This window comes from Pelecanus crispus, chromosome 4 (genome assembly GCF_030463565.1).
Source record: "Pelecanus crispus isolate bPelCri1 chromosome 4, bPelCri1.pri, whole genome shotgun sequence".
Lineage (NCBI taxonomy): Eukaryota > Metazoa > Chordata > Aves > Pelecaniformes > Pelecanidae > Pelecanus > Pelecanus crispus.
In genome coordinates this window covers 27,626,964-27,870,756 of record NC_134646.1, presented here as the reverse complement: position 1 = coordinate 27,870,756, position 243,793 = coordinate 27,626,964, and the positions used below count along the sequence as shown (strand labels likewise).

At 40.7% G+C, this 243,793-nt stretch overlaps 8 protein-coding genes across 12 annotated transcripts; 5 read left to right on the top strand and 3 right to left on the bottom strand.

Moving 5' to 3' along the window:
• The first annotated feature begins 1,718 nt into the window (after window positions 1-1,718).
• Window positions 1,719-54,591, top strand: MCUB (mitochondrial calcium uniporter dominant negative subunit beta). The gene is made up of 8 exons (XM_075709501.1): window positions 1,719-1,847; window positions 45,219-45,294; window positions 45,578-45,748; window positions 50,387-50,491; window positions 50,722-50,882; window positions 51,736-51,939; window positions 53,350-53,466; window positions 54,441-54,591. The coding sequence occupies exons 1-8, from the start codon at window positions 1,719-1,721 to the stop codon at window positions 54,516-54,518; spliced, it is 1,041 nt and encodes a 346-aa protein (XP_075565616.1). The 3' UTR covers window positions 54,519-54,591.
• Window positions 54,592-56,274: 1,683 nt separating this feature from the next.
• CASP6 (caspase 6) lies at window positions 56,275-65,954 on the bottom strand. 3 transcript variants are annotated; one of them, XM_075709247.1, is made up of 9 exons: window positions 65,924-65,954; window positions 64,136-64,177; window positions 63,335-63,377; window positions 62,833-62,835; window positions 60,676-60,822; window positions 60,160-60,236; window positions 59,531-59,706; window positions 57,149-57,305; window positions 56,275-56,524 (listed from the first exon to the last, which is right to left on the bottom strand). In XM_075709247.1, the coding sequence occupies exons 1-9, from the start codon at window positions 65,952-65,954 to the stop codon at window positions 56,286-56,288; spliced, it is 915 nt and encodes a 304-aa protein (XP_075565362.1). In that variant the 3' UTR covers window positions 56,275-56,285. The 3 variants fall into 3 exon arrangements, with proteins under 3 accessions (XP_075565362.1, XP_075565361.1, XP_075565363.1); XM_075709246.1 differs by lacking the exon at window positions 62,833-62,835; XM_075709248.1 differs by lacking the exons at window positions 60,676-60,822; window positions 62,833-62,835.
• Window positions 65,955-70,113: 4,159 nt separating this feature from the next.
• On the bottom strand, window positions 70,114-73,632 carry PLA2G12A (phospholipase A2 group XIIA). Its single transcript, XM_075709079.1, has 4 exons — window positions 73,413-73,632; window positions 72,741-72,817; window positions 71,388-71,553; window positions 70,114-70,366 (listed from the first exon to the last, which is right to left on the bottom strand). Exons 1-4 carry the CDS (start codon window positions 73,630-73,632, stop codon window positions 70,248-70,250), a joined length of 582 nt encoding a protein of 193 aa, XP_075565194.1. The 3' UTR covers window positions 70,114-70,247.
• Window positions 73,633-76,821: 3,189 nt separating this feature from the next.
• Window positions 76,822-91,555, bottom strand: CFI (complement factor I). 2 transcript variants are annotated; one of them, XM_009485984.2, is made up of 12 exons: window positions 91,489-91,555; window positions 89,563-89,881; window positions 88,111-88,255; window positions 86,593-86,771; window positions 85,502-85,612; window positions 83,827-83,943; window positions 82,612-82,650; window positions 82,014-82,117; window positions 81,274-81,389; window positions 80,255-80,529; window positions 79,019-79,120; window positions 76,822-77,039 (listed from the first exon to the last, which is right to left on the bottom strand). In XM_009485984.2, exons 1-12 carry the CDS (start codon window positions 91,546-91,548, stop codon window positions 76,822-76,824), a joined length of 1,785 nt encoding a protein of 594 aa, XP_009484259.1. In that variant the 5' UTR covers window positions 91,549-91,555. The 2 variants fall into 2 exon arrangements, with proteins under 2 accessions (XP_009484259.1, XP_075565192.1); XM_075709077.1 differs by having other exon boundaries at window positions 89,563-89,842.
• A 1,164-nt stretch (window positions 91,556-92,719) lies between these two features.
• On the top strand, window positions 92,720-99,610 carry GAR1 (GAR1 ribonucleoprotein). Its single transcript, XM_075708728.1, has 7 exons — window positions 92,720-92,757; window positions 93,338-93,522; window positions 93,603-93,757; window positions 95,239-95,298; window positions 95,699-95,834; window positions 96,752-96,838; window positions 97,193-99,610. Exons 2-7 carry the CDS (start codon window positions 93,351-93,353, stop codon window positions 97,204-97,206), a joined length of 624 nt encoding a protein of 207 aa, XP_075564843.1. The 5' UTR covers window positions 92,720-92,757; window positions 93,338-93,350; the 3' UTR covers window positions 97,207-99,610.
• Window positions 99,611-103,391: 3,781 nt separating this feature from the next.
• Window positions 103,392-116,724, top strand: RRH (retinal pigment epithelium-derived rhodopsin homolog). Its single transcript, XM_009486231.2, has 7 exons — window positions 103,392-104,261; window positions 110,092-110,282; window positions 111,927-112,026; window positions 112,732-112,885; window positions 113,251-113,419; window positions 115,488-115,666; window positions 116,585-116,724. The coding sequence occupies exons 1-7, from the start codon at window positions 104,156-104,158 to the stop codon at window positions 116,688-116,690; spliced, it is 1,005 nt and encodes a 334-aa protein (XP_009484506.1). The 5' UTR covers window positions 103,392-104,155; the 3' UTR covers window positions 116,691-116,724.
• A 1,449-nt stretch (window positions 116,725-118,173) lies between these two features.
• On the top strand, window positions 118,174-130,664 carry LRIT3 (leucine rich repeat, Ig-like and transmembrane domains 3). 2 transcript variants are annotated; one of them, XM_075709594.1, is made up of 5 exons: window positions 118,174-118,289; window positions 119,499-119,977; window positions 128,130-128,435; window positions 129,514-129,911; window positions 129,990-130,664. In XM_075709594.1, exons 1-5 carry the CDS (start codon window positions 118,174-118,176, stop codon window positions 130,653-130,655), a joined length of 1,965 nt encoding a protein of 654 aa, XP_075565709.1. In that variant the 3' UTR covers window positions 130,656-130,664. The 2 variants fall into 2 exon arrangements, with proteins under 2 accessions (XP_075565709.1, XP_075565708.1); XM_075709593.1 differs by having other exon boundaries at window positions 129,514-129,933; window positions 129,973-130,664.
• An 18,389-nt stretch (window positions 130,665-149,053) lies between these two features.
• Window positions 149,054-209,031, top strand: EGF (epidermal growth factor). Its single transcript, XM_009486232.1, has 25 exons — window positions 149,054-149,180; window positions 158,199-158,330; window positions 161,747-161,946; window positions 162,924-163,105; window positions 166,177-166,407; window positions 168,024-168,226; window positions 172,885-173,010; window positions 174,022-174,144; window positions 177,206-177,328; window positions 178,555-178,680; window positions 179,671-179,807; window positions 181,734-181,882; window positions 183,488-183,592; window positions 185,304-185,527; window positions 189,041-189,208; window positions 189,960-190,109; window positions 190,558-190,707; window positions 191,641-191,757; window positions 192,776-192,901; window positions 195,290-195,409; window positions 197,282-197,432; window positions 200,101-200,265; window positions 203,660-203,762; window positions 207,176-207,278; window positions 208,808-209,031. Exons 1-25 carry the CDS (start codon window positions 149,054-149,056, stop codon window positions 209,029-209,031), a joined length of 3,765 nt encoding a protein of 1,254 aa, XP_009484507.1.
• Window positions 209,032-243,793: the final 34,762 nt, after the last annotated feature.

Below are 243,793 nucleotides of genomic sequence, written 5' to 3'. Positions count from 1 at the left end.
AACGTGTTGCTTAGGCAACAAAGCAGGAGTTGCCTCATGAGGCAATCGGAAAGGTGTGAAAGGTAAACGTAGGGCAGGTTTTTCAAAGAGTCAAAAGTCATCATTTCAAACTTGGCAGTGACGCAAGGCCCAACTAGAGAAACATTCTCTGGTTTCTCTTGGCCTGTAGATAAAAACATGAGTCTTGTTTCCCAGTCCCCTGTAGAAGCTAACACCCACAAGCTCCTGTGAGCAGCAGTGCTTCTTTGCTCCTTTATTGACCTTTTAAAACAAAGTCCAGAAAATAAGTGTAGCACTGAACAATGACCAAAACTAAATGATCTCTTTTCTGGTCCTGACACTGATTTTTCCTCCCCAAAGAAGATAATTTTGATAAAACCATCACTATGTGGTAGGAGTATAAAAAAAAAAGCCAGTTACTATGACCTAGTTACCGCTGCTTGATGAACCCATAAATATTCCATTTTGAATTAATGTACTTAACTCTTTAATCCTTTATTTCACCTTTGGCAACTTTGTGGATATTAATATAATTTACTTAAAATGGTACATAAGTCCAGAAATTAACTCTTACTTTGGCTAAAGGAAAATGACTCCAATAAAATTTGGGGAATTTTTGCTATGATGAATATTAATTGTGATTGTATGACAAGTATGTATGCATTTGGGAGTCACTGCCTGTTAACAGTCCAACTCCTCCTCTTCTGCTCTTCCCTGGGACCATGCTCACTTTAAGGGATTGCAGTGACCCTGAAATGGGAATGAATGGCCCCATGATTTTAGCTGCATAAGGTTTCCATTCCAGAGCTTGGAAGATGGACACAAGTATTCAGTCCCCCAGAGCCACCAAGCGTGCAGTGAGTTGTGGAGTTTTTCCCTGATAGCGTCGCTCCTTCAGATCCGCAGCAGCCCAGTTTCTAAGATCCTTTTGTCATCATCGGGTAAAGTTGGTTTTAGCTTTGTGCAGCATTGCTCTGGAGGAACATCGTAAAGGGCAGAGACAGCAGAGGAATACAGCGCTTTCCTGTCCGTTTGCTTGATGTAATGCCGGGGGTCTGATGCACTTCAGTGGTTTGTACTGAACACAAAAACCTGCGTTTGTGGGCATGGAGATTCTGTGGGATAAGGTGGTATCAAATGACTGACTAGAAAAGGGTTAAGCCTTCTTAATTGCTCTACTGGGGTAAACAGAACTTTCTTGTAAAATAACCAACTCCAAGAACGTTTTACTTTTGTGCTTTGCTGTTCATTTCTGTGGTACCAGAATGCGTCTATTCCCCTGAAACGGGGGGTAGCAATAGTCCTGTTCCTCAAAAAAGGCACTACTCAGCTACAGAAAAGGCAGGTGTTCAGGTAAGACAGAGACCTACGATTCTCTTAATCTCATTTATAAATACAGTTATTGAAATCCGTTTTCAATTGCAAGAAGAAAGATGCAGAGGAGGGGGGACAGCACCTGTGTACAAGGGCGGGATCGCCCCGTCAAGCGGGACGGGGGGAGCTGCGCAGCCCGGCCCTGTCCCTCCCCGGCGGCTGGCGGGAAGGGGAAGAGGAGCACCATCCAAAAACCACCCCGACCGCCGGAGGAGACGCCCTCCGCTCGGGCTCGCCCACGCCCGGCGTGGCAGCCAGCGCCGCCCGCCCCGAGGCGAGCCGCGGCGGAGGGCGCCCGGAGGCGGCCCGCTCCCCGCCGGAGGAGGAGGTCCGGGTCCAGGACGATGCTGGCGGGGCTGGGGCGGGCGGTGCGGAGCGGCTGGCCGCCGGGCAAGCGGCGGCCCCCGCTGCTGCTGAGCGGCCGCGCAGCGCGGGGCGGGCGGGATGGCTGCCCGCCGCCCCCAGCGCCTCAGGTGAGCGGGGGAGCGGGCCAGGCTCACCGCGGGGCGGCGGCGGGAGGAGGCGGAACTCCCCCGCGCCGCTGCTGGCACCTCGCCCGCCTTCCCCCCGGCGGCGAGGCGCCCCGGCCGCCCGCGGGGCCGCCCTGAGGCGTGGCGGGGCTCGGCGCGGCGGCGGGGGCGCGGAGGGATAAAACTTGGGGGAGTTGTAGCGCCGGAGCGGCGTTGCCCCGGCCGGGCTGGAGCGGGAGCGGCTGCGGGGATGCGCCGCGGGGCCGTCCCGCTGCTGCCTCGCTTCCCCGGGGCCGGGGGGGGGCCCGGGGCGTCGCTGCCTGGCGAGAGGCGCGGTGACTCAGGCGCGGGGCGGCGGTTGGCGGGGGCGGGGAGGAGCGGCTGTAACGGCCGCGGGTGGCGGTTTGGGGACCGCCGTGAGGGGCCGCGCGGCGGCGGCCGGGGCCTCGCTGCCGGGGGCCGCTGTGCCCCTCCGGCCTCACGGCTGCCCCAGTTACTTTTCAGGCGTTTGCGTCGCTTTTCCGACTCGGGGCTGGTCGGAGGGTAATGGGGTGAGTCGCAGGGTGCTGTTGTGAAGTGCGAGAAGTAAAATGGGAGCGCAAAAAAAAGTTTGCTCTCGTGCAACTGCCTTGTACGCATGAAAATAATGAAATCCATCTGCCTCTGAGCTGCTTTTGGCTTTAAGAAGTCTCGGAGATCCTATGGGTAGGAAGGATGAAGGAAAACATGAAGGCACGGTGACGTTAAAGATCTGCTGGGACGTAGGACAACGCGGTTGTAAAGTCCAGAGCGACTGCCGGCTGGGAGAGGAGACAGGTTAACCCTTGACTCTTGTTTTTAATAACAGAGATGATATATATGTGCTTGGAAACGTTGCTGTGACAAAACACGACAAAACCCCGTCCCTGCATGCAGAGCCTGTCCATAGCAAGTCACTGTGGGGTGTGGTGACATCCACAGAAGGAAGCTTGGGGGGCTCTGGGGCTCGTTAGTGAGCAGCTTCCACAGCCGGGGTCTCCAAACCTGTGGTGGCAGTTGGAGTTGAGGAGTTGTGCAGAATGAACTCTGTACTTCTTGCTTAGAACTTTTGCACAAGCTATTCACAAACCCTTATACAAAATTCTGTGGTATTAATTTGTCCCACCTCTGTTAATGTGAATAGCCCTTCTTTGCTTTGTCATGTGTGTATTTGAGGACATTTAAGAAGGGAATTCAAGATAAATATTGACTTAGTCTCCTTAATCTTCTAAGGTTCAAATGCAGTGTGCTAAAAACATCTTGCACTTCCCTGAGAGCATTTAAACTGTCATTCAGCACACACTGATACTACATACTCAGTTTGTCACCTGTAACTGCTCCAGGGTGCTGCTTTGCAGACAAGCTTCGTGCTTTTGTAAGGCTCTAAAATGAGACTGAAAGCTGATAAAGCTTCAAGAAGAGACACCAAAAAGGAGAGGAGGAGGAGGAAAAGCTCTTGCTTTGGCAGTGCTGCCATTATAAGAAAGAGCAGAAAAATGATCGGCCCTGTTACTTTTTTGGATAGAACACGACAGTGACATGACTCAGGAATTAAATTCTTGCACTGAATAGGTTAAGGGGAGGGATGTTGTGATGTTGAGGAAAATTCTAATTGGGAAGAGTGTTTAATGCAAGATTTTGTTTATTTCTTAAGTGGAAATTTTTTGAATGAATTAATATAAAATGCTTTTTATATATGGAATCCATAGTCCTAGTTTTTCTACAGGGTTGCTAGCATGATAGATAATGAAGCATGTTTACTGACTTCCCCCTTTCTGTTTTCATCTTTGGGTACCTTTCAGTTTTTTGACTATATGTCTGCAGAACAGTTCAGGCAGTTAAAATATTTGTTGTAAACCTTAAATGAATGGCCTGTAGCTGTAATTTCAAGGTAGTGAAAATAAAAAATGTCCCAATTGTTATTGTAGTTGTTTAGCTTGTTAGATTTCAATGTACTGCAGAACATCAGATTATGTGCATCTTGTCCAGCGCAAATGCTATTGTGATTATTGTTTTTTTTTTCACCAGTATCTTCTGTTGGGGTGGGTTTTTTTTTTTCCCCCCGTTATTCATTGCTGTTGTGTGTTGCTAGCTCTCCTGCTTGCCGATGCTATTTGGGTGAACAAATATTTTGCCTCTAGTTCTGGAAGGAAAGGTTGGAGTGCTTGTGTGGGGCTGAGGAAAGCAAGGCTCGGTTGCTTGTTGCCTTTGTATGTGGTGTGGTCTGGTGCCATCGCAGGCCGCGTTCTCCAGCTTGTTTCGTGCTGTGTTTGGTGATGGAAATAAGTTTGCTGAAATACCTTTTGGGGCGTTGACTGTAGGTTTCCATTTGTAAAGCTAGAGGTGATACTTCAGTGGCCACACAGGGTCATGGTACATGTTCTTAGTCATCACATACTGCCAAATACTCAAGTATTACTGTGTTGATGGGCAGGTGTGCAAGTATCCAGTGTATTTGTGTGCTCTGTGTTCGACTGATAAATACACTGCTGTGGGGACAAATGGACCATTATTGCAATGGCTAATTTGCTGTAATTTTTCTGTAAAAGCAGGGATTGCTGTCCTAAAGAGCTGTGTCCTTAATTGTTAGCTTCTCAGCTCTGCTTTCAGACAAAATCCACAACTCTTCTGCTGTGATTAGCTGCTTTGTCTTCCGAGCGATGCTTATACAAATTCCTCTTTATTTTGTAAAGTTGAGTTTTTTGTTATGTGTGGGTTTTTTGTATTTTTTTTAAGTGGCTAGTGCTTAGACAGAACACTTAGTTTTTCAAATTAAGTGAAGCATGTTATATTGTGTTCTGTGGACAGGCTTTCTTATTACACATAATTGTGTTCCCGAAAGGGTGCAGTTCATTTTGCTAGAGTCCCAGATTTGTAACGCTGCAGTTATTTTGTGTGTGGCGAAACCTAAAGGTTGCCAGCTCTTTCGCTTCCTCTTCATTTGCATGTTTTAACTCCCGCAGCTCTTGCTGAGAGAAATGCCCTGCTGGTGCTGCTCTCCAGGAGGAAAAGCACCCCTCAGCATATTGCAGTGGAGAACAGATGTGTTAACACAGAGTCAAAGCTTAAAATTGCTGGGGTTTTTTTTATATATTCATAAACCTTCTAAGCCAGGAAACGTTGAAAGGACTGCATTTAATTTTTTTTTTTTTTTTTTTTTTTTTTTTAGATTATCCTAGTTAGTTTCTCTGTACTGCTGAATCCAACTGATCTAAAATTGTGTTGCTTTTTATGGCCATTCGTATACGTGAGATTCCCAGTTTAGTCCATACTATGGAGATCTGTACTAGCATGCCTACATCAGTTGGGATGGGTGGCATCTGTGGAAAATGAAGCCTGGGTTATGGAGTTTCTCTTAGCTTAAAACCAGGTTTCTTTGTGGATGCACAGCCCCATTCTAGCTAAAACTCTTTCTATCCTGTATGAAGATGCTGGAGTGGTGATATTTCTCCTGCAAAAGGCAGGGCTTGCTTTGAACAAGTACGAGCGAGGGAACTAAAATGGGAAAACTTTATTTTTTTTAAAATGTGAGTTTATTTAACAGCATTAATTCGGAATGCATTCCATTTTTGTGTGCAAAGTTCTCTTAAAATTGTGCCTCTGGAATACATTGGTGGGGGGAAAGATTGTGTGTAAGCTGGTAAGATCAAATTGCTTCTGTGAAAAACATTGCAGATTTGTTTTCTTCCTTGATTAGGATATCACGTAGGCTTGTTGTTGAGGGGAATTTTCTTCCTAGTTGCAAACTGCAGCCAGTAGGAGAGTCATTGGTTTTGTTTATCTGCGGAAAGCAGAGTAGAGAGGGTTTTATTTTTGGTGTTTTTTGGTCAGTTCCCAGTGTCATCCATATCTGTCAAAAATGTTTCTTTTAATGCTTTCAGCTGGTAAGTTGTTGACTACCCAGTTCCTCAGACTGGCTTGAACTTTTTTCCTGTCCTTCCTGTTAGTTTTTATCTTCTTACTCCCAAGTTACCATAATGCTCCCACCATTATACCTATCCAGTTTGTCCTCCCAATTTTATACAGCCTTATAAGCAGGGATCTAAATGTGTCCTAATAGCCACAGGATAATTGGAAGTGTATTTTTTAATTTGGATTTTTTATTTTGCTCCTTTCTCTTTTGCACATACTCTGCTGCTGGGATTTCTAAGATACTCTGTCAGAGCAGCAACCCCAGGACATCCCAGGCAGCTGCGGAGAAGTGAATTATCATTGAGTGTCTTGTGCAGCTGAATATTTCACATAAATGTGGTTTAAGTCCCTGCTTTGTATTTTCAGCCTACTCAGGTCCTTTGGAAATTGAGATCTAATTGCAGCCAAGAACTGGAAGTAATTTGTGGCCACTGCGCCTGTTTTCCCTCATCTTTCCTTCCCTTTGAAAGCCTTGCACAACAAAAGTTAGCTTGTTGATCCAAGTCTTGGTTTCTAAACAGAAACCTTGTGCTTCTGCTGGCTGTGTATGTCAACCAAAACATTCAACCCACTTAACTGTTTGTTTATGGAAGTACTGTTCACTCTTACAAATACTAATTCCTAAATGCCTTTAAAAAGCCATTTAGAAGGTCTCTGGCGCTTGCTGTAGGAAATGTGCCTGTCTCGGCAAGTTTGTTTATTTGCCATTGGTACTGTGTCTATGCCAGAATAACAGGATGATATTGGGAATGGCTGCTAGCTATTTGCTTGCTATTTGCTACCTACTTGCTATATCTTCTCATCTGGCAGCTGGGAGATGGGTACATTTTCTCTGATAAATACACTCCTGTGGAGAGATGTGATACATAGCACAGAAATTCATTATCCTTCGTACTTCCACACATACTCTCATATACTGCTCTTCTGTGTCTTCTCCCTCCAATACAGATTCTGTAGTAACTCAGTGGGTTGTAAGATACTCTTGTATGTGCATGCATAATTACCTGCAAAACACTCATTTCCTTAGAGGTTTAGAAAATTTCTAATAACCAGCCTCACTCAGTGTTTGAAACTGGCATCAACAGTGTGACTTCCCAAAATTGTCAGTGTTTTTTTTCCAACAGGGCATGACAGGAAAGCAGTGAATTGGAATGTGTGGCTCAAATCAGCTCTCTGCATACAATATTAGGATGCTTTTTTGCCTACTCTGAGTCAGTGTCAGTAGATGTGTGTCTTTGGTGTTTGTGTGAGTAAGGCAATCCTGAAGAAAGGAAGTGAAAACCAGCTCCTGCAAGGCTGGAAAGAGCGCACTCGTGCTCTTCAGGATCACGGGCTTTTGTGTGCTAAGTAGAGTCTGTACGGTACTGCAAAAAATGTAAGGAAACCATAAAACGGAAATGCTGGTCCGACATTACTATCTGTAGCAGAATCTCTATGATGTTTCAGCAAACTTCCCGAAGAGCTTTCTCATACATGATATAGATGTAACAGGCTGTGCTTCCCAGAGGTTGTGAAGTACATTACTCCAAATATATGCAGCAGGCTTATCATAAAGGAAAATAAAAATGTATGTAGCTTCCTGTCAATAACCATAGTGACATTGTTTATTTATTTTATGTATTTTTTTTAAATTTAGAATGGGGGTAGTCATACCATGCAGTGATACCTGTACTGGGTGCTCTGTGGTTAACGAAGTAGATGACAGAAAATGATGCTGTGATTTCATTTGAAATGGATGTGGTCATACAAACAGTGCTGTAAGTGTGACTAATTTTTTTGTTGCTCATGAGACGACGAACATCTAAGTCTGGCACTGTTCCTTCTAGCTCTCTGGGCAAGGCCTTTGCTCTCAGGTTTTGTGTACCTGTAAAAAGACTAATACTAAACCTCTAGAGCGTGTCCGAGAAACTTTCTTTGCAAGTGTCTTGGCCACTCTGAAGATTTACCACAAATCACTAAAGTGCTGAGTACTTAATGCTGTTTACAAACCTAGTGCATGTTTTAAGGATATGAGTCTCTTCTGATTTTTTTTTTTTCCTTTTTACATTTTTAGGTTTTAAATCTTACAGGGCAAAAACGTAGACCTTGTTCTAGAGCTTATAATACCGTAATTTCTGAAGGGGTGGGAGAGGCAGGAATGGGAAATAGAGATTTTTTTTTTTTTTTTTTTTTGGTTGGTTGGTTTTTGTTTTCTTGTGGTGAGGACTTCACCTTATGAAGTCCTTCTTACACAGTGAGATTTTTGGCATCGGAGAGGAAGCAAACAGCATACCTGTTGTCAACATCTAGTTAAACATTAAAATCCTCATTTCCCCCCTTCCCCTTGAGGGGAAGTGAGCTGAAGGAAAATGAATGGAATAGCTGGGCTTGAGCTAGGCTTGCTTTCTTTAGGATCATCTTCACCCTGACGGCATACTTGCAAGTCAGCAGCAAAGGTGAATTTCTCATTGGGTTGCTCATTGGCGGGGGGGTTCCCAGCCAGGCAAGAAGGCAATAAGCTCTTTGGAGCCCAGAGGTGTTTCACAGTCACTTCTGGGCCTTGTTGTAATATGATGTTAATAAAGTGTCTGTCAAGGGCCTGTAACACCAGCTCTTTCTTGCTCTGTGTTGGTTTCTGTTCTCTTCTGCTCTTTTCCAGAAAGGTGAAGAGGAGAGACTGGTTCTCTCTGTTGCTGCCTTGCCCTCTGTCTTGCTGTCAAGATACTGAGTAATAACTTGGTGATTAGGTTTGTGTGAGGAACAAGGTGTATTTTTATAAGGTCACTTCTGCCACTGTTATGACTGGTCACTGTGTTGTTTCTGGTATCCCAAGCTAATCTGAGGAGCTTAATGAAAAATTGAATTAAGCTATTTGTTCTGTGAACTTGCATAGGGATGTTAGGAGGAGGACGGTTTTCAGGCTTACATGTTACTTCCTGTGACTTTTTCCATCCTCAGCTGACGCTTGAGTCCTGAATCATCTTGAAATTGCATCCAATGCAGGTATTCTTACATGCTGTCCCCAGTATACTTTGTGTTTGCCAGGCAGGCTGCACTTTAATTCCTGTGATCTGTGGAGAGTGGCTTGGTCTATAAAAGTACTGCTGTACACCCGTTTGTAACTGATACAGCGTATGAGGAATCTGTGGTGTGATCATGGTGAGGATAGATGGCTTATGGGGAATGCTTGACCCAAAGTCTGTGATCCCCAAGTGTTGGGAAAGTGTGGATCTAGACTCTGAAGGTCAGGTCCATCACCAGTAAAATAAATCCCGTGTGTTACAATGACTCTATTTACTGTAACACAACAGCTGAAGAAGGGAATAGAAGTTAAAAATGGACGTTGGTTGGCTGCCTGCCTACTGAAGATGGTAGCTTTTGTAGTCCATAAACTAATTTTCCTTCATCCAAGGGGGACTGGCTGGGGTAAGTCACCTACTCCCCTGTTTGTGTGGAAGTGTCAGGTGTCAGCAGTCGGTCCGTGGATAAACAAATAGCTTTGCACTTGTGTGATGATGACTGACGAGTACAACCTCCCCTTACTGGTGAGGAAACATTCAGTATTCCCTCAGACTGAAATGCAAAAAAGATGTTTACTGTAAAAATGGGAAATTTATACCTTTTAAGAGCTGCATTTATCACGATGAGCACAGGCAGTGCATCTTCAAAAGGACAGAAAAATTGAGTACATTATACACAGGCAAGTATAATTTACATGTACTTCAGATAAACAATTTTGAAGCAAATATCTTTACATTTACTATCTAGTCATTTTAGATCAAAATTACTTCAGTCCTCGCATTCTAGTCAGATGGAGAGACAAATTGTCTTCTTTTAAGCAATGTATTTATCTGCAAAGTAGGCAGCGATTTCATCTTCCCAGTGTCTCCCCATGGTACTTAAAAGTATAATAAGAGACCATGAAGTTGATGTAGAGATCACAAAAGCATCTTTAAATGTCTTGTAGGTTTGCCAGAGTGGAGGAAAAATTACATTGCTTTTCTTTTTGGCAAGACAAACTTAATATATCATGGGGACATCACTTTGATGAGAGTGCCATGATGAGGAAAAGATGAGTGTTCTCCATGTACAGTGCAGTCGCCTCCTCTACCTGAAGCGCTTATGCCATACTGTTCGCAGAACAATGTTCCTACCGTTTTGTTTGCGGTTCTTTTTTCTAGGGCCTGACCTGACCTTCTCTGTACCTTTTTGTGCAAACTATTCATTATCTGATGTTCTGTACTTGCTTTTTTGAACCAGTCTCTCTCTGCCTGTGGCAGCACAGTTGTGAACATGTTCCATGGTGCTATCTGTGGAAGAAAGACTTTTTTTTATAAAACACATCTCTCACCTTTACGTGTTTGTTCCAAATAAAAGTACAAAGGTGCCAGGCCCCTGAGACACAGCAGCATCTACACTCCTAGGGACCTCTGTGGTCCCAGCTGCTCCTCATCTGGCCCCTCTAGGCTGGAGTCACTCATGTGAAACACAGTCATGACAGGGTTCCTGATCCAAGGAGCAAACCTGGCGCAAACACAGGTTTGCAGTTGGGGTGCCTCTGAGGGTTGCAGTGACGGGCGGAGGGAGGGTCGGTGTAGCGGTGGGCTAATCGCCAGGCTGAGCTAGATAGAGGCTGGGTGCTCAAATGGTGATTGAGCCGGGAGTGGAGCAGAGATTTTGGCTAGCCTGGGGTATGCAGTTGAATAAATGTGTTAGCAAATAATCGAGTTTTAAATTAATTGTAATAAATTAAGATGGATTAAACTGTCTAAAAGTATTTGAGCAGATGGCAAACCCACTGCATAACCACAAGGTAGTTCAGCTTCCTTTGCTGCAGATACTGTCTGTGTCTGCCTTGCCCTAGACAAGGAAAGAAACTGAAAGAAGTGTTTGCAAACAGTAAAATGAAAACAACTGCAAAAATATAAGCCCAGTGGAAGAATACATCTGTAATAAAATAAATACTAAGTGAGAAGTTGAAGTTGTGATCTTGCTGTCCTGAATGCTGTACCAAGGCTAGTAATTCTGAATCAACTGAGTGTTTGAAGTCAAGGATCTTGATCAGTGGCTCGGGTAAATACATCATGCTGTTAACATAGATAACATAATTGCAACTTAAAGGCAGTCATCTCTCACAACTATATCATAAGAACTGTGTATCTGATTTGTATAACTTACGTGTTTTAAATAGAATGGTTACCTGTGAAATGGCAAGATTAAGAGTTTATCTTAGCTTCTCAGTGGATCAGCTTCAGTTTACTGCCTGCCCCGGCCCCCTGCAGCTTTTCAGGATTTTAAAATTCCAGATAAAACTACCAGGAAGTTGTTAACAACTCACCAGGTTCTTGAAAGACAGCAACAGTTTTTAAAGTTTACACTGAGCTCATGAATTGGCAGAACTGAGGCAGATGAATTCACCAGGTCTGTAAATAATACTGATTTTTTTCAGAGCACTACTTTTGCTGATATTTTTAACTAAAGGCAGGAAGTCTGTTAAATCTGGGGAGGGAGGGAAGGAGGGAGGGAGGGAATGGAGACACAGCAATTGGTGATCTTGAGCAATCTGTTTTCTTGTGCTGCCAGAGGTGAGAGGGTGAGCCTGTCTCTTCTGCCTTCCTCTGTTTCGATTTGACTGCTGGATGGCCCTGAATTATGTTTAAACAGGAAAACTGAATCAAGTCCTTGGAGCTCTTTTGTGAGGAGCTTTTGTGCTTAGTAACCAAATGCCACGATTCAACCTTACACTGAATCTGTTAGATGGGACTTTGTTTTTAGTTTATGTGTTCCCTTTTAATCTTACATGCTGCAGGTGATACCCTGGATTCTTGTTAGCGCCTTCCCAAAGGGTGCTTTTAAATAAGTCCTGAACTATTCAGGCATCGTGTTACTTGTGTTTGTGGCACACCTATTGGCGGTTTGCTTGTTGGTTTGAAAAAGTTTTTGAAGCCATAGTATGTTCCCGCAATGTCCCAAAGCATATGCCTTGCTTGTACAAGGAGACTGTGAAGGTTCAGAATGGGGGGTTCTTAGGCATTTTGCCCTCGGTTGACTTGGGAGATGACCTGCCTCAGGATGAGTTGCAACTCATTTAAGCCAAGAAAAGTCTAATAAAAATCTTGAGACAAGATTCCTGCCAGAATGTATTCCCAGGCACTGGAACCACAGCAGTGTCTTTTATCTCGCAGTCAGTTCTGACTGGTACAGTTTCTCAGCTAGTTGCAATGGCTTTCAGTCAGAAGCAGTTTCTTGTAAGGCAGGTAACACTATTTTTTTGCAGAGCTGGAGCTGGTTCCAATTGAATGTGCAGGCACTGAAATTTCTGCACTGAGTTTTCTACCACTTTTTTCTCATTTTAATCTGTTGGTTGTGAGAGCATTCTCCAGTATTCTTTATTGTAGTAATTTTAAATAACATTATTTATCTGAAGCCATAAAGTTTGATATGCTGTAGGATATGAAACTATAGTTCCTGTTTAGTTCTGCGGGCTTTAGTCAGAAGCCAAAGGTGTGTACTCAGTGTTTGTAGCCTTTCTGGTGTAATAAAATGAGGCGTGCTTAGAAGATCGTGGTTTGAAGGTTGAAGTTTCAGGCTTGGTCTTGCAGTGCCCTGTGACTGTAAGCACACTGGAAATGGTGACTGAGCTGGAGTAATTCAAAGAGACATCAAATAGCCCAGGCCCTAAAACTGAATTACAGCTGTTAAACCATGCATGCTTCTTGGAGTACTGACCCCAAACTGTTCTTCATGGCAGTGGAAGTGTAAATTGAGTATATTTTGCTATAGATCAGACCCGATACGACTTTAATCTGGGCAAACCATCATAGTGGTGAAATGCTGTGCATACTGTAGCTTGTTTCCTTGTGAGTTGGTTACCTTCCTTCTGCACTGGCCGTGTTACTTTCTCATGAACAGGGATGTAACTATCTTTGGGGATTCCCCTGAGCCAGCCGATGAAAGCTGTAATCTGATTGGCATTCAAATATAAGTACAGTTTTGGGTTGTTGAGAAGTGAGATCGTATAACTGTGTACTCTACCACTAACAATTATAGCACGTCTTGTCTTACTTGGCATTAACTACCAGTAGTTAATAGTTTTCTTGATATATTAGAAAGGCTTTTGTGCAAGTTGTGAATATTCATAACTAATGCAAGAAGTAACTGCATAAAGTTAAGTACTAAGGTGGATGCTATCAAAAGTTATTAACAGGCTTAAACAAAAACGCTGATGTTGATTATTCATATGCTGCTAATAATTTTGAATGTCACATAACATTTAGAATTCAAGCCCTTAGATACTGCTTTGGCCTTTGTGGTGTTCCTAATAGTTTCTGGATTTTGGATGAGGCTCTGCAATGGTGGGTCAGCCCGTTGTGTAATCCATGACTCAAGGACTTGAGCTTTAAGAAAAATATGCAGCACCTCGTGACAGCAGTCAGACGCGCGAGATCCACTAGAAGAAGCCAGCAGCGATGTGCTGGTTCACAGGTCAGTGCATGCTCCTGTGGCACAGGCTAATCTTATCTGCAAGCATGCAAAAGAAAAATAATATATTTCCATGACACAAATCTGAAATACTCCATATGCACAAGCAATACAAAGTTCTGGGAGTGGCCGTCATAAAAATAGTCAACCAGCAGCTATTTGTAGGCCTGGAGTTGACGGGAACCATCTTCTCTGCTGCTTTTTTATTTCATTTGTAGTCAAACTCAAAACTGGGATGACAGGTGAGACATTATATTTAAATCAGGTAGTTGCCGGTGTCACGAGGGGCTCCCTTGCTGCTGTTAGAAATTCACCAGTGTGTGTCACTGAAAATGAAAAAAAAACAGTTTATCTCTCTTAGTGTTGCTGACACCACACATAGCCCAGCCCAATGCAGCTGGCCCTCGGTCTGTCTCTAACTTCTGCTCCAAGCGCCTCCCTGCTCTTTCATTCGAGAGGTCACCGTATGGTGCAGCCTGAAGGCCTGCAGAGCGGTGAGGGTCGTGCTGCTGTAGTGCTGCTTTCCCAGCCAGTATTGGGTCGTGATGTGGTTTTCAGTGTTCTCCGGGGATCCACTTCAGGGGGAAGCTGTAGCTGGAGGAACTTGTTTTGGTTTGTTCTCTGCTTTCATGCTCTGTCCCTGCCCCCCCATTGATGAAAGCAGAAAAATCCAATGTCTGAGTTCAGGAAAATACGGTTGAACCCCAACAGCACATATTCAGAGGGAAGGAAATGTTGAACAACATTTATTCAAAGGCAGTGGTGAAAGCACAGAATTGATGAACTCTTGTGTTTAGCCCAAACTATCAATATTTAGCGGGCAGTTTGCCTACATTGTTACTGGTTTGTTGTAGCATGCTCTTCGTGGTGTAACATGCATTCTGCAGTATTTATATCCCCTCATCAGTGCAGAACCATTCAGGCTATGCCTTTCTGTTTAAGTTATTGTTTGATAGTGTTAATTAATGATTCTGTTTAGATTTGAGTAGTTTGCATGTTGCTTCAGAGACTTCAGCTGCAACAGGTAAATATGGCAGATGGTAGGTTTTTGACTGAACTTCATCTTACTCTGAGAGTGAAAGAAAATAAAGATATGGGGGAAACAACCTACAGAGACTGATTGGTCTCTTTATGCTCTGTGTAGCCACAAAACAAGTGAGGAAAGAGGTTTTTCAGTACGTTTATTAATCCATATCAAATCCTCACTCTTGGAACCGGCACACTGAAAAAGCACATTCCAGCAAAATATGGTGGCGTCAAAGAGATTGTGACTATATTTTCCCTTGTACTTTCTTCCAGGATGGCACATTGCAAACATGGTTATGAGTCTCTATTGCTCACTTGTTGTTAATCAGGGGTTTTTTTCTAATTTGCTAGACTTTTAATAAGACATCACTGAAAAAATTTGGACACTATTTTGCACTCCAGGAAGACTTTTACTGAACCCAAAGGTGTTTGTTATAAGCTACTGCAGCTTCTCCAAACTGCAGTTTTGATGCAGGTTTTATAATGTGAGAAAGATTTACAAGAATGCTTTTACTGTGTATTTGTGGGGAACTCGGCTCAACTCCCACTGTCTTTCTTCCTCATAACAAAGCAATAGGCAGTCTGAGAGCATTTTGGTAATGAGGATAGTGAGTTGACAGTCCTGGGTATCTGCATTTCATGTTGCAGATGGTCTTGGATGCAGATTGGGCTCTGTGGGCATGATTATGTTTTTCACTGTGGCTTGTTCTGAGTGGGCTGCTATATCCAGAAAACACTGTCCATATGGAGAGACTAGCTGGGATCCTGGAAGCAGCGTGTAGCTGCTCAGTGTGTTGGTGCACCTGGACCAGACCGCCCTTCTGTATTGTGCAGTGTGCATCTAGTGTGTACCTTCTCACCAGGTCAGTAAGAGAGCAGTGGTGCCAGAACTTGTTTCAGGCTCTTGCTTCAGCATGCAGCTTTTTGTCTAAGTGTCAAATTCGCAAGGTAACACAAAACAAAAAATTTCCTTAACCAAAGTAGGTTATAAGGTACAGAAGACATTTTCCCTCCGTATTTCTAGAAATGTCCTCTGTGTCCACATTCAGTCACTTGACAGCAAGCAGTCCTTGAATATTTTGTGTGAGTGTGTATTATTCTTAATGTCATAACTTCTCAGAAACATTAGGCACTTACTTTCTAAACAAGTAGTATGGTTCTGTGTACTTGCCTTCCATTGGGATTTGAGCCTTTAAGATGGATTTGAACACTTGGGGTTTTTTCAAGCTCTTTCATAGGCAAGAGGATAATACATTCTTTTATGAAAACTGAGATTCTTATCCTGTAGACAAGCAATTACAGAAGATCTGAAAAAAATAGCACAAGGATTTGGAGCATGTGATGTCTGTGAGTAGCTGATGGATATGTTTTGCTGTTTGGGATTAGACTTTTTTAATTTGGTCAGCAGTATTGACCTAAGTTAATCTTTAACTTGACTGAATGAGAAGGGTGTTGTTTCAGAATGGAATGATCATCAAACATCTTCCAAACGAAGGAAGTCTGATTATTGCCTTGATAATGTTTCAGGTTTCTCTTATCAAAGTATTTTTTGATCTCATTCAACAGCTAGAAATACTTCTAGCTTTAGTGTTCAGACTCTCCTACATAAGGAAGGAGTCAGTTAATCTGTACTAGCATGATTTAACACAAAGTCTGCTTGAGCAGACATTGTTTTGCTAGTGGAATTTATAAACTCTGCTCAAATTAGGAAAGATGTGCCAGTAAAAGGACTACTTTTGCTGGTATAGCTCCATCTGCAGTAGGAATTCTGCCTTTTGAAACCTGTAACCAGCAGGGATTTTCTAGCCAAAGTCCTAGAGTTGGCGAAATCCAAGGAACTGGTGTTAATCCTATTATAAAATCTTTGAAGGAAAAAGAACCAGTGTAGTCATTTACCTGTTTTGCATACTTGAGATACTCCTATAGTGAGAGGTTTATTAGTATAACTATACTACAAATCTCTTTCTCCAAAGAAGTGGCATAATCTTTTTCGTGGACACTTTGAAATTCCCATGAACAGGAGACAATATTGCAACAACAGTTTTTGAGTTTAATTTACAGCATTTACTAGTCAGCTGTTTTCTGTTTACTTTGAAAGTTCTAAACTCAAAATACTTTGAATAGCATGCTATCATAATATACTTACACATTTAATTTGGGGTAGGGTATTTAAAAATTACAAGGAATATGAAAAACTATGAGGAGTGATGTTCTGCTAAACATACAGCAAAGTCTCAACTTAATATCTAGCTCTCTAATTGCCATCAGGTTTTGCTCTTGATTGATCATTTTCTATATTGCGGCTGATAGCTTTGATAATTAATGGGGAAGAAAATTTGAGTGGATTTTTTTATTTTATTAGACACTTCAGAGCTAGTAGTAGTAGCTAAAGGACTCCCATATATATATATATATATATATATCCTGTGTCTTTGTCGAGATGTTTCCTGATGATAGCTATATCAATAAACTCCTTCTAATGTTGACAAAGCCTTATCAGAGCTAATGTGAAAAATTTTAAAAATATTTAACTCTATCTTTAAGGTCTTAATTATAGTGAGGCAAGAGCTAAATCAAGTGTTGAGCCAGCTGGACACTAATCACATCTATCCAGTGATGCTGTGAATCAAGGTGAGCAGCTTGTCAAGAATAACATGTCAAATTGTCTTTTTCTTTGCTAAAGCAGAGGTTAAGCATGCTGATAGGTACTCAGTGGAAGCCAGAGGTGCTGTCTCTCAAAGAAACAAGATGCTGCCAGCCAGTTAATTGGTGACAGTTGAGCTGAAGTTACAGAAATAAGTGGTGTTCTAAATTGTCATTAAAAAAACATTTCTTCTGCTGAAAACGGCCTAAATAGAGTGTTTGCTGCAAATCAGAGATATGAATGAAAGCTGCTTTGTCCTATCTTTGCAGTGGCATCTAAAAGACATGAAAAGAAATTGCAAGAAGTTGCTTAGACCTACAGATGTGTCCAGAGCTGCACTTCAGATTGGCCCTTTGGATTTGATACTTTTGTAGCATTTTAACCAATATGAATGGACATGATTTTCTTAGTAAATAGATTTACAGATTGGGACCCTGTAACTCCAGCCCTTGGGCTTCTTAGGTAGAGCCTGTTCTTTTCTGTGAGCTGCTCTGGTGATCCCCTTTCAGTTTTGAATGCTGACAGGAGGAGCAGAGCTTTTAGAGGATTCAGTTGACTCTTTTTCCTAGGGAGATCTGAACATACTGACTGCTCTAAGTATAATTTTAACAGGCTCAAGACAGACGGAAGGAGGCAAAGAAGAGGGAAAAGTGATAGTTGTAATTCCAGCCACTCCCTCCTTCAAGCTCCCCAGGGAAGGAGATGCCCAGGGTGCTGTAATCTGCTGTGTGGAGCTGTGGGCACTCACTCTCTGGAACAGACAGTGGCCAGGACTTGTTTGGCATCCTATGAAAGGTGCCGTAAATTGGGGCTGCTCTACGCTTGCTACTGACCTTTTCCTGTAGCTGCTGGGGCCTGGAACCGGCCAACAACTTTTTCCATGTCTCTGCCTCCCTGCTCCGGTCTATACCCAGCTGGAGAACACTTGATCCATAGCTGTGAAATGCCACCCCTCTGTCTCCTCCAAATAATTTTAGAGAATAAGAATCATTCTTCCCCTCTGCTAATAGTTGAGAAAAGAGCAAATTTTTGTAATTGGTGAAGCTGAAGCTCATAAAGCAACAAGTGCAGAACAAACAGATGATTCCTTATCTCAACAGATAAGAGGAGTGACTGAAGAGCGCTTCAGATTAAATGCTGTTGTAATGTATTAGTAGGATCCGTTCACATCCCAGAGGGGGAGTAGGCTTACGTTGCTAAATATGATACACTATCAGCTTCAGACTATAGGGGAAGATGAAAGCGTGATGCTGAAGTATAGTTAAGGAGAATCAAGCTGAGAAGTATATTGCCATGATTCTAGTAGTTAAATATTTACCAGAAGCAGACTGCTCTTAGAGTCTCATTTTTCTTCACCCATCAGTATAATAAGGTAATAAACCATGCAGAGATCATTGTTCTCCAGGGAAATGGTTGCAAAGGGTCCTGCTTCTTGAGCAAGGACAAATAATGTCTGGTTCCTTTAGAAAAAGAAACTAGAATTTATTGAGTATTTGTTGAGAGTCACTGGAAAACAAAGTTTCTGCTTGAGCTGTAGTGTTGGTGTAGCACAGCATAAGGGAGTTTGCTTCTGCGAGTATCAGGACAGGTGCTGGCTGTAATAGAATGGCTGTTAAAAGGGACATGATTTAGTGGTTTGGTGGGGTAGGATTTTGCTGTTTGTCAGCTGCCAGTTCAGTAGCCAGTCTTCTCTCTCTTTAGCCTGCTGTTTGTAAAGGAAGGAGTTTTCAAGCCTGCCATCCCAATGGTAGTTTATATTAGTATTGTATCAATGGGTGCAGTGATTATGCAAGGGCTCTCTCTATATCATAAATCGCTTCTGCAGGAATGGTCATGAGTTTGCTGGCTTGATTTGGTGTTTTCCTTCTTCAAAGCCCCTTTCATGCTCATCCTGGTTTCTCCCTCTGGACTGAAACCCTTAATGCTCCTGCAGAGGTCCAGAATCCATGTTCCAGGGAAGGGGAAGAGCAGCGGCAGCATAGCAGTGCCTGCTGTGTCTTAACACAGCTGATAACATCCCCCTGCAGCTGCTGCTACTGAATAGAGAGACTGTGCTTACATGTACCTTATGTTTCGCACATGCAGAATACAAGATGAAGTTCTGAAGTGGCCAGTGTATTTTTTCCCAGGCCTTGCTGTCTCACTGGTGCTGAAGCCAGTGAGATAAAACTCTGAGCCATTTGATAAAAGAGATGAATAACTATAAATTCCTCTTGTGTCTCAGTGAAATCCCATGGCATGGGTGTTGAGAGAGAATCTGAAAGACATCTGAAGAGCAACATAAAAGTGATAGGCTTTAGGGTGGTCGACATAGTACTTATTTTGTAATTTTTGTTGTAATGAAGTAAACTTGAAGTCGCTTGATATTCCATTTTACTAGGCACTATCTCAGTGCTAGACAAAAATTGCTAGACAAAAGGAAGAGAGCAAATGTAATACCTTTGTCCTGCTCTTCCCCATCTCCCTGGGAGGAAACCCACTGAATTTTGGCACTCCTGAAGAAAGGTCTTAGTGATGTGGAAACCATGGGAATATGCTAGGGTGATGGGAAAGACCAGTGTAATTTTGTGTTGCATGTGTGGGAGGAATTGTTTCAGGGGACAAGAAAGTAAGAGTGCTGGTATGACAGTACCTGCAGTACCTGAAATACTGTATGAGGCTTCAGTGTTCTATTACCATAAAGATATTGATCATTGAAGGGAACTCAAAAGCAGTGTAAATGGGTAGAAGCTGTAGAGATTCATTTATGAGGAAAAATTTAAGAATTAAATATGCATAACTTGCCTAAGCAGTGACTACAGGGGTTCATAAATCTAACAAGCATGAGAGGTGCAAGCACAGAAAAAAGAACAGAACTATGCGTATAGTCAGGGATAATGCTGAAATGGAAACTTTGAGTTTCCTGCACGTGACTTCCTGAGAGTGAAACGGTCTGAGCTATTAAATACGCTCCTTTGGGAGAGGACGGGAATTCATTATTTGATGTACACAGAACTATGGTAGACAGAAATCTAATAAATATGTAGTAAGAAAAATCCTGTCCTTTTAGGGTGATTAGATGTATGTGTTGAGTCTGGCTTCATCCTGTGACATTAGTCACATTAGCTGTCAGTGTTACTTGAATCTAGTGTGAAGGACATGCAACGCAACAAGAGTTAACCATGCTTGCTTGGGTCCTATAGGCAAATGTGGATTTATAAACCTGAAAAACTCCTCTCTCTCTTCTCATCCTTGAACACCAGGTTGAGGGGAGGGGAGTGTCACAGTCCTTTTGGATCTCTCAAATTTATAGGACAATATACTCTGCAAATTAAACTTTATTTAATGAGCTCATTAGGAAAGAAAACAAATGTGTCAAACAAGCTCAATCCCCTTTGTACAGGCTAGTCTAACATGTGAATTCGCTAATTCATTACTTAATTCGTGAGGGTTCTGACTCCCAAGTTCTCTGATTCGTAACTTGTGCACCTGTGAGTAAAGCAGTTACCTCGCTGAGGGTGAGAGTGCTCATCCTTCCTCCTCCCGCACGGTGTGGGCATCCCTGTGTCACACTGGGAAGCATGAAAGCCTCAGCAGTGCGGCTGCTCCTGGATCTGCTTCAGAAGATTTTTGGGTAAGCTGAGGAAGTTGGGTCTATACTGTTTCCATAGGTTAGTGGATTCTGAAAAAAATGCCAGGCGACTGAAATGCGAGGATGATGGCTGCAGGAGACAGTGAGGTGCAGGTGATAACAGCTGCGTGATGACCTTTAAATGCACTTGTATTTTGCTCTTTCAGAGAGGAGACATGTAAAACGTGCTGTGGAAGGGAATGAAAACACTCTTGCCCTACCTCATTCCTCCCTGGGCATCCCTAAGGAATCTGCCCCCCCACCCCCATTGGGTGGGGGGATGTTGAGCTAGCTGGACTCTTGTCTGGATCATGATGGCCATTCCTAGGGTCTGAGGTCAGTTCTTGGCTTCAGTGCGGTTCTTTCTTCTTGACACCTGATCTGCTATGCCCCCAAAATACAGGCAGCAGATGGGACAGCGCCCCAAAAAAGCTAAGGTCCTTTGATCAAAAAGTAGTTAAATCAACAAAAATACGCACTTATAAAAAAAGTAGGATTTAGACATTATAGATTTAAAATTAAAAAGTTGTAGGTGGATAGTTTAAAATGTAATGTTTATCTTGGTAGGGTTTTTTCTGCTAAGTCCTAGAACAGGGAAGCACACAGTACTCTTTCATATGTGATGCAGAGATGATACTTGGATACACAGGTTTTGTTCTTTGCTCCACCATAAGCTTTGTGCGTTACCTTTGGCTAGTCACTTAAACTGTGTTGTTTTTTTCAATCTGGATAAAGAAGTGATTGTACTTCCCTGCCTGCGGCAGTTGTTTGAGGATCAGAAACAGAAATGCCCAATTATAGTGTGAGGAAGAGACTTATAATCAAATTAGCTGTAAGTTCTCTAAAAGATAAGAACATGTTTCCTGCCTCCAACCCTTCCCTCTTTTCCAAAGCAATTCTTTTCAAAAAAATCTTTCGGCAGGCTCACTGCTTTGTTGTTGAGCAGCGAATACCGACAGCTGCTATGCTCTGGGTTGAGGTGCTGTTTATGATCTGTGCCTGAACACCCAGCAGTTGAAAATAAAACACTGGAAAGGATGAAGATGCCAAGTGTTCATTTCATATTTAGGATGCCAACTGTGATTACCACGTAGGGTCAGGCTCTTGAAGCGGAGCACCCTTCAGAGAACATGAAGCGAGGAGCTGCAAAGGGCTGTCTCGGGGCACCCCTTCTTTCTTGGTGGGTGTCAGTCAGCTCCTGACTGTCACAGGCTGAAAGCGCAGGACCTATCAGAGCAGCTTCTGCTTGGGCATCGGCTCTAGTGAGACAGGAGCATGACTTTCTTTCCACGTTAGGGGCTAAACAGCAATGTGGACTAAAGCTAATGGTTTGGTGTACAGAAGCAGCACCCCACGGAGACCTAGAAATCCTGCAGCCCTATAAAATTTTTTGCTGTTGTTGCCAGTTTAATTTTCAGAAAGCCCTTGTTCTTTCCTAGATTTAAGCTGTTTTGTTATTGTTTAAATGCAGCTGTACCTTGAAGGGTTGAACTCATGAAGCACATTGTTAATTTAGTCAGATAGTTAACAATTACTTTATAAAATCCCAATGAATTACACAGTGCAAAGTAAATATGGGTTTTCAGCACTTTGACTCATATGCAGGTATGTTATTGGCTACTGGAGCATGGCTAAATCTTCACACTCCGGGACAATGGATATTGTCAGTAGTTGTCCAGTTCAGTCATCAGTGAAATATTCACAGATTTACAGTCAGCTTAGAAGTGAAGCTGTCAAAACAACCTGCCTGATAATGATAAAGAAATAGCTATCAAAGAAGTGGCAGGCAGCTTTCAGGCTGAAGTGTTTCACTTCAGAAATTTCACCACCATTTGCATTTTGTATCATTTCTGAGAAATGCATAAATAAAAATTCTTTCTCATTTGTGTGGTTTTTTTGGATTTTGAAATGTCCAAACGTCATCTGGGTATTGTTTTTAGTGGGTTTTGACTATTTTTCCTTGCAAAGGAAGAAAGATGAAATAGATGAACAACTTAACTACGTGTGTTGTAAAAAAATACACAGTGATGGATTAATTTATACAGCTTAACTGCCTGACCACATTGTCTGCAGGCACGTGGTTGAATCTTATTGTTTTAAAGTTTTCAAAAGAGACTGTCATATTAATAGTAGTGTTGGTAAGTACTCACAAGTACAAATGCAGCAGTTGAGGTCAGCTGTTTCCCATCTGATTTCTTAAACACAGGTCTACTCCTCAGATGAAGGAAATGAAAGGAAATGGTGCTATTGTACTGATCTGCTTGGCTCCATGTGGAAGGTCTTCCTTTCATGCCCTAAAAAATAATAGGAATGGGATGTGGAAATGGTCCCATCTGGGATCCAGGTGCCTGGTATATTATGAAAGCAAGCGCAGACTGAAAAAGAGGGCAACTTACAGAAATATGCCAAAGCTGCAAACAGAACATCACCCTTCTGTGCAGGAGGGATGAGGACATTGTGTCTTTGTCTGCCACTATGCATTGTCCACCTCAAAAATAGCTGCTGACTGCTTTTCTTGTTCAATTGCAGTAGTTTTAATTTCCTTTGCTTGCTCTTTCCATGCTGTTCTTTTTTTCCATAACTTCAAATGAAAACTGTAAAGATGAGAGAAGCAAGGGGCAGAGATGCTAGGGAGAAAGCCTAGCTCCTGAGGAAGCAGATGCGTCAGGTGAGAAAGCAACAAATAGTCAGCATTCCCTGCGGCATGCAGATTGTGCTTGGCTCCACTGCTCTGGGATATTGCTCAAATTTATTTGTGCATGTCCCAGCCCTCTAAATCCATGTCTGCAAACCTTCATTTGGGCTGGTCTGATTTTTGGCCTGAGTGTTTGGGGAACTGGTAGCTGTTCAGCTGATGACCTACCCAAGGTCACCAAGCAGGGTTATTATCATGGGGGATTTCTTTTACAGAGTATGTGCAATTCCAGTGGCAGAGGAAGATTTCAGGCAGAGAAGGGTGAAGCAGAGCTTGGAGTACAGGTTCTGCACCTTGCCATTCCCTGGCCTTTTTGCGCTGTCTGCATGAGCTGTGTGGGCATCTCAGTCCCTCGTTAGGGGAGCTCCTGTTCCACAGTTTTGCTTTACACTGCTAGTGACCACTGAATTGCTCTGTGCATCAGTGCTTCAGATAAAAGGCAATGCTTTCAACAGAATATGTTTAGAATACAGCATAGTTACCACTGCAGCAAAGTTCAGCTGTTCTTGTGGCTCTCCTTTTAGGACACAGATTGTTTTTTCCATTCACAGGACAACTGACTTCCTACTTGGTGGTTTTTTTGGTTGGTTTGTTTTGGTTTTTTTCTGATCCTGTTCAAGATATTTACGTTCCCCTAGGTGACTTCTTCAAGATTAACTTAGGCTAAGATGCTCCTTCCCTGGTTATTTTTTTCTGCCTGTGCTTTTGTGCTCAGATTACAGAGTGAATCCACTTGAAACCTCTCCTGCCTCTCTTCTCCCTACTCTATCCTTTCACTGTTTTGTCTCTCCCCTCCCTCTCCTCTCGCTCTCTTCTCTGGGCAGGTTTTCAGTTGGCTAGGTTTCCTGTTCCGGTTGATCAGCAGTTTGTAGTGATGAAGCTGGGACAAGCCATTTTGCTGTGACCTGCACTCTGTATCTTCTTAAGATGATAATGAAATTATCCTGATGTTCCTGAATGCTCAGCCAATATGCAAATATGTTTGTGAGCACCTCCAGACTAGCTGAGGGAGTTGCAGGAGTATTGGAGATTGAGAGCAGTGCTCCTAACAAATTCCTTTAAGCCTTTCTTTTCCGCCCCTGGGGGTCTGTCCTTCCTGTCCAGCAGAGCTCTAGCAGAAAGGTTGTTTATCCTTGTTATGGAGGGTCTGCCCACCCTGGGTTGCTCTTAATAGTCAAACATTAAGTCAGAAACAAAGAAACAACCCCCTTAATTTGCAGTTTATTTTTGTTGACATCTCAGGCACTCTTAGAGAAAATGCAGGCTGTACTTAATACCTGTAAAATTGAGGTGGTAATAGCAAAATATAGGTGAGATCTTAGGGATGGTTGCAATGCAGATTGAGATTCAGAGGGAGGTGTCACCATAGGAATGGTGGCACTGGCACAGGATGCAAGATTAAGGTACGTAAGGAGTTGTGGAGAGAAAAGCAGCAAGTCTGCAGTGCTATAGCTTGGTGGTGTGATGCTGATCACGTCTGCCCTGCTGAGCTCCCCTCTGATAGAATTAAACAGTACAGAAAATACAAACATCACTGCGGAAAACAGCTTTACAGCTAATGTACTTCGATTTTGTACCTTTAGTCCTGCAACATGCTGTGAAAGCTTGAGCCATGTTATAGCTACAACATCCTCCTTCCCTCCTCTGTCTACTAGGTTTTGCAGAATGTTTTGTTAAACCTGCAAGTGTTTTGGATTCACTCTCTGGAATATGAGGAAATGGGATTTTCCTTATTGAAATTAATACAGGAGAGGTGGTTGGTTATCATGCTTTCTGTGAAATATCTGCTTTGTTTTGGGCTGAATTGCTCTGGAATGCTAGGAAGTGTGAGTGCTGCCTTGTGGAAACACAATTCTGTGTAAATTGAGGTATGTGCAAAAAACTGATGCAGAGTTAACAGATCCCATAACAACCTTCCTTGATGTTTGTGTTCAGGTAGCCTGTAGCAGTGTGATTATAGGTTGCATAGGACAAGCTGTCATAATTAGATGGCTCATAGACCTAATGAGCCTGTTTTTCTGCAGATTGTGACAAATATTCCCCCAGTCATCCTTTGTTCTCGCCCACAGGACTTGCATTGTCGGGCAGGGAGTGCAAAGTGTCAGCTGGTCCCCGGCTGGTAATGCAGGGGCTGTCTGCGTGCCTGCCTCTGGGAGTGGGTGAGCCATTGCCTTTTCCTCCCCGGGAGGGGGTTAATTTGCATCTCTTCCATTCAGCTTCCAACTTTTCCATGCAACATGCGAGAACATAATAACCTTGAGACCTCTACCATCTCTCAAGATTGACCTGAAATTCGCTACAGGTTCAGAAGCTCTTAGGATAAGGAGAACAGGCAACTCCCTTACAGAAGTGTTGCTTCCTTACAAACCTGTGCTATGATCACGGTGCATAGGTACAGCACAATGAGCGGAAAAAGTGAATAATTTATCTTAAGAAATACTACTGGAGGGAGCTTGACACTCTGTGGTCTCAGATTGGGGGGTGGCTGGGGAGGGAGGAAGAGCGATGTCTCAGCGTGTGCACATACTTCAAATGCTCATTTCTGGCCAGGCACAGGCAATTCTGTGCCCTTGAAACCATGGGTTCAAGCCTGTCTTCCAGTATCTCTTTACACGGAGGTAAAATTGTTGTTGATTTTAGAAGAAAACTTCATTAGCCAGAGGTTTTTTTGTTTGTTGTTAACCTCATAGGCAGTGAGGAGGACAGTCTGTTTTGGTCAGTGCAGCAGCATGCTGGAGAAACAGAACAGATGGCAAATGGAAGTCTGTGTAATTCTGTTTAGATTATTTTCTTCCTTTTGTCAACTTATTTGTTACTATTTGGACCACTTTGGTCAGGTGGATTTGGGTGTGTGCTGGGATATGTGGCGGATCTCTTCCCATATGCAGCTGTTCAGCATGCTGATAAGAGTGTCGGAGACTTCCTTTTAAAAAAAAAAAAAAAATCTCTTTAGGCTACTGAAGCCCTTTGTGATCTCAATGAAAGTGGTCTCAATGCCTGTGTTTGTATTCCTGGTTGGTATGAATAAGTACTGTGCTAGTTTTTGAGAACTGGGTGCCACATGTTACAGAAAATTTAACAAAATTTAACAAAAAAAAATTAACAAAAATACAGTGTAATGTACAATTTATCAACGCCGAAGAAAAAGCTATATGGTTCAGTACATTGTAGAGATAACACAAATGATAGGAAAGTGAGGATCTTCTGCAGATGTGATGGGTACTGGAAGACCACCTTGGAAACCTGGGAGGCTGAGTTGGGGGAGAGCTGCTTACCATCACTACCAAAATAGGTGTTTAGCTGGTTAAAAACAAATCCCCAGACTCCTAAGTTCTTAGCTTGCTTACAAGTCCTCTCTGATACTGCTCAATTTTATTCTCATCTAACAAAGTCCCATGCAAAGCTAGTGGAAATTCAGGAAGTCTTGTTTGGGAGTGAGCTGCTTTTTCTGGTTTGCGAGGATCAGCAGCCCCGTGCAGCCGCATGGGTGGCTCTGCCCTGGTTGCCTCGCTCTTAGTGGACCTGAAACAACACACAGGATTTTCTCCTTGCTGTGGGCTTCAGGATGTGATTGCAGATAGTGAGGATGGAATGCAGATTTTAAGGTTCTGCAGATGATGAGCGGTGTTTGGCAGCAAAACAGAAATATATCAAGTTGAATCAACCCAAAATAATATTGCTGTTCCTTACCAGAAGAAAATTTTGAAATGAACTGGGGAGTTCACTGACCACATCCACCTGGGTTTCAGGCTTTTCTAATTTAGGCCAAGGACAGGAAGGAGATAGATATATGAAATAGCTAGTTGAAGGTCGTGATGGTGCCCTGATGTAATTTTCCCACAGCTCAGGGCTTGGGCTGCTTATGTTGGCTCTAGGCAGAATAGGAATATGAGTCTCTACAGGGTGACCCGTCATTTACCTTTGCCAATTAACAGGAAACTCTGGCTAATAAGTATTCCTTGATTTGTTGCTTTAATCTTCTAGAGGTAACACTTAGCTTTTGACATTGCCTCCTTTTCCTTGGAAAAAAAAATCGAGTCCCCAAGTCCCTTAAAGAGAGTAAATGGTTTTCTCAGAAACTTCAGACTCCATTTCACCTATGTGTGAATGCTCTGCTCTTACTTGTAGGATGTTAATTATGAAACAAAAGTGAGCAATTTTTTAAAATGATGATGCTGGAGACTTTTTACTGATTGACTGGAAATTGCTGGTGGCTGACAGCTTGGGATTTCAAAACAGAAAGGAAGGGAATTCAGCTACTTGCCATTTGACAAAGGCTGGGCTCTGGCTGATATGCAATTTTGTAAAGAAATAGGTAATCACATGTAATGGAGGTACGAGATGGCTGGCTAGCTTGACCAGAAGGAGCAAAAAATAGGCAGTTTCTTCTGATAGCAGGGAATTCTTAAGTACTGATTATGCTTGTGCTGTATGAAAGCTTTTGCTCTTGTCTTTATTGCATTTCATCTTTAATTTATGTTCTTGAAGCCAATTCTCCTTGTAAAATTCACTTGAAAACTTATCTTTCTCCTTTTTGTACAAGGAATCTTCTGGCACTGTGAAAGGTACCGTAATCCATCTTAAATCATAAAGTTTGAAATACCAGAGGTAGGAACCAGTGAGACCTAACTGAGCTACCAACATACCGATTGGTAATACCTACTAAAATGTACTTGTCTTTTAATTTGTAAATAAGATGTCAGTAAAGTGAGAGCACAAAATTAACTGTGAATGCAGTGATGCCAGGTGTTTGGGGTGGCTGTGTAAGAGCTGTTACCTGCTGCTATTTGAGTATCTTAAGCATCTAGAGCAAAGTACAGCTACTGGTAAAATATACAGATTACCCAGACCATATGGTTTACCAGTTGCTTGGCTGATTAATAGAGAGGTCAGTGGTGGGTAACTTCAGGTGCCTGCTGAGGCTGATTCCTTTTAATCCCTTGTAACATGTAAAGGCTGGTAGAAATTTGGTTAAGTGTCATTATTTCTATTTTAAGATATCCCTATTTCAAGATAAGGGGAACTGAGATGCAGTAACATGTCCAAGGTTGTCCAATAAGCTGGAAGTCATTGGGAACTTTATCTGCAGTATCTCGCTTTCACCCAGTGGTGTCATTTGAATATGTTTAAAAAAAAAAATTATAGGACATCAAAAAGAAGATCCTCCATCTGGAAACAAAGAACATAAATGGCAGACTATGTCCCATAAAGCAGCCGTTCTGAAAGGGGCACGGAGGTTGTGATGGCTGGATTTGAATCCTATTGTGAGGCTGTAGTCAAAAGATTTTGGGGCAGATGAGTATGGGGAGGGAACTGTTGAGGTACGAGCATTATTCTCCTATACGTTAGTGAGTCTGGAATTCTGAATGCTGGAAAAATGGAAAGTTTGAGTTACCTTTAAAGAAGTTACAAGAATTGTTTCCAGAGCAGAAAAATATTCTACGAAAAACCTATGGACTTGCAATCTAAGTAGCTTCTTGTAGTCTACAGGTACCTACAAAGGACAGACTTTCTGAGGCTTGACAGCTGGTAATATAAGCAGGTAAACTCTGTGGAGATGAACTCACTCAACCCATTAAATAGAAACATAGTGCTTGGGGATTTTTCACTATGCTAGTTGATAATTGTCATCTCTGATTTACAGAGAATCTACAGTATCCATCTATTAAAATCTTTTAAATCAAGGCAAAGATGTTTTCTGAAAAAATGTTTCAGTTTAGGCTGAGCTTTGTGAAGAAATTGCCATGCTGTATTATGCAGGACATCAGACAGGATAGATCTCACTGGTCCATTCCCTCCTTTCCATTACTTCCTTAATAACTCTTGGTGCATCTTCTGACCTATGCTGTTGCAGTTTTGATTCCCTAGCTATTTTTAATAACTGAACTGGATAGCAAACCTGCCCCCCCCCCCCCCCCCCCCCCAAACCTCAACAACAAAGCAGACAAAACAAAAAGCCCCTAAGGCTCTTATTCTTCTCCTTTCCGTATGATGCCGTTACCAATATAAAGGTCCAATAAACAGTGATGTATGGAGATGCTCTGTGTCAAAATATATACAGGGCTAAACAGAGCAAGAATTTCGGGAGTTCGTCTTGTCTGACAGCCAGTACTAAGAAGACTTCTCCCTGGAATCTAGGCTTGTGTTTAGATGGTAGAGGTGTATTTTCTGGTGAGAACAGCAGTTTGTTTACTTGTGCAGAAGACCTGGACCCTGCAACATAACATCCCCAGGTGTGCTGCAGAGACCTGGGAAATGAGCACTAGTTCTGCTGGGTGGGCAATGCTTGGCTCCTTTCTGATGTGCATTTCTCTGTTCTGCCTCCCCCAAACAAACACGTTTTTGTGGAAATAAGTGTCCCTGCCCTTCTGTGCTCTGTTTGATTGCTTGTGAGATCCCTGAGCTGAAATAGCACTGAGGCAGTTTAAATAAGGTTACGCTCTTGGCTGCATGTATATGGGAAATATATAAATAGTGCTAATATATTGAGACACTTATTATGCAATTCTCTTTCTAATAAAAATGTGTGAAGATAAAAGCTAACAACAACCAGAGTTATTTGCTGTCCTTGTGGTGTGTAGCTGATCAAATCAGATATTTAATTATATTCCGTTTTTATTACAGCAAAGACATGGATTGATTTTTGTGTGGTTGTTTACATGAGCTTTAATTTACTTATATATATAAGATACCATATTTGGGCACTGTATGAACAAATTAATTTGTGTACCTGTTGGCTGCTGAACTTTCAACCTTAACTAAAAAAGTAAGTTTTATTCATGGCATTTTAAATGTGGGGAGAAAAAAAAGAAAGAATTAATTCAGATATTGTTAGTGGTGTTCTGGCACTCTCCGCCACACTGAGGGGTACCGATGGATCTGTATGCCATTTCTCCTCTGCTCTTTGGTTTCTTTTCTAAATTTGCCAACATTTGCTCATGATAGGCATTTATGACTAGACCTTTCATTGTTTCGCATCCTGTACTTTCCCTCAGCTAGCCATTAGTGTATTGAGTACATAATCTGCTTTTTGAAAACAAAAATCTTGAATGTCAGTATTTGTAGTTTGAAGAATATTATTACCAAAAACCTGAAGATGGCTGATTACTTCTCATAAAAACCCAGTGTTGTCTTGCCTGTTTTCTATATGCTTTCTCACATACACACAAAACAGTTATACTTTCCTGCAAAGCTGAATATACAGAATATTATCAGTGAGGGTATCCATTAATGGAGATGTAAATCTGGACAACTGTAATGACCTGTAGCATACAATCAGATTGGGTTTGTTTTCTGGAGAAAGTTCTTAAAATGTTTTAGAGTAACACGCATATACACACGCAGTTTGAGATTAAAGGAAAGGTTTTAGAAGAAGACATCACTACAACTTTAAGGGGGATATTAACACTGCTATGTCTCGCTGATTTTAAAACATGATGCTTAGATGTATGCTTTCAACTGAATCTCTTCATCCCCTGAGCTCTGCATGCTCTAATGAAACATAAACATTGCAAGTGATGAATGTATTACAAACCCCTGTAAGTGTCCGTATGGAAATCTGCAGTTCTGATTACTACAGCTCACTGTGCTAGATCGAAATCCATGAGACAGGTCTCATTAAATGTCATCGTCATGTGGAAGTGGATGTGCATTAACCTCTGGTGTTACAGATTACAGCGAGTTATGGTTGTTGGCTCCATGATCCGCTGAAAGTCTTACAGGTGTATTTCTGCTGTAAAGCTGAAGTTTAGAGATTGAATAGCCTGACATTTTATGGCATGACCATGGATTTGGGGTGCTCAGTTGGAAGGCAGGTGTGACTGAGGTTGAAGTCTGTGGTAACTTTTGGGTGCTTGATGCCAGGCTTAAACACCTGAAGCATGAAACACCTTGAGGTTAGTGCCCTATCTGAAAACTTGGATGTGAGTGACTCTGCCAGGTCTGCACGGTGAGTCAGAACCAGAATTACTGCCTGCTCTGACTTCCAGGTCACCTGCTTACGTTGCCAGGAGGACGAAAATTGCTGCACTGTGAAATGGCAGAGAATACATCAGTGTGGTTCTTTTGCTTTTATGGATGTTAAAATTGGTACATTTACTGAGATAAGAAAGATACGCTCCTGTAATAGACTCCGGGAACAGTCTGTCCTGTCCCTGGCCGATGGCAGGTTGGACTGGGAAGAGCTTGCAACAGGACTGCAGGAAAAACAACTGAAACGTGCATCAAAGTTGAAGAGGAAATACCTGTGTATGCACTGAGCAGTTTATAAAGCCATTTTCCTACAAAACAGTGATTTCTCAGAGTGGATTGCAAATCTTTTCCATGTTTCTGAAAAATATCTTTGTTATACCTGGATGGTTCCAAGAAAGTCACTAAACAAATTGTCTTTAAATACAGTGCCCACTGTTAAGTGCTCTTAGCGTGCCACCGTTCAGGCTTCGTGAGTGACCACAGGCTCTGAACAGCAATATTTGATTGTATGTCTTGTTCCTATAGGAAAGCACACCACCAAATCAAAAGAAAAATCCAGATTATCCATAACTCTGCACAATAGTCCTAACCTGAAGTGGAATGTTAATAATGGGGGATTTCCCCTCTTCTTCTGTTGGCAGAGTTAGTAAGGCTTTGAATTGCCCCTGGTGGACTGAGAAACTTCACCTGGAAAATATTAGGTCACCTGGAAATTTGAAAGTGCTAATTAATGAGATATATAATATGGAGCTGCCTTGTTAATCAGTTTACAAAGACAAAAGTGCTGTGAAGACACGTCAGATTCCTTCAGAGCAAGGAGTTTTTGCAGCTGCTGATATAACCTGTACTCTACATCTTCCTTCATATCAAAGTTGATAAAAGGGAGAAACAGGATCCATAATTTTTAAGGGCTAAGTGTGATTTTGAATTCAATTTTATATACTTTTTTCACTTTACAATTAATAGCTTTCCAGTAAATTGTTTAGTTGGTGTATCAAAAATGTAGATTGTCCCCTATGTTAGTGTTTTAAGGAAGAATTTCTTTGCTGTTGTCAAGAGAAATTGGATGCAACATGTTAGAATACCTGTTGGCTTCCCCCTACCCTGTTGTTTTTCCTGCACAAACTGCATATACATAATGCTTTACAAAATACGACAAACTTGATATTCTTTGATTCTTAATATCAAAACACAGTGACAGAATATTTTCCTGGTAGGAAATCTCTTTGCATATGCACATTTACATAACAGAGGGAAGGAGTAACTTTAATTTTCCAGTGATCCTGTGTTAAAATTCCAAGGTTAAGAACTAAACAGTTTTCAGGTCCTTTGAATGTGAGAAGTTTATATGTTCTGCTCCTTGCTCTAAGTAGTAAAGCATTAATGATGAGTATGTCATAGGACAAGAGGAAATGGCTTCAAGCTGTGTCAGGGGAGGTTTAGATTGGGTATTAGGAAAAATTTCTTTACTGAAGGTGTGGTCAAGCATTGGAAGAGGCTGCCAAGAGAGGTGGTGGAGTCACCATCCCTGGAGGTGTTCAAAAAAACGTGTAGACGTGGCACTCTGGGACATGGTTTAGTGGGCATGGTAGTGTTGGGTTGACGGTTGGACTGATGATCTTAGAGGTCCTTTCCAACCTTAATGATTCCTAGTTTTACGTTCATTAAAAAATAATCCAGCCACCAAGCCAGGAAACATGAAATTAATTATTAATCTACTCTTAACTGGTTTAGTGGTGGACTTGGTTAGTGCTAGGTTAATGGTTGGACTTGATGATCGTAAAGGTCTTTTCCAACCTAAATGATTCTATGATTCTATGTCAAACCTATAATAATTATTAAGTTATTTGAAATTTGACTTCACATAGAATTCCTGTACAAATTCGGGTGCATGTTGGGGGTGGAGCAAATAGAACAACCACAGACCATTCATTTTCTAGGTCAGTGTTGTGTCGTGTTCTGGACTACAGGCTATAAACATGGCAACCTGACATAGAGCACTCTGCAGGATTTATTTACCTTATTTTAGAGTTTTCTTTTAGTAATGCTTTCCCCAAATTATATGCTTCTATTCAATTAGGAGCAAGTCTGGGGACAAAACTGGGCTTTAACTGCAAAATTAACTTGACTAATTAACAAGGTGAGAGGATTTATTAGAGATAGCTTAGAGAAAACTTGCCAGCCTAAAACAGACTTTCATTGGTGTTGCAAGCTAGAGATTCTGCTGTCTGCAGGAGTCCGATTCATCAATGGCAGCTTCATTTAAATGTATCCCAAAGTACGGAGCTGGGTGAGAGGTTCTGCGTTATAATCATTGCATTATAGCAGTCTGGTAGTGTTGGAAGACCAGATGACTACATCCAGTATTGATGTTACTATGGGCCTGAGGAGAAGAGCAGCAGCAGCTTTTGCCTATTGGTTGCTTCTTCTGCGTGGCATTAAATTCTTGTTCGCTTTAGCGTTAGAAGGGGTTCCTAAAAACACTCGGTAAATCCTGCAGCGAGGATTAAGCAAGAGAGCAGCTAACATGCAGATTTGCTAGTCCCCCTGGGAGGCATGGTGGGCACATCAGAACACAGGTGCTGAACCATCCGGGGCATACAGAGCCTTTCATCTTGTACTGACTTCAGTTGTTTTTCTCACGATAATAAGCTTTAGAAAAAGCCATTAGAAACCTCTACAGGAAATCTTTAGTCTTTCTGTTTGCTTTGCCTGCTCTATAGAAAGGTATAAATGTACAAGCTTGTTGTACAGAGTAAAGAATGAAGGGCAGAGTGATAGTTCAGTGTATCACAGCCAGTATTGGTTGCTGATTTCCAAATATCATTGCTGTCTGTATGCTTCGTACTTCTACTCCTATTGGAGGAAGGTGAAAATCAGACTATGCTGGGTTTGATAAGGAATGTTGCACATGCGTTCACTGAGTCACTATTTCAGCTAAGGTATGTTTTTAAAACACTGATGTCAACAGCTGAAACATGGAAGTGGGCAGCATCAGCAAAGCCACAGCAGTTTGATGTTTTTACATTAAAATAGCTTCTTGAATAGCAATGGGAGAAGATAGACTTCCAAAATAAAAATAGAAAATAAAGCAAAAATGTTTTTTTTTTCTTGACATGTGGCAACACTTTGGTGTGTCTGTTTGGGCAATAGCAATGTTTGAGACTTCTGTCCACAAGTATATTTGAGAGTGATAGGCCCTTAGGCAAAAGTCTTAAAGTGCCAGGATGTGGTTATCAGGACCTTTGCTGAACTCTTGCGTTAAGGAGGCCTCTGCTCGCTCAACAGCACAGCTGTGTTTTGTTTCATGCCAGAACAGAGGCTGGATTTTCTAGGCATCTCTGCTATGGCTACCCATTTAGCAGGAGTGTTGTTGAAGCTACTTCTCTCCAAAGCTCTTTTCCAAGAAAACAAATAGATGGTTTTAAGCTTGCCTACTTAGATGGTTTTCATGGTTTTAAAGATATTTATGTAGACCTCTGTAATGGACCTTGAACAAAGTTGTCTTCTTAAGTGAAGTGTTGCTGTTGCTACAACAGTGTTGCTAAACCCAGTTTACTGCAACTGTTCTGTGAAGTGTGCGTAAAGACGGGAAGCTCTTAAACGCATTGGTGCTGATACGTTTGTAGTGGCCCCTTTGATCTTGTTGCTTAGAAATGTTTACTTTCTTTGCTTCTGTCTGGTTCTTTTTTTAAAATTTAGTTTATGTTTTTCTGCTGCCAGTATCTATTAAATGGCAGCTCTACAGTTTCTGACAAAACCTGTTGAAGTTTCTATTAAATTGTGATCTTAAGTTCGCTGTTGGTTACTGGCTATGGATGTTTTTATAATATCTGCCCTAGAAATTTTTTTTTAATGTTATTCATCAGAAGCTATGGAAAGGAAAAGGATTAGCCTTCTCTGTTTACTTGGCTGTTTATGCCTTTGTTTTCTTTGGTTACTTTCTAACAAGGCTAAAAAATATATTTGGCACTCCCTGCAAATAATTTCAGCATCCACAGGAGTGTAAGAGCATATAAAGCTGGACTATAAACTAACTACTAAGTTCCTTTTGGGAATTACTTTATAACTATCTGTTATAAGGGATATAAATCATTGTATCTACATACTAATACCAACCACCAACAGAGAAGGGCTTGTGATTTGATCGAATCTGTCAGTTCTTCTGTTCCTACCTTTTTTTTTTTTTTTAAGCAATCAAAAGAAATTTGTGTTTTCCCTTTGAAAAAGTACCTGTTTAAAGCTGCCTGTGCGAAACACTAGTTCCTAAGTGTTTGGGCTGGTCTAACTGCAGACCTTTTTAAAATATATATATATTTAAAAAAATGGAAGGAACAGAGATATGGGGAGGCGTGTAAAAACAGCTTTTTATGGTCTGCTATGTTAAAATAATTATATAGAAAAATCATTCCTGGAAATGTTGTGGCAGGAGAAAAAGGAGAAACCTCTCTAGTAGTGCAACATTCAGATATTTGCACCTAGATTTGCTCTAGATTTTACAGGGACTAAGTCAGACACGGACATAAGACTTAAGTACCTACTCTCTTTTACTGTCCTCTGTTGCCTTAGATCTTATGCCTAACATTTTTCTGCCCCTCCAAATAATAATTAATTACTTAATTTAAATGCCTGTTTGCTTGGTATGGGTGGGCAAATGGAATGAATCCTCCCTGTCTGTCTGAAGTGGAGGTTTTTTTGGTCTGTGTTTTCTTGCTGGGACATCGCCCTCTGTGCCAGGGTGACCGGGGGAGTGTTTGAGAGCAAATGACAGGGGAAAGGGGCTCTGCCCGCAGCTCTGCCAGTATCAAAGCTGGACCCACAGAGCTGGCCGCAGGCTGGCGCAGGTGGCTCTGGATCTGCAGCTAACAGTCTGCATTGCCAAGAAACATTCTGCTTTTGGGATGACTGTGTTTGGGTAGCAGAAATTGCTAGCTGTGGGGAGATGCTCTTCAAGAGAGAACAAAGTTTCACTACTACTACATAAGAATAGTGCAGTTAAGTTTTTAGGGAGGGAAGAAAAAAATGTGGGGCAGTGCAACAGGGGAGATGGTTGCTTTGATTTTGCAGGGTACTGGGGTTCCTCATGGCTTGTGGTCAGACCCTAGGGAGGTCTGAGAGGGGACAAGGTGGGAAACACACCTAGTGGGACAGAGATGGAAATGATTTGCTGGAGAGGTGGCTAAGTGGAGAATGGAGGGGGTGTAGAGAAGAGACAGCTTTCCCTGCCTGGCGCATTTCAGCAGCTGCACAGCTGGTTCCCTTTCCAAGGTCTGTTTGATGGAGCAGACCTGCAGCATATTACCTGCTAAAAAACTTGCTGAAAAGCCGGATGAGAGCCATCACAGGGAATTTCTCCACTGCTGATAATTCCAACTGACCTTTTTGCATGCATCTGTCAGATACTAATTCTAAGCCCTTAGTCAATCAAATTTCCCAAGCACTCCCTTCTTTATTAGCCAAGCTGTAAATGCCTTAAGGCATTTGCAATCTGTACAGTTGAGTAAAGAAAAGCCTGGGAAAACAATACTCAAAAATTAACAGAAGTGCATCCTTGTAGGTGTATAAATACCTGCTTTTATTGTGTTGGGGGTGCAGGGTTATTTATAATATAATAGAAGTATCCATTCTAAATGAAAATGTTGAAAAGCAGTTCTGTTTTCTGAGTTACATCATCTTTTTTTTGCAAACTACAACCTGCCCAGTGCTTTCAATCTCAAAAGTTCTGTAAGAGAAAAGTGAGAGTTGGCTGTAACTTTGGTAAACCTGTAAGTGCATTCATCTGACTTTGCACCTTTATCTCTTTTCTGTTATCTCATTTCAGCTGAAATTTAAACAAGCTTTTTCTTGGCTGGCAATTTGAAGAATTAGTATTATTCCTAGAGATGAGTTTAAGCAGGTTTTTTTGAGAGAGATACGAAAGCAGCTGTGTGCATTAAGATACGCTCTTTCTAAGACCTTTGTAGGAAAAGATGCAGCAAACCCATTTTCTTATCTAATGAAATATACTATAAGCATATTTTTGAAAGCAAAATTGCTCTTGTTACCCTTAAAGTAAAATTTTGCAACATTTCCCAGGTCAGGATGCCTGTCCCAGAAGGCATGGCACAAGAGCAAAGATCTGTTCTGTGGGACAAATTAAAAATCCTGTCTGTGCTGACAAATTAATCTTTTGACCAAGACTGTTGTTGGGGAACAGATGGCACAGCTCTCAAATGTAGGCTTGCTTTTGCTTTTAATAAAGCACAAATACATTTTCACGCTATAATGCCTCCCTCTCAAAGTCTTATCCCTCTTTGATTTGCAAACTTCCCTCTAGGTGTTGCATTCCGTCTTCCATTCTGAAAATAAAGTAGGTTGGGAAGAACAGCAACTTTCAGACAACTAGATGTTATTGAAACCAGATGAAGATGCAAGATTTCTAGTACTGTAAAACCTTAGACTCAGAGAAGATTTTAGATCTGCTTCTCTTTGTAGGAAGGGAAGGAGAAGGTTTGATAAAATAATAAAACACAATTCTTGGTGTTCCTCCTAACAATGCACTTGGGCCTACATGATTGTCTTGTTTTTAGGCCTGTCCTTACGCTTGCTTGGAAGTCTGCTGGCTTTGAAAAGCAAGGATTATCTGTACCTTCAGAGTAGTCCCCAGAAGACACTGCAGGCAGATGATGTCAGCTGGTGTTCATCCTTCTCCTATCCTCAGCACTTCCTGGTGTTGCTTCTTTGCAGTGAGCGGTCACTGTTACTAAATCATGCTTTTGGATAGAGGAGGGTGAGGCTTAATTTCAGCCTGCTTTAAATGTCGGTGTTTTCAGCATCTGTTTTTATGGCTCATAAAACCGGTATGGATGCTAATCCACGTGCTTCCCTAGATACACGGAGGTCTGCGTCCTCAGCTGCCTGGTGGAGAGTCTGATGACCTCGGTGACATACAATGTGAGAAGAGGATCTGTACTCCCTGTGATCATCCGTGAGAACAGCTTGTCTCCCCTACCTGCAGGTGCTGAGTGGGAGGGGTTGTAGGGAGGAAGAGTTTGGGCAGGGAATGGGTGAGAGAGCACGAAGGAATAGTGAGTGCAAGTCAAGCGGAGGATGTTCACTTGCTCAGTGGAGGGTGGATGGAAGATCTCCCTGGTGAAGCCCTGCTGCCGTGGAGGATTTGACCAGCTGGGCCTTCATAAAGAGGTTCTTGGTGGGCAGTCGCCTCAGTGTGCGTCCCATCACATCTGTCGTTTTGGTCACTGGTAGTGTTTGTCTGGCAGCTTAAATCTAGTGCCAGCTGTTCTTGGAACCTGAGCAGATGCAGGAAATGAAAGATCATCAGAGATGATAAAGGCACAAAGAACAACAGGCACATGAAACCAAACTTTTGATCGTTTGGGCTTTTTTTTTTTAATTTTTTTTTTATTTTTGTGCTGTAAGGCAAGTAAGTTTTGAAGGAAAGCCACATGAATGCTGTATTGCTCTTGCTTCTTCAGGATCACTGGAACATGCATACTCATGTTGAAACTACTGTGTTGCTGAAGAGACCTCTTGGTTACCTTTTTAAACTTTGATTTGTACTGAGGAAGGGGTTAAAAATACTGTGGATTTTGAATAAGCTGCAGGGTTGAAATGTAAATATGAAAATGTTGCAGTGCAGTTCTTGTAGTGCCCTATGGAGCAGCTGCAAGAAGGTATTCACCGCATGGTCCATACTGAGACAGGAAAGCTGTGTCTCAGGAAAATAAGAAAATCTGTCTTTTTTTTTTTTTTTTTTTTTTTTTTTCTCTAGGAAAGAGAAATATATCCTGAATGCCCCCAAGCGTCAGAAGTATCTTCCTGGGCTAAAACTGTTACTAAGTATAGGCATATTATGGCAGAATGAGTGATGTGTCTGTTGCAGGGGTTTTGTGTGTTTAAGCTGGGCTTCCAGAAGATGTTGCTAAATCTGAGTGATGTGCCTCGAAGCTGCTGTTTGTATTGAGGCTGTTGTTGCATGATTATCTAAATAGGCTCTAGGACCAGTGGAGAAACAATTAAAATCCTTTCAGTGTAAGCAAAGATAAATTACTGAAAAGTTAATGAGAGAAAGTGTTTCTGTAGCTCAGATGGGCACTTGTAAGATGATTGTAGGCGGTTGTTGATGTCTTATTTTCCTACTCATGTGGGATTGCTTATAAAAACAGCACAGAAATTTAACAGCAGGTATCTCCAAAATGGCCTTGGTGACTCATTTTAAAAAGGGAAATACCTTATGTGTAGTTATCGTAAAATTGGTCTAAATACTGATTCATTTTTGGTATTCTTGGTTGTGCAAGATCTGCAACTCAGTAGACTGTGACAGCACCTGCTTTTTTTCCTCCTTTCTCTTGGTTTTAAACCTTTCTGAAATGTCTGTAGATAGTTTATTCTGAAATTGCAGATTGTTACTCCATAATTAATTAACTGCTCGGTTCGTTTTCCTTGGAGAATCAGATGGGAGCTGACATCACTCATGCAGAGAACTTCTAGGTGTGATTATTAGAGATAGAAAAACATATAAGTCAATATGGAAAATATAAATAGCTATTTACAGTATGTGCCCTCACTGAACAGTGGCTAACACCTACCTGCCCTCATTTTCCTCCTGCTCCAGACAAGCAAGCAGCATCTAGAGAGGTGACCTATCTTGCCCCCTCCTTCACAGGCTGGGCAAGATCAGCATGTGGGGAGAACAATGCATACCAGGGAAGTTGGCTCATCTAGTGACACTTAGAAATAGAGGCCCCAAAGTTCATTTTTAGGCATTGCAAGTACTAGTTTCCCCCATGATTTTTCTCCCTTCTGTTCTCTGCCCCAAGTCCTTCTCCAGCAGCCATGTGAAGGGAGCTGTACCAGGTGTTGGAGGATGACTCCAGGAGATGAGCTCTTCTCTCCTGCGAGGGAAAAACTGTAACATTATATTACTGTTGAAAAGCACACTGCAAGATACATTTAATTAGAGTGTGTTTTGCTGCAGTATAATTAAAATAAGGGTAAAAAGCTTATGCTTAGTGGAGTAGTGTGTTTTATTATTGTGTGTTTCTATTTCAGATTCCTATCATTGCCTTAGAGAGAAGGAAATGAGAATATGTAAAACCATAGCATTCATAGTAACAGTCTGCAGTAATAATTTTTTGTGAAGGCTGCTTATGAGTTTGACCTCAGGCATTATCGACAGCGTCTCACGTTAGAGGAATATAATACTTCAGTTGTAGTATTTGCATGGCACTTCAAGAAGAGCACAGACAGAGTTGAGCTGACTGTCTTTTTGTTGGAATGAAGCGCTTTCCACTAAAAAATGCAAAGTAACGGGGACTTGAATGTTGGAGGAGCATTACATTATTTTTGCTGTTGAAATAACAAACCAAAACTACTGAATCTTCTGAGATTTATATAAGCAAAGTCAGAACAGTTTTAAATATGCGATTGTTGGCTAACTGCATTTTGATTCAGATTTTTTTACAGTATTTTGGTATGGCAAGTCAAAATTAAATAAATCAACTAAGTGTCAAAGACAGTAATTCCATGCTCTCAGAATGTCTCCTAATGATGTATTTTTGTAGAATTCCTTTTTAAAGGTCACTTTTTCGTAACAAAAATATTTTTACTTCTTGCTCTCTCCCTTCCCACCCACATTACAATTTTCCATGGAACAGAAGTTATGGTTCCTGATGAGGATTCTGTTTGCATAGAGAGTGCTGAAGAAGACCAGAGGCTTTCATGCAGCCTCATATACTAACGGTGATACCAATTTCTTACACATAACTGGTCAGACATAAATGTGACCTTAAGTTTGCAACAACAATCACTCAGCGTCATAAGAGATTGCTTATTTGGAACAGCTAACTCCAGAAAGTGCAATGTAGGTAGGTTCAGCGGTTTGCCACTCTCAAAACTGAAAAATGCAGTGTTGCTCCTCCTGTGTCTCCCACCCCCCATGTCTGGCTGCCTAGTTTTCCAGCTCAGTTATGCTGCTAAATTAGTCCCTAAAGCTGTGCTGTAAACCAGATCATTGAAATTTCCACTCTGACTTTAACAGTGGCAACTTCTCTGTTATTAGAGACAGGAGGTACCCTTAAGTGGGGAAGTGCTTCTTTAAACTGGATACATATTTTCTGTTTTACACCAACTGGTATTTTTTTAATGAAATATATTGGATTATTTTTATCACAGTTGTCACTCTGTGCCTTAAATTCTCACGAGTTTTCATGCCCAGAGTCCATGCCTTGAACTGAGTCAAGAGATCTAGGTCACTGTGGCTGACTGCTGCTCCCAGGTGTTTTGTGTTAGGAAGCAAACACAGCTGAGGGAGAAAGGGTGTTTCACAGCTAAATGCTGTTCACAAGCCTTTGGCCCAATTCCAGAATATAGTTGTGATTACATTAGAGGTGTTTTAGCCAGATGTCCTGCCACGTGTGTGTTGGAGTTGCAGAAAGATGTAGAATAGCTTTCTTTAGCCTTTGTGTGGTTAGATGAATTAGCCAAAAGATGCGTGTACTGGCATATTAAAGAGTCAGTAGTATGTTGTTGTCCTTACAGTATCTCTGTTACCTGGAAATAAAGCTCCCGAAACCAAAAATGGTTTTGAAAGGAGATATTGCTTTATTCTGCGCAGGGTGCAAGGTGGAAGAATTCCACAAATCAAGCACACCAAGTTCGGATTCTATTCCCTTATTTATACATTGAATATACAATCTCCACACCTTTCTAATACATAGTCATTAACCTGTCTTCGTGCGCTCATCTTCATTGGTTAACAGTTTACTCGCATAGTCTTCAAAGCTATAGTGTCTTTTTAATTCACTGCGCTTGTGCAGGAGGAGTGTGGGGAGGTACTTGCTTCAGTCCTTAATCAGGTTGGTGGTCACGATCTCCCCCTGCCCGAATTACCTCTTACCCAATTTCTCCTATTCTGTTCATGCCCATTTGTTTTACCGTCCCCTTATCTTTGAAGGTCAGCAACCAGCCGCTTAGCCATCCCACCTTTCTCCTTCAGTATAGCAAAATAAGCATTACTTCACTACTACTCAAGGACTATATTTCATTAGTATAACAAGATCTACTGCTTAAAGGCAACATCTGAAAGTTGAAGTTGTGATGCAGTTAATTCAGGATACGTTCCTTCTATTCCAGCTCTCACTGATGTTACCGTGAGGGCAGTCTCATTGGTTTGGTCCTGTAGTTTAAGTCTTCCTTTTAGCTGTGGTGGTTGCTGACTTTGGTTTTTTTTCCAGTGGCAGGGTAGGGATCATTCCAAGCACCTCGAAAGGGGCACAGTGATTTGGCTGCAGGGTGCAAGCTAATGGTTTAATAACTTCACTGAAACTAGAGGTTTAAATCTGGAAACATAGGGAGAAAGTTAACTCAGCCCTTCATGCTTCTCAGCTAATCAACCTAGGAGCTTGTACAGAAAGAGTTCATTATTTGGAACTCAGTTAAACTCCATGGCTCAGTGGCTTTTGCTTTTCTTATACTTCACATATTCTTTGCAGGTGATTTTAATGGCTAGGCTGCATTAACAGACAATCTAAAAAAGAAAGAAAAAGCTTCAGTATATAGACATTTTTCAATGGCTCATGAATGGTAAATGTTGAAGTCTAAAGAATAATAGAATCAAATACCTTAAGATCTTATTTCAATAAATGGAATTTAATATAATAAATATTAACTTAATATATTTAATATATTGAAATAGTTTAACATATTAATATATATTAATTGTTGAATGCATTGTTCCCTCCATAAGCAAAGTAGATACCCAAATTCACCAAAACAGGGCTCTGAGCAACCTGATCTAGTGGATGGTATCCCTGCCCATGGCAAGGGGGTTGGAACTAGATGATCTTTAATGTCTCTTCCAACCCAAACCATTTTATGATTCTATGATTAACAAAAAAAAAAAAAAAAAAAAAAAAAGGAACCTTCCAGTACAAGCATGGAGCAGTTCTGTGCCTGGGGTGCGTTGAAGGATAGGTATCGAAATATTAATTGCAAAGTTACCTATCAGGTGTCTGTAAAAGAAAAAATTTAGTTCCTTAAATATATCCCTCAGAAGAAATAACACGGTTGTTGTTAGATTCAAGTCTACTGGGTGTTACCGTGGACTGTTCTAATCGGTTTCAGGGTCTTTCATGGAAAAAGACATCACATGTTGAATGTTGTGTCCCTATACTGCTAGGCTGTGTATTTCTAAATGTTTTGTCATGTAGTTGCGCCTTGTAGGTGGGGTGAGAACCGGTGAGAGCTGGGCTGTGTGTCATGCTCAGCTCCAGGGAAAGTCTCTTGCTCTGCTGGAGAAACAAACAAGTTACTGCATGTGTCCTAGCTCTGGGTGGCCATTTGGCATTCCTGCACTCCCAGTGTCTCCCCCCAACCCCGCTTTTTTTTTTTTTTTTTTTTGACAACGCTCTTGTGTTTAAGGTGTTTTGCTACTTAGTCTAGGTTTCTGAGTGCCTTTCATGCCTGAAGATTACAATACACAAATTTCATGGTGTTGGAAACTCCCAGTGTGATTCATTTTATTTTTCTTTAAATCCTGAAAAGTACATGTTCCAGGTAGAAAGCTAGGACAAGGTCAGCATCTTTGAAACAAACATTTATTTTTTACAGGTGAATTCTTTATTTAACCTAATAGGATATTCCTATCCAGACAGTCAAGCTTGTGATTCTTTACAGACAAATAAATCACGTGCATGTGGTGAGCAGTGCTTGGCATACTGAATGGGCAGAGGCCTCTTGCATTTGTAGCTTTCCTTTCCTGCCTTGTTGAAGGTTAGCTTGCAGACTATGAAATGTTTTGGCCTTCGGAAAGATGAGCTATAAAGCTCACCAGAGGGAGAGTCGGTCATTGTCATCTCTCCCCACATTGTTCTGCACTTCCCCCAGCTATCATATTTCAAACCCTATGCCTTGGTCCAGCCCATGCACAATTTTTGTAACCAGCTTAGTTAGGGATGTGATTTCCCTTCCTACTTCTGCCTGTTACACTTAGTTTATAGCAGTAATGCCTGCTTTGTGGGAGTCACTGCAATAAAATGGTTCCTCTCCTTGTGCAGGGGGACTAGCTGTAGAAGCAGAGTACTTCTGTGTCGGAGTAGTTGCATCTTCCATGGGGTAGCTGGACTGCTTTAAGTACATGGGTCTAATCAGAGCAGTTTGTCTTCTGTTTTGACATGGCCATGTCAAAGCATCATGATGGTTCTCACCAGTGTCCCTGGAAGGGATGGGCTTGGGTGTGTGACCATGCAGGTTCAAAAACCTGCTGTCAGCACTGTCCCAAGGCATAGGGCATTCTTATTGCATCTGCGCCTGCCTCCTTCGATGTGGTGCCAGAGGCTGGTGGCGTGGTTAGTTGCAGCAGCATCTCAGCTGCAGTTGAAGCAGCCTTTGAGATTTAAAAAATAAAAATAAAATACCTTCCATACTTTGGCAAGCTGCGTTGTTGTTAGTCTTTTAACCCCCCAAATGTCAATAGTTAACTTTTGGTATATGGTACATAATTACGAAGCAAAGGGGAGTGACCTCAGACTGCATTTTATTTGAGATTATGAAGAGTGCCATTCTGTTTATAATTCAGCAGTAAAAGACTTCACTGAAGCCATGCATGCAAGTTTTAAGTTACACTGCAGAACTGCTGCAGAACACTTCTGCCTGCAGGTGCCAGGACATAGAGGTCTTTCAAGCAGCTGTTTTTGGGGTAGAGGAGGGGGCTTATTTTAAGAGTTGCATGAAGCACTTCAGAAACACTACAATTTTTTTCCTTCCTTTCCTTCCCCTTTTTCCTTATTTCCACCACGATAGACAAAAAGTTAAACTATGGGCAATACCTTAATACCCTTGGCAACGTTTATGCTTTCTATAAGGATGGTTCTGTCTTCTAAATAGAAATCGGTAAGCGAGGGTTTTTTCTTCAGAAGGACACCTGTGCTCTCAGATCACACAAAAGCAGATCACTGGGACAGGCTGGGTACTGCGTTTGACCAGCTAAATCTTGCATCCTAACCTTTCTAGAGCAACCTCCCTGTGTCTGTGCTGCAGGTGCGGCTGTGGAGGCACGCCGGAGCATGGAGGAGCGGGGAAGGAGCACCTTACAGCACGCTGGTGCCATCTGACGGTAAGCTCGCCCAGCGGGTTTTCCCCCTTCCCATCCATGTCAACAAGCTTTTCATTTATTTTGTGGGAGTAGGGTGAGATGACATTAGTTGCATGTCATATCTATCTATCTATCTATCTATCTATCTATCTCTCCCAGAAATAGAAGTACTATGCTCAGTAAAGAAATCTGGAATGGTTTGTGTGGTTTTCTTTATTCATCTTGTGTTTTACAAATAGCTTTTAAATTAAACTACAACTTACGATATGACTTTTTCACTTGTTTTCTTTTCTGATCTCCCCAGAAGTAACTGTTATTCACAGACACGGTCTTCCTGTAGTAACTCTTACGCTGCCCACAAGAAGTGAACGCTGTCAGTTTGCTGTTAAGCCAATGGTGACCACCGTAGGGGCATTCCTGCAGGATGTGCGGAGAGAAGATAAAGGAATTGAGAAGGCAGAAGTCTTTGCAACAGGTATCTTGCATTTCTGTCGTTCCTCAGAAAGAATACGTTCCTTTTCAAATGGACTGTACTTCTCTCCTGAAGCACGAGTTCAGTCCTCCATCAGGTTTCGCATTGTTGCTGTTGGGGTAATTCTTGAATGCTTCTGGGGTTTATTGGTGTTTCAATTTAATATCTGAGTCCTCTTGGAAAGGCTGATTAAAAATGCAAAATTGGACATATTACTGTAACCTTAGTTAGTGTCCTCTATTATATTTTTCAGGTAGCTTCTCTTTGTAATGCTGTCTTTAAATAAGTGCCTCTCTTCTGGTTTCCTTGATACCTTTTTCCTTCCTTGTCCTCCATGATCATTTTTAAAGACAACCAGTCGGGCTCTTTCATGTGATGTCTGCCAGTTGTTCAGTGTTACCCCAAGCTGGAAGAATCAGTTTGCCTTACTACAAACTTGAACTCATATGGAAAACTTACTAAGAGCTAAGCAATGAGATACTGTGTGCAATGATAAAGGGTAGTTTTTTTGAGACTTCGGGGAGGTTTCATTTATGAGCTGGAGTATAGTACTTCGGGGCCCTTGGGTTGAAAAGAAGAAGCTATACTGAAATGTTAGCATTACCGTGGTCTTTCCTCCTTGTAGCATACTGTTTATCCCATTGTCCCAAGTCTTCAGGTATTTTTCTCAAGCTCTGCTCACTGTTTTCATGTATTTTGTCTCTTTGGTCTGCCTGTTGATAAAAGCTAACATCCAGTTAGTTAAACTGGTTTTTCATTTTATTTCCAAGACAACTTGGTTTGTATTTTGGCAGTGCTTTGTAGTTTTTTCACAGCAATTCTGAAAAGTCTTGTGACCCCTGTCCTGGTTCTAGAGAAGGACTCAATCTCAAAAAGCAGTGCTTTGTAGTTTTTCCACAGCAATTCTGAAAAGTCTTGTGACCCCTGTCCTGGTTCTAGAGAAGGACTCAATCTCAAAAGTGGAACCGAGATGTAGCTTTCTTGTCTGAATCTGGTAGAATAGGTACTTGAATTTGGCTAACTGAAAGCATCTATTTCTTCCCTTCCCCTCTCCCCCCCTAGAAAGAAAGGAAGGAAGGAAGGATAGCTACATCCCTGTAGAAAGATTTATTTTCCATCAGGTAACACATAAACAGAAGAAAGGATGGGGTCAAGGAAAGTTGGTCTAAAGGTTCATAACTGGGTACATTCGTAATGTTCCCTTTCTTCCTGGTTGATATTGCAGAGGGCTGCAGGGACTTTTAAAGGAACTGAAAATAGACTGATGCTCCTAGAAGATCAGGAAGCCACAGATCTAGGAGAAGCTGCTTTAGTTGCCTTTGAGAGCACATTTATTAAAACAGAAAAATACCCCATAAAGCAATATATTTGTATCCTCTAGAGCAATGGAGATGTGATCTGTGTGGATCCCAGTGTGTGCATGAGCTTCATGTACACAGGAACTTTCAGGTTGTTTTTTTTAATGCTATGTCTTCTAGGCAGCAAAGGTAAAAATTCTCTTGAAAAAGATAATTTTCTAAGAGACTCATGTCTTCAGAAGCCACTGTAACAAATGGTCATTGCCAGCAGCTTGCCTTCCTCTTAACATGGAATTTTTCACTAAAAAGGATTTCTTACTGGGGTGAGGCAGGGCTAGCCAAGAACATGTGCCAGCAAACAGTTAACCTCTGAGTACTTACTGCTATCTGTGCAGAGACACCCATGACAGAGGTATTTGTGATTCACTGCTGAATCCCGTTCTTCTGTGGTATGTCAGCAGAAGCTAACTACTCATTCTGCTTAAGTGCGAATACTGGTCACTTGTGAAGCATAAGATAATTTCTGTAAGAAACCTTCAAGTCTGTCATTTTTGGCATGGACGGGCAGCAGGTTCCACAGTGATAAGGAATTTGGGCTGTTTTCACCTAGTCTCATCTGTTTAACCACCATCCTGTCCCATCCCTCCCCTCCACTGTGAAATAGAAACATTGTCTGCCTTCATTAAAACAGTGACTGTTAAACAGTTCTCTGCTCTGTATTTTTCAAGTGCTGGGCAGCTGTAATGTTAGACAGCTTAGATGTTTAATTTATTAGGGAACTGATACTGTAAAGAGAAACTATAGGTCAAGTACTGACATTTGAATTTGAACATTTATTATTAAAGAAAAATTATGAAGCCTTGATTTAGTGCAGACACTTCTGTGTCATTTAGCCATTAAATGAAACCCAACCTTAACTGAAAGCATTAATGCTGTGTGTAATGACTCACTTCAATTTTCTGTGGATTTTGGTTCTGCAAAACTTCTGTAGACAAAAAATGGCCCTTGGTCCACACTTGGAACACTTGTGCTTAGGTATAGGAGGGAAAGCAGCCTTTTGCTGAAAACCTGTGGGGAATTTTCTAAAATAAAAACACCTCCCTTCCCCCAAAACTTTCCTACTTTTCAGTTAATGAAAGGTTGGACAGGTTAATAAGTTGGTGTTGTATAGCATCCAGAACAAAGACCCTGTCTGGCACTTCTGTTGAAAAGCATTTTTTGCTTAAATATCACTTTATAAATGTCACCTTAATAATTTACATGCAAATGAGCTTTGATGTTCTATTACACTGTTTAAAAAACAAAAAAAAAAAGATAAATGAGTGGATAGGCACAGTAAAATCAGATTTTGGATTGAAAGTGACAGCCTTCCAGGTTTGCTTTTGCTACCCACACAGAGTGGGTCAGGGAGCCAGCTGGTGTGTTAGCTCATGGAGTTCAGTAGTCTCAGCCTCAGCAGATGGGGCCTGAGAACAGAGTTCCAGTGAACAAATAATTGTAGGTGTGGGGTTATCTATGGTGCCTTTCTGTAGTGGGCATGTGGGGACAGATGGAGGAGCTGGGGCAGTAGCACTGTGACAAATATTTACATACAAAAATCTATATATTTTGTAATCTGATCATTATTCATCTCAGGAGTAAAGCTGCTGTTTTTCACCACTGCCCACCCCTTGGCAGGGGCAGGGGAAGACACCCTTTTTATGTATAGGAAATGAAGACCAGGTCAAACAGCTATGGTGAAGCAGCTGCTCTGTGGCTTTTGAACCCCCCCCATGCCACAGCAATGTGTCCAACAGCAATGGTGTGCAGCTCCAGGGGTTCTTGAGCCACCTGAACCCCCTGTGGGGGCTGGTTTTACTGGGTGGCTCTGGCATCTGCTGGGCTTGGGCCAGTGAGAGCTCCAGGGATCCACCATTACATGTTGCTGCTAATGGCTCCGGGAGCTCTTCTTCAGTGTCTTCAGCTCCCTGTGGGATGTCATGTGTTCCTTTGCATCTTAGCTGCGGTGAGGTGCGGTGGATGGTGAAATGAAGAGGAGATATGAAAGTAGGCAGGCAGGAAGAGTAATAATATACTAAAGAAAAGAGGTTATTTACAAATGTCAGGCCCCTTTAAACAGAGACAAAAAGCAGAGATGAGAGAAAATAGATCTTTTACGTTTCAGCAGAGGTTTTAGATTACATCTGCCTTTGTGTGTTGAATGTAAAATAGGAAGGGATCCATTTCTCATTTGGATGCAGCTATTTTTCCTGTTGTTGAAGAAATCAGAAATGTTGCCAGAGTACTAACCTTGCAAGATCTGCTGTGTTGAGAGTGTCCTGGGAAGAGCTGCAGTATGTCCATGCTGTTGGGTGAGAGCCTTTTTATATATTGAAGTTGTGGTCCATCTACCAGTGTCAAATCTTTTCTAAGCCCTAGGCAGACACAGATAACTGCCTTTTGGGTGAAAGGACCTTTGGCAAAGAAAAATGGTAAGAGAGGGAATGAAACCAAGGAAAAAATATAAAAGCAGCATAAAATCTTCAATAACCAGCTTTCCTGATTGAATGTCACAGTTGCCTCCTTGTCTCTGATTTTAAGTCATTGAGAATAGATAAGGTTTTTTTTTTTTTTCTCAGCCTGTTCTCTGTGTTGCTGATGAGGTAGCATTAATGTAAATTTTTGCATAAAAAAGAAAAGTAGATCAGGGTTTTCCAGACCTTTTTAGACTAATGCCTCTGTGGCTCCTGGTCTGCCTTGTACTGGACAGTGTACTTCTTGTCTACTTCTTAACTCCCAGGCACAACTGATACTGAAACAGAGTGATTGCAAGTACCATTAATAAAAATCTGAACACCATTCCTGACAAGAATTGCTCCTTTTGACTTAGAAGAGCTTGTTTAAAGAAAGATGTAAATCTATAACTGAAGATGAGGTCTTTGAAGGTCTTCTACTTTGCCAAAACCCTTTGTCCTAGTGAAGATGCAAACCTGTGTGTGGACGGAGAAACAAAAATGCAGACCTTTATGTTGCAATTTGTTGCTGTTTTATGCAAGACTTCTTTTTCCTCTGCCCTCCCCTTCCCAGTGGGTCAATACTAGTCATAATTTTGACACAAGAAAATGCAAGTCTGCTCGTAGTAGTGGCAAGTTGGAACGACACTGCTAGAGAAAGCATTCAGGCACACACTCTGCATTCGTGTGTTCCTCCTTACTTTTTAGTATCAGTTACCAGATTTACTAGAAGTACAGTGCCTTTCCAAACATTATTAATGAAGAACTCTACCACTTTTCCAAAGGGACATCAGCTAATGTTTAAGATTCTTTATGATAAATGATTTGGAACTTAAATCTTTCTTCTGCAGATGGTAGCAAGGTCTGTGATGCAACGTTGATGGAGGTCCTATTGATGAATGACTTTAAACTTGTCATCAACAACACAGCATACAGTGTGTCACCTCCTGTAAAAGGTAAGAGCAATGCTTAATAACTCTGATTATCTCACTTCATCAAGTGAAAGGCATGGGAAGTCTCAGAAAACTGGAACCTGTCTGGAGAAAGGAATTAATCGTTTTTGGTTTTGTTTTTTTTTTTTTTTTTTACCATTGAATAGTCCTGCTTTTTGGGGTTGGAGGTGGGGAGAGAATGAAGGAGGGTAGGTTCTTGAAATGTTTTGTATGACAAACATTTTTCTTTTTAGAGAAGCTGAGTAGTGAGCATGCTACTGAAATGGAAGATATCAAATCATTGGTTCACAGACTGTTTGTGGCTCTACACTTAGAAGATCACCAGATCAGGAAAGAGAGGGAATTGCTACAGAAACTAGACCATCTGAAAGAAGAGCTGCTGCCTCTTGAACAGGTTGGAAAGTGGGATTGCTTTTTGTTTTTTTTTTTAAAAAAAAAAAACCTCAAAAGTATTTCCTTTCATCAGGAGTAAGTCCTGTGATAGAAGAAAATCAGCATGAATGGCTAGGGAGTGTCTGGGTTTATTGTTACGCAAATGAGGGTCAATTCAAATATAATTCAAATTATTTTCAATTCAGTTCTTTTCCCTCCTATTATGCACAATGCCCTGGGTAGAAACCACACCACCTGGAGAAAGCTGTCATGAACAAGCCTCAGTATGACTAGTATTGGTATTGAAAGTCCTCTTAGTCACCTGTTGCTCTATGAGTTCTCAATACCCATTACAGAAAAAACAGTAAGAGAGGTAGAAATCATCTGTGGATTAGGCTAAGGTTTTCTATATCACCAAGGCAGCAAGGCAAATTGTTTGGACTAATCGTTGCCATAATCCAAGAAGGGAAGGTACAAAAGTTGGCAGAGTAAGCCAACCCAGCATGAGGGGAGGAAGCCAGAAAAAGCCTGGCAAGGTGGACAAACTTTTCCTTGGCTTCAGACCTGCTTTGTGAGGACCAGCCTCAGCGTTAACCAGAGCTGCCTTGAATGGTAAATGCAAATCCAGTAGACATAAATCCCTAGTAGTGGGAAGGGGAGATGAAAAGCAGCATTTCTTGGTGCACAACAGTCAGGAGATCTGGTTGCCCTTGGATTTCAGTCCTTTTCTTTCTTGGCAGGATTAAGTCCCTAAGAGGAGTCAGTAAAAGATCCTGAAAAAGGCTCTAGCCCAGCAGGAGAAAACATAGTTGAGGAGCCATTCAGTACTTGCACTGTTGTTTGCTTGAACAGTTTTCTATATTTTTTTTCCTTAGATGAAAGCCAGAATCACGGACAGTGCAAATGCAAAGACCTCCAGGCTTCTATGGGTTGGCTTAGCTCTGATGTCAACACAGGGGGGAGCATTGGCGTGGCTCACGTGGTGGGTCTATTCATGGGACATCATGGAGCCAGTCACATACTTCATCACTTATGGGAGTGCCATGGCTTTCTATGCCTACTTTGTTCTTACTAAACAGGTAAGTCCTCATTTTGTAAATGTCTGGAGTATGGTGAGGGAGGAAAACTGACTCTGAATATCACAATGTTTGGGCTCTGATGAAAATATAATTCAATTGCCATCAGATAGGGACTTGTTTGATCCCCAGTGGGGCAGGCTACAAACATTACATTATGCGAAGTCGAGCCAGGTACTGTTACATGTGAACTGCAGGCCAGCTGCTGAGCAGAACTACTGTCTGTAAGATTTCATAACCTAGGGAATGAAAAGGGATGAAAGAAGTCTCTCCTTTTATTTTAAATTTTTGTAGATCACTTTGAATAGTAAATCGCACCTTGCTCATTGCTGTAAAGGGAGAGCAACTAGTAGTGCTGTGCCAGTTTGTGAACACTGCCTTACAGCAGGCCAGGAAGCAAATCACTGAACAGTAGCTTTTATTTGCCTGAGTTTACATATTAACAGTGTAGGGTGCCAAACAGTTTGGAAATCTGGCAGTTCCATTATTGAAATATACCTAATTTAGTGCCTGAAAAAAAGTTATTACTTTGTTCTGCATAATCTGACTGCTTTTCCTTGACTTTGAATGAATGGAGATAAATCTAGGACAGCTGAAATGGGGCAGAAACAGGCTTTGTCTAGAAGAAAAGATTTTGCTGAGTAACAAAAAACCAGATCTTAACTGAGCTGCGCAATACAGACTTGTCCTGAAGTCCTGTAAGACCTCAAGGAATGTTTCTTTTTCCTGTTTTCACTCTCTACTTTACTCCCAAAGTGGAAGTCTTGATGTCAAACTTTTTGTGATGCAAAACTCTTTTTGTTACGGAGGTATGTGGAAGAGTAGCCAACACTTCCTTCCATAATACCAGTGGATCTATAGACCTCGTGAGATGTCAGGTTCCTTTAGTGAATAGGGGAGATGTGTCTGTTTTTATGAATAGCTGGCTCTGAATGCAAGTTTTACTCCTTCTTACTGACTTCTTAGAAGGGCTAAGGCGTTTCTCCTTTTTGTATGTAAGTAGATAAAGAGATTACTGCTTGGCCTTCTTGAACAGCGGCTGCCACTGTTGCTTGAGACTTTCAAATAAGTCTTTGAGAAATAGTAGTTGAACTTTCTCTGACTCCTTGGAAGTAGTGTCCGTTGACTCAGGCAGCTCCGGTCATGAAGATCATGCTATGTCTTTATTATGATTGAAAATTCCTTTAGACACAATAGAAATTACTCCTACCATACGTCTAAAAGGCCCTTATGACCTATAAGGGCAAAACCTCATATGTAGCCTCTTAACAGAACATGTGTTGTGTGTTGAACTAGATAAATCTTCCTGAAACAGGCTGCATTTCTATTGAAAACTCATTTGTGCAGATAATCTTCTGACTTCTACACGGTTTTCTTGCTAACCCCAAATATGTGCCCTGCTTTCTTCACCAGGACTACATTTACCCTGATGCTAAAGACAGGCAGTTCCTCCACTACTTCTATCGGAAATCCAAAAACCAGCATTTTAATGTGGAACGATATAACAAGCTCAAAGAAGACCTAGCAGAGGTATTTAAATACAGTCCTTAAATAATGAGGTAGCCTCTGGGTTAAGATTTTTTTCAGTAAACTCTCAGCTAACAGAAAACTGACCTCAAGGTTTGTTACTTACATTCAAAACAGTGTATTGCTTATCAGCCAGTTTGAGCTGTTTAAATAGCCATACAGTGTTTGCCATTGATGTATAAACTACTTCAGTAAGTCATGAGAAAGGGAGACCTTCATGAATTTAATTTAAAACAAGTAAGTCAGTTTATCAGCCCTGCACATCGATTTTGTGCATACTCGAATATGTTGCATTTTTGGCCACTTTAATAGAATAGCTGTATTGCTTTTGGAGACAGTGTGTTTGCTGCACTGCTGTGGTAACACACTCTTCTCCCTTCCTTGGAAGGAACTGTCTTGCAGAGTTCAGCATTTGACAACTTAATCCTATTCCTCAGGTAAAAGGCTTAGATTTCCATCTAGTCACCCATATTCTGTAAAAGGTGGTGGTGTGTGTGCCCGGGAGAACCTTTGTAATCTTCATGAATAAATGTAGCAGAGCCTACTCCTCAATTCTTACTACCCCATTCCACCTCCCCAGCCCTGTGTTCAGTTGTCTCATAAAAGAAAATTGAAAATACCCCTAATTTTAGTTTAAGACCTGTGGTTCAGGGTATCATTTCATGAGCCACATTTGGCATAAGCTAGATGCTTTTTCAGTAGCCTTTGAGTATGAATTTTGTAATTGTAATTTCAAGAAAATACTACTTCAGGGTGTGGGTGAGTGGGTGGATGGGCAGGGCACATGCTTCTCTCTGGAGACTGGCTGAATGGCCGGAGCAGGTCTGTAAATGTTCAGTGTCCTCCATTTGATTAGTTTGGTTTCTTGCGTAAGACCAATGCCTTCTGAGAAAGGACAGATACTGGATGTGTGAAAGAGGAGAAGAAAACGGAGGGCTGCTGAAGGATGAACTCTTCATTTTTTCTTGCACTGGCAGGCAGAAGAATCCCTGAGGCGTCTGCGCCAACCTCTGCATCTGAGGCTTCCAATCCAGGAAATCAGTGACAAGGACTGAATTTGGTTTTGTATATATTAGAATTGCCTTTTCAAAGCCGATAGGAACATTTAGTTACTCTATAGAAACTGGATATTTTTGACCACTATAGTTTTGAAAGTTGCAATAAATACCTATAAAAATGATTTGGTCACGTGATGGTTTGTTTTGTTTTGGGGTTTTGTTTGTTTGTTTGTTTGTTTGTTTAAATACTATGAAGAAGCTGCTGAAGCAAAGTTTTTCAAGGTATTTGTCAAATCTGTATTAGTAAAATGGAGGCATTCTGCCTGTGGTAAAATGACGGGGATGTTTTATAGCACAAGGGCTGTCGTCTTAGGACTATTTACTATAGCAGAGCAGTAGCTCATAGAGTAATTTTCTGCAGTGAGTATTAAGGATTTTTTTTCCCTGAAATTATTGTTTTCCTTTCCCTAGCTCTGTGCTTTGACTCTGATATAACACCATTGGTGGAGGTTAGAATTGCATTACAAGTAAGCTTTTTTAGTAAATATTGCTGGGAAAGCAAGGTATATCAAACTAATTTACTATAAAATTATTTATGTTTCACTGTTGCATTTTATTGAAAGAATTTATCCAAACATTCAAATTTATACATTCATGATTCATACAAAGCTTAAAAGTAACCACAGTAAGATTTAACATCTGTGGCTCAGAACATAGTATATGAAAAGATTTGATTAAAGCAGAGCCAGTAAATCAATTCTTTTATACCCAGGAAAGTGGGTTAAGACACTTTTCTCAGCTTGAGTTCTCCATTGTCCCCCAGAGTTAAGCATACCCATAATGTAAAAAATAATAAAAGAAATACTCATTTCTAGTAAGTACCAATGAAATTACTGATGCTGCAGTAGTAACAATCCGTTGATGACAAACACACTATCACTTTTATATACGCCATGACAGTGCATGGCTGATCTCTGGGGCCAAGGGCAGGATGAGGCTGATCCAACACCAAGGCCTGAAGTATGAAGGTTTGCACGTGCTGCATTTTGCAGAGCTGCCTAGAGATGTCCAGCAGTTGTAAGTGAGCCTGGAACCTTGAAATGATTTGCTTTAGCTTTAGAGATGTGTACAAGGTGAGCTTACCCAAAGTCAAGCTAAGCAAGCTGTTACACGGTCTCACTGCACTACTGCTTGCTTTTCCCCTGAGGATGCAAAGCACCAGCAAGCTTTAATTGTGCCCCAAACGTAAATGATGTGCAAGCAAAAAGAAGCCCGTTATCTATATTAATGGTTCAGTTGTACTTAATGAATTAAGTTCCCTTTTAGTGTCGAGAGAAAAGAAAAAATGTCTAAAAAGCTATAAATCCACAAAAACTGGAAGGTGAGTACTGCTGTCCGCAGATTTAAAAAGATGCCCGACAAACATATTCCCTGTAAACTGTGCTCTTGGAGCAAGAAAGCTAATCTAATGCAACATTTGAAATGTTTTGGAAATAGTAAAATGTGCCATAGTTAGATGGCAATCAGTCAAAAAAACTTCTAAGAAAAAAGGAATCTAGAGTATTGATTTCAATAAAACATGAGCACTTCTTAATAGTTTTGCACCAGTCAACTTTTCCCAAATTCCCTGAGATGAGCAGAGCTGTAATACTAGTTTTAAAATTGCTATAAGATTTTAGAAACTATTACACATACAAACTATAGCATTTGATACCAGTGTTTTTGCAAACAATCTTGTAGAATATCAGTCTCCTGAACTAAGACGGTGTATTTTTCACTTCTGCAGTGAGTATTAGTTAATGGTTGTCATTGTTATTTAGCAATCTACTTACATTTTGGATGAAAATACAATTTTTTAGTTAACATTGAGGCGAAACAGGGAATCTGCTTTTTTCCTATAGCGTTAATGTCTCTGCACATATCCACTTTGCGATGAGATACTTTCCTGTTAACAATAGTAAGAAGTTCTGTGAACTCCAAGGAAGAGCCGTGCTTCCTGAGCACCTCGCACAAGTCTTGAATGTACCAGGAGCCATTTACAGTTTCACGATGAGAAAAGTAACCTGTTGAAGAACAGGAACATAAAATTATTTCCAACTGTAAGTAGTGATGCCACTTGAAAAATAATAATGAGAGTTACTGCTCGCTAGCTGCATCTGTAAGGGATTACTAATGGGTGTAAATCTTGCTTCGCCAATTATGTAATTTCAGTGGAAACTGTAGATAGGAAATGGCTTTGAGATCACTTACAGTGCGCAGCCAATAGGAGCGTGGTTCAGGGACTGGTAGCTTACAGGATTGTATCTGCATGTTACAAGAGAGCAGAGGGGACTGACAAGATACATGGAGGAGTGGAGAGGACAGCCACGTAGTACAAGGAAATTTGTAAGCCACCACAATCCTGGAAAAGAAGGGAATGCTTGCTGTCAGCAGACAGCTCAGCAGCAAGGTTACGATGAGAATGTTTCTGCTTGGCAAATTAACTGCAACCTTGATGGTTTATTGTTACTTTTTCCTTAACATGTGAGACTCTTTCCCAGACGAGATGTCACTTATCAGACATGCAAAACAGATGACCTGGAACTGTATTCATTATTTTGACTGCAAAATGAAGAAGTGGTGAAGCTTGTTACAGTGAAATATCAGACATCAGATGTTTTATTAGAAAATTACATATTAGAACTTACCTTGCGCCACAGAGTAGCACATGATAAAGTCTGCACCAGCAGGCAGGGTATAGACACCAGCTGCATCCACTTCAGTCTCACTGACAACAGATTCATTGCTGCTGTCTGTTGAATCCAGAGCAATAACTGGATCGTCGTGTTTATCTCCTCGACATGCCTGTTGGTAAGAAATGTTGTTACGCTTTCACCTCTGCCAAGCTCACCTATGTTAATGTGATACTTCTGACACTAACCAGGGGGAACTTCTGTTCGGTTAGGTGTTCCACATTACCATGAGTCTGGATTCATAAAGACCCATTTACTTCTCTATCAATTAAAATATTGGCAATGAAGTCCAGTGAAGGCTCTGAGATGATCACAGAATGGCTGAGATTGGAAGGGACCTCTTGAGTCCAACCTAGTCCAACCCCCCTGGCTCAAGCAGGGTTAACTAGAGCAGGTTATCCAGGACTATGTCCAGTCAGCTTTCAAGTATCTTCATAGATGGAGACTCCACAACCTCTCTGGGTGACCTCTTCCAGTGTTTGACCACCCTCACAGTAAAAAAGTGTTTTCCTGTGTTGAGATGGAATTTCATGTGTTTTAATTTGTGCCAGTTGCCTCTTGTCCTGTCACTGGGCACTGCCAAAAGAGCCTGGATCCCTCTTCTTTATTCCCTCCCACCAGGTGTTTATAACATTGATAAGATTCCCCCGAGCCATCTCCTCCAAGCTGAACAGTCCTAGCTCTCTCAGCCTCTCCTCATATAAGAGATGCTCCAGTCCCTTCATCATCTTTGTGGCCCTTTGCAGGACTCACTCCAGTAAGTCCGTATCTTTCCTGTACTGGGGAACCCAGAACTGGACACAGTACTTCAGATGCAGCCTCACCAGTGTTGAGTAGAGAGGAAGAATCACCTCCCTCGGACCTGTTGGTAAGGCAGTGTTGAATAAATGCTCTGAAGCACAGCCATTGTTATATGCTGTTACACTGCTGCTCTTAGTTCAGTCTCAGATGTGTTAGCTGAGGGAGGGGTTTTTTGTGAGAAGCTGGCGAGCGAGCCCAGTATTGTCAGTATTGCAGAAAGGCTATACATGGAGGGTAAGAAGGTAAGAACACACTCAAAAGATATAGAGTAGGTAAGGAGCATTACTTAAGAACTACCACTAAAGAGAGAAACATGAAAATGTTCTTTCATTTACAGTGATAAAGTTCCATCCTTGCTGTTTCCTCTGATTTCCAAAGGTAAATGCTATGCCGATTGTGCTGTGAAAGAACTCAGCCGATGAACTGAACCCAGTCAATTTGCTTTTTGATGAGTATATATTATAAATGTTTCCAAGCATTAGTTATAACTTAAAATTGAAATATGGAAATATTTCTCCATCTCTGGCACCTGGTTAAAAAAAAAAAAAATCAAAGCTGAAGGAGTCCTAATGAAAGATGAATTAACAATGTGCTGATTCTTGCAGCGGCCTTGTGCCTAAGGAAGCTTTCATTTGGAAAAAAAGGTAATTCTTACAATCACTCTATAAACTAGTACAGTTACAATCTGCTGAAGGCCAGGCTCTCATTCGAGTTTGCTAACTGTAATCTAGATAAAGATGGGATAAAGCCCTGTGTAACCTGGTTTGACCCCATAACTGACTCTGCTTTGAACAGGAGGCTGGATCAGAGACCTCCTGAGGTCCCTTCCAACTTTCATTATCCTGTGAACCAAGGAGTGAAACAGGCAATTACATATGGGCTTTATTTGACCACTTAGCAAAAGCAGTATTTTTGAGGTAATAAAACCTTAAATCGATTCTTTAAATTCTACAGAGATGCCATGTATTGGACATGGACAGAAAAGACACAAAACAAAAAAATGAAGAAAACCAGAAAAACATCACTACCACCACCAAAACCAACCAACCAAAAAACCCACAAAAAAACCCCACAAAAAATAGCTTCTGTAAGGATCAAGTAAAGGGACTTGCCTGGAAGGAAACAGTGAAGGTAAGGAGGTTTGATAGCTGCCTACAGCCTAGCCTAGGGCTGTGAGGTGTGAACAGCAGGAACCGAGCTGCTGAAGCTGTACACAACTTTCTCAAAAAATGACACTGTCTTCTATGCCATTAAATATACACTGACAGTCAATCTGACATGGACTTAATTTGGGTTGCTCTTCATAAAATTACTTCTTATTAAATACAGCTAGAATCATACTACTACCGCTTGTGTACATAAAGGTTTTTTAAAAAAAGAGAAGAATCCTTGTCTAAAATGCCTTTAAGGAACAGTTTTCCTAAAGATGCAAAAACTCTCCCTTGTGGAAAGACTGTATCAGGAAAACTGACTTCTGTATTACAAGAAGATATAGGTCAGTGTTAACTCCACTGAATTCGGAAACAGACACCTTACCTGAATGATAAATATCTTCGGTTTTCCTACCAGACTCTGGCAGTTGTCTCCTCTGAACATGTCTGTGATTGTTTCAATTTTGATTTGGGCATCATATGCATAAACATGATCATTCTCACCATGACTCAGGAACACACAAACAAAGCAGTCAGCATTGCTGTGGTCATCCTTAGAAGCTGAAATAGTTAAGTGGTGTTTAGATGACTAAACAGTGATCTTCAGATTTAAAAAACATTGTACATTTCTATCATATAATTTAATCTCCGATCGGTCCTTTTTCAAATGAACCCTTTTTCAGATAGTGTAACACTGCAGAGATTGGAAGGTGCAATGATTCAACATGGCTGAACATAAGGGCCACTGCAGTTAAAAAGAAGAATGTTAATAACTTCTCCCAGCTGCAGATACTTTCTTTCAGCTCTTGGTGACTTCATTAGTTCTCTCCACAGAAGCTTCACCTACATTGCAATAAAATAATCTGAAGTTTAACCCTTAAGTCCTTCTAATGTTAAATAACTCCCCTGCGCACAAAAAATAATTTTAAGTTAGATGAACAGACAGCATGGAAGAAAAGATATCGGGAAATTCTGCTACAAAAGTTAGCCATAACCAACACATAAGTCTCCTACCTTCATAAATTTTCTGCAGCACATCTTCTGCTTTCAGATCATCAAAATGTCTGACTTCAAATCCAAGGTCTGTCAAACTGTTGTTAAAACACATCAGTATCAGTAAAAATCTTGCTTAAATTATATGTCAGTTGCTAACAACACAGTAGCTTTCCCTGTGAGAGAATGAATATTCATGTTTATGCGTTATTTATGAAAAAAACTACTAAACTTGATTTTGAACTCAAACTGGTATCAAGTGCAGGTGTAATACCTAAAGTTACTTCAAAAAGTTTGTCCTAAGAGAGGTCTGGACAGACTGAAATCATAGGACTTGTGCCAGCAGTTTTCTGTGACTCAAAGGACTGTGCCTTGAAGCTTTGTAATTATGGCTTTCTTTGACAAGGTTGCATAGGTGCTGATGTCTGCAAAATCTCTTGCTCTGTACTTAAATGTAAGATTTAGGTAACTGCTTATTTGACCATGATTTCTGAAGTTTAGCTTTTTACGCTTGAGTAGAGAAACCAAGTTTCTTACCTGCGTTTCAGATTGTTTCTGTCTGCAAGAGTCCCACGTCTGTCTGGCAGCCTCAAATGCCAAAAAAAGTGCTCATGATTGAAGATTAACGCAACTCCTCTTCTTTGATGGTTCATTTTGTATTGCACTGCAGGATCAAGTGTTTGTCTGTTGCCAGAGACAGAAAACATTCCTGATAAATGAGTTAATGGCTAATTGAATTCCTTTCCTGTATCCCTGCTAGATGAGATTTTTTAATTGACTAGAGTATTTGAGGATCCAATTTCAGAAGACAAGACTTCAAAATGTGCAATATTTTAGGAAGAACCTAAATCGCTACGTCTTTTTGAAAGCTTAGGCATGTTAAGCAATTCAATAAAAACAAGTGTTGGGTGTGTATGAGGCTGTGTCAGGTAGGTTGAACAGTTTCTTTACAATGTATTTGTATTTGCTGTTGTCAGGAGGCTGTCTCATTATTAATGCAGTGAGGCAAGTAACTGCACTCTAGACTTGGCTCCAATTCTCTATGTTGTGCGTTTAGCTAAATATTATTTTAACATAATTGGACAGTGCATGTATACTTATTTGGAATTGTAGCTGTCTGAGATTTACTTCAAGTTCTTCTAACTAAACCAAGTGCTGCATCATAACCAATAGACTATAAACTGGTGATGAGGTGGTATGCATAGTTGTCCTGAAAATGGAGAACAAATTTGTATTATGTACCCTAACAAAATGAAAGCTATGACAATACAACTGTTCATCTAAGATTTTAGCAACCAGCTGACAAAATCCTAGATCTGAGGAACTGTTGTTCTGAAGGACAGAACAAATGACCGACCCAGCTTCTAAGTAGAGGACTTTAAACTATGATGGCAACAAACGTACGGAGCACCTGTGTGTTTGGGAGTAGTATTCAGCAATTTTATTGTTTTATGAGCAAAACAAAACATAAGAGTCTGCGATAACACGCTATGCAGGGAACAGAAACTAAAATGCTTCTGGCAATAGACAAGGCCAGTGCTATAGATGGACCGAATGACAGTCCAGGTCATGCTGCCTTGGACTGGCTCTAGTCAGAGCTGTCGTTTTTGGCACATTTTTCTTTTCCCTGCTATGGAATGTTCAGTTTTGGTGGAACTGGTGGAAGAAGTTGCTTACAATATTTGCCTGCAGATGCTACTTAAAGATCAGAGTTTCATCAGCAAAATGCTTTTGTTTCACTACAAAATGACCAAAGTTATCCATAAACTATTTCTGCTTCTCCACTTTATTATGAGCAGCCCCTTGATAAAACATCTTTTTGCAATGTCTGCATAAGAATTCAAACAGGGAACAGGAGTACTGCATGACTTCTCAAAGTCTGGGGGTTTCTGCAGTGTTGGCTGGATAACCAATAAGAAAAGTTAAGCAGGGTGCTTTATCATACTCTCCCCAATTTGAGTACTTAACATGATAAAATGCAAAGATGATAAACTTCAGCCCTGTATTTATGAATGATATTTCACCTGTACCAGTCCCAGAGTTTATTCGGATTTTGGCAATCTTCCTTAGGATTTGGCTAGATGTAGGGCTAGTAGGGATTTTGGACAGTTAGGTCCCTGGATCCTGTGAATGACCATTAAAGGATGGTTCCCTAAGTAGTTCTTCCTCTGCTCAGCTGTATTTGCTGAGTGGATGAGGCAAAGGAAGTTATCATGCAGGTAGTCTACCTCTTCCAGGGCTAGATGATGTTCTAAGGTGGAGTAGGAAAAATTCATGGAATCACTATCCCATGGTCCCTTTATGCTCCTTCTAGAGGAATATATTCCTGTGCAGCACTGTCCTGGTTTCAGCTGGGATAGAGTTAATTTTCTACCTAGTAGCAGGCACAGTGCTGTGTTTTGGATTTAATATAAGAATAATGTTGATAACACACTGATGTTTCAGTTGTTGCTAAGTACTGCTTATGCTAGTCAAGGACTTTTCAGCTTCCCATGCTCTGCCAGGTGCACAAGAAACTGGGAGGGGGCACAGCCAGGATAGTTGATCCAAACTGACCGAAGGGGGGCTATTCCATACCATATGACGTCATGTTCAGTATATAAACAGGGGGGGTTGGCCGGGGAGCAGCAATCGCTGCTCGGGAACTGTCTTGGTATTGGTCGGCAGGTGGTGAGCAATTGCATTGTGCATCACTTGCTTTGTATATTATTATTACTATTATATTGTTATTATTACTACTACTACTATTTTACTTTATTTCAATTATTAAACTGTTCTTATCTCAACCCAGGAGTTTTTCCTCACTCTTACTCTTCTGATTCTCTCCCCCATCCCATCGGGGCAAGGGGAGTGAGCGAGCGGCTGCGTGGTGCTTAGTTGCTGGCTGGGGTTAAACCATGACAAGCACTCTATCACTTAGTCTGCCCAATTGTTCCTTAGATTGTGATGGTGTTTTTGCCACAGTCTCTGCACATTGCCTAACATAAAAGGAGTTGACTCCTAAGAGTCACTTTTGCATCCATGGTAAGAAGGGTGGTTCTACGTCTGGTGTAGCTAAAATGAGAAACGTGTTCTCTAAGTGGGTGGAGTTGAGTTGAATAATCTAATCCAGTCACATTCTTAAGAAAAATCAGAAAACCCTGCACTGACCTCAATACTATGGGCCACGCCTCTGTCACTGCCATCAGAACTTTACCTTATATCAAGTGCATCTACTTCTGTGATGTTTTGATTTCCATCTGTTGAGAGATCAAAAAGTGCTTTAGCCACTAAACAATTCATTAAAAAGAAACAATTTGAACTTGTGCATCCAGCCTTAAAGTTTAGCTGTCAGTGTGAAACAAAAGCTCATTCACACATCAGGTAAGTAGGCACGCAGTTAAACAGCTTCATTAGCATTTTTCTGCACCCACAGCTTTTGGAGGCTGTTCTTAAAAGTTCTGACTCCAACAGTCTGAATTTTAGGTGCTGAAGACATGCATGTTTTGTGTCTGTGTATCTGTATCTATAGAGACATATTCAGAGATCAGGATTTTATTTAACTAGCTGGCTGTATTTATTTAAACAGTCTCTAACTCAGTAGTTATGATTTTACATAATCTAAAAATATACTGGTGTTTCTTTTATTTCAGTAATGTTGCTAATGCAAAGCTGAGCATTCTCTTTGAGGTTGGATGCAGCATATGAGTCATAGCGGGTAGTGTAACAGTATGTATAGCTAATGGCAACTGAGAAGATCCAAGATTTATACCTTTTCTTCTGCTAAACTATATAGACATAAGTGTCTCCCGTAACAGAATGCACATAAAGCTAACATTGTGGGAACAGGGAACACGCACATCTTGGGAGTGTGCGGAACTAAAGACTTACAGATGGTTAGGCCCGAAGCATTTATTCCTTTTGCTTAAACATCTCAGTGGGCTATAAAATCACAGCTCCTCCTACTACCGGTGGAGACTAACTACTACATTATTAAAATCTATGTCCTGTACTGTACCTGTGGTGGTTAATGTCGGTCTGCTATCCAACTGGACGTGACCTGCAATTAGAAGATGGGTCATGTATACATATATTTTACAAGCTATTTTGTATACACGGTACTACCTTTTCACATCTGATTACAGCCTTTTGCAAAACAAACTAACAGCTATGTATTGATAGAGGAGAAAAGTTCATAAAGACATTAGAATAAACTTGCAGAAATCTAGAATTGGCTTTAGAACCTTTTATGTTGAACACCATAGCACAGGAGGGGGTGGCTCAAAGGAAGTCACATGCTTCTAAGTGTTGTTCTAAGTGTTACTATTTACATGTAAACTTCCCACTGCCAAATACTGATCTTGCTTTCAGGTGTTGCGTCTTACAATTGTTATGAGTAACTTGAGCACACAAAAAGCTATTTCAGTTTGCTTGAAACATAACATATATGTCAGACTTACGACAGAAGTGCTGAAAAATGAGTGTAGATAGAACATAGCAGCAGTATCTGTGCCTGTGGCTCTGTTGATAATATGAAGCCAGAGTTCTTTAAGAGTGCATCTGTATGTTTACATTTACACTGTATTTTTGCCTGTGTACCTGAGATCTGGCTGATGCTTTTGCCTCAACTTCAGGGGGAAGGGAGTAATCCACCCCGAAAAAAACCAAGAGACCATAAAAATGTTATAGTCATCAAACTTTTAGACAGAAAATGGTGTCATGTAGACACAGGAAGAACAGAATTCCTGGGCCAAAGGAAACTGGGGAAAGATGGTTTTCCTGGGTTTTTTTTTAATCCTGTTCAGTCAGTTACTAGTCTTTAGCTTTTCGTTGCCACTGCCATATTGGAGCTTCATTCAAGTAAACACTACTTAAATCATTATGAGTTATGAAAAGCTTCTGCTTGATTTACACAGGCTTGTTCGAAAAACATTGCTCTCAATGGGACTACTCGTCTTGAATCTCGCAGAGGTGGATAATTGCAAAAGAGGCAAAGATCAGGTATGCTCTGGATCACGCTGGGATCTGATAGCATGTTTCCCTGGATATGTTTTAATCTCAGTAGGTCTATCATTCGGGCCAGAGGACATGGCATTTAGAAAATACTAGTACCAAATAGCACCAAAACCAAAAGCGTACGTAAGCCTAGCAGCATCTTCGGGAACCAAACCCACAGCTTTCGCTGCGCCTCTCTTCTCTTGTCCTCCTGCCACCCATCGCCGTTCTTCCCGGGCACCCGAACCCGGCTCTCCGGGGGTTTCCCCTCGTTTTATCACGGCAGCTCTTTTTCTTTTGTGTTAACAAAGCAACCTCCCCCCGCTCCCCCGCGGCGCCCTGCCGGGCTGTCCCGGGGCGGCGGGGCCGGGCGCTCGGGCTCCCCGTCCTCAACCCCGCTTCTCACTTCCCGCGGCCGGGGCCGGGGGGAACGGGACCTTTCCCCTCCGCGAGGTGCGCTGGGTTTTACCCGCAAATCTACTTCCGCGTTGCCGCTGCTGCCGCCGCCGCCTGCACCTTTCCCCGCTCCCCTTCCTTCTCCGAAGGGAAGCGAAGGCCACGCTCCCCACCAGCGTCGGCAGCGGCCTCCGGGCACCGCTCCGTCGCTGCGGGTCAGCCGAGGCGGGAGGCCCCTCTCCCGCATCACCCGCGCGAAGACACCCCCCCCCCCCACCACCACCACCCCCCGCTCTTGCCCGGCGGGGCCATGGGCGCCGGGGGCGGCTTGGGCACGGCCCAGACCCCGCACGGCTCCGCCGCCATTACCCGCACCCCGCTCGGTCCCCCGCCGCCCGCCCGCCCGCCCTCCTACCCGCCGGCCGCCGCCGCTCCGAGCCCGACATGACCGCGGGCTGAGGCACCGCCGCGCCGCGCCGCGCTCGCTTCGCCGGGCCGGCCCGCCCCCTCGGCCCGGCTCAGGCACCCCTCGGGGGCAGGGCGTTCCTCGCCCGCTCCTCGGCCGCCGCCTCCCTAAGAAGCGGGGCGGGAGAGGCGGGAAGAGCGGCGGGGCCGGCAGGGCCGCGGGGGCCCCGCTGGCCGGGGCGGGAGGCGGCAGCAGCACCCAGCGGCTCCGTGGGTGGAAACTCCGCCGGGAGAATCGAAGGGTGATGTGTTAAAGCGTCTCCTATTACTTTTTAAGTTGGTTATGCATTACCTGTATTCCTGTGATGGGTGCTTTAGCGCCCATGTTTCATGAACTGCAGCGTCGTATACAAAGGCATCATCCTGAAATACGGTGAGAAGCCACTGTGTTTACTAAATCGAGATTTTTCAAAACTGTATTAGAAGTCCCCTTAAAAGGCACATACTGTTTGCTGTGTTACTCTAAATACATTTTCATTCGTGCACCCACATGTAAACCCTTGAGAGGTTTGGATGTAGGTACTTTTGCGGCTTTGCTCTGTTCTTGCATCAGCTCTCTGATGATCTTAAGAGCTGTGAGGAGAGCGCCAAGGTATCTAAACGAACGCTGATATTCCCAACCTTTTAATTATATGGCACTTACCGTTCACTGATTGATTGCATAAGAAACAACAGTTCCTAAAATAAAGCCAGTGACAAAACACATCCTTCTGTGTAAGAGCTTTGCAGATTTTTACTACGGATGGATCTGAATTTCCTATCCGGCCTATTTCTAGGTAGGCTGTAGGTTAAACTCACTGTGAATACGCTCTTGGAGATCTACTAGCTACAAGCACAAAAGGAGGTGGATTTAGAGTGGAATTTTAGGTATTTTTACGCAGTCTGTTTGGCCTGTTTTTACACACACAGGCTTCTTGCATGACTAAGTATTTTAGACAAGATGACTCCGTTTTGGTTAAAGGAGCTATGGGTATCGCTAATTGCCTTTGCTTGTTTTCCTCTTGTTTGGACTTGTTATCCTCAGACTGCCAGTAGGCAGCTAGATGAAGATAAAACTTGTTTGTCTTTGTGTGTACTTTAGTTCGAACATGACACTATGGTAAGAGTTTAGCGTCTTCCACTACGAAACATTTAGACTCTTACCAGCAGACTCATTTTTTGCATACTGCAAATCCCAGATCTCTCAGCTCACGCTAGAGCTGCCCCTAAACCCAAATGGCTACAACAATCCTGCGTGAAGTAGCAGCTGTAGAACCTAAATCGAGGACTAACAGCTTTCTGTTCAACAGTTTGAACTTGTATTCGCTGTGTTCCTCAGTCCAATGGTTAGCTGAGATCCTAATAAGACATTAAAACATCTTTTCCACTTTGTTCTGCTGGAGGCTGAGAGCATACTCAGCCAGCCACTGTGTTCAGAGAAGTCACCAGTAGCTGGATCACACATGAAGCCTAAGGTAGCATTTGACTGGTGTGCATTTCCAGCTTATTTTAATAATGAAAGGGTTTTTTTGTATGTGCATGTATGTACATGTTTCGAAACACTTTCAGATTGTTGCAGTAGCTCCACCACAAGTGGGTAATTTTTGGAAAAAGCATTACGGACGTATCAGAACTGCCGTTCGAAGAAGGGAGTTTGATTGTGGACACACTGCTGTTCGTTATTCAGATCATCCAGAAGAGCAAAATAGCCTGAGGGAGTATTAAGACTCTAACCTGTCAAAACCAAAATTCACTGCAATATTTAAAGAGCATGACTGACTACATAAAAGCATGCAGTAATGAGTCAAATGCCAAGAGCTGCTATATATAGTATTATATTTTTTACATATATATAAAAATATCTAAGTTGTTAAATGGGATGATTAAATCTGGGGGTGATAGCTAGCCTTTGTTTTGGGGCTGTGGCTTGTAAACTGTATTTTGTATGGTTTCCAGGTAACTGTCATCTGGATTTCTACTACAGGAAAAGCTTATGCAAAGTAAAGACTCCCTGGAAGAAGCCAAATGCTTCCTCTGTTTTGCAAGCAGAACTATCAACGTGTCAGTTGTTGTGCTGTCTAGCAGCGTTAAAGCTCTTTGTAGTGTTATAAATGGTTTGAAGGAAACTCTGAAAGGCTTTCAGGGTATAATTTCGGGTCAATACAGAAGGGAACAAAAACCAGCTCTTTCCAACAGTGAAAATTTTTTGTGTGCATTTAAGCATCTAATTTAAGCTTGTTTCTATGCAACTCAACAGCCATCTAGTTGAATTATAGTGTTTTGGACTCACTGTTTTTATTTTTAAACAAGCAATGCCATTACCTTTCCCTGCTTTGGTGCTAAAAGACTTTTAGGGTTCAAACCATAGAATCTCAGGTAATTCAGAGCTGTTTCAATTCTATGACAGAGAATAAATTTCACCAAATTCAGAGGACCCACAAGTTCTTTAAACATGGTTTTGTAAAACTCTGCATCTTGCAGTGCTATTTCATATCCACAAATATGAAAAGAAACTATGAAGGATGGCCAAAGAACTTCAGTGGGAACTTTATTCTGTGAGGCATTTACATTCAGTGTCATGTACAGTAAGCTCTAGTGAAAAAACAAAAATACCACAAACAACTGGTAAAGAAAAAAACATAAAAACTGGAGATAACAGTGAAAGATCAGTACAGAGAACAAACCCCAAATAATTCATACATCGGGTGATTTCAGCTTGTGGTTTAAGCCGGCAGGCAGCTAAACACCAGAGAATTGGAAAAAATACAAAACTTGTAGGTAGAGATAAAGACAATTTAATAGGACAGAAAAGGAAGGGCACATCGTAATAATGATAAAAGAATATGCAAAACAAGTGATGCACAATGCAATTGCTCACCACCTGCTGACTGATGCCCAGCCAGTTCCTGAACAGCGGCTGCGCCCCCCTGGCCAACTCCCCCCAGGTTTTTTTGTTCAGCATGATGTCATATGGTGTGGGATATCCCTGTGGTCAGTTGGGGTCAGCTGTCCCAGCTGCGTCCCCTCCCAGCTTCTTGTGCACCCCCAGCCTGCTCGCTGGCGGGGTGGGGTGGGGTGAGGAGCAGAAAAGGCCTTGACGCTGTGCAAGCACTGCTCAGCAGCGACTAAAACATCCCTGTGCTATCAATGCTGTTTCCAGCACAAATCCAAAACACAGCCCCACGCTAGCTACTATGGAGAAAATAACCCTATCCAGCCAAAACCAGGACACAGCTAGAGAAGTCAGAGGGGGAACAGATGACAGAATTACAGGCTCAGATGCTTCTCAGCCTCACAGAGGTCATGGGAACGGGTGACAGAAATACAGGCTCAAATACCTGTCAGCCTCACGGAGGGCATTTTAAATAAAAAGGTTTGTTGGGCATACTGACCCTATCTGTGGAACTTACTTTTACTTTTCATCAGAAAGGACTAAATGAAAGCAAAGACGACTACAGTAACCAAGTTGTGCCACAAGACAAATATAAATCAACTTCTTTGAACAATATATCCTTTCTATGCATATAATACATGAAATGTTTTATTTGAAAAATAAACATTTGATTCATTTTAAAAATAACATAGCAACTACATTCCACCATTTTGTCAAATCAGAAGTATATCCTTAGGTTGCTAACTGTTCGTTTTAGTGGTCAAGCCTTAAAAGGATCAACGTATTTGATCTGAAGAGCGCTACAGAAGGTTGATACAGAATCAGGTAGAAATGTGTAGTGCAGATGTATACCCTTGCTAAGGGTTTGGGGTTTGTTTGTTTTCTTAAAAACAAACCCACGGGACAGCATACATCAGAGAGGACTGAAGGCAGCTGTACCAAAAGCATGAAAGTACAGGCTATTTAAGATGCAATATTAACGCACAGAAAACGCACTTTCTTGCTGGATCTATCAGATGCATCGACTGCTAGTAAACACCAAATTTGACCTATATTAAAAATCATCTGAGAATTCAGTACAACTCTTCTGCGCCTTTGACTTCCCCATTATGGAGTTTTCTTTAAAATGGCACTAGTGTTTTATGATAGCATACCCTGAGTGGACGTACACCAAAGGAAACTAATTTCAGCTTCCGAGCTCCTTGTGTAAAGGGGAAGAGAAGGAAGACTTCTTTCTTTTTTACATTAGGAAGAATATCATAGTGACTTTCAAACCAGTACATTCATGTCAGTGTTTAATATACTACTGTCTGAAAAGCATAAAGCTTTGTAATTAAACGATTGCTTCATTCCACCTGAGTCTTTGACTTTATTCTACACCATGAGATCTCAGAATCTTCTTTCAGAGATCTGTCTTATCCTCGTAATGACACATACATGCAGCTCTCTGGCTATCCAGGTATGGTTTACATCCTAAATGTATAACTGCATCAAACAACAGCTGAACAGTTGATTCACAAGCTGCAAGCAAAGAGGAGTTCAGTTAAAAGTACTCTCGGAATGGAATATGAAACTAACAGGAATTACTCTGGCAAACTGAGAATGATTTTAAGAAAGAAGCAATCTTCTCTGGGCATAGCAAATAGATTGGCAAATGAAAGACCAAACAAATACAGAAGCATTTAAGTTATGAGTAAAGGCTTTTCATATGCCAACCAAAAGGAACAAGAAAATTCATTGCATGTGCAATGTTACCACTGTTAGAAACATCACTGAGCTGTTTTACCCCCTCACTTCTTGCATCCCAGCTTATGCAGAGGTTGCTATCTTTAACAGCAGCTCAACAGAACTGAGCAAATATGCACCAGTTCTAACACTAAACACTAACATGATGACTTCTTTGCAGTTAAATGAATTTGAGAAGTTCAAACTCAGGCTTGTTCTAAAAACTGTCCGCTCTCAGTGGGACTAGGTACTGTAAAAGTGACATCATTGTTCAAGTTAAAAAGTGTGGTTATGTCACGTATTGATCAGATGCAAGCCAACAACCAGAAGGAGTATCTATGGCCTGTTACTGAAAACCCTAAAACTTATGCACCAAGGGATAGCATTAACTACTTCCACTATAACTATGTATTATTCTAATATCTTACTTCATGAAAGGAAACAATTCCGTATTTTCTCACAGTTTACTAGCAATCACACGTAGTAGATACTTAGAACTCGCTCAGCGACCAGTGACTATTCAGCTAGACTGCAGTCAATGCCAGAAGTATACATGCATTTTGATCAAGCTGTATTCCCATATTCATGCTCCTAAATGGGAAACATTAATTTTTCCCCTCAAGTTTAGTTTTAACCCTGATCATTTTCCTATGCTGTGTCATTGCTCTGCTCAGCTGCATGACAGAAGGACAGAACAAGGCATCTTTCAGCAACAGCATCAGTTTATGAAAAGGTGGCATTACTGCGCTGCACAAAGATTCTTTGCCAAGTAAGCTCGGTTAAACTTGGGAAAAAATAAAGGTTTTTTCACACTTACCTTGGACACTCTCTGAGATTCCAAGTGTTTTCTGCACATCTCTGCAAATTTTGGAGAGGCAGGACTGAAACTGCTCATCACAATCATTTTTTTTATTGCCACAAGTATCATAGCATCTGTCATGGTGATTGCAGCACCTTGTCATCGAAGGGATACCGATGTCAAACTGTGAAGAAACCCCCCCCCCGCCTCCATTGGTATTCCAGTTAAGAAAGATACAGCCTATGAATAGACTATAACAGTTAGAAATTAAAAACTAATGCAATCAATCCAGCTGTCATTCACTTATCTCTGTATTTTGCTGTTCACCTCTAGTAAGCTGTGGTGGGTTGACCCCAGCCAGCAGCCAAGCACCCAGAGTTGCTTGCTCACCCCCTGCCCCCCTCCATGGAATGGAGGAGAGAATAGGAAGAGCAACAGCAAGAAAACTTGTGGGTTGAGATAAAGAGTTTAATAGGTGAATGAAAAAGGGAAGAAATGCCCCAAAATAAGCAGCGCAAAAGCAATCACTCACCACGTCCCACAAGCAGATGCCCAGCCAGCCTCTGAGCAACAGCCACCTCAGAAGGCAAACGCACACCCCACCAGCACGCCCTCTCCCTTCTTCCACTACTCCATTTTTTATTGCTGAGCACGCCTCTGTGTAATACAGAACATCCCTCTGGCCAACTCAGGTCAGCTGTCCCAGCTGTGTCCCCTCCCAACCTCTTGCCCAGCCCCAGGCTACGCTCTGGGGTGGCAGATGGGCAGAGGGGGGGGAAAAAGAGAAAGTCCCAAAGCTGTGCAATCACTGTTCAGCAATAGCCAAAACCATCCACAGTTTTAGCCAAAAATCCCAAACACAGCGCCATGCAGCCTGCTATGAAGACAGTTAACTCCATCTCAGCCAGAGCCAGTACATAAGCTAACGCTTACTTTCTTTCTAGCATTAAGGAAAATGGGTTAGCGTCAGTAAGGACAGTAAGAGTCAGAGCCAAACCCTCCACTCTCACAGGGCTACAGTTGGGGTTATTCAACATTTTCAAGATCGTGAGAACAAAACACAATCTTGAAATTGTTGAATTAAAAAAAAAAAACAAACCAAGATTAAAAAATTAGAAATGAAGCATCATCATTCTGTTTTATCCCTATAATATTTTATGTCGATGATAAAAATGTTTATGCTATGTTTGCTTACAATACTAACATTTTGCATGTGTTTTTACCAAAGCATGTGCTGGAGCTGATAAAAGCAGGGACATTGTACACAGATGCTGTCTCATCCTTAGAATGGCGCAGAGGGAAAACCACCCACAGTGGGAAAAGCTGATGTATGAAAGACACACAAAGAAGCCCCAAAGTGGAAATACTTACTTGAACTCCAAATAAAGGTGATCCACAACCATTTGGTGGTGAAGGTTTATATCCGTAGCGAGGAAAGGGCTTTGATCCTGAAAAAGGTAATTTATCATGCCTCAAACAGATTTTGTGCACAGAATTTTAGTACTGTCAAAACTCACCACAGGCATTTGTTGGGCTTAAGACGGTATCGCTTATATTTTTAGCTTAAACATATATCCAGGCACCTGAACATCAGCAATTATTACCAAATTGCGACATAGGGGTACTAAGCATTTTTTTAAAAAGGGGGACGAGACACCTGAGCCAAGTGTTAACGTTAGCTTCCCAAGTTAAAGGAAAAAAAGAGCCTGAGTTACTAAAATTGATGTGTCAGTTAAGTGTGCGATACGCAGGATTACGGTAAAGAACAGAGTACTTGAGAGTAAGTTCATTAATACTTGTACGCTTCATATGCGAGCGTGAAGAGCCGGGCAAGAACCGCCATTTCCAGAGCATCGCCCGGCGGGCCCACCTCTGCGCCTGAGACCCGTCTCCCTGGGGCCTCCATGACGACGGCCGCCCTCCCGACGGCCGACTCGCTCCGGGCGGCCCTGAGGGCCGCCCGGAGCGAGTCGGCCCGTCGGGAGGGCAAGGATCGCCGCGGACCGGAGGAGTCTGGGCCGCGCCGGCAGCCGCCCGCCTCACCGTCGCTGCACTTGTACTGGCAGAGGCCGTCCTCGCCGCCCAGCAGGTCGAGGGCGGCGTTGAGGAAGACGTCGATCTTGTGCACGCCGTTGCGGATGGTTTTCAGCGTCATCCGCCAGTCCGGGGTCTGCGGGCCCTCCTGGCACCGCGCCGGCCGCGGGCCCAGCCAGCCGCAAGCCGCCGCCGCCGCCGCTACCAGCAGCAGCCCGGTACGGGCCATGCCGGCGGGGCGCCCCGCTAAACCCCCCCCGCCGCCGCCGCCGCCGCCGCCATGGGCTCCGCGGGCGCCGCCTCCGCCCGCCCGGCGGGGAGGGGCCTCCTGCCGCCGCGCCTGAGGGAGCGCGGGGAGGACGGGGAGCGCTGCCCGGAGGAGGGCGAGGGCCTAAGGCAGGGCCAAGGCGCCTTGTGCTGGGCTGCTGCCCGCACCCACCTGCCAGAGAGCGGGGCACTGGGGCGGGTGGGAGCGGGGAAACCCGCTGGTGGCTCCGAGGGGGGAAATCCGGGCAGAGCCTCCCCCCCGCCCTGACAGATCGCAGCGGGAGGCATTGCAAAACGCGGCCCAGCGCCGGCCCCGTTTCAACAGGAGAACGGCCGCCAGCTCCCGCAGGTCACGGTGCCCCTCGGTCGGCGGGGGGGGAGCTTTTCCAAACCGGGGGTGCGGCCCGGCAGAAGGAAGGAAGGGAGGAAGGGCAGGGTGAGCGCCCGCCGCATCAGGGCTGGCTTGCTGCCGTGCCTCAGGCTCCCTCAGGGCAGGCTGGGGGGACAGCTGCGGCTTATACACCTAGAGAAACGTGACTTTTTGGCAGGCACGCTCGTTTGAGAAGCCAAAAAAACCCCCAAAAATGCAGTAGGGAGTAGGTACTGGAAGTGTTAAAATTTTAACCTGATTTTACGACGACGTTCAGTGTGAAGGAAGCTGATCCAGTGACCTTTACACGTGCGAGTGAACGAGTTTCAGGTAACATCATCAAATGTGCTAGGCGGGGTTATAAAAGAGGGCAAAATGAAAAGTATATCTATTAAACATTAAAAGACCAGTCTTGATTTGCTGAAAAGAAAAATCAGACCAAAATGAACTCGCTTGCTGAACATCCTGCTTGGTATTGTGGTTTTTTTTTTAATTATAAAATTCTTACTGTTTTTATATTTAAATTCTAGGTGCTTCACAGATGAGCTGAAGTGGAACCATGTGGAAATTGTTTTAATTTTTGTAATGAAAGCTCTGTTTTAAGATGTGTGGAATCCCTTAGAACATAGTAATATTGGGCTTCAGGACAAAGTGAACTGTAAAGAACAGGAAATGGAAAGAAAACTGAGAGACTTCCAGATCAACAGGCAGGGCAGAAAGATACAAGGTAGATAATTCTGTTGGGTTTTTTTTTTTTCTTTTCAGCCACAGCATTTAATATTATTTGTAGTTAACTGAAGAAATAGGTGGAAAAAGTTCTTTACAGAAGTTAATTAAGTCAAACAAAAGAGGGAGCTCTTCCCACACTTGTCCAGCTTCTCCCTATGATTACTTTACAAAGACTCTGATTCAGCAAAATAATTCCTATGTAGGAATATACTGAAATGCTCTCCTAAATAGTGAGCCTTGCTGGGGGGGGGTGGGCGTTAAGAGAAGCAATTGATACCCTTACTTTAGTTATTGGTGATTGACAGTGTCTTTACATGACAAATTTACGCTGATGTGGGCTTTTTACAAGACTGGGAGATGGAGAAAAGGCAATGAAAATGTAAAAATGTTGTCTGAAGCAGACTATGGTGAATTACAGGAAAAACACCACCACAACAACTGTGATGTGTGAACATATGCCATTTATTCAACAGGATAATTAATTGAGAGGAATAAAGTAAAATAGATATTAAAAACATTTGTAAATTAGAATACAGTGAAGTATGTTCTAAAACTATCGAGCAGTTTGATAGAACTGACTAAGGCGGTCCTGAAGCTATTTGACAGGTTTGTGTCGAGGGTACCAATGCACAAACCACATTCTAATACTTATAAAAAATTTTGTGCACACTTTCTGTGCATAACTCGCCAAATGTGAGACTATTATGTACAGACTGACACTTTCTCATAACAGGCACCATTACTGCTGTCTAAAAATGTGTAGCTTATGCAGTGGTCCCTTGGGCTGTGCTTCCTCATTAGCACATGGGCAGAACTTCCTCACAAGGACTGGTGAAAGCAGAAGGATTTTCTGCTTAACCGGTCCAGTTTGATTGATGGCCCCTTGTCTTTGTCCGGTTCTGGGACAGTTAAGGCAGTAGCAAAACTCCCCCTGACTGCAAGTTACAGGATCAGGCCCTGGATGTTCTTTCTTGGCATTACTGTTTCACACTTCTGGATATTGGTGTAGGAAGCTTGTGCTAATTTGAGAATCTGGTGTGGGGAGGTTATGATAGAGAGTATTAATTTTTAACTTTAGATCTGTGACTTGGTTTTGTAGAATTAAGTCTATATGTGTAATATATAGACTTTTTATATATTTATATTGTTATATAAATTGTGTGTGTATATATCTATACGTAAAAAATATATATATACACACGGGAAAACCTTACTTGACGTTAAGAGTTTGTTGGATACCAGAAATATATATATATACATACACAAAGAACTTAAGACAGTAAAGATGCTTTTTATTTAAGTTGAAGATTCAAATTTTAAAATTCCTTTGTTGTTTGTGACCAGCTGCGGTTAAATTAATAGAACTTAGAGCTACAAAAATTACCCCAAGCTAGATGATCAGATGAGGTATATTAACTAGATAAAAATTGTCTGCGTTTGTAGCTGAAAAAACTACCACTAAACAGTAGATTTGGGTAATTTTTTGTTGCATTACAATAAATGTCATGATCATAGTCAATCTGTCAGTTAATAGGTGGTCTGAAGTCTGCTTTCGCAGTAAGTCTGAAGAACCAACCACCAAGCAAGGCAGCATCCTGAGGGTTTCTAGTGACCTGGACCGTGAGATGATGGAAGTTCTTTAAACTACTGGTTGCTGTCCTTTCTGTGAAGTTCACATATTGCCAGTGCAGTCGTTTTCCAACCACTGCTTTCAGTATGGTTGTCCATTTTAAATAAATAAACAACCGCAATTGAAATGCAATGTGAAATGTGAAAATGTGGGAAAAAAAAAAAAGTAACAACAAGAAAAAGATACTTTAATTTCCCTGCTTTTATTAGAGACTTTTGCTGCGGACTCATGTGACTGTAAAATTCTCTTCCTTCAGGCTTCTGCAAAATTGTGGCATTCATAGAGCGTTAGGAATTTTCAAAATACATTCTTCAAAGATTTGTACTAATTGTTGCTAAGTTACATGGCTGCTGATTGTAAAAAAGGACTAGTGTTTCTTTTTTGCATGGGTGATAAGAAGAAGCTATTTAGTTTTCCGAGCTTCAGATATTATACCGTGAAATGAGACTCCTTGTCACGTGATGGCTAATCCAATCGTAATAGCTGGCGACTTTTGTATACACACCAGGGTGACCAGCCTCCCCGCAGTTCTCACCCCAACTCACGAGACCCCAGACATACGCCACATTTTCTGCATCAAAACAGACCAAGGGTCCTCCTGAATCACCTTTGCAACTGTCGATGGAGCCATCGTAAGTACCTGAGGCAAAAGAGGAAATAAAAAGCAAAAATAAGTTCATATACAACCTAGCACACAAAACAGAGCTCAGGAGGTTTTTTGGGTCCATGTCACTTCCTGACAGATGTTTGCCTCATCGTCACCAGTAAGGGAGGTTCCTAACCTCTCTGGTCTATTGCTTCTCATTTCTTTTTAAGTGCGGGGCCTCTCTTTACATTTGTGGCTGGCCCAAATTCTCCTCATTTGCTTTGATGTCAGTGATGTGAGTCTTGTTTTACCCTGTGCAACAGAGAAGAACTCAGCCATATTGCCTATTATATCATTAGAAGCAGCTCATAAAAAGTGAACAAAAGCGGGAGGAAAAAGGTAAAAAGGTTTGTAGGCTGATTCCTATGGAAACAAAGCTGTCATAATAATGTGTATGCCTACGTGTCTACCTTTGGTGTCCTCTCTACCCAATAATTCGTTGGCCAGTTTCAGCTGTACAGAGCTGTACACAGAGGCAGAGGCCTCAAAATTATTTTCTCTACCAGCTTTATGAAAATAGGGGGGCAGTTACAAGAAGGAGAGCATGTGAACGCTGGGATGGGAGGGAGAGCGACTGTCTGTGAGCACCCTCGCTGCAATGTCTCGGTCGCGGTGTGGACCTTTTGCAGCACCAGATAGCGGCCCTGAGGCACAAGTGTGTAGGATCCAGTGCTCTTGATAAGTTTCAACTACTTGCTTGCAATTCAGCAAATACAGTGCTCATGAAAAAATGAATTAAGAGTGAAGGATGCGATAGAAACACTGCTACAGAGCTAGAATATGATTGTGCTTTGTCCTGTATACTCAGTAAAAGTTTATTAATTTCTAAAAAAACACCCTTACTACACTTTTCTGCTTGGTTGATTGACCTATTATGAAGGAACCCATACTAAGCATGACTCTCCAAGTTTTTAAAAATGTAGCCTCTTTCTTGAATCTGTACATTACTGAGAAAGAGTTTTGTGAACTTTTCAGAGTTGAAATTACTAATCTTGTAAACCAAGATTTTATTGCCTTTACTCAGCTTAATTAATATTTGCTTGTATAACTAACTCCCGTGCATACTAGCCCTTAATTCCAAAGGTTGTATTTGCATCAGGGAGGGGAAGCTAACCCCAGATACCCCTTTTCTCATGTTGTCCCATGTGATACTGTCTTTGTTCCCTTCTGGTAAAGTATGATCACTTGAAATACATTGAAGATCAAGGAGATAAGTTATGGAACTTGCACAGTAGACAAACCCAGTATCTTATAGATGTCATGTTGAATTTATCACAAATGATTTGGCTTTTATATCTGGTTTTTATTTTTCTCGTTAACTAGTTTGTTTAAATATTGCCTTTACTTTTTGATTTAAAGAACAGTTGAAAATACCTGCTCTCTGAGTTGAATACTCATTGCTTTTTTAGTCAGGTATTTAGCAATACTTTTTGTTACTTGAGAAGCAAAAAATGTGTACTCAAAATCCTTTTTTTAGTACTAGGAGTGACAACCGGTTTCCTGGCCAGACTAATCTTAGTTTGAAAAGTTAATTTTATTTGTCCTGGGGTGGTGCCGTGTCGTAATAGCAAATGTCTAAGCAGATGAAGAGTCACATTCTAGTCAATGGGACTACTAATGTGCTCTAAGACAGGCATTTGCTTAAATATGTTGCTGAATCAGAATCAAATATAGTAAAGGTAGGAAGTTCAGTGGGCTGTAAAGTGTTTGTGTATTTAGAAAACATAACTCAAATTGCGTGCTGAAATTTGTCCACATAATCATAGAAACTTGGCATACTGTCATCTTAACTCTTTATAAAGATATACTGTGGTGGATGCATCTAGGCTCCAATAACTAGCATTTTGCTAATGGTGATACTGTGGTAATTGGTTTGTCTTTCACAAGTCTAAATGATTCCCAGCCAGTATGTCTGACCCTATAAACAGTGGGTTTAATGGTAGAAAAATTACAGTAAGAAAATTGATGCTTGCCTGCACATGCCATTTTTTTAAAAAATCGTCCTGGATACAATTCAGAACAATTATGAAATAAATTAACGTTGCCCCACTTGAGGATGTATTGTTTGGTATAACCTAGAAAAGAAAAGAATAAACTTTTCTAAATTAAAAATGGTAACTACCTGTTAGACACTTTAATATCATAAATTGAAAGTTACATACTGCTTATCTACAGAATATAATCTTCAATATTATAAACCAGATACCTTAAACTGCCACTAACACTTACCCCATATGAATTGCAGTACATTGGCCATATATTTCAAAATGAAAGCAGAGTGGTTTAATTGCAGTGTTAAATACGGTACTTCCATTTTGTGACATTTTCACCCTTTCCCTTTCCCTGTCTTCCTCATTTTTTTCCTGTGTTTTCCATATCAAGGTTTTCAGACACTGGGAAACTGGTATATTGTTTTCTGTGAAATGGAGATGTGGCTCTGATCATCCTTCTTACCTTTTTTCCAATTCTACTCTTGTCTTTTTGGGACGAGTGGACAAGATATTGAAGATACAGATGAACTACGTATTCACAAGGTTAAGGAGATTCTCTGCTTGTTCTTTGTCCATTTGCTAGTAATTCCCAACTTTGCATTTGCTTTATGGAATGCTACTGAGTATGGACAGGAGCAGCCTCACAACCAACATGCAGTAGCTCCAACGCTAGGCTGTAATCAGTGTGATGTAAAACAAGTGCTTCCTAAATCTTTGAAAGTGTGATTACATTTGCTTATCTGTCTCTGCAACGTTCTCTGGGCCAAACTCAAACACAGCTGAGACAAGATGTGCCGAGTTTCATAACTGTTGGCTGCAGCTCAGATCCCCTTGGGCAGGGGACAGAGGACGGGCTCTGCCCACGGGCCACTGTGAGCTGCTAAGCTCCACTTGTTAAATATTGTTACCAGGTCTCCACAGCTAATATAAATTTTAGATTGGCAAAAAGAACATTTCTTATCGTCAGGGTAGTTTTCAACCAGGGGTGTCCTCCAGATCACTTTACCCAGTGGCTGACACAGCAGAGGAAGCAGTACGGAAAAGAGAGCCAACAGTGATAGCCAACTGCCGAACCACAGCCTACGTTTTCTGTACTCGGCCTTTTCTGAGTGCTTTGTACACAACTACTGCTCAGCCTTTTCAAAATGAAAGCTCACCACAATTAGAAAACGAGTGATACAAATAATACGTTCTTGTAGTAAGCACTAAAGTAAATACCTTTCTCTAGTCCCCATCCAGAAACCTTGCATCTGTCACCAGCCTTGAACATATACTCTGACCAGGGGATACAGGCAGGTGTGGTGTGTTCCAGGAAGCATTCTCCTTTCTCATAACCTTTCAGCTCCAGCAGAGCAATATCATTTTCGTAAGTTGAGGCATTATAATTTTCATGGATTATCAGTTGTTTTAGTCTGAAAGTATCTGTGTCTCTGTCGTACAGTATTGTATGCAACAGTCCAACCCAGACACGGTACAGATGAACTCGATTTGTCCTGGAAAAAAACAGTGAAATAAAATATGTTTTGGTACTTAACACAAGCACCATACATTTCAACTAGCTGTAAGCTTTTGTGTTTTATCAAAGTTTCTCTAGAATAAAAATTCATATTGTATGCATGTAGTTTCTTTCTGGACTTGATGTCCAGGTTTTTCTGAAGTGTAGCAAATGCAAGGCAGATGACACTTACTGCTGAGTACTGCAACTAATACAGAAAAAAATATTAAAGGCTAGCGTCTGTGTTCAGTGCTGTGACGAAGAGAAAGCAGTCATCTATGCTTCTCGGATTTCAAGTGAAAAAAGAGTGTGCCTATGTGGATGGGATGCTGGGACTGGCAAATCTTCCCTGTCTGCTTTTGCTTGTTCTGGGGAATATACGACCCCAGGGACATTCTCAGGGAACAGATCCTGGACTTCCCCAAGGTAGAGATGGGGAAGAGAGGAGGTCCCTTGTATCTCCTTTTCAGGCAAAGTTGTTACGATGAACCTTTCCTGCCTGCCTACTATCTGACTGAAGAATGCCGTGTCTCTTAGCATTACTTTTTCATCTTTCTATTCCCACCAAAGTACTCTCTTTTCTCTGAATCTTTCCTGTCGTTAATGTGGGCGAGTCAGTGTTTTAAATTGTTTTATTCAATAGGCAAATAGAAATTAGCAAACAGGTAGCTAAGGAGGGCAATAATATCCAAATCATTCTGCCTTGCAAGAAGCAAATAATGTCCCAGTTTGTTGTTTTTACCTGACACAGTGTGCAGCAGTCAGAACCCAACAGCCACCAATGTAAACCCCTCCACAGTACACTGTTGCACTTTCACTGCCATAGTCTCTAATTGCCACTTGCCAAGGGAATTCACCCTATTCAAACAACAAACACCCAAATAATGTGAAATCATAATAATTGTACTATTTTTAGTGCATAAAGGGAAACACACTTCTTGGTATCACCTTATCTCCTTGACTATATCTGATTGTAAATAAAAAATCTGCTGTCCAGAAACTGTGAATTGGGCTCCATCAGATATAAAGGATATATATTCTAAAATGCAGTAATTTTGTTCAATCTTCTGACTTTGTGTGGTGCCTCCTTCCCTCCAGCTGTCACGAAACCCCTTGTAGCCAGACAGACAGATGTAGAATCTGACCTGGTATGATCAACTATAGCATTTTTGACTGTATTCTGTTTCAAAGGCACAAATTTAAATTCCATTTTGTCAGAATTGTTATTTCTAGCTATAGTATTAAGTATTTTGCTGAATCATTTTCAATGTGTACTTGTACTGTAATGCTCAATTTTGCAACTTCTACATATTTACAAATTGTGCTTCTCTACTTTTGTTCAGTGCAATGCCACTACTGCTGCAAAACATGAAATTAGCGTTGTAGCTGATTTTGTTATTTCTGTACATTTTAACAGAAGGACAATAACGCCCATTTAAATTGATGCTGAATGAACTCATATCTGCTAAGGTTTTTTTTTACCTTCCTTGCAATCGCTCCACCTATGATTCTTTTCCGTCGAGTTAATGTGTGATTTGTAAGACCGCAGTGTAGCTGGGGAAGAAGTGTCTTTATTGTTTTTCTTTCTTTAACAAAAAGGAAAAATGTCTCAGAATTCAGGTATCCATTCTCTCTATTTGGAGACAGGTTTATCTTTATCTTGAAAATTTGAGTGCTGTGAATATACCAGTAGCTGAAGTAGCAGGAAAGCAAAGACCAAAAATTTTGGCATCTGGTTTTGCTTTGAAATTTGTTTGTGTCTTAGCATCACATTACTTCTCTCTGTTTTCCACTGCTGCTTGCATTCAGGCAAATACTTTTAAAGCAGTTCCCCTAGATTTGCTGAGAGTTTACCTCCACCAGTTGCCAAAACACGCAGATGTGGATCCACAGCCAGGATGAATTATTATGGCATCTTGAAATTAGGGGGAAACGAGAGAAATAGTAAGCCCCAGAATGTATATTACTAAATCACAAAGTCGAGATATCAGAGTGTTCTGGATATGGCCAGCTGGCTGGTAGCTAGAAAGCCACTAATAAGAGGGTACACTGCTGGTTTTGGAGGGTTAGTTACACTTACCTTCATCCATACTGTCATTTGCAGCACCATTGTCTTTGCCTGTAGTAGAATAACAGAATACTAAAAATATTGCAAATATTTAAATTTGTTCTATTACTTGAACATATGTTTGTGTGCCAAAAGTGTGGTACACATTTTAAATGCATAAGGGCACACCATTTCACATGGACAGCAATACTCTCTCAGCCTGGCGCCTTCCTTTCCTGCTAGACACTCTTTGGCTGCCTCAGCCTACAAATGACCTACATCCAGCAGATACTCATTCATAACTACATGACATCTACTCTGCTTTCCATGCCTAGGGAGCCCTTCTGCAAAGAAACCCTGAGAAATGGCCTTTTTGTGGTTTTTTGATCTCTAAAGTGATATCGCATTCTCCTCCACCAGGAAACAACAGAAAGTCCTCCTCCTGCCCCATCAACATTTTGGAGCTTTCTAAAGCCCAAAGGAGCATTAGGCAACAGGCTTTTTTTTTTTTTCCTCCCCCTCCCAGTTTAGATGATGCTGTTGTGTACTGTGTGCCTCCTATAACAGGGTAAGGGAAGGTCTTCAGCATAAGAGGTAAATTAAATGCTTCCTGAATCTGGTTTGTCAGCTTTTACTCAAACAAAATGCCCATTGAATTAAGTTCCTAAATGGAGGTTGAGGATTGGGTCTGTTCTCATGTTACTGACGGTAATGTTTACATTTAGAGTTCAGTTTACCTTTACCATTTACCAATAGTGTTTACTTTTTGGCTTTAGACTTTGTCTCTTCTCAGAGCAAGGAAAAACATTCTAATTTCAAAACAAATCAAAATCTTTTCAACAGTGAGGGGTACAGCACAGAAGAATTATTATATTGACAAACTAGTTGAATTCCTCATCTGTGAGGAAAATATTCCTGCCCATGCTCTCTACGCCTTCTTCACAAATAGAGGATACCAGTTTGATAGACAGCCACGTAAGCAAAGGATATAATCTGCCTTAAGCCTCCTAAAACATCATCTGTTTCTTCCTTCCTTTAGTTTTCTGGCTACTCTTGTCTAGAAGGAAAGACAGGAAAATTATGTAACCTTTCCTTCCTATGCATAACATAACATTGGGAAGACTAATTCTTGCATGCATTTTGGTTTTGCTAATCTGTTAAATAATTTAATAATACACATTGTGTAGTCTCTAGTTATAATTGAGCAGAATGAAAGGAAAGAAACAAAAACATCTTCCAGAAGGAAACCTGCACAGAGAACTTGAGCTTCATCCTCTCCAGTGAGGCAGTCAATTTCTTTGTTACAGACCTTCTTATTCGGAATACAGATATTTGACCGACAGTGGAAACTGTTGTCTCTGCACTCTGTAACACAGAATTACAAATGTAAATCACAGGATCGTATGGTTCAGCAACCTCACATCGTTAGAGAGCTTTTTAAAATATAAACACAGTATAATATCCACGTTATGGGGGACTTGGCTGTTCATAAATAGATCACAAAAGCAGGCTCTGGAAGTGTAAAACAAAATGAATACTTCGCTCTCCTCATTTTACAATCTTGAAGTTTTAAGACTTAAAAAACGTGGATCTCTGTTACCAGTTCAGTACTGTGCTTCTAGACTTGGTATCACTGCTTACCAGTTTCATCCACAACACATGCCCACGCTCAACCTCAGCCAAAGGACCTCCAGTTTTGCCAGCATTACTGATCATCTCAAATGAGGAATTTATGATGCTTGGGTCAAATTTGCCCCCCAAATCAGAGTCCAAGCTGGCTTTTGGTTGAACGAGCTAAATGCCTAAATGCAGGTTTAGGAATCAAGAGTCCTATTTTGAAGATACTGGATTTAATAACTTATTTCTTCTAAAATTCTGGATTATACGAAACATTATTACAAACCTGAGAATCCCCTTTTAATTCTTGTGATCACTTTGTATATTACAAAAAGCAAAGCAGTGCTTGAATTTATGGCAGGGTTTTTTGAGCTACTTTATAATCTTATGTCAACCTACTATTTAAGGATATATGTCTTTAATAGAAAATGAGACAGTTCTCTAAAAGTATCCAGATATCCCAATATGATCCAAAGACCACTGAACTCGGTTGAAATACTTCTTTTGATTCCAGGAATCACTGTTTTCAGCCCATACAGCTGAAACAGCACTATTTTGGTCAAGTGGAATCTGAATAAATGTCCTCTAAATATATGAAGGCACAGGTATTTATTAATTTTTTTCTAAAATGCCTGTGACTGTGTTTCCACAATTATCAGATACATTTACTGACAATTGTAAAACTACAAGATTAAGGTTATTTAGGGATAGTGATGGGATTTCTAACCCACATTACTGTTTGGCACTTGAAACCCCACTTCTAAAAGTATTCTCCTGCATTCAGGTCATGCTAGATCCATTCCTTGTTTCTAACCAAATTTGTTACAGCTGGAATTGCAGAAGCAGGACTGCTCATGAACAAGCAATGTGACAGGAACTGTTCACAGATATTCTATGGATAATCTTGCATTAGTAATAAATTTAAGAGAGCTCTTTGGTTTAAAGATAGTTCATTGGAAAAACAGTGTCTTTGCTTAATGACTATTCATTTTCCCCAACTAAAAATACATTTTCATTCTAACACAGCTCATTTTTTTGTATCAATGTTTAACAGCCTCCTAAATAATCTCATTGTATTTCCTCATCCTCCAAGGAAATCCAGCTTCTCAGAGATCACTTGCCTGCTTCAAAAAATTGTATTATGCCTACTTTTTTTGCATTTGCATATACATAAACTAGGGTTTGATCGCTTTAATGTAGTGACTTATTGGAAAAGAGATTTTAGCTGTTACATCACTGTAAAAATTCTTTGGGGGTGGTTTTCTGCTGAAATGATTTTGAAACAGCTGAGAAAGGAAATTATTACCTCTACAGCACAGTTCATCACTTAGGTCTCCACAGTCATTGATTCCATCACAGGTTTTATCCAGAGAAATGCACTTCTTGTTGACACAATGAAACTCACCATCTGAACAAGCTGTGCAGCACGACGAAAATGAAGTTAGTGTGGAAATGTCTATAGGCTCACAACTGCCCATGGAAATATTCTGTTTGCGCATTTTATTCTATCAGCAGTTTGGCCTATCAACAGTAGGCATTCTGGGGCCTAGGAATGTAAATAGGAATCTTTTTTATTGTTTTAATCGCCTTCTCATCAAGCTTTCAATGTGACCATTTACTTTCCTCCTCCAACTTGCAGTAGCCTGGCAAAAGGGAACTTCATTTCTTCTAGACAAGGACTAAGCCAGAAATGATTGGTTCAAACCCACTGTAAATGACTCAAGTGATTGAGATGATGGATGTTCCCCATCTAGAAGGAAGTCATCAAGAGTCTGTGAACTCCTACTTTTGTGGCATAAGAAAAACCTGAGATGATTCATAGCTCCCCTAACCAGCAGCATCCCACTACAAGCCCACTACAGAGAACAGAAAGCGGTCCGAAGTCAAAACAAGGACTTGATTCCCCTTATGTCAGTGAGAAACTGAGGAGTCCCAAAACTCCCCAGAAGACACGAGCAGTTCCATTATAGTCATGCTTGTCTGGCTACAGTGCTACTAGTGTCCTCACAGACAAAGCAGTGAGTAGGAGGTTGTCACCTGTCTCCTCACCAGTTAACCCGGGAGAGACAAGACTTGTGGGATACAGTATACCTTGGTACCCTTGGAAGGGATGGGGGAACAAACAGAACCACGGGTGAAATAGATTTACTTTTGGGAAATATCTGTAAAAATACTTCAGGAGCAACAGTGATTTTCCAAACTCATAATCTCAAAACTGTCTTGACGCAAGACTGCCTCAGTTGCTTTAAAGTCTGCAAAAGGATTATTTAAAAAAATCAAAAGGTTTCAGTGCAGGTTTGCTGTGGCTGAGAGTTCAGCAAACTAGGTCCTAATTATTTAAAATAAACTTAAAACGTAGGAACCCGAAATAGATACAAAACTAAAAAACCTACTAACCTCTGAGATTTTCGTGGCACTGGAGGCTAACAAATCCCTCATTACTATCTCTTGATTTCATCTCTATGTGACATTCAGCAAGACTTGTCTCTAGGCCACTGCAAGTTATTTGCAGACAGTGCAATGAATTTAAGGTAGGTTCTGTGATGCTGGAAGTGGCTTTGTAATATTCAGCACCTCTGTGAAGATACAAATAATAATAACAACAAATTATATCATTTCACAATGGATTGTCCACTGCTTTTATTGTTTAGAATTTACATGATTTTCCTCAGTGTTAAAGAATTTTGGTCACGGCTAAGAAAAAGAGCGGACTTCCTGTGGAATCATCCAGGGGTAAGTAGGAGATGTTTATTTGGGAAGAAAAAGTAAAACAAAGTGCTAATTTTTACAGGTTGCTGCATAGAACTGTCCCTAAATCCATATGTGGCTCTGACAGTCACCATGTATCACGATGGATAGAAAAGTCTCCTTATGTAGCAAAACTTGTAAGCTCAGATCTCTTATCTCTGTGTAGACACAGGTGAGCCATAATTTAGAAACCATCCTGCATGGGGTCAGGTATCCTTGATGTCATCAAAACCAATGCATATTGAGGAAGTCTAGGCCACTGCAAGGCTCAGATTAATAAATTTTATCTCCCTTGGTTTTACCTGAGTGGTATCCTCCTAACAGTCTATGTGTCCCCTGCCTTAAAGAAATACGGATTGAGTAAATAAGTAACTAGAGAGGCTTACAATGGGACTCCAGGGCTGAATGCTCTGTCCCAGGACAAACCCTTCTCTGCTATCTAAAGAGATACCGAGCGGGACTAGGAAATATTTGCTTCTTGCCTAGAGGGGACAATTTAGAGCACTGCAATAGCATTTTTAGTCTGCAGGTAGGGTTGGGGAGGCAGCCCTACCTGACTCGGTTAAATTAGTTGTATATGTATAAAATTACTATGTACAGGATATAGAGTTGACTCTTTATGAGGAGCTGAATGTGCAACCTGGGTCATCAGTGTCGTCGTAGGAAAAAGAACAAGCTCTGTGTGGCTCCAGCCATCCTTGGGGCCAAAGCAATCAATGGCAGCGGGGGCAAGGGGTGAAGAAAAAAACATGTTCTGGTTCCTGTTAGTCTGGCTGGTGCAAGCGGCAAAACAGAGCTATACCCTGTTGTCAGCTAGCGTAAGAAACTTTTCTCTGCATGCAGGTTATTGCTCAGAGCTACTTGGGGATGGTCCATCTATGCACTTTCCCTTACACAGACCTGAGAGAAAACCCCTGCGTTGCTCTTCAGCTTTATTTTAAAAGTAAAACAATTAGTTGTAAGCTGTAATAGAACACAATAGACTCTTATGTTTTGGCTTTCACTCTTAGGTGTCAATTTAAGAAGCTTTATCAGAATATTGTAGCCAATACATTGTTCATGAGTTTTCTGTCTTAACTGTTGGCTGACTGTGACTGACACTTCTGTAAGCATCACTACTTTTTCAGATCTCTTGCAGTTATCCAGAGATAAATTCCCCAAACTTACAATTCAAAGCCAAGGTGCTTGCAAGCCACATTTGCTTCATTCATAGTCCACCCACTATCACATACAAAAACATTGTTCGTTTGATTCACAGGTTTTACTTGAAGCAAATTTGAATTTCCATGTCCCACAGAGATTGAAAATGTTTCTAAAAAAAAAAGAGAAATAAAAAAAATTGCCAAATAAAATCATATTATATAGATGTATCTAGTCAGCACAGAAACAAATCAGGACTAATTTTGTATTGATAGCCAAAGTTCATATGGAAAGAACACTAGACTGGGAATCAGAAGCTTCAGGTATTATTCCTGATTTTTCTGAGGACTGACTTTGTGGCTTTGAGCCTGCCACTTTTTCAAAATATACCAGTTTCAGGGCAAATGAAGGTAATGATTCCTACCATCTAAGAGTACCTGGCGGTCTACTGAGGAAAGGTTGCCTCTTAGTATAATTACTTTCATTAGAGAACTTTTGATAACCAACCAGTAACACTTCAAGTGAGATGGCCAGATCCTGCTTCTATTACCTGTGTAGCAAAACTTCTGCTCTTTACAGTGAAGCTAAGGCCCTCAGCTTAACTTAGTGAAGCCGTATAGCAAGTGCACCAGGAACACATGGAGGCTCCCGGATCCTTTTCAGTGGTATAGGCAGAACTGAATTTTGCCACCCTGAGGGCGATGGGCTGAGCTGCTGCTTCTGTGGGGAAGGGCAGGGATGGTACCGGGACAGACTGGGCAGGAGAGCCCTGGGCCCAGCTTGCTGCTCCTGCTGCGTTCGGTGCAGGTGGGGCTGGAGGACAGGTAGGAACAGCAACTGCTACTGCTAGGAGAGGCCACCCGCCTGGTTAGCAGGAGCCATTTCTCCCTGCACTCGGACAGCGGTTGAGCTCACAAAGCACCCTGGTGCAGCCTAAAAAGCAGGTGAGAACAAACTGCTGCTTGCCAGTGCACAAACCGTTGCTGGTTTGCAGGGCAATAGCTTTCTCTTTTGATGAAATCCACAGTGTGAAGATGGTTGAGGTGAACGTGGCTTACCTTCTCCCCATCACTGCCACGCACACCTCAGCAGCTTGACTCCATTCCTTGGACTCTTGCTCCCGTGAAGTCTGTCCCTCTCCAAAAGATACCCTCTCCGCTAATGTCCTCAGCAGGCCCTCTCCCGCTCTGCCTCCCACCATAGTCAACACCCTGGTTGGAAATCTTTGAGCGCCTTCCTGTGTCTATTTCTTCCCTTTCTACCTGATGATTTGAGCAACCTACCGGCAGCAGGGTGACCTGGGCCTGTCAATCACTTTCTTTTTATGAAAATCAATGGATTTTCAATGACTTCTCATTTTCTGTTTCATGCTCTTACTGGTGCAAGGAAATGAACAGAGTTTCTGCGCTGTAAATAGTCAAGCATCTCCTTGGCCACAAATGACTGACCGATACCTTTTGGAAAAGGAGGTTTTAATACCTTCAGACATGCATTTTCCCTTGTGCAGAAACTTTGTTCCGGGACGTTGACACTCATAGCTCTTTAGGTGACAGTAAGTTTGGAAGTCCTTTCTATTGGTAGAACAAACTGAAGAGCCATTCTTTGGGCACTGGTAGGGAAGCTTACAAAGGCATTTTCCCTCCACACATCGTTGCCATGGGTGACAAAAAACCTTCTCACAGGACCTGTGTGTGTATTGGTTGCTTAGGCATTCTCCTATGAGGTATGTGTCTTGCTCAGCTGCCTGGGCAGCCTCAACCTCCTGAAACTGGCTTTCTTCAGCGTTAGATGCTGCATTCTGCAAGGCACAAAATAAAAAAAAAAAAAAAAAAGAAAAAAGGGAGTAAGACTAGGAACTGCACCGAGAGTTCTGCAGATCCCTTTACTGATCTCAAAAAAGTGTTCATTCGTAAGCCTTTTCCTATCTTACAAGCACACAGGTGCTAAATATCATTTACAGTGTTTATTCCCTTGTCTTTGGCCGCCTCATGTTTCTCAGGTTTTCTGAACTTTTTTTTCTTTTTAGATCATTCACCTGGTGTGATCTTCACTCTTACTGGTCTCCCACAAACTTCATACTCTTTACTCTTCAAACATCAGCTGAAGTGCACAGCCGATCAGAAACATTTTTCAAGCCAATGGTTTATTAGACACCACGGCAATTGGGATTGCAAGCAAGTCAAAAAATAAGGGGACTTAAACACCAGAAAAATAAAAAAAAAGGGCAACTTGTTTTTTTCTGAGACTTTTTTATTGGCTTTGTTGGCTTTGGGTTTAAGTATCACCTGTAAATATTTATGAACTATTTAGAAGCAAATAAATCTAAAATTACTGATTTGTTTCACCGTGTGACTGCCGAAGTAGCAAGTATCTTAAAGAAATTTGAAAATTAAGTGCCCTTCCTTATTGGCTCTTTTCCTGTATCTTGCACAGCAGTGGATTTGCAACGTGGTTGCTGGTCATCACTGCCAAGTACAAATTCTGACCCTCCGTCCGACTGCTTCTAGGTGAGTGACTCTGCACCTGCGTTTGTGCAGCTCTCTGGTGACTTTGTTGCTGGCCGAGTGCTTTTGCTTACTGAGGTCTATGGGTAGGAAGGATGTTGCAACATGAAAAATATATATGGATGGACTTTGTATAAAAATGGGAGAGAAAAGTTAGTCCTCAAATGTAATTTATCGGCTTTGGCTCTGTCAGCTGAATCAATAGAGCTGAAGTTTAAAGTTCTTGTGAAGAACTCCTGGCCATAGTAAAGTCAGTGGGGATGTTGTTGGGGCAGAATTTAATCCAACAAAACCCCTTTTAACGGTTGTATAATCTTACTAAATCCTTCCTGCTGTTCTCGGGTCAGTAGAATCCAAACTGTGAGCCAGATCCGGCTTGGCATAACTCCCATATTGTACTATGCATTCCTCCTGAAAATGAACAAAAGGTGCTGATTTTTATCTAAGGGTTTCTCTAAAAGACTTGGGGCATGTTGAACTCAGCCCAGATGGGCTTTCTGGGACACTTCTGCCAGAAGAGATTCCGCAGCAAACCTTCAGGCAGTGTGATATACTATGTTGCTGCGTTAGAAGGCTGTAATCTCATTTCTCAAAAAAGCAGGGCAGGGAAAATTGCAGCACCTTTCAGTGGTCAACCATGCTTGCAAATTTGGTTTAGGGTAGGATTGTGATTCAAATATTTTCCAGAAGCCTGTTAGCATAAACCCCAGGTAGAATCAGTACATGAAAGAGAAATAGCAAGCTTCAAACGTTCAAGCTGGGCTAAAAGAAACTTATGAAACACAAATACTATGCAAGGAAACTTAAAAAGCCAACTGGTTTTGCTTTCATAACAATAAACTGCTTTTTAACTGGTTTTGTAAAAATAAATTACTGCTACCACAATAAAATAAATTCTTACCTCTGATCCACAAAACCAAGAGAGAGACAAGAAAACCAACAAAACTGGGACCAGTCGCATGATGAAATTTTATCTCTCTTTGTAGATGAATTCCTCTGGCTGGTATTCTTTTCAATGCCAGTTGTTAGATTTGTGTTTAATTTTTAACCATTAGTAAAATATTTTCTTCAAGTGTGTTTAGAAATAAAGTACAGGAGCTTATTAACTGATAAATCTGATCTCTCCAAAAGGATCCTAACTCAATTTAACTGGTTTTACTCTTAAGTGCAAGCTGAGATAACAAAAGTAAAGCCCTTAAAGTAAGCGATTAAAAGGAAGCACTTATTAAGGATACGCATTTCCTTTCTTTTTTTTTCTTTCTTTTGCCAGAGGAGACTGATCGCATCATCACGCTGGTTCTCCCGATTGTAGGCATTCATCTTGCCAGATTATTGTAAAAGTGTTTTTATGTAAGAGACATGTATGTGTTCATATATATGGGGGGGGAAGGGAGACAAGCACTCATATCCATGCAATGTCCGTTACGTACTCGGCTGGATTACAAGCTCGTACTACACGACTTTGTGTACAGAGAATTTTCAGGTATTTGACAAATGCTTGAAGTACTCTTCCGAAAGTGGGTTTCCAGGAAAAAACGTTAAGGAAAGCCAGCAGAACCAAGCCAGCCCCTCCCCGCCCCACTCGGCGGCCCGGAGGGCAGGCCGGCGGCAGAGCCGCTCTCCCACGCTGGGGCAGGGGGGCTGCAGGCAGGGGCACTCGCCCCCTTCTTGTTGGAAGAGCTGGCGAGCGCGCACTCGCACCGGTTTTTGGCGCTCAGGGCGTCGCACCCCTGTGCCCTCGGGCCAACACCGAGGCTCTCCCACCGCGGCTGCAGGCACCGTCCATCAGGAGGCGGCCGCAGCGAGCGGCGGGGCCGGGCCGCCGGGGGCCGGGGAAGGCCGCCGCGCTGCGAGGCGGCTCCGAGCGCCCCGGCTCCCGCCGGCAGCCCTCTGTTTTACACCGGGAATGCGTACTTGCGGGCGGCGCGGGCCGCCCGCCGCCAGCCGAGCCAGCCCTCTGCCCCGCCGGCATAGCGCGGGACGCCAGGCGCTGCGGCGCCCCGGGAAGAGGGCTAGCTTCGGCCTCCTTTTGCGACGGTGCCGCTCGGAGGTGCCGTTCCATTTACGGCAGGCAGCCTCCTTTCCGGCGGCGTGGGCCGTTGCCCGGTGGCGGTGCGCGCTGCTGACGCAAGCGGCCGACGACGGCGACGGCGACGGCGCGCACGTGGAGGTCGGCCCGAGAGGCGTGTGGGGGCACGCGGGAGCGGGGAGGGAGCCGTTGGCGGCCGTTGGCCATTCCTCAGCGCCCGGGTGCGGGCTGCCGCCGCCCCTCCTGCCGCGCAGCCCTAAGGGCCGGTGGCAGCCCGGAGGGAGGGCCGCGCCGGGCTGCGGGCGGGGGTCCGGGGCGCGGGGGAGGGCGCCCTTGGCGGGGATCCCCGTCCCCAGGCTGCCGGCGGTGCCCCCCGGGCCCTGTGAGGTGCCCGGGAAGGGCGCTGGGGATGCGCGCCGAGAGTGTTCTCGCTTTGTGCCGCTCCTTCGTGGGGCTGCAGAGTGTCACGTTCAACCCTTATGCTTACGAGCGAAAAACGTGCCGTCACTGCTAGTCGCTTTTTACAGGTAGGGTTGCAGTGACTGACATCTGAGGTGTAAACCTGATTTTTTTTTCGTGGGCCTGTGCGTTTTCAGCGAGGACTGAAGCGGCTAACCGTTGAATTAACAAACAAGGCTGTCAGGAGACTTTAATTTGTACAGCAAATCAAATGTGAAATGTCTTCTACATCTTAAACAACTGATTTTTGTCCACGTTTTAGGAGGTAGTAGAGAATGTCTTTTCGTGGAAGAGGAGGAAGAGGAGGTGGCTTCAATCGTGGAGGAGGTGGCGGGGGTGACAGAGGTGGCTTTAATCGCGGTGGACGAGGTGGCTTTGGACGGGGAGGTGGACGAGGAGGCTTCAACAGAGGCGGATATGACCAGGGGCCTCCGGAAAGGGTAGTTTGTAAGTTACATGAAGAGATTATATTTATTTAATTTAGAATGACTGCTCCAGATCTTTAGCTTGTTTGTTCTTTATTTCAGTATTGGGAGAGTTCATGCATCCGTGTGAAGATGACATTGTTTGTAAATGTAAAACAGAAGAAAACAAAGTGCCTTATTTCAACGCCCCAGTGTACTTGGATAATAAGGAACAGATTGGCAAAGTGGATGAAATCTTTGGACAGCTGAGAGATTTTGTATCCTTCAAAAAAAGTGTGATGTACAATATTTGTTTTTTAAAGGCTGATTGATTATTAAGTAGAATTTCTCGAGGATTTTAAAATAGTTCAAGGCCTGGCTACCAGTTAGATGTGAGCAGCCACAAGTCTAGCTGCAACCGTTGGTGTCAGTAGGTGCCTCATTCACGTTAAGTGCCTGTCTTAAAGCTTTTTCAGTGTGACAGAGTGACCTTATGCCAGGCAGAGGTTTTCAGTCAGTACCAGTGCTGGCAGATGTCTTCTGGATCCATGGTGGTTCGAGGTGTTACTTTTTCTAGCTACCTGACCAAATTTTCACCTATAGGTTACTCACCTATAACAGAGTTGGATCAAGGGAGTGGGGGGGTTTTTTGTGCATTAGGGGACCTTGCTCATGCTCCAGCTTATTACTTAGTTATAAAGGTGAGTTTGTGCTAGGATGTCCTGTTGCTCATTGTCCAGCTTATTACTTAAACTGCCAATAAAAGTGGGCTTGTGCTAGGATGTCCTCTTGCAAAGCAAGCTTGTTGAGACAGAGGCACTGAGTCTGTTCTGTTGTTGCTGCCAGATTGACAGAATCCATGACAAAAGCGGGACAACTCGAGGAGTAACCCTTAGCCTGTGTTGGCTGGTTGAGCATCAGCAACCAGCTGCATGCATTTTCCTCTCCCACATTAAATGTGAAGTAAAATGTGCAGGTTTAAATCACTCTCACGTTCTGAGTGTATTAACTTGCAGATTTAATTTGTGTATCAGAATTATCTGAATTTCAGAAACCTGGTTTCTTCTTATGATAATATATTAAGAAAATATGTTACTGGATTTTGCAGCTCCTTGCTTCCCCATTTAAGCTTGAGTGTTAATTAAGCAGAGTTGGCCAGCAGCTCTTTTTGGTCTTAGGAACTGCATACCGAGGTCCTTGCATACTGGAGAGCCAAAGGATTCGTACAAGACTGCATGTGGGGTTACAGAGAGCGTCTGCCACTTCACTCTAGGATGAGGCTGGGCATGTGGTTGCTCCAGCAGTCCCTGCTGGCTTTTGTTTTTCCACAGCCGGGCAGTTGTACCACTCGGCAGCAGCACCAGCAGAGCCCCTGCAGCATGTAAATTGTTCCAGATAAGCCCTGAGGTCACCCTGGGGCTACAGGGGTGATCGCTTGCTATGCAAATTTGTTTCGTCACAATTATGTTTTTATGTACTCTTTCGCTGGTATGTTCTTCCTCCTTATGCCTTGATACATGGAAGGAAAAAATTATTTTACCACAAAGTACTGTATTTGTAACTACGAAAAAAACCCTGAGAAAAATTGGCAATAGTTTCTCCTGATCTTTTAATTGTAATTTTTCATTTCCGGTGATGATGTTTAGTTTTGTTTATAAAGTAATAATTTATAAAATGTCTGAATGTGCCTTTCATATAATAATCAAAATCACAATTTCTAATATTTTATTCCTGCTGTGTTCCTTAAAGAAACTAACAGTATTTTTCAGTGAAACTGTCTGAGAACATGAAAGCCTCTTCATTTAAAAAAATGCAAAAGGTTAGCCAGTCTCAATAACAGAATTCTACTGTAGTCATCAGTTAGATAAATCTGTCATCAGATAATAAAAGCTTTATTAAGTTTTTATTAACTTTAAAAGCTAGTTGTCCTTTGTAAACATAAGTATTCATTTCCTCTTCCTTTTCACTTTTGTTCTTCCTTCTCGCCCCCCTGCAAAAAAAGATGTAACAAATGAAACTCATGGAAATATCTTTGATATTTTAATAACTTCATAACACTGTGATTTATTTCTTGTGCGCTTTCTTTATTTGGCTATTTGCAGAGGACAATTTGACATAAAGGGTTAAGACCAAATTGTGGATACTTGTAAAGGGAGATGTTAATGTGCTTTTTATAAACCTTGGTATTTTCAAAGCCTAATGGAACTGTCTTCCTACAGTTTTACATTGATCCAGCAAAGTTGCTACCCCTTCAGAGATTTTTGCCAAGGCCACCTGGAGAAAAAGGTCCTCCCAGAGGAGGTGGTAGAGGAGGACGTGGTGGTGGACGTGGAGGAGGAAGAGGCAGTGGTAGAGGTAAGATCCCAAGAATGGAAGCTGCAGAATGTTGGGGTTTTTTTGGTGTGCGGTTGTTTGGTTTTTTTGGTTTGGGTTTTTTTTGGGGGGGGATGGTTGTAAAGTTGCAGTTGAGTACTTGAATACCAACAGTTGTATTGTAAAGAAAAATGTTAAGCGTATTTCTGTTTGATGACTCAAATGGAAGAGGCAGCGATATCTTTCCAATGGCAAAACCTAGGCTTCTGTAGCTAGCTAAATAATAGCTCCAAAGCATAGGGAGGAGAGTATGCTGATTTAAAACAAAGACAGAAAGCGTAACTACTAAGCAAACTTGTGGTAAAAGGTTGTAGATAATACACACTCAAAACTGTCAGTGAAAGCTGTATTTTTAGTGGGTTCAAAAAATCTAGTTTGGACAAAATATTTGAATTGCAGCGTTTGAGAGAGGGGTGAATGACCTGGTAGATCTCATCCTTCTTTGCTTTTTGAAACATACCTGCAATGTACTCCTTGATTAATGCTGAAGTTAACTTTTTCTTATGTCACAGTTTCTTGCCTCTTCTCCCTACCTTGCCCGCTGGCAGCGAGGCAAAAGTGTTTCAAAGTTGTTTGGTTTAATGCTCTGTTGAGTGGTAATTAATGAATAATTGTAATTAATTTTTTGCTTTCATGGAAGAAGTTTATCGTGGAGTTTGGTTAGTGTCTTTACTATTTTGGACATTGTATATCAGATAGTAAACAATACCTAAAATGCTGCAGATGGTCCCTAGAAGAGACAAGGTACTAGTAATTGACCTAGTAACTGTCCAGCAATTGAGTTTGTGGGTTTTTTTGTTGTTGTTCTTTTCCTTTCAGAAGCTGTCAATGAAATAAGTTGTTTTGCGTGATAAAGAATTTATATGCTCCTCAAAGTCTAGTTTCTTTCCTATGTTTAGGAGGATTTGGAGGAGGAAGAGGAGGAGGATTCAGAGGAGGAAGAGGTGGAGGAAGAGGAGGAAGAGGTGGTGGAGGAGGCTTTCGGGGTGAGTGTGCGGGGTTTACATTTTGGTAATAAGAATGGCTCCTGATTTCTAAAGCTTTTAAATATTAAACAGAATGTTGTATTTTTTAATCTCTTATAGATGTTTATAGTTTTATGCAAAAAGTTTCTGTGCATCACAGTAGCTAATTTAAACCGAAGCACGGTATTCTGCATTTTTCGATGCTTGTGTAAGACCATGCTAGTTTTTTGCATTCAGAAAGGACTGTGAGAACAGATAATGATGATAAATTATTTTATTCTATCAACTCATTTAGTGTTACGTATATAATTCATTTGCTTTAAATGCATCTAAGATGTGAATTGTTTGGTGTGTTTTTCTTCCCTCTTAAAATAGGAAGAGGATACTAAAAATGGAGCTACAAGTATCTCCCCGCTGTCTTACTCTATCATCTGCAGAAGTGAAGAACAAGGAAAAATTTTTGTAAAGGACCCTGAAAAAAGTTCTTTTTATAAAGAACTTGAAGCTGTAAAATGACAATTATTTTTACACTTAATGACTGTTGATCAACACATGAGAAGAGCGTAGCCCCAGGCGAAGAACTGAAGACTGCTCAGAATATACTTGAACTTTTTTAACTAAGCCAGGATTCAATGTTATTGTTAAACTGTTTCTGACAAGTGACATAGTCAATGCTTGACTTCGTGTTGGAGTTTGGAGTAAACAATCAATTGAAATGTTTTTTGAAAAAAACCTACAGGTTCACTACATGCACATTCATCAGTATGAACCTGTTTACCTATGTGTGACTGATCCCTAGTTCTCATCCTCTTTTTATATTGAATCTTCTGGGTTGCTCTAAAGTGGACATGCCATTTAAACAACCTTTGTGAACCTTTTTTTACAAACTAAACTTCAAAATTTTGTGTTGATAGAATTATTTCATACATAATAATGTATAAAAAGAAAGGAAGATAGCAAAGTTTATTTTATGAATTTTTCCATATAAATCTCAATGAAAGCCAGAGGCATTAAGACATGTTCTTCTTAGAAGCTGTCGTCTAATGAGTAAGACAAGGTTAATACTATTCTTAAGTCACCTAGTAATATCTAATTACACTGATACTAAAATTGCTAAGGGTTTTTAACTGCCCCCACGTCCCCCTTAGCCTGTTTTTCTTGAGGTTTTAATGTCCCGGCACCACGCCTCTGTGGTGCTTTGAGCCTGCGTAGGGCTAAGATTAGATAGCCCATCACAGGGCTCCTCCGCACACAGTGCCTTCAGTTAAGTATTGCTTAAAAAAAGGCATGAAAAGATCTTGCACAAGTCTTTGGTCTCTTTAATTGGATGCATTATGGGGATTGTTGAAAAGCTAGTAACTGTCTCTTCGTAAGGGAGGGGCAGAACAGGGTGCCTCTCTACTCTTTACTTTGGAAATAAAAATAAGAATAGAAAAGTAGAATCTCCCTGGATTTCATCCAGAGCCAGGAGTCTGTTCACAGACTCTCAGGCCAAGCACTTTTGAAAAGGGATCTGTAGAATAATCTACATGAAAGTATTTTGAACATCTTGTTCAATGTGGAAAGAAGTATATTTTGGAATTGATTGTACTGTTATACTTTTTAATTAACGAATGCAGTAACAGGCAAATGAGTTACATTAGCCTTCTGCTTAACAAAAAGAAACAGGTAATTTGTCAGCACCAGGATTGGACAGTTACTGGTCATTTTAACAAACATGACTGTTAGTTTGAATAATCTCTGGAACAAAACTTGAAACAAGGTAGAAAAACAGATGTTCAAGAATTCAATTAATCTGAACAGATGCTGCGTAGGATAGTAGATAAAAACGTTCTTTGGCTTAGAAAAAACCCCCACAAAACATTGGAATTTCTGGTAGATCTGCTTTTGTGAGAAGAAACTGAGCCTGCTGTTCAACGTCAGCACAATCAGGTATTGAGGGATACAGATTATTTTCCTGATATTGCTACAGACTTAACTTCAACCAGGTCAGTTAAATCCCGATCTCTGAAAATGTTTAGACTTTTTTTTGCTGTGTATTGCTAGGCCTAAGTGACTTAGGGCTCTGACTTGAGGCGTTGTAGAATTGCCCTTTATTTAGGCAAAATCCTGTCCAAGTCGTTGCATCTCTGGCATACCATGTTGCAGGTGAACAATACCAACCTGCAGTGAAGCTGGAGTTGTCATTACTTTTGTCATATTTGTAATTGCATCCTCTGCTGTGCTGTATTTCTTTACTGATGCTTCAGTAGCTAGTTGTGGGTAGCTAACTTAGATATTTCCTTGTTCTTCTGGCTTTGGAAGACTAACGTAACACAGTCCTCACTCTTACACCCAAATTCATGCTCTGCTTTGATATTCTCACTGCACGCTTTAGGGACATACTTCCCAGGATATCAGAAGACTGTACTGCCATCACCTTTAGATTGCACGATGTGACAGCTGATGTTTCAGTTGCATGAAGTACCGTCTTGCAGCCTAGGACAAGAAGCGTATGCTTTGAATCTCACAGCAGATGGAGCAGTGAGCCAGCCTGAGGCTGTTGCAAGGCCAAAGCAAAGACGCTTACGTCTGTGTGCGGAGGGGTTAAAGAAAAATACCCATTGCAGCTCTGCAGGGAAGATCGGCCTCTTGATTGTAGGGAACTGGATTGCAGTCCCAGCTGAGAAATGCACAAGGAGCATTATGGCATGCCCTACGCATATAAACAATGTTGGATGGGAATGTTATCCAGAGAAAATTTATAAGCTTGGATCTTTGTGGAGGTGTAGGACGTTCAGGTGCTGATGGAAGAACGACCTTAGTGATTGGGTGTGAAATGAGCTGCCACATGAGGAAGGGGTGTCTCTGGGCATGTCTGCCATGTGGTGATGCCTTTTTTTTTTTCTTCTGTCTTTCTGTCTTTCTGTCTTTCTGTCTTTCTGTCTTTCTGTCTTTCTGTCTGTCTGTCTTTCTGTCTTTCTGTCTTTCTGTCTGTCTTTCTGTCTTTCTGTCTTTCTTTCTGTCTTTCTGTCTTTCTTTCTGTCTTTCTGTCTTTCTTTCTGTCTTTCTTCTTCTGTCTTTCTTCTTCTGTCTTTCTTCTTCTGTCTTTCTTCTTCTGTCTTTCTTCTTCTGTCTTTCTTCTTCTGTCTTTCTTCTTCTGTCTTCTTCCATCGTCTTCTGTCTTCTTTCTTTTTCCTTCTTTTCCTTCCCCAGAATGGGGAAGGATTATGTTTGGTTGTGGCAAGGCCCATCCAGTCCCTCTTCTGCCTTGTCTTTGTGCCACGGCATGACCCTGCCCTTAATGCAAGTAGTTTCTAACTGTAGTACGTGAAAATTCAGTGTCTTAAAAAAATTAAGATGACATGTCTTGTCTGCAGTGTAATGCTGCAGTGGACTAAAGTACAGTTTCTCTAATTTTATGTCACCTCCCTCTCTGTCTTGAACTTTTTATTCAAATCCTATCTGTGATTCTGTCACTGCTCCTGATCCTAGTAAGTGAAGTGTGTGAGTTTTATATATGTGCTTGCAGATTCCCTAGGCTTCTTCTGCAGACAATAGGAAAGGTGGGCTCACCAGCACCCTGACAGACATAGGTATGTTGGCAGAAATGGGAAGTTCCAAGTAGCTGTAGTGTCTGGGGGAAAAAAAGTCACAGTGAAGCGAGGGGGCTGGAGGGAAGGTGTTAGTGGCAGTATAGGCTCTCGATGACAGTTTGGTGTTCCCTGGATTTCCCCTCACTGGCAGCCTTTGGGACAAGTGGCTGGGCCACCTAAAGAACTTCTCACCTGCCACCTGCTCCAGCAGCGCAAAGGGGGTTGCTGTCCTGCAGCATTCCTCCAGAGCTCTGGAAGAAAGTAGGCGTCGGTGCGCCCCACCGTGCTTGGCTTCCCGTCCAGGACACAGCAGTAATGGTGTCACCTACCTGTCTCCTTGTCCGCCTGTCAGTGTCTGCGTGTGCCTCTGTTGGCAGAGGCAGAGCATTTGACAACCAAGTCCTGTTTTCCAAATGTGGCCGCAAGTGAATGTGTTAGCCACTGCAATATATGACCCAGACGTAGGGTCTGACTTTCAGCTGATTTTGAAAATGACAGCTGGTAAATCACTAAGGATCAGATTGCTTAAAGGTATTTAGAAGACCTTGAGCCTTTTGTCCTTGCCACACTAGGATTCTGGTTTTATATTTTTTCTATGCGGGATCTAAGTCCTTGCTAAACAGAGGGTAATACATGGAGGTGTGAGGTGTGCTGTAAAGCTGAAATTGTTATCCATTGAGAATGGCTTTAGTGCCCCTGCATTCTTTCTTGGAGGGATGTTTTTTCTCCTTGTGTTTTCTGTAGTTGTTGGGATGGGATGATTCAATATAGTTCATAGGTTTGCTATGTTACTTTGACAGAGAAATTTGATGAAGTGCAGGAAATAATTGGGATATTTTAATGTATGTCTGCAGCACTGGCTGTTGTAGCACAGAAAGGATTCTCTAGCACTGACATGAAGCTATGGATGTTTGCCCGAAGCAGCCCTGGTTAGTCACATACCTACTGGTGCAAAGCTATTTGCAGTTGTGCAAAGCATTGTCTTGGCAAGAAACGGTGTTGTCTTCTTTTAAAAAAAGCATAGCTACTGTACCAAGTATGGCAAGTAAAAGGCTTTGTGGAGTCACATATTTTTTAGGGTGTTTTCTTCAGTCAGCTGAAAATCTCTTTAGTTCAGAGTCAAAATTTTCTAATCAACTGTTTAAATCTGGTAAGAGTCTCTGTGAGGGAGGAAAAAGAGTAATTTATTAATTTGTTTTCCATTGGGTTTGAACCATTTGCATCCGTTTAGTGAAAATAAGATTAAAGGGAAGTTCTGCCTTACAGAGCCCTCTAGTGGTGATGTGCTTAATAAATGTGGGAGGGTTTGGTTTGGTTTTGTTTTTTTAGTGCAGTTACCACTGAAAATAGGAAAGAGGTTTTGTTTTGGTTTTGTTTTTCAATCTTTTAATTTTTTAAATGCAAACAGTAAGTTTCTCCAGTCTCATCACTTGTGGATTGAAATATAGTTTACACATGACTGAAAGCAACTTGCTAAACCCTGTAATGAGTTTTGTATTGCCCTATATCTATACAGATACCTACAAATTGAAGAATGGACTTAAATAGAAATTGGATTCTGTTGCTACTGATCTGGGACAAGTGGGAAGGAAAAGCATCACTTGAGGTTATAAAGTGCCCTTCTGACACTGGTAATGCTATCTGTTATTGGAGGATAAAAACAGCCTGAGGTTTTGGATTTTTTTTTCTTCTTATGCCAGTGTTAAAAAGCAATGTGGTAAGCCATATTTTATCTGGCTTAGGAACTGTGGTTCCAACTTTCTGGATTATTTGTATACTTTAATTCCTTTATCTTTTTGGCTCTGTTTTATGAACTGCAGTGTTCTAGAAGAAAAATACTTTTAGGTTAATAATAAGTAATGTCTGCCTTTAATTGTGACTTTTTCTCTCAATTCCTGTTGCTGTAAAATTATCCAAATTTAAGAGAAGAGGAGACGGAGACAACGTGATGGTATATAGGATAGACTGCACATATTAGAAACTTGCATTTTAACCAACAAGTAGGTATGAAATCCGTATGGTCTCAGTAACTGCTACTCTTAAGTCTGAAATCCTATCTGAATAAACATAGTAATGCTTTGCTTTTCTGAGACATTCAGCATTGCAAGCTCTGACTTCTGTGGAAGCTGTAAGATCTGAGATGCTTTTGAAAATCTTGCCAAAGTTTCAGGGGAGGAAAGCAAAGATATCAAATTATCACTGCTTTTATTTTTTGAGGCAGGACTGTGGGGCACTAGGGAAGTGGCCTCATTGCCAAACAGATCATCTGTCCTTTCAGAACCCTCCCACCCTGTTCCTGCCTAATCCTCTTCTGACAAGAAAAATACTGTAATAATACAAGTACCCTGATAACTGTGAGTGTAGATCTATGGCATTAAAGAAGATGCTAGCTAGTAGAACTGTGACACGTGATTGTCTGTAGTAACAATGACTAAATGTCGTGACTGCACAAGTTTTATATCAAAATTTTCTTACCTTCGGATTCAAATGGGTGAAAGATGCAGGATGTCTGTTTTGGAAAGCTGAGGAGCGGGAGGGTATGCTCTATGAGTGTGTAATGGGTTAGGGAAGGGAGAGCTCTTCAGGTGTACTTCCTTTTTATGGGATGGCTATGTTCCTCAATACTGCCTGCGTCACTGCGCCCTTATTGCTGCTCAGAAGACACAGCCCTAGTCTGGGAGCTGCTCGAGCTGCCTGTGAACCACATACAACTGAAGAACCACTGGCTGCTCATTCTTGTCACTTTTATACCCAGTATGAGTACAAAACTGGAGGCAAAACTGTATGAAGGGGAACTGGGGAAACACCTTCTTTGATTGCTTATACTGATACTGCACATAAGCTCTTTGGGCAAGGGTTTATTGCAGCTAATATTTATGCAGGATTTTGTAAAAGGTCTTTGGTGTGCTGCTACCTCTTCATTAAATAGAAGAAAACATGAGTTTCTGCTGCTCAAGGCTTTGGAAAATGCCTAATAGCTTTCTGTCCAGTTAACATGCTTTGGAAAATTTGCCTGAAGTAACCTTACATGTGTGTGTTTGGGAGAGGGAGGGTGTTCAGACTTGTAAGGCATATTCAACAACTGTTTTCTGCAGGCCAGGCTATTTTAGAAATGCAGCAGTTTCTGAAAGTCATGCTTCATTTTAGAAAATAACTGGAGTGTGTTCTTCTTGTGTCTTGTGTCTGTGTCAGCTTGAGAGTTAAGTCAAACTAAGAATCTTGAAGAAGTAGGTCTTTAAGGACTTGAAGGGATGGGCTCTAGAGTAAGTGTGTCCTGCTTTTTAAGGAAATTGACATTTGTGTCTTTATGTTGTGCTGCGGTTTTGTGTGTTTGCTGTGATGATGGGAGTTAATTCCAAGCCAGGCTGATGACCAACTGACCTGAGCCAACTTTTGTTGAGTTTTCTGAAGCATTGCACAACAGGTTTGAAGGAAAAAGTTTGGGGGCATGTGACAGTTAATCTCTCTAGCAGTAAGAATGAAGTTTAAGCATACTGTTGGAAATGTACTCAGTTCTGTGCTGCTCTTTGTTTTAATTAACAATCTCCTGCATAGATTTGGAGCGTAAACTTCTTTGCACTTTAGTCCAATTAAATCGTGCTTGGAGGCTGTCAGTGGTGGGGGGAGCTCCCCCCACCCTTCTTATTTTAATTGTTCAGTGAGTCTGTTGAATAATGAAAGAATTTGCCTGACAGGGTTTTGTAGTGTTTCGTCGTCTTGATGAATTATTGCAGAGGATAGACGACAGTCTCTTTTGTCCAAAATGCATTGGAACAATTCATCCAATTCCTCAGAAAGTGACAATGAAGCTCATTCAGCCTTTACACAGACTGAGCACAACATAGTTGCAGCTTACTTAATAACAGCAGGTATGGGCATTGGCAAATTGTTGCGTAACTTTTTAAAATAGAGCTGTAGATCTGAATGCTCATTCTGTATAGTAACAGCGATGGTATTTTGTTTTGTATTGCACAAATGTCTGATGGCTTTTCTCCATAGTTTACTGACAAGTTAGCAATCAGCAGGCTGAAGTGTGCAGAAACATCTAAGTTTTCTGCTCTATATTTGAAGGCAGCGTTGTGTCTTGAAAAATATATTTTGTAGAGATGTAATTATAGAAGAGAGTGAGAATTAATTTCTGCCAGCTTGCAAAAGAGATAAAAATAGGGCATAGCTGTCACATCTTGCATTTTTCTGTGATGTGCTCAAAGCTATCTTGATATTTCTCCTGGACCACATGTTCGTAGTAATATATGTGTAGTCTGAACATGTGAGCGGGTGTCTGTTAGGGGGATGTAAGGGGAAGGGTTGGAATGTGACTTAGAGGGAGGGAGCTGGTCATTAATCAGAGAAGAGCAGACTCCAGTTGCAGCTGTATTTTTCACTGATGACACGTTAGAAAAAGCACGCTGTTAGGCTTGACATCGTGTTTGTTCCTTGTGACTGCAGTGGCCTTTGGCTAAACTTGAATGATTATGGATTTTTTTTTTTCCCCCTTGAAAACTTTTTCATTGTTATAACCACAACTGCTTCAATAATGTTTTTCTGAAGCATTGAGTGCTATAGCAATGAAATACCAACCTGACCGAAACCTGAAGCCTACTGTGTTTAAAAATAGGCCTTCTATACCTTTATTATGGAAAATTAAATCAGTTTATAAATACGTTATTCGTAGACTGTACCATATATTTTTTGTGTTATAATTAGCTTTTAAAATATTTTAAAATACTAATATATCTTAGGTTTATATGAAATAATATAGCTGATGGTCACATTTTATTTAGCATATCTGAAGTGGTGAGCATCAAATTGCTGTTCTGGTAAAGAGGGTATTTTTGAATGCAAAAGCAATAATTTATTTCAGGTTTTTAGAGAAATTGGTAGAACAGCTAAACAGATCAGTAGACTTGTTAAGAAGATGTAGAGATGGATGATGGTCAAGTATTGGAAGGCTAGATACGCTCTGCAGTATTACCACACTGTTTGCAGGTAACTGGATCTATTAGGTGCTACAAATATGTATGATACTTGTTATATATTAATTAAAATTGATTACATTGTATGTAACAAGGTGGTCTTTTCAGATAGTTTGACCACCTGGTGTTAGGGATCAAAGCTATCATAGGTGATCGATGGGATTAGCCAGAATCAACCCAGCTCTTCTTTCTTAATGTTGCATGGAAATTAACACTATTTAAAAAAAAAAAAGTTGGATTACTTTGCATGTTTGGTTTTTTTTTTCTCTTTTTTTTCTTATTATACTTGAGGGAGACTAGTAAATATTCCACCTGTGGCTTGGACTTTGCTTTCTTAATGAGGAATGTTTTTGACAGTAAGGTCTATAACATCTTTGAAAGTATGATTGATTGCTTTGCAAATGCCTTACCACAGCAAATCTCACAACTGGAAAATTTAAGCTGTGTTAATAAGCAGATGTCTAAGAATAAGAATGAAGTACAGGCACAGTACTCATTCATTGTGTTCATCATTATGGTGCTTTTTAAAAGGTTTGAATGATTCTCTCTTTTGGAAATAATTGCTTTGTTTTCTGAGAAGGAAGTAATTGTTAAGTATTGCACTTTACAGTGGTCAGTGTATTATTTTTAGTGATGACAACAGGGATACTCAGGCTGCAGGAAGCAATACTGCCGCATGGATATCCTTCAGCTTATAATGGTGAAATGCTCTGGTGTCATTTTAAAATGCTAACTGGAAAAGTAAATTCTATGTTATACATGGACCTAAATTTCATTGTTTTGATGCTACTACCCATGTGTCTTGCTTAACTCTGTTAGGGCTTGTGTTTGCATTTGGTCTGCCTTCGGTTTTCATTGCTTCCCTGGGAAGAAGGAAGACAAGAAATTATTCTGCTCTTGATCAGGTCGTGACGTTTTTTCCTTCATCGTCACAAAACTACAAATCTTAATTAAAGAATATGACAATAGTTGTCTAACCCTGTGATGTTTCACAGGCCAAGTGACAGCACCCGTGTGCTTTTTCTGAATCACGTGAGTCTGTCCCAGCTGATGATTTCAGGTTACTGAAAGTCTTGGGTTTGGTCTGCATTCCCTGCCCTCTAAGAAATCATAGAATTAGTTAGGCAGGGGAAAGACCTTTAAGATCATCAACTCCAACCATAAACCTAACACTGCCAGGTCCACCACTAAACCATGTCCCTAAGCGCCATATCTACACATCTTTTAAATACCTCCAGGGATGGGGACTCAACCACTTCCCTGGGCAGCCTGTTCCAGTGCTTGACAACCATTTCCGTGAAGAAATTTTTCCTAATATCCAGTCTAAACCTCCTCTAGTGCAGCTTGAGCCCATTCCCTCTTGTCCTATTGTTATCTGCTTGGGAGAAGAGACCAACACCTACCTCGCTACAACCTCCTTTCAGGCAGTTGTAGAGAGCGATAAGGTCTCCCCTCAGCCTCCTCTTCTCCAGGCTAAACAACCCCAGTTCCCTCAGCTGCTCCTCTTAAGACCTGTGCTCTAGACCCTTCACCAGCTTCGTTGCTCTTCTAATGGGCGCTGCTTAACTGCTGCCTGGAGAAACTTTGTTCTTCTACTTGACCTGATTCTCAGAAACAGGGAAGAGAGCGTTTCTCAAATCTACATGTTTTTTCTCACTTTGTTCAAGATGCAATTCATCTTCTTCCTTACATTTTGCTCCTCAGAACATTTTTTTTTTTGGTTCTATTATTTATTTGGTTTAGCGGTACTGTTTTATGTACTGTTTTATAAACCTGTAATTCCATTTTGCTTCCTCTCTCCCAAGAGATGACATACTACCTGTCAACAGGAGACCTGACAGAACTGGCACTGTGAGTGCTTTTACTGTGGTGTTGGTTTCAGGTTAGATCCCGACTCCCTGCTTTTTTTCATTTTTTTTCATTTGCTCATAGCATCACAGTGTCATTCCTGAAATGTGTGAATATATGAATATGGTAGCTGATGGCATCTACGTGGCTATGCACCTCCAACATCATCTGTATTGTAATATTTATGTACTAAGCAGGAGACTTGCACCTGAGAACAGACATGCTTGGTGGTTTTAAAAAGAGAATGGAAAGAGAGATAGCCAAGAATTAATTACAATTTTACCTCATTTGATTTTAAAATTACTGAATTTGTTAAGAGAGTTTCTGCAAGGTAGGAGATGGGTACTGGTTAATAAAATGCTGCAGTGAAACTCCTTATTTGAGTTTCAGGTATAATAAAAAGGTACGAATTTACATAATTGAAATGGAGAAACTCTGTTTAAAAGCTGAAGAATTGGTGGTGTCCCTAATGCCCGTTATCCTAAGTATCATCTTTATTATATTTTTATGTATGTTATTATGATTGCACTGGCTTTCCTTCTGCCCTTTTTCATATCTGTCATGGTATTAACGTAGCTCTTGCTGAGCATAGTGGTTCAGATGGTACTTCTGATGTGTATTTGACTCTAGAAATGTCTGCCTCAGTCTGGTGCACTGGGGTGTGTACTGGTATTTATAAATCTGTGGGCTGTGTTCCTGTGGGCTGCCAATCATAGAATCATAGAATCGTTTAGGTTGGAAAAGACCTTTAAGATCATCCAGTCCAACCATTAACATACACTACCAAGTCTACTCTAAGCCAATCAATGATGGATTCCACAGGACTTTCCATGATTTGAAGGAATTTCCATATCAATACCAGTTGAAGTCTTTAAAATTCAACTGTAGAGCTGAAGCGCTTGAAACTGATTCTTGCCCTCAGGTTTCCGAACCCTGCTGATTTGAGGTTATTGTTTGAACTGCAGTGTGTTGTAATCTGACTATAAACTGATGTTAGAGGCATTGACAGTGACAGAGATGGAAGAACATTGTGTAATACTTAAACCTTATTGCCCTTTCCACAGAGGCATGTCAGCAAAAGCTAAGCTCTGTGTGTCAGGTTTTTGGTGGAGCCAATAGAGAAGCAGAAATCCCATCAGTGAAGGTGATGGATTGCTAGGGGACTGGAGCAGGATGGGCAGTGACTGTGAAAGGAGATGGGTCTGCTTTTGGAAGTCCACATTCACTATGACAGCCATTCACTCAAGCTCCTTACAGAATTATGCCTCAGATCTGTGATGATGAAAACTACAGTGTTTTGATTCATAGCTGAAACTTTCTAAATAAAAAAAAAAAAAAGAAAAATTCTGAGGGGCATTTCCATGGGTAATGTGTTGTTAGACTTTTACCAAAGTAACATTCCACTATGCACGTGTAATTTAAGGTGCCCAGGATATACAAATGTTTGTAAGTTTAGGATTTGGTTCAGTGATACTGTAACAGCTGTGCCAGACTAGGGAATCTATGAACAACTTACAAATTCCTGTTATTATTTACAAGTTATTTGTTTTAATGACTGTGTTTGCTTGAGCATGTTGGAGGTCTCCATTTTATTGATAAGGGCTGTGAGTCTGCTGAAGTGCAAGGGGGAGTTTTTAACCTTATTAGCTGTTTATTAATAGCTTGTATTAATAGTGGGTTAGTAAAAGTTTAGAGGATGGGGGTTTGCTCTGGATATCTCTGCAACAGGCTAGAGTCTGAAGAGAATAAAACCACAACAAAACCTGTTTTGTGTGAGTGCCATGTAAACTCACTCCAGGAGCCATGCGGTAGGATTTGGGTAGGAAGGAGGAATAGCAGGAAAAAGGGAGGATCTGGAGGTTTTAATACAGGTCACCAGGATCAGAAAAAGCTTGCTGATGCACAGGGCCCTGAAGACTGTTCTGGGCACCTCAAAGAGCATTAAGTCCAAAGCAAATTTCAGGGCGACTGGACATGAAGAGAAGAGAATGTACATTTTAGCTCTAGTACTGTATTTCCTTATTACAACTCTTCGTCTACTGGCTGTTTCTTGTGTTGCCTAATAATAGACTTCAGGCACAGTTTGAGTCAAGCTAGACCAAAGAGGTTTAAAAACACACAGGTTAGCAAGGCAGGAACAAGTTCAGTGCAGAGCTGGACTTTTATCCTGGCTATGACACAGCCCTAGAGCTTGTCAGGTGGAGGAAGTAGCTCTGGTGCAGGCCCAGCCATGGGCTGCTGTGCGGATCATCCAGACTGCTTGACAAGGCTTAGAAAATACAATTTGCAGCAACCTGAGCCAACTCTGATGCTTGCAAAGAATTGGGACCTCGTGAGCAGAGAGGGAAGTTAGTCTGGCTAGGATAGTGGTAGCAAAGTCAAAGCTCCTGTATTCCTTTTGCCCAGGATTGTTGTCTGAATGCACAGTGGAAAATCTCCGCTGAGAAAGAAAGATCTCAGCTGGTGGCAGGAGCCTTCTGCTAGATCAGGTGCATCATAAGCCCCACTTTTTTTTTGCCAGTCACCAACCTGTATTCTTTTTTGCCATGGAAGACAACACTGTACTCGGTGGCTGGAGTGTTTGAATTGTAATTCTGGATGCTTTTGAATTTCTGCCACACTTGTCATTGCATCTGAAGTCCCAGGTTCAGCAAAACACTCCACTTCTGGCCCTTACTGAATCCAAGTGAAAGTTACCTAATTGGAAAAGCTTTTCTCTCCTTTTCAGATGCCTATCTGCTTTGCAAAATTGCGCTTGACTGAAAATAAAACTCGTTTAGGGCTTATATACTACAATAGGCTGCATTTTCTTCTGCATGTATATTACTGGCTGCTGTGTATCTTTTGTAAAGTTTCCCTTTTTCTGTTTTTACAGGAGTAATAAGCATTTTCAGTAACATTGTTGTGTTAGGCATCTTTGTTAAGTACAAAGAGCTTCGGACAGCAACCAACGCAATTATTATCAACTTGGCTTTTACTGACATTGGTGTTAGTGGCATTGGTTACCCCATGTCTGCGGCCTCAGACCTGCATGGAAGCTGGAAATTTGGATATACTGGATGCCAGGTATTGCAATTCAGTCCGAGAGAAAATTTTGAGCACTTAAAAGCAAACTGAGAAATAAGTAGTATCTCCACCTGATATTTGTTCTTTTAAGAGATAAGGTGGAGATGCAAAATTTGACTCTAGACCTGAAGCTGATCCTCTGTAATGTCAACAATTTCTGGATATAGGATTTCGTGTGAATTTCATTCCAAAGTTATATATATAATCTGAAAACATTAAACTGTAACCTTATATTTATCAACTAGAGATTTTAAAATAGCTTTAAGAAGGCTCAGGAAATTAAATCCCCAAATGAAAAAGGTTGTAGTAGCACATGCACGTTTGATGACTTATTTGATAGTTAAAAGACTTCAGATGTGGCTGCTGTTTTGATGATGATCTTGACAGATCTTAATGAGTTCTGCTTGGCAAATACATGTTCTTTTGGATGGGACTATTAGGATATCCAAAATGAAATTCTGGAATGCTATTGGTCTCCATTAAAGATTTAGCCTAGTTTTAATAGCTGTCTATTTTTAAAGATAGACTGACTGAAAAATTGTACTTCCATAGCAGAGAAACGGTGCCCTTTGCTTCTTGCTGTGTACTGTGATGCAAATCTACTTTTTTTTAAAAGACTGTTGGGCTTAAGCGGCCAGGAAAATGAGTAGTAATGTGAAGGTGTGTGCTGAAAATACGACTCAAGGAAAATATTAGCAACACTACACATTTTGGACCTTTATATAATGGATGTTTATAACAATCTGACATCACCTGCCTGAGTACACCGTTATTCCAAGCTCAAAATTCAGTCACTGTTTGACAGGAAGCCTCACTTTTAACATCTTTGGATCTAGACTGAGTTGTAGTGGGTTGAAGTTGATGTGAAATCTCACTACCAATGCTTGAGAGTTCAGATCACTTGAAGCATAACTCATATCAACCTAAACTGAATTAATCCTGTGCACTGAGATGGCTGAATGTCATGTGGTTCTACTATAACCGCTGGTGGCATGTGGTCTGGCACAGGGCTCTGTATTTCTGGGGTGCCAGTGGTAACACAGCCTTCCCAGTCATCCCTCCTCGTCAGGCTGCCCATGGGATGACTGGGCAGATGCATTTGGAGCATGTTGGGATTGGAGCATGTCACTCTGTGCAGTAGGTCTGACACATGTAAAAACGGGGGCTGGTGGGGAAAATCAGTATACCTTATCTGTGAAATAAGTGTAGTTACACAACAGAGGAAGGAGTGACAATTCAGGACCTCACATTTGCTAAAGCCATAACTTTTTTGATGAATCAGATGCTCTTCAGGTTTTTTCAACGTACATTGAAAACATGAATTGAACCCCCCCCCAACCTCCAAACTCTTTATCTCTGAATCTCAAAATTTAGTTATTGAAGTGTGGTGTTTGTTTGCTTTTTAGACTACTGTCTTTAGGATTTCTGATGTGCACACAAGCACATTGCTTTTGAAATGTTTAATTTTAAATGAGCCAGCTCCAAATTGCCTGCATTGAATTAGTACCTTCAGTACCTTGCTTATGGAAGAGAACACTGGCTGAATGTAATGTAGTGCCTTTGATTCAGTCCACAAATTTGTGCTTGTACCTTTGAAAGGTTTCTCAGAAAGGGTGTTTTTTTGTTTGTTTGTTTTAATTTCAGATCTATGCTGCCTTAAATATCTTTTTTGGGATGGCGAGTATTGGTTTGCTCACTGTTGTTGCAGTTGACCGTTATCTGACAATCTGCAGGCCTGATATAGGTACTGTACTTATGGTCAAAAATTGTTCACTGTGGGGCTTCTATGAAGTAAGATCTAGTCATGTTGTCTTCTCATGAATGGCTCCGTAATTACAGTGCTGGGCATAATTTAAATTTAGGTCATGATCCTACAGTACTTAAGTTATCTAGTTGGCATGGATGGTACTGCTCGTGAAAGAGAAAATTTCACAATTAGGCTCTTGCTCTGTTTATGGCTGTTTCCAGTCTTTAGAGGGCCACATCCATATACAGAAGCACATGAAAAGCCTCTAGCTGTGGGAGGTTTTAACCTCTGTCAAGTGGGTTTTTGCCTCTAGTGTTGCGTCAACACTATACTGGATGTTTTTCTCTCCTCTCTGTTGCAACTGTATTGTAACAGTTAATTCCTCCCCCTCCAATCATGCAAAGATGGCCTTGAATGTACTGTTGCATAATAAGCTTTTTGGCATGGGCTTAGGATCAGGTATTGCCTGTATGCTGTGAGTTGGAATGGGTGATGGTATTTAAGTGGTGTTTAAGGCTGGAAAGCTTGAGATGTTGTTCGGCAGTATGAAACAGGTATGCTACAATGTTCAGGAGTGTAGCCCTTTGAAAGGATCATTATTAACCTGGTATGTGCGTGCTGGAAGCCACTTGTCGTTCAAGTTCAACACTGGAAAGAAGCAAAGGATGACAACGGTTTGTGATTGTATGTACTTGGCCACAGGAAGAAGAATGACTACCCGTAGCTATGCCACTCTAATCCTTGCTGCTTGGATAAATGCAGTCTTTTGGGCTTCCATGCCTACTGTAGGCTGGGCTAGCTACGCTCCGGATCCGACTGGAGCAACGTGCACAGTAAATTGGAGGAAAAATGATGTGTAAGATTCCCCTTCACCCTTTCTTTTAAATTTGCTGTCTCACTGAAGGCTAAGATTATTTAATTCACTGCTATATAAGCATAACATCTTCTTTCTGAAGTATGAAGCCTAATTTATAAAAAATGTTTTAAAGCCATGGAAATAATATAGAGTAAGTCTACAAAAAAACATAGGAAGTGAGCCATGCTTGAAAACTGCAAGACTTGTAGTTGCTAATAAAAAAAATTAAAGCTAAAGAAAACTTTCCTAATTCTTTAAAAGCTTGTTTTAAAATTTCATAATCAAATCAAAATATCAAATTCCTTAGTAACTTTTCCTGAATGGCTATTTGTAAGTTACTGTGTTTTGTTTTTCTGTCTTATCAGGTCCTTTGTTTCCTACACAATGAGTGTAATTGCTGTTAATTTTGTTGTACCCTTAACAGTCATGTTTTACTGTTATTACAATGTTTCCCGGACAATGAAACAATATGCCAGCAGTAACTGCCTGGAGAGCATCAATGTAGATTGGTCTGACCAAGTAGATGTGACAAAGGTATGGTAAATGAAGGCATGTTTTTGTTTTAAGCATGTTCTTTTGTGTTAAAGTGTTGGGGGCCAAGGAACAGTGCAGCCTTTTAAGCATTTCTGCATTCCCCCTTTTCCTTTCGTACTAAGTATTAACTGAAATCTAACCTTGGTGAAAATTCTTGTCTTGACCTATAACACTAGATTCTTTACTTTTTGGCCTAATATTCTTGCCAGATGAATAGCTACTTAGAAGGCTGGGAACAACATGAATTTTCCTTGCCTTTTCCCACTGTCATTACATAGAAATGTACCTCAGAGGTGTCCTAGAAGGACACCTTACTTTTTGTGTCTGCAGAGTCCTTAGGCTTTCTGCTAGGTTCACAGGTGTATCTGGTCTGAAATGGATTGGTCAACTCTGATTTGAACTCATGGCCTAGAAATGAAAATGCATTTCCAAGTTCTTGAGCTGTGTGATTCCGATCCCTTGTTCTTTTCAGTCTGTTGAGCTTATCTCTTTCTTGTGTAAACAGTAGCAAATGTGAGTAATGGCATAAAATGATATATCCTGTCTGGAAGGTTGACATTCTTTTAACATATAAAAGTCCTTGAGAAAGCTGGAAGTTCACCAGCTCCTATGATTTTGTGTAAAGATATGATTTATGGTTGGGCATGATGAAAAAGTGAGAGAGAATTGGACAGAAGAGTATGCACCTATGCTTTTGAATTACTTATCAATGCAAACTTAACATTCCTAGGAAAACTTTATCACTGCTGAATTTGAAAAATGGTATTTTTACCTAAAAATAATAATTTCAGCATTTTGCTCTTCTGAAGAACTTTCAGAATGCTTGAAACTGAGGATTCGATTATAAATTTAGGCTCACATTTGTGAAGAAAATGCATTTTTCCTGTTTTGCTGTTGAAGACACTGAGTTACATCTTAAAAAAAAAAAAGATGAAAGCTTTGGAGTTAAGCAGTATCCTTTAGAATTGGACTGCTTGCTTTTCCACAAATTAGCATCTTCTAAGCTTTCTACACACCAAATTTCTAAACGAAAGGGTTCTTTCTTTACATTATTATCAATAGGTATTGCGTTTGTATTTAAATAGGGATCTTCTTTGGAGAGAGTCACTGCTTGTTTATTGGTTATGCTGTAGAACAGCTCATACAAAGTAGCCATTTACTTCTTGTTTCTCATTTTGTTCATCACTGAAAGACTGAATAAGGGTAAACAACACTAGGGAATCCTGTACATACAAAGACCCCTGCAGTTTTGTTTGGTTTTCTAGTGATGTATTTTGTCCTCTTGATTAATTTGAGATTTCCATTACAGTTTCCATTACTGATTCATGTCCCTGACAAAAGCCAGAAAAGTCTGTCCTGGTTGATTCCTACCCTCCCACTACCCCCAGTTTGTCACTGTTCAGTTCTAGCTGTGGTGTGGTGTGTTCTGGGGTGTGAGCCTCAACATGCCCAGATTGTTCTCTCTGACAGGCAGGCAGAGGAGACATGACTGCTCAGATATCTCCTCAGTATGATGCTTGAACATGGCTATTGTGCTTTATTAAACCAAGCAGATGCTTCTAGGTTCCTTAAGTATATGGACTGAGCCTTTGTGTCCTAGTACATTTACTTTCTTTTATTTAACTGTCCCATAGTTAAGCCTTATGAAACATTTTTATTAACAGCCTTATTAAATGTTTGGCTTAGATTTTTCTCTCTGTTTGTTGTTTGTAATAGCATGCCAGAGTGACCTGTTATGGTGGTCATAACTAATGTGTGAAGTCCTCTCTGGCCATTTAAACTTCTGATGGACAGATTTAGCATAATCAGTAGTGCTGACTGTGAAGGAAGATTGTATGTAATGAAGTAACAGCGTGCCAAAACACATGGCGGTGTGATGTGCTATTAAATCCCTAAAGTGAGATTTGATTATAACCTGTCAAAATTTGTCAGGTGTGCTGGTTTACATGTCGTTATTTAGTTCTAGATAGCTCTATTTGCACACAAGTGCATGTGCTTTTGAGGTTAGGTTGTGAGGTCTTCATCTTCAGGTAATACTGGTTATGTGTTTCTTCCTTTTGCTTTACAGATGTCTGTTGCGATGATTTTAATGTTCTTGGTGGCATGGTCTCCATATTCTATTGTGTGTTTATGGTCTTCCTTTGGAGACCCAAAGAAAATTTCTCCTGCAATGGCCATCATAGCTCCTCTATTCGCAAAATCTTCCACATTCTATAATCCCTGCATTTATGTTGCTGCAAACAAAAAGTAAGTGTTCCTAATTTAGTACCAGTCTACTTCATGATTTTAGCTATCATCTAACTATAGAAAGATCATCTGTAAAATATGACAAACTTTTTAGCAAAGAGATCAAAGGGTAAGCCACTGTTGATTTACCAAAGATGACCTTTTGGACAGGAAAGTCTAAAAGAAATTGTTTTGATCATCATCAGAGCATACTGAATTGATAAAGATTTTTGAGAACACATTAATGAAGCTTTTGTAAGACAGTTTTGAAAGTCCCTTTGTGGTTTCTCAAAGGGACTCATTACGGAATTTGGGTTGTATCAGCAGTAGACTGGTTTTAATGACTGTGGCCAAACTGTGTGGCGGCTTAGTGACATGTAACTTCTGTAGATTTCCTTGCTTGATTTGGGATGTGTCATATTCTGACTGATTAGGATGGATTGACACTTTTCGTTAAAGTAAATAAGCTAAGCCTATTCTTCTGTTTTGAGCAAGCATATCAAATGCTCTAACTGAGCCAGTGCCTCTGACTGAGAACTGGGTTTTGCAAAGAGGCATCCTTCCTTTCTCTACTACCAACCTAGAAGCAGAGCCTGTGACCTCTGTCTGGGTGAACTTATCTGATCCTGCTGAGTCAATGAAAAAACATCTCGTTTTGTCCCCATTCTGTAAGTTCATCTTTGTTGTGACTATACCCTGTCCTGGGATAAGCGAAAGCTGCTGTTGTAAAAGAAGTACTGAACTTCACTGAGTTATTCCCGTATGTGGAAGTGAAAAAGACTCAGGTCCTTTTGAATTCCAAATACACCATTTTTTATTAAGTAAGTTTTACTAAAATTGAAACCTGTTGCAATACTTAAGGCCAGCTTACCCAGTTTTTCTTTGTATTTGGTTCTCCAGCTAACCGTCTTTCTGCTTTCCCTTTCTTGTCCTTTGCAGGTTTCGGAGGGCAATCCTGGCGATGGTGCGATGTCAGACAAGACAAGAGATAACTATAAACAATGCCTTGCCCATGAGTGTATCTCAAAGTGCACTGACATCGTAGAACTCATGACATTTGCCTGCATAAGTTACATGGAAAGGAGTGAAATCTGGGAAAAAGTTAATTAACCTTTTGGAAGATTACTCTTCTGGAATAGTAGTCTGCGCCAGCCAGCCAGCTGTTTTCTGTTAATCACAGTAATCTTTTTAGATAGGTTAAGAAGACAAAAAGACAAAAACCGCTACGACTTTAGTTTTTGAGAGTGAGGTTTATTGGCCCAATATGTCTGTCCCAAACAAAAAAGGCTAGTGAAGTGGTCGCTGTGATTCTCACAGGGTTGGATAAGGTGACACAGGAGCAGGGAGAGACTGAAGCAGGAAGTGCTGAGGTTCAGTAACATAGATTTTGCACCTGTAATTCCCTTCATGAGTTACTTTCCCTCAACTTCCCTTGGAAGTTTTCCAGAATTGAAATATTCTGGATTCTCCCTGAGTGAATATATTTCTATACCAAATGTCCATGTTGATATGCTTTGCAAAGTTCCGTTTCTGTGAATATGTTATCAAAATATCTAGCCAAACCCTATAGAACATGTTTTCAGCTTTTAGGATTTTGAAGGAGCTTCAGGATATTTAATGTATTTTTAAAGTTTTGGCTCACACAAACAAATGAATTTGTAGGAAAGACAGCTTTTCTTTTAGTAGTAGTATGTTTCTAGTACTTGTGACTGCACAGCAAATCCTGAATATGTGACAAAATGCACCCTAAAGCTTGACACTTGGGAGGCACATAAAATAGAGTAAATATTTATGGTCATTTCTCATCACTTCTAAGTCAATCTCATGGTTATATAGGTCTGTTTTGTAATTTTCAAAAAAATACCTTTGGCGATGTGAGCAATGGATTTATTCAGGATGGAAAAGATAACCGTGTATAGATCTATTTATGAATGGTAGTATATGCACTCTTGATGATTCTCAGATTTTGAGAATAAATATTTTCTATTATTATGTATGCATGCATCTGAAGTTTGGCTTTGCAGTGTGTAACTTATTTAAAATATACATGTTTTTTTGGTAAAAACCTGTTTTTACAGGATTTTTTTAAAAGTTCTGGAATCTGGACTTCCTATTAATTTGTAATTTTTAGTATTAAAGAAAATGCCATGCAATATCTTATGCTGTACTAGATTTCCTTCAGGAACCTTGGAACACTTTATGGACTGTAACTAATGCATTGCCTCTTAGAAGGAGCAAAGAGATGTTTTATTACATACTGACCTTACAAGCTACATATTAAAATAGCCTTGAAACATGCTGGATATGATTTGAAACAGAGTGTGTTCTGACAGAATAAAGAATGAGCTGGTTTAACTGATCCCTTTCAGGATACGTTTGAAGGTTAAGCAACTACAGATCTCAGCTAATCTGATGTAATCTGCTGTTACTAAATGGGTGTCTACATTCACATTCGTAGCGCACTGCACATGAGTGCCTAGGAATAAAGTTTTCAAATTTTTTCATATCAGTTCTGCTGGGAGGAAGCCATGCATCTGTTTATTTACTTCTACCTCCTAATGAGCTTTTTTGAAGAAGTGCATGGTTTTTGTCCTTCACAATGCACTTGCATTTACCATGGCAGAAGTGATGGCACTGGAACAAGGTATATATTTTATTACTTGTTATACAAGGCAATTTATAAGGAAAAGGGTTGAAGAAATTGGAAATAGCATTCTCATACATTGTAAATTAGTTCTAGCATAGTTGAAATAAAGGCATATTTTACACTGGTGTTATATAGCTGGCAGCGTTCCTGAATAGGAGCAGATGGTGATTATGATTTTGTATTTAGCAAATAGCTACTCTAAATCATAAGTTTTTGCAGAAGGCAATTTCTTTCTGCTCCATGATTTTCTTACTATTGTAATGTCCTTTCTATTTCTACAAACTCGTTGACTACTGATGACTTCTGGTTTACATAAATACAGTATCTTCTTTTTTAATTTGCAGGAAAATCATATAATTTTTGGTAATAAAGAGGTTAATTTGAAATTTGATGATCTGTGTATTGCCATGTCAATTTTGCAAGATACTGTTTGTCATTGCTACTTATTGTGACAACATCTAGTATAAAGCTGCATGAGGAGAACATAAAATAGAGGAAGAATATAGAGAAAAGGGGGAGAAAATTAGAGGTAGGCTTATTGAGGGGAGGGGAATCTTCAACCTAATATGTGCAAACAGTGTACCCCAAAGAAATGGAAACATACTGATTCTTGAAAATGCTGAGAAATCCCATTTCACTGAAATCAACAGGAGCAGAAAGTTCTTAGAACCTCTAAAAAGCAGGTAATTTCTATGTAGACACCAGAAGGAGGGCGAGAAAGCTCTCCTTTAGAGAAATATGCTACTGTTTTCAATGTCAGGCTATTCTGAAAGATAAATATAGACAAATTCTTTGAATCTTCATCATGCAGAAAAATTAGAAATTAGTAATCCAATATTCTGAACTTTCGTAAAACAGACAGCATGCAGTTCCCACTTGAGATACATGCATGTATTATTATTCCTTATACAACGGCTTCCATTTTTCAGTTGTCAGTAGAATGATGGACAGAAGATGGTGCTTACATGCTTTAGAATAAAGCAAATCTAGATTTCGTGTGAAAGTTATCATTGCCATTTCGTATTCTTTTTCTCTTTAGAAACTCCACATTTGTCTTTTCAGTTTTTATATGCATGTCCTTTAAATCAATGTCCTTGATTTGATGTTCTTTATTCTGCTAGTGGTGTTGCAGAAAGTAATAGCATTTGCATTTAAATCTGAAAGGCAAATTTCTGATGAAGAAATGCCGATGTTTTTTTTTCCTAGGTCTGTGCTCTGTAATGATCCTGACATGTACGAGATCCCTGTGAATGTTCCTGTGGATACTGTAAAACTTCGTATAGAGAAAACTGTCATACGAAGGATTCCAACTGAAGCCTTTTACTACCTAGTAGATCTCAAATACCTGTGGGTAACTTACAACTGTGTAGCCAACATTGATATCAGCAGTTTCTATAACTTGAAGCAACTGCATGAGCTACGGCTGGATGGTAATCTGCTCTCGACTTTCCCTTGGGAATCACTGGCAGAGATGCCCAACCTACGGACTCTTGATTTACACAACAATAAGGTGACCAGCATTCCTGCTGATGCTGGCCGGTACCTGAGAAACCTCACCTACCTGGACATATCCAGCAACAAGCTAACCACATTGCCATCAGACTTGATGGACATTTGGCCCCCCTTCTCAGAAGCTGTCCTGTCCAAGAACACAGACATTCTGGCAACCCAGAGAGTAATTTTGGGTACGTTAAACAGCCTGTCTCATTCCTTATTAAAATGTGCCTAAATGTTAAATTGCAAGTGAGAGTAGGTAGGGACCAGTGTGGGATTCAGGAGAGTGGGTTTTATCCAGGTCAGTCTTCTGGTTTTTGCCTCGTGATTATTTATTATTTATTTTCTGTTGGTGACAGAAAACTATAAAATGAAGACAGTGACCTCCATGTATGTTGTTATCTCACGGTTATAAAACTGAAGAAAAATCTATGAGACCCTGGTCTACAGGAATACAGGTTCTATGGAGTATTCAGTATCCGTGTAAATGCAGGACTTCCAAAAATTGTGTTTCTGGTGACATTTCCCTCATCACTGTATGTGGTTGCAAGCATGTCCATTTGCAACTGTTTTTTTCCAGTGGCTCTCAAGCCAAACAAGTAGCTAGAGCTGATGCTCCATATATGAAGCCTGTCCTGAGACACAGTGCTGCAGATAACGTTGGTGGCTCGAAAGAGGGCAACTCTGCTCTCCCCACGACTCCTGTTGACCTTAAGTTGCTCTAAAGTTGAGTGATTATCCTGAAGTTTTTCCCAATTTATATGTTGAGTATGAGAGAGAGAATAGGAATCTGATCCCTACAACTTCACAGTATTTTTTACAGTATTTAAGGTAAGTATTTAAGAATAGTTTGGCCAGGCTGATTTTTTTCACAATTCTATTCCATCTCTCTGGTATACCGTCATGTCAGTTCTGTTTGTGACTTTGTGCTTTATCTTACACTTTCTCTCCACTTGCTAGTCTTGCAGGTAACCCCTTTCTCTTCTGCAGTCTCAGAACATGGCTGGAACAGCTCTATCAATAGTATTCTGTTCTGTCGCTGTTTATGTATAAATGCATGTTTTGACATTTTTGTAGTGTAGCAGGTGGAAGGGAGGAAAACCAGCTGGCGCTCTCTACTGCAGTAGTTCTATACCCACTGGTAAAGATCTGCCCTGCATTGTACTGCCCAGTATTTCCAATTTCTTGATCTAAATCCCCACTATTCAGTGTTCATTTGTTCAGCTGCTTTGTTTCACAGCAGAAGCTGCAATTTGAAACTCTCATTCAGATGAGATTGTATATAAGTAACTTAATAGATGCAAGTAGGCTGAACGAGTTCCTCACATGCATGGTAACTTTAGGTTTGCAGCATTAATAGGATCTTCATTTATTCAAGATTAAAAAAAAAAAAGAAAAAGCTGTAAAAGTAAGTCCAGCTCAGTACCCCTCTCCCTGTCCCCACGCTGAAGGCTACAGGAGGCAGTTAAGTAGGAGCTGACTGTGCTAGATCTAATCCTCCTGATGATCTCATGTGGGAGTCCCAGAGGTTATTTGGTTTCCTTGTCTTACATAGCCCTCACCATTTAAAAAAAAAAAAAAAAAAAAAAAAAAAAGAAAAAAAAAAAAAAGAAAGAAACAACACCCCCCAAAACCAAACACTAAAAAAACCCCAAACCACACACTCTTCTCTTCCCCTTCCCCCTAGCCACCGTCTGCGGGCTTTGTTGGTGCAGGCACTTTGCCAGCCTCCTCTAGTCCAGACAAACCCTCTGGTGCCAGCATTGAGTTGTCTAGAGACTTGGGATGTGACCTTTGGATCATTTTCGTTTATGAATTACAACTGGGTTTGAACACAGATCTCCAGAGTGGAACACACACTGGGTTCAAACAGCACCTTGCTTCTCTTTTTTTAATGTTAGGTGCTGAGGGAGGCTCTCTGCAGTCATTCTGGATTTGAATCTGAGAATGCAAAATGCCAGGTGGTACTTTCATTGTGTTGTGCTGAGTAAATCTACCTTAGGTAAGCTGTGAATAATTAGCTGAATTTTCTTTCATTGACATCATAGCCTTCTGACGAGTATACCCCAATGCAGACAGTGCTTGCTATATAAGAAACTCTATAGTGAATAAGAAAACATCCCCTTCCTCTGGAGATTAGAAAGTGCAGTGCTCTTTATGTCATGGGTTATTTTGACAAGCTTACTTAGTCTCCACTAAGTGTTAGTTTTATTATCTATATTACTGGAGCTTGTGAAGTTGTATTTATGCCACTCACGCTCACTGCCAGAGGCTCATCCTTAGGTTGCTGTTGATGTACTGTTGCAAAGCAGTTGTTTTTCAGGAATGAATGGTTGCTAGAAACTATCAGGCTAGAAAGATGACCTAGGAGTTGAGAAGTCTCTATAATGCTCCAACACTAGATATCTGCTTAGAACAACAGGAGCAAGAGGTGCTCTGTGGCATTGCTTCCTCTCTGACACACCTCCGGTCTCTACCGGAATTGCTGGAGCCTGAGGGATGAGAAATGTATCCCATAGATACTCTCCTCCTCCTCTGAGGTGGAGATAAGGATCACAGAGGTATGTGATCAAGAAGGATTTCAAAAAGGCCTCTAGCCTGCTGGGATGCAGATCCAGATGAACTGAACCATTCTGGTTAAGTCAGTGCTGTTCTTAAAGCCTGTGGCCAGACCATTCCAGAGCCTTCTCTGGTAACCTCTTCCAGTGCTTATCTGTCAGGATAGTGAGAAAGTTTCTCTTAAGATCTAACCTCAATCTCCCTTACTGCAAACTAAGCTGATTACCTCTTGTCCTACATGAGGTGAACATACAGAAAAACTAATTACCATCTCTTATAGTAACCTTTCATACATTTTCCTTCCCTGTTTGCCACCTTAACTAATCACGCCATTTCTTTCATCAGTTTCTTGTAGTCTGTGAGGGTTTTTTTTTTTCATTTTCTACCATAGTTACTGGTTCCCTTTGGACTCCTTTGGGTTTTTAAAAAAAGGTTTCTCTTAAAACGTGATGCCCACAATTGTATGTTTTGGTGCTCAAGAGTGTCCTGTGTGCTCCAGCTGTTCTCTGTGGGAGCATTCAGCCTGACCTATGTGCCTACATGGAATGGTAACTGCAGCCAGAGCTCTGCTAGAAGCTGGAACCCAGAGCAAATAAATGCTGTTTTTGTCTAGTCAGGAAAAGAGCAGTCAGATTCTACTTAGTGTAAACAGTTATGGCTTCAGCTGGCTTCTCTTCTAGTTCTGGCAGAAAGAGATTGTCACTTGTATTTAATTAACAAGATCAACAACAGCAAAGCCCCAAACTCAAATGTTTGTGCATATGATTGTTTTTTAACACCAGGAGGCAATTTCATCTTCAGTGTCTTGACTGAGCATCAAGAAGGTTGCATGTAAGAGAAAGTTCAGGCTCCCCATGTTTACTTCAAGGACTCTTGGAGGAGCCACGGACTACTTTTGCCAGGGGACTGGCAGGTTAGCATCTCCTTATTCCACTTCATAATCTCTGTACTTAGGGGTTTGGGGTTTTTTATTACCTCCCACTGTATGATGTTCCTCTGTGTGGACACTATGCTAAATTAAAGAGGGTCAAGGGATGATTCCTGGCCCTATGGACAAGTGGCTCACTCTGGCTCTCATCCACACAGTTTAGGGCCAGCTCTCTTTAAAACTGACTGGCTGTTCCACACTTTGTAAGATTTAGCCCTTGGTGTTCTGGGGGCTCTACAGGATGCTGAAGTGACTTTAAAATGTACCTCTGTGGGTGAGGGTGTTTTTTCTTCAAACTGTCTGAAGTAATGTCAGAAATGCATTGCATCCCATAGAATTGTGCTTTTGTAACATAAAATAGCAAGGGTATGTTGCATGCCTGATCTGCTGATAGGCATGCAGGATAGTATGGAGGTGCAAAGCCTGCTGTACTTATGTTGGAGGCAAGAACAGGATGGAGAGAGCTGTCCTTGGTGTTGTCTCATCCATAAGCCTTTCGGGGAGCAGTCCCTGGAATGCGAACTGTCCCTGGAGCCATGTCTCGCTTTGTCTTGGAGAGCGCCCTTGGAATAGTTCAAAACAAAGCTGTGGAGTAAGCTGACAGTTAAGCAGTGGAAATGATCAAGGGACCAGTGTGTGAGTTCATCTGGCCTTCTCTTGGTTACATCTGGAGCTGTAGCCTAATACTTTGATCCAAATTACAGCTAAGTTTCATCATTGGCTACAGAGGTTGAAATATCTGGCATGAATGATGGCAGTAGCATTTTCCGTATGGAAAATTACATCTAGTGAGTCACTGAGAGGAACAGAGGAATCCAGGATTTGGTAGAGTGGCAGTTAGATGAGATCTTGCCTCTGTTGCATGTAGAGGTGCCAAAAACTTGAAATGCTGCAGGTCCATCAGGCTCCCAGCTGTTACACTGGGCCATTGGGTAGATGCTGCTTGTCCTGAAACTACTCCCTAGCAATTACTGTGTGTAAGAAACACTGGGACATAGTGTGGGAAGTGGGCTTTACTGTTTAGAACCACGGATCAAAAATTTTGTAGCTTCAGTTGGAAGAGAGCCTTGGGTAGGCTGGCTCAAGCTGTAGTGAATACTTCTGTCGGCCCAAAACTTCAGTATTTCTTATACTGCCGTTTTACAACAACTGAAAAGCATACAAGTTATAGTCTGACACTGGTTACTGATTTACAAAGGAAATTTCGCTCGTAGCTATTTCAAATGCTAAAGTCCATATTGACACAGCATGGGGAAACCCTGCTTACTGAGAAGACTGCAAAAATGTGCATGCACAGACACACATATACATATATTTGCCATTGTACACAAAAATGTACATATAAATGTGTGAGAGTAAATTTAAAATATGCTAAATCTAGAATAAAGGGGTTTAGAGCAATTTATAATCCATATTTAATGTTAAAATACACTGCATTGGTGTATTGCAATAGATAAATATTTATCAGCGTTTGTTTTGCCTTGGTTAGTATTTCTGTCTCAGGTCAACAAGCTGCCTTAATATTTCTACAAAAGAATCCAGGGTTTATAAAAACTTGGTGTTCCATCAGATACACGTGGCATTGGAGACATCACTATTTTCATTTTATCATCTTAGGAAATTATTTTCCTGAGGGAATTCCATCTCATTCCTTTATTAAAGCTCCCAATTTTTTTCAGTTTCTTCATTTTTCCCTTTTTTTAACCTTTTCTTTATTCTTTCATCTGTTTGTTCTCACTTTTACCATCTTGTAAACACAAGCTGTTAAATTTCAGAATGCCCTTTGTAGTTCAGAAACGAGGTTTACATTCCCATTTCTGTTCTCTTTAATAGCTAACTGAAGTATAATCAAATTCAGTGTTTTATCCTTGCTTCCAACTCAATAGGGCTTTCATCTTTTCATTTTGGGAATTCACATGACTTGATGACTTACAATGGCTGTGCAAGTTTACTAAAAATAATGTGAATATTGTCAGATATTGGCAAGACACAGATAAATAGAAGGGATGAGCCGTGGAGGCAAGGAAGGAACTCCTGTAGCTGTGTATATTATATGTAAGTCCTGCTTCTTTAGCCAGTTCCACTGGGAAGCATGATGGATGGGGGACATGAGGTGACTAACTGAAATAACTCTTTCTTTGCACTAAAGCACAGAAGTGCAGAGTCTTCTGGGACTACAGCTTTCTTCTGAAGCTAAAACCAGGCCTTCAGAATGGTCTGAGATGGTCAAACCTGTGTCCCAGACTGGAGTAAACAACCATCCAATCTGAGGACTATCCCATCTTTGCTTCATCTTTCCTTCTATTTTGCCAATTTCTGATACTTACTGTAACAACTTTGGGTCTTCTTTGGGACACTAGGAGAATATGAAAGCCGTGTATTTATATATATTAAGAAGAATTTCTTCACTGAAAGGGTGGTCAGGCACTGGAACAGGCTGTCCAGAGAAGTGGTTGAGTCCCCATCCCTGGAGGTATTTAAAAGATGTGTAGATGTGGTGCTTAGGGACATGGTTTAGTGGTGGACTTGGCAGTGTTAGGTTTACAGTTGGACTCAATGATCTTAAAGGTCTTTTCCCACCTAAATGATTGTATGATTCTATTTGAAAGGCTTGTAAGCACTGCTAGTAGTATTAGAAACAATAATAAAACACACAGTTTCCTGCAATAAAGCTTGTAGGATGCAGAAAGGTCGCAGAAGAAGTACTTTCAGTAGCATTCAATGTAAGGGAGAACCTGCTGCCTGGTATGTGGGGTGGGAGCCCTACTGATGCTGCAGATCTGTCCTGAGTAACGCTATGGACTCGAGTTCCTGTCCTGCTGCCTGCTTGTAGCACAGCTGCCCCATGCTTCTGTCCTCTAGACAGCACAGAGACCATGCTGGGAGTTCATACGCATTTTAGCAGCATTTGTTATGGAGGAACTCTGGCAGTTGAGGCCTTGTTTCAAGGGGATCCTGTCTTCCCTCTTATACCTTAGGGGAATTTAATTTTCAAATGCTCACATAGTCTCTTTCTTAATGTAGTGAGGAAAATTGACCCCTTATAAGCAAGCGAGAATGAAAAAAAAAAGTTACTGGAATATTGTCTCTAACTCTCTCTAAGTACAAACTGAAGCTTGCCTAATTTAAAAGATGAGCACAAATAGTTACATACATGTGCTTGATTGGGCAGAATTTTTATAGGCACAAACAGTTGTGCTTAGATGTATGGAAAGCATTTGGATGGTATCTCTTTTGCTTGTGAATATATGTGTGAAGGTCACATGAAAAGTTCTTACATTTTGGAGATTATTTTTTTCTTTTTTCTTTTTTTTTTTAAAGAAAAGCAGTTGCTGATACATTTTCCTTGATTTCTCCTTCTCCATTCCAACTGGCAATAAGTAGTGAATAGAAGTAAAATCTCTTATGTCTGGAAGGGGTGAAATTGGATTGTGATGTCAAAGTCATGGAATCTCTTCAGGTCAAGTCTTGTTTTAAAGAGCGGGGATTAATTGGGGTTTACCACAGTTTTAACCAATCACTGCCATTGTGCTTAAAATACCTAATCTTGGTCAGGCGATAAAAGGAAGCAGTAGTTAATTATTCATGTATTCTTTGATCTACAGGTTTCTTCCAGAACAAAAAGCAGAATTTTTCCATTAGTTATTTTGATAATTCCTAAAAATACACACTGAACAATATTAGCAGGTGTTTCAGGGTTTTTTTTCTTTTAATTTTGGTTTAATTAATATTGCTTGTCTGTTGCACTAATCAGTAAATTCAGTAGTGAGGGGTTCTTGCATACCATCCCTCATTTCAGACTGTAAGTTCTGTTTATTGTTAATACTCAAAAAAAAAAGAAAAAGGTATGCCCAAAAGTATAAGTCAAATGAGAAAATATTTGAAATCATGAGTGATATGTTGTGTGGTGTTTTACGTGGTGAAGCTTCTGTTGCTCTATGAAGGTCAACATAGTGGAGTAAACACCACCAGCTGAGGATTTAGTCTTATATTCCTCAGAAATGGCTACTCTCTTTCACCATAATACGTTCACCAAGAGGGAGAAGCCTCTCATTCAAAGACTTTGGAATTAAGAAGCAAATGTTATAGCCTCTAACAGAAGAGGAAAGATAGTGTTCTTGTGTGCCATCACAAAAATATTGTAGTCATCAGCTTTTTTCAGGGTCCTTCCCATTTTCTACTCTTCTGCTATTCTTTTTGAACATATTTCAGAGGTTGTCCTAAATTGAAGCCAGATTTCTAAGAATATTGGTATAGTCCAGAGCTGGATAAGAATTTTCTTGGCCTAAAGCTTTGTCTCCTTAGCCTTTTTCCTTTTCTCAAGGAGCAGAGATGTTGGTGTAAGCTCTAAACGCTTAAATCATCATGTTTTCTGCAAGCATTGAAAAAAGGGTCTGAGAAGATCAAACTGTAAATGCCCAAAGGACTAAGAGCAGAGGAGAGTGACAGGATGCAATAGCCCTGAGAAGCTATCTTTCCAGAAGGCAGAGGCAGGTGAAAATGTATCATCAGTCTTAAGATGTCTTTTCAAAGTGTTTCTTCCTAGATAAATAGCAAAGTTAAGCAAAGGTAGTGCCAGTATATTACTATGCTTCTGTAAACTTTTGTGAAGAAAAAGTTTAGCTTAATAAACATTCATACTGTTCTTCCCCACCTCTGCAAAAACTCTTCCACCGATCAGCTGAACAAAAAAGACAAATTGAAAGAGAAAAGATTAACTCATTATAGGTCCACAGTTCTCCTTGATTGTACTTTGTGGTAGTCATGTGTCATACTGTAATCACAATATCCACATATTGCCTGACAACATTATTTTTTTTTTTTTTTTTCCTTCCCGTCTTCCCTCCCTCCTTCAGGTTTGCAGGACAACCCATGGTTTTGTGACTGTCGCATTTCAAAGCTAATCGAATTTTCCAAAATTGTGGACAACTCAGTTGTACTTCTTGATCCATTGGTTTCATGTAGTGGACCTGAGAGCCTGGCAGGAGTCTTGTTCCAGAGAGCTGAGTTAGAGCAGTGTCTTAAACCATCTGTGATGACGTCGGCAACAAAAATCACTTCCCCGCTGGGAAGCAACGTTCTGCTACGCTGCGATGCAACTGGGTACCCAACACCACAGCTTACTTGGACTAGGTCAGACAATATACCAGTGAACTATACAGGTATAATTGCTCTTTTATAGGAAATGGGAGAGCCTGAAATTGTTGGGTTTCTTGTCCTTTGAGATCATTATAATGAGTAACAATGGACCAGGTATCGCACCAAGCTGGCAATTGTATTTGTGCAACAGCTGTTACGAAATTCTTTGTCTAAGTCTTGGTCTGAACAGGTCCAACAGACTTCTGATTCTGGATGTGGTCTGTAATACGAACAATGTGCGTGGAGGGGGGAAATGGATGAAGCGGGGGAAGGATAAAGGAAAATGGACGTTGGGATAGGTGGGCCCTAACTCAGAAGCTGAAAAACAGAAAGGAGAATTCATTACTGGAATCTCTGTTTTGGTTCAAAGCGTTCATGTTAAAAAAGCTAGCGAGCCCATAACTGAGCCACTTCAAACTCAGCACTCCAAACATAGGATTTTCCAAAATCATGTTTTCTATGTTATTTGCAAATGCTTATTGTTTATTTGCAACACCCATCTTGAATGCTAAAGAGGCTGTGATTGTCTGATATCACTCTAGCTGCTATGATAGATATTTATGCAGGAACTTAAACATAAAAAATATTTCTTGCTAATGCCAAGTAGTTAGCAGTTATCTTAAATTGTAGGTCTGAAGAAGGTAATAGCCCAAAGTACTGAAATATCTTAAGACAAAGGTAATTTCCAAAAATGTTTTAAATGGCTAGTGTGTTCAGTGTCACTTGAAGTCTGTGAGACTTGTATTTCCTCTTCACATAGCAGCTTTAAGACATTTGATTTCTTTTTATGTAGTTTTGTTTTACTTAGTGAAACTGCAAAGTATATTGTAATTCGTCCAGACATTCAGTTCCATTTTGACCCAAGCTGAGCACTTTTCTGCAGTAATGTAATATGGCAGGGAGTTCCATAGTTTGTGTGTGGGGTTTGGTTTGGGTTTGTTTGGGTTTTGGGTTGGTTTTTTTTTTTTTTTTTTTTTTTTTAAAGTTTAATACATGTGATTCCTTCTGGCAGAAATAACTTAAGGGAAGAAGTAGGCTAATAATGTTTACTTTCTCTTTAGCTCCCTTTTATAATGTTTTACTGTTTGCATTTTCCTGTAGTAATTCAAGAAACACCTGGAGAGGGTGTCAGATGGTCCATAATAAGCTTGACAGGGATTTCATACAAGGATGCAGGAGAATACAGATGTAAAGCCAAGAACTTAGCAGGAATGTCAGAAGCTGCTGTTACTGTCACAGTGGTTGGTGTAGTTACTACAACTGTGTCACCACAGAAGTATGGAAGGAAACAAGAGGCAGAGAGACAGAGCACCACTCAGGAGGAATCCAAGCAGGAAGCTGAGAAGACAACCACACCTCTTCCCACCACATCAACCACCACAGCACTGGTTAGCACTGAAAGATCAACAAGCATCAGGTTTACTGACAAGAAGCAATCCAGGCCTGCCTTCGATGGAAAGAAAAGTTCAAAGGCAATGACAAATGGAAACAAAAAGCAGGCTGGGGAGATAAGCAAGAAAGGTGAGGAGACAAAGCAGACTAGGGAGATAAGCAAGAAAGGTGAGGAGACAAAGCAGACTGGGGAGATAAGCAAGAAAGGTGAGGAGACTTCATTGAATACAGCAGGTCTGGCTGAGCAAAATGTTACTGTAAAAAACCTAAGAGTGATCAGTGAAACTGATGAAAGAGTGACCTTAACTTGGAAAACTGTCAATGCCACAAGCAACTCTGCAGTGACTGTGTTATACTCAAAGTATGGTGAGAAAGATATGTTGCCTCTGAGCACTGATTCTAGCAAAAGCAAAGTCACAATTGATGGTTTGGAACCTAGTACTCAATATATGGCATGTGTCTCACCTAAAGGAGTGCCACCTACAAAAGAGCAGTGCATTATTTTCTCCACTGATAGGTTAAATGATGAAAACAGCTCTCAGTTTTCTATTCTGATATTGGCCAGCAGTGCAGCATGTGTGGTTGTTTTACCTTTGATATTTTTCTTACTCTACAAAGTTTTAAAACTTCATGTGAAACCAAAAACTGCAAAGGAAGCTGACCTGTCAAAAGAGACCTACGTGAAATTTGAAACACTATCTCTGAAGCCTCGAACAGTAAATGCAGGAGAGCAGCGCTGGGCACGAAGGTACACAGATGACTCGGAAAGACTTCTCCTTTGTTCTAGGTCAAGCATGGATTCTCAAATGACCTTCAAAAGTGAGGGCTCTAGGTCTGAGTATCTGTGCTGAACGTGGGTGAGGGTGGAAGAGATGGAATATATAATAGGTAAAATTAATCCAAGATGGTGATACTGCCTCTGGAAGCAGGTTGGTGCTAGGTGGTGGTCAGAATATATTATCTGATGTAATGCAGTCTACTGGATGGGTAGGGTGGTGGGTAGGAGGGAGAACAGAAAAAAATGTTGCCTGTTTATTTTCTTTTTTTATGTTTGTGACCTTGGATGTGAAGGAATGATGTTCTTGAAAAGATAAATACAGCATGAAATGGTTGCCTGGTTAAAAATCTTCTATTTTTTGTTTTCATTGAAACATCATTCTGTTTTCTCTTCTCTCATTTTACTGTATGATGTGCTAGTTGCATGTATCAAACATTAATCACAACCTTCATAAAAACTATGTACTTAAAAATAATAGGAAAACAGTTTAAACTACTTCTATTGAGGTCAAAACTTTATTTGAAAATACAGGTTTTCTTCTGACATCAGCTTGTGCTTTGAGATGTCATACAGCTCTGTTTGTACAGTATCTTGGACTGGAAGTGATCTCAGGTCAATCAAGACTGAAACTAGGTAGCCACGGCTTATTACCTCTTGAGAAGTACAATACACATCATACAGTCATTTTGCAGATGATATGGCAAAGGGGCTTCTTTAGTATTCTGAAGCTCAGGTAAGATACCATTATGAGTAACTCTGGGAGAGATACTAGGTATTAATAATGTTAATTTACATCACATGATTGTATTGCAAAATCTCAGCCTTAGAATTTACTTGGATGCATATGTCTATATACCTCAATTTCAGAAATCTCTGTACAGAAAATTTTGTGGTAGTGTAATACAACGTACACTCTCATATACCTATATATTACATAGATATCCCACAATATTATATACTACACTGTAGTAATATAATACAATTCGAGGTGCAGTAAGAGGAGTTCTTGTCCTCAGGTCATGTTGGATGTGTAATGAAGTTTAATGAGCATAGTGAAAGTTAATTGTAAGCATGCTTCCCAGTGTTTAAAAAATAAGGTATTAATAGTAACAATGAATACAGAATTGCCTATTAATGACAATAATGAATTGTCTATTCTGAGGCTACTTTTTTATTGCCTGAAGTAAATAGCAGAGCTTTTATTGGTTTAGGTTCAGATATTATGGTTAGGAGTAAGTATGAATTGAGAACCACAGTTTTTCCTAAAAATTAAAACTGCATTGTTTTCTTGGATCTTTCTATGCCTAGAAGAACCGTTTGTTTTGCTAGAAAATTGGGAATCTTCTCTTTCCAGAGGGAGAAATATTACTCAAAGCTACAAACCAAAACTTAGTTAGTTACCTTTAAAATAGTGGCATTTCTTGGTGTCACCAGTATAGGATTAAATTTTGCCTGATGGAATGCTAGAGAGCTTATCTTGTAAGGGATAGCTGGGTGAGAGGAAAACACTTTGTCAAAAAACCTTCAACATAAAATCATGGCAGAAAATGAACACATTGAAAATTCTCCATAGCATCTGCATGATGGTGCTCGATGGTCAGGAATAATAGAATGAGTATCTGAGACCATGGGAGCTGTAGTAAGGGAGCAGGTGAGATGTTCAAAAGTGCAAAATTAGCTTACCTGCATATGCTTTTAGAATTAACCTTGATGTTCCTTTCTGCGTTACTTGTATGTGTGGTTAAAAAGTGATCATTCTTTTTTTTCCGTGGAAAATTTTGATTGCAGTGCAAACGTTTTTAGTTTTCTGAGTGGAATATTTTTACTTTGGCAGTTTTTTTGAAATTTGGGATTGTTTAGGGAAAGCAGATTCTTTTTGTGTCAAAACCAAGGTTCATCTGACAAGCAGTTTATGATAAACTAAATTTTTAACAGGACTTGAAGTGTTACAATATTTGCCTTCTATTTTCCATATAGATAGTGTAGCCAGTAGTTGTCGCTGAAGGTGTTTCCAATTAAAAATACCATGTTTGTCATTAATGAGAGCAATTATTTTAACATTTATTTTTTAACTCTTGGAGAATATTTGATTTCAGGTTTCAAAACTTTGCAAGAAACTTTAATGCTGGAGTTCAAAAATGCGGTCACCTGACTTGTAGGTGATACATCAATATATCGGACTGAGGTGGTGCAAAGCTCATTTGAGAGAGCTCACTTGCAAATGTGAAACCTTTTGGTTTGATTAATCCTTGTGGAATTAGCATGTCCTAAAGTTAGACATTAATCTGTATGACCACATGTGCTGTCAGTATATCAAAGATGGAATGTATTATAAAGGGCATGTTCTTTCAAGAAAACATGAAATACATTGTATTTTCCACGGTTCTTGAGACAAGAGTTATATAACCTGGACGTGCTTCTGTACCTCACGTCAAAACAGCAAATTTGCTGGGGAATTTCAATAGGAATTTGATACAAAAGCCAAATCACACAATAAAGACAAGTACCCTGCATCACCCAGGATTGGTTTAATTAAAGAGCTGAAGAAATACTTCTGGTAACAGATGCAAATTTTTATATTGTAAATTGCTAATATTAATGATAGAATCATTATGAGATAGATTGTGTCACCCATAATAAATTTGTATAATATCTTCAGAAATGCAATACTGAATGAATGCAATACTATAAACAGTGATGACTATAATCTATGCTTGGCTGGTAGGAGAATTTGGAGAGGATTGAACCAATGTTTATGCATCGCCTTTCATGTATTTTGCACTTTGTTAGCTCGATTCATCCTGCATTTCACCAAAAAGGTTAGACTTCTTTTTATACATTACCTTCAATGGATGTGTCAAAATTGGATGGTTAGTATATAACTGAGTAACGTAAGCTGAATTCCAAACAGACCTCATTTTTACTTAAAGCTTTAGTGGGCTTCAGCACTTGTCATAGTTAACCAGAATTCTGGCTTCAATGTACACTTACTAAGCCAAACTTCAGGCATCCATGCATCTATTTTAGTCCTTGCCATTGCTCACAGTGGACTTTGTATTCCTTGCACTATCATTAGATTCTCTTACTTTTCTCAGGTGGGGGATTAAGAGAGAAAACTCTTTCATGTGTACCATGAAAATGTCTGTAATAGCAAAAACATTCAGACTTGGGCTATATCTAAGAGGGTAAACAAAGGACATTTTAAACTCATTACCTTTTCAAAGAAGTAATTAAAATAAATGTTGTTTTGATGTGAAAATAAAAGATTGTTTTTATGCATGGCTGTGTGTTTGCCTGACACTTTCATCTTTTTTTTATAGCTTTAGACTATATGTGATGAGTGTAGCTATGGGGACAAGAGGAAATCTGAGAAGAAATGAGAGAAAATACAAAAAGAAGGCAGAGAAGCAGTGGACGGGCAATATCCTAGAGAATGTTGGGACTGCGTGCCACCAAATCTTTTGCTTGAGATTCTGCTATGTACATGGCAAGGGTGCTGGGGTGTCTGCAGACAGGTAGCTATAAAAGGATGGATGAAGATACTGCCAGTTTATTGCAATGAGTGGAGCTCTATACATGCCCAGTTTCGACAAGGTGGGGGCAGCTATAGAATTGGAGTGTGGAACAAAGGCGCTAGGGGAATTTGAAGAAGGTACTTGAAGCTGGTCTTAAAGCCTGCCTGTGTCCCAGTGAAAGTTGTGAGAGCTTTTTGAAGAACATTGCCTATAAACTGAAAAGGGGAGAGTGATTTTATGCATTTATTACAAGAAAGAGGGGTATGCATCAGCAGCAATTCTGGCTAGGGTGTGAATCCTAGTCATAATATACCACAGTAGTCCATCATGATCTATGATTTTCTTTTAAAAACAACCAATTCATTAGGTTTGTGGCTGGGAGGTAGACCAACTTGAATTTCCTTCATAAAGACAGATGAGATTTCAAAATGAACCTTTTTTTAAATTATCTAACTGGGTGTAGACTGGAAACATGCTGACCTGCATGCCCTCTCTCACAGAATTCATTACATTGTTCTAGGTATTACAGTCAGAAGCTCCAGGCTAGCACTGTCACTTTCCTGTGTTGAAAATTAGTTTTCAATAGAATAGGTGCCTTCTGTTTTCTTTTTAAACCACTGAAAAAATTTTCATCTGAATTTCAGAAGATCAAAATTCACATCAGACTGGAGGCATGATTAATGTGTAACTTTTATAAACTATTTTTTACAAACCTGAAAGGCTCCCTTGCTAAACGGTGGCAAAATCAAGCTGAAATATCAGTCTGAAATAGCCTATAGCATGGAGAGAATTCTTTTTACAAAGCTGTGTACATTATTCATCAGTGTTCAGGATGGGAATCTTTTCAATCAGTAAGGCAGAAAGCAACTATGAACAAAAGGATATTGTCTTTCCCAAGACCTAAGTAAAAAAATAGGCGCTTTTTTTTGAGTTTCTATTTTTTATGGAATAACATCCTAACCTTGTGTTAAGAAAAGAATGTGAAATTGCTCCAATTATTGCAGCAAGTTCAGTAGCACCTGTCAGGTATGTATTTTAAATACATTTGGTCTAACTTAAGGTCTGGTATTTTTGAAAGACACTTGATTGGCTGAAGAGTGTTATGAAAGGAGTTGACTGTACAAACAACTATAACTTTAACCTCTCATAATAGTGGAATACCAGTTTACCCACAATGTTTGAATTACTACATTTTGGAGAAGATACTCTGACAAGAAAATCTATTATTCTAAAACGTGATGAGTGATCAAATATTTGGCACATCTTTTTAAGGAGTCGTTGAAGGAATTTGGTAGTGGTGTGGGGGTTTTGTTTTGTTTTGTTTTTTATGGAACTAAGGTGACTGAGAGAAGACTTGGTGACATACTTCATGTCCAGAGAAGGCTAAAATGGAATGTGTTTTCTTCTTCTCTCTTAATACAGGAGAAAGGAGCTTTATGTATGTGTGTATTGAGGGCGGGAATAGAGTATTGCAGTGTTGCCTCAGACAGAGTTCAAGTAGTTTCTTCTGAGGCCTCTGGTATGGGCTGCTGGTACTTGAGACATGCTACTGGACTAGGTAGAAAGTAAGAACAATCCAAAATGACAAGTACTAGTAGATTCAGTGCAAGTATAATTTAAATTCAATGGGTTGCTTGTTCAGTCAACTAAACTAGAGCTTTGTTGATATATTTTTAGTCTTTTCATTCGTTTAGACATGCAGTTGTAGGAAACCTTTAGAGTCCTCAAACAGCTGTTTCTCTAATCCTTCAAAAAGTAAATTAAAAAACAAATTTCCAGATAATATTCTTGCTTAACTCTTTCTCACTTATTCTTTCCAGTTTAATATTGTTTTGGAAAACAGGAACAAAACAATATGCATAGTCTACTTTGTAATATTTTCCAGTCTCTGAAACAATTATACCTTTGTTGAAGAAAAAGGAAATTAAGTCCAATGCCCGTAAGTACCTTTTTTTTGTAAGAACCTGATTTAATTAATGACACTGAAGTCTAATGCCATGGGCTGATCGGATCGACTTCTGAGTCATGTGTCTTGAATTTTATGCTGCTAAGATCTGGCCAAACGTTTGAGCCTCCAAAAATAACTCGTACCAATTATATTTTTTGTTTCATAGCCCAGTCCCTTGTGTTTAAGATCATGTGGAAGTTAAATCACAGAGGGAGAAAGAGGACAATGTAAGAGTATGGTAAGCAGCCAGCTATAGAGCATGGCAAATTAATTCAGAATAGTATTACTTTCTCCTTTAATGTTACTTTTTTCTTTGTCTTTTCTTTGTCTCTTTTTGTCTTTGTTTCTTTTTCTTTGTCTTTCTTCTTTGTCTTTTCAATTTTATCCTTACTTGACTTTGGATAGATCCTTCTTCTATGTTAGACTAATCCTGCAGTGTACCGCTAGCTTCAGATTACACATGAATGACATTATCTGTGGGTATTTTCCAGAGTATGCTCTCAGGTCTTGAGTGATCTGTTCTGGTTTCTCACCGATTGGTTTAAAAAAGAAAAATACTTGGTATTTCTTATTCTCTAGCCTAAAAGTGACACGATGGAGTGATTTCCTTCCTGCTGAAGCATGAGTGTGAAAACAGGAATCATAACACTCCTGCTTGTTCTGGGACTCAGACTTCATAGCTGAGGATCACTTACACCTTGCAATTGTAGTGTTTGCTGTCATGTCTGCATTGTATCAATATCCACAAAACACTCAATTCCTGGAGTTCTGTGCCAATCATTCTGAGTTCAGCCTAAAATCTGAGCATGATATTTTTCAGTAGAAGATTGCCCCAAATTATTTCTCAACATCAGGAAAGAATCTCTCTAGAATGGCAGAGGCACATTTTCTTGCACAAAAGTCCTGCTTATTTGTTCCTTAGCTTGCTTGAGCATTCTTTACTCTTTGACAGAGGAGCAGACATTCCCTTTGGATAGGGTAATCAGCAGCAGAAACAATGCAAGCCACGTTTTTCATAAGCCAGAAAAATAACGGTCTTTGTTCTGGTTAGGCACAATGATTGAATAGACATTATGTCCAATATCTATATGAGCTATTTCTTTGAAAACAGGGAGTTCATGAGGCGAGGTAACTAATAAAGTTCCTTGTTTATTGATAGAAAAAAGTGACATTTTCTTGTGTCTTTAACAATGACTTAGCTCTAGAGATTGCCTGAATTGGTACAGACAAAAGTTCAGCCTGTCACAAGATGATTAACTTTTCAGTTTCTTACTACTAAAGATTCACATAGAAATGAAGTCTGGACCAAATGATGTGAGAGAAAAAATGGTGATTCTTAAAGCTCATTGACCTTCATAAAGAAATTAGAAGAATGGTCATGAAAATTCTTTTAAGGGATCAGCCAAAAATTATGCCAAAAAAAGGAATAATGGTTAAACAATTGCCTTTTTTTTTTTTTTTTAATAGAAGACTGGAAAGGCCCAGAATCAGTAGATAGATGTTTGGAAAGATGCTCAGTACGAGCAGAACACATAAATGATAGTTTGGTGGCTGGGACATGAAACAAGAATTTTTAGTATAACTATTTATGTGCAAGTCTGCCTTGGAAGAGAGCATTAAGTTGGCAACCTGATCAAACACAGATTCTAAACAAGCAAAAAGGCTGTGGTGAAGGGGAATGCATGAATAGCAAAGAAGAAATTCCTGCAGGAAACACAGAAGTAAGATTAAGTAAAGAATAAAAACACCATGCTTCTCAGTTCCTTGAGTGGAAAGACCTCATTCACCAATGTTTTGGCTTGTAAAATCACAGGCAAGAACTGTAAGGAGGAAGAACAGTGAGAATTCACCAGTTCCAATAAATGGATCCAGGAAAGGTCTTCAGTAGAGCTAAGAGAAATATGGTCTGGGGGACAAAAGGCTGTATTCTTGTACACGATTTGTTCATTGTGATTAATATTAATTCAGGAGTTGAGGTAACTGCTTTGTAACAGATTTGTGGAAGGGGGAACCCTGAAGGAAAGAAAAAGATTGGCTTTCTGGGTCTGATGAGGCTTCATAGGCAAGGAGCCATGTGATTGACACCTTTGCCATCAAAAGAATCTAACTGAACTGTAAAAATTAGATGGGCCACATGTTAAGTGGGAAAAGCTAGGACAGTATTTGATGGCAACTGCCAGCTAGAAAGATAGCTGGAGTGAGCTTGGACAGCACTGCCTGAATGATTTTCAGTCTTACTGAGAAGAATACTGATACAAAAGAGAGAAATAAACTATGAAGATGATGTACTTTTATAGGAACTGTTATAGTCAAAACATCCTTGCATATCTTTCTGATCCTTCACAGTTATAGGAAGTTCTGGGCAGAATGATTGACAAAACTTTAACTATAGGAAGCCCATTACAGTACAAATAACCTGTGATTCATCAAAAGGGCAGGGAGACAGGCCTGGAGGAAGTTGAAGTCAAACGTCACCACCTAAAAATATATCTGAAATGATGAGGTTTCTTCCTCTGATGAATATTTGGAGTAAATTCCACAAAAGGCCATGCTCTTTATGAACTTTGTGATGCCGACCTTGCGTGGGCTGGGGATAAAACATAGGAATGGGTTCTGAAAAAATGCTCTAAATAACTTACTGACCGCGTTCTGGGAACTGGCATTTGACGATGTTTCTAAGCCCACAGCCATTTCAGCAAATGCCAGTAGCTCAAGACTTAGTGGAGTGGTACTCCAGTTACAGTGAGATGAATCCTGTCACACGTCGTTTCAGGCAGCTTTCAGACACCAAGAATAAGTATGCACAAATAATGAGAGTGTCTGGCAAGAGGTTGGGCCACGGGAGAGATTCAGAAGATGCTTCCACATCTTGATAATTTCAGCAACATGGCAGGTAGATTGTAAGCCACTTGTGGTATTGATAAAATAGTAATAGTCAGACAAAGTGCCCCTTACTAATGTGTTTTGAATCTATCTAAAAAACATATACCAGGAAAGTCTCTAAGGATGACTGACTATTAAGGAGACCATAGATAACTGAGATTTTTCAGCATGATAAAGGAGCCTGTGAAGATGCAACTGAATGGCCTCCTGTCATACCTGTACAAACCTGGTGTGTGCAAGTAACCACTGATGACCACAGACAAATGAAAACTATCCATGTTTTTTTGAGTTGGCCTCAATAGCCACCAGGGAGCTGTGTTCTGCCTGGCACTTTTGTGCAAGAGGCACAAGCTTTTTGTTTATGTGCAGCAGTTTCATAGCAGTTCCACCATCCTGAAAGGTCAGCAGTTTATGAGAAACAGCCCTGCCAGCTGCCGTAAAGTTGCCACTCACAGAGCTTAACATATCCACTGCCTAAGTAATGAGGCTGCAGAAAGGTGCAGTGACTGCCATTTACAATGCAGCATACCATTTCCTTCTTTGGTGGTGGCTGACTACTTTTTCTAGTTTTGTGGAAATGCTGCTTCTCAGTAACTCTGCAATTCAGCTGGTCACAGAAAAGCAATTGCTTTGGGTTCATCACTCCAATCTCAAGAGTATTACTTCAAGCCCTAACCACTGCCTGAGCACTGATTGCCAAGAGCTTTACTGCATCAAAAAGACTTGGTATTTTTCTTCTAAGCTACTGAATAGTGACCACATTACTTCTAGGAATAGTCCAGTTGGTTAGTCAGGAAGAAAGTATGATGACTTTGGAGGTAAATTTTCATCGTAAATTGATCTATATTAAACACGTGAAGCTAAGATACAGCAGTCTTTTCCTGTCTGTACATTTGTCTGAATTAAAAAATATGTTTAATCTGATGGGTCTTGGTAAAAACAGTGATGTGAAATATGAATATTGTGATTTATTCGTCATGGGTGCAGCTGTAGCAAGAGTTCTCAACAGCCGTGCAACAATACAAGCAAACCATTGAGCCTTAAATACTTATAATGCTTTCCTGTTTTGAATTGTTCTGACCATAATAGATTGTTCTTCTTCATCTTATGACAAAAGCATTAGTAGTAGCTGAATACTTGATTCACAGAACACTATGAGTTGAAGAATTTTTAATAACTGGTAATTTCTGAAGGTATAATTGTTTTGTTCTGTAGTAGTGAACAGGTGGCTGTTATTGGCAGTAGAGGAAAAGGAATGTTGATGTCAATTGTTAGTTAATGTTTGCTGCTGGAACCTCTCATAGATTTAAGATTGAGAAAAGAAATGTCCATTTCATGTGCTCACAGAATGGCACTTGTGTTTGGGACAAGTGTAAAAGTGCATAGCATGAAAACTGTATCCTGAAGCCCTAATCAGATTGTCCTCTTATTTTGCCTTTACTTTTACTAATATTTTATAAAATATTAGAAATATTTTTCAGTATTTCTCTTCTTTGTAAGTGTCAGGCCCAGGTTAAACTATACAGGTTTTAAAAATACTTAAGCAGCCCCTGGAGAGCATATGACAGAGATAGCCTCTTACCCAAAGACCTAATCTCTTTTGATTTCTGTGGGAGAAAAAAGAAATGTACTTATTTAGAGCTGTGTTGATGGTTAAGACAAGAATCTGTCCCTTCCATAAGATAGGCCTAGTCCAATGTTTATAATACAGTCAGTGGGAGTTTGATATTGACTTCAGTGAGCTCAGGATCAGTTTCTCCTTCATGTGTGGAAGCAAAGAGCTGTCATTCTGGGTATTTAATCCTGGAACGTGAAGATGAGCCTGTGATCCAGCAATATTTGAGGAGAGTCTCCGCCCTTGGTCAGCATGTTTTGCAGCAATGAGTGGCTATGAGCATTGAGAATGTATGCAGGAATGAGTGTCTTTGACTTCTATGCCAACATGCATAAGGTAGGTCCTTCTATAAGTCTCTCTAGAGATATATAGTTGATATTAGAATTTTACTGTTTGGCCCAGATATTTTAGGTATTTAGGCTTCTTCTTATAACACATTCTACCTTGCCTGTCAGCCCAGTTCTAAATAAGGCAGTCAAATGCAAATGCGCAAATGGAGAGGTTTCTTTAGCATTGGGAAACACATGCAAACTCTCAGAATAGATTCCCCGTGCCCCTCTCCCCTTACTAGAGTCTTGTTTCATTTTGGAAAACTGGGCACCTATAGCTAATTTTCAAAGCACTGCCCAAGAGGTGCACCAAACCCTCTCCCATGGGCATTGCTGAGAAGGATTTGGGTGGGTACTCCCTTTTATAACTTTGTCCTAAAGCCCAGGTGACCTTAACTGCAATAGGATTGCAATATTATACAGAATGGCCCTGAAGTACTCTAGTTTTTAATAAAGATGCTATAATAGGTTGGGGTAGATCTTATAGATGGTGATTTTGGGTTAGCTACTGTGTTTGTTATTGTGGTTTTAGTTTGGTAACTTGTGAAGTGACTTGAGAGTGTGAAGCATTTTTTTATATAGTGTATAAGGCAGTGAGTCTCAGAAATGTTCTCTTACTACTTTAAGCTAGCTGGTGTATTCCTACTAATGTCATATGTTAGTTCTAGTAAAGTCACAGAAAGCTTTTATCTCATAGCACTAATAGGAATTTTATTATAATAAACTTAGTTTGCACTTCGAGAAATAAAAGTTTCTACAGTATAATGTAATGATTTTTGGTAGAAATGAAGTATAAACATTAACATATCTCCTTTGAAGGAAGTGTATCTTTACTGTGCTGTTCTGCATAGAAGTAAACTTACATTGCATTCTGAGAGTAAAGTGATATTTAGAAGTTTTCAGTGCTTTGCAACACCACTTGGCAAGAAGATTGTTTTTTTATTTCTGATGCAACTAATGTACAAACCCAAATTAACTTTCTCTTTTTCCTTTTATCTTGTGGTCTCGTTTGTTCTCTCTATGTGATCTTGGCAGTAATAAATTAACAATTACTTTGCAGCTTTTAATACTACCTTACATACAAGGATCTCAGTGGACTTTATAACAGCTATTAAATTAAGTAACCCTCCTTCAAGCAAAAGGGAATAATGGTCCTTTTAATTATAAAAAGGTGAATAGTGAGGTGCATAGATCTTGCACAGTACGCCAAGATCATGCAGGAAGCCTGTGGCATGTAGATGGAGTGAAGGAATCTTTTAATATGCTGTGCATATGGTTATAGCAGCCACAGAATTTGTCTGTGCATCCATAGACATTTTACTTTACAAAGTCTAACTGTGCCTGATTTCACTGTTGCTTTTCCTTGTTTGTCGGTTGGCAGCCTAGTGCAAGGCAAAGGCTACACCAACCAATACATACTGGCAACTATAGAGGGGGTAGCTATATCTTTCAGGAATCTTGTTCTTTCACTCTTCACTTAGGCAGACATTGCTCATTGTCGTGCAGCTGAATAGACCTTTTGTAAGAATGTATGTGACTGTCAATGAACACTTTGCTTGCTGTTTGTTTGTTGGTTATGCAATCACTTGTACGCTGCTCTGTTACAAAATTATTTTCCCTGGTCCTTCATGCCTAACCCAGCGCTTAGTGCTTGCTTGATCAGCCCCTGAGACCAAGCCTTTGTTATGTTGTTTCATTTTCTTCAAAAACACTGTATTTCTGACTTCTACAGGTAATCTCAGGGGATTCCTGTAGTGGAGTAGTGTTTTACAGGGCTCCAGAGCCAAAGCAACTACTGCGAAGAACCGTTTCTCCCCTTTTTGAAATCACCACTGTCACCTAAGTCTGAACTGGAGCCTCCGTGTTCACATTCCCACCAGCAATACAGGATCTGTCTAAAGCTTTGGAGTATGCAGAACCATTATCTAAAAGTTAAATATAATGTGGGCTGTTGCTTGTACTTAGTACGCCTGCCTTTTTCCCCACTGCTCTTCTCTCCTTGTCCCTGTCTAGATGGAGAATTGTCAGCTGTGGCCTCAAGCAGGGTGTGTTTGGTAGCTGCAGGATTTGGATGCCAAGTTCTGGGATATCATTCTTACAGTGGCATTTGGGCCTGCGATAGGCTCTGGCATTGCACTGCCTGCAGCTGTGAGGCTCCCTCTGAGGTGGTGTTGGGTCAAGCTGCCTCCTCCATGGCAGAGCCCCTTGCTGATTGCTTCCCACTTCTGTACCGACTGCTTCCTGACATGGTATAAGAAATTCACATGCAGGACTCTTATGGCCACTGTGGGTAGGGTCTGACAACCATATATTGTTATGCTTTAGATCTGTACCATGCCTGTAAAATTATTTCACACAGTAACTGCCATCACATCAAAAACTTGCGCTTCCGGTGCAAGCTTACTTTCAGCAGGCTCTAGGCGGATTCTTCAGGAGATTTTCAAAGCTCAGATATTTATTAATTAGGACATATTTGCTTCTGGACATCTCTTGAATCTGTTCTATGAATTGCAGGGAAATGAACATTCCCAGCAGTTAGCAATGTATTTTATTACACTTGCTTTTGGTTGCCCATCAATTCACTGACAAATCCCTCTGGCACCAGCTGCATGGCCACGTACAGGAAAATGTTGAATTTCTACAAAGAAAATGTGGCTTGCAGCATGCTGAGGAAGTAATCGCCTCCTTCAGAGTGTTTGAGTCTGGCAGCGACTGGGAGCATCCTGCAGTCCGCTTGCAGGAGCTCAGTACCAGGCACTGACAACGTCTCTGGTAATTCCAGTCTTTTGAGTTCATCTCAGGTGCTTTTGCCGTGGAAAGTTGACTATAACAATGCCTGTTTCTACTTCTACTCCTATTTATTGTCCATCTTGTTTGATTCTGCCTTTGAGATGTGATACACAGATGTAAGCTTATGCAGGTGTGTGTTTGTTTAGGTATGCCAAACTAGTGTAATAGATGCACCAGGTGAAATGGGGTTAATCTGACAAAGCGAATTAGGTTGGTAAATGCAGTGATTCTGTTCCACATAACCAGTGAGGCAGCTGTAAGACAAAAACGTAAAATGTTCCCTGGTGTTTATTTTCTAAAGAACATCATGGTCACAAGAAGAATGAACCATCTGAAAAGGTCTGTAATGCAAAGACAAAAGCTGACTGAAAAAGTCATACTGGTATCAGTGGAAATGGTGAGTGCTTGGCAACTCTGAAAATCAGTGAAATGAGATTTCAGCCAGCGCCTTCGTTCTGTGAGATCTGTTAGAGTGGCTGTTCTAGTATATGCGCTAGAAATCATTTTTCTGTGGGTGAAACAGAGCTATCCCTGGGACAGAAACACAGCAAAAAACCATGGGGACGATACATTTTTTTTTTGTTCCTGATAGTGAAGTGATGCTGTACCGGTTACTAAGATCCTTTCTTAAATGTTCTCACATAGCAAGCTGCATAGACCTTATTCATGGTAACAAATGACTTACTTTCTCTTCACTTTTATCTCCACTTCAGAGAGCCAAATGACTGCTTCAACATGCTATTTTAACTACTCCTTTATGTCTGCTAACATAGAGGCCTAATGTAGTCATCTAACACTGATAAATGTCATAAGTCAGTAATGTGCTATGTGGCTTCCCCAGAATGTTTTGCTTTTGTTCTGACTGTCTGGATACAAGAGTAAGTACATTTAACTTTCTTTCTGGATCCTTCTGTGGATTCCAGTGTGGTCTAGCTGATGAAATAAGTATTCACTGTACAGCAACTGGTGAAAGGTGCCTGTTAAAATGTTAAACGTAGAAGTGCTTTAAAAAGATAATATAGGTTATAATTAACAGTATGGTTTTAACATGGATTTTTTTTTTTTATCTTTTTCTTTTCCTCAAGATCAGATTGCAGTAGGAAAAATTGTAACCTTAGCAAAAAAGACATGGGTCTCAAACTGCCAAAAAAAATCCAGTGGGTATTTGTCATAACTGCTGCTGTGAAACAAATTGAGACAAATGGAAAGAGATCACCTAAAATAGCACTTGGTTTTCATAAAGCTTTCATGATTTAAAGCCCTGCTCTTTTATTAATTTTACTAATAAATTAAATTACAACATCCTGCCAGACAAATATCATCTCCAAATTGTTGAAGAGAACAATGAGTGACATGCTTGAGGACAAAACCAGAATGGCTGTCATACCTCGGGAGGAGATTTCAGGCATTCCTGGCTTTTAGAGATCACTGGAATATGCCACTCTCTCATGCTGTGCCTCCCCCTGCTCTGTCTGACAGGCAATTTAATATCGCATAATGTCCCTTTTGTCAGAATTATACACGATGCAGGCTCAACCTGCTGAAATGACGTTAGCAGTACTGAATCAAGCACTGTCATGTCAGAGAAAGTACGGTGATCAGAGTCAGCCATCCCCACACTGACCCTGAGATCAGGCTTCAGTAAGTAGGTGTAAGGCATGGCTTACAAAAATGTTGTGTATTTTTCCTGAAGGCTATCAGAAATCCCCAGTATCATCGTAAAAGTTGCTTGTGTCAATCAGCTACTGCTCTGGTGGCAATACCTTTTCTGACAGAACGACACCTACACGAGCATGTTGACATGGCTGGCAGATTCCCTGGGGCTATCAGGGAGGATCTGGAAGCTGTTTTGTGGGATCTGAGTGTTCCTCACTGCTCTGTGCTATTGGTACTAGAGATAGCCACTACACATTTCCTACGCTATTTCAGTGAACTCTGGCATTTAATCATTAACCTGTGTTGGCAGTAATTAGGATTGTGATGACTATAAAATATAATTTTAACCAGATTAGAATATGCCTAAAGCCAGAATCAAACTTTCAGAGGCTGACAGGAAAAGAAGTCAAAGTGCTGACAAGAATAAAAACAAATATATGATTTAAACTATGTGCTAATTAATACAGTGTAGATACTGAAAGCCCTGGGAAACTGAGGGAGGGCTCTGTTTCCTTCACAGTTTAGAAACAGCCAGAACATACTGTCCTTGAACTAGATAAAAGCAGCTCTTTTCCAAGGTAGGGGAGAAGACCCTCTCCATTTGAATCACTAGCTGGTCTTTACCAACTTTGGCAAAGAAAGTCTTCTAAAGCTAGCCGAGATAGCGGGGAGTCCGAAAGAAAAGAATAAAATGTTTATTTGTTGTTAGTTCATCAGTCTCTTGAGTCAGCAGGTCAAATTAAAGTCGGTTCTTTGCATTTGATGTACTGGGACAGATAATTTTAAGATCATTGGGACCGATTCTGTGGTAAGCCCTACAAATGAGGCTACTGTGCTATATTAGTCTAATTTATCATATGAGTGCTAGACTAAACTGCTGTACTTAATACCTGTAGGTGAGTGCAATAGCTTGCTTTGTAGAAACACATATGAGCAACTTAAATGCTAAATGACTAAATGGCTACGTGTGAAGGAATTATTGTGTGCAGTATGCTGAACCTCTTGGTGAAAAATGGTATGTTTGAAAATTTTAGGTGTGGCACAGCCTGATGCATTTCATACTTTATTGAGAACTTTCTGGTTTGGTGATTGGTTCTATCCACTTTCAAGGAATTTATTTACATCCTTAGGCCTAGATCATATCATGTTGTGGTTCTGGGGGTTAGTTCTACTCTGAGCTATATTTGGGGTTTGAGGGTAAAAAAAAGTAATCCCACTATTAAGAGATTTTTCTTCCTGTTTTTAAACCATTCCTATACTTCTAGGACAGTAAAATTAATGACTTTGTTAACCACTCTTTACCTGACTGCAGTGAAGGAATCTCTTTGTCCAGAAAAGTTCATTGTGGTATTGGCATGTCAGATGGTTCTGTCTTCACTTTTACTTTAGAGGAAAAAGAGAAATTCTGGGACATGCTCCTAACTGTGTTTTGAGTAAAGGCAAAAAGAGGAAATGGAGGGCGAGGGGGAAGATTGAGGGAGATGTTCAGAAAAGACAATGTGTGTAAGTGAGAGACTAAAAGAATGTGAGCAAGACAGAAATTGCTTTTGGGTTTTAATAGGAAAGGGAGAGCTTATTCATTTTATCTCCCTCAGTGAGTTTGAATCTTCCCTGGAAGAGGTCAGGGCTGTGCTGGGATGGCCACCCTCACTGTCTAGCAAACACTCTGCTGGTGGTTGCTCACAAAGAAGTGACACATTCCTTTTGAGCTGTTTAGGTTGTGTGCTCCCAGCTTGAACACTGAAGAAGATTGTGTGAGGAGGAACCGATGGCTGCAGAATTACTAAAAGAGATTCACGTGGATTCACAGTTCTTGGGCAGGATCCTGTAATCCTAGATGGGATGGCATTATACTGTGCTTTCACATTGGCTGCCCTTTTGTATTCCAGGGGACTATTTGGAGAAACAAATGCTGTTTGGCATGAGTCTGGCCCTGCATAATTTACATTACTGTTATTGTATTTTATAGCATGCAGAATAGGGACTTGGTTCTGAACAGAGTATATGGAAATGTGGTTGCCATTTGTCAGTCTGGACTTAATTAGTTGCATTAGCTGTAGCAGTGAAGACTGAGTGAGCAAAATGTGACTACACACAGGCAGAAACATCAAGAAACAGTTGCTTTTAATGGAGAGTGGCCCGATTTATTATCAGGTTTCATGCTTCTGATTTTCTGACAGTGCAAGTCTGGACTCTTATTGATTGAGACAAATATGGGGGGAGAAATTCCCAGAGACGGAACTCCTACAGCTGTAGGTTACCGTCTGATGCTGCTGCTGTATCCAGCTGTTGTATTAGTATTTATTCTAGCACAACACTGCAGAAATAAAAAAAAAGGAAATAAAAAAGCGACACAACCAGAATGCCTCACAGTAGTTAGCTCAACAAAGTCTGGCACAATCAATCATTTAAACACCTGCTTAAATCTCCACGCATTCAAACTTCAGCAAATCACTTATGCTCGTGCTCTAGAGCTTTGCTGGTCTGGGCCAAAGGACTGGGAAAAAGGAGATTTTTTTCAATACTGGAAAAATTATGAGCTTGATGCACCTGGAATTTCTCTAGTTTATATACCTTAGTAAAACAGGTGTAAAAGAGCACTGCATCACAACAGTAGCCTCTTACAGCACTGATGTGCGCATATAAATGACTGCACCACGTGTGAGAGCTGCAGACTCAGAACACATTGCCTCAGTCTCTGACAGCCCATATTTTCCTGGAAGTGCAGAAGGGCCAAATTCAGACCTGAGACAGATGGTTGCAACTTCTTTGAAATCAGAATTACAAACACATACCCTAGGTCTGAACTTGACCTTAAGCCAATTTGTATTTCCAGTGGAAATATATCAGAGAAACCAGAGGGATTTTTCTTTTTTCCCTTTCTGCATGAGATGCAAGGTTTGTTTCTGGTGGTAAAACACAGGACAATATTAAAATGAATGCAACTAATCATGATTGAGCAGGCATGGTATAAACCTGCCTACAATCTCTGAGAAATAAAACTTAGCTGGCACGCCGCAGGTACTTCTCAAGCAGGAGGGGCTGCTTTTCTAAATAGACTGTATTTATTACGGGTGGCTGGGTATCTGCATTCTGGCTCAGTTCCCTGTAGTAAGGAACCGACCACATTACTATTTGCAAACACAGGGTTCACTCAAGTGGTACTAAAAAGAGAAGAGGTGGGGCAAGCAGAGCTTTAAAAAGAAAAGAGGAGTCTGTCCAAGTTTGTATGTAAAAAGCAACTACATTTTGGAGAAGGACGGTACCTGGAGATCTTGCTCTCTGTACTCCACTGAGGACTGTGGTGAACAGTTTTCCAAATTAGCTGCTTTTGAGATTTAAACAGCACCTTTGCTTGCTGTGAGGAAATTCGCAGTGATCCCTGTGAGCATTGCTTTTAAGCTGTGTTAAATTTGTGGCGAGAGTGTCAGGCATTTCATACTTGGCTTCCAAAAAAGAAAAAAAGAAAAAGAAACGAAAGAGAGAGAAAAAAGACTGGCGTGTGTGAGGAAGAAATCTCCCAGGAATTTCTTCAAGGTTGTAGTCAGACACAGTAAGGGCTGAAGTGACAAGAAAAGCAAGGCAAAGATAAAACTTGGTATTGTGATAAGATGTCTGAGTGTAAAGTGGGAGATTGCAGAAACCTTTTGGGATTACACATGCTCATCTTGTCCTGGATATGACTGAATACAAGCTAGTTTTTCTCTAGTGACAGTTCAAAAAGCCCTCAAGATTATGTTTCTCTTCCTTGTTGCTTTTTTGCCAGTGGTTTTTAAAATTGGTTTTGTCAGCCTCTCTGCTCTGCAGCACTGGAACTGTCCTAATGGATACAGATTAAAGACTGAAAACTCTGCTTGTATAGGTAAGTTGCTGACCATTCACAGATTAAGAAAACTGCATTTGTATTCTCTTAATTGAGCTTTATAATTTTCACAGATTTTTTTTACAGATCTTGTGTGTTGTACTGGCAGAATTGATAAATCAGCTTTTTGATATCTTTTGCTTCTCATAATGAACAGAACTCATTTTATTTAGTTTGTTTTTCAGAAATCAGTCCCTTGTCTGTCAGTTTAACAATCAGAAAGCAGGATAAGCTTTTATATGATCATTAAGATATCTGAACTGTTCCCTAGTTACCAAAATTCCTTGCCATAGCTTTAGTGTCTCTGTATTTTCAATACATGGGCATGCACGTATTTGTGCTTCTATATATGTAAAATTTGTTTATAGTTGTATTTTTTTATTTCTATATGCATATATAGAAAGAGTATTTTAATGATTATATATTAGTATATACTTAGATGTGGGTTAGATAACTTTAAAAACTACTCTTTCTGTGTTTATTGGTGCATGTAGATACATGTGCTTATATAATACATCTCATACAATACATGAATCGCAGGTGTGTTTGACACTGTAGTACTGAAGTCTGGGGGAAATGTGTGACACTAATATTAGTATAATCACCTCCAGTGATTTGGAACATATAAAATGCACGTTCCTATTCTTTACAAAGCGTTAAGACAAAGAATGACAGAACTCTTCTCCCTGCCCTGCTACCTTGAAGTCCAACTTTTTTAGAAAGCCAGAGGCAATGAAGTCATGGGCTTTGCAGTAAGGAGATGAGGAAACACTCTGTAAGGATTCAAACAAACAAACTTAATACTTGGAGTTAATGCTTTTGCCTTAGATTGCTTGGGCTTCAGAGGCTCTGACTCAGTTCTTGACATGATTCCAGTGATTTAATAACAGGTGCCTCCTCTGTGCATTCTGCCAAGAAATACCATCTTATAAGCAGAAAACAGAAGTATGCATGTTAAATGCTCTCGTATTGAGAGAGGCGGAGCTAGGCATTTTTTGTGTACAAATTATAAACCTGCCTGAAGGTTTATCTGAGAGCTAAACACACCTAGGGTGCTTCCACACTGATGCTTGAATACAAATGAGAAGCATACTTCTGAAGTGAATCTCCATACTGCCACCGCTTACTATGCTTGTCTTCACATTGTGGAGCACTCTCAAAGTGCACAAACTGGACTCCCTTTAGGCCAGCCTAAACCAGAATGTATTCCTGTACGAGAGTATCTATCCTCTCAGCTGTCGATGGCCATTCGGTCCATGGGACCAGACTAGACCTGGTTCTCTATAACCTCAGCCTGAAATACATACAGTGTGTATGTGATATCCTCAGCAATTGTTGCACTTTACACAGCCTCCACACTATTTGCTAATACGTACGTAGCTTCCACAAGCTAATTAGGATGTACATTAGTTATGACTTCCACATTACTGGGTTGCCCAATTAAGAGCTCACGTATAACAGGAGAATCCTACTGACATGAAGGGAATTGCTTGGCTATTGTTTAGTGAGTCAAAATGCACTCTAAATATTGACATTCAAAAAGCTGCAAAGATATATTTTTTATTTCAGTTGACATATTTTGCATATTGATGTATGTTGCTCTCCCATTAATGGAGACATAACCTGCCCTGCGTTATGTCTTTTCTGTTGAAAATTAGATACATTCAACTGTTGTATGGATGGGGGGGCTCTAGATAAAGCACCAAAACAGAATGGCCGGTAGCTCAGCAAACTCTTTTGAGTAAGAGCTAACAGTTATTATGACATACTCTGAGTGATTCCATGTTATATAGAATAAATGAAAAATGAGATGTGCTAGGGTATCTTTTTAATTAGAGACCACTGGATTACAGGGGATTAAGCAAAGGTGAAATTTTGACATGAAATGTAAGACTGAAGGATGCTTTGGTGGAGTGGATTTCCCCTGTTCTTTCCTCTGTGTGCTGGATACAGAAGTTGTGTTCTGATCAGAATACCGGATGTACGATATTCTAGTTCATTAATATGTGAGATAAGAGGGTGCAGTGGAAGCAAGTGGTAGGAAGCTGGAGGCAGGCTTTGAAGGTAATAGTGGGGATAAAAGTGTTGAGTGGGAGACATGATTCATACCGCTGAACTGTGAACAATGACAGCAAGCTGAACTGTGGCTTGGCGACCATTCTTGGTGAGCTGTAATAAATATACCAATTGTAAAATGTTCTTTATCGTCTGTGACTGTCGTGGCATCCTGCCAGCCATAAGGACTACCCTGAACTGAGAAGGTGTCTGCTGTCTGTTAGTGAACTGTTACAAGCAACACTTACTGGAAAGTGTGTAGTCTTTTCTAGATTTGTTTTCCATACTGCCTCTACAGATGAAGATCTAGGTCGTGCTCTTCTTACATTGCTAAATAGCTCACTTCTTAATTAGTTCCTTTTATTCCCAGGGATATTCGAAGATCAAAGACCTTCTCATCCTGTGGAAGGATAATGAAATCTAACCCTAAATGTCTCACATAATTTTATACAGTTATTTTAAGAGAGATTATTTGAATCCTGACTTGGTATGCCAAGAGAGGAGAGGCCTTTCAAAGGGGCCTTGTGTCCTACAACAAGAAGTTTGATAAGAGAGAAAGTATGGGAGAACAGATCATGAGGCCAGAACAAGACTAGTCTGGTGAATGAACGTATCAATTTATTGGCAAGTTATGGTAGAATTGGAAGCATTTCTGCAATTTTTGACATTGCCATCTTGATTTAATAATTTATTTTAAGCTGTTGTCAGGACTGGGGACTCAGTTACCTTTAAATAACTCACCTTTCTTAGACCCCAGTGAAAACATAGAACCTTTTACCTCTAAAGAAAAATGGTCTGGGCTACACAGGAGTTATTATTCCTGCAAGGTAAAAACATGTGTGTTATTGGTCCCGGGAGAGCTTTGATTTCTAACACATTCAACCATGTAAGCATACATGGTATACCAGGGGATGGGCCTTACGCCTGTTGGAATCTGTTGCCTGTGCCTTCCTGAAGTACCGCTTTAACAACACTATTTTTTGCTCTCTCGTGGTGTATAGATGCTTTCCCCACTTGAGACCAAAAAGTTTCCCACATGGCACTGTTTATCTGAAGAAGCCCCTAGAGCAGCCCCTTGCATTGTCAATTTTAGACTAGATACTAGTGCCTGTTAGTCTTGGGCTGCCCTAGGTAAATACATTATGTTCTGGATACTGCAAGGCTGGAGGTGTGCTTTGGTTTCAGGGCTGACTTTGAATACTTGCTTTTTAAGTTTTAAAAGTGAAGGAAGATAGCTGTTAAAAAAAAAAAAACCAAACCAAAACAAACAATATTGTAAAACAGTTTTTGAAGAAGGCAAAACACAACCCACATTATTGAAGTTTTACCTAATAGTAGGTTCTTAAATTCTGCACATCTCTACTAACTTCTGACATTAACTGATCAGACCTTGTCATTTCTTTAGGGCTAACATGCTGCACATTCCTACAGAGCTACAGCCTGCAACTGAAGGTGACAACTGCAGCTATCTAGGTCAGCTCTGTTGGTCAGATGATGCTTTCTGTGTCTCAAGCTTTCCTCCTTTCTTTCTTACTGTTCACCACTCTCCTGCCATGGAGCACTGGTGATGCGGAATATTAAGTTATACCTCTTTGTATTACATCTTTAAATTCACCTTAATTAGCTAAATCCTGGCTTTGCTTTGCTCCATACAGCCTTCTGAAGACACACTGTTAAAACTTCTTATGTTGTATGCTAAGAAATATGAAATGCCAAAACCTTACTAATTCACAGTGATCCTTTCTTCGCAAGCATCGCAAAAGAATCAGTAAGAGCCAATGAAATGGGGAACTGTGTTGTCTAATCCTGTCATGACATAGGAATAAACCTGTTGAGACCTCACTGTATCTCTCTGTATTTCAGAAGAGCTGCAGCTGAGGCATGCTTGTTTCCTTGTTTTCAGTAGCTGTCTTCCAGCTAGCTCACTTCATATTATACTGCCTTGGGGAAAGATGCTTGAAAACATTGTTACAAAACAGTAGTCAGCGATTCTTGAACATGTGTCTGAACCCAGAGACCAATTCACAAGAAGATTCCCATTGAATTCTCTGGAAATTGGATCCAGCTGAATGTGGACAAATACTAGCTATAGCTGTAAAAACTTAGATCAAAATAGGCAGAAGGTGAATATGTTACAAGAAATGACAGAAATGGTGACACACGTGACATGAAGCTTGATCTTGAAGAGGCCTAAGGGGCAGACTCGAGCACCAATGACTAATACTGCAAGATTCATCATTGTTTTGCTCAGTGGAAAATAGCAGATATTAATTTTGTGTTCTGTTTTAAACAAAACTGACTACTTTTTAGTATCTAATTTGAAACTTGATTTTTAAAGGGAGCTGGACAACAGTATTTGCCTTTCAAAGAGGGTCAGATCATAGTCTCGTGAACTTCATCTTTGAAAGGCAAGCCAATAACAGTATGTTGAAAGTTGCATGATCCAGGAAGTAGAGTTCCATTTTGTAGTTACTAATTTAGCCACAGAATTTATTTTGAAGACAAAACCAAAATACATTTTTTCCATTCTAGTGCCCAAACCCTTGAGATGTGAGTCCAGAAAGGTAGAAAACTGAAGAAATTGTAGTCCCTTAAGATCTTTTGTGCCATTTCTCTTCAAGATGTCTACAAGTTAGGATATTAGGATATTAGGAGAAATTTCTTCACAGAAATTGTGGTCAAACATTGGAACAGGCTGCCCAGACAGGTGGTGGAGTCACCATCTCTGGAGGTGTTCAAAAAATGTGTAGACGTGGCACTTCGGGACGTGGTTTAGTAGGCATGGTGGTGTTAGGTTGATGGTTGGACTGATGATCTTAGAGGTCCTTTCCAACCTTAATGATTCCTAGTTTTACGTTCATTAAAACAAAATCCAGCCACCAAGCCAGAAAACATGAAATCAATTATTAGTCTGCCCTTAATTGGTTTAGTGGTGAACTTGGTAGTGTTAGGTTAATGGTTGGACTGGATGATCTTAAAAGTCTCTTCCAACCTAAACAATTCTATGATTCTATGATTCTAAGTGGTTTCTGAATTTTATTTCAATTCTAAATTGATTCTACTTTATACTTGATTAAGTCATATGATTGCTCTTGCTGTCATATCTGTGATATGATCACCTCTGTGGCTCTGGACTGGGAAAGTCCAGGAGTTGATAACCACCTTATTGTATTCACATTGTATTTCTTACCATAGTATTTTGCACTTCACAGCCTCTATCCTCTCAAAAATTGTAAGTGATCAAGTTGTACTTTAAATCTCATTTAAAATTAGAGAGACAAGATACTGAGCTGAGCCTCATCTATTTCATTGTGACCTGCTGATAGACAGAGCTTCTTTTTCCATTTCTGGCTATCTTCTGTTCTTTGAGCTGTATGCTTTTAACAAAATAGATAAAAGGGATGGGCTGCTTTCTTTGTAACCCAGATGAAATTTCATGTTCAACCTTGTTGAAAAGGTTATGGTGGTGGGTAGGTATAGCAGATTGAATTAATCCCCAGTCCAACTCCACAGAAACCAAATTTGAGTGAGGTTATTTGAGTGTGTGTATCTGCACATGTATATTTTATGTATATAATGTATGTATTTGGAGGCATAATGAAAAGCAAGTTCTGGCTCACTGTGGTTTCTCTGTATCCCTGCCAGGCATACTAATGCTTCACCTTCTGCAATCAGAGCGTTTCTCAGGACTCTCAATAAAGTAGCATATTTGTATGCAAAGTCATTGAGAGCTGCCAACATCATGATGACATGATTCATCGTTTTTGCTGATTCTCAAGGCATTTTTTGCATAAAGAAGCCTTTGAGAACTGAGCAGAACCTCATTCTTCCTTTCAGGGCTGGCTGTCAGGGCACTGCAGACAGCTTTTGTGTTCACTAAGCCGATTTCTTTCACAGGGTAAAGTTCCCACTGGGGGGATGTGGTTGCCAGGACACATAAAACAGCTACAGCAGGATGCAACTCTGGGCTTTGCTTTGGCCCTAAGAGTGCAGGTGAAGGCACTGCTAGTTACACCTGATGGATGGTTTTATGATCAAGTTCTCCTAAACCTTAAGAAACAGCCTTTACTTTTTTCTTTTTTCTTTTTTTTTCTTTTTTTTTTTTTTTTTTTACTTTAAGCAAAGAAGAGAGCATAGGACCCTCTTCCATTGTTAGCACCATAAAAGCTGAATGTTCACAGCGCTGCAGCGTGTTTTACAATAGCACTGTGTTTGTTGGCGCTTCCTGTTTACCACTGGAAGGGGCGTTCTCTGGTGGCCGAGCTGCCTGTCGCTACTGTGCCCCTAGTCTTTTATTGGGCAGTTATTCTTCCACTATAGCCTTTCTTCAGCCTTTCTTCTCCTTTAACAACCTATATCTGAAAAATACAAACAGCATGCCAATATAGTCTGACCACTGCCATATACAGAAGTAAAATTATTTCTCCACTGTTATACATTTCTCCTGGGTTTATATATACTGTGATTTGAATTTTCTTGCCCAGTAACTTGCGAAGACGTCAGCTTTCTGCCCAGTATGAACACAAATCCTTTTCAGAGTAAGCGGTCTTCTAGATACAATCTGTAGCTCAGGCCTATTTTTCATGTTTAATGTGCTCTTTGTTGTGATTGAATAATAGTTCTTTCATCAGTGTTTCACATTACTTAGTCAAATGACCTCTGTCTTTAGCAATCTTACATCTACACAGTTGCCTTTATCACCCATACTTGTGATTTCCTCAGAGAAATAACATCAGGTTTATTTAACAAGCCACTATTGTCATAAAAGTATATTGCCTAACATGAACTACATTATAGCCTTTATCAACAGTCTTGCACCTGCTTTTGTACCGGTGACTAGATCAGATTAACTGTCTGGCTTAGTCAGCCAGTTACTCCATTTGAAAACCAGTGCATCAGGGAGAGATACAAAGAGTGTTCATGCCTGCAGACTCCTGCACGTCTCTGCTAACACTGACAGCAGCTGTGACGATGACCTGGGGTCACCAAAGCCCTCCTCTATGGGTTAAGAGCCCTTTAGTTTTAATGACTCCTGGCAATGTTAGCCAGGAGTAGCTAGTTTTAAACTGGCAACCTGGATCTCATGGTTTCTGTGGCCCATTAACAAACTTCTAAGCCAGTCAAACCTTTCTAGAGGGGATTTGGAAGAGTTACTCCTTTAATGCTGTGGAGAATGGCTTGTGCATCCCTAGTACGTGTGGGAAAATATGGTCCTGAAAGCTGATTGTTTGAAGAAGATTGTGGGTTAGAATTAGCGTGCTTTATAGAATTAAGTTGCTGAAAATGCTTCTGCTTTACCTTCATAATCTGTTCAACAGAAATCAGTTGCATGTGCTCTGATTGTGTTTCATACATAGTCAAATTGGTTCATCTACTATGTGGAACCTAACATTGTGGGAAAACTCTGAAAACAGTATGGAAACATTTCCTAGTCTGTACAGCCATGTTAGGTGGCTGTAAAGCATTGACATTCTTTTTGAACAACTTTGATACCTGATACAGAAGAAACCTCTAAGCACTACTGCTGCATGTAGTTTTTTAAAGCAGCTTTAAGGAGACAGTTTCCCAGACCCATGGGATATCAGAGATCTGGTTGCTTAGCTCTCCCTAGGTTACTGAGAAAGTTTCTTTCAAAGTGCTGGTGTGAGCTGGTTAAATTGCAGCTCCTTGTAGTTATCATGAGGTGCCATTTCTGACCTTCTTTGAACTAGGCAAATCCTCACCTAACACTCACAAACCTCCTGAAGCACTGTCATAATTTGCATTTGATTCAAATGATCATCTAAGATAAGTTATCCAAGGAGAAGCTCTTCTTCCATTGCCCTAAATTCTTGATCAGGAATACAGAAAAAAAAAATTGTTGTGAGCTATACTTGGAATAACTCAATACATATATGTAGTTTTGGTTATGAATCGATGGCCTTTAGTGACTTAATTAAATGTGTCTCTTTAAAATAATTTGTATTCATTCCTTTTTTTTTCCCTGTGTGTCAGACAATAAAACCCAGAACAAAAGCTACTGACATCAAATAGATCTTGGGAAAAAGCTGTTGCTCAAAGCAACCCTCACAGTGATTATACAAGAAACATACCAGGATATGGTACTGCCAGATGTCAAGCACCTCGGGAAGTTACAATCAGATGCATTTCTTTTCAGTAGGAAATGAAGTTTGTCTAAATTTTCTGGGACAATCATCCATGGTACTGCCAAAGGGATTAATTTCTTTCCCTCTTAGTGTAAAATATGCTTCTCAGTGGTGACCTTTTTTTGAAAAATTAGGTCCTCAATTTAGGACTTAGTTAATAGTTATTGCCTCAAGCCCTGATAAAACACTACAAATACGTAAATATCTTTTAATTCCTAAAGACTCTATCCTAATCTACCAGTTAAAAGCCAAGTTTCTAATTAGTTTGTTTGTTGCCTTGGTTTGGGCTTGCTGCTGTCAGAACATGGTGGGGGTTTTAGTGTTTTCTATGTATTTGTGAGAGTTGACTCAAAACAAAATGAGCTCAATGTGGAACTCAGTGCTGTGGCAGTCTGTTTGCTGCTTTGCTGTTTCACAAAGTTTGTTAATTTGTTGGCAAAATTATTACTGTGGAAGCAGCTGCAGGCAGCATTTGCATAGCAAATGATAATGCAAATCACAGAAATGGAGTATGAGACAAGTCTGTTCCCTGTGTTTGGGCAATCAGAGACCAGAGTGCCCAGACACTAGGGAGAATGGTAATTTCCCTGGACAGTCTTCTAAAAAAAATGAAAATCACTGTGCATGTGACAACAGACAAAACAATAATTCTGAAACCAATGCATGAAGCAATACAGCCATCATCCTTTTTTAATGATGGGATATGAAATTTTGTGACTAATTTATTATTAGATAACTATGTCAAGTGTATTCTTTCTCTTTGCTCTTTGCTGGTTTTGCTAGCTGAATTTTCCTGATCTGTTCAAAAATGTTTCAGATATCGACGAATGCCTTGAAGGTGGTTTGGGAACCTGTGGCCAAACTTGTAACAATATTCCAGGGTCCTACATCTGCTCCTGTTTGCCCGGCTACACTTTGGATATTGACAAATGGTCTTGCTATGTGAACGGTAAGGTAATTTTCTTTTTTGATGACTAAAAAGGAGCTTTGGAGATTTAGTTAGCATTATTTTTCAGAGTGAACCATGCCCTGTTCCCTACTGGACAGGACTCGAGTGCTCTGGTTCGCTGATGGAAAAAATGCCTCTTCTACTGTGTGTGTAAGCACAAGGCCAAAAGTGGGTGTGATGGTGAAGAATGGAAAGTATGGATGAATGAACATATGAAAACAAACAAATAAAACTAAACAATGTCTTCCTGTTTAGTAGACATACTCTCTCTGTGTGCTCAGAACTGTGAACTCTCTTATCCCATCCTTACTACTTCCAGGAAAACACAGCAGTACACAAGATTTTGCTACCTTTGCCTCTTTCAGTGTGTTGGCATCAATGTCTTTCCGGTGTGTTTAGATTCTAGGGACAGTGCTGTGAAATCAAAAGCAGGAAGCGCTTATTTTTGGTTTGGCCCTTTGGCAATTTCTTAATAAACATAAGCGCTACTGTGAGTTCTTTCTCTCCCTTGCTCTGTCCTGAGTGTATACATTGATTTTTTGAATGTGTAAGATGCATTTAATTTTTAAAAGATTTTAGCCTTTCTAAGAGGAAAATATCCACAGTTATGGCCTTTGAATAACCTTCATTTTGTCCTCAACTGATGCTGCCCAGGGAAAAAAATCCTGTTGGATGTTATTGATTGGTTTAACCCTATATTGTATCTAGAGTATGAGGTGGGAGTGCTCTGAACTTCACTTCTCACCTCTCCACCTTGGTTTCCTGAATGTCTTGTTTTGGTTCCTGTCTGGGATATGCTACAGCTCCCTTCTTCCCTCTCACTAATGCAGAGATGGGATGTGACAGGGCATGCTTCTGACCCAAGAAGTAGGAGATATACTTGAGTCCCTGTGCATGTAGCCTTTGGGACCATGAACATAACCAAAAGTATTCTGTGCAGCTCCCAAACTGAGACCAACATGATTACTTCAGTCAGCTCCTAGAATCGTCATTACTGACAGCAGCAAGTGACTCACAAAGATCCAAGCTGGATTTTTTGCAGTCCTGCCTAAACATCTCTAGCCCCTTAAATAGAATTTTTAATTTTTTTTAATCAAATGTTTTGTAAACTCTTAACTTCTGAAGTGAAAACAAACGTTATCTCACAGTGATATATGTGCACAGGTGTCTTTCAAAGAACAATCCTACCTTAATATTGGAGGACTTCAACTTTTTTTAACATTATTACTAACATTTATAGCACCAGCAGAAAGTGAGTGATGGTTCAGGAGCTGCTGTGATGGATAAGGAACCCTTATGCTCGGTATAAACCCTTCTGTAGGGGGCACACCAAGTGAAATACCCTCATGTCTTAAAGACAGGAAGCTCTTTGATGCAGCTGTTGTTTACCTGTTCAGTAAACCCCTGATAAAATTAAGTCCCAAATCTGACTGGTGCCTCTGCAATCAAACTTAGATTTGTTCAGTTCCTGTTCCATTTACAGCCCTCCTTCATGGGTGCCTGATAGGAAATTCAGAGAGTGGCAAGAACAAAACCAAAATATATAAATGCACTTGGTCAACTAATTGGCAAAAATGCAAACAGTACAGCTGTCAAATTCCTAGATAAATCAACCTTGCTACACTTCACTGTTCATTTACCATTTACGTAAAGCAAGTCTTCATAGTTTAAATATTCTCATATGGGGTTGCTCAGTGCAAATAACAGCAGAAAAAGAGCATCACTAAAATCCTAGAAGCAGCTGTTATAACTGGGTGATAGCTTGAAAACTTGAGATACAAAAGAGTCTGTTAGTATAGAAACAGAGTGCCGATCATCTTCCTTGTGAACAGAAGAGAATTACATCTTGGGTGCTTGTCAGAACTTTCTGCCTAACTTGCTCTTCACTGGGAGAAATCAAAATTGGTCTCATTCCTCTGCTGTGAAAGGGGTTGAATCAAACCACCTTACATCCATGACGAAGGTGGAGCATCTGGCTAAAATTTGCAGAAGTGATGTCTGTGGAGTCTAAAGCCTCAGGTTTCATGCTAATGGTAAAGATATTTAGTTAAAAGGTTGCAAAAGTGGTCAATAAAACTAGTTTAATTTTCAAAAGTATATGTGCAATAAAACTGATGATAGTGCATCTTTGATGACATACATCCCTGATAAATGGAGAGTCACTCTGCACTGCAGGAAGATCAATTCAATAGGTGATTAGACAGGCTTGAAAGCTGTCATTCTGTTGGATCTATATCAATAATTGCATTTCAAAGTCACTTGGTTAGAGCATTACTTGTATGCCATGTTCTGTTGTTTCAGACAACCATGTTATAAATCCCCACCATTACCACCACAATGGGCTTTCTTCTTTGAATGTTGTTTTAGTGGTAAATTAAAGACTAGGCTGTATAACCCCTTTTTTTTTAAAAAAATTAAAAAGACCCCATTCCTGTTTAAAATGAAGACTAAAATGTGACTGGTTACATAAAAACTCCTTTCCTCTGCTACACACTTGATAGACATCCCTAATATTCAAATTGCCTAAATGAAAACCATTGTGGTTTGGAAATGCAGTTAAGGTTCCTTGGGCAATCTTAACCCTTCCCTATGGTGATACCCTAAAAATAACAAACAGGACTTGATAAAACTGGGTTAGTGTAATCTGCAGCCCCAACCATTCTGTCCTACTAATTGTACTTCCATACTTATCACCTGGTTTTAAGGCTGCATTAAGGCTATTTGGACCATCCTAGTTGCTCATCAATTTCAACCTTAACTGGATTTCTAGAGTTTGGGGCATAATTGGAATGCCTTTCATTTTAACATATTTTATGTTAAGTTACTGATATGCTCTTACCCTTCATGCGGTATGAATACAGTTTTTGTCTGGAAGGACTCGTTGCTGTTGAGCTGTAGGAGTTCTAAATACAGGTCTGCATTACAAGAAACCTCCACAGTCTCTAGCTTCTTCCTTTGCCCTGTGTTGGGATCTTCAGTTTCCCTGTTTGGATAGTTAAAGTGAGACTCCAGACCACCTCTCTGTGATAAATTCTTGCTATAGCACAATAGTTGGAAGCTTCAACTTGGAGATGCATTCATGGCGTAATTCTTCCAACCTCTGTTGGCATGCATGCAACGGTTCTTCTGAACTCTGTCTGGGCTGCAGGATTTGGGATTAGTGGTAACAACCACTGCAATCTCAGTTTCATGACTCAAATTTTTGATCTAACTTTCAGCATTAAAAGTGAAAGGACCATTACATTTGTATCTTATTGGTTCTCTGTGATATGCCTGGAAAGTTATCGTTAAAATATGAGAGAGATGGTTAGATCCTGAACTTTCTCTTTGGCTACTATAATACTGATGAGAACTTAATGCAGCAATAGTGCAATGCTTATCTATTAATTGGTCTCTTTTTCTTTTCTCCACACCAGACCCTGCACCATTCCTACTTTTTAGCCATGGAAATGCCATCTTTAGAATTGACACTGAAGGGACCAATCATGAAAGATTGGTGGCTGATACTGGTCAGTCAACGCTTATGGATTTTCATTATACAGAAGAGAAACTGTATTGGGTAGACTCTGAAAGGCGGCTACTTCAAAGAATTCACCTGAATGGCACAAAACGAGAGGTAAAGTAGTCAGTTCCCTGGAATTCTTCAAGTTAATGGGCATAAAACCCTCCATGGAAACCACCTGCTCTTTAGGTACAATTCTGCTGTTCCTGTTCTTTGATTAGCACTTCAGACTTCTTAAATAGTTTTTGCTATCATAATAGTTATGGTCCTGAATCAAGGCTGTTTTACTGGCATTCACAGTACATTTAGTATTTTCTGTGGCTCAAGTGAAGGGGAGTTAAAAATGAAGGAGAGGAAATTCAGACAAACTAAAGCTTTGAAGACAATAATGTTTCTATCAGTTTTAAATTAATCTCTGGCATTATGGAAGTTTGTCTTCCAGATTACTGTAACTCAAACTGGCACAAACGGTATGAGAAGAATGTGCTTGAATTCCTACTGATTTTTTCTCAAACCTTTTATTGGTTTCTATGGTTGCACAAATGCTTCTTTTAGCACTTCATCCTTTGTTCAGAAAAAGCTGAGCAGTTCATTGCATCTGGCTGATTAAGAAGGGCAGACAGGCTGTTGTGGCTGAACTTTAATGCTGTGAGCGCCTTCTTTTGTTTGAGAAATTGCCAGTGTTCCTGTGGAGCCTTCACTGATGTATTTTATGCTGATTTTTAAGAATCAGGGTCCAGCAACAGTGTGTCAGGAAGTCTTCCATCTGTAACGGTACAGGTCTGGGTGCTTCATAGCGTGCCAAATGCGAAGTTGTAGCTAAAAGATTAGTCCAGTGTATTTCTCATGGAGAACAGTTTCCCCTTTCACAGGGGGTCACTGAATTCAGAAGAGGTATGTGTAAATACAAAGACCAAATGGAAGTGCTTAAAGAATAAGAAAGATAAATATCTACAGTTCTGAGAGAAAATGAAGCAGGTGAAGGAATGAAATGGGAAGCTTCAGTCTGCCACTCTATTCCCTATATTGAAAATCAAGTTTAGGGTAATCATTAGGATGCTTCTTGCTGGCAACTCTTTTTTTGTTTACAGAGACTATGTTACATAGACAAAGGCATTTCAGGATTTGCTATTGACTGGATAAATCAAGACATTTTCTGGGCCAATAGACAGAAAGCAACCATAGAAGCGACAGACATGAATGGGAAGAAACGCCGAGTTCTTCTCAGAGATGTTGGTCGTCCCACAAGGATTACCATTGATGCTGAGCAAAGGTAATTTTAACTAGGTTAGTAATTTCATTGAAATAGACTCAAAATATGCAAAGTACCATGATTGTGGTTTCTAGGCTGCTGAGCTAGTCTGTGCACAGTGTATGATCTATCCTTGTCCAATACCTCCTTGAACTTTGACAAAAGAGGATAAGAGATTAAGCATGTAAGAGATAAATAGAGAAGTGCATGGGAAAAACCCGCCGAAGTCTAATGCAGAATCTATACCTCTTGGTCATCAGGGAAGATTTTGCTAGTGAGGAGAGCTGAGGGAAAAGAGGCATTGCTGGTCCTTTCTCAAAGACAGCAAAGTTTCAGGGCAACAGGAAGCAGGATTGGAGCAGCAAAGGGAATGATGCCTGCAAATGCTGGGAGTCCCTTGTCCTCCAAACCTGGCACACTTAGCATATAAATTAGTACGTTTTCTGAAAAAAAAAAGGTCTAAACTTACAGTTTTGCTCCCGTTTCCCTTGTCTCTTTGACAGTTGCTCTGAATATTGGTTCTGAATCTACTGTTGCTACTTTGTGTCACTAGTAATTTGGCCTTCATAAACATGCCTCTTTCAGCTTCAAGCCATTTACACTGAAAACCATGCTCAAGTAAGAGATTTGGCCTTCTCAAGAATTATCGATATGAATTGTCACAGTGGTCTCTCCATGCTAATTTCTCTTCACACACAAACCTTTTCCATTGAAGTTGCAAAAATGAAAGCTTGAGGAGACTTTGAGATGCTTCTGTTTCATACAGCAAAAGCATGTTTTTGTTGCCACTTTTGATTGCAGTAAAGTTGCTCAGCAGTGTGTGAAACTGTTTTAATATTAAGGCTTATAGGTCCTTTCCTAGTACATTTATACATAAATCAATCTTCTGATGCTAGTAGCATTACTAGTATTCTTTGGAGTCTTGTCATTTGGGTAGGATTTAAAGGCCTGAATATCAGCCTGTAGGGGTTTTTTTTTTTCTGATTTGCTTTTGAATGTAGTATTTACTAATCTTGGAAATATTCACAAGTCCTCAAACCCACTGTCAAATGCCATCAAAACACCTGTTACAAATGGCATTATAGGGATATATTTGATGAGCTTATGCGAAAGTTTGGGGAGACTCAATTGCGTATATTCACCTAGGTGTGATTCACCATGCATAAAAGCTGTACTCATGTGCTTACAGGGAGGCCAGCAAGCCAGTAATAAACTCTAAAGAAAGTAGGCTCCAAGAAGTCTAACCATTTTTATGCCCTATGGCAATTTGCTTGTATGAAAACTCTGAAGGCTCTATTTTTAATGTGAAGTGAATTAAAACCCCCAGCATGTTCACATGCACAGGCATAAACATGAGCTAAATCTGATATTAACAGTGTCTTCCTTCAAATGTGTGCAACTCTTAAGTAATGAAGGCCAATGTGATACCCTAATAATAGAGTTTTTCTCAAAAGATGTGTCTGGATATTAGCAGTGATAGGATTATTTTAGTAGTAATAATATAACTATTGTTGTAAGATTGATTTAATTTTTTTAATGGTGTTTAGAAATGCTGAAAAATAAAGATTAAGACTAAAGAAAAACAGAGGGCAAATACAGTAAAGACTGGCAATTACTCAAGCCAGTTTCTAATCTTTATTCTTCTTCTGTCTTCCTGTTTTTCCTATCATATCCTGTCCCTACACTGATTTGCAAAATTTGTGCATGGATACTATAACCACCTTTGTTTCTTAGTTTCCTGATCTGTAAAAAGTGAATCCTAGCATTTGTCCAAACTTCCAGAGTAGTGATGTTTCTTAAATAACAGGTGCTATAGAAATGCAAGCAGATATTAATAAAGTGCTTAAAAATGGCAGCATAAAATTGGGCTGTCCTTCTGGAAACATGTTTTCACCTATACATTAATAACATATGATAACTGTAGACTATGTAACAGTGAGGAAAATCTGTGAGGCAGGGGCTGATTCTTCCTGTTGGTTTAGTATAGTCCCTTGCCAGTGAGATCTAATCCGTTTTGGGGCCTTTAACAAATGATTAACATAAACATAGTAAAGCTGGCTTTATGCTACATTGTTTTGTTCATATAAATTCTGCAATTTTGTGAAGACAAGGCAAAGCAATGATGCTTCTTGGAATTTTTGTGGGTAAGAAGCCCAAGCAAAGAATATAAACCCAAACATTAAAAAATGAAATATACACAAATGAGGGATAACTCGCTATTTTGGAAGGGCTGTTGTTAACCTTAGTCACATCGGTAAGTCTGGGTTCTGATCCATGAATAACCTGATGCATAAGTAGCTTCAGTGCAGAACTGTTTTGAGTATTTGAGTTGTATTTTGACTGTGTCTTAATTTAGTGACAGCATAGTCTGGCTGCTCTAACCAGCAGGAAGGTAGAAAGAAAGGAGAACAATAATAGAAATGGTATTTTTAAGTTAAGCACTTAAGTTATGTGTTCAGCTAGAGTTTCTGGAGATAGATTCCTCCCTAGAGGCAGAGGGCAATGTGTATCTGCCTCAAAAATGTGCCTTTCCCCAAGTTTGCAGGAGTTTCCCGTAGATTGGAGAGGTTATTCCAGTTTCCTTCTCTGGCTGCATGGCCGAACAAAGCAGAGAGACAGACGATAGTGCTTCATGGTTAAGCTGGGCTGATTCCTGCCTGACCTACATTAGAGAAATTTCTAGTGTCTCATTGCTTTCTGAAGAGAGTCAAACAGTTTCTGATAGAAACGTATTTATTAAAATAAGAAAACAACTGTGACAAAACTTTAGTGGTAATATTTCTTCTGTTAAGCAGACAAAGCTTTGTTGTAAAAAATTATTTCCATTCTTAATAGAACAATGTTAAGGGGAGATGTATATGGGGCTTTCCTGAAATAGGTGAGTACGTATTAAGGAAATCCCTTGCTTTATTATTGGTTTTAGTTCTGAAAGCACTGTGGTAAGACTGAAAAATTCTGTATACAGGAGCAACTATACAAGGAGTGTGTAGCAATGATGTGATCTTGCAAATGTGGCTTGTTTTTGGGGGGTTTTTGTTTTGTTTTGGTTTTGGTTTTGGTTTTTCCCCAAAACATGCTTCTCTTGCCTGCAGGCTATTATTTTGGTCTTCAGATGGTACAGTTTCCAGCATACACCGGGTGTCCCTCAGTGGAAGTGATGTGAGAAATGTTTTAAGAACAACAGAAAAAATAAAGGCAATCTCACTAGATTTGGTTGACACAAGGCTCTACTGGATCCAACATGACCATGGGAAAGAGATTTCCCATATTGGATCATGCAACTATGATGGCGGAGCTGTTCACTTGCTCAAAAATTCTGTCCGGTGAGTTTTCCTGAGCTTGTCAGAAATAAAACACTCATTTCCCAGAGATGCAGTTAAGCTCTCTTCCTCATTCTCCCTTTTATTTTGTTGGTTCATAACACAATAAGGAGTATAAAGTGCAGTGCAAATGTAACTGTAAATCTAAAACTACTGATAGGAAAATGGACAAAAGTCACTGTTGTAAGGATAATACTGCCACTCAGTACTCTTCATCTTCCAAGCTTTTAGCAAATGATAACTACTTAATCCTTAGAAATACTCTCTGGGTGTTTATTAGCAACCTTTTTCTGCAGATAGAGAAACGAAAACCAAAGAGATTAAATGATTTGTCCAAGGTCACAGTGGGTGAGCTCAGGTGTCTGAGCTGTGCTCAAGAGACTGAGCTACATCAGGTCTTTTCTATCCCTATCCTCTTCTAAGCCTGTTGTCCTTCTTAGCTGCTGGGCAGGGAGGCTTGGATAACCCCTTGTGCTCAGGCTCTCCAGCAAGCATCAGCAGATGTGGCGAAAACTGTCCTATGCAACAGAGTTTTTCCCCTCTGCTCCCCAGTGCTGGGGCTAAGCACAGCTGAGTGGGCTGTCAGACCCATGTGCTTTTGGGTGCCTCTAATAGTTGGCTTTCATGCTTTGTGGTGGTACAGATGCTCCACGGTGGGCATGTTTTCAGTGAGGTACTCAGGAAAATGTTACCTTACATCACTGCAGTTTCTGTCAGTGTGGCTGGATTGGCATATGTGTAATAGGGATTGCCAACTGCAAAATGAGAAAAATACATGGTTTCACTGGCTTTCTGATTTAAACATAAAGCACACCATTTGTGTATGATGAACACAAAGCTGATTTCTCCCCACATTGCCAGCTGTCACATTCGATTTTTCCTTACCCTTTTCCCCTTTCTCTCTCGAGTTGGCTGGTGTTCACTAGGGCATCAACACTTTTGAGCCTGGATGACATGGATTCTCCTTTTTCCACCTGGAATTTGTACTGGAACGTAGAGGCCAAAATTCCCCCTTTCAGTATTTTTACTGCTTTCCCTCTTACTTAAAACTGGGCCCTTTTGTGGTTCCTGCTGGCTGCTACAACTGACCAGCGAATGGAAAATAAATTCCTGTGGTACGAGAAGCTGCAGGATGGATTTTAGGAACACCCTACTCCTACCCCTCCATCTCCACCCTGATTTCCTGGGACAGACATAAGCATCAGAGCAGGCACTGGAAATTGGGAAATGGGGGAAATTTTCTGGCCTACATCCTTCAACAAAGCAAGTGTCCATTTTAATTGCTGGGTTCACCAGAAGCAGGGTGATACCTAGGCTTTCTCTTTCAATTGAGTCTGTCCTGAACAACAGCTCATATAACCCGTGAGACATGCAGGTTATCCATTTTGCATCTATTTCTTGCAAGTCTGCAGGATTTTGGGTGCTGGCTTATTTGGTAACATCTCTGACACCTCATCTGATTCTCATATATGTAAGATAATATAAGATATATGTAAGAATACAAAGAAAGGTTATTTACAGTGAACTTGATTGAGCTAGATGCTCAGAAAATGTATGAGTGAGTAAATATATAGGGATCATGTAATGTGCCACTTTGTGTTATCTGCTTTTTGTTGTAGACATCAATTGCTTGGTATGTCTCTCTTTGCTGAGCACCTGTACTATTCAGAGTTGAAATCTGGTATGATATGGAGAGCCAACAAGTATACTGGAAAAGTTGTAGTCACAATTAGCCTGAAGCCATCATTTTTTCCACCAGTGGAGATAAAAATGGTGCATCCTTTTAAACAGCCAGGTGCAAGAACAGATTCTCAGGATTTTGGTAAGTAAACTATAATGATACAGTTGTATGTGTGAGAATAATTATGTCATATGCTCTTATTTTTCACAGTAATAATTTTCTTCATCAATATTCCAGGTCTCAGTGAAGTCAAGAAAAAAGTTTCCTTTAACTTCACTGATCCACAGTTCCACTGGATGTGTGTAACTCCAGCTGGAGTATCAGGCTGGAAGTGTGCTGAGCATGAACTGCTCACTTCATTAATCTGAGTACACATGCAGATAAATGTGATTTTCTCTTTCTCTTCCCTTTGTTTACACAAAGATGTTTTTATACTTTCATGCTAAATGCACAAAGCATGCAAGTTTTTAATCCTCCATGTAACTTATCTTCGTCAAATGTCTGCTCCCTTCTGGAAGTTTTATTCTAATGTGCATCTAAACATCTCTGTTTATTATGGCACTGAATGATTTTATGTGCGTAGTATGTCCTACAAGTGATACTGTGGATGTCTCAGCTTTGCTGTGAAATGGCTGGATTAAGAGTCAGCATGTTTTAGACAGACTTGAAGTTGCCATAATAACTATGAAATAAGAGCCTTGGGTCTCTTTAACTGATATCAATTGCAGCCTCCAGTATGAGGTGATCACGTCACTGCCTTTCACTGTGGATCAGAAAATGAAGGTAGTTGACTATGGATAGCTCACTCTCCTTGAGGATTCCTGCTGAGGCAGTAGGAAGTAGAGGGTGTCCAGAGGAAAAAATATCTTGTTCTCTGATCTCTGGAAAGCAGACATAGAGTATTCTTCCTTTAATAGAATAGCCTTTGTCACCAGTTTTGCTTGGATACAAACAACTGAGCAAGCAGCATAGAGGCATTTGTGTGTTGAGCAATGGTTGCAGAACTCCCAAGGGGAGACGGCCATGGGTTCCCCGAGGTATAGGTGGTATAAGACATGAGGAGAAAGTAGTGTTTGTTCATATGAGCAAAAATGAAACTGTAAATATCTCTCTTGAACCATTTCTAAATATCTACTATAAAATAGGCTTTGTCTGTCTTCATGCCAACCAACAGCTTTATACAGTACCATGCTGTCTCTCCTTCCTGAAGCCTGGTCTGAGTGGGAAAATCAAAATCTTCAAGGGAACTTTCCCCTTCAAATGCTTTGTTTGCAGTGCAAAGAGCTGTTGGGATGCAGAAAAGAAAGTGCTCCTGGAAGTCAAGCTTATACTTGTAAACACAAGGAGCCTCCATTCAGAGACAATACCTGTTCTGTGCTTCCTTTGAGGAAAACAGTCATGCTGGCAAATGGAAGCACTTTTTTCAGCTGACGCGTTTGGTGCCCTCACACAGAGTAACTATGGAAGGATACGTTTGTGGTGCAGACAGTGGCATGTCCACACATCTCAGGGTTGTTGCAATGAGATTTGGAAGGTCTCATGAGGCTTCTTTGGGTGTCTGTCACTAGTCTGCATACGCATGAAGATGGAGAGGAAGAAACAATGACCAAGAAAGGTAGTTCATGATAGTGGTCTCTTGAACCTCAGTGGCTAGTGGTTGTGTTACGTATGTCCTCTCCACAAGAGTGTGTAGCATAATTTCATTGACTATGGGCACCTAGCTTTTATCCTTCTCTTAGAAGATTAACTCCACTTCTTCTACCAGGACATGTTGCTTTCTGCTGTTTCTCTTTCCACTGGAAAGAGGGTTTCCCCACCTTTATTAATAAATAAGCTACCAGTGTTTTTAAATGCCTTGCAGTATATACACCTATATTTCCAGCATGTTTAGTAAATTTTTTGTATGATGGTAAGTGGTGTCAGCAGTAGGCCTTTTTTTATTCCAAATACCTTCTTGTAAAAATGTCTGGGAAGTGATGGAGTAGAAAGCAGCTTAACAGGCTGAATCCAGATGAACCTTTTGGACTTTGCATGTACGTTGTTTGGCTTATCCAGTGCAAGAACTGGGATGAAAGGAGGACTAATGAGCCTGCAGTACAAATGAGATTTATAGCTGATCTTACAACAGAGAAACCTGGAGATAAAAGCATACCTAGACTAATTGGATACTCTGTACATGCTAAGAAAGTGTATGTTGCAATGTAGTGTCAGCTGTGAATTATCAGGCCTTCTGTAAAGCAGATAGCAAGTGAGTTCCTTCAGATGAAAAGGGAACTGACGAGAAGTGCTCAACTGACATGATTTGATTTTTTACTGGAATTTGGATTATTTACTTTACTACTTAAATTCCTCATGTCCCCTCTTCCCTTTCTCTTTAAAAAGACTTTCCTGGATTGGCCGGGGCCAATAAGTACAGAGAAGAGCATTAATTCAGCTATGGGTTTGCTATAACCCCACACAACAACTTTATTATGGCAATATCCGGAAGATGGCCTCTAATTTACCTCAACTCTCTTTGACAGCTAATCCTAGATTTGATGACAGAACGTGTATTTATAAATGCCTGCTGGAATGTTCTTCACACTTCTATTAATGGCTCATAAAATATCTTAATTACCTTAAAATCTCAAAGACTGCCTCTGGAATTTTTTTGAAGTATCTTCTCTGACAGATTAATGATATTCAGTACACTCAGGATATTTTTTTTGAGGAATTACTTTGTGTTTCTTTCCAGTGTAAGATACCAGCATCAGGCTATTGTCTGAGAATACCCATTTCCATATAAGAGAGGTGATGGTAGGGGGGAAAAAAAACCCCAAAATCCAAACAAACTAGAAAGTATGGTTCATAGTGGTTGTTCTTCCAGAAAAGACTACCTTAAAAACTTTGTGACTCATAATATAGTCACCATTCACTTTAAGTTTTGAAATGTGATTTTTTTTTTTTTTTAAATATTGGTTTGGCAATATCGAGTTCTAATAATTATGCAGTTAAAAAAGAATATCTTCTTGAGATTGCGCAGATGGCAAAATTATTGCTTCTGTTATTTCTTCTGCAATGCCTGGGTGTCTTACGTCTCACTAGACCAATAATGGTACAAGCAAGGGACAAAATCCCAGCACCAGTGATAAGCATAAGATGCAGCCTTGAATGTGGTCTTGTTTCTGTTTTGTATTGTTTTGTGATTGCGTGTACTTGCACTTTTGTCATTCTAATGAGTTCTGTATTTGAAGATTAGACACCCCACTACTGTATGTTCCTGATTCAGTTGCAGTAGGGACAAAGATTAAGGGTCCAATTCAAAACGAGTTCTACAAAAAGAGAGGCTCAGCTAAAACTATGTAAAATTCAAGTCTCTCAAAAGTCAGCCTGCTTAATAACATAGATAATATGCATCTAGTCATCTGTTCACCATTTTTCACTTAGTGATACAACTTTTGTTAGAGAAGAATTAATCAGTTTGATGCAAATAAGTGCAATGTTGAATATTTCAGCCAAGATGAAGTGTCTGTCTGGCAAATTTTTTCAGTCTTTTATAGACATGATCTGTCATTCTACCAAATGGCCAGCATTTTCTCTGTTGTGGCTAGCAGAAGACTAAATGTTGAACTTAAATATTATGCTGCTTTCCAACTCTTGGAATTTAGAGGGTGAATTAGAAATAGCAGAAGAAATTGTTCACATACAAATTTCTTTGCCTGTATGAGCCCATGATTTCTTATATGTTACACAGACAGCACAGGGCAAAGACAGTGTTGTGTGTGGGTGGCTGCATACCCACATTCAGTAGCAGCAGTTCAGCTATTCTTAGCTTGGGAAAGGGGCAAGCAACCCCTGAAGAAGATTAGGAAGATTAAAACAAAAATAATAGTTTCAGAGACAAAAATAAAACCATGAGTGTTGCATACCTGTGAAAGTGCCAGCTCGAAAAGATAGCTGAGCACAGACACAAGGCTCTGCAAGTCCTTCCCATGAAAAAAGATACTTGAACACCTGTTTGCATTTTTCTATGAAGCAGGAGAAGTAGGAAGGCTTCTGGGGATCTGTTTGGTACTTTTTTCTGCTTCCTTTGAAGAAACTTTGAGCATGTTGTTGGACATCAGAAACATTCTGAGTTTTAAATCTGAGTTCAAGATTTGTAACGCTTGTATTTCTCATAGTCAGAAACCAGGATCCACTCCAGTACAAAGATTCTCTAGACTGTGCTAATGCTTTTTGTCAAAATGAAACATATGGTCATTATGATCTGTCCAGCTGGGTGTTTTTGTTAAATAATGTGAGACTTGAGCTAATAATTTCCAGTCTTTGTATGCTCTCTCCCTTTAAAAATCTCTCTTCTCTCTCTTTTTGCATGCGTGCTCCCTCGCTGTTGCTCTCTTCTTTCCGAGTGTTTTACAGAACCTGGTAACATATAATACTGTGCAGGGCTGGCGGCATATGAAGCCTACTGCACAGGGTTTTTCCTTTCTTAGTCACTATAGATATGCACCCAAACCAAACCATCCCCTACTTCAGGCTCTCTCTAGATCTGCTTGTGCTGACATGGAGCTAGAAATGATCGTTTGCACAGACCTACTCTTAGTCTTCCAAGTACTTTCATTTTTATAGTGACTTTTTGGCCTGATTTTGCCAATAGAAAATAATAAAAGTTATTTTCTAGTAATAAGAAGTTCCTCGGGTTGAGCAAGTAGCTGTTGAGAAGATGACGCATCACTGAGCATCTTTGCTCAAGATAGTTTCTCCTTGAATGTTGATATGGTAAGAACTCGATTACATTTACACTATATTTGTTCTTCCAGAAAAAGGAACCTGTGATCTAAACAAAGAAAAGTGCAGAAGAAGAATCTGCAGGCCAGACTCAAGGACTCATCGGTGTAAATGTTCTAGTGGCTTTATTTTAAGTCGAAATAAACAGTTTTGTGAAGGTAATACGTGAATCTCCCATCAGTTTTATTTCATCACATGAAAAAATTCTCCTGTTCTTTTACTTTACACATATCTTGAGTATGAAAAAACACTCTGAGGTCTTAAAAATTCCAGTTGTGCCATTTCAGTTTTGTGTCCTTCCAGGTTCTGAAATAGTCTAAAAGAAGACCTATGAGTATGTCACAAATGCTATTCTTGCAAGAAATTTTGGTCTTAGCCTGAGTAGTTAAAGGAGCTTCAGATAAGTAAATGTGCTTATGGGTGCTTATTTAATTTTTTAAATAAAAACTAAACCAAATGTATCACCAAAGGTGAAACATGGAAAAATCCTGCAACAAGATGGCTGTCTTAAGTCCCACTTTCAAAAAAGACACAAATTCTTAACATGTTTCTAAATGTTTTAATCTGGATTGTTTTAATAAAAATCTAACAGTACTATTAATAATAGTTAACATATCACTTTTAGAAGCATCTCTTTGACTACACAACCAGATTTGAAAAAACATAAAGGCATCAGAATTCCTCGCTTACAGGATTTACAGACCTGCCTGAGCAGCAGCCATCCAGTTCTCAGGAAATTCACGGGGATTGCTTTCTGAATTTCAACTTCTAAACCACTTCTGTGTTTTGAGAATTTTACTTAAGTCATGTTGGAGTCGGATTTTTTAAAAAGAATTTTTGTCTGAAGAAAGTGTCTAATGTAAATATTTTGAGTGCACACAGGATTTAGCTGGCACTGGAATCTGCATGGCAAGGCACACTTTTGAAAGTCCTCTAGGCACCTATGCTGGACACATGCAGCCTGAGTAGGTTTTGCTAGAAGGTTTTTAAAGCTTGTTTGAATAAGATCTGCAAACTTGCTTTTTTATCATTTATTATGACCAACATATTTTTGTAAAATGAAGGGGAAAAAGAGGTACTTCTTGAAGACTGTTAGTTTGTTTCATTAATCTAATTCCCTGACTCTGGTTGATGGCATTATGCTGACACAGCAAGTCTTCTTTTGGCAGATATCAATGAATGTGGTTTCTGGAATCACGGCTGTACTTTGGGCTGTGTGAACATCCCTGGTTCCTATTACTGCACCTGCCCGAGAGGTTTTGTTCTGCTGCCTGATAGGAAAACATGTCATGGTAAGTAGCAGTAATACATAAATGACTCAAGTATGATATTGGAGAGTCCTCATTTACCACTGGAACCACTGAAAGTTTTGTGTGTTGCATTGCTTGCTTCCAATCCCTTAGTATGTAAGTAGGATCAGCTTAAACTGAGTGAACCAAATTCAGATATGCTGTTTAAGGAAGTGCAAGTTACATGTCAGTAATCAAGTGTGAGCCTCTCAAGGAGCAAAAAAACCCAGTCAGGTCTCTAGAGAGACCTCTTTGCTCAGACTAGGCTCTGTGACACATTCCAGGTGGATAAGCAGTTATGTCTTTTTAAATGTGGTCTCTGAATTTGGCTCACTCTGTCTGCATAACAAGTTGCACAGTCTCTGAATGAGCAGCTTACAGCATCATCTTTTTTCTCTTCAAATCAGGGTTGATAGCATTGCTAATGTGCATGAAATTAATGAAATTAAATGCATGTGCATCCGTTTACGATGAATAAGACACATGGAAGTACTCATGAAGTTGTTTATTCTGGGGGATGGCTGCACTTGTGGTTTGTTTTTTTTTTTTTCCTTTTATCAATTAATTGTGTATAAGAAGTGTGCCTGAGAGAACTTATCTATATAACGTGGGTACGTAAACCAGGAACCTCTGTGAAGCTGAATAAATGTGAATAAACTAAATGCAGAGAACACAGAGAAGTGGAGGGAAAACCCGAAGATCTGTCTGTCAGTAAGCTTCAAGGACCATATTTTAGTCATAATAAGAGTCAGAGGTGAAGGGGTTTTTTCTCCCTTTATTCAGCATTGTGTATATTCAGCCTACAAATGAATTAAGTCTTTCTAAAGTAAGACTAGACCATAAAATGTGAAATGCATTCAAGTTTTGGGGTCTTGGGATGTTCCCAGTCACTTTTCTATTTCATAATGAAGTGAAACTTAGGCATAAGCAAAGGGTCCTTCTGCCTTGCTTCCATGTGTTGTGGTTTAGCCCCAGTCAGCAACCAAGCACCACGCAGCCGTTCACTCACTCCCCCCCAGTGGGATGGGGGAGAGAACTGGAAGAGCAAAAGTAAGAAAAATTGTGGGTTGAGATAAGAACAGTTTAATAATTGAAATGTAACAATAATAATAATAATAATGATGATGATGAAAAGGAGAAAAACAGGGAGAGAGAGAAAAAAAACACCAGGAAAAACAAGTGATGCAACTGCTCACCACCTGCTTACTGATACCCAGACAGTCCCTGAGCAGCGATCGCTGCCCCCCAGCCAACTCCCCCCAGTTTATATACTGAGCATGACGTCATATCGTATGGAATAGCCCTTTGGTCAGTTTGGGTCAGCTGTCCTGGCTGTGCCCCCTCCCAGCTTCTTGTGCACCTGGCAGAGCATGGGAAGCTGAAAAGTCCTTGACTAGTGTAAGCACTACTTAGCAACAACTAAAAACATCAGCATGTTATCAGCATTATTCTCCTACTAAATCCAAAACACAGCACTATGCCAGCTACTAGGAGGAAAATTAACTCTATCCCAGCCGAAACCAGGACACCATGGAAATAAAACATTGGTATATGCCCCAAGTAGAAGTGCCAGTGCATACCAATGAGTTCAGTCTGGATCGTGGCAGGATCGGGACCTAGGGCATATTAAATATTGCTACTAGAAAGTAACAGTTTAACAGAGTCTAGCAGTCAGTGTGTCTATTTAAGACCTCCAAGAGTCACTTCTCCCTCTCTATTAAGAGGGAGCCAGGAGTAGGATTCAGTCACCCAAACGTGGGGTCCAGGGTGTGTGTGACAGCTGCAGAAGGCAGCCAGGTGTGACAGAAGACCTATGGGAGTCCTGCAGCCAGAGGCTATTGGGAGGTGGGATAGCCTTTTGTGTGCAAAACAACACTTAGACACTGTGCAACTCAGTCCTACTCTGGATGACTAGCTTGAACTATATGCCTACATTTTGAGCGGCTCAAATTAGATAGAAAATAATGTTTTTCTAACACAGGCTAGGGATGCAGCATGGACAGTATAACTCCTTAACTACTGCAGCACAAGGCAGATATGTCACCATCTACGCAACTTGAGAGAGATGCAAGGTGAGAAGTCCACATGCTGACCAGACATTTTGATGCTTTGTCCACCAAGTCCTGTACGAAGCTCTTCATCTAAAGCCACAAGCTGTAGTCAGAAAGAAACACAACATCAGTTTCTTGACCTCCTTCGATGTGCTTAATGGGTTAGAACAATCCAGTCCGTAGTGCAGTTGCCCTGGAGAAGCAATATTTGCAACAGCTATGCACCGTTTAAACCAGTGTATGCAGCTGATTCAAAGAAGCAGCTGTGAGAAACTTGCATTAGTTCCAGTCTTCCAGCAGGCATTGCCATATGGCACTAGAATTGGCATAACGAGATGCAGCACTGCAATACAGAAGGTGGAAGGAGGATATCCTGTGAAATTGCATTAAAGAAATACTCAAAAAATGTTGGCACTCCAACAATTATAATGGAAAGGAAAGCGATTGCCAGGACCTCAGATGGTTTTGCCCCTACAGCTTCAAAAATTGCCACTAAGGAACATAGCTTTATTTCTGGAAGGTTTTCATTGATTCTAGCTCTGTTACCCTTGGAGTAGTACGAAAGTAGTTTTTCCTCATTCTGTTTGTGTTTTATACTTATTCTTTCAGTATAACTTCCTTGTAGTTTTCAAAACCTGATCTATTTTTGATGAAATGTAAAAAAGAAAGTTTTCTAAATTATTTCTATTTTGACAACACATCTTCAAACAATTTTGGAAAATTTAAAGCTGATCAGTATAATAGCTTCAGGACCCAGCAATTTTGGCTTTCTCCTTTGCTATAATTAGGAGAGGGTGGGAAAAAAATTTTTGGAAAAAACCAAAACAAGCCAAAACAAAGACCACAGAAGTGTTTTACTCTCAACATGACACTTATATTTTTTTCTTTTTCTTTCTTTTTCTTTTTTTCTTTTTATTTTTCTGTTTAAGAAAGTGTTAACATCTCTTTTGGGGGGCTTAGTAAAGATTTTTATCATCATTTAAGTTTTTTGTTTCCTCTTTGAATTACTGTAGAGCTGATTTCCTGTACAAGTAACAACACCGAATGTGGCCATGGTTGCCTTCAGACATCTAAAGGGCCTGTTTGCTTTTGTCCTGAAGGATCTGTACTCAAAGTGGATGGCAAAACATGCACGGGTAAGTAACATTTTTTTCTAGCCGTAGTGACTGCCAAACTCTCTTTGTTCTTGGCACTGAGATCCAGAATCGAATGATGGCATTTTACACTCATTTTGCACAGCTGCAGATGATTGTACAAGATAGAAGGCAATGGAATGTCAGGCGCTTTGAGTGCTGAGATGAGCAATATTCATCTTCATTTTCTAATAGATGTTTCTTAGCAGCAACATCTGACGTTTGCAGGCCAAATTCTTTAGTTGTCAGCACAGATCAAGGCATCTCCCAGATGTTTGTTGCAGGAGACATCTAAAATTTGTATACATGAGGGGAAATATAGGTACAAAATTAGGGCTTCGGTGAAATCTGAAGATGACTTTATAGACGTCATGCAACCCAGGTTCAGAGTCACTCTAACTTACAGCAATTTCATCTAATTACCTACAAGTGGAATTTTTGCAATCGGAATATTTGAAGCTGCTACACCCACTAATCTGTCATTTCACATTCCAGCAAGCTTACCAAATTCAGGGAACTGTAGCTTTTCAACTATATCTTTTCATTCTTATGGGTCAGGATAGCTCCATCAATGCCAGCCTAACACCTTGAAAAATCCCCTTCCCCTTTTACATCCCTTACATACTGTGGACTGTACTGTATACATAGATTCAGTCAGTGTTGCTGTTTTGCTAGGGACACTCCACTGAGTAAGCTCAGGTTGGCATTGAGGCTATAACCATTGTACAGCCCCAAGAAGAAAGAATAGTTTCTTTTTGTATGAAATCATTGTTTGTTGTATTAGAAAGTATGAATTCACCATCATAGTGTAATTAACTTCTGGGGATAGAAGGGCATTAATTTGTTGTTTCTTTGCATTGAGTGCAAAGTCTGATAAAACGTGTTACTTGTTGCAGATGGGATGAAATTTGTACGGGAGAAAGAGTTCTCTGAAATAATAAACACGTGGACGTCCTCTTCATATATCCCAACCCCTCATCCCCTTACCCCCAATCTTGTGTTGTGAATTTTCAGGAAAAACTCTGGAAGAAGTTACTACTAATTTGCTTTCACTTCACTAGACTTCTGCTTTCAGCAGGAGACCTTTCAGTAAATCCCTCAGTCACTGAGATGTTTTGCACTGTAAAAATCCTAAGCAGAGTGAATTGTTCTCTTGCTTGTACCTCTGATTTTGTTGTATTTGTTTTCTTAGCATGGCAAAGTTAAATTTTTCAAATGCTCTGTTTAAGGTTGCACATCTCCAGATAATGGTGGCTGTAGTCAGATATGTTCTTCTTTAAGCCCGTCCTCCTGGGAGTGTGCTTGTTTTCCTGGATATAAGCTTCAGCGAGACAGAAAACACTGCACTGCTATAGGTCGGTATCTTGGTATGCCTGCATGTTTCTGCCAATAAAAGCAAAAACATTTTAGGGTCCTTTAAAGTGGATTGCATAACTGGGATCCATTTTTTCACTGGTTCTAGTTTGCTTTGTGAAACTTGGGAGGTATTAGTTGTTTGGAAAAATAACGTATTTTGGAAATATACCAGAACAAGCACCAGCATGTTGTTCAGTCTCCCTCACAGAAGATTCAGTCTATTATCCAACTTCTGCATTTCACTCTGGATTCCTGTACTGTGGAGGTCTATCTGCACTATTCAGGGTTTTGTACCTTCATATAAATGTGTGTGTAGTTTCTGGCCACTGTTACAGAATTGGGGTTGAGGTGTCTACATTAGGTGAACAGGGCAAGGAATAGTCTGTTGAAGGACCTTCCCTACAAGGATATTTCTCCCCCACTGGCCCCAGGAAGCCCAGGTATTTGACGTGGTGCTTGGATTCCAGTCCCTTCTGTTTCTTCTGAGAAAAGGGGAGACCCTGGTGACCAGCAAGGCATAAGCAATTGTATGAGAGAGAGAAAGAAAGAGGAAGTTTGTGATTTGATTGAGGGATAAGGGAGAAGCTTTATTTTTTTGAGGACAGCATTTTTCTTGCTTTCACTGTGAAAGGCTTCTCATTGCGCAAAAGTCAAGTGTTCTGGCATTTATGGTGATGCTGTGAAATGCAGAGGAAAGATTGTCTTGAGGCTAAGTCACTCAGTGTGAAATGTAGAGGGGCTAGTGACTGCCTTTATCACAATTTTGAGGCTGATCTTGGGCAAGGCACTGATGCTGAAAACCCATATTCACATTTATCTTTGGTTTCTGACATAAGTGGAATGTAGGACAAGGGTCTTAATTTCTTTGTGCCTCTGTTCTTCATTTTGTCTTCTACTGTTACTTATATACAATGTTAGCTAGGTAGTAATGCAGGCTAGAGATCACTTTGAACCTAGGAATTAACATATGGGCCAATTTTCATCAACAGGTCCTAAGCCATTTTTGTTATTTGCAAACGGCCAAGATATCCGCCAGATCAGTTTTGATGGAACAGATTATGCAAGTTTACTTGACTGGCAGATGGGAATAGTCTTAGCACTGGACTCTGACCCAGTGGAAAATAAGGTAAGGCATTAAAAATGAGAGGATTTTGAAGTGTTGCAAGGACAAATGGATTGGGCTTTCATGTGCCTTAACCTTTCTGCTGTCAGTGATCCAGATTACACGTTGTGCTGCTCGTTGTTCTGTGGCATGTCCAGGAGCACAACTGCTACAGGATGCCAAACACTAGTTGAAGAGTTTCATCCTTTACTGACTGACTGAATGTGCTTTGTACATTTACATGGCTAATTCACAGAGAATTGGGATTTCTAAATTCACTTCAGGCATGATTTCAATTTCAAAGAACTTTTGTGTGATTGACAGTTTTCTCCCTTAAGATTTCAGTACTGTTTTCTGGAAATATATTGTGGGGCTTTTTTCACTGGGTAGCTGTAAAAGCAAAAGTATCTTTTCTTCTGTACAGCTACATCCTACAATTCCTACTCAATGTAGAAGTAATCTTAACAAGAATTACTTCCCATGTCCTGGCATTATGGAACAAAGCTGCTGAACACTTGCTGGGTTCGTTGCTCTTACAAAACATATTCCTCATATTGCAAGACGTTACTGTTGGAAACAGGATTCTTCTCTGCATAAAGAGCTGTTTGTGTGGCCGCACCCCAGTGCCCTACTCCTTGCCTGTAGAGTTGGGAAGGAGTTCAGCTGTGCTTTGCTAAACCTTCTGTGGCAGATAGTTATTTTTTCCCACAGTGAGACTTATTTACACTGTAAAAGCGTTACAAAAAGATACTGGATGGTACAGTGAAGGCTGATGAGGAGCTCAGTTAAGTTGCTGGAAACATCTCAAGGCCTGGACGGACACAGCTAAACAAACGCGAATGTCACCAGATCTGCATTACAGGAGGATCGTTTCAGGCCCTGCTGGACCATCGCCACTTGCTCCCGAAATAGGGCCCTGCTGGGGAGCTAGCAGTTGTTCCGTGCCGTGCCGAATGTAAATCAGCTGCGCCGGTGGCACTGGGTGTGCACGCTTGCTCCACTTCTGTGGGAAGCTCTGCACGACGGTGGGGTGGGCGGCGCGGAGGTGAGGTGATGTGCAGCGGGCCAGCCAGGCTGCAGCAGCCTGGTCCTGGTGGCACAGAACTGAGGTCCGAGGTAAATTAACTCGGCATCGCTCTGTTCTCCCATGGTAATTGAATTAGGTGGTTTAATGCTAGAGGCCTCCCTCCTGCTTTGTTTGGCCTCATGGTTAGCATCAAAACAAAGTTATTTGCTTTGTTGCTGCCATTTGCAAAGAAAACCTCAGTGTTGCTTTGTATATAGTTCTGCCATACAGTGTTTGGGTCCCTCTGGATATCAAATACAAGAACAAATTTTTTTCCTCATCCTTGAAAAACACAAACCTTGTTTCTGCACCAGCAGAGAACTTTTATTTTGACCCAAAACTGAGAAGCCTCTTCTGGAAATGTTAGAACCTTACAGAATAGACACCTGGTAAAAAATTAAGATAGGTGCAGGCTGAAAGAGGAAAAAAATAGAAGCAATTATATAACTCCTTTTCCATTCCCAGCTCTGACACGCATACACTACTACTCTCTTCTCCCTGCTCCCGTCTTTCTAAAATGAGCAGCCAGTGAAATGATAGCATGCTTCTCTTTGCCTGCTCCTACTTTTGCTTCCTCAGCTGTGCTTCATGTGAGGTAGCTGCTTGCTGAAACAAAAACATAGGATATTCAGAGGGCTGTATATAGGGCAACCAGGATTTACAGCTAAGTACAAGCTGCCTGTAGAAGTCATCCTGGTTGAAGGATAAGTGCCTTTTTATTTGATCAGGGATCACAGGTTACCTGTGCAGCCTTTTGTGAATAAGCAGTTCAGGGAACTTTCAAGATGATGAAGTTATTTTAGAACTGGAACTATTAGACAAGGGAAATAGAACAGAAAGCAAGATGGGAACTAATAACACCTTCGTCTGTTATTTCTTCACAGATTTACTTTGCTCACACCGCCTTGAAATGGATAGAACGAGCTAATCTGGATGGCTCAAATCGTGAAAAAGTTGTTCATGAAGCTATAGATACACCCGAAGGCCTTGCTGTGGACTGGATTAACCGTAAATTGTATTGGACAGACAGAGGGTACATGCTCCACAGTGCATTTATGTTGAAGCATGCCATAAAATATTTGGAATAAATGACTGGTGATACAGAAATAGCTAAGATATCACTCTAAATTCAGTAATGCTTCACATGCTGATTGGGTAGCTGTAATCTCAAGTATATACAGTTGGAAGGGTCTTTAAAACTGAAATGCTGGAAGATCACTTTGAGTCTGCTTTTGTATTTTTATCTTTGTCTTTCCAAGAAGCAAAGTTTGGACACAGTTGCAAGGAATCTAAAGCATGTACTGCATGTATACATATCTGTATGTGCATATGCACGTGTGACATTAAGTATACACTCATATTTATACACATACACTGCATGTGTGTATATATAGGTGTATCTTTATATATATATATAAAAATAATCAGTATTACTGCACCAAGTACATCTTGGACAGAAGTCAGCATTGTTGACAGCTAGAATCAAGCCCCGTTAAGCTAATGAGAGTCTTTGATAAAATAGGAATGGCCACTGGCAAACAATACTACTTCATATTTCAGCTGATACCTAACCTTTGATACAGAGAGAAACAAAACCAACCTTTGGTGAAAAGGCAGTTTCAGATCAGAATACACAACGAAGACTCTTTAAAGAGTGGTCATGATGTTTCAGGATGACCCATATTTTATTAGTCAATACAAAATGGTTTTAAATATACAGATTACCCTCCTTCTCCCTTTAAAATACGCTGCTAGTCCACTTCCCTGCTGTTAGGTGCAATCTTGTCTACACAGTTGTGCTCCTGTATAAATATGCCAGTGTTTCCTGTGAAATGGGAAATTGTGGTGCTCGTCTCTGTAAGACAAGAGTCAAGGGTGAAGCTGTGAATTTGTATCTGCCACTTCCTTCTCACTCACTGCGTTTGCCTGTTTGTATTCCACATTTGCACAAATATATTGCTCCTTCCATCTTTGTGTGGCCTTTCTTTGCAGATTCAGGTAGGCATGGGAGGCTATAGGCTTGCTTGCAGGTAGAGGCTGATATTTGTTTGGCAAGGTGAAGTTTGTAGCCATAAGTACAGTCTTCTGGAAAAAAATTGGATTGGTAGACTGGCAACATAGATTCTATACTTCACTCTGCCATAGACTTTAGGAGTGATCATAAGGACCTTAGCTTCATTCTTTCCTGTAAAATAGATATAATATGTAAATTGCTTGGTGATTTCTGGATGAAAAAAGCTGTATAAAAGTACTATTTTTTAAGAAATTTTTTATACATTTGATAATGCCATTCAGTTAGGAGCTTGTTTTCCTCCTGACTCCCTTTAAAGCTAACATTCATCTATGGGTGATCATACTTCAAACTCATTATTTGCCCAAAAAAGGAGAACCTGATGTCTCCTGAGGAGCAGCAGGTATTTTATTATCATTCCCTGGGCCAGATAATGAGGCTGTAACATTAATTACTTGTTGATAAAACAACTAGACATCCTGCATCAGCAGGATTATTTCCTGTCATTGTAAAGTTATTTATTACAGTTTTCTGCTAAACTAAAGCAATGAAAAAACAGTATTTTCTGTCTGAGAAGGTAATTAAAAAGATAGCAGGGAGGACCTAACAGTGCCGTGTGTGTTGCAGGAAGGCATGCATCGAAAGGAGCAATCTGAATGGAATGCAAAGAAAAATGATCATCTGGGGGGATATCTCCCAGCCCCGAGGGATTGCCATTCACCCATTTGCTAAGTAAGGAATGATAAACCCGGTTAATTGTGTAATAACTGGGGAGGCTTTTTAAAAATGAGCATGCCAGCCTTGCCTTTTTGGCAGTCAAAAAGTGCATTAGTCTCATATTAGGATAGTCAGAGCTGTGTGAACTGCAATTTTTTATTGATGGGTTTCTTTTGTGAGTTGGGATGTGTTAATTTCTCATATAGATTTAAAAAAATACCAGAAGCATTAAAGCTATTGTATGCATTTTAAGCTAAAGAAAAGCACAGGTGACTGAAGTCACCCTGACAGTTGTAAGCACCACACTACAAGCTTTGATGGTTCCGTATCTATTAGTGTGAAAAAGGTAGGCACTTTTAACCAAAGGTGCTTACATAAGAGTTTTTTGGACATGTTTCAGTTCCTGAGAAAACTAAACCAAATCTACTGTTTCGGAGATGTTTTGATTTAAATGCACCTTATATCTTCTTATCTAGTGCTGAGATGATCAAAGGAGTTTTGAATGTTTAACCTATTGATTAAATTCTGGCCATTTTAATTAATGGCAAAGCCCCATGGATTTCAGTCAATATGCCTGTAGTCGGATGGTTTTAAATCTGTTGATTTTTTTTTTTTTTTTTGATGCTCATATCCTGCTGTAACTAAGTACTGATGAATGAAGCTGAGTTAGGAAGGGTGTTTTGTTAGCTTCACTCTGTACATAAAAGATCTGAAAGAATCTTTCAGTAGAGGTTGAACATGATAGAGACATTTTGCAGCAAAACATCTAAGAACAAGTAGGTTCAGGGAGATTGTTTATTAGAATTATTGGTAGAGGCAAGGACTATAAGAGGAAAGGGAGGAGGAAACATCACTAAAACCTTCCTTATTAGAAAGTTAATGGGGAAAGGAGGAACAGACATTATAACAATGTCTATAATTGTAAAGTCATTTAAAAGAGATCTGAGACACAATTAAAACTATTGAGAATACTGATCCCTCCATTGGCTACAGTAAAACTGCTCATGTAAATAAAGCTAAGTGAATCTGTGAGTTATGTCAGTAAACCTGACAAAAGCAGCTGATGCCTAGGAAGACTGGAGTCCAAACTTCAGAAGTAATTTGTGGGTTTGGCTATCTCAATTTTAAGTGGCCATCTTGCACTGTTTGTTCTTTGAAAAACAGTAAGCACTCAGTGAGTAACACTCAGGATTCTAGAAAGAGACTGAGAATCATGATTTTATTAAAAGAAGAAAAGAGGCTGGACCTGATACTGGTTTACTTTTTAAAATCAAAATAACCTGAGGACTGTTGCTTGCTTTCCATGGGTGGTGGGTATTTTTGGTTCCATATGTGCATTGTTACATGCTTGTTTAGACAAGTGGCTGGTTAATGCATTGTCTTCTGTTGTCTGGGTTTGCTAAACCACTATCATCGGTCACATGGAAAATACAAAAAGCAGATATGAAGTGTTGGCAGTTAGCATAGGCGGCAGGAGTTGTTTTTCAAAGGTTTTGTGCCAACGAACAGAGTGGGGATTCTGCATAAATCCCAGTGTAATCAGCTGGAGTCTTGTGGCAAGTGTGAAAAGATCAGCAGCCAATATACTTGCTTGAAGTGTGCACTTTTTCTCATGTGCCTCAAGCCTGTATTGCTCTGATCTGATCTTTCTGCTTTGAAAGAACTCCATGGAGAGGAGGACAAACATTTACTTACTGACTTCCTGTATGCATTTTGTTTTCTAAAGGAGATTATTCTGGACTGACATGGGGGTCAATCCCCGGATTGACAGCTCTTCATTAGAAGGAATTGATCGCCAGGTTATAGCCAGCACTGGTCTGGTGTGGCCCAGTGGAATAGCTCTTGACTACTTAGACGACAAGGTGTACTGGTGTGATGCTAAGCAGTCGGTGGTTGAGAGCGCAAACCTGGATGGTTCTGGTCGTCGAATTCTTGCACAGAATGATGTAGGTGAGGCTTTGGAGTTGATGATTACCTACTGCTGCTTGTCAATGTGCGTGTGTATCTGCATATGTGCATGTGAATTACTGGCCAGTGGCTGTGCTGTATATCCCATGCAACTCCGTGTTGAGGTTAATGGCATCACTTACTTCTTCATTCTGTTACCCAGTTGACTTTTATTTATTAATTTTGGCAAAAGAACACCTTTCTAACACTCTCTGCTTTCAGCGATCAGCCACTTTTCATTGTACAGAGAACTTCTCTGCCTTTACAGAAAAATGAAAAGAAGGAAAAAGTTAAAAATGTGGTTTGCTTGTTCCATGCATGGCTGCTTAGTGTAATTCAGGTTTTGCTGTGTTTATTACACCAGTGAGTTATATTGACGTAAGCTGGAAAAGAATTAATCTTGGCCGTTAAGGTCCTTGAGCAAAGAACCTGCATCTGCAGTGTTGAACACTGGGATGGTTCTAAATACACAATAGACACTGAATGGAAGAATGATTTATGTGATATACTGGTAGTTGTTAAGGCTGAGATGTCTGTTGTTTGACACGTAACTGTGTTGTTCTGGACCAAGAGAACAGAAGTATTAGCAATGAGGAACTGATGTTGTACCACATCTGAAGTAAACCATGTATTTAAGAATCTCATACATAGAAAATTAGTTTCTGGAGAGGACAATTCCCTTTGTGCATGATATCTCTCAGGGGACCATTGTGTAGGTGTGCATACAAAACATGGGCGGAATGAGGACTCCTGGCTCAATACCACAACTGCAACGGGTAAAGACTTTACGGTTATTCTATTAAGCAGCTGCTGTTCTAGTCTGTGCTCTGGGAAAGCTTGTGTTCATCTCCTAAGCCAGATGCCCTCCCACTTGTTTGAAGGTGAGCAGAGTGAGGTCTTGGAGGGAGCAGTGTTCTCCAGTTCATAAGACATCAAAAGTCCTGAGCAGAGTGACTTCCCAGCACTCCTCTTTGCCCCTGCTGCGCATACTCTGCTGTACACTCCACCTTGCAACTGATCTGCAAAGGGAGGACCTTGAAGCCTGTTGAAAGTTGCACTTTGTTTTTCCACAAGGAATGAGACAGTGTCTTACGGGGAGAAAACAGAGAAGGAGAGCTAGAAGTGCAGGAGAAACACAGGGTATGGGAAAGGAGCTGGGCTTGGAGCAGTGATATGGCTGTTTGGAGGTGGGAGAAAAGGACATCAGCACCTATATGGAAAGAAGTGGAAGAGATGAGGTGCAGACCTGTAGGAGTATGAATTTAGAGAGGCAGAGAGATTTGATATCCTGATGTTTTGCTAATGCTGTTAGTGAGACTAGAATTCAGCTTCTGTTCTTAGACAGCTGTACACTGGAGGGCGGGAAGGTGGCATCACTTCATAGGTGTTCTGCTGTAACATGAATTTTTATTACAGCAGCTCCCTCTAGTGCCCCTGTACTGAGAATTCATTCAGTATAGCTGCATGCAAAGCAGGTAAAATTATTTCTGCTCTTCTGCTAACACTGTTTTCATCTGTAAGTAAAACAACCTGTAAGCACCCACCCAAGGCAGTGAACAACACAACCATTCCTTTTGTTTATGCAGTGGGTTGGGTTTGCACTGTTGTGGAAAGGGTTCATGTGATTATTCATTTTTCTGTTCCTGCTACCTCCATTGATGACACTATACTTCTATTTTTAATCCTTAATGTACTTATAAGTTAAGAGGTTAAGGAATTGCTGGTCAAAGTGGGGTGTTGTTTGTCCTAAAATTGTAAGTGTTCGGATGGGGACAGTATCTAGATCTTGGGCTAGTTGCTCAGATTTCATGGGAAGAAACACTAAGAACCACACCCAGAGATTAAGCATGGTTCAGTGGAGGTAGTGAAGTGCTAACAGAATAAAAATATGCTCTTCAATTTAACACTTAAGAACACTTAAACAGTGTCTTACATAGGAGTGGGTTTTTTCAGTTTGTTTTCAGTTTGTTTGTGATGTATTTAAGATATACCAACACATATTCCTTCTCCAGGGTTTTACTTTATCTGTTGTTTTATTTGCTTGTTTGCTTGGCTTTAATTTTTTTTTTTAATTATTTTTTATTTTTTAAACGAATACCTTTTGGGATCCCAATTTCATTACTGAAATTAAACGTCACCTAGTTGAGGTCTACATCAAAAAACCAAAACCACAGATCACAAAATCATGTGCCTACAAAACATACCTTTCAGAGGGGCTCAGACTGCAGTGGTACAAAGTGAGGTGCATATTCAGACTGTGATGTGAGTAAGGACAAGGACAAAGCAAACCTGCTTCAGCCAGGAAGCACCCACTCTGAAACCAGGCTGACATCCATGGAAGAACAGTGTGTTCTCACCTTTAATTGCAAAAAGCTTGCCCAAAGGCTAACTTGAAAGCAGGAGATTTCTAAATGTATAGAAAGAATGCATAGTCCCATATAGACTAATGACAAATTTCTCTCATGACAAAGATATTAAAAAGAGTCAGAATCATTTTGCAAAGATCTTTATAAGTATGCCTGCCCTTATATATGAAAGTGTCCTTTGGATTCTGAATTGCTGAGCTTCTCTCTGGAAGTCAAACTAGGGATCTGAGTTTTCCTAGTGCAGATAATGTTGTGCTACCAAGGCAAAATTGCTCTACACTGAACTTGGGGTGGGATTTCTCTCACCTCCTGTTAGTCATGTAAGTGTTAGGTCCCTGGTCTAAGCTGGTGTCTAGGTTCTTGTAATCAGTGAAAAGAGAGGAAGCTACCTGGATGATCTATTGCATCCTGTGGTTTGTGTTAGCTGGCTGACAGACAGTGGCTGACTAGTCACAGCCTACTGCTGCTAGTTGGCTGAAGTGAGGAAAATTAATTCCCCTCTTGAATTTTGTACTGTGATGAATTGGCTAGTGAATGTCTGTGCATGTTTATATGTATGTGTGGACCACTGTATTGCACTTGTGTGTACTTTTGGCACTTGCAGAGACCACACACTGGCTTTGGGATCCTACTGTGAGCCCGTGGCTAACTAGAGTCTGTAGCTCCCAGGCTGCCCCTTGCTGGTACTCTTATGCAGGACAACACATGTCATGAGCTCCTCTCCTCCCTGTTATGTGAAGACTGCAAAAGGAGCTGTGTACCTCAGCAGCTCTGTGCTGGGCCACTTACTGGCAGAGGAGGGAGGCACTCCACTGTTGAAAGGCTGATCCCAATGCTGCTTCAAGAAATGATGATGTCTGAGGTAGAAACGTCTTGTGAACTTGAGCTGGTTGGAGGTCACCAGCAGTATAGAGACTGTACTGAGCCGGGCAAGTGTCATAGCCTCCTCTGCTAAGAGCATAAGTAACATGTGCCCATGGTTCATCATTCATGAACGCTCATCCCTCCCCATGAGACATCAAAGTGGAGGAGTGGATATGGCTGTGCCACTGTGTTAGAAGTAGACCTGTATGGAGATGCTGCTTTTGTTTACATGGTTTCTTGTGTATGCGCTACAGATGTGGAAATGAGAAATCTGATTTCTTTGTAGGCCACCCTTTTGATGTAGCAGTGTTCGAGGATCACCTTTGGTTTTCTGACTGGGCTAGGCCATCACTAATGAGGGTGGACAAGAAGACCGGCCAAAACAGGGTACGTCTTCGAGGCAGCATGCTGAGACCTTCATCAATGGTTGTAGTTCATCCTTTGGCGAAACCAGGTACACTGCAAAAATTAAGCAGTCATTCCCTTCCAGCCTTCTCTTGTTCATGATATCAGTAGAATAGATGTCCTTGTGGAGAGGATTATCTCCTCAGAAATAGGCTCTTTAAAAGGCCTTGCATGGTCGGACTGGCATTTTTTGAAAACATCATCTGGGCATGTGTCCCAGGAATGCTAACAGATTTTGTGTATTTATGATGATGCCCAAGAATAGATGCTGATCAGTTGCCACAAGGCTACCATAGTCTTCTAATTCCTATTTGTCCTAGTTTATTAGCACCCTCAAACACACACAAATAATAACAAATGACATGGAGAAAGATTTTGTAAGATGTGTTAGTTTTAGATCAAATACTTTGATTTTCTGTTGGCAACAATCTCCCTGTAAGCAGAAAAAAGTAATTCAATAGAGCAGGATTGGGAGAGTAATCACAGGTTCCCTATGCCCTTGCAATGTTCTTTCAGGGAATGTTAGGGCTCTAAATATTAAAGGATAAATAATAAAGGAAATTAAAAAAAAGTGATACATTTATTAGATAAAGAGTATGTGAATCTGCTTTCCTGCCAGAGGCTAGGTGATAATATCTATGCTTTACTATATGCATATTTTTAATGAAAAAATAAAAAAACCTGGATGTTCTAGTTTTTGTCAGTCCTTACTCTTTTTTCAACTGCTTCAACTCTGCACAGCCAAAAGGAGATGTTGACTGAAGAAGCAGCTTGTTAAGTTGCCTGTTTTTCTGCATTAGGGGCAAATCCTTGCCTTTTTGAGAATGGAGGCTGTGACCAGATCTGTGAAAACAATTTTGGAGTTGCCAATTGCATGTGCCATCCAGGATTTGGGAAATCTCAAGATGGAAAAACCTGTCATTCTCTGGATGCTTCCAACACAACAGCAGGTATAATCTTCCAGTTCCAAAAAAGACCTTCCCCAAACCCTTGAGGATCCTGCCAGATAGCTTTGGAAAATATTCACCTTGCTCTACATAATGAATGATGGTTTCTCTGTAGAATGAAAACACTGGGGTGTTGTCCTGGGACAATAACATGCTGTCTGACCATTGTAATTTTTCACTTGGCTTATTAACAGTAAGAGAGACGTGTGCAGTGCTGACAAGTATTTTGAGCAATGAGCTGCATTCCTTGTCTTTTATATTTGAGAAAATCCACCAGTGAGTGGTTTTAGGAACAATTTCAGGCCAGAAACAGGCTAGTCTGGGAGGATACTGATGTTTATTTTAAAAAGAAACCACCATGATTATTGGAAAGTAAACAAGTGATAGAAAACCAGAAAGTTAGTTCAGTAAATTTAAATAGTCTGTGTCACTTTTTTCTTGTCTTTTCCAGGAAGTGTCTCTGTGCACAAGGAGGTAGTGCCAATGCCAACACCAGAGACCTCGCTGCGGAGCATGCAAAACAGTGGGATATTCAAGGATATGGACAGTGGGGAAAAGGAGAAAATCAGCATTTTGTTGATGGCTGAAATCATGGTATCAGGTAGAGTCTGATGATTGTCTTCTTTCTATTTACTGTGAGGCTCTGAACAGGTTTATAGAACAGAAAGGAATCATAGGCCTTAAAGGAAGAAAGGCTCAGTGTCAAGACTGGTGGCATTCATGATCTTAACCCTCTTACAAGAAGATGGGTCTATGCAATTATGCCAGGTAGGACTGCCTTTTTGTTTGTTTGTCTCCATGTTCCTTCACTATGTCAGCAAAACTTGATAATATTATCTAGGTCTAAAGAAGAAGCATTTCCAATTTGGAACACTTGTGAAAGTCTCTTCCTTAGATTTTATAAGTATATTAAGTTCCTCTGAACAAAATTGCAGTAAAACCATTGAACTCTACGTATGTTCAATGACACTAGATCATTAAATTGTACAATAGGTTTTGCATACAATATTCAGAAATCCTCATACTAAATGACACTTCAACTCCATCTAGACAAAGACAACAGCCCTAATGACTGTATTGGCTTGTCATCATTAACCCTGGAGAGCTATGTTTCAAACTTAGAATCATGGAATCATAGAATCATTTAGGTTGGAAAAGACCTTTAAGATCATCAAGTCCAACCATTAAAAAAAATTTTTTTTGGGGGGGAGGGAGAGGGATTTGGAAGAAACAAATACTTAAGCATCTGGAAAAAGGCTTAATTCTGGTTTAAGAGAATTGTTCCATGAGCAATGGAATTATTGGAGAAGGCCATTTTCCTTCTATATGATGTCCCCTACCCACCCCAAAAATACAAACTCCTCCCTTCTAACTCTCACACACCTTATGTAAAAGTCTTATGTTAGAGTATATGTTCTGGTTTTCTTGTTAGTTTCTTGTTTGTTTGTTTGGTGGGGTTTTTTATATACAGTACCTCCTTTGATCTGTCCAAATGCATCTAGTGGTTTTGTTTTTGTTCTTGTTTATGCTGTAGATCAAGATGACTGCACTGCACTAGAATGTGACATCAATGCACAGTGTGTTTTGCTGGAAGATGGGGCTATGTGCCAGTGTTTGAAAGGATTTACCAGGAAGGGGAAAGCATGCTATGGTAATAAAAGACATTAATACAACCTTCTGGAAAACTGTAGAATGGGGGAGAGGAAGAAAATCTATCTTTTCTCACATTGGCAGCTCTGCTGCATGAGCCATCACAGAAAGGTCAATGCTATTGTTTGTTTTGAAAGGGATGAGCAGAGAGCATGTGAGATGAAATGGCTAATTATCATATGCCTTATTTTCCCCTGAGTTATGAGTGTTAATCCTATTAACAAGCAATAATGGGGCTAATAGGAATAAAAGCATAATGTATTTATTTGTAAAAATTGCCTAATTATAAAAGCTCAGTCCATAGACATGATAGTTGAAGTATAATTTAGAAGTATGTATTAAGGAATCTCTTAAAAATTATTATTCCTGATGTAATGTTTATATAAAAGTGCTGCCCTTGTTTCTTTCTGGCACTAGAAAGAGACTCTAACAACCAGACGACACATTGCTCAGAGTGGTCTTTAAGTTTTTGGACTTGCCTACAATAAAAATGGAAGCACTTTGTTCTCTCACAAAGGTCAAGACAGGAAGGCATTAAGAATAGAACAATTTACCATTTGGTGGCTAAGCATGAAGACTCACAGGAGTCTATGTTGCTATGGAAGGAAAAAAAAATTGGAAGGTGAAATGGGGTAATTTTTTTTTCATTGTGGTACTTTTTTTTTAAGCTCAAAACAAAGTGTGTCTCTGAGTAGGGTTTAAGAATATAAGGTTAGTTTTGAATAAGATCATTCCCTCCAAATGGGATTTTTTTTGAAGCAAGTGGTATTTGTGGAACATCTAGGTCTCCAGCTGAAAGTAGCTGGTTGACTGTCTTAGGCTCTTCCGAAAATCCCCATCAAATTTCATACCAAGAAAAGGCCACAAAACCCTTCTCTTCCCATTTGCTTCAGATACACAAATGATAAGTGATGGCATAGTTTGGGGGAGATTCATGATGTAGACATTTCTTTTTATCGATTAGATTTGCCTGATGGTTTCATGACCCATGTGTCCCATCTCCTTGTCTTGTCTCACAGATGTTGATGAGTGTGCTGTAAATATGGACCACTGTAATCGAAATGTGTCGGGCTGTATCAATACGGAAGGAGGCTACGTCTGTAAATGCCTGGAGGGCTACACTGGAGATGGAGTCCATTGCTATGGTACAGGCATGCGTGAGGGCTGTGCTGTGTCTGGAAGGCTGGGATAGGATGAATGAGCAAGAGACATGTCTTATGATCTGGGCTAGCTTTGCATCAAGATGTGAAGCTGTCAAACGAGCTGTTCTGGTTCCTTTTGAAAAATCTGGTAGGGGTATGGATCCTAACAGAGGGTCCCCCAGACAGTGGACATTTATAATTTCTTCCTTTTTGATTCTTTCCTTCTCGTTTGTAGTGTGGCAACTTCAGCAACTGATCAATATGCAAAGCCTGTAGTTGTCAGTGGATACCTCCTCTCAGTGTTTGCACTCTTTTTAGTAGTTACAGCAGGAGAGAGAGGAAGAATGAAGGGGAGGAGGGAAGTGGAGGTGAAGGTAGAGCTTTATTGAAAATCGTTGCCATGAATATAAACTGAAGCAGGTATTGAGTGTGTCATAATACTCATCAAATAATTCCAGGTCTGTTTGGTAGGCATCAGGTTCAAGGTGTTGACCCTGACAACTTGAGTACATTTAGAGTCTTGTTAATAATCAGACCCACTGATTTTCCCATCCAGCTCTAATGCCAGGTCTTTAGTTCATTCCCTACATTTCTTAATTTTTTAATCCAGTTTAGCAGTGAATATAAGGGAACAGGAAGCTTTTTTCCCCCCCCAGTATTTGACTAGCACACAGTTTGTTCAGCGCTTTACGACAGTCTTGGCTTCTCTTTTGTCCTTTTCTTTTCCCTTTCTCCTTTATAGCCTAATTCAAAGTCCATTAAATTTGACCCAATTCTTACATAGTCTTTACTGGACTTTGGTTCTTTGACACAGATAAGGATGACTGAAAAATTATGAACAATATCATTATTATGGGCAGGGTGTGGAAAGTGTGAGAGGCAGGAGGTTCGAGAAGGCATTCTGCCTACAGCTGTCAGAGATCCAGAGCTCATGTCTTTGAGGATGTTTGGAAGTGCAGACAGAAGTGACAAGCTCCCCTTGTTGTCCCAGCACCACCTACACGGCATGTCCCCAGGCAGCCCTGGGCTATCGCTGTCTGTGGTATAATTGCTCAGCTAGAATGATTGTGGTACCTACCGCTATTACTGAAAAACAGTCCATTATCTTCCTGAAGTCTTTAAGTCCAGAAGATGGTAAGATATGTTTTCACAGCATTTAATAAATGATGCAATGTTGTTATGATGTAAACAGAATTGAAACTAATTTTGTGTCTGATGAATTGAAATGTACTATAAAAACCAGAAACTTGTAAGTAGGTGATTTTGTACTTCAGTTTTAGACGCCTGCATGCATGCGCAGTGTCCACAAATGTGTCAGTACAGAGATGGTACAGGATGAGTTCATGTTGTGTTGTTAAAATCACATTTATTGGAATACACAGCAACAGTTTTGTTCCTGGGTTTTTTTGCTTTTAAAAGTGCTCTGAATTTTCTATACTGTTTTGGGCCAGATCCTGTTAACTTTACTGTAGAAAAAGTCCCAGTGGTTTAAGGAATAATTTCACACAAACTGGGATGGTAGATCTGTGATTTTATTTCCCCAAAGTAGACCTGGCATGTGTATTCTGCTGACAGTTCATAAAATGAATCAGAAGCTCCCAGCCTCTGGTATGTGAACCCTTTCAAAGTTCCCACCTTTGAGGCGGGTGCTTAGGCACTTTGCACCGTATGGGTGCCAGGCTGGGGTGAGTGCCAGACTGGCAGGAGCTGCCGCCGTGGGCTGTGCTAGAGAAGGTGTGGAGGCAGGGTGACGGCGTGCAGCGGGATGTGGGTGAGAGGTACACATGAGCCTAACAGAGGCTCTGGAAACTCTTCTTGTCATCAGAGCGCCTCGTCATAGTCATTCAGAGGCACACTTCATTTAAGTGTTTACACAAACTGGATAAACCTGTAGGTTTCTAGACCCTTTCCTTCGGTCTGAACGTTTTGGCTAGGCAGGACCAGGCGGGTGGTACAGGGGTTGGCAACTCCCCACTCCCAAACCCTTCTGCTGTCTTAATGCAAGAATGCCAACTGGCAGTACTCTAGTACTTAACCAGGGTGCAAGCTATGACTAGCAATGCCAGGAGAATATATCTAGAACAAATAAGTCTTCTCTTCAGCTCTACTGTACTCGTTATGTTTCATGGGGAAGCCTTTCCTTCGTTCTCCTTGTGGAGAGCTTCTGCAGCAGCGTAGCATGCTCTGAGAGGCTGGGGAGGCTGTGATTATTTGGCATAGAAAGTATGCTGGTTGCTTTTCCATTACGTCTTCCTTGAAGGAATATTTCCAGAGGGAAGGTCTCTGATTTTTTTCCCCACTGCCAGGAGACTGCAATGCTGCAACTGCTGCCCTTTTAACCGATGCTCTGAGGCATTTCATTCTGCTAACTGCAGACTGTTTGGGTGACAGATATTGATGAGTGCAAGACGGGGTCCCACACCTGTGGAGAGAACATAACCTGCACAAATACAGAAGGAAACTTCACTTGCTCGTGTGCTGATGATTCTTCTGGAACTGGCATGGGTTGCAGTAAGTAAATGGAGTGAGCAATTAAAATGAAGTGACTCTTAACTAAGAGCTGTGCTCTTGGATAAAGTTACACCTGGAAATTAAGGAAACCCTGTATAGTGACATACTGGGCAGCTTGTGGATCCATTTAGCATTGCTTTAGGAGGCAGTTTTGAGGTGGGCTAAGGAGACCGGATCCAATTTTAATTTGGAAATATCTACATTAAGTTTCAGTGCTAATTTTTACTGTCTAAATGTAATGACACTACTATCTAATGGCCCTTACTATCAACAGCAAAAGTAAATGCTCCTTGGAGGTAACGTTTTTGGAGATGATTTCAGTCTGTGTCATTTTTCAAACTCTCTGTGTCTTCTTTCCCTCTGCAGAAGGCTAGCACAAGAACTGCACATAATTTAAGTGACTATGTGGCCCTCATTTCAGTGCCTCAATGTGACGGGAGCATTCTCTGAAAATATGTAGCTGAGTGACTCATCGTCTTATTCTGTGTCAGCCCACTTCTTTGGGGTGAATTTTACTCCAGATCTAGTCACTGCCTGATGATGGAGAGACACTGTGTGATTGTCACAGATCTGTTTCTGCAGAAAAACAGAAGGAAATTATGGCTTTTTTAAGTAGAACACCTGTCAGGATCCACACCCCCTTTTCAGTTACTTAAGCTTTCAGTAGCTTCAGGTGTCACTCAGGAAATGATGATTTAAATGATGCATGACTTGGAAGTAATGCCTTCTAGGTCCCTCAGCTGTAAATCTGATCCCATGTCTTCATGTGTGTTAACATACTGTTTTAGTTCTTTGCGTAATAAGCTCTTTTAGCAAGCTGAAATTTTCTTTGCAGAATGCAGTCACGCCTGGGGTTCACTAAAATCGCTCATCCCTTTCCATTCAGGCCCTTTGCCATGGCAGTTCTCCTGCAAATGAAATTTTAAAAAACAAATGTCATTGAAGGTCATGTTGCAATAAAACTGGTGTGAGTCATAAAACTGATCCCGTAAATGTATGAGAGCGATTAGGTGCATTTGTGCTAAGCCATACTGCTAGAAATTCTTTGCCGTGTAGATGTTTGGTTCTGACCTATAGATTTGCTGTAGCATCAAAGTAGGCAAGAAAGCGCTCCTTTTCGGTAAGGGCATGTCTGCACTGCAGGTCATGCTGTGCAGCGATACTAGAGCTACCTTTAAAACTAACTAGTTTGGATATCTATGTAGGTGACTGTGTGTGTGATTCAGAGCAGCCTACAGAACCTTTTGAAGAATTGGGTCAATACAGTTCCCTGCTTTCCCAGTGATGCTGCTATCTGTACTCGAGCTAGCTTGAAACAATAAAAAATGTGATCTGCAGTCAGACACAGATGCAATCAACCAGATGGCAACACAGTAGAAATAATCTGCATAAGAACAACAAGTTGCATGTGAAAACTTCTCAGTCTGAGATCCTAGTGTGTGAAATACAGTCACCCTTCACCTGTACGTCTGGCTCTGGTACTTCCTGCCTGCTAGAGATTTACCACACCCTAAAGGTGCATAAGTTGCAAAAATAATTTAAGCGTAAGTAACTAGACAGCCAATCTAGACAGTAACGAGACAGCAGTTTTTCTTCAGAGCTGTACTCACACATCTAAACAGACAGAACGCAGCCAACCTCTGTGGGTCTTTCACTGGAAATCAGAATCAAGCATTTTTAGTATTTTGATCTAAAGTTCTGTGTGCCTAAATTTGGTAAGCAACATAAGCAAATAGGTAAAACACAAGTAATTGGTCAAAATTAGAGCTTTTTACCTGCTTTCCTGTCTTGAAGTTCTGGAACTCTTTTGTAAGATCATGTTGCCAATGCAGCCAAAAGTTAGAGATGTCCTTGTGAAATCCTGTGTTTCAGAATCTACTGTGTCCCCCACTGTTGTCAGCAATGAATACTCTACACACCCTGTGCAAGGTGATTCTGTAGGATGCCCTCCTTCCTACGAGTCATACTGCCTCCATGGTGGAGTGTGCAATTATGTTTCTGATCTACAAGACTATGCCTGCAAGTAAGTACAGAAATGTGTATTGTCTGTGCTGATGAATGGTATCCTTAGTGCTCAGCTAAGTGCAGACAGTGAAGTGTTTGTCCTTAAATTATCTGTTCATCACTCATGCTAGCAATTATCATTAGACACTGCTCGTTTCTGTAAATGGTCACTCCATTCACACCCATTGCAATTAACAGTAGGATTGGATTTGTTCCCTAAGCACTTAATTCTTTGCTTTGGAAATGTGAGGTAAGATGTTAAATGACTTGGTGCTCATGGCTTTATGGAAGAGGTGCTTGCTGTCTCTCCTGTAGGTATTGTGCTGACTTGTACCTCCCTGTTGGCCTTGCTGTTCATGTGCAGCACTCACTGGGATGGAAGAGGACACCTCTTTCTTGTCTTCTCTGATTGGGACCAGGGAGAAGAAGTCTGGTGTCAGCACCTTCCGTTACAGTTTGAAGAGTCTTGGTCCCTGGCAGAAAGGGTACAGCATGATGGTCCTCTTAAAAACAGGGAGAGTAGCAATGAGACCTCAAAAGCAAGACCTCCTTCCTCCTGTTGGTGTTTATGTGAAGCCTAATTCCCAGTTCCCCAAATACGGTTACTGATAAAAGCAAAAAGAATCTCATATTTCCAGAAGTCAGCCTTGGCCTGGTCAATGTTAAGAGCCTAGTCCCCTGGGGTAATAATTTCTTCAAAATCATTAGTGCTGGAGTTTAATTGTGTAACTTGATTATATTTGAATCTGTGTTACATCTTTCTTCAAAATCAAGCCTGAAAGTGTTTACCGTGGGACAATCCAATGCCTGCCTCCTCCTCTGGGGTCTCACCTGGTAAGTGAGGACCTGTGCAGGGGATGGATGCTGTAGGCAAATCTCTCCCTGCGTCTCAGTAACTTGGGTGGCCCTGGTATAACCCCGGAGTGAGGAGAACAAGCTTTGTGCTGAAGGGTTTCTTTGACCCATCATTTCCCCAGATCTTCCTTGTACTGCACTGCAGGAACCTCTGTACCAGGCCATTCCTGCAAGCACTGTCAAATCGTAGGCTTTCTTATTTTTAAATATGAGTGGTCTCCCCTGCCTACAGACCTCTGTACCTGCAGGAATATTAAAAGAATGTGTCTCATGTACATACATGGGAATGAAGTAGATGCTTTGTGCCGTGGATTTCCTAAGCTCAGCAAAGCCCTTGGGCAAAGCCATTACAGGAGATGGACTCATGGTCATCTCTGGTGTTTGTTAAAAAGTTCTAGTGTAAATTTTAGAGGCATTGAAAACTGTCTTTTTTCACCTCATTGAGTTTCTCCTATTGAAACTGAGGAGTCTACAACTGCAGAACTTTCAAATTGGATCACATCTTTTTTTCTTTTATTTGTTAGGTATTAGTGCATAATAAGAATTCAAATGTATGTATTCTTCAGTGCTGGAAGTGGAAGCCATTTGAAAAATTAAGGAGCAAATGTGCTTAGCCATGTTCTTGGGGACCAGGATTGGTTTGTGGACCTTGCTGAATGCTCACATTCCTGAATTCTCACTAGATGGCAGCATTCATTCATGTAGGCTGTGATATATTAAATACCAAAACGAAGTCATGGAAAAATGTTATCTAGCAAAAATCACATACCAAATGTGATTTGTATTTTAATTAATAAGAGCTCTTACACTAGAAAGTAGATCTTCTAGTGTGTTTGGAATTTATTGTGATCTTACATTAAAAAATTAGCATTTTTCTGCCTTCCAACATATATGCATTCTAATTTGTGACAGAATGAGAGTGCTTGTGCCTGATTTAATAATGAACGCTGATACAACATTTTCAGGACATTAGGTAAAAGATGCTGCAGGTCAAATCATGCTGCTTTTGCTCATTTGACTAGCTCTTTTGACTTGAGTAAAACTAGACTGATAAGAATTGTGAGCAGGATTTGAGCCTATGTTGCTGAGAGATTGTTATGAATTGAGTAGACTTTTCATTTTTTATGTTTATTATTTCCTTTTTTATGTCTCTCACCTTGGACAGTAAAACTAGGCTGAGATTCTTTTTGATGTCTTTCTCACTTTCTTTTAATTTTGATTTGAGGGTTTCTTGCACTGATATTTCTATGTTGGGTTTTACAGTGGTAAAAACAAACAAATAAACAAAAAATGCCTACGGAAGAAGCTTGTATTAAAACTAAATTATGAAGTTATTTCTAACCCCTATGAGGTTTTTGGGTTTTTTAAACACTTTCATTCATCTTTTATTTTAAAGTAAGGATTCAGATTAAAATTTGATTCCCTTAACAAAATCACTCTGAAAATACAAGTAAGTCCTATATTGCCTATTTCAAAGACGGGGAAGCTTGCTGCTGGAAACGGTTAAATGGAAAAATCTTAGGGAAACAATAATCACACAGCAGGATTTAAGAGAAAATTATTTTTTCTATTCTTTACCCATTAGAATCTGAAAATGATGATCTCGCTGTATGATTCTGTAGCTTTGCAGTAAAAAAAGTCTTTTACTACTGAATTCTACACGTTCTGACAGTCATTCCTTTAAAGTCATTTTGTCTTCACCACTACTAAATTCAACCAGATATTTCTGTAGTGGTTGCCTATAGTAAATCAATACACAAGGTGACTGAAGTGATGATCTGGGGTTTCTCCTCCACCGCCAATTACAAAGTGTGCTCACTTCCTTTTGGCAGCTGTGTGACGGGCTATGTCGGGGAGCGGTGCCAGTTCAGCGACCTGGAGTGGTGGGAGCAGCAGCACGCCGAGCGGGTGAAGATGCGGAACATCACCATTGCAGTGTGTGTAGCAGTGCTCGTCCTCCTGCTCCTGCTGGGGTCCCTGGCCGCCTATTGCTGCAGGTAGTGCTGCCAAACACACGCTGTGAACATGTGGCACAGGGACCAAGGTGCTGCCGACTTTCACAGAAGGCTCGTGGTGAAGAATGTGAGCTTTTCCCCAGCTGGTGGAAATTGCTATATCACCCTTGCTATTCTTTTGCTTTTCAGTAATTTGGTCTATTTGGTTCAGAAAGTTCTGGCACGTCCCTTGCCTGCAGTACTCGCATTGGTGTTAGCGAGTGACTTGTGTGTGGGGGGAAGAAGAATAGACCTTACTAGGTTTGAAGAGGAGCCATAATTTGTATTGATGAGAAAGTTCAGGAGCATGCTATTTACTTCTTCCCTGGTTTCCCTTAAGAGCTCTACATGTCTGAAACTGTCATGGTAGGATTTGGCTCTTCTCTGCTGGCTATCCCATTAATTTGGTTTTGCTTCCCTTTCAGTGTAGAGTGACACCTGAAAGTTTCCTTGCCATTGAGAAAAGCAGCATACTAACCTTCCAATAGCAAACTTCCACAGGGATGCCTCCAGAAATGAACATGAAAGCAGTTTTCCTGGCAATAGAAAGAGTAAAATCAGGGATGTGAGCCTAGGGCACATCTGTTGTAAAAGTACGCCCTGGCATTTTCCGTGGCTGTAATGAATTATGCAGGTTTGGGATTCTTCGCGTGGCAAAAGGAATCCCTACAGTCACTATTTAAGAACCTAGTCTGATGTGAAATTAAATGTCATCAGTGTCCCTTGGACTGGAAAGTATTCAGCATTTAATAAGTTAGAGTCTTTTGGCGACCTTGGCAGATAACTGTTCCCAGAGGCTCTTGTTTAAATGCATATTTATACTTAAAAGTAAACAAACAAAAAGCCAGACAGCGGCCAAATGAAGAGTCTCCTGCTGCATTCCGACCTGCCCCCCATGTGCAGGGGTTTTGTTTGTGGTTTAGGTTAGTTTTAAAATTAGACTCTCCTAGGCATAAAAAGTTAAGCTACAAAAGAAGTTAACTATGGAAGCTAATATTTTTCATTCTTATTTAACAGTTCCTAGCATATTTAGTCCATAAAAGTAGACAAACTGCCACATTTCTTATTTGCTATTAATGAATGGTAGATGTCCAGAATTAAAGCTTAGTGCAGTCTGGTTTGTTCTCATGACCGGGGATTCAGAAGCTAATCAGTGGAATGATACATACAGAATAGACAAATTGTGAGATTCTTATATTTCCCATATATGTCATATAAACTGTGATGAAAAATAGTTAGAATATGGCTGGTTTTAAGGTGTGAAGATATTAGTTCTCTTCCCTTCTTCTCTCTTTTGTCATCTCTCCCTGATTTACCTTGCTTTCTTGCCATTTTGATCAAAGTAACTATTTACCTTGACAACAAGTTTTCAATTACATACTTGACTGAATTTGTACTGCAGCCTAACTAGATCAAAATGAAACCACCGACCTAAAATCCCTATTTAACTGGAGTCTGGAAACCAGTATTTGCATTGAAATTGCTATACTACTTTTTCACATAATCTACTGTATTTTGAAAATTTTTATTTTGATTTTGTCTAAGTCTGTAATTGTAATTTGAATTGAAGTTTGTAGTTTGAATTTTGATTAAGTCTGTAATAGTCCTGTTCCTTCCCCTGTAAAATGGAGACGCCTATTTCCTTTTAATTGGAGGAAATGAAGCTGGAGATCTACACTTGCCAATCTGAAAAATGTGTGAACTGGAGGCCAAGAATACCAGAGTATTGTGTTGGTTTGTTCAATGACTGTAGTCTACTGAAGAGCATCACCCACAATCCTCAATTGGCCAAGGCCATGCAAAAATTGACATGCCCAGTCAGCTAGATTTCACTGCCTTGCCTCCTTGTGCTCAGTCGCACATGAAGACTCCTGTGCCCGCCAAGTCCATCTGGCATCTGTTACTCTGCATGATGTAAAGTAAGATGTAGAATTAGTGATCCTCGTGAGCGGGGCATCCCACTGAGGACCGTGCCTGCGTGTGAATGCTGTGCAATGGATTTCATAACTCTTGAGTAACGGGTTCAAGTTTTGTCAGTACTATGCGCTGCAATGCAGAATGGGCACATCCAGGTGACAAAACATGAACAGCAGCCTTGCCAGAGTGTCAGGAAAATTCAAAATGGACTAATTTACCTTATTTCTCAGCATTCTGTTCTGTCGATATACCCCCAGATCTGACACCTATTTGAGTTCATATTAGTAGTCCCAGTCTTATCCTCTACTGGAGACAATTACTTTTTTCTTTTTCTTTTAATGTTTAAATACACAGCAACATGTTATAGAGAATCTAGGGAGAAAATCCATGGTGGAGACAGGTCTCTCTCATTTCGAGCAAAAAGCAATTTTTATTTACATTGTATTTTCATGAAGGCAGCAACATAGGATAAATATGGCAGATGCACTTTGCCAGTTATTATATGAATGTGATGTAGAAATAAAAGGAAAATTCCTATTTTCTTTGGTACATGTCTATTAAATTTCATTTAAAATAGATCAAGTAAAAGGATGTTATAACTTGAGACTTCCAGAATTTGAAGAGTGTAACATTAATTTTGTTAGCTGATGTCTAGGACGAGAAAAAACGTGTATATAAAGTCAGTAAACATGTACTGATTTGGATCTCAAGCAGTGTAAATGAGCTCTTTTTCTCATTACCATGTTTTCTATGTTGGGGCCTACATGGGCTTTTAATACTGCCTTGTAAGTGATTGCTGTTTAACTGCAAAAATAACAATTTTTGAATTTATGGAACTAGCCACTTAGAGCTGATTATTCATATCCTTTTCCAGCTCCAGGTTGTACTCTTGGCTTTTTTTCCCCTTGAGCTAATTCTGTTGGTCATGCTTTTTCCTGGAAATGTCTTAGTTCCATGCTTTTTGAGGCTTTCAGTTTGTTTATTTCATACTAATTTCTGAAATTCTTGTTTTTCTTAAGTGATCCAGATGAATGCAGAAGCGACTTTCATAATTGTAACTATCAATGGTGTACAAAAATACAGTCAGGTCTTTATTTCTGAGTTTCACCTATAAATGCTGTTCATTGTGTTGGCTGAGACCTAAATCTTTGTAAGAGGAATGTATTATAAATAGAATAATATAAGAAAATGGAAGGGGGGTGGTTAAAATTATGAGTCCTATGTTTTTTTCTAATGAATGACCCTTTACAGATGGAACATTGGAACAAACATTTGTTCAGTTCTTACTAACTTCTGTTTCTGACAAGCTGTTTGTTTTAACCACTGTGCGGTAGTTGACAGTAATATGCTCTTTCAAACCAAAGAAAGAAAAAAAAATATATGTCCCTTCTGTAAATACCTATAGAATAATGTGTGAAAGGAAGCAGCATCTGTTCCTCCCAAAGAAAAATAATTTGTTTCAGCTTTTGTTCTGTTGCAGAAGTCAAAACTTGTATAAGAAGAATCTCTATGCAGAAGCGATAAGAGATGCCAGCAGCCACGCTGACAATGAGAACATGACACCTACTAGCAACAAGTCTCAGGTAACTATGTTAATGTGGAGTGGAGAGGGAAGCAGGAAGGATCAAAGAGTGTTAGGGATCCACTTGAGATTATCCATCAAATAATTCACATCTTAAATATATTAAATAACTGCTAGAGTCATCAAGTGCTTTGCTGTGAACCCTAGTTCATCTTACCTCATTGTTATCCCTCAAAGTTCACAGCTGCCTGGATGTATTGCAACCATTAGCCAGTGTTATTGTTAGCTTTGAACACAACGGTTGGGGAACTGTGTTCTAAATTAAGGAAATGGCAATGTGATGACATGGCATATCACAGAGTTATTTTCACAGGAAAGTATGCCCTCCGTAAAAAAGGCTTCTTGGAAGCCAAGTATTGTGTGTGCTACATGAGATGTTGAACTTTATTTTGGGGGTTGATGAAATGAAATGTCTGTGTATTAGAGGATGCTGCCTTGTAAAGAAAAACAACCACGATGCTATTGGGCCATTTTGGAGGGAGTATAAAATACAAATTTTGCACTGGTGTAGGTAGAAATGCCATCATGATCTGGTTGTACTGCCCTGTTGCTGTTGTCATTTTTGAAGTTGCGTCAGAGAATTTGGCCCCATAAGATCTGATCTAAGGTTCTGCTGGGTGATAGCAATTGAAACTTGAAGTTGGCAAAAGTGACATAATTGGCATCTGTGGCTACTTCTGTGCCTGGTCTGAGACTCCTTTCTCAGAATGGCATGACTTACCCTGAGAGCTTGTCTGCACACACATATCATTCAGCTCTGGATAAGCTGCTGTAATGCAGGTGTCACCGTACTTGTCCAGGTAGCATCAATTAGCTAAGCAGCATACACTCTTCAAAACTAAGCACAGTTATGCCAGTGGAAAAGACTACTGGAAGAGTTTATACTGGTACAGGATTGGCGGTAAACTCTAGTGAAATACATACCTTTTTACTGGGGTAACTGCACATGTTTTTCCAGTATAGGTGTAACTGCAAGGTTTTAAAGTCTTCCACACCCAACTATAGCTGGAAAGTACAAGAACCATGTGCATAGTAGTCATGGTCACAAAAGCATTTGACTTTAAATGGCCTGAAGTTTGACTCTGCTCCAAATCTTTAGGTCTAGAAAGAGATGAATTTGTTCTACTTGGGAGTCTGTTTGAGGGGTTGAATATCATGGAATATTTATAGTACAAATCCAAGGATTTTTAATCAACCTGAAGAAGGCCTCCAAATGGTTTAGATTGTGTGTCTGGCAAGATTTGTGAGTGGGTAGCCACTGAAACATGCTATCAAACATACGTTGGGAGTACTGAATTGACTTGGCCCTGGTTATGACATATTGTTTCTTAGCTGGTCAGCTGCATGATCTTGTGGACCTTTTATTACCAGCACTTTGTTCCTCTGGGTACTGGACAGCAAGTGACGATGTCATCGTTTGTTCACAGCAGGGACAAAAAACACAGCTTGCAAAATATCTGAGGCTGGGAAAATCAGAAATATTTGTTGGGACTGAGAACAGCTCGTTGCCTGGGAGCAGTGCTCTAGGAGGCCTGCAGCTCATCAGCTCTGTCCCCACCTGCTGTTGTCCCCACAGTTAATGCCAGTGGTCAATGACATTTTTGCTGAATAGAGGAGTAATTAGACAGCTAAGCAATGGACTGAATCAACAAAAACAAATCCAACCTACTCATCTATTACACACTCATGTTAAATTTCACCATGCATTCTTGCACTGGGAGACATCAAATACATTAATAAAGTAATTTATTGCAAGTGGCTTGTTGCAGGCTGGAAGAGGGAATCACTGACCCTTTCTAATTATTGCTGCTTACACAGTAATGGATTCCTGTGGTTTCATGCATGTGATTTTCTCTGTGCTGATGTAGCCAGTGAGTGTTAAGTTCACTGGGGCATCATGCATGCATGCACTCAGGTTAGAAACTGTAGAGCTGCCAAAAAGCAGCAGGAAGTTGTCCATTTCTACTGTTCACTTAAAGTGGATTATTGGGGAGCTTTATGTAAAAAAAGAGATTATACTACATCAGGGACAGAAAACTCTATAGCTCCTCAACTCCTAAGGTACTGGAATAGGTTTTTGGATTTACACAGCATTAATAATCCTAATGAAGGACTTTGTGTGGGGACTAGATGATGTGAATGCAATAACTGTAATGAGCTCATGAAATTCACTCCTTTTGTAGCCCACAGTGCTACTGCTCATTTGTGAGGCTTGGAACAGGGAGTGCAAAGACTTTCTTGTTCTTGTCCACCTAGGTTAATGTACAGGATAACGAGCTTTTACGCTATCACAAATATCAAATGTGTGATACTGAAATGATACCTATAAATTTCTCAAGTGTCATTCACTTCTCCCTTTACTTCTGTTCTGCCAGGTGCGGCTACATTTAGCTGAGGGTATGCCTGAGTATTTTTTCACAGTCATATTAGAGTTCCATAAGCCAGGCTAGGTTTGTCCTAGGGATATGTAAACCTTGGTAAACTTCTGCACATGCCTGGATTTTGATGCTATTCTGAGACTTTTCATCCAGCAATTGTTCTGCTTTGCACAGTCAACAATATTTTTCAGAACTCTGTGTAGCTGAATCTCCTCCAGGGGTCTGTCACATGTGGGTTAGCAGCTGTAACCCTACAGATTTTATGTAAATGAACTGATGCCTAAATAGTCACACCTGCTACGTCTGTGATCTATACAGATAAATCCGCCAATTATGCACCTGGACCACTGAATCTCAGTCCTTCTGTTGGAACGTCTTATTTAGAGACTTTTTCTCTTCTTCCATGTCTCTGCTCTTTAAACATCCCCCTTTTACTGGGTTTCCCTCTTTCCCTCTATACTATTTCAGCACAGTGCTTCGCATTGCTTTCCTCTGCCCCTGTTTTTTTTCCATTTTCCCCCTGGTCTTTTCAGCATGTTCCCCCAGAGGGTCCTGTCTTCTGCTTCCAAGGTGTCACTTCCACTGTCACCATGGGACAATGGAATAGCACACCCCAGGTGGTGCTGGGAGCCAGAAAGAGAGGCTCGCTTCCTTCCCTCTGTCTGACAGGGTTTCCTGCTGTCTGGTTGCAGGTCTCTCTAATACTTTAAAAGTGGCCCTCAGTACTATGGAGAGGGTTGATTTTCATGTGCTTTTGTTCTTGCATCTGGAAAGGTTGATTTGCAAGGCAAGAGAATGCATAGTTCTTACTAGACTGGGATTGCACACTTTCCAAAGAAAGACTGGGGCTGTCATCAACTCAAATGTTTAATTATCTGCAGGGGAAGGGTCATCCCAGAAGCCAGGATGACCTTTTTCCCCCTGCTGTGGTTGGAGTGTGTGGCCCTTCTAGTTTGCCTCTTGGGTTTCAGAAAACCAGTTCATTTTATATTAATTTGGGCTCTGTATATTTTGTGCATATTGTATGTATTTGCAGTTTGCGGTTGTTAAGGAGTGTAACAATTCTCTGGAGACTAAAGCAGTTGATCTAATTGAGTGTGAGACAACCGATCCTCATCCTGCCTGTCGTTCAGAATATGGTGAGTTGGATTTCCTTCCTTATTAGATCTCTCCTCACCTTTGTACCAGCAGGAGCAGCCACTGACAGAGGAGACGGAGAAATCAAAATTATATTTCTGGCCTGTTTATAGCTGCTGTACACAGCAGAAGCCATGTTTGTATTGCTGTGAAGAGGTCACTCAGTCCTTCACTTTGCAGACTATTCATGAGAAATTACACTACAACAGTGCTTTCACACTCGTAGGAAGCCAGATGCTTCTCATGATAGTAATAATACCATATTTTTGCATTTATATAGAACCTCACTGGTTTGCTTCATAGCAAGTGAATTATGCCCATCGTACTGATGGGGAATGTATATCCATGGAAAGATACACTTTGACAGTCCTTATTCATTCAGGCAGGATATCTGACACGGTGTGATGAGTCCAGGTCTCCCCAGAAACCTTTTGCCCTACGACAGCAACTGCAGTTCTGCTTTTGGTGTTAAATAAGGTGTTTCTTCCCCAAACACTTGGGGAGTGTTTGGTGCTTAAACAAAGATGAGATGAATGAAGGAGATGTGCCTCCCATCCCTGGTGCAATGGCAGCAGGCAGCACAGAAGCACACAATGGGCTTCCATGGCCCACAGGTTACCAGCTGGACCACTCTGAATTTCCGGAAATGCTGCCTTATGGATGGCAACTGAATCTCCTAATTGCTCAGATGGTGAGAAATGGTGGAGAAAGACTGATATCCTTAACCATTTGTCTTATTTACTACATATACCTCCTAACTACAGAAGTTGCTAGAGAACCCAGTTTGCATCAGTCATCTAGGAATATGCAAAGACAAATGTTTGAGGATACTCGAATAAGCAGGCATCTTGCAAGATTTTCAGAATTACCCATCCTGTCCTTAGACATATGTTGGGAAGTCACTTTATTCATCAGTAGAAAATATGCTTCACATTTACTTGGTTGGACTAATATTGTGAACATGTGTAGAACTGTATTGTCAAGTGAAGGAAGACTGATGTTTCCCATTAGGAGGCTCTGTTTTCATTTATACTTTTATCAGATGCAGCTATTGGAACAGAAATTTCTCATGACAGGTGTCTGATTTTTTTCATAGTTGAAAATTTTAGTAAAAGTAGTTCAACCATTTTAGAAAACAAGACTGGTAAATAATCTGATGTCTTTTCTAACATGTTAAAGGAAGTTCTTATACCATGCCAATGAATAATTCTAAGATCTTTTGATTTTGGAGCAGGGGCTTTAATTTTGCCAGGCAGGTGGTCACGGGCATGCATTTTCCTGTTCTTGTATATTACAACAGAAAACCATGAAGTGTGCCTAGGACAAGTAATTTCTTAAAATCTGAAGGAAGTTCTTGACTTTGCCTCTTTTTTTGTTCTTTTGATATGAATTGGCTTTGTAATTTTCTGAACTCAATTCTGTGCTTCCTTTCATAGCTTTCCTCTCTCAAAGCTGCCATTAGCTTTCTTTTAGCTTAGTTATTGTGAAGCTTCTCAAATGGCTTTCGATAATACATGTCCGTTTTCTCCAGTGGAAGAACAGCCTATAACATATGACAAAGCAGCAGAGACTTCATCAGAAGAGGAGAAAGAACAAGGCTGTCGACAAGAGGTTCCTGTTGGTGAGAAATCACATCAGCCCATGGGAGCAGCGAAGGGCCTTCCCCAGGCTCCCTGGAGCATTCACCCCAAGCCCCTGCTGGAAAGGGAGCCCTGTGAGCTTGCCCCAGCCAGCCTGCTGATGCAGCCAGACTAGAAGCAGCCTGGGTTTGAGTGGGAAAAGGAGGAAGGGTGAAGTCAATAGAGAATGGGAACTCATGAAACACTGAAGCAACCCTCATTTTTTCATTAAAATCTGCTGTGGAAAAAAACACAAATCAAAACAGAACAGAGAAGTCCTTGCCACTCCTTCCCTGACATCTCTGCTTGGAAGAATTACTGTGAGCAATGTATTAGCAATGAGTAGTCGGTAAGTATCACTTTAAGGGACACTGCTGCTAACTTCATTAACTGCCTGCTAAAAGGACACGGAGGGAAAAACAGACTAGTGGGTGATTTGTCAGAGATAAAGTATTTTCTAATGGACTTTATTGCAAGCAGTTGTCTTCACACATACGCACAGAGAGGCCGGACAACGGGCCACAAGCACAACTGTAGAGAAACTGGAATGGAAGATGATGCAGGAAAATGAGTTAAACCCAAATCTTTTTATTAAAATATTGTTCATGGACACTTTAAGCCTCTCCCCAGCACTGCTGTCAGGCCAGTATAACTTCTTGGACTGCACCAGAGATATTCTTGTATTTGCTTCTGTAAGTGGGCACCAAATGGGGTCTTACATTTCTCAGGGCTGGAGGATTGTTTGTGAGCATATGGTACTAATAGTGGTCACATCTATTAAGTGAGAGGTAACCATTTGAGGGGAAAGGTGATCCTTCCATTAAATTTTCCAGTCTACACTGGTCCTTCAGAGCATTACAGAATTGTTTCTGGACTGAGGCGGTGGGTCTGAATCTGCTTTCAGTCCTGCAAGAAAGCATGTGCTGGAGCTGTCCTTGCCTCACAGAAGCATGGCTGGCAGCAAAACCTGGTCCATTATGTAGGACTTAGTGTGGGGAAAGAAGTCCAGCCAGGTGCTGCTCCAGAAGAACAGGAGGAGTGGGACAAACAAAAAACCACCTCAGTTTGGACTGACTTCCACATAACTGATTTGTGCTGCCTGATAAAATCCATGGGATCGATTGGAAAACACCACCAATTTTTCTTGTAACTGGCTTTCTAACAGCTACAGTTCCCTTCCAGTTATTTACTAAGAACTAACTCACTTATAAAGCTCTGTTGTCTACAGAGTTGTAGCTTAGTTGTTTATCATCTCAAGTGATTTTCACCACTGGTCTTGACTTCCTAAGGCTATTTTCAGAAGGTTTTGGCAGATAAGTGGAAATCAGCTACATTACTAATACAGTTTTAATTGTAGGGGATCTCTCAGTCCTCTGTCTTTGAAGCCTACGACTATAACTATTGGATACCTTCTTTAACGCTGCTACAGTGCCCACCACTGGTGTTCCTTGTAATCCATTAGCTGGATAATAGTGCCAAATGATATTAATTTGTGTGCTTAACATCCTGGTTTTTGGTTTTTTAGAATCCTGCCAGGAAGGTATGGGATGTTGTCATTTGGTTACCAGGTCTGTAGGCCAATGATGGGAAAGAGTGTTGAAAGGCTCTTACCTCTTGTCCAAAACAGTTACAGACTTGAGGAACTTTGCCGAGTCAGTTCTGATTTATGTTGGTGTAAACAGTAAGAACATTGAGCCCACGGTGTCTGAATTACAATAAATATAATGCTCTGTTGTGTAGAAAGTTGTCCCTTCTTTGTTTATATTCTAAAGTGATTTTTGCTAGTGGTTTTGAATTGCTGAGTCTGTTTTCTAATCACATCAGTGATTAGAATTCAGAATAAACCTGTAAAATAGGCATTCCCAGAGGTTAGTTGGAACCAGTAGCAATGAAGACTCATTCTCTTGTGTGAATGGCAACACGGGTGCTTCCATGGAAAGGGAAGTAGCTGAGGAGCATTGGCATACTAAACTGTGTTCAGGAGAGGGCAACCACTAGGTTGAACCATTAGTATTTGGTAGATTTTATCTTAAGTTCAGTATAGTTTAATTTCATTAACATTGTTAAAAGTTTGGATTCCCTGGTCTTTCACAGTTCATCATTGATCTTGTATATTTTGATGGGAAGAGAGTCCAGCTATAATGGCCCTGACTCAGTAAAGCATTTTATTTCCATGAGAGCTAGACAGTAAAAGGACTTTGATCCCTGCACTTTGATTATCTCTGATGAAATATGTTTGTGTGCTTAAAATCAAAGTGTTGTGTTGAATGACAGTCAACATTTAGTTGGAAGTTTTCCTGCTCAAAGGAAATAAAGATTTGTCATTTTGAATCTTGCCTAAACAAAGGTGTTTCAGACTCCTTACAAATGAGTTTCAAATTCTAGCCCATGTTTTGTTTATTTTGCTTTCCTTCAGTCTAACAATCTAATTCAAAATTTGATAGTGTTCTTTACAGAATAAGATAGGAAAATCGCGCTGATGTGTTTTGGTAATTAAGATGTTTTGAGTTTCAAATGTTTCCTAAACTCAGCTCTAAACTCAAAATAATCTTTAGTGTAAAATCTTGAGATGATATTTCAACACAAATATAATATATTTGGTTTATTTGTATGTTTATAAAGCTATTCATTTATAAAATAAAATAAAAAAAGATCCCTGGTGTCCCTCTTGTTTTAAAAGAAGAGAATGCAAAATTCTGGTTTTAGTTAACCCATGTCATGTTTGTTGATAGTTCCATTGGTTTCATACAGCCACAGAGTGTAATGTGTTGGTGCAGCATGTGCGTGGGTTTTTCTTTCACCGCTCAGAGAATCTGTACTAATGAGAATTATGTTCTGCAGCTTGCAGGTAGATCCCAGCCTGAATATGGTAAGTTTCTATTTATTTTAGTCACACATTCCCATAAACCAGTAGAAGCCATATACTCCTTTTTGTGCACATTTAAATGGCTCTGTTATGAATGTTGCTACTTGTTTGTTTAGAAATATTATCCATGGCTTCACAATACATTTTCAAACTAGTCTCCAAGATGTTATTCTCAGGCTTTACATGCAGATCAGTTGAAGTCAAATGGTTGAATCCTGGAGGATCCTCAGTTTTTTTGGCTAAACTTTTTTCAGGTATGCAAAAAAAAAAAAAAACCAACCCAAAAAACTTTTACAATTATTAGACTTTCTGGGTATGTAGCTAACTTAGTATAGACCTCAAATCCTACTGGTATACTCTGACTTTTAAAAATGAAATTAACATGTGTTATATTAAGCTGTAAAAGATGAATTCAGAAACATAGGGGGGAAAAAGCTTGACAAGTCCAAAGTGAAAAAACTGTTGGGCAATTCTAAAGAGCAAGGGAGAAAATGAGTTTCTTTAGTAAATCCTGACTTTATTGAAATTGACATTTCAATTCTCTAAAGCCATATTTTCATCGTAAACAAGTGAGGAATGATTCATGCTCATTCATTATGAACATAGGCAATGCAATGGTTCCTAGTCATAGGAATGCATGACATTCATTTTAAGTCCTTTTTGCAGTCACTTGCAGCTTTGCAGAAGTTTATCTGTTCAGGCAAGAATTTTCCATCCTGGTAATCTCTTTCAGGATGAAAATATTTCTAAAAAAAATTATAGGAAAAAAGTAAAAAATTATTCAGAATGGCATTAGGGGAAGCCTCTGCCTTGTTAACATCTATTGTGTTTTTGTCTTATTGGGAGTAATTTTATCTCTTGTTATTTCAGAGTGATGCCTACACTGTTCAGTTAGTCTTCAGGACACACTTGGTGTTATTGCTTCGCTCCCTGATAACTTGCCATCTTTATCTCTGTGCATGTGAAAAGGAAAGATGTTAGTGGCATTAGAAGCCTCCCCCAGAGCCCCAGGAATGCACCCCAAACACAATCTGCAAGGGTGATAGCCTAAGTTGGCTCACGTTCCTCTGATCTTTTATTGAGACTGCTGTTTAATGCCAGTTTTGATGTGGACCAGGAACAGCCAACTTTGTGAAGACCATTCATCATGGGATTAACTTTCAAGCACTCCTCAGTACTGAGGTGGACTAGATTCAGACCAGTGAAAAGCCTTAGTCCCTTCTAACCAGCCTTAGAGGCCCTCAATATCCTGCAATTTCAAGGCTTTGGAACTTGACTTTTAAGGCAACTGCTGCAATAATAATCTATAAAGATGCAGAAACCCTTTTGTATTTGGACCCTGGCCACCATCACGTCTTCCTCCTCAAGCCTAGGTGTTACAACCAAAATGTCTTCTTCCTGCTTACTTTCTTTTTGGAGGGGATGGTTCTGACTCTTTCATTCTATTAGATACAAGCAGAAGCTAAACCAAAGCCTAGAAGGAATTTCTACACCTCATAGATCAAGACCCTGTAGTCTGGCAGCTGCCTTTTTTCCAGGTAAGAAGCTAGGATATGTGTCCAAGATTAATTTTAAGAACATCTGAGTCCTAGACCCTTGTTTTTGCTCGCACACACTGCTGCATGCACTGTTACCTTTCCAAGCATCCAGCTTTATACCACATGCTTTCCAGGAGCTTCAGTTCACAGACAGTCTTGTCCATGTTACCCCTAACCTGGCCCCATCAGTCTGACCCTCACCGTATGCTTATTACAGGTTATGGGATCCTGTCCGCCAGCCAATTTTCAGTCCATGTAGCAATATTGGCCTTAACCACATGGCCTTTATCCAAACCAATTTGGAATGGTTTTAAAAGTAAGGCAAAGATACCATGTAAGGGAATTTCTCACTTTTATGTGAGCAGCTACTGGAAACAGAGTGTCTGGAGACCTGCTCCATTAATAAGTCCCCTAGGTATTAATATGATGCAAAAAATGAAAAGAATACTTAATAATTTATAAAAGAATTAGCTACTCATGCCCATATAAAAAAGAGATTTATTTAAAAAAAAGAAAACAGTTTAATAGCTTCATAGTTTCATGACCCAGCGATTTTTGTGCAGCTCTGGGCATTTCACTGATTAAAACCAACAAGCTTTATGTGCTGTATTCAGCCTACAGAACAGTGTGCACATTTTAATGGACATGATCTTTGTTAATATTGATTGCACAAAACAAAACATTTGAGTGTGCTGTAATAAATAGAATGCACAGTTGATATTTCATTAGTCTATTAACAGTAGTCATTACGTAAGAATAGTGAAAGTGTGCTATATATAAATCTATCTTTTTTTCACTCAAGAAAGAAATAGAAATATTAGGCTAAGATTTTAATGGCCATTTTTCTGTTTACTACTTGTTTGCAAAAGAAAGTCAGGCCCCGTTCTGGGCAGCCTTTGTGCAGTGTGTGTGCCTGTAAATAGTAAGAGTTAAGAAGAAGAAACATGTATTTTAAATGGCTCTTGAAAGATAAACATTAAAAAAGAAATCAATAAACTAAATACAGCCAGATCCGGAACATCTCACTGGAGACCAAAATCACTAATAATTATGGGAGATTCAAGGATCCCTACAGTATTTGTATGAAATAATAATAGAGTTCAAACTTATTTCCGCTGACCTTACTGTTGCTCATTAAAGGTTTTAGCAGAGACCTGGATACAGTCTCATTCAAGCGAGGCGTTTGGAATTAAAATACAGATAGAAGGAAAAAGGTTAATCCAGGTCAAGGGAACAGACCAAAACTGGGATTGCATAAGATTATAGTATCTTTCCTCATTTCTCCAATGGTCAACAGCAGTTAGTTTTAAGTAACACTCTTCTCTGCAAAATCTCCTAAATGGGAGCCTAAACATGGTATTAAGTGTCCATTTATTGGCTTTGTCAGTATCCTTAATCACTATACAATGATTTTTGACCTCTAAGACAATTTTTTTGCCTAAACCCAGAAATGTGTTAAACACCACCTCCAGGAGACTGAGATATATAACAGGGCACCCCCTACTGCTTATTATATGTTGTAATCATAACAGTTCCTTTCTCCTTTCTCATACCTAATAATGCATATCAACTGTAGGAAGTGAGTACATCAAAACACACTATGAGCCCATTTTCATAACAGCGAGTAAACCTTGACCCCAGAGCTGAACGCTATCAAATGCTGAGGCAGTTGGATCTGGAGCTGATGTACCTTGTGGCTGGATGTAATAATAAACCAAACCTGAAGTCTTCATCCAGCCAGTGGTTCCCTGCTTTTATTCTGCATCCCATATAACATTCCCTCAAAATGCAAATTCAGAGCTTTGTGTCTGAGGATGCTGCTACATTAGAGAGTGGTAGTGAGCAATCAGGAGCACTTGGTTCTGTTCCTCGCTCCACTATTCATCGTGGTGTCAGGCAAATAACTCAGCATGTCCTTGCAAGCTTCCTCCCCACTTGAAGAAAGAAAGAGACGGAAAGAAAGAGAGCGGGAGGACTCAAGAATTCTTGAGTATATTGTAATAGCTCTCAGTGTGGAATGTTTTCTGATCTTTGAAAGAAATTCCCACAGAAGGGCTATTCTTATAAACAAAGGTAACACTAAAATTGTCAGACTTGGAATCAAGCTGATTGAGATTTGCGTTTCTTGCTACTCCAGAGACAGATTAAGACCTGTTTGAAGTGGACACTGTTTTAGCACAGTTGTTAGTGTTGACTCATTTTACACCAGATCTGAATCTAACCCCACTCTTATGTTATTATATGCAAAGAGTGGATACTGTACACCCTAGCTCACTCAATATTTTATTTTTGAGTGATGTTAACTAATCTTTCTTGGTAAAACTCAGCCCTTTGTCTGGAGCCTGTTCACCATAGAGTCCAAATTAAATCCTAAAACAGTTAAACTGTGCTAACCTGTTGTGTAGAGGTGAATTCACCCTCTGTTTATATGTGTAATGATAAGCAGATCTAAGATTTTAGAAATGCTTTACAGAACAAAGTACTGAAGCTCTGCATCAGGAAGCGTCAATAAGCAAAACACAGGTCTGTTTGCCTCGGTGTATATTTTAGGATGAAGGGAGCATTAGAAACATTTGAATATATCAGTGCGAGGTCTTCTGATATGCAATAACACAAGGCATGCAGTGTGAAGCCTGGTTCAAGAGTCTCTTCAATTAAAGATTTCAACCAAACCCATAGTGTGTAAGCTGGGGTATGTGAATGTGCTGTATACCACCCAGCTTGCTATGAGCAAAGGAGGGAAGGGTGCCTGGGTTCTTTAAACAGTTAGACCTAACAAATGACACGTTTTGAAGTCTTAGGAAAGAATGTGTGCTAGAGTGCACTAATACTGGCAAACAACAGAAGAGAAACGGATACAGCCAAAAGTTGGCAGATCTTCTCTTGGAATGTAAAGGAGGCCAGGAACAAGCCAAGAATAAAAAGGCTACGTGTTATTCTTTCCACATGTGTTTATAGAAAAGGGATAGATTTCACGTTTCACCTTTTTCCATTTTAATGTGTATTTTTTCTTCTGGTTTGGTTTTTGATACTTTTTTCACCATCCATTGTTCTATTACAGGTCATTCAGCCTTATGTTTAGACGGCTTTGTAGCCCAGGTAGTATCTCTCTGCTTCCCATCTGCAAAATCAAAGGTTCATATTTAGCACACTATTAAGCATTTGCATTTGTCCTACATGCTGTGCATAGATAACAAGCATCCACAGTCTACCTCTTCAAAAACATGAAAGCCAAAAAATGCCTGGAAGGACAGGAAACATCTTAAATTACAATGGCTGGCAGGTTTCAAATCTCCTTGTCATAAAAATAAGAATAAAATAAGGAGTTAAATAATTCTGCAAATGGTCTAGAAGAGGGAATGGAGAAACAGTGGTTAAAGGTTCATCAGAACAGACCTTCCTGAAGACAAATCTAGATCATCTCTCATACGACATAAATTCATGTAAGCTCTTCTTTATAGACCTCTCCTTCGATTATTTCCATGTGTGAAACTACCATTTCTGGTGCAATGTTTTGTGGTTCTTTTGTATGCATGTTTGTGTGTTTCTGTCTTTACATTAGCACATAGTGAATTAGTTTAAGGATTTAAAAGAACAAATTATATTATTGTGCTAAAGGACAATGGATATATCCGAGAAATATCGCAAAGCTGAATGTATTGTTCAGAGGAATTAAGCTCTTTCCAAGGGTACAGAGTCTCACTATTGCCCCAGTCTGTGGATGAATGCCATCTGTGGGTTCAGTAGCTCTGGGCAGGGAGGTGACGGAGCCGCTGTGCAACCTTTCTTCACACTGGGTTGTGCTTTACACACATGCCTACTGTCGCACTCAAGCTAATAGAGAATGTAAATCAAATATCCATACCCTTTTGTAGGTCACCTATATGAACTGTATCTACTTACCATATACTGTCTATCTTACTGAGTGACCACCTAACCCCATTGAAACACACAGATTTATGTAGGAACACCATTTGTCATCTTCTCCACCTTGGCTAAGAAACAAAATCAATTGACACTTTCTCAGACGGGAACTTTAGATATTGCCAGAAATATGTAATTTAATTTAACATTTTCTGTCCTATCAGGTGAAAGGGACACAGCAGTGAATTGCTTCAGTATTTCAGATGTTAGAGGAAAGTGGCATCCATCTACTGGTACTCTGAGCTGTAGGATACATTTTTCTTTAAAATTCTAAAAGGTAAATGTAATTGTGAGTGTATGATTTGTCTTCTTGGCTGCTGGATAGAGAAGTGGCAGTAAGTTTGCAGTAGTATCTCCCTCTTGCTGAACACACGTAATCAGTGTTGCAAAACCTGAGAGGCCCGGTAAATGTATGCAAGGTTTCCAGTCACAGCTCCAGTCCTGTGGGGTATGAGACTTTCAGCTTTTTCTTTTTTTTTTCCTCCAGGACTTTCTGAAAACATTTTTACTGCAGAACTTTGCAGATCACAAGGGTTTGGCTAACCTTCAGAGAAGAGTCATGTGAATGTGCAGGATCATAGCTGAAAGGAACCTGTCAAGGTTCCCTTTATGTATTTGGTGGATGCCACTAGAGCCTCTGGCTTTGTAGAACTCTCAAATTGGATTTAGATTTTAAGAGTGTTTGCATTCATTAAACTTTCTTCCTATACTTTGAAACTCCATTTATTTTCTTGGGGAGGGTTTGGAGGTCTAATTTTTAATCCAACTTCTAGCTGAGGGCATGCCTCAGCTGTAGGATCAGAGAAAAGCCTCAAAAAAAAAAGAAAAAGATTGAAATAAATGAGTGAATGCTAGATATATAGTAGAACACTCACAAAACCCCCAGAAATGAAAATCCATTTATTTACTAGCAAAGCTGATCAACTGAAAATTATTAAATCTTGCATTCAAAACTGTCTGTCCAACATTAATTCAACCACTTTGTTTATGTGCATTACATTGATTTATTTTCTTTGCTCCTATGGATTTTTGCTTCACTTATGAACAAAACAATTTAGAATAGATTTACAATAAAAATTTATTTTGGCGCTCAATCCTAATCGTATTTTACCAGCAAAATTCCTACTGTGGTTTTAAAGAAAGGAAGCATTAAATTAATTTAAACAGAATCTTAGAAAGTACTAAACCATTATCAGATAGAGCTTGGATTTGAAAGTTGCATTCAAACGTGCCTGCTTTGCAACACTAACATCATTGTGTAAACTATTAGCAATGATGTTCCATGTTGTCTCTTTGTCCTGTTTTACTACCGCTGTTCAAGTTGCTCCATCAGGAAGCCTCAGAAAGTATAATTGCCCCTGATACATCACCTAACTCCAAACCTGTATGCCTTTTGTGTTTAGCTTTCAGTAGGGCAACAAGACTTTTGCAGAACCTGTTCACATCTGAGTTGCAGAAGTTAAACACAATGAGTTTAGGAAAGGATGGAGTTCCAGCTCGAACTGTGAATTTCCTGACTTCTGATTAAAACCAGATGCTCGGTACTGTTATAACATAGAATTTTATGGGTGAATACTGCAATATTTTATTTCATAAATGTGTGCTTTACAACAAATCTAACGGGAATTGTAAAGTAGTACCTGACAATATCAATGTTTAAATGTCCCAGTGTAGCATATTAAAACAATAGCAATTCTTTGCTCATGACACAGCTGAGGTGCAAATCCATATGCTGATACCCTCTGTAAAATGTGTCAGGTGGAAGAGAGAAACACAGTCTCTCAGGACAATATTTCAGGGCCAAATGCAGTCTCTTATGGGATGCCTTTACAGATCGATTTCTTGGGGATATGAAAAATAAATGTAAGCATTCTTGCAAAAGTCTGTTAGTGTTTATGGCTTTGCATTATGTATAACTTCTGTCCATTTATGGCAGAAAGAAACACCACAGTGTGTCATACAGGATTTTCTATGTTACATGCTAAGTGTTGCATTGGTAAGTCAATGGGATTTCAAAGAAAATCTTGCCTAGCTCAATGTTTGCTTTCTTGGAAAGAATTAATTGCGCATCCACATCCTTCTCCAATGGGAAAATCCCATGTAAAGCACTTTTTCTTTCTTTTTTTTTTTTTTCCCTCGCCCCCGTCTCCCTGCTCTGGGAAGGTATCCAGCCTTGTAGCAAGAAAAACAAAAGCATCGAGAGGTGCACTCCCAGCCAATAAGTGGTGGAGCTGACGTGGCAGCTGTCAGTCCAGTTGCCGTTCCCCTGCCTGACCTGTTCATCCCAGTGCCAGACCCAGTGGCTCATACAGGAAGTAAGGAGGCTTTGGTTGCGTCAACGCTGCCTGAGCTTGGTGCCTTAAGTTTTCATCCCTTATTGCATTTCATAGCAGAGGAAACTGTGTCTCTGGGGTAAAGCACGGGCTGGACCTACTGTACAAACAGGGTTCAGAGTGCCATGAGGTGTGGTTTGTGACTGAAACAGCTCTACTGGCAAAAGTTCCTCATGTGAATGCATATACACAAATGAAACTTTCCTTTAATTGGGGCTGGTGGCGAGGTGTGATGCAAACCTGGCTTTCTCTTGCCACCTTTCCTTTTTGCTCTTTTGCAGGAGCCGCTCCCTCTGCTTTCATTGATGTTTCCCCAAACCCAGTATGAACACAAGCATATGAAGGCAGATCTCAAAACCACACACAGGGTAACATGTAAGCAGCAGATTCAAGAACTATAGTGTTTACTCCAAAATATTGGAGGAAGAGAGCTGACACAAAGCATCAAACACCATTTTTCTTTAGCAATGAGAGTCAGGACAAAACACCACCGTGAAGTTTCTTCTTCATTTCAGAGTTACAGCGGTCAAACAGTTGCAGTTGTTCACCTGTAAAGCTCAATTCCTAAACTGGGCATTATGCTTTTGTTCCACTTTACAGTTGATACAGCTGAGATAGATGGAAAGTGCTGGAATGGGTTGGTGCCTTCAACCTGTCTCCTGATTTCTGTGCCAGGGAGTCTGTATTTCTGTAGGGAGTGCAAATGAAGGCATTATATGGATGAAAGTCTGGATCATCCTGGGCAAGGTCCATCACTGTAACCTTTTGATCTATGGGGAAAAAACCCCGTCCTCTTATGATAGATCTATTTGGTGTTTGTGAAGACATATGGAGTGAGAATACTGGAAACCACATGCCCGCATTTATCTGAAGGTTAGGGATTACCTTCCTGACGGGTGAGAAAGAAGTTGTCTCAAATCTTATTCAAATGTTTCCTTTGTTTCAGTAAATCTTGGAAGAGAGACAAATTATAGCAAATATGTAATTTTGACATGAAAAACAGTCCAAAAGGGCCCGAACTAAAACCACAAATTCCCTTCAGCTAGGCACAGAGATGGAGCATGGCTCTCTTGCAAACAATCTGCTCTTGCATGTTGAAATTCCAAAGGTTGGTCTCTCTCCTTCTTTTTCTCTTTTTAATTGGAAAGAAGGATCATTGCTCCCCACCTCATTAACTCTGCCAGTCTCCAGTGGTATTAAATCTCTCTTCCTAGTAGTTTAAAGCAACCCTTTTACATAATTTTAAACATATACCCATGTCAGCTTGTTGATGGTCCTGTGTCCAGGTGTCAAGTTGGGAGTGGTGGTAAAAGCAGGACCTCAATGAGGGGATCTTCAACTCTTTCTGGCTTTGACCTTAACAGAGAAAATATGGCCTAAGGGACTGCATGAACCAACATAACTCAGCAACTTTCTGTTCTTGTCCCAGGTTCGCCACTTAACTGCTCTCTGATGTTGGACAATGTGGTGCTTTACCTGTGTCTCTTTTCTCTGCTTTGTACCTTCTGAGACAGTCAGGTCTTTGGGTTCATGGGACTATGCTCCTGCACAAAGCCCACTTACGCCGTGCCCTGCAGTGCTCTGCCCAGAGACTTGCCCAGGTCTACCCGAGCCAAGGCCAGAGCAAGATCACCCTGTTGGTGTGGCAGGCTGGGCACACGGCCAGGCCATGCCACTGCTGGGTTGGGAGCAGACCTGGAGAGCCTGAATGATAGTGCTGCTACACGGTATGGTTTCAAAATGCCCTAGCTGATCCACAGATGGCAATAATAAAAATAAAATGCACGGTGTTGCTGTAGGATGCAGCACCAGTGATAATCTAGAAAATGGCACCTTTTTCTTTTTAACTCATTGTCCACTGAAACCTGGAAAAAAGTGTACCACTGAAATAGCTACGAAAACTGCCATCTAAATGATCATTTGCACCAGCTCACTAGTCCTGTTGCAAGTTCTAATGTTAAATGTTAATGTATTTCAGTGAGTGTCAGCTGCCAGCATATTTTTTATTAGTATATAGGCTGTCACATCATTGCTCTCAACATTAGAAAGTGACGGCAGACTGAGAAATGTAGAAAGCTGCTGTTATTTCATCATCTTCTCCTTCCCCACTGAAGGTTCCTTTCTTTTACATTGTATTATTTGAACTGGAGAACAGTGTTTTAGCTTGCAGTGGATCTACTTAAAGCAGACATTGGTGTGATGGGAATTGGTGACAGACTTTCTGCTCACAACAGTGACACCACAGCAACTTTGTGGCCACTTCACTTCTATTTTTTACTTCTCTGGCATCACCCTTTAGGATGTGCTGGGGAAAAATAAACCAAACCCAACCATAAAGTTCCTATGTAAGCAAAATAGGATGTTAGGTTAAACAGTCTGCTAGAAACAACTGAAAGCTCTGCATTAAGGGGCAAGCTGCTTGTTGAAGGCGTTGGAAATGGTGTGAGGAGGAATTTGCAAAACGAAGCGGTATTCTGTGAGCTCTGTGCAGGCCTCCGGAGGGAGGGAGGAAGGGAGGGAGGTCTCCTCTTTTATTATCTGATGAACATCAGTCCCTTTGGTCAGACTGCTAGGCGCCTCCTGGAGCTTAACCTCAGATTAACATCTGATTCATTTCAGTGTCTGTCTGATAGTGATACCAATAAACATCATCATCTTACAGTAAAAACTGATAATTAAATCTGTGCCTGCTGACTCACTATCTGTTGTGCCCTGGGGAAAAATTGCAGATAGTGAAGATTTAATAGATAAAAAAAAAGTTTATATTTCACTGAATAATGAATACAAAGCTGTTGTAAACATCATCAGGGATTAACCACATCATATAATGTGTAGCTATAGATCATATGAAGTGCAGCCAGAGGCGGGCTGAATTTCCTTGTGTTGGTTTAGAGCTGCTGTAAATGGGTAAGTCCTGTTGACCAGATTTGGACCCGTTACACCAGGATGGTACCTGCAGGTCTGACCCCTGCTGCCTTTCTTCTTTGCAAAGATCTGTGGCAACTGAAAAGAGTGTATTGGAGGAAAACCACAGGTGAGCATGGTGTCACATTGCATACACATTTGCAACTAAAAGCTCTTGCCCTGTCTAGTAGGTAAATCTACTGTCAAGCTTCAGTTGGACAGACCTGCTTTTGAGCTAAAAAAATCAATTTTCCATTACTTTCCTCTAGACTGCCCCATGGTGTCTGGTGAACAGCCTCTTGACCTGATGGGGCTGCACCTCCCACCAGCGACAAGGAGTAAGAAACATCCTGAAGGAAAGCGTGAGGCACGAAATGCTTTGAGAGAGGTGAGGGCTGACAGGCACATTCTAGTATTACATGTGAGGCCCTGTTAAGAACCGAGTGTGGTTCAGCAGGGAGACTCCTTGCCGGCAGAAGCAGGTCTCCTAGGGCCCCTGCTGAAACCAGTGCACAGCCCCCAGCAGAGCGACTGAGTGGTGCTCCTGTCAGCCTCTGGTCCTCACCTGCCCCATTGCCTACTGTCAATGCCATACTGAACCATAGAAGATTAGGAGCTGTAAAGGGCTCAGTCTCCAGCCTTGGAGAGGTTTATGTAGATGTTCAAGTCTGTGCACTGCCAGAGGTTTCTCGGATGGTACTGCAGGCAGGATCAGAGCCTTGAGGTGAGGAGTTTTGGTTCATTGAGAAGACAGGATGGGGGAAAGAGAGAGAAAGAGAAAAAAATGCATATTTAATTTTGCTTCTCTAAACAGCCAGCCTACACGTTTTACTTTCAGGAAAAGTCACTGGCAGGAAATGGAAATGCAAAGTGTGAATCAGAACAAGAGTGCAACAATGTAGCTCTGCCATAAGCAGGAGAAATGAGGCTCCTTTTTTTAATTTTATATCAAATTCTGTCCTGCTGGTTTGGGAAAAAAGATACAGTAAGGGATGCTAAACTGGTTGCATAAGCACTGATTTTTTTTTTTTTTAAATAAGTAAAATTGTAAAAAGCAGTTAAAATACTTCAGTTGTGTGCACATTTATCTTCTTCAGTCTATCTGCTCAAGAGGGGTTTGTGCATTTCACCTACTGTCATTACTTCTGGAGGTGGACCAAGGGACGTAATTTGTTCCTTCTGTGATTTGGGCAGTATGTCACTAAATGTGCTGTCGTGGTTTAGCCCCAGCCAGCAGCTAAGCACCATGCAGCCGCTCGCTCACTCCCCCTACCCCGACGGGATGGGGGAGAGAATCGGAGGAGTAAGAGTGAGAAAGTGCACAAGGCTTTGGGCTCCCTTCTGAAATCCTGTGTGCAGGGCATTTGGGGTGCTGTTAGTAAGTGGTGTACACTGGTAAACAGAAAATGTACCTTTGATTTTGGGACCTGCTCTGTGGCCCAGGTCACTGAGCTGGAGTCACAGCTGAAACTGCTCCAAGAAGCTTTCAGGGTTTAATTTGAAGGTCTGACTTTGGTGCAGCTTGAGTAGTTTATGAATGAGGATATTTAAATGCCTTTGCTAGACATTCCTAGATTGCACTACAGTTAAAGTTTGTTTAGATTTGATTAAAAAGCCCAAACACTGACAACCCCCCACCCCGAAACCCCACAGTTCTGCACTAACACTGACTGCCATGATATTAAAGCAAAGGTAGGTGAAGTATCACAGTGATCTATCTAATGTGAGAACCTACAAAATAGGGATCTGGGGACCCGTATTTAAAGAAACTTTAGAGATCTGAGATAAGCTGTTCCTACTTTAGCTAATCTCCATCATTAAAACATGTGAATTTATCATGGATTAATACATATCATGTCGTGAAAGCCTGATCCTGTTAAAATCAAAGGCAATTTGGCCCTTGATCTTGATGAGCTATAATTTCAGTTATTTAAATAATTTCTATTTTTAAAAAAAGAATTATCTGTAGCTCTACGTGTGTATTCAATGCAGAGAGCCAACCAGAGATCAGTAACTTGTAAGAAGACTTTGTTTAATGCTTCAAACTGAGGCCCAGCTGGCAGTGAAATGGGGGACTGACGAAAGATAGTGGGACACATTCGTCGAGGTTTTCATTGACAGGGCAAATCTTCTTTGTTGAGGTTTAGGCTAAAAGCTTTTGCTTTGCTTTTCCCATGTGGATGGTCCCTGTGGTTCAGCCATGTGCATTAACCCATTTAGCTGCCCAAATGCATCTGTTTGTTGAGAGAAGGGAGAAACCCTTGCTCTTACCCTCTCCCCAAAGGGAGCTTTGTTTGGCTTAGCCTGTTTATAATTGTATTTTGCATTAGGAAAAGAAACTTTATGTTTAGGGGCAGGTAAGAGTGGCAAAGCTTTGGGGAGACTGTGTGTGGTCTTGGAGGGTCTGAATTTTGAATTGTGCTTTGCTGCAGATTCAGGGGTCTCCTATCCTGCAACGATGCCCTGAGTAATTTGGTGGGAACCAGGAGCTCCTCCACCGCTGTGCTTTGAGCATGTGGGGGCACCTTGCTGTTTGGCTCTTGAGGGCATCCTCACTTGTAAACTGGAGATAGGGTACTGGTGGGAAGACAACCCCATCCTGCCCCATTTGCTGAATCTGAGGCTTGGACAAGGTCTTGCCTTTCCTCTGGGGCCATGTCTTCTGGGCTTGCAATGCCACGCTGTGGCTTCCTCGCTGCTCCAGGGGCTGGTGGACCTCATGTGGCTATTCAGCAGGCCTGCAAGCTGCCATCTACCTTTGCCCAGCACGCAAGGCCACTGCGCTGCTTTACAGCCCATGGAGGGACGACTTCTGGTAAGTGGCTGTGCATGGAAAAGCTTGCTAGAAAAGGTGGTCTTTGGCTTGACTGAATACCACAGGCTCTTCCTTTGGCTGGTGGCCAGCTGGGCTCAAGGCAGCTGGCCAGCACACACAAAGTCGTTCCATCTGTCTTCCTCCTGGCACGGGGTCCTGGGCTGTGTGGGCAGGCATGGGGCTGGACGGTGCAATGGAGCAGGAGAATCCCAAGCAGCTGGGATTAATTGGGTGATTCATGCATGTTGGTTTGAATATATGAAGAGCTATAAAATGCTAATTAATATTATGAGGTGTCTAACAACCCTTTTTAATTTACTGGTGTTGTTTTCTTTAGTGTGCATTTGTACAGGGCTTCTGGCAAAAGGGGCTATTATTGTTAACATTCAGAAAGGAAAATTTTGGGTTACATGTCCAGTGCTGTCTTGGAAAAATTATCTGATAACCTGCCTGATTAAAGTGAGACCAAAATTAATGGACCGGGGCTTATGTTAATGGAGCAGAACCAGCTCATAGGCTTTGCTCTCTGAGCCCTTTTGAAATTTCTGGAAACATATAGATCCCCCAGAAACCTTTCTACTACACTAAAGGCATTTCGGTTATGTTTCATAAAGGAGCGGTAGCTCAGTGTGCAATATTATTGGCCTGTATTTATATTTATAGAGAAAACACTTCCTTCTGAACTCCTAAGTGCTTTACTGATGTTAATGAATCCTGGCTGGAGAGAAACTTTATTTGTATTTATGAACAGGGCACCTGAGGCATGGAGAAGAGTGAGTTATTTGTGTGAGTTAATGCATTGAGCCTGTTGCATATCCCTGAACAGGAACGAGGAGGCTGCTGTGAGGAGTTGTCACCCGGCACCGGTACCCATCTCCCTGGAGACCTGACACCACACCCTGACACCACAGCACGTCAGTCTCTGCTGGTGTGGTAGAGGCCCCTTGGGGGTCAGAGCCAGCCAGCGAGGGTTACGGGAAGGGAGCTGCAGCTTGCGCCTGGACCCAGGGACTGGCGTAGTTCTTCCTCCCTCTACTCTTGCAAGATTTAATTCTCTTACAGCACTAGCAGAAAGGCACTGACATCCAGCCCACACAACCTGTGCTCTTCTTTGTGGCTGCATTGACTAAAGCTGGGCGGCTGCTAAAATGTTCCTGTGGCTCAACAGCACCCTCATGGATTGTATTGGCGTTAACGCTCCACTGTCCTTCTCTCCTTGTCCTGAGTGCTCTCACACCTAAAGTAAAATCGCAAACCCTTTCAAAGATCTTGCTGCTTCTGCAGATTTCATGGTGCATTTTCATTGCTTTCAGTGGTTTCTGGTTGGGCTGGAGCTTCCACAAATAGACACATGTGGTAGAAAAAAAGTCACTCATGATACTGGGATTTGTGTCTAAACCAGGAACACTTCCCAGCTCCTAGGTGTCCTGCTTGCTTTGGCCAAAACTGTCACTATCTCTCAATGAGACCTGTGTGCATCCATAGTGCTGGCACCCTGTTTTCTGAGCGATGGAAACCTAAGTGCAGAGGAGAGAAAGGAGCTGCAGCAGCCTCAGCCAGGTTCCTGCGTGGATCATCAGGGCAACATGACCCTGGGCCATGCGAGCTGCACATCTGCCAGAGAGCATGAGCATAGTCAGAGAGTCGTTCAGAAGCAACTCACTGAAGGCAAGTGTGGTCCTCCAGGCCTCTGATTTTTTTCCATCTGTTTGAAGCATATCTGAGGAAGCTCAGGGGTTCGTCTGATAAGGGAGGCATGACAGGATCACAGCCTGTGGGCGACTGTTTTGCAAGGGAATGGCACAAGCTCTCTTCCAGCAGGTGGTTTTCTGTGAGCTTTGGGAATCGGCAGAGAAATGATTTGTAAACTGCTCTTATTGAGAAGGTGGCTATTCCTTTTCTAAATCCTGTCCCTGGTGCCTGGGTTACTGCTCTAATTTTTTGCATCTGGAACACAGCTTGAGTATCAGAAAGATTGCTCTGAGGCAGGAGCCAGATGGATCAGTGCAAAGGTAGTGACATCTCCAATGTTTCACATTGGCTTTACACTACAAACTGTTTCCTCCCTTGTTTTCTCCATTTTCCCCAACCAATAAGCATTCCTGGTATTGACAACTAGCATGTCAAAATCATAGAATCATAGAATTGGTTAGGTTGGAAAAGACCTTTAAGATCACCCAGTCCAACCATTAACCTAACATTACCAAGTCCACCACTAAACCAATTAAGGGTAGAGCAGCAATTTCATGTTTCCTGGCTTGGTGGCTGGATTATTTATAATGAAAGTAAAAACTAGGAATCATTAAGGTTGGAAAGGATCTCTAAGATCATCAGTCCAATCATCAACCCAACACCACCATGCCCACTAAACCATGTCCCTAAGTGCCACATCTACCCATTTTTTGAACCCTTCCAGGGGTGGTGACTCCACCACCTCTCTGGGCAGCCTGTTCCAATGCTTGACCACCTTTTCTGTGAAGAAATTTTTCCTAATATCTAATCTAAACCTCCCCTGGCGCAGCTTGAGCCCATTTCCTCTTGTCCTATTGTTATCTACTTGGGAGAAGAGACCAACACCCACCTCGCTACAACCTCCTTTCAGGTAGTTGTAGAGAGCGATAAGGTCTCCCCTCAGCCTCCTCTTCTCCAGGCTAAACAACCCCAGTTCCCTCAGCCACTCCTCATTGGACTTGTGCTCCAGACCCTTCACCAGCTTCATTGCCCTTCTCTGGACACGCTCCAGCAACTCAATGTCTTTCTTGTATTGAGGGGCCCAAAACTGGACACAGTATTCCAGGTGCAGCCTCACCAGCGCTGAGTACAGGGGGACAATCACCTCCCTGCTCCTGCTGGCCACAATTCCTGATACAAGCCAGGATGCACAAATTCAGGTTGCAAAACGAGGGGACTTTTCCTTTGAAGCTGTAAAATAAGGTATTATCAAAAGCCCCAGCCTGTACTGCTGTCAGACAGTGCCATTAAACAAAGACATGTGAACTAATTCATGTACCTTAAAAACCTGTGCAGTGTTTCTCCCAAAGCTCATATCAGACTTTTGGGGAAGTGTTGGCAGAATTTGGCAATTTGAGATATATTTAGGAAAATGCATAGACATAGCCCTGTATAGGTTTGGGAGTTTGTGCAGAATTTCTTCTTTTTGGGAAAGAAGGTATCTACAGCATTTTTTTTTATGTTATATTCTCCCCAAACTATCAATTGGGAAGATATTTGATGAAATGTGCATAAGAGGAATAGAAACTAGGGCTGTTGTTTTAATGTGGCAGGTATGAAGATGAAGAGATAAACAACTGATTTAATTTCTGTCTTGAAATGTGTAACTGGAGAAAAAAAAAGAGGATTTGGGGGCTTGGTTTAGAAAGAAATTCTTCTTCTTACAGGAAAATTTGAATATTCAAGTTCAAAATATTCAAAAAGTGTTTGGCCACGGCCAGTTCTTAATCCTATGGGCTAACAGGAAATAAAGTGGGTAAACCTTTATAAGGTTTAAAAACCTTATGAAGAGATTTTGGTAGATATAAAGTATAAACTGCAGGAGGCAGCATGGTGACTGATGCAAATTCTGGGCTCAGAGTGGTGGCCAAAGGCTTTTTTGGGAAAGCAGAACCCCACTGACCTGCAACCTGGATAAACTGTCCATGGACAACCAGGAGTTAACTGTATCTCTGATGATAAAACTAGCTGTTTAGTTTGCCAAGGAGTTCAGGGTCTCTCAAGATTTCAGTGTGTATATCTTGCAGAGAGGCCAGGAAATTGGGCTCTAAACTCTGTTGGAGGCATGTCGTGTAGTTTTTATTTGTAAGAGAATTGTGTGCTGGGGTTTGGTCTGGGGCATTTGTCTTCAGTGCTAACATCTTTCATTTTATTAACTAAATCCTTTAGATATGAGGTTTTACACAGATTAAATTAGGATATAACAGCCATTGTTTAGTCTCACATTTAAAGAAAAGAAGCTGTAGCATTTAAATGAAGGAGAGCAATGAACGTATACCCAGAGGTGCTGTCACTTCAGATAAGCACAAAGGCAAGTTCTGTAGCATGCTAACATGGAGAGCTGGTTTCTTCATGTGTTACTTCTGCTCACTATTTGATATAATCAGGAATCCAGGAGCTGTTTAACCTGACTGAGTAGAATAAAAGCTATATTGAAGTATAATGCTGATAGGTATTCAAGATCTAATATATATCGCCTAATGTAGAGGGAAACAGTGACTCCAATCTGCGTTCAGCACATAACAGTAAACACAGATCTAGTTATTTACCATGTTCTAAAAACATATATATTCAGTAATAACATATGTGACTCAGTTAGTCTTTTCATCTGGATTTATGAATCTGTTAACAAATCTTCCTATTCTCTCTGAAGGAGGCTGGTATAAACACTGTAATTTAATCATAAAGATTTTGACCTTAGCACTATCAATGAGAGGCCTTGTTGCTGGCTGAGGGAGTACAGCCATATGCTTGAAAGTGGGTATTGCAAAAATATGTTTGCCATGAATTAACATTTGAGTGAATTTTGGCAGCTAGTTTTATGTCTGGTTTTGCCTGTTTTCTGGTAAAAAACTTTATTGGGAAAATATCTGAGAAGACTTCAATTCAAACTCTAACGCAAAAGTTTTCAGTGACAGAAATGTATATAAGCTACACAATAATATTTGTGCTCTCAGCCAAGGGCTGGAACCAGTCCCAAGCGTGACCAATAATAGCTGAGCAAGCCTCAGTCTGAAACATTAAGTATTTATTTACAAGCTGATTTGGTAGATAATTATACATGTACTTATTTAAATAATTGGTAAATTAAACAGTTGCATAGATGTTTGCAGGATGGTGTTTACAACTAAAACTCTACAGAGCAAAATAATTCTTTTGGCAGTGGTAGAACAAGAAATACATTTGACGAAATTACAATTGGTCTCAAATATTCTGCAGATGGAAAGAGACTCTTAGATCAAGGGATGTGTTATTTGTTGAGAATGAGTTGTTCCAGTTCTAATTGTGGATGAAAGACAAAATTTAAACCAATCAAAAATTACACAAAGCTGTAACAGTGAGGTTTAAAATTCAAATAAGTGAAAGCTCAGAAGTGAAAAAGAGCTATTTCCATGTAACTGAATTGAGATAATGACTTGGGATGAGACCCCTTTGACAGCCTTGGTCCAAGCAAGAAATTTCTTGGAGGGAATGAAAGACCCAAATTTGTAGAGCGCATAGGGAGAAGGCAAAGACAAAAGGGTAAAGTTAGCTGCATTGTTTCAGACTTCAGTGAATGCTTTGGAGGTCAAGGAGCTGAGTTGTGAAAGCTTTGGTCATGCCCTCTTCTGCCTGATTTTTCTTTTGATACCCATTTCAAGGAATGCAAAGAAACTTGGGATATACTGTGTTAGCTAACACTGCTCACCAAGATTTGTGAGGGGTTTTTGGTCAAAAAGTTAGTGAGCTTTAAAAGTACACTTTGAAGTGGGTTTTACTGATCTGTTTGATTTCCACCTGCACTCTGAGATTGGCCAGCAGGGAGAGATGGTGACTGCAACAGCAAAGTGGAAAACAGTGCCTCTTCTTTTGTCTCGGAGGGGTGGGATGTTAATTTTTGGAGCAGAAGGCCTGGTAAAAGTGCTCTGTATTCGCCTCTTTCAGGATATCGCTGTACCTGAGCCCTTGCAATCTCAGGGTATTTATCCTTGCAAAGGTCTGATAAAGCAGAATAGTACTATTACTCTCATTTGACGGGTGGGGAGTCAGGAAGAGAAAGAGTAAGTAACTTGCCCACTATCGCAGAAGCATATTTGAAACAGAAAGTTGAGTCTCATTATCTCACCGTTTGCCCATGTGGAACACACGTTCTAGAAAATAAGTCATTTGAGGGCTCAGATTTATTAATCTGTATATATAAAAATTGTATTATATATATTATAATCTGTACTTATTTACAACGAGTTTGCCAAAGGAAAGGGACCTAATTTATTTTCATTGCTTTCCAGGTGTGATGGTTCACAGCTAATAGTTTGGACAGCTGTATGGACTGCTCCTCCTCCAACCCTGTGATGATCATCTGTGAAACTGTGCCGCCTCTTCTACACTGATCATTCTCTCTCTTCTCCCACATCTTGATCCCTCTCTGTCATTTTTACCTGCACTAAAAATGTTCATTAAATTTCTTCCTCTACTAATGACTCCCTATACAAAACTATAGTTGTAAGCCTTTCCTTGAGTACCTTGCCTCACAATTTTCACTTAAGTCCTCACAAAATTACTGGGCTCCTTTCTCCTCAATCATATGTTTCAGCTGCTTTTTAGTTTCACCCTTCAATGGTTTGTGGACCTTTCCTCTCCAACTTTTCTCTTTGCTCACTGGGGATGCTTCATCTTTTGTCTCTGTGAGATGCTGTCACACAGCTTCAGCAAGCCACATGTAGGAGAGATTTATCACAAACTAATGATAGTCCCCATGTTTATTTGAGTTGCTGTCGTGTTTAGTCTCTATCAAGTTAGAGTGAGTGGCTGCATCACTGGCTCTCACTTACAGGCTTGTGTTAAATGTCATTTTCAGCATGTGTTATAAAACATTGCGTGGTGAAGATAATCCATTTTGTTAGTTCTGAAACAGGAAAACCCTCTCACCAGCCATCAGGAAGAACCTCACATAGGTTGTATAAATGACTTTGTTATAGCCAGGCTAGATGCTGAACTCATCGATTTGTACTATTATTAACTGCTTAAGCAGAAGCGCCTGACAGGAAAATTCACACTGACAGTATAACATAACTTGGTTTACTACAAAGTCAGGTGGTAACAGCATCCAATTTGGTCCAGCAAACACTCACAGGTCTTCCACCTTTTGCATGTTAAAAGCTACCCCTGCTGTAGACAGCAGCTCATTGAAAAGAGCTGTATTAACCGATGTCCTAATGCATTATTGAGCACCTGGACAGGAGTCGTCCCTGGGTGCAGCTTAGATACTGGGTGGGGGCCCCAGCAAGGAGAAGGGGCAATTGGGATGCTTCCCTTGGAGTCAAGATCCAGCTGAAAGAAGGCAACTGGTAATGATGCAGCTTGTCTAAAGAATCAGATAACCATGGGGACCAGGGAGGCATCTTAGCTTCACAGGCTCTTGGGTGAAGGAGATGCACATGACACTGAACTAAACCAGGGCAAGGAGGCTGTAGTGCTACAGATTTATTTCTCAGGATCTCTCTCTGAACAGAGTAAATGATTCTTTAACCTCATGTTTAGAAAAATCATCTTTACTTTTACTCTAGGTCTTCTCTAACGCCAAGTGATTTCAAGGTGGCAGAGCAGCATGCTCAGTTCACTTGGACACATTGGTTTTATTCTCCAGCTTCCTGACATCTTGCCCAGTTAGACATTCCTCAGTATTTGGAGGATCATCTCCACAAAGATGAAAGGATTGGTAATACAAGATGTCTCTTGGGGTATGGCATCTCCCTCAGCCAGATCAGAACCTCCTTGGCATATAGCAGGATATCAGGAAACAGCCTGAAACTTGGGAGTCCTCCAAAATCTGGAGAAAAGGCTTTCCGCTCACTTTATGCATGGGATAAATAAGGTATGTGTTCATCAAAGCATGCTGCATTTTAGAAAACCTGGCCACTTCTGTGACTCGTGTCACACCGGTCAGAAAAAGCACTACCTACAGAAGGGGCAGCTGACAGAGAATTGCTTCACTGATTTGCCCATTTTTGGGGGGAAGGGCAATGATCTGGTAGTTTTATGTATTGCTCATGTCAGGCTGGTCCAGCAGAGGGGGCTTTTACACAGAGGAGAGACAGATTTTTGTGTGCAGCTCCTCACACCCAGGTGCAAGTGCTCCTGCAGCAGGAAACAGCAGCCTGACAAGAATTCCTTACAGCACTTAGTATGTAAACATGGTGATGGGTTTATTAGATTAAATTTGTGACGCAGGAGACATTTGGTATTTCTTATTTGTGCTTGGACCAGTCATCTGAAGATGACTGATCCAGTGTTGTTATGTCTGATAACAAAATATTCCCCTGTTGTCACTCTACCTTCCCAATCATAGGATGTTTCAATAGCTGAAATGTAGCAGCAGTGATATGATCTTGGAAGAAGTAATGATCTAAAACCTCAAAAGGTTTTAGAATTAAATTTATGCAGCACCTAGAATTGACCCTTTGTAACATAGAATAAGCTTTATTTATTGCTCTGAAATGTCTTGTTTGATTTTTAAGGTAGTTGCCTGTAAAAGGAAAATTAAAACTCCATGAAATGAAAATTGGTCATTTGTGCAAGTAGGGCCTCGGTGGGTAAGAGAAGCTTATGAACTTGGTTTTGACTGCTAAACCCCACTCCTTGCAGCCAGCCCCACTGTAGGTACGTGGCCTTCTGCAGATTTCATTTATACATCCCAAAATCACGTGCCAGACCTGCAAATAGCCATACGCATGCTTTACAGCAGCTCCTGGCTCCGCCTCTAGTTAGCCAGTCTCTGTGCAGAGCCGTGGGCAAGCTCTTCCTTGGGCATGACTGGCCTTTAGAAATTCACGCACTGATAAATAAAAAAAAAAGTTGTTTATTTTATTTCATGCAGAGGCAGATCTGAGTTATGACCAAAACATTAAGATATTTTGAGATATTCCCAGCATGACTGGAGTTTTGGTATAGATCATTTTAGATGCAGAGTGGGAAATGACAGTTCAGTTAAGGTGAAATCCAGACATGACTCCAACTGGCTTTGTATGTCCCTGTGCAATGTGTATTTTAATCTGCTGCTGCTTGCAAGCCATTCATCTTCTAAGATTTCTATATACTGCTGCATATAGCAGTAGGCATTCTGGGCAGACTCATCTCAATATCGTAATTGTGTTAATTTTTTTGTACTTGCTGGTTTGGTTTTTTTTTCCCTTGCTATAAATGCAGCCTTTTCATTTGAACTGTTTTGCAACCTGCACATTTCTTGGCACTGCCTCCTCAAACAGCTTATTGTCGAATAACATTCAACAAGAAGAAAGTATGATTTAACAGACAAGTGTGAAGAAAAATGTATTTCAGCAATAAAGTTGGGTCAAAAGAAGGAGAAAGGTGTGGGACATCCTTAAAGCCTTCTTGAGAGCATTGTAGGAAGGCCATGTCTGTGGCAATGGAAAAGTTGATAGGAAAGTGAAATCTGCATTTCATGAGAACATCCCTGAAACTCACTTTCAGAGTGATCATTTTTTCCTGAACATTTCTGTGCATTGCATTTATTATCAGTTTGGCAAAAAATTTAATCAGAAAGTCCATATACTGATGGAAAAATCCAGGAAACTATCTGAGACTTTGGACCCAGGGTTCTGAAAGGCAGAGGGATTTATTCAAGCGAATGCAGGTGACATAGGTTAAGTTTGTGAGCTCCTTCTACAGTGGAGAAAGGATACAATGTCCAAACCGAGATGGAATGCGCTTGCTTGGAAAAAATGCTTGAGCAATTTGAATTTTTTGGCAACCCTTTCTCCCTTTTAAGCATTTGACTCCCTGTGACAGAGCAGAATCCATATTTGTATGAATGATAGCACAGTCACAAAGAATAACAAGTTAGCACAGCATAGTGTGTTCAAGTAATCCAAATCTCACAGTGCTTCTCTCAGGTTCTTTTTTCTGACCCATTTTTTTTCTTCCTACCCAAGCATGTCCAATAGCAAGTAGCAAAACTACAAAACTTCCTGTGCAAGTAAGTAAATGAGCTTTACGTATTAAACATGTTGTTTTAATATAGCAATTTTTCAGTGATGCACAAAGATCATACGCTGTAATTTAATATTGGAACATATGCTTCAGGTGTAGTCCTGTGCTATCTAAGTTGTGGTAGTGGTTTAATCCTTTGTCTCCATGCTGAACCTCAGTAGGAAGACAGAAGATACCCCATTATGTTAAAAAATTGACACCTCGTCTTATACCTAGCACAGAATACATTAACACTTGTTATTGAAAATCCATGTAAATTCTGCCACCATCACTGGCCGAGGGTGACTATTGGAGAAATAGCAGTTGCTTTTTAGAGAGTTACTGTTTTTCTACTATAATTTGCTATTGATTTCATATGAGACACATAGTTTGATTATGCTTTTAACACCATTTTGCCTAGTAGCTGCTTGAGGGTTTCTTTTGGCCTTTTTCTGCAAGTTAAGTACACTTTCTTTGTCATATCCAATCCTCTGGAATAAAACTCATCTGTTCATCTTTAGAAAGTGAACTTTTGTAGCTTTATTACCAAGCATACAACTTGGTAATCATGAGTTTTGTGTTTCTTAACAAATGCTTTGTATAGCTCTAGCTTGGAAAAAAAATGCCAGGAAAACCCATTGAGGGTTGCAATAAAAATCATAGTAGTACAGGGCTGAAAGGCAATCCTATAGATTGCCTGTTTTTGTCCACTGCAGGATAAGGCCAATTACCTTTATAATAATATTGCATTCTGCTATCATATTATATCTTCCTAATATGTTCTTCAATACTTCCAATGATGGAAACATCACACCACAACCTTGCTGTACAATCCATTACAGAACTTCTCTTACCTCTTACCACTACCCTAACCTTGAAAGAATGTGTGATATAAATCCTTCACTCATTCCATGGATGCTTTGAAATCTAATGGATGAGCCTGAAAAGGTAAACCCACCTGTCACTTTCTAAGTGACCTTTCTCAAAATGGCAGTTCTGCAAAACCAGCATCACTGAAAGTGTTGGGGCTTTCTTTTTAAGAATAATCGGGACTATGATCGAGAAACATGGTTTCATTTTAGCAAATGACAATGTGGCTGTGAGTAGTGAATAACGTCCGCAAAAGAAAAGGCTTTGTACATCTGAAATGAAAAATAACATTGCAACTTGCATATATGTGCATGTGTATGTTTGAAAACAGAATTAGTTTCCTATTCATCTCCAGAGAGGGAGCTGCTCTGTGGTTTGCAAGACTCAGAAGAAGCTCCACAAGTGATATTTCACAAAGTTTTGAAATGACTCAACAGCACAGAACAAGATGCCCCACCGTGTTCAATCATTTTGACTGAAAGCCACTGTAATATTTTTAAAACTATTGCTGCCTCTGCAAAATTTCTGCTTATCCCCAGGATGTCTTTATAAAGAATTAAGGTAAAAGAAGGAGACTGCTAGGGAAAAAAAGATCAAATCTTAGCCGATACATAAATAGCTAATGATTGAGTTGCTATCTGTAACTTTAGGAACAGCAGCAAACCACTGATCCTTGTTTGTTCTTTATCACAGTGAATAGTTGCTGTGTTTGGATAAATGGGAGTAACTTTTGCCAAGATTTTCTATAAGCTGTTTTTGTGGTTTGATACTCTAAGGGGAAAAATGATACTGCACTGAATTAACTGAAGAATTTAACCTGTATTATGGCTTGGTACACTGACGGGGGGAAAAAAAAATGTTCAAATCATACCTGCTATACGACTATCAGAACAGCCTACCATCAAAATTTGACATAAAACCAGATAGCCTACATTTGGGCAGCGGGCAACTAACTTAGGACTTGGCTGTCTCATGGCAAAGCCCAGCTGGCACTGCAGCTTAGGTGAGGCTTGCAGACGCTAATTCAAAACAGAGGTTTACTACACAGGCATGCAGAAAACATCTTCAGCACCTCAGGTTTTTCTGGACAGAGCATGCCTAGGGCCAGAAAGACCCTACTGACTAGAAGTCCACCAGCCTGGCACTGAGAGCAAAGAAACTGGAGGAGGATGAAATTCAACTGCCAAATACTTGCTCAGAGCCTGGCTGAGCTGGTGCAGCCCTGCTGTGTATCATTGCTGCAGTTGTACTGCCTAGCTGGATTAGAAAAGAGGAGAAGCCCCTCTTACCACTGTCCTGGATTACCGACTAAGCTCCTACACCAGTGTGCTGCAATACCCTGTATGCTAGGGGTATTAGCAGGTTAGTAGATAGGCCTAGGAGTCAGACCTCCTCCTCTTCCTCACTCTTTTTCTCTGGATTGAAAATAGAAGAATGCACAATGCTGGTTTATTCCTGCAGAAGGGTTTTGGGCATGGGCAAAAAAACCCCATCTAATTTGCTATGTTTTAAACACAGATATTGTAGTTAATACTATGACCTTAATTCTAGTCATGCTCTTTGATCTTGCTCCATTTGCAAGAACTTTACAGTTTTAACAGTAATTGAGTTATGTCTTAGAATAAGGATTCTTTCCGCATTTTTTAGCATGTCATTTTAAGCTATTTTTTGGATCAATAATATAGCTATTTTTTTTAATATAGCTGCTGAAATACCATGTGGTAGTCAAGCTATTAGGAAAGATATATTTGCTTCACAATACTTTATGTCAGATTCCCAGAAAATAAATAACTGCATCATAAGACAGAAAAGTAGTGTTTTCTACTCCCAAACAAGAGTCTGTCTTGGTGAAACCTCTGAGTATCCACTTCACTTTGAGTATTTATGTTCTTTCTTTGATTGCTTCATTAAAGACAGAGAAATGATTGATTTGCTCTACTTTGTTCTGGCCTTAACAACTTCTCAAGCTGTGTGATTGTTGTGAATGGGTGATTTAGATTGCTTAAAGAACCACTGTCAAAGGTATTAGCAAAAGCGGTTCTAATACGATGTTGTAAAAGTGCAACTTAACAAAGTTCATTGACAAGGTTCAATCTATTACTGTATGGCACAATCATTTAAACAATGATTCAAAACTACCAAGACACAAATCAAAGTTGCCAAGACAAAAATTGAAGTTACCATACTAGAAGGTTATGCGTGATATCGGTCGCTTTCCAAAGATTTGGTAAAAGGTCCCTCTGCCTCAAGGAGCAACCTTGAGAGATGTCCCAGCTCAAGGGAAGATCACCACCATGCAGCCATGCTGCTTAGCAGGGAGAGCTCAAAGAAGGCTCATTTAGGCTGTCATATTTATGGAATAAAGTGGTTGGCTCATAGTCAAATTACATGCGATGGGAAAGGTATGCCTTGTACCCACAACTTTCTTTGTTCCTTGATAAATGAGTCTTGGAAAAGCCACCTGCTATTCATGTGTTAGTTGCATGACTGGTGGTCCAAGCTCATATGCACAGATGCTCACTGTGTCACTCTGCTCCTTTGTGGGTTTTCAGAGAACAGATTGAAACTAGAGGCTACGGCTCAGGCCTTTGCCTCCTTTGGAGCCTGTACCAAACTACTGCTAGTTTGGTTAAGGGGTCGAGTGCATCCATCACAGAAATGCAGACAAAGACTCCTCAGAAAGGAAAAAAAGGGAAATGAGAAGGAAGGAAAATTCTGAAAAGTGTCCTGGCACTGTGACTTGAAGCAAAGAAATTTGATTATGACACTTCTTCTAGTGGCAAAGCATAGACCTGCAGAAACCAAGTGTTTAACATCTCAGGAGGCTGGTCTCTTGGCTGATGTATTGCCATATGCATTGAGCTGTCCTAACAGGAACACATGCCATTCATGCTACTCTGCAGACACTTTAGCTGGCTTGTACTGGTCCTTTGTGGGGAGGGAAGGACCAAAGATTACTCCCTTAATTCAGAAAAAAATTACTTGTTCCTGCTAAAACTCCTTATATCATTGTGTAACTGCTTGCCTCTGCTAATAGCACAATGTATGGGCTCTTCCTAAACTGAGGGAAACAACTTCCTCTTTTCCTTCCTTCCTTTTTTTCTTTTTTTTTTTTTCATTAATCACTTACAAACATACTCATTCTTGTTCTTCCTTATCACATTTTATGTCAGCATAGTAATTTATTTTCTCAGTGACTTGAACTCCTGAATCAAACTCTAACTGCTAGTCCCATGATCAGAGTTTGTCCTCCTGTGCTGTAACTCAAATTAAAAGAAAAAAAAATAACATCCACAGACATCACAGGTATTACAGCAACCTCCTTCCTTTCTCTCTGAGGCAGAATGAAAAAAATTACAAAGTCATTAGCCTAGAATAGACTAGTGCTGAACAAAAGGATTGGCAAATAGCACAATTTCACAGCATTTGAGTCAAGTTCCTGTAACACCACTGCAGACTAATTGCAGACTAATTTCTTCAAAGAGCTTCTCATTCTTATCATTCGCAAACACATTTACGATTGTTGGGATTCTTTTCCCCACTATTTCTTTGGAACAAAAAAAAAAAAAAGGAAGGAATACTCCTCCTCTTCTTCTGGGAAGCCCCAAGCAATTTCCCACTGCTTCAGAAGGAAAAAGGGAAGGAGACAGGAGAGATGTGATATTCTATGACTGACTGGCCTCTGACCCAAAAGGTTGTTGGATCAATGAATCCTCTAGCAATACCCATGAGGAAAATTCTTAAAATCCCTGCTCACTGTGGGGGGGGTTGGGCTCGATGATCTCTCAAGGTCCCTTCCAACCCAAAGCATTCTATGATTCTATGACTCTATGATAAGGAAAGGGATGTGAAGCACTGGATAGCAATTTGTGGTAGTTGGTCCCATGCTGTGAGATGAACTCGTGCTCACCTGAAGGCCAGTTCTAGTTAGAGCCTCTGTTTGCTCTTCATGCTGCCTTTCTCCACGTTTGTTCCAGTCTCATGCGTCTTGCCTCTGGGTGAGCGGGGTTACACCCTTAGAGGAGCAGTCCCACTTCCGTCTGTGTCGTTTCCTAAGGGCTGGTCTGTCCCCTGGGCTGCTGGCTTTCTGGGTAGCTCCTTCAAGGGCAAAGTTTCACGAGACATTAGTAACAACAGTATATAACATTAATCTATGAAATATCAAGAAGTTTTGCTTGAAAAAACTTTTAAGAGGAAAACTGACGCTGGAGCACTTAATCCCTAGTGAATGGGAAGAAACTGGTTGAGGAACCTTCTTGCCTCAATGTATTTTCCTGAATCTCCTCAAGGGGACACTGTCATCTTTGCCAATTTGCAATGGGTGAGTAGTTCCCCACTGACTTGCTGGGTGGCCTGTGTTATTTATGCAGCATGAGGAAAAAATTTATCAGTCTTGCCTTCTCTCTTTTGGCTTAGCAGCTGGCCCGAGCTACAGGGATCAAGTCTATTGCTTTGATGCTATTAGCCAGTTGCACTGACTTGCTAAACTACAAGTTTACGTGAGCACCTCCTACGCTGTTATATACTCCCCCAAATCACACAAACACCACATTTAATGCAAAGAAAGCCCTGGGACTAGGTCATACTTGTTTGTACTTCGTAGGTGTTGAGGACTAACCCAAAAGCACGAGTGATGTCTGGGACCTGAAATATAGTTTCGTGCATGAGATGAGAGAAGAGAACCACTGGGCTGACCCATCTACCATGTACGTGCAATCTCCTCCTGTCTGCTTGCCTGGGGCAACGGACAGGAGGAGTGAGAAGGGAATGAGGATAAAATGGATGACAGGTGGGAGTGGGGATGTGCACCTGAAATGCAGTCTTAGTAGGAGTCCTAGAGCAACCTGACCCGGACACACAGGCATATCAGCCGAGAACGTTTCCACCATGCTGTCAGCTCTAAGCTGATACAGTTTCGCTGGCTTGCAGTTTTCCCTCTGGTGCTCTGAATGCTGCCAAAGAAATTGTAGACCCACAATCATCTTTGGAGCATGTTTCGTCCATCCACTTAACGTGCAAGCAGCCAACACTCACATCCATGTCCTATTGCCCTTTTCCTTAATGGGGAAGGATGTGAGCAGGGACGCTAAGGACGCTTCCCACTGCCAGAGCCCTGCTGGGTGATCCAGCCTCTCAGAGGCACCAGCCAGGAGAAATTCCCGGTATTCACACCTGTCTGCTCCGCCTGCCAAGGGCAACAGGGGGCTGCTAGGTGTGACCAAGCAGGGTGAGAGAGCATGGCTGTTGAGCAGGGCTCTCCCAGAGGTGTGGTAAATGCTGCTGCCAGACCCCACTCTGCTTGATTCATATGAGACTTGGTAAGAAAAGGCATTACTCATCAATGAGACAACCCCCCAGGCTACTAATTGCAGAGAGAGTGAGCAGAGCAGGTTTTATTCACAGCTTCAGCATGCACAGTCCTTCCCTTTTATATACAAAATACATTTATGGGAGCAGGAATATGAACTATGATAATTTACACAGCTAAATCTAGTGAGCCGCTCCATTGCAAACTCTCTCTGGTCTTCCAAGTAACAAATTTTAACTATCCAGCAGGAAGCAGCTGTTTAATGCATGTAAAAAAAGGGAACTGAAAAGTGCTTAGGGAAGCTGTGGGGCAAGTGGTACTGAGCCAGCACTTACTTGATTCCCTCCTCTGGATTTGTCACATTTAGTACCTGTCACCTTGTCCTGCTGCATGAGGATTTAGAGAGGAAAATCAGTTTAGTTAACCTTTTTTCCAGCAGAATTTCTGAGAACTCCATTGAGAAAAGTCTGCAGGCAGGAGGAGAAACATGACTTTTTTTTAATTTGAAGGCTGTAAATTTTTATTCAAGGGACTGACATTTTACTAGCTCGTGAAGTAGGCTGATTAGCAAATTCAGGAGTCTTGCTTTCACTCATGGAAAAGAAAAACAGGTCAGCTGCCACTTTTCAGACCCACATTGCTTTTAGCAGGGTCTCTGCACTCAGGTTGGTGTCCCACAGAGCATCCAAATTACTGTTGAGATTTCTTTTGCATTTCGCAGTATTACACGGCATGACTGACTAAGCTGCTACGAAAGAGCAGGGCGGCAGCCCAGCTTTATCCAGCAATCAGCTGGGCTGGCAGCAGGCACGTTGCGCAGGCTGGGTCCATGGCAGGTCATATATCTGACCCAGGGCTGTGGCTGCACTGCCTACCAGCATCTGTGTTGGTACGGAGACCTGCAGCTTAGATGGGTGCCTCCCACCTTCCTTCTGAAGGGGGGAGTCTTCAGGTCCCCAATGCAACTCCCTCCATCACTGCTTGCTTAACCCTTATTTCAAGGGATTTGCTTTCAAGGAAAGCAAAGAAGCCTATGGGCTTTTAGTCGCATAAGTACACAGGTGTATACACTTCAAGCACTGCCCACTCCCAGTGCTTCGCAGCCCACAGCTGCCCACTCTGTGCTGCCCGGCAGACAATGTAAAGGAGGAGTGCAGAACTACAGCACATGGCATCCATGGGTTTTTATTTTTAATTTCCACAGCAAGATAAAATAAATATTCCTTCCCTCTCAAAACATCTGCTGTCTTCCTCTGAAAGGCTGCATTCCTGGATGATTAAAGAAAGCCACAGAGACATTCACTTTCTTCTGATGATACATGCGTTGGCACATATATTGGTTATTCATTCATTTGCAGTCACTTCCTAGCTCCCACCTGATTTCAGCTCTCTTGTCTATAAAGCAGGAATTTTGGGGAATGGGAGGTTGTTCCCCTTATTAGACTGCCTGAGAGGATTGTCAAACAGGTATTTTTCCTCTGGAAGCTATGCAGCTTTTAGCAGTCAGGTACTCTCCCAGTCATTTTCTCTCCCAGTTTTTGCACATCACCTAACTGTAGGCTTTGCTCATGGATCACAGAGTGCCATGCTGCATGATGGGAGCATGCTTAGAATTACTTCTCATCCACACCCTTCACAGTACAGGTTCATTATAAGACAGTGCTCCTGATGGAAACTTGCTTCTTTTCCTTTCCTTCAAATTCTGTCCCAAAAACCTCAAACAGGCTTATGTGTGAGGGAAGAAAAGGAATATATAAGAGAAAACACTCCTTCCTCCCTGCTGTGTCCCCACTGAGTATCAGCTTGTTTCCTTCCATCAGGGCTAACTTTCCACATGAATATGCTTTTACATACTTGAAAGCTTGTACAAATGCAAACATATGACAATCCATTTCCAGAGCCTGAAGAAGTATTGCTTCCTCCGTCCTGTAACTGAGTATCATGAGACAGAGTATAAAATGACATCAGAGCAGGCAAATTAAAGCTCTTTTGATACCTACTCCAGAGGCTGTGCACAGGCTTGTTTGGTCTCCTGCAGCCTGGCCTGCCCAAGCTATTCATTTCCCCCTCTATTAGCAACCCTGGGCCTCCTGACTCCTCCGAAATAACTACCTGGGGAGTTTGGCTGGAGCGCTTGCTTCCTCTCCTCCCGAGCTGCGATAGCAAAACCCTAGGCACACTGTGATTTTAGGATCGGCGCCCTCTGCTTTTAGCCAAGAGTTTAGTAACAAAATGTATTTCTGGGAAGAAAAAGTACTGGCTGCCGAAACTGAGGGCTACTTTTCCAGACCGCAGCGGTCCTCACTGCTACAAGCTGCCAGGCTGCTGCTGCTACTGCTCCTCTTTGCTCAGGGACTCAGCGACACGGGGTCTGCTTGCAGGCAATGGATGGTCCCCCGGCATACATTGCCTTGGCAGCAAGAAGCAAGGCTTTTCAAACGCCAAGGCACATATTTGTGTTGACCTGCTCGTTCCTGTGCTGCTGGCAGGGGATGAGAGGCTGGCACTGAGGCCTCACCTTCATGCTGTGTGGTGAAAAGGAAGCTGACGCTGGGAAGGGCATGGTATTTCTCAGTTGGAAAGCGTCGCAGAAAAAGAGTCTTAGAAGCCAACTTCTTTCACACACTTTGTGTCTGAAGTA

Excerpts from the sequence above, each read along its gene's own strand:
- MCUB (XM_075709501.1), top strand. The coding sequence starts at position 1,719 with ATGCTGGCGGGGCTGGGGCGGGCGGTGCGGAGCGGCTGGCCGCCGGGC. Across the intron at positions 1,848-45,218 it reads CGCCGCCCCCAGCGCCTCAG|GTGCGGCTGTGGAGGCACGC; the intron begins GTGAGCGGGGGA and ends TCTGTGCTGCAG. Across the intron at positions 45,295-45,577 it reads CACGCTGGTGCCATCTGACG|AAGTAACTGTTATTCACAGA; the intron begins GTAAGCTCGCCC and ends TGATCTCCCCAG.
- CASP6 (XM_075709247.1), bottom strand. The coding sequence starts at position 65,954 with ATGTCGGGCTCGGAGCGGCGGCGGCCGGCGG. Across the intron at positions 64,178-65,923 it reads GGAGCGGCGGCGGCCGGCGG|GTCACGTCCAGTTGGATAGC; the intron begins GTAGGAGGGCGG and ends TTCTAATTGCAG. Across the intron at positions 59,707-60,159 it reads GCTGCAGAAAATTTATGAAG|CTTCTAAGGATGACCACAGC; the intron begins GTAGGAGACTTA and ends TAACTATTTCAG.
- PLA2G12A (XM_075709079.1), bottom strand. The coding sequence starts at position 73,632 with ATGGCCCGTACCGGGCTGCTGCTGGTAGCGGCGGCGGCGGCGGCTTGC. Across the intron at positions 72,818-73,412 it reads CCAGTACAAGTGCAGCGACG|GATCAAAGCCCTTTCCTCGC; the intron begins GTGAGGCGGGCG and ends TACCTTTTTCAG. Across the intron at positions 71,554-72,740 it reads CACCTTTATTTGGAGTTCAA|TTTGACATCGGTATCCCTTC; the intron begins GTAAGTATTTCC and ends GTTTCTTCACAG.
- CFI (XM_009485984.2), bottom strand. The coding sequence starts at position 91,548 with ATGCGACTGGTCCCAGTTTTGTTGGTTTTCTTGTCTCTCTCTTGGTTT. Across the intron at positions 86,772-88,110 it reads AAGCACCTTGGCTTTGAATT|AGGTGCTGAATATTACAAAG; the intron begins GTAAGTTTGGGG and ends GTATCTTCACAG. Across the intron at positions 80,530-81,273 it reads ACTGCTGCACACTGTGTCAG|GACAAATCGAGTTCATCTGT; the intron begins GTAAAAACAACA and ends GTTTTTTTCCAG.
- GAR1 (XM_075708728.1), top strand. The coding sequence starts at position 93,351 with ATGTCTTTTCGTGGAAGAGGAGGAAGAGGAGGTGGCTTCAATCGTGGA. Across the intron at positions 95,299-95,698 it reads CATTTAAAAAAATGCAAAAG|TTTTACATTGATCCAGCAAA; the intron begins GTTAGCCAGTCT and ends GTCTTCCTACAG. Across the intron at positions 95,835-96,751 it reads AGGAAGAGGCAGTGGTAGAG|GAGGATTTGGAGGAGGAAGA; the intron begins GTAAGATCCCAA and ends TCCTATGTTTAG.
- RRH (XM_009486231.2), top strand. The coding sequence starts at position 104,156 with ATGCATTGGAACAATTCATCCAATTCCTCAGAAAGTGACAATGAAGCT. Across the intron at positions 112,027-112,731 it reads AATCTGCAGGCCTGATATAG|GAAGAAGAATGACTACCCGT; the intron begins GTACTGTACTTA and ends ACTTGGCCACAG. Across the intron at positions 112,886-113,250 it reads AATTGGAGGAAAAATGATGT|GTCCTTTGTTTCCTACACAA; the intron begins GTAAGATTCCCC and ends CTGTCTTATCAG.
- LRIT3 (XM_075709593.1), top strand. The coding sequence starts at position 118,174 with ATGCATCTGTTTATTTACTTCTACCTCCTAATGAGCTTTTTTGAAGAA. Across the intron at positions 118,290-119,498 it reads AGTGATGGCACTGGAACAAG|GTCTGTGCTCTGTAATGATC; the intron begins GTATATATTTTA and ends TTTTTTTCCTAG. Across the intron at positions 128,436-129,513 it reads TATACCAGTGAACTATACAG|TAATTCAAGAAACACCTGGA; the intron begins GTATAATTGCTC and ends ATTTTCCTGTAG.
- EGF (XM_009486232.1), top strand. The coding sequence starts at position 149,054 with ATGTTTCTCTTCCTTGTTGCTTTTTTGCCAGTGGTTTTTAAAATTGGT. Across the intron at positions 149,181-158,198 it reads TGAAAACTCTGCTTGTATAG|ATATCGACGAATGCCTTGAA; the intron begins GTAAGTTGCTGA and ends AAAATGTTTCAG. Across the intron at positions 197,433-200,100 it reads CTACAAGACTATGCCTGCAA|CTGTGTGACGGGCTATGTCG; the intron begins GTAAGTACAGAA and ends TCCTTTTGGCAG.